Source organism: Jaculus jaculus, chromosome 1, assembly GCF_020740685.1.
Source record: "Jaculus jaculus isolate mJacJac1 chromosome 1, mJacJac1.mat.Y.cur, whole genome shotgun sequence".
Lineage (NCBI taxonomy): Eukaryota > Metazoa > Chordata > Mammalia > Rodentia > Dipodidae > Jaculus > Jaculus jaculus.
Genome location: NC_059102.1, coordinates 261,663,998 through 261,919,783, shown reverse-complemented (window position 1 = coordinate 261,919,783; position 255,786 = coordinate 261,663,998). Strand labels below are relative to the sequence as shown.

The window sequence follows — 255,786 nt, the reverse complement described above, 5'->3', positions numbered from 1 at the left end:
CCGGTTCAAGGCTTGACTCCCCAGGACCCACGTTAGCCAGATGCACAAGGGGGCGCACGCGTCTGGAGTTTGTTTGCAGTGGCTGGAGGCCCTGGCGTGCCCATTCTCTCTCCCTCTCTCTATCTGCCTCTTTTTCTCTCTGTTTGTCGCTCTCAAATAAATAAATAAAAATAACAAAAAAATGGGTATGAACATTATGAAAAATACTTATGTGGCAGTTTTGCGAGCATTGGGAAGATTCAAAAGTCATTATAGTGCCGAGAAGAAATGACAGTGGAGTGTTCAGCACTGAGATATCTATCACACCTTCCAAGGCTCAGGTCCATTGTGGAAGAGGTGGTGGAAAGAATGCAAAAGCAGAGTGTGGTGGCGCACGCCTTTAATCCTACCACTCGGGAGGCAGAGGTAGGAGGATCACCATGAGATCAAGGCCATCCTGAGACTACATAGTGAATCAGGTCAGCCTGGGCTAGAATGCGACCCTACCTCGAAAAACAAAAACAAACAAACAAAAGAATATAAGAGTCTGTTGCAGTCAGGGTCACATTGCTGGCAGAAAATAACCAAGAGCAGCTTGTGGGGGAAAAAAGGTTTATTTTGGTTTACGGACTCAAGGGGAAGCTCCATGATGGCAGGGGAAAACAATGGCATGAACAGAGGGTGGACATCACCTCCTCACCAATGTCAGGTGGACGACAGCAACAGGAAAGTATGCCAAACACTGGCGAGAGGAAGCTGACTATAACACCCATAAGCCTGCCCCCAACAATACACTGCCTCCAGGAGGCTTTAATTCCCAAATCTCCATCAGCTGGGGACCTAGCATTCAGAACACCTAAGTTCATGGGGGACACCTGAATCACACCACCACTGAGCCAAAGGAAGTGTAGGACTGCTTACAATGCACTCTTCCATATACAAAATGGCCTGGATATCCACGACCTCACAGTGCCTGGTACTACCCGTGCAAGACTCTGAGAGTCTATTATGATAATAGGAGGAAAAGGTGATGGCATCAAGGTTAAAGAGAGACTAATTGAGAGAGGGAGGGGATGTGATGGATTCGTGAGCGGGAAAGTAGGGCCGATTATCATGGTTTATTGTCTATAATTATGGAAGTTGTCAATAAAAAGTTTTTTAAAAATCTTTTTTTTTTAAAAAAATTTTTATTTATTTATTTGAGAGCGACAGACACAGAGAGAAAGACAGAGGGAGAGAGAGAGAATGGGCGCGCCAGGGCTTCCAGCCTCTGCAAACGAACTCCAGACGCATGCGCCCCCTTGTGCATCTGGCTAACGTGGGACCTGGGGAACCGAGCCTCGAACCGGGGTCCTTAGGCTTCACAGGCAAGCGCTTAACTGCTAAGCCATCTCTCCAGCCCTAAAAAAATCTTTTGACCCTGAGGCTCCAGGTATAAACTTAAGAACTTGGGGAGAACTGATTTTCCCCAAGATGACCTCCCCTACTCATTTCTCAGGGATTTCTCATTTCTCGTGTCTTTCCAGAAGCAGTCCCTGACTTTGACTGACATGGACCAGCTTCTGCTGTGGGCTCCCGTTATCCCTGCTCTGGGCATGACCCCAACTCCTTTGCAGCCAAGCTGTTTAGGCGTGTGGCCCTGGCCTCTTGGCCACAGCCAGGCTCACTGCTTATTAAATGAAGGAGCCGGTGACGGCAAAGGACAGGAAGGAGCCCTGGGTGCTCCTCTCCTTCTACCATGAACTTGCTGGCCCCTGAGGTCAGACCTGGCTCGGTGCTGTGCACAGCAATGAGAGGATCTGCTCACTAGCTTACTGTGATGGAAGGAATGTGTTTTCACCTACTTTCCCAAATGGGAGACCCTTGTGGCAAATTCCCAGGCACTGTGATTTGGCAGTAAAGGTAGTATTTGGGACAGGGAGGGACTTTTGATAACTCCCCCCCAAGGAGGGGGCACCTTGTTAGATGGAAGAAGCCTTAACTAAGCACCTCTGGAGGGTTTTCAGTCCTTCTTTGCTCATTAGCACGTGCTCATTCAGCATTTGTTATAGGTCACGTACTTTGCTAGATGTCGGAGTTACAAAGTTAACAAAAATAAACTCGCACTTCAAGAGCCTACAGTCTTGTGGGAGAGATTGTTATCAAGATACACAAATATACAACAGCCAATCCCCGCTATCAAAACAAAAAAGTAAAGAACTAGTAAATAGGGACTGGAGAGATGGCTCAGCGGTTAAGGCACTTGCCTTAAAAGTCTAGTGACCCAGTTGATTCCCAAGTATCCATGTAAATCCTGATGCACAAAGTGGCACATGCATCTGGAGTCCATTTGCAGTGGTTGGAGGTTCTGGTGTGCCTATTTTCTCTGTCTCTCTGCTTGCAAATAAATAAATAAAATATAATATTTTTTAAAAAAGCAACTAGCTGTGGTGGCGCATACCTTTAATCCTAGCACTTGGGAGGCAGAGGTAGGAGGATCACTGTGAGTTCGAGACCAGCCTGAGATGACACTGTGAATTCTAGGACAGCCTGGACTAGAGTGAGACCCTACCTCAAAAAACTAAAACTAAAAAAATCATCCAGCTGTGGTGACGTACACCTTTAATCCCAGCACTCGGGAGGCAGAGGTAGGAGGATTGCTGTGAGTTCGAGGCCACCCTGAGACCCTATAGTGAATTCCAGGTCAGCCTGGTCTAGAAGGAGACCCTACCTCAAAAAATCAAAACCAAAAATAAATAAACAAACCTAGTAAATACCTACGTAATAGTGCTGATGACCAGAATGAGAGAGGGATCTCCAGAGCCCCACCCCCAGGAAATCAAGTGTGAGCAGAAGAGGGACAAATTGAGTCTCCCTGGATCATGTGCCTTGTGGAGAGAGCAAGCATGGTGAGAATAAGGCGCAGATGGCAGCAAGTGCTTTCTAGAACAGAGAGACAGAGTGAAGAGAGGTGGAGCCGGGACTCAGGCTAACGTAGGCTGAATTTACGGGATACTTATCCTGTGCTGGCACTACTCTGGGGGCTCAGCGCATTTCATTCGCACGACACCCCACATGTGAGACAGTGCCCTTACTCTTCCTTTTTACAGATGAAGATACAGAGCTATAAAAAGGGTTGAGAGGTAACTTGCCCAAAGTCGCACTGGCAGTACCTGATAAAATCAGACTGTAAATTAGCCAGGATGACTTCTTGCAGAGCAGAGCTCATCCAGGTTCTTGAAGGCTGTGATCAGAAGTTGTAGCTTTCCCCTAAGAACAATGGGAAGTCTCCGGTGGGTGAGGAGGAGAATGTTATAGGCAATGCAGTTTGCAAAGACGTTCTGGTGGACGAGCAGGGGCTTGGCACGCGTCCAAGACAGTGTGACCAGTGCCGGATGGAAGATCATGGCCCTGCAGCTAGCTGGACAGGGATCAGTGGGCTTATTGAATAGGGAAGGTCTTGAAAGAAGTTCAGGCAATAAAATCTTCAGGACTTGGGCTGGAGAGATGGCTTAGCAGTTAAGGGGCTTGCCTAAGGACCCAGGTTCGATTCCCTAGTACCCACGTAAGCCAGATGCACAAGGTGGCACAAGCATTGAGGGTTTCTTTGCAGTGGCTGGAGTACCTGGTGCACCCATATTCTCTCTCTCTCTCTCTCTCTTTCTTTCCCAAGTAAATAAATACAACAATAATAATAAAACCCCTTTAACTTTGCAGCCTATTCAACTGACCAGGTTCCTTTCCTCATGGGGGTCCAGTGTGCAGTGGCTGCAGACAGCAGCCTCCTTGGTAGCGTATAAAACCTGCTGCTTGTACAGGTGGCTCTAAGGGGCCTTGGAGACAGTTTTCAGGTGAATATTCGCAATTCTAATCTCATGCTATTCCCAGTCTAGGCTCCAGACAGGTATGCGGGGTGCTTTTGGGAAGCCCCAGGGCACAGTGGCCAGGGCTCACACTGGCCACATTGTCATGTCCATCTGCTCGCACCAAGCTGCACAATAAGGAACTTGTGATCGACGCCCACACAGAGCCAAGTTCAAATTTCCTGAACCCCAGAAGATTTATATCTCAAAGTGGGACTTGCCTTTAAGAGGATCACCGAGAATTCAAGGCCACCCTGAGACTACATAGTGACATCCAGGATCCAGGTCAGCCTTAGCTAGAGTAAGATCTTACCTAGAACTACCCCCCCCCCAAAAAAAAGAAGAAGAAGTGGGACTTCACCAAGTTCAATGCAGATGAATTTCAAGATGTGTTAGCTGAGAAGTGGCTCATCCCTGATGGCTGTGGGTCAAATGTATCCCCAGTTGTGGCCCCCTGCACAAGGGGTGAGCTCTGCACTCATGAGCTTCCATTGCTCATACCTTACCAACTACACTCAATAAATCTTGAAAAACAACAACAACAAAACCTTAAAAAAAAATCATCAGGGGGCTGGAGAGATGGCTTAGCAGTTAAGCGCTTGCCTGTGAAGCCAAAGGACCCCGGTTCGAGGCTCGGTTCCCCAGGTCCCACGTTAGCCAGATGCACAAGGGGGCGCACGCATCTGGAGTTCGTTTGCAGAGGCTGGAAGCCCTGACGCACCCGTTCTCTCTCTCTCCCTCTATCTGTCTTTCTCTCTGTGTCTGTCGCTCTCAAATAAATAAATAAATAATTTTTAAAAAAAAACAGACTTTAGCTATTCCTCTCAAACAAATCTACAGCCAACATAATTATAAATGGGGAAAACTTGAAGATCAGGAACAAGGGTGTCCACTGTCTCCACTCTTATTTAATATAGTATTGGAAGTCTTATCCATAGCAACAAGGCAAGAGACAGATAAAAGGAATGCAAATTGGAAAGGAAGGGATAAAATTATCATTGTTTGCAGATATGATCCTATATATAAATGACCCTAAAGACTCTTCCAGCAAACTTTTAGAACTGATAAACACTTTTAGTAACATGTCAGGATACAAAATATACACACAGAAATTAGTATCCTGGGCTGCAGAGACAGCTTAGCGGTTAAGGTGCATGCCTGTGAAGCCTAAGGATCCAGGTTCAATTCTCCAGGTCCCACATAAGTCAGATGCACATGGAGGCGCATGCATCTGGGGTTCATTTGCAGTGGCTGGAAGCCCTGGCATGCCTCACTCTCTCTCTCCCTCTCTAATAAATAAAGAAAAATAAATTAAAAAAAAAGAAATTGGTATCCTTCCTATATTCTAACAACAAACATGTTGAGGATGAAATCAGGGAATCTCTCTCATTCACAATTGCCTCCAAAAAATTAACATACCTTGGAATAAACCTAACCAAGGAAGCAAAGGAACTCTACAATGAAAACTTTAAAACACCCAAGAGAGAAATTGCAGAAGACGCTAGGAAATGGAAAGACATCTCATGTTCTTGGATTGGAAGAATCAATTTTGTGAAAACGGCAAGTTTAGCCAGGTGTGGTGGCGCACACCTTTAATCCCAGCACTCAGGAGGCAGTGATAGGAGGTGAGTTCAAGGCCACCTGGGACTACATAGTGAATTCCAAGTCAGCCTGGGCTAGAGCAATACCCTGCCTAGAAAAATAAAAAATAAAAAATAAATGGCAATCTTAACAAAAGCAATCTACACATTTAATACAATCCCCAAAATTCCAATGGCATTCTTCATGAAAACACAAAAAACAATCCTAAAGTTAATTTGAAAGCACAGAAAACCTCAAATAGTCAAAACAATTTTGAGCAACAAAAATAAGGCTGATAGTATCACCATACTCAATTTTAACCTATATTACATAGCTATAGTACCAAAAACAGACATGTAGATCAATGAAACAGAATAGAGGACCCAGATGTAAGTCTGGGCAGCTACAGCCATCTGATTTTCAGCAAAAATGCTAAAAATATTCATTGGCGAAAAGGCAGCCTCCTCAACAAATGGTGCTGGGAACACTGGATATATAGCTATAGAAAGATGAAAATTAATCCTTACTTCTCTCCATGTATAAGCATTAAGTCCAAATGGATCAAAGCCCTTAATATAAGACCTGAAACTCCGAAATTGCTAGAGGAAAAAGTAGGGGGAAACCCTTCAACATACTAGCACAGGCAATGACTTTTTGAATATAACCTCAGTGGCTCAGGAAATAAAACCACTAATCAACCACTGGGACCTCATGAAATTACAAAGCTTTTGTATAGCAAAGTACACTGAATAGAGCAAAGAGGCAACCTATAGAATGGGAGAGAATCTTTGCCAGTTATACATCTGACAGAGGATTAATATCTAAAATATACAAAGAACTCAATAAACTAATAAGAAATCAAACAATTTAACTAAAACATGGATCTTGGGAGCCGGGCGTGGTGACGCACGCCTTTAATTCCAGTACTCGGGAGGCAGAGGTAGGAGGATGCCCATGAATTCAAGGCCACCCTGAGACTACTCAGTGAATTTCAGGTCAGCCTGAGCTAGAGAGAGACTCTACCTTGGAAAACCAAAAGAAAAGAAAAAAAAAAAAAAGGCTATGGAACTCAATAGAGAGTTCCCAAATATAAACATCTAAAAAATGTTCTACATCTTTAGCCATCAGGGAAATGCAAGTTAAAACTACTTTGAGATTCCATCTCACTCCTGTGAGAATGGCTCCCATCAAGAAAACAAATGAGCCAGGCGTGGCGGCGCACTCCTTTAATCCCAGCACTTGGGAGGCAGAGGTAGGAGGATCGCCGTGAGTTCGAGGCCACCCTGAGACTCCATAGTGAATTCCAGGTCAGCCTGGGCTAGAGTGAAACCCTACCTCAAAAAACCAAAAAAAAAAAAGAAAACAAATGACAATAAATGCTGGCAAGGATGCGAACAAGGAGGAACCCTTCTACACTGTTGGTGGGAATATAATCTGATACAGCAATTGCAGAAGTATGTGGAGGTTCCTGAGACATCTAGAAATAGGTTATCACATGACCCAGCTATACCACTCCTAGCCATATATCCTAAGGACTCTGTCTGAGTACTGGGATTAAAGGTGTGTACCACCACACCTCTAGAGAACCCTGACTAATACAAAGGCCAAATGAGCCAATGGATGCCATAGTGACATGTCTGAAATGGGGGAAACCAGCTCTCTAATTGGACTGGAGGTCTGCTCCACAGGAGGGAATACATGCCTCATAATGAAAACCTACGACGGGCCAGGTCATGAGCCCTAGGGTGTAACACCTTCTGGTGTCTGGCTAAATTCATGTTATCTCACCATGCTGCCCACTAAGCACTTTCCTTAATGTTCATACTCATATTAACACTTCTCTCACTTTTGGTTAGAGAAGCTTCTCTTTTCAGACGGCAGCAAACTCTGGGATGACTCAAAAGGCACCATAGTGCTGAGAAGAAGTGACAGAGGAGTGTTCAGCACTGAAACGTCTCTATTATACCCTCCAAGGCTCAGGTTCCATTAGGGAGAGGTGCTGGAAAGAATATAAGAGCCAAGAGAAGGGTAGAACTGCTTATAATGTACTCTTCCAGACACACAATGACCTGGATATCCCTGACCTCACAATGTCTAGTACTATCTACAATGGACCCTCATAATAGGAGGAAAAATGATGACATCAAAATAAAAGAGAGCACTCGGGAGGCAGAGGTAGGGGCAGAGGTAGGATTGCTGTGAGTTCGAGGCTACCCTGAGACTCCATAGTGAATTCTAGGTCAGCCTGGGCTAGAGTGAGACCCTACCTTGAAAAACCAAAATAAATAATACATAAATAAATAATAATAAAGAGGGAGGGAGAGAGAGAGAGAGAAGCAGCAATGTCCCCATACCTCAGATGATGGGGCCCTGCTCCAAGATCATATGGGACTTTGGCAATAATGCTGACAATCTTTAGGCCTTTGGTGCTCATGGTGGGAACTTTTTTTTAAAATTTTTTTTTGGTTTATTTTTATTTATTTATTTGAGAGCAACAGACAGAGAAAGAGGCAGAGAGAGAGAGAGAGAGAGAATGGGCACGCCAGTGCTTCCAGCCGCTGCAGACGAATTCCAGATGCGTGCGCCCCCTTGTGCATCTGGCTAACATGGGTCCTGGGGAATCGAGCCTCGAACCGGGGTCCTTAGGCGTCACAGGCAAGCACTTAACCGCTAAGCCACCTCTCCAGCCTGGGAACTTTTTGATGATTCAGACAGGTGGCAATCCAGACAGGGATGGGTTTAAGAATGATGGGCAGTATGCATGTTTTGAATGTTTGTGTCTCTCTAATTCATTGGTTGAAGTCCTAACCACCTCCCTCCTGTGATAGTCATTAGGGCCCTTTGACTACATAAGATACAATAAAAGGTCCTGTTTGGCACCTTGATATTTTAAGCTTCTCGGCTGTCATAACTATAACTCATTATGTTATTTATAAGCCATCCAGTTTAAGGCGGCTTCTTTTTTTTTTTTAATTTTTATTTATTTATTTATTTGAGAGAGACAGACACAGAGAGAAAGACAGATAGAGGGGGAGAGAGAGAGAGAATGGGCGCGCCAGGGCTTCCAGCCTCTGCAAACGAACTCCAGACGCGTGTGCCCCTTGTGCATCTGGCTAACGTGGGACCTGGGGAACCGAGCCTCGAACCGGGGTCCTTAGGCTTCACAGGCAAGCGCTTAACCGCTAAGCCATCTCTTATAGTAGCTCAGAATGACCGAGATAAGATGTAAAGCAATATAGGTCACCATTCTGAGAAGGTGGGTCTCCCTCTCTCTCTCTACTCACAATGGGAGGGAGAGGCAGGGCTAATCATTCCACTCCACATAGGATTAGGCAACACTGGAAGGAAGGCTGCTGCCCCTCCACAGGCTGGGGACAGGGGGAAGCTGGAGGAAGGAAGGCAGCAAGGCATGTGGGGTTGTTTATTTGCCTGGTATTGGAACTTAGGGGTCTTCCGACTTGGCGGCTGCAAAGACATTTTTCTGAAGGATGAGGATGGTAGGGGCTTGGAGGCTGGAGGAAAATGGTGATGGTCTGAGTTATGGAAAACAGAAAGAGCTGACCCTGGAAATGACAGGGGTCTGTAGAGGCTAAAGACATGAAGTGGCAGGAGCTCAGGATTGCACAGGAAACCACCCTGACCTATTCGGACTCCCCTAATGACATGGGAGGACCCAGCTGCTTGGACACAGATAAAGGGGCAATATGAGGTGTGTGCCTTGCTTCACCTAGAGGCTGGGTCAGAGATGAGGAACATAGGAATTTAGAACCTGAGCAAAAGGAAAAGAAGAACTTTCGTTGTTGTTGTTTTGTTTTGTGCTTTGAGGTAGGGTCTCACTCTAGCCCAGGCTGACCTGGAATTCACCATGTAGTCTCAGGGTGGCCTCGAACTCAGTGCAGTCCTCCTACCTCTGCCTCCCCAGTGCTGGGATTAAAGGTGTACTCCACCACGCCTGGCTGAAAGAAGACTTTTTTCTTTTTAAATATGTTTTATTTATTTATTTACAAGCAAGGAGAAGGAGAGAGAGAGAAAGACAAGAGAGACAGAAAGAGAATGGACACACCAGAACCTCCAGCTGCTGCAAATGAATTCCAGATGCATGTGCCAGTTTGTGCATCCGGCTCTACGTGGGTACTGGGGAATCAAACCTGGATCCTTTGGCTTTGTTGGCAAATGCCTTAACCAAAGCTATCTCTCTAGCCCTATAAGACTTTTCTTTTTTAAAAAAATATTTTTTTGTAAACATGGTGGGGGCAGGGTTTCTTGCCTCTGCAAACAAATATCAGGTCTTATGTCTGGCTTGAACCCTAGCCTGGAAGGCTTTCAAGCAAGTTCCTTTATCTATTGAGCCATCTTTCTCTCTCTCTCTCTCTCTCTCTCTCTTTTTTTTTTTTTTTTCAAGGTAGGGCCTCAATCTGGTCCAGGCTGACCTGGAATTAACTATGTAGTCTCAGGGTGGCCTTGAACTCACGGTGATCCTCCTACCTCTGCCTCCCAAATGCTGGGATTAAAGGTGTGCACCACCATGCCCAGCTTTGAGCCATCTTTCCAGCAAGATTTTTATTTTTATCTCTTTTGTTTTTTTGAGGTAGGGTCTTACTCTAGCCCAGGCCAACCTGGAATTCATTTTGTAGTCTCAGGGTGGCCTGGAACTCATGGCAATCCTCCTACCTCTGCCTTCCAAGTATCTAAGTAGTGGGGTTAAATGTGTGAGCCACCACACCTGGCTTTTTGTTTTGTTTTGTTTTGGTTTTGGTTTTTTTTAAAAAAATATTTAATTAATTTATTTATTTGAGAGAGAGGATGGGTGCACCAGGGTCTCCAGCCACTGCAAACGAACTCCAGATACATGTGCCCCCTTGTGCATCTGGCTTACATGGGTCCAGGTAAATCGAACAGACATCCTTTGGCTTTGCAGGCAAACACCTTAACCGCTAAGCCATCTCTCCAGCCCCTTGATGATTCTTTTTTTTTTTGTTTGTTTGTTCTCAGCCATGGTTTTACTCTAGCCTAGACTGACCTAGAACTCACTCTGTATATAGCTCAGGCTGTTCTCAGATTCATGATCTGCTTCAGCCTCTCAAGTCATGAGATTACATGCATGTCACCACACTAAGTACAACTGTAACTGGCTAACGGTGATGGAATCAATATAGAAGAAGGCTAGTTGGAAAGAAGGGATTCAGTGGAGGGGGATTTGGGAGGGGGAAAGGGAGGGTGGTGGGAGGGAATTATGGTCATCGTATATTGTTTATATTTATGAAAGTTGTTACTAAAAAAGCCGCGTGTGGTGGCACACGCCTTTAAACCCCCAGCACTTGGGAGGCAGATGTAGCGGGATCACTGTGTGTTTCAGGCTAGCCTGGGACTCCAGAGTGAGTGCCAGGTCAGCCTGGGCTAGAGTGAGACCCTACCTCAAAAAAACCAAAAAATAAATTTTAAAAGTTGAAACAAAGAACTATGGGTCTTCAGAAGGTCAAGGAGAGAAGTCATGACAGCTGAACTGGAAGACAGCAAAGGCCACGGCAATGAGAAAGCCGCAGGGGCGGTGGAAACAGCGGAGCCACAGCTGGGGGCGGGGCCTGGGGCGGGGCCTGGGGCATTTGCTAATGTAGAGGAGGAGCAGGAGCCATGATGACAAGTGCAGAACTGGACGTGAAGTAGTGCAGGGGCGAGGCTGTTGGGGTATCTAAGGAACTGGGAGGTCAGGGTACAGCTGGGTCACCGTCTGCGTGGTTGGTGATGTCATCGGGGAGAATCGCAACAGGCACAGCCTGGAGGAAATCTGCAAGTCGGGAGCCAAAGTCTGTGATAAATTACAGGGCAGGACCCTCGAGTCCAGTAATGACACAGCGAGTGGGTGGAGAGCGTCCAACGGACAGGCACGGCGGAGAGGACAAGGGTCATCTGCCAGTGTCCACGTCAGCGTGGGAGGCAAGGGGGCCAGGACATAGAAGGAAACCAGGACCCAGGAGGGCAAGCAGCATGTTCTAAATCACAGCCAGTGGGCACAGCCGCCCACGAGGCGGGGGTCCTGCACCTGATTCTTACTCTCCTCACCTCGAGGGTCCCTGCTGGTGGAAAGACCCTTGTGGGTCTCGAGAGAGACTTAAGCGTGGTGCTATCTCTTTACCCGTCTTTTTTTTTGAGGTAGGGTCTCACAATAGCCCAGGCTGACCTGGAATTCACTCTATAGTCTCAGGCTGGCCTCGAACTCACAGAGATCATACCACCTCTGCCTCCTGAGTGCCGGGATTAAAGGCATGCGCTACCACGCTTTTCCCATCTTGATTGTGACCTGTCATAGCCAGTGAGGGGGCTGACTCTCTCCCTCCCCTAAGCCCTAGAGGAGAGGGAGCTGGACAAGTGGGAAGGCGCTGTGGAGAGCTGGGGTTTGATGGCTGTCAGCATATGAAGCATCTACAATGTGCTGTAAATTACGTTGAATACAAATGTCCTTTGGCCTCTTAGCAGCCCTGTGGGGTGGGTAGGATGCTGAGGCTACAGACAGTGAAAGGAGGGACAAGCTAGAAGCTTCACTGTAACTCCTTTCCAGTGGCTGTGTTGGGATGGCTTGATGAACCAATGGAATGTATATATAATATGGAATGCTTCACAAATTTGCATGTCATCCTTGCACAGGGGCCATGCTAATCCTCTTTGTATCATTCCAGTTTTAGTATATGTGCTGCTGAAGCCAGCATGGAATTTTTTAACTGCTTATTGACAACTTCCACTTATATACATGATGTACCCTAATTATAATTCCCTCTCACCATCCCCTTTTGTTTCCCCTCCACTGAACCCTTCTTCTTTCTAACTAGTCCCTCTTCTATTTATTTTTTTTTTAATTTTTATTTCTTTATTAGTGTCAGAGAGAGAGAAAGAGCAAGAGAACGAGCGCGAGAGAGAATGGGCACACCAGGGCTCCCGTCACTGCAAATGAACTCCAGATGCATGCGCCCCCTTGTGCATCTGGCTAATGTGGGTCCTGGGGAATTGAACCTGGGTCCTTTGGCTTTGCAGGCAAGTGCCTTAATGGCTAAACCATTGCTCCAGCCCTCTTCTATTTATTTATTAATTTATTATTTATTTATTTGTTAGAGACAGAGGAAGACAAAAAGAGAGAGAGAATGGGCAAGCCAGGGCCTCTAGCCACTGCAAATGAACTCCAGATGCAGGCACCACACCATGTGCATCTGGCTTACACGAGACCTGAAGAATCGAACCTGGGTCTTTTGGCTTCACAGGTAAGTGCTTTAACTGCTAAGCCATCTCTCCAGCCACCTCTTCTATGTTCATGCCATCATTTCCCCCTCATACTATGCAGGTCTTGTGCCTAAGAGTAATTAGGGTTACTCGCATGAACATGGGTAGGGAGCTATTTACTGGAGCAAGGGCCACTTACCAGAGGCTACCCCACTGAAGAACATGACACTCCCTCTCCCAGAAAGCATCAGCATCCAATAGCTCCTCTGGGATGGGGGTGGTCTCAGAGCCCTTCTGCCACCCTGGGGGAGGGTGGACAGGCCCAGCCTTGTGCAGGTGAATGCAGCTTGTTGTGTAAGCTTGCGAGGACAATGGCCAGGCCTGGCCATGTCTAGAAGACACTGTTCTGCATCACTCCTCTCCATCCTCCAGCTCTTACAGACTTTTCCTTCCACCTCTTCTGTGATGTTGCCTGAGCCTGCAAGAAGGTGACGGAGATGCCCCCATTTAGGGTTGGACACTCAGTAGTCACTTAATTCCAGGCACTTTGACCAGTTCTGCATCTCTGTATCAACCGCCACCTACTGCAAAGAGAAGCTTCTCTGCATGAGGCTGAGACCACGCGTACGCCACGGGCGCATATGTGGAAGTCAGAGAGCAACCTCAAGATGTTTGTCCTCTCCTTCCGCCTACTTTCAAAACATGTCTACTTACTTACTTATTTATGTGTTCACTTGCACACATGCTCCAGGGCCTCTGGCCACTGTAGATGCATGGGAGACACCTGTGTCACTGTTTGCATCTGGTTCACGTGGGTGGCTTGAGAATTGAACCCTGGGCCACCCACCTTTCCAAGCAAGTGCCTTTAACCATTGAACCATTTTCTAACCCCTGTCTCTCTTTTTTTGAGACAGGATCTCTCATTTTTATTTTTATTTTTTTAACTTTATTTTTATTTATTTATTTGAGAGAGAGAGAAAAGGAGAGACAGACAGAGAGAGACAGAATGGGCGTGCCAGGGCCTTCAGCTACTGCCAACAAACTCCAGACGCATGTGCCCCCTTATGCATCTGGCTTATGTGGGTCCTGGGGAATAGAACCGAGGTCCTTTGGCTTTACAGGCAAACACTTTAACTGCTAAGCCATCTCTCCAGCCCTTTTATTTTTATTTGAAACAGAGAGCGGGAGAAAGAGAGAGAGAAAAAATGGTTGCACCAGGGCCTCCAGCCACTGCAAACAAACTCCAGACACTTGTGCCCCCTTGTGCATCTGGCTTACATGGGACCTGAAAATCAAATCTGGGTCTTTAGGTTTCGTAGGCAAGTGTCTTAACCACTAAGCCATCTCTTCAGCCCAAGATCTCTCATTTTTGCCGCTGTGTGTGCTCAAGTTTTACTGGCCCAGGAGCTTTGGGTTTCCACATTCTTGTGGCTCTGCTCCAGCCCTCCCCCTCCTCATGGTTATAGGAGCCTTGAGGATCACAGAATCACAGAGGCATGCACCAGTTTTTGTTTGGCTTTATGTGGGTGCTGGGAATTGAGTTTGGGCAGGCAGACTTGCAGGCAAGCATCTTTTGTTTGTTTGTTTGTTTGGTTTTGTTTTTCAAGGTAGGGTCTTACTCTAGCTTAGGCTGACATGGACTTCACTATGTAGTCTCAGGGTGGCCTCAATCCTCCTACCTTTGCCTCCCAAGTGCTGGGATTAAAAGCATGCACCATCGTGCCTGGCTGCAAGCAAGCATCTTTAACTGCTGAGCCATTTCCTTAGCCCTCATTAGCAGTTTTAAAAAACTTGTCTATAATTAATATCTTCTTGGGGAGAGATAAGAAAAATTTGCATCTGTAAAACATAGTTGATACAATAAAAACAGGAATAAGCAGATAAGAAGCTTTGGAAATTAAAAATGTAAGAGCAGAGCTGGAGAGATGGTTTAGCAGTTAAGGTGCTTGCCTGCAAAACCTAATGACGTGGGTTTGATTCTCCAGGACCCACATAAAGCTAGATGAACAAAGTGGCACACGCATCTGGAGTTTGTTTGCAGTGGTTGGATGCCCTTGGGTGCCCATTCTCTCTCTTTCTCCTTGCAAATAAATAAAACAATTTTTTAAAAAACAACATGAGAGGTCTGAAGGGATGGCTTAGTGGTTAGGGCATTTGCCTACAAAGCCAAAGGACCCAGGCTCGATTCCCCAGGACCCACGTAAACCAGATGCACAAGGTGGCACATGCATCTAGAGTTCATCTGCAGTGGCTGGAGGCCCTGGCACTCCCATTCTCTCTGTCTGCCTGTTTCTCTCTCTGACTTTCTCAAATAAATAAGTAAAACTTAAAAAAAAAAGCATAAAAAAAGCGTAAGAACAAAAAGGTTTTAAAAGAGAGACTGGGAAGATGGTTCAGTAGTTAAAGGCATTTTCTTGCAAAGCCTGCAGGACTGGAGCTCAATTCCCCAGTACCCACATGAAGCTGGACACATGTTTCTGGCAAACACACACACACACACACACACGCTGACCTGGAATTAGTCTCAGGCTGGCCTCAGACTCACAGTAATCCTCCTATCTCAGCCTTCAGAGTGCTGGGATTAAAGGTGTGTGCCACCATACCCAGCTTCTAAAAGTATATATATTTTTAATATTTTCATTTTTATTTATTTATTTAAGAGAAAGAGAGGGAGAGAGAGGAAGAGAGAGAGAGAGAAGAGAATGGGCATGTCAGGGCATCCAGCCACTGCAAACAAACTTCAGACACATGCGCCACTTTGTGCATCTGGCTTACATGGGTCTGGGGAATCGAACCTGGATCCTTTGGCTTTGCAGGCAAGCGCCTTAACCGCTAAGCCATTTCTTCAGCCCTCTAAACATATTTTTAAAGAAATAAAAGAGTTGGAACATATGGCTAGGGAACTCTAGAAGAAAAAAAAGTTAGAAAAAAAAAAGCTGCAATATCCTAATTTCCAGAAGAGAAAAAGGAGAAAGGAAAGCAGAAGACATGATGAAGGAGTCAACGCGGATGATTTCCTGAGAGGGTCAGAGTCTTCAGACTGAAGGGGCTGTGGAGCAACTGGGTCAATAAATGGGGCAGAGGCCCAGGCCAGGCATCCAGAGGAGTGGACACTGTGGTCAGCATGAACCCTGGCACAGAGGAATCAGGAGTCAGGACTGCCCCACGCATGCGGAAGAAAGAAGCTATTGGGAAAACTTCTAACTTCAGGGGAAAATAAGCTCCAACCTAGAATTCAACCTGCAACACAATTACCTGCTAGGTCCTGAGCATTCACTTCTCCTCGCCTTGCTCAAGAAGTTCAGAGAGCCCGTGTTTCGTTTAAGCAAAGGTGGAAACTGAGGAAGAGGATATCCCCCAAGGCTTGGAAGACAGCAAAGAGAAGTCCCAGGTAACTGCACAGCAAATCCAGACTCCTAGGAGAAATCCCACGGGCTCCTCAACTGGGTGTGGGACCAGATGGAAAGGGCCTTGGAACATCTGCACAGAATTCATAAGATCATGAAAAACCAACATATGAGGGAGGAAAATAGAGGCTTCAGTGATGAACGCAAGGAAAAGCATACACCCACAAGGTATATTACCCTGCAAACAGGAGTTTAACCACAGTTTGGAGCCACACATGGTGGCACACGCCTTTGAGCCCAGCACTCCAGAGGTTGAGGTAGAGGTATTGCTGTGAGTTTGAAGCTACCCTGAGACTACATAGTGAATTCTACGTCAGCCTGGGCTAGAGTGAGACCCTACCTAAAAGAGAGATTGAGAGAGAGGGAGAGAAAAGAAAACCTGAAGGGAGTAATCCTATTCTACTGTTAAATACCACCTAAAATGCATGAAATTTAAAATAAAGAAATGGCAGGCTACACATAACATTCAGGAATATGGATAACCCATGGGTCACTCTTGCAGAATAGCCATGAGGCAGAGAGCAGTGGTCCATGCAGGGCTAGGCGGTGGAGCCAGACAGGACTGTAGGCTGTTGGTTTATATCATAAATATTTTTGTTTTATTTTTTTTAAGTGTACAGTTTTTTTGGTTAATTATTTATTTCTTTGAGAGTGACAGAGCGAGAAAGAGGCAGATAGAGAGAATGGGGTGTGCCAGGACCTCCAGCCACTGCAAACAAACTCCAGATGCATGCGCCCCCTTGTGCATCTGGCTGACATGGGTCCTGGGGAATCAAGCCTTGAACTGGGGTCCTTAGGCTTCACAGGCAAGCGCTTAACCGCTAAGCCATCTCTCCAGCCCTGTTTTATTATTATTATTATTATTATTTTAAAAAAAACACAGCATTTCTTTTTTTCCCCTAACCCCCAGTTGTGCTCCTGCTTGGTAAAACTTAGCTTACAACTCCTTAGCACCCTCCCAAGAGAGCCCTGGATCACCCCACTCACCCTGGACTGTTCTCTGCCATACCGTCCTCTGGAAAAGAAAGGGACCCTCCAGCTTTTTTAATACCTACAGATCCCAATGTCAGATGGAGGACACAGTTACTTGTGTGCCTAGGGTGCAATGTTATGGCCCCACTATATTGGGTGCATCTCATTTTCAGGAATTTTCCATGATGTTGTCCCTCCAAGCCCTTGACACCCGCCCCCCCCCCCCGCCCCCTCTCCCCTCAGTCCAGCCCCTGCAGCTCCTATGACCTGCCTTCAGTTTCCGTGGGTCACTGTTTCACCAGACCTCAGGTTGGGATGACCCCAGCCCTGTGACTAAATCCGCGCTCTACCAAGGACCCCATAACAAACAGATAAGGACACCTGGTTCTCCCCTCCCCCAGCCCCAAGGTTCCAGCCCAGCGTCAAGCCCTTCCCCAGGGCTCTGAGTAATCCGTCTTTCCATCCACCCACGCAAAGCAGCCCTGTGTGATTATTAAGCTACGCTGGGGCTTTATTTCCTGCTCAAGGCTCCAGCTGCTCATCTGTGCCGAGCTCACTGCTCCTGTCTGATTGAAAAATTCCTCTGAGACAGCTGGGGCCCTCCAGGGATGGGGAAGCAAAGCGGAGGCAGAGGCAATGAAGGAAAGCTGTGTCTATTTTCCACCCTTCCCTGCATCCCCATTTCCTTTTTCTTTTCTTTCTTTCTTTCTTTTTTTTTTTCCCCAAGGTAGGGTCTCGCTCTAGCCCAGGCTGACCTGGAATTCACTATGTAGTCTCAGGGTGAGCTCAAACTCACGGCTATCCTCCTACCTCTGCCTCCCGAGTGCTGGGATTAAAGGCGTATGACACTGCGCCCGACTCTTTGATTTCTCTGAAGTAGGGTTTCATTCTAGCCCAGGCTGACTTGAAATTCACTATAAAGCCTCAGGGTGGCCTTGAACTCATAGCAATTCTCCTACCTCTGCCTCCTTAGTGCTAGGATTAAAGATGTGCGCTGCCACGTCTGCCTGATTACCCTTTTCTTTTTATTTATTTTTTAAAATTTTATTTATTTGAGAGAAAGAGTCAGGTAGAGAGAGGGAGAGAGAGAAAGAGAGAGAGGATGGGCACACCAGGGCCTCCAGCCACTGCAAACGAACTCCAGATGCATGAGCTACCTTGAGCATCTGGTTTACATGGGAACTAGGGAATCGAACCTGAGTCCTTAGGCTTTGCAGGCAAGCACCTTAACCATTAAGCCATCTCTCCAGCCCTGATTGCTTCTTTCTTTCAAAGCCACAAATCAGATTTTTCTCATGCCACCCAGCCCTCCCTCCCTCCACCATTTGGTCTCCCCAGGTCATCTCAGCCTCCATTTCACTGGCCTCATTGTCATGGGGAAGGGTGACACTGATGGCCATAGTTAGAGGAGCCCTCAGGATTACTGTCTGTGGTGAGATTCCCTAGCTTTCAAAAGCCCAGTCCTGGGCGCATTGGTCACAGGCTTTGCAGCCAGATGGGAAGGTCAGACTCAGCTGGATTTATGCTTCTCCTCCCTGGTTCTCACGTCCACTCTGCCCCACGGGTAGAGGACAAGCCAACAAAAACCTCTCCTCTGCTCCTGCCCCACTCAACTTCCTTGACCTTGACCTTGGGGTGACGTGATGCAGCCTGGTCCTAGAGACGGCATTGTGAGGAACCTCTGTGAGAAAAATTAGACCCCTAGGCTGAGGGCCTAGGAGATGACCTGATAAGGTTCCCAAACATTCTCTGTCCCAGGGTCTTGATGTCAGAAGGACCCAAGTTCAGTGGGAAAGGACGATCCTCTGCCCCACATTGGAAAGGACAGAGGCTCAGACAGGCCACCAGGCTGAGTGAGGATGAAGAGAGTCAATGAGCCAAAGAGCCCGCAGTTGGCTCAGCCTACCCAACCTGGGTGCCTCCCTGGTCGCTGGACACCAGCTAGCGTGAGCTCTTGCTTCAACAAGCCAAACAAAGGCAACTCTGTCATTGCTGGGCCCGGTGGTCTACTTGGCTCTGCTGATCCCCGCACTTCTGCAGCTGGGCTGCAGCCTCCGCCTTCCTCTTCCACGTGGTTAGTGTTTGGCATCCCTCTCCTGGTGAAGTTATCCACACTCTCATCCGTACTCATAGGCACAGCTGGTCCCAGGGCCATGTGGTGGGAAGTGTGCTGCACACACTGGCAGGAGGAAGAGGTGGGTGCCAAGAGTGAAGCTGTGAAGGGTTGAGAGCTATGCCAGTGTGGCCTGGATCAGCTGCCAGCTATAGAGCCCTGGCCCTGCTTTTGCCTTAGAAAATTCCCCAAATCAACATATATACAAGAAGTATATGGCAAGTCCTGCTGCACTTTGCTGGTGTGACTATAAGAAGCTTTTACTCCTTTATTGGTTGTGACAGTTCCCAAAATAATACAGACCATTGCCACTGCTCTTAGTTGCCACAGAACTAGAAGATACTACATGCGTCAGTTGCAGGGTAAAGGGAAATCAAGTTAAAATTGGAAGCTTCCTCCCTGCTGGCTAGCTTTCATGTTGCCAGATGGTGCTGTGCAGGCTATTGGTGGAAGAAAGTCGTCAACAGTTTTACCCACGTGTTGACCTTGCAAGCTATACTACTGACCAGCCAAGTAATATGTGCCCATTGGTGCAATAGTGGCGAGACTGTTATGGGGCTAACCAATTACTTTCTGATTGAATCTGAGGCCTGCTCCAAGGGAAGCAATTTATTCCTGGTGCTGAGATCCTGGTCAAAGCTTATAGATGGGAAGGTCATAGGCCCCTGAGGGGAAGCCACTACTGTGGTCTCATGAGCTGGACATGATGTACCCATTAAGCTGTCTTCTAAACTTATGTCTATGCCCATAGATTAGTTCTGCCCTCAGTGTTGGTCAGAGAAGCTTCTTTTTGCAGTGGGCAGTGGTTACTGCAAAGACTAAATAACTGGTAAGAAGGCTGAGAAAAGTTGTCAAAAAAAATTTTTTTTGAAGTAGTGCTGGGATTAAAGAACATGTGCCACCATGCCCAGCTAATTTTTTTGTTTTGTTTTGTTTTGTTTTTCAAGGTAGGGTCTCGCTCTAGTCCAGGCTGACCTGGAAGTCCATATGTAGTCTCAGGATGGCCTCAACCTCATGGTGATCCTCTTACCTCTGCCTCCCAAGTGCTGGGATTAAAGGCGTGCACCACTATACGTGGTTTAAATTATTATTATTTTTAAACTTAAAAACAAAATCTTTGCTAGGTTTATAGGGTTGTCATTACTCCTTCCAGCCAGGCCCCCAATCACCATTCCTCTTTTAACTTCCGCAGGCTCTCTAAATATTTATGTGTATGCACATATGTTAATGCTACTCTCACGATTAGAGAAGCTGAGAAGATGTGACAATGGGGTGGTTGGCACGAAGTGAGACATCTCTATCATGCCCTCCAAGGCTCAGGGACCACTGTGAAAAAAGTGGTGAGAAACCAGAGGATGAGGAGGAGTGCTTTGACATACTACCTTCCAGACATTAAGTGACTGTTGCATTCATGAACTCATTCTGTAGTCCCAGGCTGGCCTTGAACTCATGGTGATCCTCCTACCTCTGCCTCCTGACGAAAGGTGTGTGCCATCATGCCCGGCTCAGCTGTAGAAGTCATATCAAGAGCCTCCCACTGCCCCCAGCAAAGGATGGTCTTACCCTAGCTCCCTGGGCACTGTAAGCTCGAGTGCCTCTACTCAGCTTCACATTATAGCCCGCCACACCCTCATCTTGCCCTCACCTTTCCTTCCAAGCTAGAGAGCAAGTTGAGAGTGAGAGTGGTACCGAAAGATCCCTTCTGTCCCATAGAGACCCCATCCTCTCCTAACACACGGAGTCAAGAACTGGGAAGCCAGTAGCAGTTCTGGGGCCAGATGCGTGGGGCAGGCAATGAGCCTCCTTCCGGCTGTTTGCTGTACCGGGCTCCTGCTTCCGTGGGAACTACAACCGAGATCTCAGGGTACTTACTTAGGTTGCACTGAGAACTGGAAAGGCTGGAAATGTGGTGGGAAGGGAACCACACCACAGGCACACACATGTGTACATGCATGTGGCTTTAAGCCCACTCCCCCTTTACACAGATCGCAAGGCACTGTGCTGCTCTTAAAGTTGCAGTCTTCCCCTCTGCCCCAGTGAGGCTGCAAGGAACAGGCAGAGGAGGTCAAAGGGAGTTTTGTAAAAGTTAGGCTAGGGGTAGAATTCAGAGACCCATAACCTTCTTCTTACCTACAGATTTCACCCGAGAAAGGATTAATGGAAAGACTTGGGGGGGTGGGGGGAAGAAAATCACTTAAGTACTGAGTGTATGATTTCTCTCCAAGATGCGCAGAGACACTCCCACGCTGTTACGGTGTCCCTCTGAATACCAACAGTGTCGCTCTGCTGTCATGACATGCCAGCACAGGAGTTCCCAGGAGATCCCTCGAGGGCAATTGCAAGGGCAAAGATGGGAGTGGGGGAAGGTTTTCATGTTCCCATAGCAGCCTATCGTGTTGCCATAGCAACACAGCTCTGCCTCCATTCTTTGAAGTCCTGGTTTCTGTAATGGGCAGAAGGCCATGGTGCTTCATGGCATAGGGGTGGAGAGGAACTTACACTGTTTGGGGAAGGATATATTTCTGTCCTAGACCAAGCTCCCTGAGGCTGTCCACTATAGTTAAGGTGTCCTGTTTCTAAAGGTGGATTTTCTGGGGGTTCTTTGTTTTGTTTTGTTTTGTTTTCCTTTTCTCTTTTAAGTAGAAACTTTGTATGGACACATCATGTGTTGGTACCATCAATTCCCTCCTCCCTGCCCCCATTCCACTGAGGGCCCTCCTTAGTGGGTTTGCTGGTGTTCACCATGGAGTTGTGGGTTATGAGTTGTGAGAGCAGTGGTCAGTCATTGTGTGTGTGTGTGTGTGCCTGTGTGTGTATGTGGCGGGAGGCTTTCTTTTTTTGCAACAGGCTGACTTGGAACTCACTCTGTAGCCCAGGTTGGCCTTGAACTCATAGTAATTGTCCTACCTCAGCCTCCCAACTGTTGGAATTAGAGGCGTGTGCCACCAAACCCAGCCCTTTAAGAAACCCATAGATTTGGGCTGGAGAGATGGCTTAGTGGTTAAGCGCTTGCCTGTGAAGCCTAAGGACCCTGGTTCAAGGCTCAACTCCCCAGGACCCACGTTAGCCAGATACACAAAGGGGCGCACACGTCTGGAGTTCATTTGCAGAGGCTGGAGGCCCTGGCTTGCCCATTCTCTCTCTCTCTCTCTCTCAAATAAATAAATAAAAATGAAAAAAATTGCTTTAAAAAAAAAAAGAAACCCATAGATTTGTTGACACCTTCCATGCATATCTACAATGGATTCTGATCATAGTACCTCCCACCACACCCCCTTGTCTTCTCTTCTCCTCTCCCTCCACTGAACCCCCTCTTCTGTCCAACCAGTTTCCTAGATTTGTTTTTTCCGAGGTACGGGTTCACTCTGGCTCAGGCTGACCTGGAATTCGCTATGGAGTCTCTGGGCGGCCTTGAACTCACAGCGATCCTCCTACCTCTGCCTCCCGAGTGCTGGGATTAAAGGTGTGCGTCACCACACCTGGCTCTTCCCTGGATTTTTTTTAACGACAAGCTCTACTTTTTCCTACCAGAATTTCTCCTCTCCTGCTATTGTGCCCCAACGAGTGCCCCCAGGAAGCTGACTGCCCTTTTCTGATCTGAGCCCCAGCTGGGGTGTCTGTCAGAGAGGCATGACTGCAGTGAGCACAGCTGTTAGGCTGCGCCCTCCACAAGTGACTCGTCTTTCTGTTTTTCTTCCTTTTGGTTTTCCGAGGTAGGGTCTCACTCTAGCCCAGACTGACCTGGAATTCACTATGTAGACTCAGGCTGGCCTCGAACTCACAAAGATCCTCCTACCTCTGCCTCCTGAGTGCTGGGATTAAAGGCATGTGTCACCATGCCTGGTGACTTCCTTTTCTAGACCTCAGGCTTCTACAACGTCCTCCTCCAGACACAAAATAGCCTGGATGTCCATGACCTCACAGTGCCTGACACTACCTACACAAGACCATCATAATAGAAGGAAAAGATCATGACATCAAAATAAAAGAGAGACTGATTGAGAGAAGGAGGGGATATGATGGAGAGTGGAGTTTCAAAGGAGCAAGTGAGGGGAGGAAGGCAATTACCATGGGATATTGTTTACAATTATGAAAGTTGTCAATAAAAAAAATTTTAAAGAAAGAAAAACTAAGTAAATAATAAATAAAATAAAATAAAATAAAATAAAATAAAATAAAATAAAATAAAATAAATGGGTACTACTGGCCCGGGGTGGTTACAGGGTGAAGAGCAGTGAGGGAGTAAAGTACCAGAGTGTGTGCAGTGTGGTGCATTCAATGTGAAATGTCCCCATAGCCTCAGGGGTTTGCGGTTAAGTTTCCCACTTAGTCCACAGCGAGGAACTCTGCTGGAGGAAGTGTGTCACCATGGATGGATGTTAGGGCAGAGTCCAGCCCTGAAGTGTGTACTCAGCCAGCTTGGGTTCTGGTTGTTGGGTCGCTCGCTCTCTGTTAGGAATGTATGATGAAGTAAAACATCTTTTTCTGCCATGACACTTCCCCTGTAATCTGCAAGCCCAAGATGAACTCTTCCCTCCTATAGCTGCTTCTGATCGGGTGTTTTGCCCCAGCAACGAGAAGGTAACTGCAACAGTGGGCTTTACTGAGAGAAGTAAATAGTCCACTGTGGATGTCCCTTACCTCAGTGCCTCAAAGGCAAGCAGCTCAGCAGAGGCCTGTTGGTGGGTCAGTGGTTAACATTGTCTTCCAGAACAAGTTGTTCAACGGGCTGATAACTGATAACTAAGGGGAAGGTACGTAATGTGTCTGCATCTTACACCATCACCCATCAAAGTGTGGGTCTGGCTCAGATCTCTTTGCTAAAGAGGCTCCATCCTCAGGAAAGTAAGTCTAGGAATTAGGGGAGCTGCTTCAGAAAATCGAATAGAAATTGGATTTTGCTGGGACATCTGTGCAGCACACACTTTGATTTAGTTTTTAATTTTTTTTTGTCTCACACTAGCCCAGTATGTCCTGAAAGTAACTGTAGCCCCATGCTGGCATTGAACTCACTACAGTGATCCTCTTGCCAAGTGCGTGTGCCACCATGCTTAGTTTAGGCTTCAAAATTTCCAGCAATTCCTCTCTCTGCCTCTTTCTGTTTGTCTCTCTCAAATAAATAAATAAAAATAAACAATTTTTAAAGGGTTGGAGAGATGGCTTAGTGATTAAGCACTTGCCTGTGAAGCCTAAGGACCTAGGTTTGATTCCCCATTACCCACATAAGCCAGATGTAAGGTGGTGCATGTGTCTGAAGTCCATTTGCAATGGCTAGAGGCACTGATGCGCCCATTCTCTCTCTCTCAAATAAATAATGACTTTTTTTTAAAATCCAGTTTAAGGGCTGGATAAGATGGCGTAGCAGTTAAGGCCTTTGCCTCCAAAGTCAAAGGACCCCAGTTCAATTCCCTGGGATCCACGTAAGCCAGATGCACAAGGTGGCACATGCATCTGGAGTTCGTTTGCAGCAGCTAGAGGCCCTGGTGCGCCCATTTTATCTTTCTCTCTCTTTCTAATAACACACACACACACACACACACACACACACACACACACACACACACACACACACACTCTCTCAAATAACCAGCTCAAAATGCGACTGAGGAGAAAAGGGGGTCGACCAACTTCAGCAGCCAAAAAAATGAGTCACAGTGAGTTGGCAGCATTGCTTTTATTGCCCCCCGGCCGGGGGCCCGCGCCCCTGGCCGGGTCGGGTGGGGCGCAGCCCCCGCCGTCAGCCGCGCGCCGTCCCGCGCTTGCCGTAGCGCAGGCCGAAAGAGTTCCAGTTGTAGGCGGACAGGTCCTTCTCGCGCTGCACCAGCACGGCGCCGCGGGGCGCGGGGATCAGGCGGCTGCGCGCCGCGCACAGGCCGGGCCGCGCGCGTCCCCCGGAGCTCTCCAGGGCGCACGGCGAGGCCCCGCGAGCGCTCGGCCCGGGCCCCGCAGCCGCTGGCATCCTCTCGGTGGCGCACCGCGGGCTCTGCTCCCACGGCGGGAGCGCCAGGGCTCCCAGCCGCTGGCCTAGGACAGAGAGCACAGGGAGGTGAGGCCAGGATGGCTTTGGACACCCTCTGAGCAACCCCTCCTCCTGTGTGGGCCGTATTTCCCCCACCTCTGCAAACTCAAGTCTGAGGGTCCCTGTGACCTGCTTAGAGGTTAGGCAGTGGGCTCCGCCTTCCTCAGCCTCTGTGATTTTTGAACATGTGCCAGAATTATCCGAAATCACTTTATTAGACTACTTCCGGACCGGAAAAATGGTTCTGTGGTTAAGGCGCCTGCAAAGCCAAGGGACCCAGGTTCAATTGCCTAGGACCCACAGAAACCAGGTGCACAAGGTGGCTCCCACGACTGGAGTTCATTTGCAGCAGCTGAAGGCCCTGATGTGCCCATTTTCTCTCCCTTTTTTTTCTCACTTTTTTCTCTCTCAACTAAGTATAAATAAATAAATAAACTACTACCCTTTAGGAAGCAGTTTGAAAATCAAAGTAAGTCGAGCGCCTGGTCCCTCTGTCTCTCTGTCTGGAGGGTCATTGGACTTGTAGAACCTGCGCCTGACGGGCTGGAGAGATGGATCAGTGTTTTCTGGGTTCAGATCAGTGGATCAAGTACTGAGTTATATGAGTTCAGATTCCCCAGACCTCACGAAAAAACAAAAACAAAAACACACCAGAAACGGTGGAGGGCTTCTGTAATAACAGCCAGATGAGAGGCAAAGACAGAATTTCCCTGACCAGGCGCTCACTGACAAGCACAACAGGATAGCCGAGACCCACTAACCTGGCAACAGAGCTGTGAACAGAGGCCTCACTCATACTAGCTGGAAAGCAGGGGCATAGCAAGCATGGATATATATCTAAAAGTTATCTTCTCTGGCCTTCAGACGTGCGCCAGGGTGCACGCCACACAGCAAAAAAAAAAAAGAAAAAAAAAAAAAAAGGAAACGGTGCCTTGCACATAATAGGACCTCATTAAATGCTTGTTAAATATAGTGAAAACCTGGAGTAACAAAACTCAAGAAAGTAAAGGGCCGGAGAGATGGCTTAGTGGCTAAGGCGTTTGCCTGCAAAGCTAAAGGACCCAGGTTCAATTCTTCAGTACCCACATGGGTACTGCCTAAGGTACATGGGGATGCACAAGATGGCACATGCTTCTGGAGTTCATTTGCAGTGGCTAGAGGCCCTGGTATGCCTATCTTTCATAAATAAATAAAATGTAAAGAAAGTAGAGGCTGGTGAGATGGCTTAGTGATTCAAAGCGCTTGTTTGCAAAGCCCACAGACATGGGGTACAGTTTCCCAGCAATCAAGTAAACCAGATGCACAAAGTGGAGCATATGCCTGGAGTTCATTTATACTGGCAAGAGCTCTCTCTCTCTCTTAAATGAATAAAAAAAATAAATATAAGCCACTTGTTTGGGATTTTTTCCCAGCTCACAAGCCCCATCCTCTGTAAGGACCTTTCTTTCTTTTCCCTTTCTTTCCCTCTTACTCTGAAATAAACCTTATTCTTTTTAAATAAATAAAAAAGAAAGAGATAATTCTGCTCCCACACACCTGTGATCCTGGTCTTGAGGACAATTGCAGCCTCTAATATGCTTTATCAGGACTCAATGAAGACCAGACATTATCTAGGTCACCCAACAGGGTCACCTCCCCCAACATAGGTGTAATTCCTCCCCTTCCTTCTGGGGACTAACAGAGCTAATTCCATAGGCACTTCACAGACAAGGCTCATTAAATTCTCTCTACCTTTTGGCAGTGAAACAGGGCAAGTAGCTCTGAGTAGACAATAAGTCCAGCCAATTAGGGCAAGAGATTAGTGAAAATGAGGCCTGGTCTGAGTGGGTGTGCTGGGGTGGAGGGTGGCATTGAGCCTGGCTCCTCAATGTCCTGGCACACTTTGGAGATGAGGAATGTGGCCATGGTCCAAGGTTAATAACAGTCTGTCTGGGCAATCCCCTTCTACCCTTACTGTACTGCTGAGAAGGGAAGCAGCATCTCAATTTCATAGACATAGTTGTGGCTTTGCAGAAAGAGCCAACAGCTAGGGTCCCTGGGCAGTGGTGGCGTTCTCTGGAGCAACCTCCAGTGCCAGGAAAGAAGACACTTGGGGAAGTGCCTGGGGCTCTGTTCTCTTTGCTTTGGGACATGGTGTGAGCAGGCACCATGATGTTAAATGTACAGGGTGTGTTCTGCCTCCCTTACCTAGGAACAGAGGTCCAGAGAGGCCAATCGACCAGTTCTAATATGTTGATGACCAAAAGGCGTTCAAACCCATGCCCTGGACTTGGGGACCAACATCGCTGTAGCTCAGGCCACTCACAGCCTTGCTTCTGGGGCACCCTGGCACCTCCTGGGATCCTGTAGTTTTGGCTGAGTATCTTTGGCTCAGTCTCTTTGCCTCTTTGGACTTCAGTTTCTTCAGCTCCTCAGTTCTTCCAATAAACTCATAAGGTTGTAAGGCTGACCTTATGTCGCTGTGTGTGTGTGTGTGTGTGTGTGTGTGTGTGTGTGCATGCGCGCACGCACGCACGCGCATGCGCTCATCTGCTCATATGTATGTTCAGGTGCGGAGGTCAGAGATCAACATTGCAGTCCTCCTCATTTGCTCTCCACCTTATTCTCTGAGACAGGCTCTCTCACTGAACCTAGAGTTCATCAAATCGACTAGACTAGCCGGCCAGCAAGCCCCAGCGGTCTGCTTGTCTCTGCTTCCCCAGTCCTGGGATCACAGGTGCATGCCACCACACCCAGTGTTTTGCATGGGTACTAGGAGCCACATCAGGTCCTCATGTTTGTGTGGTAGGTACACACTTTACCCACCAGGCCATCTCCCCAGCTGCTGAGGTCCCCTTTCCAAATCCTATCAGAGTTCTGAAGTCACAGATAAAAGTAACTTGCATAGTAAGTTCCTTCCCAATATCCACACAGGGAAGTGGTTGCTGGAGGGCAGAGGACACAGCGTCAGAAAAGCATCGGAGTTGGGGGGGGACCTCCTCTCAGAGCAGCGGGATGCCCCCCCCGCACCCCCTCCCCCCCCCGCACTCCCATGAGCTGTCTGTGGGCCAGCCTGGTTGTTTAAAAACACAGAAACTCTCATTTGCAGTAGCTCACTTGCTCCTTTTTCCTGGACAGTGCATACCTACGGGCCTAGGTCTCTCCACTGGTGCCACCTTTGCCAAGGGCTCCCCGAAGGCGGTGGCGCACAGGAAAAGCAGCAGCTGCCATGAAGCCAGAGAGTTCATTCTGGCGGGGGAGAGGCAGGTCTGAGAAGTGCCCTGGGGCAGAGACAGAGAGAAGCAACAAAGAACTAGGTCAGGCACCGGGTCTAAGGGAGGAGCTGGAGGAGAGGAGAAAGTGCTGCTTGGAGGCATCGTGGAGAGGAAGGAGCCTGGAAGAAAGCCGCAGCGAGACAGGGGGAGATCGCTGGCACAGAGCAGTCAAGGCTGACTTCATGCGAGGTGAGGGCTGTCCGGAGGGCTTCCTAGAGGAGGTGATGAAGCAAGAAAAGTTAACGAGGGAGGGAGGGAAGGAAGGAAGGAAGGAGAGAGGAGGGAATGAGGGAGGGGGGAAGGATCTGAGTTGGCAGAAGTAGTGGATGGCTCAGGTCAGAGCATGGCGGGGTTGCAGGCCCCCTTGCTGGATTGGAGTGCTGAAGGAGGGAGAGACGTCTGCGTGGGAGTGAGCGGCAAGGGGGGCACTGGCAAGGATTTCAGGGCACGAGTGGGTTCTGAGGTTCAGCCTTTCCCCCTGGAGCCTGGGAACAGGCCTTCTTCCCTCATGCTGGCTCCTGCATCGACTGATGGTGTCCTGTGATCTGCTCTCCCTGATTCTGTCCTTGCTCCTCCTGCCATGGAAGAAACCTGGTCCCTTATCTTCTCTGGGACAAAAGGAAGAAAGAGGCAATCATTTTGCTTACTCTCAGAGCTCTTCACAGCCTTGAGGACTGTCATTAAAGTGTCTTATTGCCTATAATTCAGGGAGGAGAAAAGCCTTTTCTTTTTTTATCTTATTTTATTTTTATTATTTATTTATTTGAGAGTGACAGACAGAGAGAAAGAGGCAGATAGAGAGAGAATGGGCACATCTGGCTAACGTGGGTCCTGGGAAATTGAGCCTTGAACCGGGGTCCTTAGGCTTCACAGGCAAGCGCTTAACCACTAAGCCATCTCTCCAGCCCAAGAAAAGCCTTTTCCTGATGCAGCGGGTGAGCTGTCAGCGCTCTGCTCTCTGTGGGCTCTGGGAGGATAGGAAGGAATTGGCCTCATGAGTTTGGCTGTTGACTTGGGAGTCATGCGCTTGGGTCCTCATTTGTTCCTTTCCCCTTCCTCCCTCATGATCCCCTCAACCTACCTCTCTAGCTCCCCAGTCCAGCTTCTCTCTGAAGAAGCCATCAGACATTTTGAGGCTGTCCAAAAAATGGAATTAAGGAAGAAGCGCTGGGGAGGTGGGCAGCCCTTCACATTGAACAAAATGGTTGTCCAGGCCAGACCTAAAGCTTCGGGCCCCTGTGCCCAATGCTTGTTCACCTAGGAGAGCAACACCTGCTGCCCTCTGGCTAAATGCACATGTTATGCCGACCAAACTGCCCAGTAAGCACTTCTCTTAATGCTCACACCCATATATTAATGCTACTCTCAGTTTTGGTTAGAGAAGCTTCTCTTTTCAGATGGCGGTGACCACTGGGATGACCCAAAAGTCACTATAGTGCTGAGAAGAAATGACAGTGGAGTGTTCAGCACTGAGACATCTGTCTCTATCACACCTTCCCAGGCTCAGGGTCAACTGCAGAAGAAGTGACAGAAAGAATGTAAGAGGATTAGAGATATGGCTTAGTGGTTCAGGCACTTGCCTGCAAAGCCTAATAAGGACCCAGGTTCAATTTCCCAGAAATTGACATAAGTCAGATGCACATGGTGGTGCATCTGGAGTTCATTTGTAGTGGCTAGAGGCCCTGGTATACCCATTTTCTCTCTTTCTCATATATAAATAAATAAACAAATAAAAATATTTAAAGAATGTAAGAGCCAAAGGAAGGGTAGAGCTGCTTAGAATGCTATCTTCCAGACACAAAATGGCCTGGATATCCATGACCTCACAGAGCCTGACACTACCTACACAAACCCTTCATAATAGGAGGAAAAGATGATGACATCAAAATAAAAGAGAGACTAGTTGAGAGAGGGAGGGGATATGATGGAGGGTGGATTTGAAAGGGGGAAAGTAGGGGTGGTTTATTGTCTGTAATTATAGAAGCTGTCAATAAAAAGGTTTTAAGAAGCTGGGTGTGGTGGCTCACACCTTTAATCCCAGCACTTGACAGACAGAGGTAGGAGGATCGCTGTGAGTTCAAGGCCACCCTAAGAATACAGAGTGAATTCCAGGTCAGCCTGGGCTACAGAGACACCCTACCTTGAAACCCCCCCCCCCAAAAAGTGACAGGAAAGAGAGCTTGCTCAGCCCCCTGCATCCCTCCACTCTGCGCCCCCTTGGCCTCCCTCACCACAGGAATCATTCACACATGGTGAGGTCAAATCTGGCCCCAACTCTGCCCTTATTTCCAGGAGACATGAGCAAGCCACGCCTGGCCCATGTGCAGGCACCAGTGATCAGTCTGTAAAACAAGAGCCCTGAACTGGTCTGGGCTCTGGCTTTCTGCTCAGATGTGGCTGCTCATCCTTGCAGACCGTGTTCTGTGACACCCAGGAAGCCAGACCCTTTCTGATGCCGCCATATGGCCTAAGCTGGGTCATGTAGAGTCCAGATTTATCTACCACACAGAGCGATGTAAGGACATTTTGGGTCTTGGTCACAGGGGCCAGGGTGGTTTGGAGATCATTCCTGGAATGTTGCCTAGGTGCCAGTACTACGCTAGGTGCTGCGGGTGCTGACATAGCCTCCCACACCTCAAATTTCTATGTGATCTCACAGGCATATCATCACTTCAAAGTAACACTACAGAGCTGAGGAGGTAGTTCAGTCAGTAAAGCGCTGGCCTCAACATAATAGCATAAATGGCACACGAGGTGCAGGTGAGGACACGGAGGCAATGGAGCCTGGGAGGCCCGACCTGGAGGCTCCAGGGAAGTTTTGGCAGGGCTAACACCTGAGTGAGTATGTGTGCACCCGATGACAAGGGTTGCGGAAACACTTCCCCCAGGGCCTCAACCTGGGCCGTGGTGCCAGGGTGCAGAATTGGCGTGCAGGGATGGGTGCAGAGCTGCTGTGAGCCCTCCATCAGGATGCAAGCTTCCGCAAAGAAAGATCCTCACGGCTGTGTCTTGGAGGTGTTTGAGGCAGGCAGCGGTGTGTATTTCTGAAGATGGCACCTCCTGGCTGCTCTGGCAGAGTGGAATGGGAAGTGAAGAGGGCAGGCTGTGTGGCTGGAGGTGAGGGAGGAGGGGAGGGCAGGCTGTGTGGTTGGAGGGAGGTGATTCTTCTCACTGCTCCTTCACTCCTGTAGTCCCTCTGCTCCCTTATGGACAGCACTTGTTATGTGTACCATAGAACTCTACCTGCCTCTAACACACATCCTTCATGTAAACACGTACCAAGCACATAATACACATGTACACACTACAGATACCATACTACACACAAAAAATACATGTACCACAGATATCACACATACCCCAAATGCATGCCACATATACTTCTTGAATTCGCCACACACCTAAAATACACACACATGCCATACACGTACATTCTCCTACATACGTACCACATCCCACACATACAAAGAGACCCCCTGACCTCCAGATCTTCTACTCTTGGTTCACTGACTAGTACACAGGGCACTTGGTAAAATTGAATTGTTTTTAAATAAGCCATCACTGTCTAAGGGGCCAAGAGAGGTCTGTGGTGGACAAGTTTTGAAGTCCCCTTTCCCCATGGAGATTTAAATCTAGTCAATAGAAGAGAAATTCCAGGCCTGGTCAGAAAGCTTTTGAAATGGGGAGGCTTCCTTCGTGGCGTAGCCCCAAGTTCTTAGTGAGAGGTCCAGCAGCACATGTATGTGATTAAGCTTATGTTTTGGTGGGGGGAACTGCTCAGAAGAGTCCCATTGAGTCTATAAGTCCTGAGGGGGTTCCCTGGCTCCTGCAAAATAGCTTGTGTGGCCTTATATCCCAACCATGGTTTCTTCACTGCGTTTATTCTGTCCACGGTAGGAGAGGTGCGTTGGGATGTCCAGGGTCCTGGCTTCACATACGGAATGCAAGTCAGTGCATTGTACCCAGGCATCCCAGGATAAACCAACCAGCCTGGCAGTCAAGAGCAATCAGTTAGTTCCCCTTACCTTCTGCTTCCTTGGTGACTCAGTCAGCCTTAGGACAAAGGCCTGCTCCCCAGATTCCCCCTGTATCAGGGTAGCCTCTTCCCCAAGTGCATATGCCTGAGCAGTGTACCTACCTTGGCTGGGTCCTGGCTCCAGGGCTGCTGCAGAGGAGCCACCTGGGGAAGTGGATGCCCTGAAGGAGGGTGTCAGCTCCTGGGCTCACTCTCACCGGCTCCCTCATCGTGGCCCCTTTTATGAAGCCTGGGTGACGTCTCCAGGCATAAACCCACCGCTGCCCCCCCCCTTCTGAGAAGACTCCACGCCCTGCGGCTGCCACCTCCTGGCTCTTATGTCTAGAGCCAGCCTCTCCCTCGACCCCAGAAGCTTTCCAAAGCTTCCCTCTCAATCTTACTAATTTCTTCCATCCTTCTCCACCCCCTTCCTCTTAGCTGGAGACTCATTCTGCCCCAAACAAAGAGGAGAGAGTGCCTGGGGGAGTGTGTGTGAAATATCTTGCCTCTTTAACCAAGAGCCACACACACACCCATTTGAAGTGAACAGGCCAGAGGAGGAGAGGAAGGGCACAGTCTGACCCAGAGCTCCTTGCTGCCCGCATGCTGCCCACTTGGAGAGAAAGCCAGGTCAGCTCTGGCCTTCCTCCCTGCCTCCCTCCTTCCTTCCGAGCAGAAAGCGGCTCCTGAGCTGTAAACTGTGGCTGGTGGCAGTGGCAACAGGCATTCTTGCTTCTCTCTTCTTCCCTCAGTTACTGAGGACTTACATAGAGTTTTGAGATGCGCCTGATTTGATATTGTCAGATGAGCTAGACAGTTATGGAAGCAGCTGGCTATAAGAAAGGAGAATGAGGGGCTGCAAAGATGGCTTAGTAGTGAAGGTGCTTACCCGTGAAGCCTAGCCACCCAGGTTCGGTTCTCCAGTACCCATGGAAGCCAGATACATAAGGTGGCACATATGTCTGGAGTTTGTTTGCAGCAGCTGGAGACCTTGATGCACCCATTCTCTCTCTCAAATAAATAAATAAAATATGAAGAAAGAAAACAGAAAGGAGAATGAGCCAGGCATGGTGGTGCACACCTTTAATCCCAGCTCTTGGGAGGCTGACGTAGGAGGATTGCCAGGAGTTCAAGGCCAGACTGGGGCAACAGAGTGAGTCCCTGCCTCCAAAAGCAAGCAAACAAGATGGTTCAGTAGTTAAGGCACTTGCTTACAAAGGCTAACAACCCAGGTTCGATTTCCCAGGATCCATGTAAAGCCAGATGCACAAAGTGGCATATGCATCTGGAGTTCGTTTGAAGTGGCAGGAATCCCTGATGTGCCTGGTTTTTTTTTTTTTTTCAAGGTAGGGTCTCACTCTACCTCACTCTAGGCTGACCTGGAATTCACTATGTAGTCTCAGGGTGGCCTCGAACTCATGATGATCCTCCTACCTCTGCCTCCTGAGTGCCGGGACTAAAGGCGTGCGCCACCACGCCAGGCTGTTTTTTTTTTTTTTATTTTTTTTTTATTTTTGGAGGCTTTCCCCTTTGTACACTAGGCAGACACTTCATACAGAAAGGGTCCTCAGTGGGGCTTTATAAGTGATTTTCTCTCTTTATTTCTTCTTCTTTCTTTTCTTCCTCCCCTTCTTCCATCCTCCCCACTTTGTAGTTTTGTTTGTCTTGGCTGGCCTGGAACTCACTGTGTATCAGGCAGACACCGAGCTGGAGGTAATCCTTCTGCCTCCGCCTCCCGAGTGCTGGGACTGCATGTGCGCATCACCACTCGGGCGTTCTGGTCTGTTTCTTTTTCTTTTTTGGTTTTTCAAGGTAAGGTCTCACTCTAGCCCAGGCTGGCCTGGAATTCACTATGGAGTCTCAGGGCAGCCTCAAACTCATGGTGATCCTCCTACCTCTGCCTCCCGAGTGCTGGGATTAAAGGCGTGCGCCACCACACCCGACATTTTATTAAAAAAAATATATTTTATTTAGAGAGAGAGAAAGAGAAAGAGAGAGAATGGGCATGCCAGGGCCTCCAGCCACTGCAAATGAACTCCAGACCCATGTGTCCCCTTGTGCATCTGGCTTATGGAATTGAACCAGGATCCTTTGGCTTTGTGGGCAAATGCCTTAAACCGCTAAGCCATCTTCTCCAGCCCCTGGTCTGTTTCTTGAGCCTCAAGAGCTGTGTAAGCTAGGTGTGGTGGCTCACATCTGTAATCCCAGCACTCGGGAGCTCTAGGCCAGCCTGGAGACACCGACCATGATGCTTCTTGGGGTTAGTCCTTGACGTTTGTCTACTGTTGAGAGGGGCTGAGAACCATACAGTTGCATTCATTGGGACTATTAAATGTCAACATGAGCATTGCAGTGGGGATCAAGGCCTGACTTTCCAGGGTGGCAATTCCAGCTTGTGTGAAGAATGGTGTGTGGGGATGAGGGGCACAGGCTCTGTCTGAAGTCAGGATGGACTTCCTGGGCTGGAGACATCAACTTCAAGCCTCAGACGCACTCCCAGCTTGCAGATTTAATCTTCGCTCCCCCACATAGAACCCGGGTGTGGGTGCGGCTGCCAGCCCCAGTCGGATCTCCGTGGGTCCAGGACCCCATCAGCTCCCAGAGTCCTGGCAGCCTCTTGAGATGACCTGGACTTTGAGTTCAGTCAGTCTGCTCCATCTTTCCTTCTGGATGTGGGGGAGGCCGGAGGAGGGTGGGGAGTGAGTCAGTGCTGGGGGTGGGCGGGCAGGGGAGTGGCCCTCATTTCCTTTCCATTCCCTCCACTAATGATGCAAGTTCAAGGAGCTCATCTCTGTGGTTCAGACCATTGAGCTGGTGCCTTGAAGCCTCTGGAACAGCTGTGGGAGTGAAGACTCATTACTCCAGACAAAGAGTGAGCAGCAGACTTAATATCCAGGCTATTACAGAGTTGGCCTTGAGAGCCAGAGCCGTGCCGGGCTGGAGGGGTGGTGGGAGGGCCTAGATGCTGGCTCTGGGCCACCCCTTTGGGGTGTCTCAGCGAGCTTCTGTTCTGTCAGTGCTTCAGACCTGGGGGAGGGTGGGGACCAGGACAGACTCTGCCACCTGCTATTCCTGCTGTCACTGGATGGCACAGTTATCTCCCTGCCTGTAGCCTAGACTGAATCACTGCCCCAGAAATCTCAGGAACTTTGTGGCTGGGTGGCCTAGAGTCCCCATTTCCCTGGGGGCTGTTAATAGCTCCTTCATTAATTCACACACTTTAGGCACACTTCCTCTGCTTTTAGCAAATGGAGAAGGAGCCTGGGGGGAAAGGATAGTGATGCTGGGGTGAGGGTCTGAGGGAGGGTTTCACTGCTCCCTCACCCTCCACCCCAAGCATCCCTGCCAAGTCCTAAATTGAACCTACTCACCATACTCAGGAAGGGGATGTTGAAGGTGTTGCCCAGGAAACCAAAGGCCATAGGGAAAAAGCCCCTAGGGACAGAGGGGAGAAAAGGGGTCAGGGACAACCTGTGAGGAGAGGAGGAGGGAAGCAAGGCTGATGACCCCCCCCCCACCCAGCCCCACTCAAAGGCTCAAGTTTTGGCTCCCTGGAGAGTATTCTGGAGATCGTCTGGGTACTACACACCCGGGTTGAGAGAGGCAGCATAGTGAAGTGGTTAAGAGGGAAGGTCTGGGGGCTGGAGAGATGGCTGAGTGGTGAAGGCATTTGCCTGCGAAGCCTAAAGACCCAGGTTCGATTCCTCAGGATCCACATAAGCCAGATGCAGGTGGCTCTGGAGTTTATTTGCAATGGCAGAAGGCCTTGGCATGCCCATACTAACACACACACACACACACACTCTCTCTCTCTCTCTCAAATAAATAAAAAACAAATAAATAATGAGGCTGGAGAAATGATTTAGTGGTTAAGGCGCTTGCCTACAAAGCCAACGGACCCAGGTACTGGTGCCCAGGACCCATGTAAACTAGATGTACAAGGTGGCACATGCGTCTGGAGTTCTTTGCAGTGGTTGGAGGTCCTGGCATGCCCATTCTCTCTCTCTCTCTCTCTCTCTCTCTCTCTCTCTCTCTCTCTCTCTCTAACTGCCTCTTTCCATGTCTCTCTATCTCTCAAGTAAATAAGTAAAAATAACATATTTTTTAGAAATAAAAATAAATTAAAAAGAAGAAATTCCATTTAATAAAAAAAAAGAATGACTGTCTGGGACTGATGTCTTGAATTCAGACCTTGCTGCTACTCCTTATTGGCACTGTGTGCACTGGGGAAAACCCTCACTTCTCTGAATCCATAGCCAGCTGTCCAACGTAGTTAGTAATGTTCATAACCACATCAAACCAACCTCAAAACACATTTATTTCTATGACTTACTCTCATGATTTATTTTTTATTTTTATTTTTTGGCTTTTCGAGGTAGGGTTTCACTCTAGCCCAGGCTGACCTGGAATTCACTATGTCGTTTGAGGATGTCCTCAAACTCATGGTGATCCTCCTACCTCTGGCTTCTGAGTGCTGGGATTAAAAGCTTACACCAATGGAATTTCAAAGGGGAAAGTGGGGGGGGGGAGGGAATTACCATGGGATATTTTTTTTATAATCATGGAAAATGCTAATAAAAATTAAGAAAATAAATAAATAAAAATTAACATTATTAAAAAAATAAAGCTTACGCCACCACACCCAGCTCTTTTTTTTTTTTTTTTTTTTTAGGTAGAGTCTCACTCTAGCCCAGGCTGACCTGGAATTCACTATGTAGTCTCAGGGTGGCCTCGAACTCATGGTGCTCCTCCTACCTCTGCCTCCCAAGTGCTGGGATTGAAGGCGTGCGCCACCACGTCCAGTTTCATGATTACTTCTATTCTGGTCTGCTGCCTTCTCCTGCCTGGCTGGGGCATGGAGCACCTGTTCCACTTGGCCGGACCCGGGCATGGACAATGATGGGGGTTCAGGTACAGAGGCTCTCAGACACACTTTTTGGGAATAGGAAGATTATTAACAGTTTGGAGCAGGAGTTTGGGACAAAGGGGGAGGGGCGAAGATGGGGGGTTGCAGCACTACCAGTCCATAAACCACAGCCAGTGAGGGGTTCTCAGGGGGAGGAGAGCACAGTGCAAGCTGAGAAGCAAGGGGAGAGAGGAGAGAAGAGAAAAGGCATGTATGTGAAGGAAAAGCAGGTGAGACCGAGAGATTCAGAACTATGCACCTAGTTGGGCATGGTGACGTGCGCCTTTCATCCCAACACTCAAGTGGCAGAGGTAGGAGGATCGCCATGAGTTTGAGTCCAGCCTGAGACGACATAGTGAATTCCAGGTCAGCCTGAGCTAGACTGAGACCCTACCTCAAAGAAGAAGAAGAAAAAAAAACCAGCAACAAAATAGAGAAAGAAAGAAAGAAAGAAAGAAAGAAAGAAAGAAAGAAAGAAAGAAAGAAAGAAAGAAAGAAAGAAAGAAAGAAAGAAAGAAAGAAGGAAAGAAACATGCACCTTATGTCAGGGAAGAGGCCAGAAGAAAGAGAGGGAGGTAGAATGCTACTTGGCCTTTTATGTTGTTGGGGTGTGGCAGACTGACCAGTGAGAGAGGGGCTTGAGGGGATGTGGGCCAGTGGTCAGGGAAGGAGACAGGCTAGATCCCCTGTTGAGCCCTCTGGGGAAGTGAGATCTCACTTTTGGCCACTTGGGAAGGGGAGGGGTTCTGAGACTAGAACAGACAGTGGCTGGAGGCGGTGTTCACATTGGCACTGTGCCCAAGCTACCTCGGCATGAACCACCTTTGCCCTTGGGGTCCCACCCTTGTCAAACTGGCTGGGCTGGACTGGGGACACGTGTGTGACCTCTCGTTCGCAAGGCTAGAAGCAGCAAGAGTGGGAAGGAAGCCCTGAGGGTTCCTAGATGGGTGATGAGGTTGGAGATTTGGATTCTGGCTGAGCCACTTCTCCCTGAACCTTGGTGTGGGGAGAGGGTGGTGGGGGTTGGCACTTACTTGAAGAGGTTAAAGAATCCATAGGCCTCCAAGAGCATGCCCAGGAGCGGCCAGCGCAGGAGCACGATGGCCACACCGCCCAGAAAGAAGCTGGTCCCCTTGAGCTTGTGCCGTTGGAAGAAGAAGGAAAACGTTCTCCTCAGGCCAATGATGAGGGAAAGGCCGGTCAGGAACAGCAGCTGTGGGCCAGGGAGAGGGGAGGAGAGTGACGGCCTGCCCCATCTCACTCCTCCAGGGTCAGGAGTTCAGGCCTGGGCAGGGTAGGGCCTCCTAACCTGTGAGGACCCTACTGGAGGAATGACCTGGCAATGGGTCAGAAGCCCAGAGCTGGGAGTAACTCCAGCCATTGGGACCAGAACTGTCCTGAGGAGAACTTGCAGGTCTTTAGTCTCCCACTGGTTTCCTCAGATTCTAGGCTCTTCCTCATATAGACTTCATTTCTCCTGAGGGAGCTGGGCTGCCCAGTGGTATCTTCCCCATTTACAGAGGAGAAGATTGGGGCCTACATAGGTTAGGGGTCATATGGAAAGACCTGTGGATGCATCAGGACCTAGTCTGCAGGACTGCACACTAGGTCCTCCATTCCAAGCCCTCCCGCTGCCTTCAGCATGGCTCCTGGGGATTGCTATAAGGGGGCTCAGGCTCCCCTACCCTGTTCCAACTACCTGCAAAAGCTTTGTCACCTTCACTCCCATTTCCTCCCCAAAGCCCTTCCCTCCTCTTTCCTCTCCTCACCCGCATGCTCAGATTTCCCCTCAGCCATGTTAGGTATCTAGCCCTGTTCCTAGACTCTGGGACTCAGTGATGAGGACAGGGTCTGGTTCACCGTAGGACCCCCAGGGCCTCACTCAGAGCATGGCCTAAGAATCCAGATCCTTAGATTCTCCCTGCTGTCCTCCCCCCCCCCCCACTAGGGGACCCCTCAGCGGCCCCGGATGGGCCTGATCTGGATGAACTTGGTGCTGACCTTTCTGGTCACAGAGATCGAAGCAAGGGGGAAGGGGCAGAAGAGGCACACGGGGCGGGGTACTCACATTTCCGAAAGCCAGGAGTACTGAGTCAAAGTACAGGAGTATCCCAAAGAGGATGAAAAACACGCCAAAGCCGGCAGTGCCAACTCCGACCTCTGCAACAAGCAGAGAGCGCCTGAAACGTTCCTGTCCCACGGGGCCCTCTTCCCACTCGGGAATCTTAGCATCTGGGCTCTCAGGGGAAGGAGGACGGGCAGGGAGCGGTCAGCTCCTCAAAACCATGCCCGACACATCCACCCACCATGGCATTCTGTCCCCTGAGCCCCACCCCATACTTCCAGCTTCATCTTCAAATACTGCCCGCTGTCGATCATTGCCCCCGGCCCCCATTGAGTCCCTGTCTAGACCTGCTCCCTGTGTTCCTGCGCGCACAGAGGGAGACCTGTGAAAGCTCAGGACCACCAGTCTGGGGACTAGCTGACTCCTAAGTGACTGCACCATCTCCTCTCCCCTAGGTGTTGACCTTCCGCAGGAAACAGGAGCCATGATCAGTCAGCCCTGTGGTCACCGTCCCCCTGGAGAAGCCAGCTCTGGGTAACCCATCCAGCTGCAACCTCTTGCAGTCTTTGTTTGCCTCGGTGGCCTCCCCTCACCCCAGCCTCCACTAGCTTCCACCCGGTGGGAGCTCTGGGTGAAGATGGACCCCACAGACAGTACTCCCTCCCTGTTGACAATGTCTCAGGGTATTTCTGAAGTCACACATTTCTGAAACACAGCCACTAAGCCATCTCTACAGCCCAACTTTATTTATTTTTATTTATTTATTTTGTTTTTTTCGAGGTAGGGTCTCATTCTGGTCCAGGATGACCTGGAATTTTACTATGTAGTCTCAGGGTAGCCTCGAACTCTTGGCGATCCTCCCACATCTGCCTCCTGAGTACTGGAATTAAAAGCATGTGCCAGGCTGGAGAGATGGCTTAGCGGTTAAACGCTTGCCTGTGAAGCCTAAGGACCCCGGTTCGAGGCTCGGTTCCCCAGGTCCCACGTTAGCCAGATGCACAAGGAGGCGCACGCGTCTGGAGTTCGTTTGCAGAGGCTGGAAGCCCTGGCGCGCCCATTCTCTCTCTCTCCCTCAATCTGTCCTTCTCTCTGTGTCTATCACTCTCAAATAAATAAATAAATAAAAATTAAAAAAAAAGCATGTGCCACCATGCTGGCTTTATTTATTTATTTTTAGTTAATTTATTATTATTTTATTATTATTGTTTTTTGAGGTAGTATCTCACTCTAGCCCAGGCTAACCTGGAATTCACAATGTAGTTCCAGGCTGGCCTCAAAGTCACAATGAGACTCTTACCTCTGCCTCCCAAGTGCTGAGATTAAAGGTGTGTGCTACTATACCTGGTCTAGTTTTTATTTTGTTTGTTTTTGTTTTTGTTTTTTTGTTTTTTTTTTTAATGAGAGAGAGAGAGAATTGGTGGGCCAGAGCCTCCAGCCACTGCAAATGAACTCCAGACACATGTACCACCTTGTGCATCTGGCTTATGTGGGTTCTGGAGAATCGAATTGGGATCCGTTGGCTTTGCAGGCAAATGCCTTAACTGCTAAGCCATCTCTCCAGCCCCTTCTTTGATTTTCAAGGCTACATAATATTCTACTACATATGTCATGTTTTGCTGATTTGTTCTATTGATAAGCATCTATATTACCTCCACTTTCTTGCTGCTGTGAATAATGTTATAATGTAGCAGGATACAAAACAAACAGAAATCAGTATCCTTCCTCTATACTAACAACAGAACATGCTGAGGATGAAATCAGAGAATCACTCCCATTCACAATTGCCTCCAAAAAAAGTACCTTGGAATAAACCTAATCTAGGAAGTAAAGGATCTCTACAATGAAGACTTTAAAAACACATTAAGAGAAGTAGCAGAAGACACTAGGAAATGGAAAGACGTCCCATGTTCTTGGATTGGAAGAATCAATATTGTGAAAATGGCAATCTTACCAAAAGCAATCTACACATTTAATGCAATACCCATCAAAATTCCAATTGCATTCTTTTTTTTAAAATTATTTATTTATTTATTTGACAGCGACAGACACAGAGAGAAAGACAGATAAAGGGAGAGAGAGATTGGGCACGCCAGGGCTTCCAGCCTCTGCAAACGAACTCCAGACGCGTGCGCCCCCTTGTGCATCTGGCTAAAGTGGGACCCGGGGAACCAAGCCTCGAACCGGGGTCCTTAGGCTTCACAGGCAAGCGCTTAACCACTAAGCCATCTCTCCAGCCCCCAATTGCATTCTTAACAGATGTAGAAAAAAATCCTAAAATTCATTTGGAAGCACAAAGAAACCTCTAATAAGCTGGGCATGGTGGCACACGCCTTAATCCCAGCACTTGGGAGGCAGTGGTAGGAGGATTGCTATGAGTTTGAGGCCACCCTGAAACTATATAGTGAATTCTAGGTTAGCCTGAGCAAAGGTGAGCCCTACCTTGAAAAGAAAAAAAGAAGCTCAAATATCCAAAACAATTTTGAGCAACAAAAATAAGGTTGGTGGTATCATTATACCTGATTTTAACCTACATTACAGAGCCATAGTAACAAAAACAGCATGGTACTGGCACAAAAGCAGACATGTAGATCAATGGAACAGAATAGAGGACCCAGATGCATGTTTGGGCAGCTACAGCCACTTGATCTTTGACAAAAATGCAAAAAATACTCATTGGAGAAAATATAGCCTCTTCAACAAATGGTGCTGGGAAAACTGGATATGTATCTGTAGAAGGATGAAAATAAATCCTTACCTCTCTCCGTGCACAAGAATTAAGTCCAAATGGGTCAAAGACCTAATATAAGACCCAAAACTCTTGGGCTGGAGAGATGGCTTAGTGGTTAAGCACTTGCCTGTGAAGCCGAAGGATCCTGGTTCAAGGCTCTATTCCCCAGGTCCCACATTAGCCAGATGCACAAGAGAGCGCACGCGTCTGGAGTTCGTTTGCAGTGGCTGGAGGCCCTGGCGCTCCCATTCTCTCTCTTCTCTCCCTATCTGCCTCTTTCTCTCTCTGTCACTATCAAATAAATAATAATTAAAAAAAAAAAGACCCAAAACTCTGAAACTGCTAGAGGAAAAAGTAGGGGAAAGCTTTCTACATATTGGCATAGGCAATGACTTTCAGAATATAACCCCAATGGCTCAGGAAATAAAACCACTAATCAACCACTGGGACCTCATGAAATTATAAAGCTTCTGTACAGCAAAGGACACTGTGAATAGAGCAACCTACAGAATGGGAGAGAATCATTGCCAGCTATACATCTGTCAGAGGATTAATACTCAAAATATACAAAGAACTCCAAAAACTAAATAATAAGAAATCAAGCAACCCAATTAAAAATGGACTACAGAGCTAAATAAAGAGTTCCCAAAAGATGAAATACCGATGGCATATAAACATGTAAAAAAACGTTCTACATCCTTAGCCACAAGGGAAATGCAAATTAAAACTACTTTGAGATTCCATCTCACTCCTGTCAGAATGGCTATTATCAAGAAATCAAATGACAGTAAATGCTGGCAAGGCTGTGGACAAGGAGGAGCCCTTTTACACTGTTGGTGGGAATGTAAACTGGTCCAGCCATTGTAGAAGTCAGTGTGGTGGTTCCTGAGACAGCTAAAAGTAGATTCACCATATGACCGAGCTATATCACTCCTAGGCATATATCCTAAGGACTCATCTTACTACCTTAGAGATACTTGCTCAACCATGTTTATTGCCGCCCTATTCACAATAGCTAGGAAATGGAGCCAGCAGAGATGTCCCTCAACTGATGAGTGGATAATGAAGATGTGGCACATTTACACAATGGAATGGTGGTAAAGAAAAATGAAATTATGAAACTTGAAGGGAAATGGATGGATCTGTAAAGGATTGTACTTAGGTAATCCAGGCCCAGAGAGCCAAGCTCTGCATATTATCCCTTATATATGAATCCTAGCTACAAATGTGTGGACTTGTATATGAGTTGGAATAAAACTTAGTAGCAGAGGCCAGTAAGCTAGAAAGGGGTTATAAGAGAGAGAGAAGAGAGGGGAGGACGTAAGGGGATGGTATTGTATATCTGTAAGTAGAAAACAGATTATTGGGGATAGAAAGGCCTAATAGAGGTCAAAAGAAGAGATTGAGTAAAGGTAGGGTAGGGGAAAGGTTTATCAAAATCTAAGAGGCTATGAATAAGTCATATGAAAACCTACTTTTTTGGGCAATGGGGCAGCCAGAAGCCATAGATTGTTAGTAGAAAATTTTCAGTGCCAGGGATGGGATACCTTCCAGTGAGTTGTTGGCCAGGGAGGTCCCGGATGCCCCTAAAACATTACAGGCCATTGCTGAAGCTCTTGATTTCCCACCAGGAATAGTTGGTAAGACCCTATTGCTGAGAGTCCACATACTTGGGCTGCAAGGTCACTGAGAACTCTTGCTGGAGCTGAGCTAAAAACCTTCATGTAGACAAGGTGACAGAAAGCTGGAATAAGCTACTCTGCATGCAGCTCCATGGGAGAGAGAGAAATCATCAGTGGAGATATTTAATAGTGGACACTACAAGCCTTACAGTTGGCTGGCCAGCCCAAATGAGCCAATGGGTGCAATAGTGGCATGTCTGTTATGGGGGAAACCAACCACTCTCTAATTGGACTGGAGGCCCACTCCATGGAAAGGAATACATGCCTGATATTGAAAACCTACGACGGAGGAAATCATGAGCCCTAGGGGTATAAAGCCTACTGGTGTCTGGCTAAATGCATATATTATGCTCACCAAATGCCTGGTAAGAACTTTTCTTAATGTTCATAGCCATGTATTAATGCTACTCTCACTTTTAGTTAGAGACACTTCTCTTTTCAGATGGTGATAACTCTGGGATGACTCAGAAGGAACCACAGTGACAGAGGAGTGCTCAGCACTGAAACATCTCTGTCACACCTTCCAAGGCTCGGGGTCCATTGCGGAAGAGGAAGGAAGGACAGGACTTCTTACAATGCAGTCTTCCAGATACAAAATGGCCTGGATATCCATGACCTCACAGTGCCTGGCACGACCTACACATGACAAGTATAATGGGAGGGAAAGATGATTACGTGAAAAGAAAAGAGAGACTGATTGAGAGGGGAAGGGGATATGATGGAGAGTGAGGTTGTGAAGGGAAAAGTGGGGAGGGGAGGAGGGAATCATCATGGTTTATTGTCTATAATTATGGAAGTTGTCAATAATAAAGAAATTAAAAAATAATATTACTATGAACGTAAGTGTAAAAATATCTCTTTAAAGGAAGAACTCCCCTAGCCCTGGGAATCATATAGTTAAGAAGTTTAGAAACTGTGTGGCTGGCTTGGAGACTGAGAAACTATACAAATGACTAGGGACAGGTTGGGACTCTGGGAATTCATCCAAAAACATTGTGATTGGCCACAGCAGCTAATCACTGTTTCAGAGATTGGTCTTCCCTGTTCCCTATTCCCTCCTCAACACAAAATAGCTCCAGGTTATTACCAAACTTTCAACAGACAATCCATCAGCCCACCATGTATGGATGGAGACAGCCCCAATATACCTAAACTCCTGAATACAGGCCTCATTTGAGCTTTCCACTTACAGGGGCTCCCATCCATGTCAATGGATGCTTTCTTGCGTGTCTCGTGTTTCTGTCTTTACTATCTGAATCCTGTTTAGTAAAGCCTGTTATATGCATTCCTCTAAGCAGCCTGTGATTGTCTTGTGGCCGAGAAGTGGTTAATTCTTTACTGCTTCCTGGGTAAGAACTCTTTGGAGCAGAACTCACTAAGAGCACCTCCCCTGCCCCATTCCACTTAAGATTCTGCTTTGAAAGCCAGCTGAGATGTTGTAGAACAGAAAACCCAGCACACGGGAGATGGAGGCAGGAGGATCAGGAGTTTAACGTCATCCTTGGCTACAGAGTAAGTTCAGAATTCAAACCAGCCACAGTGGAAACCCCTGGTGAAGATGCGTGCTAACATCATCACAGGTGTGTAGGCAAAGAATCATAAGGTCACAAGAGCTCTTCGTTGGAAGGTCCTGTTATGTGGGAGAATCCACATGAGGATTCAGCCTGGGCACTGTGATACACACCTTCAGTCCTGTGCTCGGGAGGATGAGGTGAAATGAGTGCAAGACAAATCTGGACAACAGAGTGAGACCCTGGCTCAAAATAAAACAAAACACATGGGTTGGAGAGATGGCTTAGCAGTTAAGGCACTTGCAAGTGAAGCCTAAGGACCCCGGTTCGATTGTCCAGGACCTACATAAGCCCAGATGCACGAGGTGGCGCATGCATCTTGAGTTCACCTGCAGAGGCTGAAGGCCCTGGCATGTCCATTCGCTCTCTCTCACTCGCTCACGTAAATAAATAAAAATAAAATAAAATAAAACACACAACCCAGGTGTGGTGTTCAGCATGCTTGTCATGCCAGCACTTGGGAGGCTGAAGCAGGAGGATAGCTGTGAGGTTGAGGCCAGTGTGGGCTGCATGGTTTGTTCCAGGCCATCCTGAGCTACAGAATGAGACCCTGTCTCACAAAACAAAGCAGGGAGGCCAGGTGTGGTGAAGCAACGCCTTTAATCCCAGCACTGGGGAGGCAGAGGTAGGAGGATCGCCATGAGTTCAAGGCCATCCTGAGACTACCCAGTGAATTTCAGGTCAGCCTGGGCCAGAGTGAGACCCTACCTCAAAAAAACAACACAAAACAAACAAACAAACAAAACAAAAACAGTGGCTTAACGGGTGCAATAGTGGCACGTCTGTCATGGTGGAAACCAACTGCCCTCTAATTGGATTGGAGGCCTGCTCCATGGGAGGGAATACATCCCTGATACTGAAAACTTATAACAGGGGTAGTCATGAGCCCTAGGGGTGTAACTACTGCTGTTGTCTGGATCAATGTATATACTATGCTCATCAAACTGCCCAGTAAGCACTTCTCTTAATGTTCATACCCATATATTAATGCTACTCTCACTTTTGGTAGAGAACCTTCTATTTTCAGATACAGTGACTTTGGGATGACTCAGAAGGCATCACGGTGCTGGAAAGAAGTGACAGGAATGCTCAGTACTGTAATATCTCTATCACACCTTCCAAGGCTCAGGGTCTATTGCTGAAGAAGTGGTGGAAAGCATATAAGAGCCAAAGGAAGGGTAGGACTCCTTACAATGCACTCCTCCAGACACAAAATGGCCTGGATATTCGTGACCTCACAGTGCCTGACACTCCCTACACAAGGCCATCATAATAGGAGGAAAAGATTATGACAGCAAAATGAAAGAGAGACTGATTGAAATGGGGAAGGAATATGATGGAGAACGGAGTTTCAAAGGGGAAAGTGAGGGGAGGGAGGGCATTACCATGGGATAGTATTTACAATCATGGAAATTGTTAATAAAAATTAATAATAAATACAAATTTAAAAACCAGGGCTTTATCCTCCTCACCTCCCTCATGGTGGGAACTCTGTACTTCCTCTCTTTTCTTCTCTTAATCTAATAGTCTCTCTAAACCTTAAAAAAAAACAAAATTCTCTCTATATGTCTTCTCATATACATATATAATAATCACTTTTTTTTTTTTTAAGACAGTGTCACTATGTATCCCAGACTGCTCTGAAATTTGTGATCGTCCTCCTTCAGCCTCCAGATTGGTGAGGTTCCAGGCTGGATGATGCTTTCTTCTGAAACAGTGATTTGCTGGCTTTCCATACTTATCGCTTCTTTGATTTACTCCAAACCCTTCATGGTGCGCTTCCAGAAGTATCCCGTGCAGCCTTCTTTATGCCGTACACTTACTGCTTCCAGCACTCCGTGAGATCCAAAAGCGTAGAGAAAGGGTTCAGAGAACGTGCTTCTGGCCCCCAGCTCCGAAATCCCTTCTCTCGCTTCCACCGTCCCCTAGTGCCCAAGGTCAAATTACGCAGCCAGGGGTCGCTGCGGAAGTCCTTTTCCAGGCAGCACAGAAGGTCGCCTGTGTGGGTGAGCATGTCATGCAGATAGATACCAGGGCAATGACAGAATGTCACAGTGTAAAGAGAGGGGGGCAGCGCCCCCTGCTGCACACGGCTGGGGCTGCTGCCGAACAGAAAGCCTGGAAATTAGGGTAATCTCAGCAGAGACCTCCTCAGGTCCCAGACTGACCGCCCTGCGGCTCCTAAACTGCTGCAGGAAAAGCCCGCAGCCTGCACCTTTGCAGATAAGACAAGCCAGGCTGAGCAGGGCCCAGCTTCATAGAAAGCGTAGAGCTGAAGCCACGTTCATTGTCTGCCTTGCTCCAGAAGCCGCATCTCCTGGAGCACGTGGATGGGTCCCTTTGGCCCATGCCTGTGCAAAGAACAATACATTCGTTCTCTGTTTCACACCAGCCCCCATTAGTCAGTCTGTAACTTAGGGGCTCAGGTTAGCCTCCCGCCGCAGTCTCTGAGTAGCTTGTGGCCTGCTGGTGTGAGCCAGTATGCCGTTCCCCCCACCCCTTTTTAACAACTCCATGTGTACAGAAAAGTTACAAATACGAGACAAAAAGTCTTTTCCTGACCCACTTGAGACCAAGTGCCGCTCCCCTGAATTTTTGGCGTGGCTAACTCTGATACACATTTCTGGCATTTGGCCCCCAGACCCTTTTTAAGTTTTACCACCCTGTTCAGTAATATCATTTGTAGGAAAAGAATATAGCTCATGGGGCGAGAGAGATGGCTTAGCAGTTAAGTCACTTGCCAGCAAAGCCAAAGGACCCAGTTTTGGTGCTCCAGGGTCATGTAATCCAGATGCACAAGGTGGCATATGCATCTGGGGTTCATTTGCATTGGTTGGAGGCCCTGGCACACTTGTTCCCTCTCTCAATTAAATTAAACTAATGTGGGCTGGAGAGATGGCTTAGTGGTTAAGCGCTTGCCTGTGAAGCCTAAGGACCCCAGTTCAAGGCTCAATTCCCCAGAACCCACGTTAGCCAGATGCACAAGGGGGCGCACGCATCTGGAGTGGATGGAAGCCCTGGTGTGCCCATTCTTTCTCTCTCTCTCTTTCTCTCTGTGTCACTCTCAAATAACTAATAAAAAATTTAAAAAATTAAACTAATGTTTATAAAACCACAACCATTGGGTTGGAGAGATGGCTCAGTGTTAAATGCACTTGCCTGCAAAGCCTAATGACCCAAGTTCAGTTCCCCAGTACCCATGTAAAGCCAGATACATAAAGTGGTGCATGCATTTGCAATTTATTTGCAGTGACTGGAAGCCCTGGCATGCCCATCCCCTCTGTCTCTCTTCTACCTCTCTGTCTGCTTGCAAATTAAAAAAAAATATAGTTTACCATAACATGTACCACTTAATGGTCATCTCCCTTGAGATGGAATACTTCAATCTCCACTTGATATAACCTTGGCCATTTAAGTTCAGGCCAGTTTTATTTTTATTTTTTAGCTGATTCTCCATTTGGGTTTGTGTGAGACTTCTCATGACTGGTTCCGGTTATGACTTGCAAACAGAGACATGTACTAGATGTGACAGTGTCCCCTACTGCACCCCAAAGAGCAGGGCCTGCTTCCAGCTTCACTGTCGTTGATGCGCCTGCTCTTCAGGCTGCAAACCGAGCCCCTCCCCTGCCCCATGGGTGCACCCTCCTCACCTCTGTCCATGGGCACACTGCCCCCAGGCAAGGGCTTTAACAGCCCACTTTGGGCTCTCCTTCTTTGAGCTCCATGGAATGGCTTTGAAACTATTTTTATTGCACTGGAGGGATGGCTTAGCCACTAAGGCACTTGCCTGCGAAGCCTAAGGATCCAGGTTCGATTCTCCAGATTCCACGTAAGCCAGATGCACATGATGGCACATGCATCTGAAGTTTGTTTGCAGTGGCTAGAAGCCCTGGCACACCCACTCTCTGCCTCTAATACATAAATAAGAAATAAAATATTTCTTATTTATTTGCAAGCAGAGAGAAAGAGAGAGTTGAGAGAGAGAGACCGAGAGAATGGGCACACCAGGACCTCCAGCCACTGTGTACAAACTCCAGATGCATGTGCCACTTTGTGCAATCTGGTTTTATGTGGGTACAGGGGAATGGATCCAGCCATCAAGCTTTGATGCAAGTGCCTTTTACTGCAAAGTCATCTCTCCAACAACATGACATGGCTTTCTGATAGAATCGTTCTGGAAACATCCACTTCTCCTTTCTCACAGTCAGCAATAGTGACGGACACTGCACCAGGCCCAGCTAAGCACTGTCATCATCTTACCTTGTTTAACTTTCCTAACCATGAGGTAGGGACTGCTGTTAACCTTATGTCACACACAAAACTAAAACAGAGAGGCTCTCCCACTTGGCCAAGCTTTGAATCTAGTCATTTGCCCCTGAAAAGTTTTTTTTTTTAATTTTTATTTATTTGCAAGCAGAGACAGACAGAGAGAGAGAGAGAGAAAAGAGAGAGAGAGAGAGAGAGAGAGAGAGAGAAAGAATGGGTGTGCCAGGGCCTCCAGACATTGAAACAAACTCCAGACTCATGAGCCATCTCCCCAGCCCTGAAAAGTTCTCTTAACCACCCGAGCTTTGTCCCCTTCTGCAGAAAGTATTCTTGCTTTAGCCATTAATGACCGTGTTACCAAATCCAGGAGCAGGTGCCAGGCCCCAGCAGCCAGTGACTGGTACCGTCTTTCCACGTGGCTCCCTGGACACTGATTTTCTCCCGGGCCTCCTCTGCCAGCTCCGGCTTCTCTCTCTTCCTCTTAGAGTTTTCACAGCTTAGGACCTCTGATCATACTAGCGCCCCGCTTAGAGTTCTCGTGGCTTCCACTGGCTTGGAATGAAGCGAACTTTCATCTGCTGGTGGCTTACAGGCCCTGCAGGATGGGACCTCAACCTGGATCTTCCCTCCCGCCCACTACACGACCCCCCTCACCCTCCGTTCTGCCCACGCTGCCTCAGGACCTCTGTGAACAGAACCCGCCCCAGCACGCCTCAGGTCTCTCCTCAAATGCCAGGTCCTCAGGGAGTCTGTCCCATCTCTGCTCCCTGACCTAAATCTGGTTCCCTCGCTTCCCGTTGGACTGCACATTCTTCTAGAATTTGTCACATTCGGTAAGAGCATGCCATTATGCCCGAAGGCTAATTGACTTAATCAAATGTCAGCATGCTCTGGACTCGGGCCTTTGCTGGCCTTCTTTCTCTATCTTGTTCTCCTGGTCCAGTTTAGGGGACAGACAAGGGAGGCAGTTTGGGCAAGGCTGAGAGACATTCTAGAAGTCCCAACAGGCCAGTGACCTTGGATGGGTAGTAGCCAGGAACACTGCTAAAAACAATAGTGGCATGTGGCAGGCCCACACCGTGCATCACCCCAGACCCAAAGGCCAGCAGCAGGGAGGCTGGAGTAGGCCCAGGGAAAATGAGAATGCTCATGGCTTTAGCATCATCTGTGTGCTGCTGACCCCCAAATTTCTCTCTGGATGGGCGCCTCCCTTGACCTTGAGACTTATATACCCCACTGCCCAAGTATGGTGGCATCTGTCTCAGAGTACAAGCACTCAGTATCGCTGACACACTCAGCATCTCTGACACCCTCAGAGACACTGACACACTCAGAGACACACACTCAGAGACACTGACACACTCAGCAGCACTGACACATCTCCAAACCCAGCTCTGGCCTCACCATTCCACAGATCTTACTGTTCTTAGCCAGGTCCATACAGAGGAGGCATTCTCCACCCTTCTCCTTATGCCTCCTTCATTCCCTTTTGCAGACTATAGTCTCTTTTATTTATTTATTTATTTGAGAGAGAGAAAGAAAGAGAGAGAAAGAGAGAGAAGGAGGGAGAGAATGGGTGTGCCAGGGCCTCCAGCTACTTGCAGACGAACTCCAGATGCACGCACCACCTTGTGCATCTGGATTACGTGGGCTCTGGGGAATCAAACCGGGATCTTTTGGCTTTGCAGGGAAATGTCTTAACTGCTAAGCCATCTCTCCAGCCCTATTTATTTGTTTTTTGAGATAGGGTCTCACTGTAGCCCAGGCTGACCTGGAATTCACTATGTAGTCTCAGGCTAGTCTTGAACTCACAGCAATCCTACCACCTCTGCCTCTCAAGTGCTAGGATTAAAGGCGTGCACACTATGTCCAGCTATTGGTCTCTTTTATAATGTTTATTTTAATATTTTGTTTATTTATGAGAGGTCTAGATAATGAACATGGGCACACCAGGGATTTTTGCCACTGAAAACAAACTCCAGACACACTCCAGATGCCACTTTGCGCATCTAGCTTTCCATGGATACGATGGGATTGAAGTAGGGCTGGCCGACTGCAAGCACATGCCTTTCACCGCTGAGCTATCTCCCCAGCCAACTAGTATTCTCAATGGGCAATAAGCTTTAGAAAGTGTAAATGGGGGCTGGAGAGATGGCTTAGCGGTTAAGCGCTTGCCTGTGAAGCCTAAGGACCCCGGTTCGAGGCTCAATTCCCCAGGACCCACGTTAGCCAGATGCACAAGGGGGTACATGCATCTGGAGTTCGTTTGCAGTGGTTGGAGCCCCTGGTGCACCCACTCTCTCTCTCTTTCTGTCTCTTTCTCTCTCTGTGTCTGTTGCTCTCAAATAAATAAAAAAAAGAAACAAAAAAAATTTTAATTAAAAATGTAAATAGATCATCTTTCTCATATTCAACACACACTAACGGTTTCCCATCTTATTACCTGAAAGCAGGATCTATACTATGTTAAGGGCTGGCCTTCAGGGATCCCTCATCCAGGCTCTTCCCTTTATTCACACTGCTCCAGCCACACCAGCCTCCTCAAACACACTAGGACACAATGCCTCAGGCCCTTTGCTCCAGCTCTCCCCTCTTCCTGGAACATTTTCCCTCCAAATAGCTGCACGGTCTTGTTTCTGGTTCTCCTACTGATTTCTCTATAAAAGGCCCTTCTCAGCAAGGCCTCTGACCACGTGATATGAAGCACACAACCATACTTCAAACTCCGCTCCCCTACTCTGTGTTTTCATTTTTGTTTTGGCTGGAGGTCTTCTTCCCACCTGACATGCTACATCGATATATACATATATTTTTTATTTATTTATTTGAGAGCAAGAGAGAGAAAATGGGCACCACAGGGCCTCCAGCCACTGCAAACAAACTCCAGACACATGTGTTACCTTGTGCATCTGGTTTACGTGGGTCCTGGTTAGTTGAGCCTGGGTCCTTTGGCTTTGCAGGCAAGTACCCTAACCACTAGGCAACCTTTCCAGTCCTGCATTGTCACTTCTTTATGGGCTAATGACCTGCCTTCCCTCCCTCAAAGGTTACTCCATTCTGGGCTCTATTCAGGCGCTGGCCTTGGTCTACTCACTGAACACAGCATTACCACACGGCTTCCATGAGGCGACAGGGCCTTTAGGGAACTGATTCCAGTGAAGCCCACATCTCCTCCCTATGGGCTCCTCAGAAGATGGTGTGCCTCCTCATAGGGCCCTCAGAGGAAAGGGAAGGCTACTTAGGAGTGAGGCTATAAAAGTGTGGACAAGGGAGTCTCTTCTGATGAGAAGGACTCAGAGCCACAAGGGGTGTTAAGGGTTTGAGGAGGAAACACCCGGATGGGCACAGGCCTTGTGGGTCCACATTGCTGCGTCCTGGTTCTCAGAACCCTGGGGGTCAAGGGCTCGGCTTGCCTAGAAAACTTGCTTTGGGTGGCCTGAGCGGCCCCCACCCTCCACAATCAGGAGCCACACCTGCTCTGGCCTCGTCGCCTTTCTGTCTCTGGGAAGCCAACACTGCAGCTCCCAGCCACTGGCTCCAGAGGTCACATTTGTAGGTTCCCTGGGGGAAAGGCATGCTGAGGGGAGCTTATCTCCACCCATCCTGGCTGGGACCCCAACCCCAGCCTCTCTCTCTCCCACCAGCCTCGCCACTTACTCTGCCACTCAGTGATGGAGATCATGCTGCGGTCCACTGGGGGCCTTCCGGGTCAGCTGGCTAGAGGTGAGCCAAGAGGACCGAGCTCGGGCATGCTCTCCGGAAGCTGACCCTTGGCAACTGTGAAGGAGCCTCTGGTAAATCATTAACTCCCACACTGGCAGGTTCCCCACAAGCAAATGAAGGCTTAAAGACACAGGCTGGTTCTGAGGCAAACGCCACGGGGCCCTCTCTCTAGGCCCCTCATCCTGGAGGCTGAGTTCGGCGACCCTAATCCTACACAACCCGGCCTGGGGTCTGCTTGGGTTCTTCCCTTGGTTTGGAGAAGGGTGTGGGGCCCGTCCTGAAAGCCATTATTTGCTCTGTGCTAGCATGCATGCAGGATGCGAGGGGCCAAAGAGCGTCTGAGGAAAGCCTATTGATGTTTGAATTGAAAAGAAGTAGAAGGGCTGGAGAGATGGCTTAGTGGTTAAGCGCTTGCCTGTGAAGCCTAAAGACCCTGGTTCGAGGCTCGGTTCCCCAGGTCCCACGTTAGCCAGATGCACAAGGGGGCGCACGCGTCTGGAATTCATTTGCAGAGGCTGGAAGCCCTGGCGCGCCCATTCTCTCTCTCTCTCTCTCTCTCTCTCTCTCTCACTCTCAAATAAGTAAATAAAAATAAACAAAAAAATAATAAAAAAAAAAGAAAAGAAGTAGAAAACTGGGACCATTTTATACAGAACCAAAAACACACGTACATAAGAAAACAAACTGGGCTGGAGAGATGGCTTAGCGGTTAAGGAGCTTGCCTGTGATGTCTAAGGACCCAGGTTTGATTCTCCCGGTCCCACGTTAGCCAGATGCACATGGTGGCTCACGCATCTGGAGTTCATTTGCAGTGGCTAGAGGCGCTAGTGTGCCCATTCTCTCTCTCTTTCTCTCTCACGCTCTCAAATAAACAAAAATAAATTTTAAAATGCTTTAAAAACTTTTTTTCAGAAAAGAAAACAAACTAACTCAGGCATAGTGGCACCGGCCAGTAATCCTAGCACTTGGGAGGTTGAGGCAAGACCATCTTGAGTATGAAGCCGGCCTCAGCTACATAGTGAATTTTGAGGCCAGCCTGAGTTTAAGGACTGCCTGGGCTGCGCAGTGAACGCCTATCTCCAAAAAGAATGAAAATAGTAGGGCATGAGCATCAGAATACAACTTAATGGCAAGAGCTATATGGGGTGATGTAAGCCTGTGATCCCAGCTAGGCCAAGGCAGGAGGATCACATGTTCAAGGCCTATCTGGACTATAAAATGAGGTCAGAGGCGGCCTGGAAAACTTAATAAAACCCTGTCTCAAAGTGAAAATGAAAAACAGCAGGGGTAGGAGGACGACCAGGGAGATGGCTCATTGGATAATGCACTTGCCACACAAGCATGAAGACCAGAGTCCAGATCCCCAGCACCTCTGTGAATACTGGCTGGGTGTGGCTACTGACCTATAATCCCAGCACGCAGGAGGTGGACACCTGGGATCCTACTGGGCAAGGCAGCTAGCTAGAGTAGCCCAGCGGGCAAGCCTTGGGTTCAAGTGAGAGAGCGTGCCTCAGTAAGTAAAGTAGAGAATCATGGAAGCAGACATCCAACATCAACTTCTGGCCTACACACACACACACACAAACACATGCACATCTCTACCCATAAGTGAACAGCACATATGTACAATACACTGTAAGTCCATACAAAAGTGAAAAAGGACTGGGGGTGTAGCAAAGTGGTAAAATGCTTGCCTAGTAAGCATGAGGCCCTAGGCTTGATCCCCAGTAATGCAAACAAACAAACACATACATTTTTAAAAAGCTTTATTTTTATTTATTTGAGGGAGAGAGAGAGAGAAAGAGACAGAGAGAGGGAGAGAGAGAATGGGCGTGCCAGGACCTCCAGCCACTGCAAACAAACTCCAGATGAATGCGCCCCCTTGTGCATCTAGCTTACATGGATCCTGGGGAATTGAACCTGGGCCCTTTGGCTTTGCGGGCAAATGCCTTAACCGCTAAGCCATCTCTCCAGCCCCCACAATATATTTTTTAAAAGTTTTTATGTGTTTATTTATTTTTCAAATGCAATTAAAACATGGGACGTTTGATGAATTTACGTGTCATCCCTGCTCAGGGACCATGCTAATCTTGTCTTTAATGTTCCAGTTTTAGTGTATATGCGGCCAAAGTGAACATATCTTTTTTTTGTTTGTTTGTTTTTTGTTTTGGTTTTTCGAGGTAGCATCTCACTCTAGCTCAGGCTGACCTGGAATTCATTATGTAATCTCAGGGTGGCCTTGAACTCATGATGATCCTCCTACCTCTGCCTCCCAAGTGCTAGGATTAAAGGCTTTTGCCACCATGCCTGGGATATTTGGGAATACTGACTTGTTAAATGCTATGGTATTTTACAAATACTAGAAAAAAGTCATCCTTGACTTCTTCAACTACTTAACCTTGATATTCCTGTGTATAATTAGTTTTCCTAAGAAAATATGTTGGAAAAAAAAGATATTCAAGAAATTATATATTTTAGAGCCTGGTGTGGTAGCACATGCCTTTAATCCTAATGCTCAGGAGGCAAAGGTAGGAGGATTGTAGTGAGTTCAAGGCCACCCTGAGACTACATAGTAAATTCCAGGTCATCCTGAGCTACAGTAAAACCCTACCTCAAAAAACTTAAATATATATTATATACATATTTATTTATTTTAGAAAAAAGCAGCTGAAGCCAGGCATGGTGGCACACATCTTTAATCCCAGCACTTGAGAGGCAGAGGTAGAAAGACTGCCAAGAGTTTGAGGCCACCCTGAGATTGCAAAACCAAAATAAAGGGCTAGAGATGGCTTAGCGGTTAAGGTGCTTGCCTGTGAAGCCTAAGAACCCAGGTTCAATTCTTCAGGTCCCACGTTAGCCAGATGGACATTGTGGCACATGCATTTGGAGTTCGTTTGCACTGGTGCACCCATTCTCTCTCTCTCTCTCTCTCTCCATCCGTATCTAATAAACAAATAAATAATGAATTTTTTTTTTAGACTTAAAGTGCTGTATTAAAAAAATACACTTCATTGGCGCAGTTCCAAAAAATGTTCTATTTAGAAGACATGGCATTGTAAGGAAAAAATATTTAGAATCATCATTCTACAATTGTTCAATTTTGCTTTTTCTTTTTAACAACATTGTCTTTTTCAAAGAATGACAGGTAGCTGGTCACACATGAATCATGTGCTCACACCTGACCGGAAGCCTCACACTTATGTTAAATTTGAACATTTTCTCACCTCTACTTGTAAATTATCCCATTTATATTAGTGCTTAAGAACTACATAGGCTTATTTTAAACCTTTTTTGGGTTTTTTGAGATAGGGTCTCACTCTAGCCCAAGATGACCTGGAACTCATTCTGTAGATCTAAGCTGGCCTTAAATTCATGCTGATCCTATGACCTTGGCCTCCTAAATACTGGGATTAAAGGCATATGCCACAATGCCTGGTTTGTTTTAAATATTTTAAAAACCTGAAATAAACTGCAGAATTTCCTAAGAGTAGAGGTATTCTGGTTAAGGATAAAAGTATGGTCAGGTGAAAAGCAAAATTAGTAATACAAATGCAATCCACAACAGGAAAATAATTTTTCTCCAAGCCATTCTGTAGAGATGTGTCATTTCCAAGTCCCAGTGGAAGAATGGAGTCACTTCCCAATTCTGTTGCTACAATGTGCCTGTAAGCTGCCTTACTTCAAAACAGAAGCACATTTGCAGAATGTTGTACTGAGTAACAGCACTGAAGGTAATTGTTACAGGCTCAAACTCTGTATTAAATGGTTGCATCTTAACTATTTATACAGATCTTTGGTCCAATAACATGAAAATAGAGAACAGCATCTGGAAAGTTATCTCATCCCATGTGCAGAGATAAAAGGGTTAACCATTCTTCCCAGTATTTCTGAAGGCAAGTCCTTGTTTATAGTGAAATATGATGGAAATTCAAGTGTTACTTTTTCCAGGCTACTGTATGAAAGGGATGCTGAAGGCCATCACTACACAGCACACTGCGACATATGGACTTTTTCGTTCACCAATTCTGGCACATTTCCAAAATATCCCCAACAATCCAGTCTTATTTCTGTCCAAGATGCTGGGTGCCAAGGACCGGATGTAAGCACAGGTACATATAAGCAGCAAGAAGATGGTCAGCAGACTCTGGAAATTGAAAATGGCAGACATAGTGACGCCGGCCGAGCCCCAGCCACATCACTCTTCCGGGCCCGCGGCGGAAGGCCGTGCGCCTAAATAATGAATTTTTTAAAAAGAGGCTGAAGTTGGAGGATCACAAGGCCAGTCTGGGTTACAGAGTGAGTTCCAGGTTGTCCTGGGCTAGAGACCTTGCCTCAAAAACAAAACAAAAACACCAAAAACCTTTGAAGCCACCCTGAGACTACACAGTGAATTCCAGGTCAGCCTGGACTACAGTGAAATCCTACTTCAAAATACAAAAAAAAAAAAAAAAAGTCAAAAGCCAAAGTACAAAACCACAACAAAAAGCAATTGAAAATTGAACTAAGGGGCTGGAAAGATGGCTTAGTGGTTGAGGTGCTTGCCTGCAAAGCCAAAGGATCCAGGTTTTAGATTCCCCAGGACTCACATAAGCCAGATGCACAAGGTGGCAAATACTATTTTTATCTTTATTTAGTGAACTAATCTGTTATTCCTTATCTAGTCTCCTTATGCTTTGCACAGGCAGCTCTTATTAAAATTCATAGGAAAAGCAATGCAATCAAAAGACTAATAAGTAAATGTGCTTTTATTACATTTAAATGCTGTTAATTGACAATTATTGAATATTAGGTTACATGCAATGTCATTGATAAAAATGGCATGTGGAGCTGCTAATAATTTTGATGCTCAACACTTGATGTCAGTTTGTCTCATTGATCTTCCCAACCATCAACATTTTTAAAGTCATTTATGTAAATAACTTACATATATTCTGGCGTCAATTAGCACAATGTCTTAGTGGGTGTATCTCACTATTTCTTACTAAGAATGCTAATTACTGCCTGTAACTTCTTAAGTCCCATGAAAATAGCTAGTTTAAAAAAACTAAACACTCAGATATAATGGATCATGTTACCTACCTGGCCCTAGACCCGTTATAAGGAAACACCCAGGCACTGGACCTAAGGGTGAAGCTGGTTATCTTGTCTCAGAGCTCAGAGACCATTCTGAGCACCACCCTTCTCATGACATGTCAGAGTTGTAGTTACGATAGTGAGCTTGAGCTTTGTTTTTGTTTTATTTTTCATGATAAGACAGACAAGAAACTATTTGGGGGGGGGAACCTATGTCAGATAACAGACCAGAGGTACGTGTGTGTATGCATGTGCACGCATGTGTACACACACACAAGCAAGAGGGAAGCCATCTTGATGGAAGTAAGGGTGGCAAAGCAAAGCAAATTAAAGAAGACAAAGTAGAGACGGCGAGGGAGTGTGTGGGGCTGGCAAACTGTAAGGGAACTGGGCTGCGGGAGGGCACTGTGAGAACGGCTCCCCAGGGTGCAACACTGAGCGGCACTGTGATGGAGTATCGCACACAGAGATCTGTCATTAAATGCCATCACATGTGGAGTGAAATCCAACCCACGACCTTTTTTTTTTTTTAAAAAAATATTTTATTTTATTTGAGAGAGAGAAAGAGGCAGAGAGAGAGAGGGAGAGAATGGGCATGCCAGAGCTTTCAGCCACTGTAAACAAACTTCCAGACGCATGCGCCACCTTGTGCATTTGACTTACATGGGTCCTGCGGAATCAAACCTGGGTCCTTTAGCCTTGCAGGTAAGCATCTTAACTGCTAACCCATCTCTCCAGCCCCCCCCCCTTTATTTTCAAGGAAGGGCCTCACTCTAGACCAGGCTGACCTGGAATTCACTCTGTAGTGTCAGTGGCCTCAAACTCACGGTGATTCTCCTACCCTGGCCTCCCAAGTGCTGAGATTAAAGGTGTGTGCCACCATGCCCAGCGACCCTGTGATCTTAGCGGTGACCGCACATTTCCAAAGTGCAATGGGGAGCAGCAGGGGGACCGGGAAAAGCAACTGCATGTGGACCTTCTGGACAGTGTTAGAGAAAGAAAAACAGCCAACAACTCCCCCAGTTTCATATATAATCATTTACATTACAAGCTGCAAAACACCTTAAAAAATATACACAATGAGGGATATCTGCCTCTTTCTCTCAAATAAATAAATAAGTAAAAATATCCAGAATAGCAAGAATGTGAACTAAGTTCTTCAAACTTTCATTGAGGAGCTGGTTTCAAGGATGTCTGCTTTAATGGTTTTTGGTTTGCTCAGCTGTCCTGTCAGGTTCTTTCAGGATCTTCACTTATCCAGCAGCACATCAGTGCATCGGACCCATTTTCAGTTGAAAAGTTATAACACATTGTGCAGCCAAGGCATGGGGTGGATTATTCAATAATTTTGAGACAATGCCATATTCCATTCTCCCTGAGTTGTTCATGAAACATATTCTAAAGTGTTTAAAATCTTACACAGACATTTTTAGTAGTATGATGGCATATGATAAGCATATGAGTTATGGCTTGGTCCATCTGTACACTGTAAAGGACATGGACAATTCTTTGTTTTGGGTATCTGTCCTTTGCATTGCAGCGGCTAAGAGTGTTGCCACCTGATAACCCAAGGTTCTTTTGCAAACTGTCAAAATGTCCACTAGGGGGCAGTATGGCCCCCATAAAAGCCTTCCTAGGTTGAGAAGCCCAGCTCTGAGATCCAAGCCCCTGGCTTCTTGCTAAAAGTGCTTAGCCATTCTATTTACCTTTTCTGTGCACCAGCTTCTTGGATAAGAACAGTACCTATCTGGGCTGAAGAGATGGCGTAGCGATTAAGGCACATACCTGCGAAGCATAAGGACCCAGGTTCCATTCTCTAGGTTCTACGTAAGCCAGAAGCACATGGTGGCGCATGCATCTAGAGTTCATTTGCAGTGGCTAGAGGCCCTGGAGCGCCCATTCTCACTCTCTCTCTCTGTGTCTCTAATAAATAAATTTTAAGACATCTTTTTTTTTTTTTTTTTGGTTTTTCGAGGTAGGGTCTCACTCTGGTCCAGGCTGACCTGGAATTAACTCTGTAGTCTCAGGGTGGCCTTGAACTCTCGGCAATCCTCCTACCTCTGCCTCTCGAGTGCTGGGATTAAAGGCGTGCGCCACCACGCCCAGCTTAATTTTAAGACATCTTAAAAGAATAGTACCCATCTGGTCTGGGAACGTAGCTCACTTGGTAACGTGCTTGCCTGGCATGCACACAGCCCTGGACTGCATCTCCAGCACCACATAAAAAGAAATACCAGTTGTAATCCCCAGCATTCAGTAGGTAGAAGCAAGGGGGAATCAGGAGTTCAAGGTCATTCTTGGCTACACTGTGAGTTTGAGGCGTGGCCATGACCCCAGCAGTGTCTAGATGCTGGCTGCCTGAGCAATGTTGTCTCTCTAAGCCGTAGTGATGAGTGTCAGAGCGGCTCTCCAAAGGACACACTGCAGCAACCCCTCTACTTCATATCCTGACTGCCGCCCCCCCTCACGTGCCCAACCTGATTTGACTGGAGGCAGGCCCTCAGGGACGTTGTCATCATCATCATCCCGTGGGAGGAGTTGCTGATTTGTGGAGTTAATGGCACTGGGCTGATACTGTCCTCTGCAGGCCCTTGCTCCTGCACCTGCTAAGGTCAAGGTTCAGGGCTCCAGAGTGTGTTCGGCTCTTTTGTGCACCTTTCCCCTCCTCCAAGGTCTTTGTTGTTAAGACTTTTTTTTTTTTTTTTTGGCTTTTCAAGGCAGGGTCTCCTTCTAGCCCAGGCTGACCTGGAATTCACTACATAGTCTCAGGGTGGCCTTGAACTCAACAGCGATACTCTGCCTCCTGGGATTAAAGGCGTGCGCCTCTACACCCGGGGAGATTTTTTTTATGCATATGTGCACGCATGCTCGGGGTTTGTACCCATGGTGTATGTGCCCCACTCTGCCACCAAATGTGTGCATGTGGCTGTGGAGGCCAGAGGACAGCCTCCAGTGTCACCCTCACAAACAGTGTCCACGTTTTAATAAGAAAATGTCTTGCCGTGTAGGCCCGGCTGACCACAAATCCATGATCTTTTGACCTCAGTTTCTGTCGGTGGTGGTGGTTTGTTTTGTTTTTCGAGGTAGGGTCTCGCGCTAGCCCAAGCTGATCTGAATTTACTACGTAGTCTCAGGCTGGCCTCGAGCTCACGGCAATCCTCCTCCCAAGTCCTGGGATTAAAGCATGATGCCCAGTTACCTCAGGTTCTTAGGTGCTGTGCTAACAGGCTTGGACCACCATTGCTAGACAAAGATTTCTGTTTTTTTGTTTTTTTTTTTTAAATCTCTCCAAAGATTTCTGTTTTAAGCCTCCATTTGGACCCAACTCTCCCTGATTCACAAAAAGACACAAGGGTTTATAATTATCCTGGGGCTGTTACTAAGCCCAAACTATCTATTAGACATATCAGATGCAAAATGCAAAAAGCGCCAGGGCCTGCAGTCCCTGACGCTTCCCTTGACAAGACCTGATAGGGGTTACCTGGACTGAAGCCTGCTCCCCTCCCGCCTGAGCTCTGGGACTTGCCTGGGAGGCAGGTTGGGAAGCTCAGCTGAGCTGAGGGGGGCGGAGGGAGGCAGAGGCTCTCTGCCCACCCCAGCCCCTGGACCCTGCTCTCCTTTCCTCCTAGGACTGTGAGCTGCCATGGACCCCAGGGGCACTTAGAGGCCAACAGAGACAGAGTGGGAAACATACACCATGGGTACAAACCATTATTTTTATTTCTCATATTTTATTTCGGAATTTATACAAACTGGCAAGATACAAATGCAGAACTCACTGGGATTCTTCAGTACCTAAATCTAGTAAGAATGCTGCCAAAAGGAGAAAATGAGCTCTTGTCTACCTTGGCTGAGGGGTCCCCTTCTCCTCAGGGAGGGGGTCTGGCTAGCCAGATGCTCAGGGGAATCTACAGCTGTGTGGTCCCAAAAGAGATGCTGTTTATCTAACCTTAGTTCTTTGTCCAAGGTCACTTTCATACTAAATAAAGACACTGAGATCATAAATTTCCTTGTATGGTTTATCTAATACTAGCAAATCAAATTGGCCCCAATATGTGCATAAATAGATATGTGTGTGTATATATATATATATATATATATAATTTTTTTCTTAGTTTTAAGAGCTGCCAGGTGGAAGGTGCTAAAGAGGAAGGAAGGGTTTCTACCTAGTAGTCAGCCTGCCTCAAGAACATGCCTCTCACCAAGGCAGGAGTGCTTGCTTGCTGCTTGCAAGCCTTCGACCTCAGAAACTCTTTAAAGTGACAGTAGCAGTAGTTGATCAAAGCCTTTTGGATAGTGATGTGATGGGGGAGGTAATGGGCTCACTGCAAAGGCCCTAGTTGAGAAGCCAGGGATTTCCCCAGAAGGGATGCTTCGCCCTGGACCCCCATCTGGGCTCTGTTCACCCATTGCAAGAGACTCCAGGCTGGGAGCCAGAGCTGGAAGTCAGATTTCCAAAACTAGCCAGGAGCTCTGCAAAACTCCCAGCCCCTTCACTTCACATCTGGACTGAGGTTTCCAACTTGCCCGAACCCACGGCTCCCTGCTCATTGCGTGTGTCAGAGAAGCGGTTTGGAAGCCTGAGTGGGCCCAGGCTGGGGCTCCAGCCACCACCAGCCAAAGTGCTGAGGGTTTCTTCTTGGGCAAGGCTGAGTGAGACGTGACATTGCCTGTGGGACCCTTCCCAGTCAAGAAAGTGGCTTCAAGTCTGGATGCCAGACCAAGGTACCATAACAGCCTCAGCAGAGAAACGTCCCAAAGGGAGACAGAGGTGACCCAGAGAGGGCTCAAGAGAAAGTGTGAAAGGCCCAGGGAACTAGCAGGCATCCTCACTGGAGAGCCCGGAGAAGCACAGAGGGTCCCAAGCCACTCCCTCTGGGCTTTACTCTGAATCATGGGTCCATATTGATAACCTTTAAGCTGGCTAACATAGGCTGCCAGTAACCCATTGATGCTCTCCCCCAGCAGGATGAGGAGAGGTGCTTCAGGAGCCCATGTGGGGAGCGCTTGCATGGGGGTACTTTTGTGCATGCATACGGCTGTAAACATTTCTTCAGGAGAATCCCATACCTGACAAACCTTGGGACATGTCATCTGGCATTGACAGTGTCATCAAGTTCTTAGACCAGAACTTCCAAGGGAATGAGGATGCTATCCAGGTGAGCTCTGGGGACCAGCCCTTTGCTGACTGGGAAATGGGAAGGAATATAGCTACTGGGGAAGAGGGAAGAGCACAGGTTGGGACCTAGAGACAGACATCCAAGTCTCCTCATATCACTGGCCAATCCCATTCAGACATTGCACATTTTGAAAATAGATTTGCTTTTTAAACAAAAGCATAAAGTAGATCTGCCTTAAAATAACTCTTTCCTCTCCCCTTCTTTGGATCAAAAAGGCAAGGGGTATGGTCTTGATATGCCAGGAATGGTTGTGGGCAGAAAACAGGCCTGGGCAGGAGCTGAGGAAAGGACTGATGACATTCAGACAAATATGTACATTACATGGGCATCTACAACAGGAGTCACTTCCAGAAAACATATATTAAGGCATGTAAAGAAACATAAAGAGCCAGCTTTATGAAATACAGGGTAAGAGGTGGAAGAGGCGCACATATAATTTCTCAATATTTTACATGTATTTCTAAAAATACCACTTTAGAAAAAAAAAAAAAGAGGAGAGACAAATAAAAAGGGGGAAAGGAAGGGAAGGCCCTGAACAATCTGTTTCTTGTGGAAAAAGGGTGTGGAGAGAGGGTTAACCTGGGAAGTATTCCCACCTACCAGTCTATAGGGGAGAAAGGGCAGATTTAGGGTGCTTGAGCAGTGAAGATGGCAAACATTGACAAGGATCATGTTCCGGAAGCCACCAGAAGTGGGGACAGGCGGAATCCTTCCAGTCCACAGTCCCTCGGAAGCAAGAGGAACTCCTAAGCACCTAGAACAGTGCCTGGTACATTTAGAAGGTGCTTGACCAGCATTTGTGGAATGAACTGCCATCATTTTTACTTGCATGTGAACCAGTAACTGTCCCAGCCATGAAGGACCGACAAGGAACTGGGGGGAGATGACGCGGTCATTTCTTGCTCTCTGGGCAGCAGCTCTAGCAGAGATGGCCTGGGGGCTGCCAGTGGCAGCTCTTCCCCCGCCCTGCTCTCCGGCTACATTCACTCAGGGTTGGTGGAGAGGAGGAGGAATGTGCTCTGCTCCTGTCTCTCCCCCGCTGCCTTCCTGGGTGGGTGGGCTGCTAGGGAGCTCAGTCTCCCCTGGTCCTGCTCTGGGCTGCCTGAGATGAAGGGTCTCTCCCAGTTAACATCTTGTTTCCCCTCACTGAGGCAAACTCTCGGATGGACCTCAGCACTTCCCAGAGAGGAAACAGGGCAAGAAACTGGCTAGGTAAGGCGTCAAGGAGTAAGATAGGGCCTTCTCTCTGCCTTTGGCTCCAGGTGGAAGAGGCAGACATCAGGCCTTGACCTAGAAAGGCCCACCTCCCAGGCTGTTGTGCCCCAACTTCCCCTCCTCCTACACCTTGCTCTCCATACCAAGCACCTCAGCTAAGGCTGCTGTGTGTCTGGTGAGTCCCCCTGGGGCCACCTGCTCCTGAGGAAGATGTGAAGGTACACAGGTGACCACGGGGCCCTCTGATCGGCGCTAACCTAAGGCTCCGTTCTCCCTTCCCACCTCCCTCTGTCCTCACTTCCTCTTTACTTGTGAGAGCCTCTCACTTCCCTTTCCTGCACTCTCTGACCGTGCTCCTCTTCGCTCCGCTACCCCTTCCAACCTGCCTTCAGACACCGCACACACCTGCCGTCCTCTTTCCGCAGCCAGCGCTTGTTCCTTCCGGGAGCCCGGGAGCCTCTCCCCATGTCTCATCCTCTTCTCTTTGGCTCAAGCAGGGTGGCTGGTCTGCAGTGCACTTTAGGAAGCCCCAGCAGCAGTGTCTCGCCAAGCCCTGGGCACTGCTGGGGCAGCTGGGGCTCACGGGGAGGGGATGACGGCGGCAGCTGTCCTCCCTGGGTTGAGCAGTGTCCGAGAGGTGGAGGGTCTGCCTCTCTTCACCTCTAGTCCTCACTCAAGACAGCTGAGCGCATGCTCCCCACCGGGGCACGGCCCCCCATCACACAGTGTCATCCAGAGCCACACTTGGGTTCCCTGTGACGTGGGGATCAGACAGGGTGGCCTTCAGGTCCTGCCACTGCAAGCTCCCCCTTCGATCCACAGCACAAGAACATGGGCTTCAGAGCCGAGGGCGGCAGATGTGAACCCCGAGGCATCCACGTTCCTCTTTGCAGCAGCGCTGGCCCCAGCCTGGCTCCCTGTGTGGGACACTCCTGTGGGGAGTGCTGGGCAGGGGGCCAGAGTGGGAAGCCAGGACCCCAGGTGGGCAGAGGACGCTTCAGAAGGTGGCTCTGTGGAGCTTCACAGCGTTGGCTTCCGCCAGGGCTTGCACTAGACAACAGAAAAGCAAGGTGAGACGCGTACATTGGGGCGAGAGCTACAGCCTGCCTCCCCAGGGACAGTGAGGCTAGAGACCACCCCACTCCCCAGCCCTGAGAGAAGGGGACGCTTGGGCCACAGCCAGCGTTCTCTGCCTTGGCTAATACGAGGCCATGTGCTGCCAGGGTAAGGGAGGCGCGAGCCTTGGGCCTGGGTGCTCCATGCTATTTGCTGTTAGGTCTGGGGGTGGAGACACTGCTCTGGGGGCCTGGTGGGGGGGCTTCTGAGGCTTCTGAGGGTTCTGTGGAAGGGTTTCTGTGCTTCTCAACAGATGGAAAGCTGCTTGGCAGATGGGAAGTGTGGGGTGGGGGACACGGCAGTAGGATGTCAGAGAAGCGGGCAGGTGAGGGCCTGGCACCGTTTCCATCTGCTTCTGGAGAAGCAGAACCCACTGGCGTCACCACATCCCAGAAGCAGTATCGCCAGCTGCCCACAGCCAGTACTGCACAAGGACCCTGGCGACTCAAGCGGGCAAGAGGAGGGACAACGCACACGGGGCACTGGGATGGGGAGAAGCGATGAGAGGACAAAGATGGCTCGGTGGGGTAGAGGGAGGGCCACCTCCCTGGGGTGCATGAAATACGGTAGAAAAGTGCTTACGTCAGAGCTCAGACCCGCATGGCATGGCTGCTGTCGGCACCCCGCGGGCATTCAGACGATGGGGGGCTGGCTGGTGGAGTCGGGGAAGCAGGGGAGGTGGGAGGGCTTGGGGTGGCACATTGCACTGGAAACAGAAATGAACAGGGGAGTGAACAGGGGGCGGGGGGCGGGGGGAGGAGGCCTCTCCTTGGGTGGGGAGCAAGGCGGGGAGGCAAGCAGAGAGAGAGAGAGGAGAGGAGAGGAGAGCCGAGCTAGGGCTTGCTCAAGCTGAGGCAAAGCTGTCCTCACTCCCAGGGTACCATGGAGGAGAGTGAGGCTCCAGAGGAGACCTGGCCAGGTCCAGACTCTGCTAAGAACCATGGTGATGGTGGGCGAGGCTGGGCCCCCTCTGGGCCAGAGGCTCACCTCCCATCCACACCGCGGAAGATTCATAGACCTCCCCAGCACTGTGCAGATGCAATGAAGGAGTGGCACTCTGCATCACGTTTGGTGGCATCACTACTGGTAGTGATAATAGTGCAGTAAAGTCACACCAGTCCAAACCATCAGGCCCCCACTGGAGTGAGGTGGCCACTATGATCATGGGCTCCAGCGAACATGGTTTCTTGATAGTCCTAAAGGTAGTTCTGTTAACACAGGTGTGGTTGAGGGCTCAGAAATACATTCCTATAGTCACTGGAGACCCTCTTCATCAACACAGTTGGGGCAAACTTCAGTCCACTCTTGAGCAGATCATTTCAAACCTTCACATAGGGACATTTGGATGAATGAGATTTTACTCTATCCTCATTATTATTTTATGCTGCGAAGCACAAGGGGAAGGACAATGACAAGGAGAGTCATACTCAGGACAAGCTCGATGTAGTCACCAGACACTCGCACATCCTTCGTGCAGCTGAGGCAGGAGGATGGCAGAGAGAATGTACTTGCTTGGGCTCAGAGAAGAACCAGACCTCAGCCAGGGTCACACTGCAATTTCTACTGAAAGGGATATGACATTGCACTTTCCAGTTCTTCCTTGATCCCTAGCCTGGCATGGATATCATTACCTTCCCTGTCTTCTTTGTAAGACACGGCCGGTGTAGCTCCTGCCCTCACCTTCTCATGACCCATGTGGCTCTCACATGGATGTGAAGCCCTGTTTGCAACACACGTTGCCTAGTGCTTGCCTGGGATCGGACAGATTCATCTGGCTTCCCTCTTTGCACACACCTGACATGGGCAAGCCCTTCCGCATGACCCAACACACTGGTATCATATGCAAATACGCTCACAAACACTTTCAAACATGTTTGTGTGCATATCCACATCACTAATTGGGTGGTTACTTGTGTGGCAAGTTCAACTTCTAAAGTAGTCAAAACCCAACAACGGAGCAAGTGAGATCTCGGGGAAGTCCAAACAGATAACACAAAGGAGAGGCCAGTCACTGTTATTACACGTGGTTCTGCTAGGGGTTAGCCTGTTTGGATTACTGTCCACAGGAGATTAGAAATAGGAGGAGGGGCTGAAGAGATGGCTTAGCAGTTAAGCACTTGTCTGTGAAGCCTAAGGAACTTGGTTCGAGGCTCAATTTCCCAGTGCCTACGTAAGCCAGATGCACAAGGTGGCGCATGCATCTGGAGTTCATTTGCAGTGGATGGAGGCCCTGGTGTGCCCATTCTCTCTCTCTCTCTCTCTCTCTCTCTCTCTCTCTCTCTGTCACTTTCAAATAAATAAATAAATAAATAAATAAATAAAATAAAAAGCTGGTTTGTTATTCTTTAAAAAAAAAATAGGAAGAGAGGAAGAGGGAGAGGAAAAGAGATGAGAGGCCCAGTGATTCTCCAAGAAGGCACAAGTGAAGAGAGTGCATGCTTTAGAAAAAGAACAGATAACAAAGCCGGCGTGTTGGCACACGCCTTTAATCCCACCACTAGGGAGGCAGAGGTAGGAGGATTGCCATGAGTTTGTGAGTTCAAAGCCACCCTGAGATTACATAGCGAATTCCAGGTCAGCCTGGGCTAGAGTGAGACCCTACCTTGAAAAAACAAACAACAACAACCAAAAAGTAAAGATAATAACTTCTAAGGTATGGAAGAGCATTCAGTGTAGCTACAGAGAGATCTATATGGATTGCAGCACTTTGAGGCATGCCTTTTACAGAGGCCAGGAGCACAAAGACATTTATAGTATTAAAAGAGGAATGAAAGCCAATTATGTCAATATAATCTCTTTAAGAAAACAGAAATGTCAAATATATATTAGTAATATATCCATGAAGCAGTCTAAGAGTCATATGTGTAATAGGTACACATTGGACAGATGTGATATTATAAAGTGTGTACACCCACATGCACAAGGGACTAGTTACACCTCCTCATAAGTGTATTCATCTCTCATCTTGCACACACAGACATGCGTTCACAAACACTGCATTGTGTGCACTGTGAAAAACACACATACACACTGGGCTGGAGGGATGGCTTAGTAGTTAAGGCATCTTCCCACAAAGCCAAAGGACCCAGGACCCACGTTAGCCAGATGCACAAGGGGGTGCACGCATCGAGTTCGTTTGCAGTGGCTGCAGGCCCTGGCATGCCCATTCACACTCTCTCTCTCTCTCTCTCTCTCTCTCTCTCTCTCTCCCCCTCTTTCTCTGTCAAATAAATTAATAAATAAAAATAAAATATTAAAAAAAACCACATATGCAGGTTAGGCATTATCATTCCCCATACTACCCAAGTACACATAATACATAAATGCCCCTCCCCCTGTGTACTGTGTGCTCACACATGAACATTTATACACCAAGAGCTTACCAAACACCACCTGGACTCAGGGAATCTGTCCATGGCAAGGCTGAGGAGACGGCTCAATGGATAAAGCACTTGCCACAAAAGTGTGAGGGCCGGAGTTTGGATAAATGGTGGATGGGTGTGGCTGCCCACCTGGGTTCCTACTGTTTGGGAGGCACAGTCAGGCTCCCCAGGGTAAGCTGGTAGATAGACTAGTGGAATTGGTGAATTCTGGGTTCAGGTGAGAGATCCTGCCTCAGTAAATAATGTGGAGAATGATGAAGGCAGATATCTGGCCTCCAAACACAGGCACACATGTTCATGCACACACACACCCATATGCACACATACAGACATGTGTGACTGCATGTATGCACACCACACAGTCACAGAAATAAGTTAAATGTCCATAGACATTTTGTATGTATATACATGCACATATATGTACTTTTGTATTTGCTCTCCAACATTCTTTCTACTCACACACTGAACATCTAGATACATACAAATACACAGGCATTGTATGTGACCTTTGTGCCAGACATACAGATTTGGAAATGCCACATCTTCTCATATGGTACATACTCAATCTGCAAATAGCAACGGGTAGTCTTGCAAAGTGGACCGCCCTCCTCGCTAATTATGCGATCTGCACCACACACCCATGCCAGGCACTCAGCTCTACACCCTGTTCCTGCTGTGTATTGTCCTGGGACCTGTGCCCAGTCCCCCAACCCCAGAAGTGCCCTAGACATGAACCTATGCCCACGCTGCACGTGCCCAGGATCAGCTCTTGCTCTGGAGCCTCTGGGCCGCAGGCCAGGGGCAGTAGGGATGGTGAGCTAGGTCTGAGGTCTGGCCCTACCATAGCCATTTTTTAAATAGTTTGGGTTTGGCAAAAGCACAGTGACCATTGGCTTTGAGCACACAGACCCTGAAATGTAAGCTCATGTGTTAAAAGGGGGAAATTGATAGGCCCCGGGCCGGGTTGTTTTCATGAAAGCTGGGCTGGGGTGCTGCGGTGAGAAGAGACAGGTCTGAGGCAGGGCAGGGGGGAGCTTTGAGACAGCATCATATGTGCTGTCCTCTTGCAACAGGAAGTTGCCTTTTGCCCAGATCATGTGGGATTTGATTCAAGTTCAATTTAGGTTCAAGTTCCTTTTCTAGCTGAAGTGCTGAGAGGTCAACAGAGGCCTCCCTGCTGGCAGTCAAACTGGCTCTTCTGCTTTGGCTACAGGAAGGGACTCTGGGAAGCCACCCTTGCAGGGAAGCCACCCTTGCAGGCCCTCGGCTCCAGCCCCACAGCCAGTCTCTGGAGTACCTCCAACCTCCGCTGCTTTCGCCAGCCCCATCCTAAAGTATGTTATCGCCTAGCTGACTTCAGTGGGTTCTCCTTTGAGGCTTACTGACACCCTTCCCTTTGCTGTGACTTACAGCCCTCTGGTTTCTGAAAATATGCACAGTGAAAGCTAGAAAACTGACAGGAGGTCTTCATTTCAACTTCCACTTTATTACCAGCGTCACAACACTGACCCTGTTACTATAGCTGGTGGCACTCATTGAGTATCTGCTAAGTGCCAGGCACTGTGCCAGGAGCTTACACCTATTGATTCATCTGGACTGAAGACAGGTATTTTGACCCGAAAATTTCCAATAAGGAAATGGAGGCCACCAACACCAAGGGCCTCCTTTCTACTGTGCTGCTCCTGCCTCTTGCCAGGGCTGTTATAACTGTGGCACACACCTGCTTCCTCTCTCCTCTTCCGAAGTCACCTTAAGCCACAGCTGTCTTTGTGTCACTTCTAGCGGTGGCCTTCTAAGCTCTTACTTTGTGGTACATGGTGGTACACAACTGGAATCCCGGAACTTATGTAGGCGTTGGGGACAGAAGATTGAGAGTGCCAGGCCAACCTGGGCTACAGAGGCAGCCTCGGTCTCAAAATCAAAACCAAGTGCTCCTACTATGTCTGGACGAGCTAACCACTGCCTAACCCTCCCTCTCCCATTCATAATTCTCCATTCACAGCTCCATCACGTTTCTCCTTACTCTGGAATGCTACTCTGGCTATGTAGAAATTAATCCTGTTGACTTCAACTCTATGGCATCTACTCAAGACCTCTGTGTTGGTGTGAGGTCACGTCTTCCTCCTCGTTTAGCAGGAAAATGAATTTGGGTCAGCAGCCAAGATAGTGATCGCACGGCTCCCAACTTCCCGGCTGCCTTCTCTTTCCATTCTTCCATTTGCAGTAGCAAGAGAGGGAAGGGAAGCTCTGAACAGCCGACCCTCTCACCCCCAGCGGCAGATACGCTTGCCCTGCCTAGGGAGCTCAGCCGTCCCTTCTCTGCTTTCCCAGGCTCCCTGCTGGGAGCATAGAACCTGGTGCCTGGGGAACACTCAGCCTGCCCTGGAGGATCCTCTTGGCCTTGCGTCTCCCTGAGTCTGCCCCCAGCAGCGCTGCCTTCCTCCCCTACACCTGGTCAGCTGGCGTCCCTGGCGGAGCGAGGCCCAGCCCCTCTCACCAGACAGCATGCGGCCCCTGCGGGAGGCCTCGGTCGCCAGGGCACAGGAGATTTCAATCCGCTTCTCCTGCTCCTGCAGCTGGCTCTCTGAGTCCTGGGGCACGTCCACAGAGTCCCCCTCGCCGATGGGCACCACGTTCTGCATACTAAAGAGGCACAGACACACAGACATGGAGGGAGGGACAGCATCGTCCAATTGGCTTGGGGTGGCCTGCCGCTGAGGTTGGTGGGGAGGGCCAGGGACCTGTGAGTGTGTAGCCTCTGGTGCCCAGCAAGGCTGTCCCTAGGAGTGAGGGAGACCCTGGCAAGACTGTTGGGACCCCTGCCCTCAATGCTTTCAAATGAATTCAAAGGTTCAAGTGAACATTGAGGGCAGCCTTGAAGGGGAGAGGACTGGCAGAGGCAAACCCTCCGGTGTGTGCACATGCCCAGCAGGCCTTTCTAGGGCCCAACGGCAACGTCCTGACCCCTACCAGATGCTGGGCTCAGTCTGCTGCCTTGAGCCACTGCTTCCATTTACTGTGCCCTAGGGAAGCAAGATGCCCCCAAGACCCCTAGTGCCCCAGGAGTCCTAGGTGCAGGGGGGCAGTGGCATGGAGGTTTGTCCGGGCCTTGTTACCTAGATTTCGCAATGAGTGTTTTGATCCTCTCCACCTTCTTTTGCTTCTCCTTCAACTCCTCAGGGCTCAGGGGAGTGTCGGGTTCCAGGTCGATGTACCGTTCGGGAATGAGGACTTTGTCTGGGGTGGAGAGCTGGGGGGAGACTAAGGTTACCACTTCCATCCCCTCTGGGGTCCCTTCCTTCCGCTTCCTGGATCCACTTACCTCCTTACTGATGTCCACATCGTAGTGCTGGGGCTCCAGCTCCATCTTGCGAAGCCGGGCGATCTCCTCCCGTGGCGTCTCGTAGGCCTGGCCGCCAGGCTCCTCGGCCCGCAGGGCTGCCTCCAGGTTCGAGATATCCACCTCGTGGATGCTGCGGTGGCGGCGCACCTGGGGAACAGCCACGTGAGCACCACACCGCTGCCCGCGCCAGCCTCCGGGCAGCTCTAGCTATCCTCGTCCTACACTGGCCTCCTGAACATGGTGTGACATCATGACCTCCAGTGACCTCCACTGAAGATCCACCCTCCTTCCTTTCTGCTCCCCCAGTGCCTGTCCACGCTGCACCACGTATTTTGGGCAGTTGAACTAATGTATCTTATAGTGATTTCTAATGGCTACATATTATGGAAGAAGCACTCTATCAGCTAAGATGCAAACTATTTGAGGGCAGAACTTGTATCATAATTCTTCTCTTTCTGAAATTTATTGGCAAGAAAAGTCAGTAGCTGGGCGTGGTGGCTCACACTTTAATCCCAGCATCTGGGAGGCAGAGGTAGGAGGACCGGGACTACACAGTAAGTTCCAGGTCAGCCTGGGCTAAGTGAGACTCTATCTTGAAAACCAAAAAATGGGGCGAGATCGGGCATGTTCAGAGTGGTATCGCCACAGACAAAAACCAAAAACTGAAAAGTTAGGTAGGTGCTGTGGGCTACACCTACATCTGCATTTAGTAGGTTTGTGGCCCAGAAGTCCCTTAGTTTCTCTGACCTAATTTCCCTATCTGTAAAGTAAAGATGATGATTTCCAATGTGGTCACTGATATGATTAAATGAAGAAGAAGGACAAGATCTGTGAGCTGCATTGCACGGGGAACTATCATACTATTTTCGGGACACCCAGCCCAATGCTCAGCAAATGAAGACACTCCAAATGGCTGTTTCTGCCTGGTGCGATTTTCTCCACAAAATGCATTTTTTTTGAGTTGGGAGGGGGGTGGTCCAGGGTAGGGTCTCACTCTAGCCCAGCCTTGCCTGGAATTCATATGTAGTTTCAGGCTGGCCTCAAACTCATAGCAATCTTCCTACCTCTGCCTCCCAAGTACTGAGATTAAAGGTATGCACCACCATGCCCAGCCAAAATAAATTTTGAATAATTCATTTCAGCAAAAGCATTTATTGTTTTGTCCTGTTTTGAGGCAGGGTCTCACACTAGCTAGGCTGGCCTGGAATTCACTCTGGAAATCAGGTTGGCCTGGAACTACAGTGATTCCTCTACCTCAGCCTCCTGCTAGATGCTAAGATTAGAAGTGTGAGCCACCAGGCCCAGCATCACTCTTTTTTGGTATTAATTATATTCCTATAAACACAGGGGGAACACTGGTTAAAGGACAACTTCTATGCAGTGGGATTTCCCAGGCGTCCAGTTGGATTCTGCCATATCTCCTCTCTTTTCAAGATCCCTGGCCCAAGCTGACCACGGCATGAGAGCAGCAGTGAGGGCAGATGGCAGACTCAGGCCTGTGGACAGCTGGGAGAACATTACCACTTTGTAGGTGGGCCTGGCGCTGGGGTCAGGGGCCGGGCTGGCCGGGAGCTGCAGGCTCCTCCGCTTCTCCTTCATGGAGCCACTCTGGTGCCGCCGCATCCGGTCCATCTGCTCCTCCACACTCATCTTAACCTTGCCTTCTCCAGGGAACACAGCACTCTTCGGGCGCTCCTGCTGCAAAGGGAAACAGGGATCTGCCAGGAGCTTCTCCCCCACCCAAGTTTCCCACCCACTGCAAGTAGTTAGAATCCACCACCCCCTGCTCCTTTTGTTTTTGTTTTTTTTTTTAATTAATTAATTTATTTATTTGAGAGCGACAGACACAGAGAGAAAGACAGATAGAGGGAGAGAGAGAGAATGGGCGCGCCAGGGTTTCCAGCCTCTGTAAACGAACTGCAGACGCGTGCGCCCCCTTGTGCATCTGGCTAACGTGGGACCTGGGGAACCGAGCCTCGAACCGGGGTCCTTAGGCTTCACAGGCAAGCGCTTAACCGCTTAGCCATCTCTCCAGCCCTCCTTTTGGTTTTTTTAAGGTAGGGTCTCCCTCTAGCCCAGGCTGATCTGGAATTCACTACGTAGTCTCAGGCTAGCCTGGAACTCACAGTGATCCTCCTACCTCTGCCTCCCTCCCAAGCGCTGGAATTAAAGTCATGCACCACCACACCTGGCTTTAGAATTTCCCTTTTATAGGAAGGCTACCCACGGGGGGTTGAACAGTGACTCCAAAAAGATAACTCAAATTCATTCCATCTCCTGGGACCTGTAAAAGTATCTTTATTTGGAGACATGAAATCGCCCTGAATCAGTGCAGGCCCCAATCCAACTGATCTTACAAAAGACACCAAAGATGATGACACAGGGAAGAAAGATGATATAAAGACAGCAGCCAAGACTAGAGTGACTTCTCCCTTGGAAAGAAATGCCAAGTATGCACCTGACAGAGCCCTGCTTCTCCGTTGCAAGAGAAGCACCCTAAGGTCTCGCTCTAGCCCAGGCTGACCTGAAACTGGTCTCAGGCTGGCCTTGAACTCACAGTGAGACTCCTACCTCAGCCTCCTGAGTGCTGGGATTAAAGGTGTGCGCCACCACGCCTAGCATTTGGTATTTTTGACTGAAGAGATGTCCACGCAAAATGGTGGAAGTGTAACCAGAAAAAAGCTGGACTTTATTGCCTGGGAGAGTCTCACTTAAGCAATTTACAGTTGGGAAAGTAGATACCTGTAAGAGAGACTCAAGGATTTTTTTTTTGATGAAAGAACTGGGACTATGACTCATGCATCTAATCAGCCATTTTGGAAGGAGCCAGAAATCAAGAAAGGTCAAGGCAGGGACAGGAGAGAGCCCTCCAGTGGCAGAAATCCCCATGAAACATTCGGATCTGCAAGTGCTTTTGAGAACATCCAAAGTAACCCCAGTTTCTAGTAAAGAGAAAGATAGAAGAAAAAATTAAAAATAAGATAGCTATCAGGTTTCTGGGGTCCTACAGGCCAGAAATAGGCTACTTGGCTACACATGTCTGCTGCCCTTGGAGAGAAAGGGAGACTGGCACAGTGAGCAAGCTGACCTGGCAGCAAGTGCTGAGAGTCCTCACCAGCCCACAGGCCGGACAATGAGGCACAGGCGGCAATGCTCAGGCCTTAGAACCCAATGGGGCTGGAGATGTAGCTCGCTGGTAGAGCCTTTGCCTAGTAAGCACAAGGCTCTGGGTTTGATTCCTAGGCACTATAAAACAAAACAACACAAATCTCACTTGGGACTGGAAAGCTCTTTATTCCTCTCAATTTCTCCATTTAGGACAAGAACAACTATCTTATGTCATCCACCATTGCATTTTTTTTTTTCTTTTTGGTGGACTGGTTTTGTAGTTCCACAGGCAAAGAGGAATCCTGCCCCAAGAGACCCTATATAGAGTCCCGCACATACCTACGAAAGGTGATGTTGGCGATGAAATGTGGGTCTTTTATTTTATTTGAGCAAAGGTCTCACTCTATAGCCATGGAATTTATCACCACAGTGTTTAATAGTGACCCCCCCAAAGATATGTCTAGTCCTAACCCCCAGTCTATCACCTATTTGGAAATAGCAGCAGTAATTAAGAATCTCACCAGGCGTGGTGGCACACGTCTTTAGTCCCAGTATTTGGGAGGCAGAGGTAGGAGGATTGCTGAGTTTGGAGCCAGCCTGGGATAACAGAGTGATTTCCAGGTCAGTCTTGGCTAGAGTGAGACCCTACCTTGAAAAACAAACATACAAAAAAAAAAAAAAATCTCAAATTGAGATCATTATAAATTAGGGCAGACCCTAAATCCAATGGGGGTATCCTTGTAAGATCAGAAAAGGAGAAGACATAGAAGAGGTGATGTGAAGACCATACCAGAGACTGGATGGGTGCATGCGCAAGACAGCACTAAGTGTCACCAAGAACCACCTTAAACCTCCCCTCAGGTTCCCAACAAGCCAACGCTGGGATGCCTTGACTTGACTTCTGGCCTCAAAACAGAGAGAGAGCATAAGCTTATGTTGTTTTAAGCCACCAGTGTGGCAATGTAAATTCCCAGGAGCCCTAGGAACTGATACACAGTGCATGTTACCCCAGCCCCGGCTTCCACTGCTCTTCTCCACTACATCTTCCCAGCAGCATGCTGGGGCAAGGTGAAAAGCTCTGATGCCCATCTTTCTGGGCCCATGACACGTCTCAGAAGAAAGGAGCACCCTTCCTCCCCCCCCCCGCCCCGTTCTACCTTCTTCTAGTCCCGGATCTTGAGCAGACATGGCCAGTGAGCACAAGTCCTCAGATCCCACAGGTGGGCACTCACCCGTGAGGACAGGCCATTGGCAAGTCCATTGGCAGTCCTCCTCACCACAGCTGATGAAGTCACCTCTTCCTCAGTGGGAGACTTTGTCCGGGGGGGCACGATGCCAACTGCAGGGAGACACAGCAGTCAGTGGGCCGCGAGGCAAGCAAGGGGTGGGGGTGCCTGCTTCTCAGGGAAAGGCTTGGTACCCACTCCCACCATGGCTAAGGGCCTAGTGGGTAAGCACTCTCCTCGGATGTGGGCGAGTGCCCAGTGGCCCCTCTCTGGCCTTCGTCTTACTTCTGGGGAGAAGGAGACTGCGCTGGGAGGTACCTTTGTTGAGAGCTGCTTGTTTTTCTGCCTCCACTTCTTGTCTGGTGGGCACAAGGCTTACGTCTCTGGAGGTGTCCAGGGGTGATGTCTGGTGGGGGTCGTTCTTGCTTTGCTCATAGCTTGTCTTGGGCTGGGGAGGGAAGATGAGAAGATGGCTGAAACTGGAGTGGCTGCTGGGGACTTCACCTCTTCATCGCCTCTCCTGCTAAACCTTGAAGATGTAGGGAGAAGGGGAACTCCACATGCACCACCTGGACAGTGGGCAGGAACGCTCCAAACGCACCACAAGACTGCGTCCTCTTGGGCAGTGAGAACTCAGGGTCTCCAGAAGGGCAGCCCCAGGCCCATCTAGCTGTCTGCGCAAGCTCAGGGAAGCATAGACCGGATGGGAACTCTGGCCCACAACCAGGAGTGGCCAGAGGAGGGGCTGCAAACCCTAGGGTCTCTGAGGAGCGTGTTGGCATCCACCTGGGACAGGAGCAGACCAAACCAAGTAGAACACTGCACCAGGCTTCTGGGGTAGTGAAAAGGACATCTGCTTGTGGGCTCGCAGAGTCGTGAGGCTAATAGGGACCTCAGATGTTATTGGAGCCACCTCCTCCATTGTATACTGGAGACTCTAAGCCTCAGTGAAAATAGAAAAAATAAGAGCAGGCTAGAGGCCTAAAACCTCAGCTGTGGCCCAGCAAGAAACCTGGATGAGTCCTAACCCCCTTCTTGTTCTGTCAGCCATAGTCACTGTCTGTACATCTCACTGGCAAACCCTCAGGGGTTACCCAAATCACATGCAGCTGAGCCTAGCTGAAATAGAAGTTTCCCAGTGTTAGGCATAGGACTCTCTCTATGCCCCACACAACCTCCTCTAAGCCTAATGCATAGTTCGTGGATCTTGGCTAAGGATCCCAGTGACAGAAGGAGCCAGAACAGAAGAGAAGAGGACCTGTGTCCTTATACTCCAGGGAATCAGGAGGCCGAGGCAGGCAAAACTAGAGCGCCAGAGGACTGGGGTCGGAAGTGGGTAAGGACAGAAAGGGGCTGGAACGGCACTGAGGGAAGTTGTCACTCTGTTTCCTTTGGCTAGTCCCATTGACAGAGTTCTGCACCCAAAACTGCCTATGAACCTGGATTGGGTAAGGCATTCATTCATTTTCCCATTTTCCACAGAGAGAAAAAGGGGGCCTGGTTGGGGGGTGGGGGGAAGAGAGAATGGCTGGAAAGAGAGTCTCCGAAAGGATTCTTTCTTTACTCTAGGGCCCAGTAGAAATTGAGCTTTGGGAAAACCACCCCGTATCCTGCCCTTCCCCGCACTTGGCCCTTTTCCCCATGCTGCCCCACCCTACCCTCCAGAAACCAAGGTTGCTGGGTACCTGACCCCTGGCTGTCTCGCCACTGCGGTGCCAGGAAGGGGAGTTGGGGTATGGCCAGAAGCGGCTCTCACTAGGGAGTGGAGGGACGGTGGGAGGAGACTCCAGGGGGACGTAGGCTTTGGGGAGGGGCGGCCGAGGTGGGCCGGGTTCCTGAGGCAGAGAGAAGCCAGAGCATTAGAGGGAGAAGAGCAGTCACTGTGAGAGCAGGAGCGGAGAGAGTTAGTGGCAGCCACACATCCTCACCCAGGAAGCATGTTCTAGGCCTGGACATGACATCGCCAGCCTGGCCTGGCAGAGCTCCAACTGCACAAGTGGCCCACTGGCTGGCCTGGGGGCCCTCCTTAACTGAACCCAGTCTGCCCACTCCTCTATGCTGCCTCTCCATTACCACGCAGGGCGCTTCCCTCCATCTCTCCTGCCTGCAGAACCATTGCTTGGGTATCCTCCATCGTGAGATGCCCCGTAGCCCTGTTTAAGCTCCACTCTCCTTTGGATCCCTCCCCTTCTTTGGAGCACCAGAACTTTTACAGTCTCAACCATGCGGTTCAACACCAAAACATAGACCATCGTCTCCCGAGGGCTGATGGGCAGCTGTGAAGTGGTGTTCACTGGGTGCTGGTCTTCCTGAACAAAGGGCCTTGGGACTGTATCTTTCTGGGGGTTTTATTTATTTTATCCCTTGCCCGAGCTATCCTATGAACGTTTGTGATTGACTGACTAGGCAACAGTTTGCCAGACTGAACCTCCCTCAACCCTCTCACCTCGGGACACTCCTGATTTAAGTTCCCATAAAATGCAGGGGATCTTCACTACACCATCTTGGGGCTCAGGAAGACTTCCCTGAGGGGGAGTTAAAGAAGACACGTGGAGACAGAACGGGTGCATGGGAACCTCAAAGGGAAGGTCTCCAAACCAGTGTGAGAATGGTCCCCAGAAACCATAAGCCTAAGCACTAGGACGGGGCCTTGGGGTGACGCGGGCTGACTCGGTGTTCTTTCAGGCAGTTGGGGTCATGTCCCCTACCCCTACCTACCTTGAACTGCTTCTCCAGCTTACCTCAGTGGACCCCGGCTTGGTGGGGGAGCCCTGAGAACCAGACACCATTGAAAAAGGGCTGAGGGGGCTCGTGAGGCTGGCAGAGCTGAGGGGGCTGGCTGGGCTGTTGGAGCTGTAGGTGGTCGAAGGGCCAAGTCCTCCTGGGGAAACAGAGGAGAAAGGGAGAGAGGTGTGGCCCAGGGTGCACACAGGCACTGTGGCTGGAGGAAGTGAGACTCAGAACCTCCTCAGGGTGTCTTCTACAAATGCAAAGGTCTGGCTGCCGAGACACGCACTGGGCAGGGAAGATGGCAAGGGGAGGCCCCCAACATGCCAGAGAAAGCCAGCCTGAGGTCCAGGGCTCAAAGCCAGCTCTAGGGCTGGAATCACAGGTCACCAGTGGGCTCATGCGCTTGGAAGCCAGGGAAGTCTCTGACTGGTCTGGTCTGCGGCAGGGTAAGGAAGCCCACCCTTCCTACCACCAGAGGATCCAGGGAGGCCCGACAGCCTGTAAATATAAAACCTCCTGGCTGAGCAGCGGGTGATGCCAGGCATGGAGCAGAGGCCAGCAAAGGCCGGAGGTGCCCACCTCTGTGCTTGGCTGTGTCTGTGCCCCGGGATGGGTTGTTCTTCCTCAGCCCCTCCATCACATCCTGGATCCTCCAGATCTCCTTCTGGATTTGTCGGTTGAGTACCTCATTCTGAAACAGCCACAGAGCAATTCAAAGATGGTGGCTGGGAGACGTGTCCTAGCTCTGCTCCCCAGACTGAGCCCTCTGAACCAGGAGGCACCAGAAGCCCTACTTCTGCACCCATGCCTCACTCTGCAGCACAGGCATCTTTCTCATGGGAAGCCTGCCTCTTCAGCTTGTATAACCGTTTCCCCAGCACTGCCAGGCCCTAAGAAGCGACAGTGAGGGCCTGAACTTCTGAGCTCCTGTGGGGTGTTAGGAAGTGCCCTGATTTCCATTGTGTGACAGAGTTTGTCTTCACATCTAAACAGCCCTTTTGCAATACCTGTATCTAATGTATACCTAAGGACATGAGCTATATATTCTACCGCAGGTGGCCACCACTTACTCTATTCCTTCAGTGGTGGGCACCATGCTGGGCACTTGGCAGATTCTAACTCATCTTGGTGCACAACTCTGCCACAAGGTAAGAAGAGCAGTTGACCCCAATTTCCAGTGAGGAGATTTGCGCCCAGGGCCATCTGCCAAGTTAGTCACGTAGCCACTGTCTGAATATGGATCTTTTTGAAGCTGGTGCTCTTGACCGTGGTCCCATCTCCCTCCTAAAATGTGTACGCTTAGCTGAGCGTGGTGGCGCACGCCTTTAATCCCATCACTAGGGAGGCAGAGGTAGGAGGAGTGCTGTGAGTTCCAGGGCAGCCTGAGCCTACAGAGTGAAATCCAGGTCAGCTTAGGCCAGAGTGAGACCCTACCTTAAAAAAAAAAACAAGGCTAGAGAGATGGTGTAGCAGTTAAGTGCTTGCCTGTGAACCCTAAGGACCCTGGTTTGAGGCTCGATTCCCCAGGACCCACGTTAGCCAGATGCACGAGGGGGTGCACGTGTCTGGAGTTTGTTTGCAGTGGCTGGAGGCCCTGGAGTGCCCAGTCTCTCTCTCTAACTGCCTCTTTCTCTCTCTGTCTGTCACTCTCAAATAAATAAATAAAAATAAACAAAAATTTAAAAAAACACTAAAATGTGTATGTTTAAACTGCAGAGGCAATATTTTGATCCTCTAAGACTTCACCTCACTTCACTTCACCCAACCACATATAAGGTAGGGGAGGTGAGTCTTGCTATCAGGATGAACGCTGGAAGAAAATGAGAAAACCAGAATGTTAACTGGTTTAAAACAGAGAACATAACTTGCAACTCAGAAGAACAGAGCTTGCAAAATTAGCTAAAGAAGAGGAAGGGACTAGGGAGAGAAAAGAGAGGAGAGAAAAGAACCAGAACTCTCCAAGATCCACCTCCCTTCTCCAAGCTGCCTGTTTTCTCCCAGCCCAGGAAGGAAAGCCTTGTTTCTCTCTAAAACTTCTGCGTAGACAGCTCTTGCATTGCTGGGGTGTTTTTTTTTTTTTTTTATGTCATGAGAGGTATTTATATTCACATATCTGTTTTTAAACCCTTTTAGCCATAGAACATCCTGTCTAACCTGAGCCTCCCATGTCTCATTAGCTCTTTCCCCTGCAAGTTGAGAGGACTACAGAAGAACCTCACATTATGTTCATCCTAGAAGAGAGTGGCCTGAACCTGATGTCTAAGAATCAACCCCATCTTACATTTGAGATTCTTTTCATAAAAAATATTTTATGTTTATTTATTTAAGAGAGAGAGAGAGAGGGAGAGAGGAGGGAGAGAGAATGGGTGCACTAGGGCCTCTAGCCACCGCAAATGAACTCCAGATGCATGTGCTATCTTGTGTACCTGGCTTTATGTGGGTACTGTAGAATCGAACCTGTGTCCCTTGGCTTCACCTCCAAGTGCCTTAACTGCTAAGCCATCTTTCCAGCCCCATTTGAAATTCTTAAAGCAAAAAAGGGAGCCACTTTTGAGCTCCTCCACCCAAAGGACAAGGGGAAACATGGCACACACTTTGCCCCCGCCTGCTTGGGAGCCTGTTTCACCTGAATGTCCAGATTGAGCTGTTCCCAGAGGTCGTCATGCAGCGCGGAGACCTCAGACTCAAGGTTCTCATACTCCACTGTGCTGTTGGCCAGCGCCTGCGGGGAGGAGGTCACTGAGTGATAGCGGTCTTCACTGTCACATGAGCACACACTGGGTGTGGCGGGGACCAACACCCTGAGTGTGGGCAAAACCATGCCCTGGGCTGGATGCCAGGACTGAATTAAAAGGAGAAAGTGAGGTGAGCCCCAGAATCCATCTCTCTCCTTCCTGGCTGCATAGATGGGTCCAGCTGCCTCACTCACTCCTCCTGCCATGTCTTCTTCACCACGATGGGCCGTACCCTCTGGAACTATAAGCTAAACATCTTTCTTCCCTTAGCCAGGCGTGGTGGCACATGCCTTTAATCCCAGCACTTGGGAGGCAGAGGTAAGAAGATCGCCATGAGTTCGAGGGCACCCTGAGACTATATAGTGAATTCCAGGTCAGCCTGGGCTACAGTGAGACCCTACCTTGAAAAACCAAAAAAAAAAAAAAAAAAACCCTTCTTCCCTTAAGTTGCTTGTCAGGTATCTTGTTATAGCAATGAAAAGACTAAGTAATGCACTAAGGAGGCAACTGTCATCCTTCTTTTGCTGAAAGGGGGCTGGGGACAGGACACTGGAGTCCGAGGGAGCCAGGCGCAAAGCTGAGGCAGTCTGATAACAGCCATCCCTGGTCCTACCACTGCAGACTGAAGTGAAGCTGGCTCCACCAGGTCACAAGGGAATGGGACCATTTCTGAACCTTCCTGTGCCACCCAGGCTGGGGGGACAAGAAATGAAATGAGCATAGAGAAAGAGAAATTGGGGGCTGGAGGGATGGCTTAGTGGTTGAGGTGCTTGTCTGCAAAGCCTAAGGACCCAGGTTTGATTGGCTTGAAAAAGAGTGCTTGTTCTCTGCACCTCAGTGACCTTCCTCTTCTGGGCCACATGTTCTGGGGCCTTAGACCCAGTTTTACCAGAACAGTCTGTATTGGCAGATCTATCCTATCCCCACCGGGCAGACAGAATAGAGCATTTCTGCTAGTGCCTTGCTTCCTCAGGGGAGAGGGTAAAGTGGGCAGCTAATGGGTTAGAGCAGCCAAGGAAGTCAGTAACCCTCAGCTCTAAACTGTTCCAGAGGGATCCTGGGTCAGCTATGGCTTGTAGGAAGTGACCTCATTTCCTGGGTGGGCTCACTTGCTATTTACTTCTGCCATGTCTACTTGTGCTGTCTTAGAAGAATCCAGATCAGGGCAATGCAAGAGGTAGGTTGTGGGTCCCAGCCCCAGCTCCGAGGTTACCGTGGTGGCCTGTGACAGCTCCACCCGGATGTTGATGAGCTGGTGCTGCAAGGACTCCTTCTTACACATCAGCTTCTCTGGGTAGGCGGGCTGGCTCCCAAACATCTCCAGCTCCTGGTGGGTCCCCATCAAGGCACTTTCCAGGCTCTCCTGAAGAAAAGCAGGGAGATGGCATGAGCCACCCTGATGGCCCTCCCTGGGATTTTCACAGCAGATGTCTGAGCCCCTAGCAGCGCAACCAGGCAGCCCAGCAGAGGTGGTCCTCACAATGGCTACTGCTCCTGGGAGACACTTGGCAGTTCGGAGTGAGGGTGGGGCAGCAGTCCAAGGAAGGCAAAGGTGCACCAGCCCGGTAAGGATGGAGACGGCAACACAGAGCTTGTCCAAGCCAGCCCCACCTCCCAGGCACCCCAAGCACTCACCTTTTCTGCTCGGAGCTGCTGAACCAGCCGGTCCTGCTCCCTCACCACCTTGTTCTGCTCACACAGCTTGCCCAGCAGCTTCTGGTGGCCCAGAGTGGAGGAAGAAAGAAAGGATGAATTGGGGGGCTGTCGAGATGGCTGAGTGGGGAAAGTGCTTGCTGTGCAAATATGAGAACCTGAGTTCAGATTCCCGGGACCCAAATGCTGGGCACGATGGCACGTGCCTTCAATCCCAGTGCAGGGGAGGCAGAGGCAAGCAGATGCCTAAGGCTTGTTGGCCATCTAGCTTAGCTTAACTTGGTCAGCTTTAGGTTCAGTGAGAGGGCCTATCTCACAGATGAGATGGAAAGATACTAAGGACGACATTCAGCAGCAACTACTGGCCTCCCCTGACACGCATACAAATATTCATATTCACACATACACACATCATATACCCGCACAGGCAAAAAATAAAAGAATTAGAAGGGGATGAGGAAGTGGCTTGGTGGGGATGTGGGAATTGGGCTAGCCAGGCCTGGCCTCTGAATACCTCCTCTTTGTCCTGCTAAAGAACCCTGGGCCTTCGCCTTGACCTGGAGGCTCTGGGGAAGAGCACCCTGAGTCTCCGTCTTAGGAAGGGAGATGAGCTTATTCTCTGAGCAAGGAGAGGAGGCCGAGAGTCAAGTGTTAGGGTGCTGCATCCCCAACCCCTGCAGGAGTGCAGTTCACACAGGGTTGAGAAGGCAGTGGGGCCTCATCTTCTCAGATACATGAGAGGAAAGGTAAGGTATTAAGAAAAGCAGTCTTAGAAGAAATAAGCTCAGTGTGAACTGACCCCTTGGCCCCTTCTCTCTTGCTCCAAGACCCTGACCTCTCCTCTTCCAACTAAGGTCTTGGGGTGGGTTACCCCCAGCTCCTCTTAGCTCTGGTCCTTGCCTGTATAGACTCCTTCCCCGTCCTGGGGTACAGGTCCGCTGCCTAGGTGACGGGAAGGCAGCAGGCAAAACTAGCCTCTTCTGGAAAGACCTATGCTTTTCATGTCCACATCTCTATTCATGCCTGACCTTCCATCTTTTCTACTGAGCCAGATCTTGCCCGCCCGCTGGGGCTCTTTCATTCAAGGCTTCTCTCATAGGCTGCCTGCTTTGGTCTTGACCCACCAACCACATGGGTTCCATTCAGTAAATGAATTTGATTCCACCACCTGTTGTTTCCCACTGCCTGAAGCTCCCTGAGGGCAGAAGCAGGTTACATTATGTCTAGTTATCTCTAGAGTCTAACATCACGTTGGACACAGAGAAGACTGATGGATTTGTCTCCTCAACAGCCCGTGCTCCTGCCATGAGCAGATCCCACTGCCGTAGAGAGGAGTTTCTAGCTGAATACAGATGCATGGAGCCGGCGTGGGAGGCGAGGGCTGAGTCTGTTAAGTCTGAGAAAAGAAGGTGGGGGGGGGGAAGTAGGTGGAATGTTATGTTCATGGACAAAAGAAGACATGAATCAAATATATGAAGTGTCACAAGAAGAGAGAGAGAGAGACATGAACAGAGGAGAAGCCTGCATAATGGACAGTCAGGATGAAGACAGTGGGAAAAGGCTGCTGTGTGAGGTGGGAACAGAGAGAGTTGCCCTTACATCCGTGTCTTGCTCATTTAGCTTGAAGGTATGGAGGCCATCCCGGAACACCTCTGGGTATGGAGGGACCTGCAGGAACACGGGTTTGGTTACTGCAGCACAGAGGCAGAGGCGGGCCACAGACGGGCCGGCTGGCGTCACAATCCTGCTTTGTTTCTGCCGCAGGTCATTGTCCATCACCTCTGCTTGCTTCCGTGCTGGGGAGCCAAGCTAGTTTGCTGTTCCCTGGCTGGGGGGCCTGCGATGGTGCAATGTAGAGTCCACCCAAATACCCTTGGATGATTTCGGAGCAGTTAGACCTCGGTTGGCCTCATGCTCTTTAATTCTACTTTCCAAACCTCGAAGAACCACAGCCAAGAGGATGTGCAAGAAGGCAGAGCACCCAAAGGCTTTCTGGTAACAACCTTGAAAATGGCAGTCAACCCCTCTGGCTGTCTGGACGTGCAAGGCAGGAATGCGCACCAGAAACCTTCCAGAACTACTTGCCCTTACAGACTAAATATCAATCAGAGGGTCAGCACCTAAGCCAGGACTGGCAAGAATCCAGAAGCATCTTTAGGTCTGGCTAATTCTGCCTTGTCCCGACACCACCACAGGCAGCCATAGCACATTGTGCACTCCTCTGGACTGGATGGTTCCAGGTGGCCCTTCATGCCCTGAGCCCCAAGAATGTCTGTTAAGAGCATAGCAAATATGAACTGTGAGTCCTGAACATTCAAAAATCAGGTTTGCAATCCCCAGTGTGGCATGAGATGTCAGTGCTGGCTGTTTTGATGGTCTGGCGAATGGGCCTTGGGTTTACCCACGAATGTGGAGGAATGGAGGTGACAGCGGAGCTGGGGTTGGGGGGAAGACCAGGCAGAGCCTGCTCGGGGAAGATGAGGCTTGCCAGATGAGTGGAATGGTGGAGTGCGCCTCATCCCGGAGGGCATGACCCAACCATGCACAAGCAGCTGAGATGGCGGTGACAGGGACCATGCTGGCAGGCGGAGGCCTTACTTGCATGAAGAGCTGGGCCCTGGGGGAGGAGTTCTCCACCATGCGGTTCACCATACTGATGAGAGTCTCGCTCTCACTCATCTGCAGCAGAGGAAGGAACGGACGATTCATTCATCCCCAGGTCTGGTTATCTCCCCACACACCCCTGGGCTTGTCTGCAGGAGGCAGGGAAGGGCAGCTGATCTGAGGGCCTCCAGCATCCTGTGCTTGGCCTCACCATGGTTCACCCTGTGAACTGTTTCAGGACCAGCAGTGAAAGGTGCTGCCCTAGCAGAAAGGTCTTGGCAGGGTGCTGGGGCCACGGGGCTCACTCTCACTGGCAGCATAGGAGAGACCAAGGTGCAGGACTGTTCCTCAGGATGCCTGACCACACTACCCAAGGCTGTCCTTTCCTTCCCACTTCTCACACTGCATTGGATGGAGACCATGCTGTTGGAAAGGCTGATTCCCCCAAATCCACACTCAGCTGAACTAAAATGGAAAACCTGGGACCTGCTCTCCATGTGGCCTTCACAAATGATCAGGCATGGGACCTCTGCCATCCCCCCTCACCCAACTGCCCACCCCTGGCTGTCATGTGGAAGGATCTCACTAAAAATGGTTCCCAGAGCTGGGCTAGAGGCATCCAGAAGGATCTTGGATGAGCTGGGGAGCAAAGAAGGAGGCCAAAATAAGCGGGCTAGGTTAAAGGGACACTCGGTGTTGGAACACAGCTCTCCGTGATGTCAATTTTGTATTTCAAGGACCATGAGGAAATTGAAGGGGAAAATGATTTGTCAAATAAAAAGGAGTGGGAAGGAGTGGGAAGGAGAGGGAAGGAGGGAAGGAGGGGAGGAAGAAGGACAGGTCAACCAGATCAATGAGAAATGCTCTCATGCCTCCACTGGTTCCAGTGGGAGAGGATCAAAAGTGAGCCTGTGGGGATGTTCTTGTTGTGTCCCTTTAACATCACTGTTTCACAGCAGATGGTGGGAGAAGACAGGAGGGAGGTATGCAGGAGAAGGTTCTGGGAGGGAAAATGGCTGAAGGAAGGAGGACAGAGCCACATTGAGAATGATCATCTGGGTCATGGCTTTTCCATGGTCTTCCCAATCTGGTCAGGTCTGCTATCTTCTCTTCTTCTTACCCCTTTGAGGCCACAGCCCGAACGTAGCCTTGTTTCTGCATGCTATGGGACAGGGCAAGACACCCAGCGCCCCATCCGCAGGTTAAAAAACCTTCAAAGCCAGGCGTGGTGGCGCTCACCTTTAATCCCAGCACTGGGAGGCAGAGGAAGAAGGATCACTGCAAGTTCGAGGCCACCCTGAGACTCCATAATGAATTCCAGGTCAGCCTGGACTAGAATGAGACCCTACCTCGAAAAAGCAAACAAACAAAAAATAAATAAATAAAAAACCTTCCTAGCATCTGATTTTTCTACCCTTTTTTTCCTATACTATAAAGTGATTTAAAAGGTTTTCAAAAGAATGCTTATGAGGTTGAGTCTTAATTAAAAAGTCAACAGAATGTCAGTGGCATTTTCTATAAAGATCCAAACTTAAGCCTAACCCTCTCTTCTTTGCGTGTGTGTGTGTGTGTGCGTGTAAGTGTATTTGTGTGTGTGCATGTGGACACATTTGTGTACACGCATGTGAGTGTATAGGAGATGAGGCAGATCTATCATCAAGCTTCGAGAAGACAGGTGAGGCCTAAGCTCTTCCTGGTCACCCACTGACCTTGCTCCTTCTCCACAAGGGGTCTGTAGCACCAACGGCATGCAGTGGGATGCTCCCCTGGCTGGTCTGCTTGTGCATTTGTGCCATTGTCATGCTTTGAAAGCCTTGTGAGCTCTCCACAGGCCTCTCCTCAACAGGGATCCTGTTTGCTATCTCTGTCTCTCCAAACTGTTAGGGAGGTTTCGTAGGAAAGCACGTGATCCAGTGCCTGATGCTGGTGAGTGGTGCCCCAAGGATGCTTCCTACTGAGGGTTAGAAGAACAGTAAAGTAACAGTGCTGTTCACCAACACAGCCTGACGAGGCTGTGTGCTTTCCCATCTAACTCCCCTAACGCCTCTGTGAGGCAGAAGAACAGCCTCTACCATGCCTGCAAACAGACTCAGAAAGATGAAGTGACATTTCCAAGGTTTGAAAAAAAGGTTCTTGTGAAGGGCAGTACTGGAACTAGTGTGGCACCGGGACGAGTGTGGCACCGTTTGGCTGCATCTGACCCCTTATTACACAGAAGTGCCTCTTATCACCTACAGGTGAGACCTCGGGTAGGTGAGTTCTGAAGCCCCTCACCCGTCTGCATGGAATGCTTGAGTGGCCAGGCACGATGGACAGAGCAGAGAGCCAGCCACAAAGCCACCGAGAAGACAGCCTGCTTGGAAGACTAGAGGGGGCATTATGAACCCTGGCCCTTCCCATTTCAAGACACTGCATGCCTTGCTTCCTAGTCACGCTCTGCGTGGACATCCTGGAACCTACCCTCACATGGCCTGGGATACTTATGGTATGGATATAATGTGTTGCTTTTAGAATAAGAATCAGGGCTGGAGGAGAGATGGCTTAGCACTTAAGTGCTTGCCTGTGAACCCTAAGGATCCTAGTTTGAGGCTTGATTTCCCAGGACCCACGTTAGCCAGATGCACAAGGGGATGCATGTGTCTGGAGTTCGTATGCAGTGGCTGGAGGCCTTGGCATGCCTGTTCTCTCTCTCTCTCTCTCTCTCTGCCTTTCTCTCTGTCGCTCTCAAATAAATAAAAATAAACAAAAAAATTTTAAAAATAAAATAGAATAAGAATCAAAGTTCTTGAGGGTCAGAAGTTGGCCTTGATGACTAAATTGTGGCAATCAGAGCTTCCATAGTGTGTAAGGTCTTCCACCAGGATGATCTCATCACAACAGGGAAACCCTCTGAGACGGCGGGTCACAAGGCTGTGACTGAGAGAATGTACAGTCATAGCTAAGATTTTAGCAATTTTAAGATTCTGGTTCCTGGAACTTTAAAAGCATGGACTCACACTGATAAGGTTTGACCCCAGCTCTGTCACCTATCAGATTCTCAGCTATCAACAGGTCAAAACCCGTGTCGCTATTCACAGCTGTGGCTTTGGCATGTTATTTAACCTCTCTATGGTTTAATTCCCTGGCTGTAAAATGGTGTTCAACAGTGACCATAGGCAAGCGCAAGGTTGCATATGCCCACTAGATGGCAGAAGCATCTGGCATTCAATTGCAGTGGCTGAGGCCCTGGGGTGCCAATTCTCTCTCTCCCTCTGTCTCTCTCTCTCTCTCTCTAAAATAAAAAAAAATAAAAATAAAAACAGTTGGGGGCTGGAGAGATGGCTTAATGGTTAAGGTGCTTGCCTACAAAGCCTAAGGTCCCAGCTTCGGTTCCCCAGTACTCATGTCATCCAAATGGACAAGGTGGCACATGTGTCTGGAGTTTGTTTGCAGGGCCTAGAGGCCCTAGAACACCTATTCGTCTCTCCCCTCCATCTATCTATATACACCTTTCTCAAATAAATAAATATATTTTAAAAAAAGAGTTGGAGACTGGAGAGATGACTTACCGGTTAAGGTGCTTGCCTGCAAAGCCAAAGGACCCAGGTTCATTTCCCCAGGACCCACGTAAGCCAGATGCACAAGGTAGCACATGCATCTGGATTTGGCTTTGTAGTGGCTAGAGGACGTGGTGTGCCTATTCTCTTTATATATAAGCCTCTTTCTCTCTCTCTCAAATAAATAAAAATAGAATATATTTTTTAAAAGGAGTTGGCCCTATTCTGCTTACAGTAGTACAAGGCAAGGAAGAAGAATAAAGGCTGCTACCATTTTTACTATCAGTACCAGCGTCTCTGCCATCCCAGACCTGCACAAGACAATACTGGGCATTTCCGTGTCCCTTGTAGTATGTGGCACACACCTAAGCCCGAGAGCATATGCTTACAGAATCACCCAGCTCACTGACTCGAAGCCTATTTCCAACCACCAGCTTTCATATAACAAACTTCCTTTGGCTTCAAAGACAAGGTAGCCAGGATTTAGATCTCTGGAGTGGAAGCCAGGCAGCCCGTGTCTCATTGGAATGCTCACTGCCTGTTCAGCTTGCTCACTGGTCAAACTGTGTTGACGTTACCACTTCTCTCAACCATGCTGACTTTTCAGGATTATGCGCTGGGTATGCAGAAGAGCTCTGCTGAGGAACTAACATATGGAACTCATATCACTTTCTAAGCTGTCCTGGAGCAGTTCTATAGGCTTCAGCTCACAAATTATAGAGCCTAACAATGTCTTGTGGAATATGAGTGGATCTCTCAGATACAGGCTTCACTAATCCCGGCCACTTTACATCCACACTTTGAGCTTCCTCAGTCTCTATTCTCTTCAGCAAAAATGCCGATTACCATGTGCCCACTGAGGGTAGCTCCACAGGGCTGAGCACTGAGTAAACAGGAGGTGACATTACTTATTCGTGTGCCCATCTATATGCCTCTTCCCCTAGGTAGCCCCAACTACCTTTAAGAGCTTTGGAAAAGGCTGTGAGGTAGCAACTAAAATATAAGCCACTTTGTTGTGTCCTGGTGGCATCAACAAAGGTTGTCAAATGGCTGGAGGGTGTGGGGGTGGGGAGGGATGGGGAGACAGGACAGGAGGGCAGGGGGGTGATGAGGGCACCAGCTCTGCCTACCTGCTGGTCCAAATACTCTAGGTTTCTTTGCAACTGAAGATCTAAAAGTTCATCCTACCCGGAGCCCGAGGCCAAGGGGCCAACCAGCAACACAAACAAACAGGAACACACAAAAGAAAACAATTTGAAAAAAAAAAAAAAAAAAGGAAGAAGAAGAAGCAAAGCAGTTAAGAATTAGCTGGGCACGGACAAAGAGAAGCTTCAGTCTTGTCCTTTGAGTTGTTCTGGGGACGGGAAGGCGTGAGGCCATGGGCAGGTGGAGGGACACACTCGCCATCACCTCTTCTAGGTCTGCACCTCTCCAGCTAACCTAAGCAGCTGTTCCTGAGTTTTCTGGAAAAATAAGATGCTTCTGGAAAGACACCTCTACGGTGTGTCAAGACTCTAGTCTGGACACTGGGAAAGTAATAATCCGCGTAGGACTGGCATTCCTCATACCTGCCCAACCTCCTCCACCTTGCCCTCTCGGTGCCATGTAGGGTCAGAGATCCTGGTAGCCCCCATGGGTCTCCCCAACCCACCCACGTAGAGCATGTGCATCCAGTCCTCCCGGAGAAGGGAATGCATCCCAGGAAGAGACAAATAGAAAAAGGAGAGAAAAGGAGCAGGCACAGTACGGAAAGTCTTTTCTTCCTCAATCACACCACCTGTCCCCTCTCCACAGGGAGCATTCCAAGCAAAGGGCAAGTTGGAGGCAAATGCCCAAAGGGAGAAAAATCTAGATGCCCTTGCCTACCTAGCCTGGTCTTGACCCCTCCGCCTGCATGCTGCTAGGGTCGTGCGGGGGTGGGGAGGGGCAAGAGGGCACAGGCTCCCTGCTCTGTGCAAAGGAGAAGAGGTGACTGGCCCCAAACACTGCGCTGGGACTTGAGGCCTTTTGTAGTAGGGCTTAAGGCCTTCTGCATGGCGGCTTGAGGCCTGGCTGGAAAAGAGGAGGTATCCAGAGGCAGCTAAAAACGTATGGGCCGACACTGGGCCCAGAGCATGCCTGGCACCTGCCCCAGTTCAGCTCCACCTTGGGTGGAGGCAAGGAGAGGAGGTCCTAAGCAGAGCAAGTGGAGGGGGGGAGAGGACGTACCATCTTATCGTGGACCATGGGGGACGGTGGGTAGTTGTAGGGGAACAGTCCTGCAGGGACTGGGCGCCTGTCTCCCAGGTAATCATGCTAGAACAGAAAGGGGATTGCAGAGGTCAGAGGGTATGGCTAGGACACGTCCCCAACAACTGAAGTTGAAAGTTAGGGATGTCTGTATATTGTCCCGGATCAGATTTGAAACTAAAATACATAAGCAGCTCTCCTTATAATAACCTGTCCAAGTCCTCAAGATGGGAAAAGACAGACCCTTTTTGCCTTCTTATGAAGACAGTCACAGAGAGCAGGTTTCTATTCTGGAGACAGAGCAACCCCCCAAGGCAGCTCTCCTGGGCAGATGCCTGGACCTACCACAGCCTAGCAGCCCACACCCCGCCAGCCCCAGCATCTCCCCTTTTCTCAGCAGACAGTCTCAGGAGAAGAGGAAGGTAGGGCAGACTGGTGACTCACCTTGGGGGAGCTGATGGATCGCCTCATCACATAGGCAGTAGGATCAGCATAGATGTCATCCGTGCGAGGTGGCAGCCGCTCAAAACGGGCACTGGGTGAGCGGACCGGGGAGTAGATGCGGGCACGGCTGTAGGAGCCTTGGCTGGGCGAGCGGGGTACGGAGTGGGAACGGGGCTGCAAGGAGAGGCGGCGTAGAGAGCTGGAAGCAGCGTCCAGCTCGTCATAATAAACTGGCTGCCGGGAGGGACTGGGAATCCAGACGGTACCATCCTGCCGCCCATAGCTGGTGGGATCCTTCCATTCACGCAGCTGGTAAGCAGGGCCACCCCCATTACGGAAAGGGTGGCGTTTGTCCTCCAGGCCCCAGGGTGGGCTGATCCGATCATAGGCTGGCATGGAGCAGATGCTGTCTGGCCGTACCCCTGGTGGGTAGCACTGATAGTCATCCGGGTACTGGGAGGAGTAGGGGCTGTAATACTCAGGGCCTCGGCGGGACACAGGGTAGAACCTGGAAGGGCTGATGGAGGAAGAGAGGAGACAGAGAGGACGTTATAAGGGCAACAGAAAAAATGGACACATTTCCAGGCACCCACCTGTGTACCAGTTCATCTCCCAGTGCTCCAGCTCACAGGAGGTATTTGAACCAGCATACCCAAGGCAGACAAGGGAGGCCACTGCCCAGGCAGGGGGCTGAGGCTTACTCTAGAGGTGAGAGAAAACCCCGTCCTCAACCTGCACCCTGGGGCAGAAGACTGCACCAACCAGAGCTCAATCTTGTCTCTTTAAAGTGAAAGTCCTGCCATTACCATCTAAATGTGAACCAGGCCCTTTCCAGGATAGGTGGTAGAAGAAAGTGCCGAATGCACCAGGCACCTGATGATGAAAAGACGGCTTTTTTTAATTTTAATTTTTTGGTTTTTGAGGTAGGGTCTTGCTGTAGTCTAGGGTGACCTGGAATTCTATGTAGTCTCAGGATGGCCTTGCACTCACTGCAATCCTCCTACCTCTGCCTCCCACGTGCTGGGATTCAAGGCGTGTGCCACCACACCCTGCTAAAAGGTGGCTTCTGGATCACATGATCTTGTCAAGACAGAACCAGTTAGTTCCTGGGACTCTTCATAGAGACCAATGCCCAGTGCCTGACCATTAGCAGTGAGACTCTAGCCTGTTACAGGACAGACTTCTCCCAGACCCAGGGACCCCTCCTGAGCCTATACTTGCAACCCCTGAAGCTGCTCACATCCCCAAGGAAGGAGCTGCTAGCTTCTGGTAAATACTGTTAGGCTCAGTAAATGTCATCAAATATTTGAAAGCCGGTCATCAGATTTATCCATGGGGCAAACTGATCATCAAGGATAGTATTAGGACAAAAGAAATACTTTATATTCTTTAAAAAAAAAAAAAAACACCACCAGAGACTGGAGAGATGGTTCTGCAGTTAAGGCACTTGCCTGCAAAGCCTGATGGCCCAGGTTTGATTCCCCAACACCCACATAAAGAGAGGTGCACAAGGTGGCGCATGTGTCTGGAGTTCATTCACTGCAGTGGCTAGAGGCCATGTTATGCCCATTCTCTCTCTATCTGCTTCTTTTCTCTCTCTCAAATAAACAAACATTTTATTTTTATTTTTATTTTTTTGAGGCAGGGTCTCACTCTAGCTCAGGCTGACCTGGAATTCACTATGTTGTCTCAGGTGCCCTCAGACTTATGATGCTCCTCCTATTTCTGCCTCCCGAGTGCTGTGATGAAAGGCGTGCACCACCACACCCGACAATAAATATTTTTTAAAAAAATAACTTCTGGGCTGAGAACATACCTCATCAATTAAAGGCACTTACATGCAAAATCTGACATCCCAGTCTCTCTTTTTCCCTCTCTCTTCCCCCTCTCTCCCTTGCAAATAAATAAAGTATAGTTTTGGGGCTGGAGAGATGGCTTAGTGGTTAAGACACTTGCCTGGAAAGCCTAAGGACCTAGATTTGATTCCCTAGTACCCACAAAAAGTAGATGCACAAGGTGGTGCATGTGTCTGGAGTTTATTTGCAGTGGCTAGAAGTCCTGACATGCCTGGTCTCTCTCTATCTATCTGCCTCTCTCTTTCAAATAAATAAATAAAATATATTAAAAAAAAAAACTTCCACCGGGCATGGTGGCGCACACCTTTAATCCCAGCACTCAGGCGGCAGAGGTAGGAGGATCGCCATGAGTTTGAGGACATCCTAAGACTCCATAGTGAATTCCAGGTTAGCCTGGGCTAGGGTGAGACCCTACCTCGAAAAAAACTGGAGAAATGGCTCTGCAATTAAAGTGTTTGCCTGCAAAGCCTAACGACCAGAGTTCAATTCCCCAGTACGCACATCATGCCAGATGCACAAAGCGGTTCATGCATCTGGAGTCCATTTGCAGTTGGAGGTCCTCGTGTACCCATTCTGTCTGTGTCTTCTATCTCTCCTTACAAATAAATAAATAAAAATGTTTTTTAAAAACCTTCCTTAGCCAGGAGTGGTGGTGCACGCCTTTAATCCCAGCACTTAGGAGGCAGAGGTAGGAGGATTGCTGTGAGTTCGAGGCTACCCTGAGATTACATAGTAAATTCCAGGTCAGCCTGGGCTAGAGTGAAACCCTACCTTGAAAACAAACCAACAACTTCCTTTAAACAATGGAATAACAGAGCTGTTCATAAAATAGCATGAGTTTGTTGGTGGCTAGTCCATTTCATGTAAGGGAAGATATAGGATCTGCAGCATGAATGGATGTCTGATAAGAATAGCTTCAAGGTTCCTACCTATTCCTGCCTGATTTCTGCCTACCCAACACCCTCGGGAGTAACACCCGAGCACTCCATCCACCCTGTTGTTGATGTCATTGTTTAAAAAAAAAAAAACAAAACAGAGTCTCATACAGCTCAGGCTAGCCTCCAGCTTGCTTGTGTCACTGAGCATAACCTTGAACTCCTGGTTTTCCTGCCTCTGCCATCATGCCTGAGTGTGTCCTTTCTTCCGAAGAAAGCAAACAGAAGAGCAAGAATCAGAGGCGGTGGGCAGACCCAGGATGGAGCCACAGTACAACAAAAGATTTGGACAAGCTTGAAATCAGGGACTGTCTTCGCTTCCCAACTCAGTCAGCTTCCAGAAGGTTCTCAGCAAGGAATGTCCCACAGGTTACTCCCCCTTCTCGTGCCCCAGCAATAACACCCTCCCAAGGCCCCCCACCTCACCTCCGAAGGTCTTCGGGTGGGGGCACCCCGCGGCGCAGGTTCACCCACTGCTGAAGCTGGCTCATGGAGCTCTTGCGCTGGGCGATTTTGTCAGGGTCCGTGCGCGGTGGGAAGTTCTGCCGGCGGCCCCCACTCTCCCCATCCTGAGGTGGGAAAGCTGTGCTCCCTGGTCGACTTGGAGAGCTGTACTGCCAGCCATTGGGTTGAGCGGGCTGCTCCCCACCCCCTGGGACTCTTGGGCCCTCAGGATAAGGGCTGCCAGGCTCTGAGGGTGGCTCGGGTCCAGCAGGGAGGCCATTGACTTTCACCAGAGACTCTTTCTTGACTTCAGGCCGCTCTGGTCCCCGCTCGGCCTTTTCACAGCCTCGGCCATCTCCCTCCCCCCGAGTCTTGGCCTCGGGCTCCGACTTGGCGAGGCTGTTGTGAGGTGGCTGCTGCTGGTGTTTGCTGGGTGGGATGTTCTCGGAGTCTGGCTTCTCGTGGCTGTAGGATGCCAAGAAAGATGCTGTCACTGACTGGCCCAGCTTGGGGTCGAGTGGGAGAGGTGGCAGGCTGGGCAGGGGAAAAGGAGTGGAGAGGAAGAGGCAAGAAGGAGGTGGTAGAAGCAGGGTGCATTAGCGCCCAATTCCGCTTCCCAGGATCTACCTTCTTGTTCTGGTTGGGCAATGACAATGATAACGTATAATAACTCTCCAATGCACACCGCACTTGTTGTGCCCGTTGGGTCTTCTTCTAAGGCCCTGCCCCCTCCCTTCTGTTACCTGTGTGGAGCCCAGCCCTCAGCTGTGGCCACGATGAGTTACCTCACCTAGTCTTGGTCTCCCTGGTTTCACAGCAGTAATTGTCCTTAGCCAGAGGCTTGTTACAGGCCCATTCTCTGACCTACAGAAAACTACTTAGCCTGGGCTGGAGAAATGGCTTAGTGGTTAAGGCATTTGCCTGCAAAGTCAAAGGACCACGGTTCGATTCCCCAGGACCCAGGTAAGCCAGATGCCCAAGGTGGCACATACATCTGGAGTTCGTTTGCAGTGGCTGGAGGCCCTGGGGCTCCCATTCCCTCATTCTCTCTCTGTATATATATATCTGCCTCTCTCTCTCTCTCAAATAAATAAATAAATAACATTTAAGAAAAAAAGCTACTTATCCTCCATGAATCTTGGGGGGAAGGTCCTCCCTGGTGGAGTGGTATGACGTCGCCTGCCCTTAGAGGACTGTGGGATCAAGCATGGCAGGCAGCAGAGGCAGCAATTGCTACCTCCAAATGCGTGGGCAAGCAAACATGCCAGCTCCCTTCTCCAAAGCACAGTCCTTCCAGGACTGACTTCCGTCAGAATGTGGAGTCCTTCAGGGAGGGAATATGGCAGACATTTCCTCCCCATGTTCCTAGTACCTGGCGTAGTACTTAATATGTTTATATTTACAGTAAGTATTTGTGAAACTAATGAAGAAACTTCTAAGAGCAGACAAAGACGGAAACTTGTGATCATTTTCTCCCTGTAGCTTCCTGACTTAGTCAAGCATCCTGTTGAACCACTGCTGGGTAAATGTTTCTAAGACACGTGGCTAGACTTAGAGCCTACACTGTGTAAAGTCCCTTCTTCTGGATCCTCATTAACACCTAACTCAAGGCTCCACACCCAGTTAAGGAGAGATAGGCACCAAGATGATGGGTGCTGAGAGCAGCCATATGTTGAGTGTTTGCTACATGTCAAGATTTTATATGCAATACACACTGCAGTCCTCACAGCAACCCCGTGCAGGAGGGTGATAATAGCTGGTTTTGAGAAGAAATTCAGGTACTGAGAGTTTAAATCAAGCCCCTGAGCTCACACTGGCCTAGTGGCCAACCTGTGATTTAAACCTGACTCCATCTTTCTTCAAAGGTTGTGTGCTTAACACAAACAACCTGGAACAACGACCCCATTGGGAGCAAATGGCCGAGTGACCCTCGCTTTTGGCTCCTGGACAATCTTTGTGGCCTCTCTCAACTCTTAGCCAGACCTCCTGTTTAGGTGTACAAAGATAGTTCCCGAGCTCTTCGGAGGTTGAAGCTCACACAATGGAGTCAGCAATAGCATTTGAACTGAGCCCTTCTAGAATGTTCCCTCCTTTCCTTTCCTCACTCTTATGCCAGGTACCCTGGGACTCACCTATGACGCACAGGCTGGGGCACGGACTTCTGGGCTGGAGGGATTTGGACCCGGGCAGCCTCCCCCATGGCCTGGATCCATGCTTCCTGCTCTTCAGGGCTCTCGGCACTGAAGAAATACGTGCGAACTCCAGCATGCTCAGCCTGTGGGGAGAGGCAGTGCGTGGAACTGGCTCCAGCCTCATCTACCCAGCACACAGTCACCTGCAGGGAGAGGACACCCACCCCCACAGGAGGGGTGGTCAGTAAGGCCATTCCTGGCCGCAGCTCTTCCCCAGATGGAGCTCAGGAGTGAGGTGAGGAAGGCGGCCTACAGCTGCCCCACGGATCCCAGCTGCTTTCAAGGCACCTGCCTGGTCTCAAAGCTCCCAAGTAGCCCAATCGACAGGCAATGAGCCTACCTGCCCTGAGGGGACTGTAGGCAGGGGGACAATCACCATGCCCACTCTCCCCTCTAATTCCACATGTGAGTTGCCAGGCAGTTAATTGAGGGCTGGGGAGGCTGCCTAGACACGGGCCCACCTCAAGTCCAGCTTCACAGCAGGGAGACAGCGGAGCCCCTAACCACGGCATGCAAGGCACGCACTGGCAAACAGACAGAACACACTACCTAGTTGGTGGCTGTGAGCAGGCACAGCGGGCGAGAACCCAGAAGAGAGCTCCTGTTCAGAGAAGGGGATCCTCACGTGGCCAGAAGGAGAAGAGGCAGAGACAGGTCAACCGACACCAGAGGGAGAGACAGACGGTGAGGCAGGAAATGGTAAGGAGCATGGGGGTAGTTGCAGGCTGTCCCCCCACCTTTTTTTAAAATCACCCAGAAGGACAGCAGCACATAGCTGTGCCCAGCTCAGCTCTGCAAGAGGTAGGGCATGGAGAGTGCACACTATGGGAACCTGGGCTATAGTGGGCAGTGAGCCTGGGAGCCTCAGTGTTGTACCCAGTTCCTCTGCTAGCAAACAAGATGCTGTAGTGTTCTGGCCTAAACTGATGCATCAGCCTGGTGAAACTCAAGGCTCACAGGGCACAAGGAAAACAGGCTACTGTGGTGGGTTCCCCAGATAACACCCTCAATCTTCTGGGAAAGGTTTATGTCACATGATGGGAAGCTCCAGGTGCTATTAAGAATTTCAGAGGCATCCGGGCATGGAGGCTCATGCCTTTAATTGAATCCCAGCACAATCCCAGCACTCGGGAGACAGAGATAGGAGCATCACTGTGAGTTCAAGGCCACCCTGAGACTATATAGTGAATTCCAGGTCAGGCTGGGCTAGAGTTGAGTTCCTACTTCAAAAACAAGCAAACAAAAAAAGAATGTCTCAGAGGCAAGCCTTACTCTAGCCTCAGTCCCTTGGGGTTGCTGGGAGTTAAGAGAAGGGTGAGCCTCTCTGGCTAAACTCGGAGCTCTCCAGAGCAACAAAGTCAAGCTCATAGCCTTCCAGTACTTTCCTGACCCAGCCTTCAGGAGACTCCCTTGGCTGTGCCCGTCCTGCCCCACTGACCCGCCCTTCAGCAGAAGGCCTGTGGGAGGCAAGGGGCTGATGGACAGCAGGGAGGGGTACCCTAGGAGGGCAAGGAGGCTGCGGGGGCTTGGAACTGCACAGGAGTAGAGCCCAGGGCCCAGGGGAGCCCTCTGCAAGGAGAACACAGGGAGGGAGAGCTGGTAGTGTGTCCTGGGGCAGGTAGGCAATGAATTCATCCATTCATCCAGTAAGCCTCTCCTGGGCTCAAGGCACTAGTCACAAGGAAGATAAAGACAGGTCCTTATGCTTGAGCTGGGGACAAAACATGCCACGGGGAACAAGAAACAAATGCAGACCAAGGAACAAGTATTTGTGACAGGGGAAGGCAGAGGGCCTGGGAAAAGACTGGGCTATTGATGGGAGGGGCTCTGGCCTGGAATATGAAAGAGAATTGAGGGAGAGGTCCTACTGGGGAGCCCTCAAAGGGAGGGGTAAAAGACGCTAAGGCATTCACCCGTGGCTGAGCAGGAACATTCCCGGCTCCTCATTATTTGCCATCCAACAGTCATGTCTGGTGTGGCCACAGTGGGACAAGCCTGATGCCTGTCTCAGCTCTCCTCCCTTCCCTGGGGATGGGCACTGAATAGCCCCAGTCAGACCTTTTGTAGGCCACTGAGCACAGGCCTCAAGCTGGGCCTTAAAGAGCCAGTGCATGCCTTGAGAAGGGGCGGGGCAGGGGGGGCGGATGGCAAAGGACTGGAGGGTACCCAAGTGTTCCACAGGGTGTGTGTCAGTCACTCTGGGACATTTATCTGGTGCCTGTAAATGGCACAGCTCCAAGCAGGAGTGTGATGCTCTGACAGGTCTGGTATGGAGGGTGAGACAGGCTGTGGATTGTGTGTGGGTGCAAATGTGTCTGGGTGGTGGGACTGTTGTTAGCTAAACAACCTGTTCCTATTTCCCCAGTTAGAACCTGGCTCCCTGGAGTCAGGGTGGTATCAATTGTTCATTCTGTTCACGCCTCTGGCACATGAGGCCCTGGGAGGCTGGAAACTTAATTATGTACCAAATCCATCCCTCCTAGTTCCCTGGCAGAACCCGTGTGTGCTGCCCACCTTTACCACGGTCTGCACAGCAGGAAGAGCCTAGGAGCCAGATAGTGACCTGCCTCAACCTATCAACTATTGCCACAGGTTTAAGGGTCATGGACAGCAATTCTCAAGGAGGGGAGAAAAGGCTTTGTACTCAGACATGTAGAGTCGATATTATAATTTCATATTTGGAAAAGGAAAAAGAGCCTAGGTTTTTTGTGTGTCTTTTTTATTTTGGCATCACAAAACACAAAGGGCACAGGATTTTTATAGTTCTTATTGGGTCATGAATTTTTAAGTGTGGAAAAATACCAGCCGAGGATGAGCCAGCTGCAGGCTGAGTAGATCCCCAGGGGTTCTGAGGGAGTGGCACCGAGCAGGAAGAGTCCCATTTTCCTGTGCACTGGTCCTCTCCAGTTGTCTAAAGAGTTTGGGGTGTTTAGCATCCACAAAAAGCCCAAGATCCATTCCTAGCACCTTGGGAAAAAACTGTCTATAGTGACACATTTTACAGCTTGAGACCAGAATGAAATTCAACTCTTCATATTATCTGAAGATTAAACTTTGAGTGAGTTTGATTGAGGGAGTACATACAGTTTCCTGGACCCAAGACGGAGAAGCTGCCTTCCCATAGCCACCACCTCAGAGCCCACCCACCACAGCCCCGCTCTGCAGAGGGACAGCCTGGCTACGAGACTGAGGGCCCAAGACAAGATCAGGACACAACTTTCTTCTCTGGTTAAAAAAAAAACAACAAACAACTACAGCAGCACTGAGGCATACCTGTACCTGTCCCCCTGTGACATTTACCCATTGGGATGCTGAGGAAGGAGGGGCCCCCGGTACAGTCTCATTTGCCTCACAGTGAAGAGTCTAGGGACCACGGTTTGCTCACCTCCCTGCCACTGCATTGGGGCTTCCTTACAGAGTCGTTCCTTTTTTGTTGTTGTTTGTTTTCTTGAGGTAGGATCTCGTTCTAGCCCAGGCTAACCTGGAATTCACTATGTAGCCTCAAGCCGGCCTCAAACTCAGAGCGATCCTCCTACCTCTGCTGGGATTGAAGGCATGCATGCCAGGGAGCGACATTCTTGACCCTATTCCAGTACCCTATGTTCTAGAAGAGCAAAGTCTCTCCCCGTTCCATTCTGAAAGAGGAAGACCAGCTGACCTTAAAGGTGTGCTTCCGGCTGATGTTGTCAGAAGGCTGCACGGCCGCAACCCGGAAGCTCAGCAGGGGAATACTGCCCAGGACGCTCTCCTCCTTCTCGTCTGTGGGGACATAGGCACAAAGGGGTGTGGGCACAATGCAGGGGTGGGGGGGGACGCGAGGCGCTCAGCAGCCCTACAATAGTAAGTGTCAATGAGTACTCCTTGCCAGGCACCAAAGCCACCATGTGTACTCCAGGAGGCTTGTGGAATCAGAGAAGGTTTGCCCTCCCTCCGAGAGTTGTCACTCTCTTCAAACAAATAAACACAAATAAACGAGGAAAGAACTGCTCACACCTCTGGGGTGTTCCTTTAGTGTCTGGTCTAGCCAATAACTTACTGGACCCGTGAAGTGGTTCTACTATTAGCCACAGCGTCATCTCAGGAGTGGACACATAGAGACTAAGCAATTTGTCAGGGTTCCTTAAATTGTAAGTTGTAGAATTAGTCTTCAAACCCTGATCCCTAGCCTATCTACCCTGTGTGATAAGCAAGACCATTCCAACAGTAACATACATCACAGGGGGCAAGACGGAGTCATTAGCCCTCCTGCTTTCTTCTAACTCCTTGGGTTTGTTTCTGTGTTGAGACAAGATCTTGCCCGACAGCCCAAGCTGGCTTGCAACTCACTATGGAGCCTCATACTTGTGATCCTCCTGCCTCTGAATTCAGAGTGCTGGAATTAGGATTACAGGCTTGAGCCACCGTGACCAGCCTCGTAATAACCCTTTCCGAATTCCCTCTTGGCCCCAGAATTCTGCCTCGCCCTTCCCTGCTATAGATGCAGCCACAGTTAAGGTCCCTGCCCTCCACAGGAAGGCACTGCCGTGTGATCCTGGCTCACCCACCCCAGGACACAGCCACTACATAATCCATCACCTAGCTGGCCAGTGCTGTCAGGAGGGCAGTAAGGATGGAAAGCATTCTGTGGGACAGGCAGGGGACATCTAGGAGGCTATGGCAAGACTTCCCCAGGATTTCTCTTTGTTCCCTAGGCAGAGGCCTCTGAAAACCCTCCAGGAGAGGTTCAGAAGAAAGCTCTGTAGGATTATAAACTCCCAAGGGCCACTTCCCCAATGACCACTCTTGAGGCACGTGGTCTGTGGTTCATGCTTGTCCAGCTCTTCCAATGGTGCCAGAGGAAGGGGTAAACCACAGTAGAGGGGACTCGGGGATGGACCCCAGGCCTGCCTCAGGGGAAACTGAGGTGAGACCGTCACTGTCCAGACAGCAGAGTGTGGGTCAGGGTTGTGGAGGTGTGTGGCTTGGGTGTGAGTGGGCCCTGTCCACATTCACACTGGGATTTGTGTCCATGTGTGAATGCTGAAAAGTGTTGGGCTGTTTAAGAGAGGAGTTCCCTTCTCAGTGAGTTCCTCTTCTGGGGCGGGGACTTGCAAGGCCAAGCCCTCATCCTGGTTTATGTTTTCCCACATTCCCCCTCTTGTCCTTCTGCTTTGCACCATGAGCTGAAGCAGCGAGCCGCCTCTCCCCAAGCTGGGCACGTGAGCAGGTGCCATCTCTCAGACCTGCCAGCCTCCAGACCTGAGGACCCAAATAAACTTCTCCTGTCAATTACTCCCATGAAGACGGGGGTAGAGTCCTGAGGCCACCCACCTGTGGCCCATGACCCTGGCTTTTCTTAGTCCTGCCCAACGCTGACCCCTGGGGCGCCCTTGCCTCCCAGGGCTCAGGACCTAGGCAGATTCTTCTCCCCCAGTTTTGGACTTTTCTCTGTGCCTGGCCCCAGTATCCCTCGCGCCTGCCTGGCTACAACTCAGGGACAACAGAGCTCCAGGGCAAGAGGGCTAGCAGGTACAGCCCGTGCTTGTCAAAGTTAATGGTTGACTACGCTTGCTCCCAGGAGGCCCAGGGAAAACCAGAGCTTTATCAATCTGGGACAAGCAAACGAAGCTTCTCTTGCTTCCAAATCATTTCCCCCTCTCTCTTCTGGTCCCCCACACCCACCTACCTCCCTCCATCACAACAGCCTGATCCGACACCACCATCAACATTGTCATCAGCCCTTGCTCATACCCTCTGTGCCCATCCTGATATCTGATGCTGTGCACATCTCAAAACAACTTCTGCCAGGTGCACTCAGGGAGGCCGAGGTAGGAGGATTGCCATGAGTACAAGGCCAGCCTGAGACTACATAGTGAATTCCAGGTCAGCCTGGGCTACAGTAAAACCCTACTCTGAACCGCACCCCCCCCAACAAAAAAAAATAACCTCCAAGAAGAGTCTATATCAAAGTTAATCAGATCTTTGCCCTCCTTTCTTCTGGGGCAGGCAGGGGAGCCCCACAGAGAGGGCAGGAGCTGGGGCTGGCTGTTTATTCGGCACTAAGTGAGCATCTACGCTGTGCTGCAGAGGTTCCAGGGCTGAGATCCCATAGAAAACAAAGGGGTCCAACTTCTTGCTCCCAGGACAGACTGCACATCTGGGGACCAGGAGGAATCGACACCAGCATCGACATACAGTAACTGCTGTGCTCCTCCTCACACTCCCTTTCCCCCCCTCTCCCAGGGAGTTCACCACCTCAAAGGCTGCCCTGTTCACCTGCTGCACCGCCAACCAGAACCCAGAACCCTGCCCCAACCAACAGGCACTCACTAAGTGCTGATGACTGGGAACTGAGTGAGCGAGTGAGTGAATGTGTGGCTGGGCTGTGGCACCCTATTGCCACGCTATTGGCACAAGGAACGAGCCCGGAGAGCCCTGTCTGCCTATGCTCGTCCAAAGCAGAAGCCAAAGGCACAGCGGGCAGCGACAGGACGGCATCCCGCTTCCCCAGGGAGAGCTCACCTTTGTAGTAGAACAGGCAGCGGTCCACCAGGACAAACCAGCGTTTGTTCCACTGCTTCACCCCGGAGCTGGCCTGCGAGACACATGAACAGACACACATGGGGGCCATGAGCCGGGCCAGGAAGTGGGGGAGATGCTATCAGGCAGCCCCGTGCCGGCTATAAGCACATCCTGGGTCCAGCTGCAGCCCTTCCCTGACACCTGGCAGCAGCTGAGGGCTCAGGCGCTGGGAAGTGACACTAAATTATTGCCTATGGCCTTGCAGGTCTGCCCTTCTGAGGCTCCGTGCCTCCCCCAGTGAAGGAAAAAGAGGGCAAGACATGAGCCAGAATGAATGAGCAGAAAGGCAGGCAAGAATCTGGGAACAGCAGTCTGGGAAGAGTTGGTGGACCCCAGGACTTGAAGAAGACACCCCACTCCTACACAGCAAGGGCAACTACTGATTTTTTGGTTTTTTGTTTTGTTTTGGTTTGGTTTTCAAGGTAGGGTCTCGCTGTAGCCCAGGGTGACCTGGAATTCACTATGTAGTCTCAGGGTGGCCTCGAATTCATGGCAATCCTCCTACCTCTGCCTCCAAGTGCTAGGACGAAAGACGTGCACCACCACGCCTGGCTGTTTTTTGTCTTTTTAAGGCAGGGTCTCTCTCTAGGTCAGGCTGACCTGGAATTCTCAGGGTGGCCTCGAACTCAGAGCAGTCTTCCCACCTCTGCCTCCCCAGTGCTAGGATCAAAGGCGTGCGCCACCACGCCCAGCACAACTACTAATTTTTTGTTTTGTTTTGTTTTGGTTTGGTTTGGTTTTGGTTTTGGTTTTTCAAGGTCTTGCTCTAGCCCAGGCTGACCAGGAATTTGTCTCAGGCTGACCTCAAATTTACAGCAATCCTTCTACCTCAACCTCCTGAGTACTGGGATTAAAGGCCTATGCCACCACGGCTGGTAAGGGCAAGTACTGAAAACAAGCCACGGGCTGCTCTGATGGGACTGGTAATCAGGTATATTCCACAGATATTGCACTGTCATTCAGAAACCACCCTCCCCTGGATTCCCAAATTTGATAGTAATTAATCAGGGTGACTTTGGGAAGATTTTCAATTTCTTTCTTTTTTTTTTATTTTCATTTATTTATTTATTAGAGACAGAGAGAGAGAGAGAATGAGCGCACCAGGGCCTCTAGCCACTGCAAATGAACTCCAGACACATGCGCCACCATATACATCTGGCTTACGTGGGACCTGGAGAATCGAACCTGGGTCCTTAGGCTTCACAGGCAAGTGCCATAACCGCTAAGCCATCTCTCCAGCCCCAGATTTTCAATTTCTCTGAGCCTATATATGATTGGAAGACATCTTCACAGACACAACAGTAGAGCACGCCCAAACGCACTCGAGCTGTTGAAAGCACAGAGGGCTCACAGTGCTGCTTAGAGAGTAGAAGTCGTGGTAGGCAAAATGGCAGGGTGGCCTCACCTGTTTGAAGAGCCAGCCTGCCTTGGTGACAGGCGCGTTGGGATTCCTCTTCATGGAGTGTGAGCGCTTGCCGAAGGCTATGGCTTTGCGGGATGTTCGATTCGCCTGTGTGGAGCAAAAAGAGAAGCTGGCCTAACTTCCTGCCTCCCCTTTTCGCTCCCTCTGCAGTAGAGCTGCCCCTGCTAGGACCTGACTCCTGGGTGCCCTGGAGCCCAGAGACCCAGATGTGAATCTTGGATCTGTTACTAACTCAAGGACCTGGCTTTTCAAGTCTTGGTTCTTGGCTGGAGAGATGGCTTTGCAGTTAAGGCACTCGCCTGTAAAGCCTAAGGACTCATGTTCGACTCTCCAGGTTCCACGTAAGCTAGATGCACAGTGATACAAACATGCAAGGTCACACATGTGCACAAGGGGGGGCATGCATCTGGAGTCTGATTGCAGTGGCTGGAGGTCCTGGCTCGCAATTCTCTCTCTCACATTAAAAAAAAGTGCATTACCTCAAGTCTTAGTTCTTCCTATGGGTCTCAAAATAATAGTCTTCACTGTCACATAGCCCCTCCCCCACTTTTCTTTTTTTTTTTTTGGAAGAGAAAATGACTTTTTTTTTCAAGGTAGGGTCTCACTGTAGCTCAGGCTGACCTGGAATTCACTAGGTAGTTTCAGGGTGGCCTCGAACTCCAGGCAATCCTCCTACCTCTGCCTCCTGAGTGCTGGGATTAAAGGTGCGCCACCACGCCAACTTTGAGTCTAATATTTTGATATCCATCATCCTGTTCACTCTAAGACTTGCAATCACCGTGAGAGATCTCATAACTGTTAAGGATGACCAATTCACCGGCCTCTTACAGGACCTTCATGTCCTCAACCCCAGATCCTACGCCAAGACGCCCCGCATCTTCATCCCACAGGCCCGTCTTCCCATCACAGAATTCCCTCCCTGGGGCTTTCTTCTTCGCCCCCCCCCCGCACTGCTTTTGAACTTCCCTGAGCGCCCCAGCTCCTCAACCCCTCCCTTTGTTTTGGATCCATCTGTTACTTCCTGCTTTATTCCCCTTCAAAGCCAGACTCAAAATCTCAGCCACCATCCTTCTGCTTCATCTTCTCTAAGAAACCAAATTTTCCAAATTAATCAAATTATCCGCCTCTGGACAGTGCTGCTGCCAGAGGGTGCTGTTGGGGGTGGGGGTGAGATAAGAGTCACGGCAGACGCAGGTCCCCTACCCCAGCTGGGCTGAGCCAGGGAAAACAATTCCACTCCCTTCCCCCAACATTTCTCCCGAGCCCTGCACACTCCCCCCGCCCCAGCCTCTGCTTTCCCCCACTGTGGACCCGGCTTCCCTACAGAGGAAACTGTAGCTAATCAGACACGCACTGCCTCAATTTCACACCTTTTTACCTAGAAATGCACTGTCTGCTGTTCCTTTGGCTCTCTCCTCCCAATGTCAAAACAAATGTCATCCTCCCTTCAAGGGCAATGCCTCTGTCCTAAGATGCAGCCCCAGATTTGTCTTCAAGGGCAACGGCAAGGGCAAGGCTGCCGCTCAGTGGAGCACTTGCCTCGCCTATGAAAGGCTCTGGGTTCCAGACCCAACATCACACAAATCAATCCTCAAGGTGTCCTCCACGGGCGGCTTCTCCTCTAGTCTCTCCATCTGCAAGCCATCTACCTCGGTCTCACACTCCCACAAACCCTAACCCTAACCTTCTCCCGCCCAGCCCTCCTCCTGGGGCCACTGCGAAGCAAAGCCCACCCTTTCTTGTTCCCTGGGGTTAGGCTACTAGGAAGAAGCCCCATCTTTCTCTCCTCCCCAGACTCCAAACTCTCTGATACGGTTTGAAAGTGAAATGTCCCCCACAGGCTTGTGACTTGAATACTTGAGAAGCTTAACAGGTGGAAGGTGTGTCAGTCTCAGGGTCTCAGAGCGCCCGGTCTCCCCCTCCCCCCACCCAACTGGCCCAAAATGAAGCCGTCTTTCAAAGGGCCTACTCTCTTCTCTGCTGCGGGAGGGAGGACAGGACACCGGGCAGGCCAGCTGTGGGCTCTCTCTCCTCTCTTTTCTCTCTCTATCTCTCCTTTCTCCACTTCTCCCTTAGCCTGCAGCACGTGTGTCGGCTGCCACTTGTATACTGTACGCCTACGGGCCAGTTGCAGCTCTTCTTCCCTTCTTCCCCTAACCCTCCTAAGCCGTGCTTCGTTGTTTTTTGTTTGTTTGTTTGTTTGTTTTCTTTCTTTTCTTGAGGCAAGCCCAAGAGACTGGTTGTCTTTTATGAGAGAGAGCCATGGAGCGGGAGAGAGAATTGGTGCTCCAGAGCCTCCTACCTCTACAATCAAACTCCAGACATGTGCACCACTTTGGGCACATGTATCACCTTGTGCAAATGGTTTACGTGGGATCTGGGGAGTCACACATGGGTCCTTGGGCTTCACAGGCAAGCACCTTAACTGCTAAGCCATCTCTCTCCAGACCAAGTATTCTTTTTTTTTTTTTTTTGAAAAAAAGTTTTTTTAATTTATTTTCAAGTACAGAGACAAAGAGAATAGGCACGTCAGGGCTCCTTGCCACTGCAAACAAACACCAGATGACTGTGCCACTTTGTTCATCTGACTTTATGTGGGTACTGGGGAATCAACCAAACCTGGACCATTAGGTTTTGCAAATAAGTGCCTTAACAATTGACCCACCTTTCTAGCCCCTAAAGCATTCTTAAAAAAAAAAAATGTTTACTTACCTATTCATTTGAGAGAGAGACAGACAGAGAGGAGTGGGGGGAGAGAGAAAATGGGCACACCAGAATGAACTCCAGATGCATGTGCCACCTTGTGTATCTGGCTTTATGTGGGTACTGGGGAATTGTACCTGGGTCCTTTGGCTTTGCCCACAAGTGCCTTAACTGCTGAGCCATCTCTCCAGCGCCCCCCCCCCCCCAGTATTCTTAATTAACCCCCATACTGGCCTCAGAGCCTCTATCTCAAACCTCATAGTCTGACAGTATGTACTCAGCGTGGGGGAGCTTTGGAGGTTATACCTCCAGGCTCAGTTCCTGCCATTCACTCTGCTGTCTGGGTTGCTCTGGTAGGAAGGGGGTGCCACACACTCCATTGCCACAAACTGACCTGCTCCATCCCACCATGATGGACCGAAACCAGGAGCCCAGCTTCTCCTCCCATAACTCATTTCTGCTGGGCATTACCATAGTGATGAGAAAGTATTAGCGAGCTCCCTACCTCCTTCCTGAAACAGCCCTTGCTGTGCCAAGGCTTGAAGTAAGATCACCCAGTTCTTGACCACTATAAAGCACTGGGCAAGGATACCTTCCTGGGTCCTTTCCTAGACTTTTTTTAAAAATATTTTTTCTGGTTTTTCAAGGTAGGGTCTCACGCTAGCCCGGCTGACCTGGAATTCACTATGTAGTCTCAGGCTGGCCTTGAACTCACAGCTATCCTCCTACCTCTGCCTCCTGAGTGCTGGGATTAAAGGTGAGCACCACCACACCCACCTTCGAGACTCTTCCTTTGGCCCTGCCGCACTACTCTCGTTCTCCCCAGTGCTGGGATTAAAGGCACGCACCACTACACCTGGCTCTCTACCTTGCAACATCTAGTCTGTGATTGCTCCTTCGTCTCCCCTTCTGCTCTAAGGGCTGATAAACCTCAACCAGGCTTTTATTTTCTGAACTGAAGTTCATCCATACTCCCCATCCTCCTTTCCCCCCTCCTCCTTTGTGGTGCAGGTATGGAGCTCAAGGCCTTGCACATGCTAAGCAAGCACTCTGCCACTGAGGTCCATCTACCACTGAGGCCTATCTTCTTCCTTGTCTTCAAATCCTTTCCTCTCAAACAACACTGTTGTTGTCTTGCATGTCCTCATTTCTTCCTGCTGTGTACTAACATGGCTTTTTACTTATTTATTTTTGTGGTAGGGTCTCACTCTAGCCCAGGCTGACCCGAAATTCACTATGTAGTCTCAGGGTGGCCTTGAACTCACAGCAATCCTCCTACCTCTGCCTCCCAAGCACTGGGAATCTCCTGCTTTTTCTTCTGGCTAGCGCTCACCACTTAGGACAGTTGAGACTTCTCTGCACAGCACAGAAGAGCAGGTCTGAAGATCTGGCTGGGGCTATGACCCATTTTCTGCTCAATTAGCACACGGGCCCCACCTCTGACTCTCCCCCATCCTCCCGCCTCTGCTCACCGTGCTCCCTCGTGGGGATGAAGCCATCCTCCCTTTTCTTGTAACAACTTCCCACTGGTCCTTTGAAGTCTACCATGAACTCCCCCATTCCATTAAGTCCTGGACTTGGTCCCCAATACCAAATAAAATACCAGCTGCAGTGGCACATGCCTATAAACCTAGCACTTGGGAGGTAGAAACAGGGGGCAGTCAAGAAGTCAAAGTTATCTTCAACTACATAGTGAGTTCAAGGCCAGTCTGGGATGTGTGAGACTGTGCTTCCCTCAGAGCTCCCAGACGAGACCCTGCCTCTAATATTTTATTTTTATTTATTTATTTAAGAGAGAGAATGAGCATGCCAGGGCCTCCAGCCACTACAAATGAACTCCAGATGCATGCACCACCTTGCACATTTGGCTTACGTGGGTCCTGGGGAATTGAACTTGGGTCCTTGGGCTTTGCAGGCAAACACCTTAACTGCTAAGTCATCTCTCCAGCCCTGAGACCCTGCCTATAAATAAATAAATAGTTCTCAGTAAATATTATGACAATCATCCACTTGTGTTTTTTCCCCCCTAGTCAGACAAGTAAAGCTAAGATTCCCTTTGAGGCCCTCCAAGTCCCATCACCTATCTCTTCCCTAGAGGCAGCCATTGGCCCAAAATCAATCTTCCTACCCGTGGTTACATACTTGTGCTGCAGACGTGTCTATACATATGCAGCCCTGCTTTCATGTTTACACATTTTACATAAGTGATATAGCTTTTATCTTCTGCCACTTGCAGAATGATATTTCCGTAGCGTACCCTTGTTCATACATACAGAGAGAACGCACAGTGCATTTTCATTTTTGGAGAATGCTCCATTGCAGGAACACACTGCGTCTATGCCTTGCTCCTTAGCTGTTTCATCTCTTCAATGTTTCTCCGTCTCTCCCATTCCCTTCTCCCCTCTCAGGCCCGTTGTCTATGCTCATCATGCCTCTCAAACCACCTCTATTAGAGCCTCCAAGTTCCACATCGTCACTAAGTCTAGAGGATACGTTGAGTCCTGACCTTGCTGGATCTCTTGGCAACCCTGTTCTCTGGTCTCCTGCTTTCTCTTTCCATGCTGGCTCCCCATCACCACATCCTTCCTGTGGCATCCCTCTTTTGCTGCCCCTTAGGTGAGTACTCCCCAATAAGTGTATCATTTTAGCCCTCAGGGGACAGTTGACAAGGTCCAGAGACAATTCTGGCTGTCACAAGAGGAGGAGGGTCCTGTTGGTATCTGGTGGGCAAAGACTAGGGGTGCTTCTCAGCATTCTACAACACGCGGAAGAGCCCCATACCACCAGTGCGTTATCTAGCCCCCAGCGCTAGCCAGGCTGAGGCATTGAACCTCGCAGCCAGAGGCTGATCTTCTGCAAGGTTCTGTTCTGAACCCTCTTTCCTTCCAATCTGCACTGGATTCCTCTCCTATCCCCTGGAACCTAAAGAATGCACTGGACAGGACAGGATTTCCCTGGAGGTTCTGAGATCTCACTAAACATGCACTAAAAACATTTACTGGGCCGAAGAGATGGCTTACCGGTCAAGGCACTTGCCTGCAAAGCCTAAGGACCCAGGTTTGATTCCCCAGGACCTATGTAAGCCAGATGCACCAGGTGGTGCATTTGCAGTGCCTAGAGGCTCTGGTGTGCCCATTCTCTTTTTCTCTTTCTCTCTCTCTATTTCTCTCTGCCCTTTCTCTCTCTCTCTTTTTGTTTTTTTCCCTGAGGTAGGGTCTCGCTCTAGCCCAGGCTGACCTGGAATTCACTATGTAGTCTCAGGGTGGCCTTGAACTCATGGTGATCCTCCTACCTCTGCCTCCTGAGTGCTGGGATTGAAGGCATGTGACACCATGTCTGACCTCTCTCTTAAATAAATGAATTAATTAAATATTTTTTTTAAAATTATTGCTTCATCGCTAGCTTTGAGGGCCAGACTTACCCGGATATTGGGCCGCTCTGGAGGGACTTCTGACACCATGTTGTGGTTGAATACGTCACTGTTGGTGGTAGCAGAGCGTTTTCCACCTGTTTTATTGGACATGTCCAAGGCCGATCTGATTTCAAGTTGACAAAAGATAGGAACTAGTCACAGCCAAGAAGCAATGGATGGCACCATTCCTCCCCGACCTGCTACCCACTGCCCAGCACGAGTACAAAATCTCAGCCCCTAGGAGCCAATGAGATGTTGTCTTAATGGCTTCTTTGGCTTTCTAGGGTAATTGGACATTCACTTGTTCCCTGTTCATATATGGGTTTTGCTTTGTATCTTGGAGTTTTTGTTTGTTTATTTGTTTGTTTTTTAGAGACAGGGTCTCACTCTAGCTCAGGCTGACCTGGAATTCACTATGCAATCTCAGGGTGGCCTTGAGCTCATGGCGATCCTCCTATCTCTACCTCCCAAGTGCTGGGATTAAAGGTGTGCGCCACCATGTCTGGATAACTTATGTTATTTTGAAACAGTGTCTCATTACATAGCCCAGGCAAGCCTTGAAACCAACCAACTCCTCTTGTTCTTGAGTAGCTGGGATTATAGGTACCCAACCACTAGACCTGGCTCCTTCTGATTTTAAAGACACAGTGGCAAACTTAAAAGCCCTGAGTTCTATCCCTAGCATTAGCAAAAAGAAAATTTGGGCTGGTGAGATTGCTTAGTGGTTAAAGGTGCTTGATTGCAAAGCCTGATGGTCCAGGTTCAATTCCCCAGTGATGCACAAAATGGTGCATGCATCTGGAGTTAGTTTTCAGTGACAGAGGCCCTGGCACACCCATATTCTCTCTGTGTCTTTCATTCTCTGTCTGTCTCTCTCTCTCCTATTACTAAATTAAAAAAAAAAAAATTAGGGCTGGAGAGATGGCTCATCAGTTAAGGCACTTGCCTGCCAAGCCTAACAACCTGGGTTTGATTCTCCAGTACCCAGGTAAAGCCAGATGCACAAAGTGGTGCATGCATCTGGAGTTCCTTTGCAGCAGCTAGAGACTCTGACATGCCCATTCTCTTTGTCTGTCTCTTTTCTATCAGTGCTTGCAAACAAATAAATTTAAAAATTTTTTAAATATATTGCTCAGCTGAAGACAAAATGGCTTAGTGGTCTATGACTCTCTGAATCCTCTTGTCCCTCCAGTGAACCAGGATCCATAACCAGGAACAAGCATCTAGCTGGCCAGGTTTCATCAGATCCCCTCTGTGCTTTCCCCAGGGGCTCCCAGGTGCCACGTCAACTTGAGAGCTAGCTTTTAGTTCCTCTGCTCAGCCTAGGAGTGCACCAACTGCCCTCTGCCAGCTCCTAGGAAAAATGGATGACATCTCAAGAGATGGGTCCCAGGACCTTCCAGTACTCAAAGCTGAGGTGGGGACCCCAAATCTCTCCTCCTCCCTTCCCTCCACCTCCTCCCAGCAACGTGGCAGCAGGACAGGGATGGCGAGGGACAGAAAGCAAGCAGAAGAAGAAAACTTACGATTTCAAGTCAAACTTTTTGTTCTCCTCTGGGACCTGGCCGGTCACTGGGTGTCGAAACGTGTTCCGTCTTTCATTGTGGCTGCGGAGGAAGAAGAGGGAAGAACCGCCATCAGCTTCCAAAGGCAGGGACACAGCAAGCACGGAATCCCTTGTGCCTCTGTCCCCAGGGGGTCAGTGGGGACAAGAAGGAGGTCAAAGCTATAGTAAAGGAAGCTGCAAAGTAGATGGGGGTAGGGAGAAGAAATGAAGCCCTGTCACCTTCCACAAGTGTTAACCATGTACGAGAGGTCCCAGGCTGTTAACGAGCCACACTTGTCATTCAGTGGTTACCCCTACGAGTGAGTGGGCGAGTGAAGTACATCTTTCCAGCCACCAGTGTGACCCGGCTGTGATTTCATGTTCCCTCCTAGAGCCGGTGGCTGCCAGTGCTCCACATAGAAAATGCTCACTCATTATTTGTCGAAAGAATTCTCTTGTGACCTTGGACTCCTCTCCTGCTTTGAGCTCCATCTCTTTCTTTAAATCAAACAGAAACTCCATTCTGGAGCTCAGGCTAGGACTCAGCCACACTCTCTGACCGTGGTCTTCCGTCAAGGGGCTGCTGAGTGTCTCAGAGCTGTCAGGCACCAAGGTCAGCGCTGGCCGAACAGCCGGATCTAATTAAGGGCTGCTGTGCTTGGGAGCAGGGTGGGGTGTTGTACTGGAAGCCTGCCAGAGAGCCGTGAAAGCAGGACCTAGGGGCAAGGTGTGTGTGAGGCAGATGGGGAGCAGCAGGAGTGGGCTCCCGGGGCTGCCGAAATGTCAGGCTGGCTCCCCAGTGGGCTCTCGGGGGACATGTGGTTCGAAAGGCAGCAGAACCCCGGCTTCCAGTGGGGCTGGGCAGCATGTCTGAGCTACAAATTGCAGCCACCAGCGATGGCTTCAGGAAGTGGGGACCACCTGGTGAGAATGTGGTAGTGGACAGTCAGTGACGCGCCCACGGAGGCCGGATGAGCTGAAAGGTGCCCTCTCCCCACATCTCTTGAGACATACTTGGAGAGCTCACACTCACAGCAAAGAGCCAGCCCTTGGCCTGACCTGATGTAGGCCAGCCGGTGCCAGGTCTCAGCTTGGTCCCTTCCACCTCTTCCAATAGCCCAAGATACACCCCAGCCCTCGGGATGTCTGTTGAAGCTAAAGATAATATCAAAAGATTTTCCACCCCCTGTGTCCAGGCCAAAGCTGTTCAGATCAAAGCCAAAGGCATGCAGGAGACACAGCATGCATTGGCCTCTACCACTGTGGAGAGCTGGGTCTTGCTGCCTGGCTGGACCCAAAACCTGACCAGTGTCCACTGGGCCTGGGTTTAAGCTCAGCACATTTGTAATCCTCTCCCCAGTTGAACTATAGTCCCTCTTCCCTCCCTTGTCCTTCAGCTTAATCACAGGGAAAGCTACCTGCCTCATTACCCTTGTCCCCAGATCCGCTTCCCTATAGGGCAGGGAGCAGCAGTCTGAGACAATGAAGGTCCTTCAAGAGCCAAGTTCTCTGTTTTTGCTCCATGGCACGAGATGCCTATGCCCTGCCCCCACCCCACCCATCCCCAGCCAGCCACACCACCCCCAGGCCCCTTGAGCTGTGTGTTGCTAGTTGTAAGTGCCGGGAGCATCCTGCAGGCAGTAGTTCAGACAGACGCTCGCAGAAGCACGCAGTCTGCTTCCAGGACGTGACACATCTCTCCCTGCCCCGAACCTCCTACCCGGCAACCCCTACAAATGACGTGCTCTCTCTATCCACCGCTACCAATTTCAAAATAGCTTCCCCTTCACAGGCACTGCAATGCAGCAGCCGCTGACCTAACTACACTCCTCCTGGGTCACCTCCGGCAGCCCCCCTCCCAGCCAAGCCCCCAGATCCACACAGGACCCAGCGCCCCTCAGCCTGTGCCGACCTCGCCAGGCTCGCCCTCTGCGCAGGAAATCCCTACCTGACCCGTCGATCAGCTCGAAACTTCAACATCTTTTTGGCAGCTAAGTCCCCAGCTCAGCAGCCTCAGAGGAGCCACCAGCCACCCTGCGGCCACCATTCCTCTGAGAAGTAAGTCCTGAGCTCCAACTCCTAGTGCTGGGGCACAGAGGCAGGGCGAACGACAGGCGGCTCTGCGGGTTGCCCCCTCTCCCTGGCTCTGGCACTGGAGAACAGTGAGAGGGCTCTGTCTGGATGTGGGAGGGGACGCCCAGGTGCCCTAGGAGGCCTGTGGCTTGCTAGAATTTAGCCATAAAGCTACAGTCAGAGGACTGGAGGCAGAATAACCAGGAAGGGAAGGGCATTCATTCCCCCACTTTGGGGTCCCAAGGAGGAGATGCAGAAATGGGGAAAGGCATACATAGAGCAGGTGTGCGGCTTCCAGGTAGTCCGACCTCACTGAGCTAAGGACACGGAGCGGCTGGGCGGGCGGAGGAGCACGGGCTGCATTCCCATCTGCACGGCAGAAACTCATGCCAGCCTGACCTGCGGGGAAACCGTGCTCCTGCCTCTCCAGCTCCCAACCCAGGCACAGGCTCTGTCTGGGGCTGCAAACCAGCTTACATCCCAGAGACCCTTCCAAGCCTGTGGGCACAAAGGTTAAAGAAAGTTCCAGGCTCGTTCACTGCTATTGCTGATGCTGCTGGTGGAGCTGTTGGGAAACTGCAAAGACGAAGCCTTTCTCTTTTCGCAGCCTGCCCAGCCTTCCTCCATCTGGACAGGAGCATGATGCATGAAGTGTCTCTGGTGTCTGCTTCACAGGCTGGCTCCCTTCAGACCCAGTAAGGCTCACTGGCCCTGGGTATGTGTTGGTCCAGCTGGACGTCCTGCAGCCTGATTGGGATGGGCGGGGATGTCGTGGAGCCCCAGCTGCTAGCAAAGATCAAGCTGCTTTGCTCAGACAAAACGAAAGGAGTCTTCCTTCCGAGGCTGATGAGGAAGCAAGCAATGACTGGGGGGGGGGGGGGGGGGGGCGGGGGTCCCTGTGTATCTATTGCTGCAAATCTTCCCAGATACGAGATGATAAATGCCAGTCGGTGATTGTCAGCTCTGCTTGGGAGCAAGGAAGTTTTTGCATCGTGGTTAACTCCCTGAATTCTTCACAGGCCAAGCAAGGCTGGTCAAATCTCTCCTTTCCTCGTGCCCTCCGGTCTTAGGATCTTTGAGCTGGCAGGCCTTCTGAAGGTCACCTCTTCATCCCATTTGCAAACTCGTCCTCTTAAGCTCATTAAGTGCCTTGTGGGTTTGTTAAGGGTGCCGGCAAAAGAGATCCCAGGCCCACCGTCACCTTCCACTGCCAAAATGATGTTCTTTCTGATCTCAAGTGGGACTCCTGTGGCTTGCCAAACGCTTCCACTTTGTCCTCACGTGGTAGATCCCTTTCTGACCAGTGTGGCTCTTTTTAGCAGCCCCAGGCATTCTGTTGACGACCTAGTCAGCTGCTCTGGCAATTCTGTGATATCACAACAGACCCTGAAAGGGTGGGGCTAATCTAATTTTTTTGGATTAAAGACAGAATGTGGTTGGGGAACAATGCAATCAGCGAATGGAAAAACAAATGGATGACATTATTGTTTAACCCATGAACAGACAAGCTGGGCAGGTACCACTGGGGTCACAGCTGTTGATATTTAAACAGCTAGCCCTAAGTCTAAAAGATCAATATATTCAAACACGGAGTGGCGCTTTGGTAAATGATTTATCCTGCGGACAGGAAGCCTTGGATCTGGGGGGCATCTGTCTCTGATCCAGTTACTTGAGCTAGTCTCTTTCCTGGCACCTGCTTGAGGGCCTTGTCTGTACATAGTAGGTGCACAAAAAGGACTTGCTGGCTGCCCAAATGAAGAAATAAAAGAAACTCCTCATGCTCTGCTGTAATTTTTAGCCACCTGCATTTAGAGTTTGACATTCTATTACCAAGGGCTTCCCTAGCTTAGCTCTCCCTTACAATTAATTACTTCCTCTCCTCAAGAGGATCTGTTTCTGCCCAGTCGCCCCCTCACTCAGCTTCCCTAACTATCCCCCTGAACATGCAGATTGGCTTGGATCCATCTTCATTAGGAGAAGAAGAAAATTAAGCACAGGAGGGGGGTGTAATGGGAAAATGAGGTTTCTTCCTCAAGGAATCAAAAATATCCCCTTTCTCTTCAAGCTGAGCTCAGGGGCCTCCCACAGCCTTTGCTCAAGTTGCAAGTTCAATTATGTCTCGTACCCAGAAGGTAGTGCCTGGGAGAGGGAATGAAGGAAGGCACAATGATGTCCCTACTCTCTGAGAGTCCAGAAATCCCTGCAGACAAGTCAGCACACAGAATAGCTGGCTGGTACACTTTTCTGTCACCACCACACTGTTCAGAATGACAGATTTCATTTTAGGTCAGATAGCAAGAAAGAACCATGCATAGAACATTTTAAAAGGAGGCAAAGAAACAGTTTTCTTTCTCTTCTTTCCTTTAGGGATGTCAGAAAGCTTCCATGGCTAGTGTTATGAATATGGACTCAAGTGGACCTCCCAAATTCCACTCAAGAAAAGGAAACAACACAGGCAATAAAGACTTAGTGGTAGCCGGGTGTGGTGGCGCACGCCTTTAATCCCAGCAGTCGGGAGGCAGAAGCAGGAGGATTGCCGTGAGTTCAAGGCCACCCTGAGACTACATAGTGAATTCCAGGTCAGCATGGACCAGAATGAGAACCTACCTTAAAAAAAAAACACAAAACTTAATGGTGGAGGCAGGAACACCCCCCCAAATTCCAGAGTCACCCAGTTACTAGAACTGCAAGGTAGCTACAACAGAAGCACTTTAATGTGAAGAGATTTGGGAAGGATCGTCCTCTACTGCCAGATGTGGTTTCAATTCTTTGGCCCTTAGTTTTCCTCAGCTGCAAAGGAGAAAGTACCTCTAATTCTGTACAAGACATAATGGCTGTGATCATTCTACTTGAAAACAATTCAAAAAAAAATATGCCAAGTGCAAGAATTAGGAAATGAGTTGAGCGTGGTGGCGCACACCTTTAATCCCAGCACTCAGGAGGCAGAGGTAGGAGGATGGCTGTGAGTTTGAGGCCACCCTGAGACTACATAGTGCATTCCAGGTCAGGCCTGGGGTACAGTAAGACCCTACCTCGAAAACCAAAAAAAGAAAGAAAACAAAAGCGAAGAAGTGAAAAACGGATTTGAGAATGAGGCAGGGGTTGGGGCCAGGGTCTGCATTCACAAGTACAGAGATCACACATTCCCCGGATGAGGCAGATCTCCACTCTCCAGCCTCTGGTCTCTCTCTCTACCTTGCTAGGGCTCTTGAGTGGTTCAAGACACGCTCAGCATCCATGCAGCGGTACCTGAAACCACGTGGTTTCGTCACCGCCCTTGGCAGGCATGCGTGCTCACACATGCGGATGCATGTGCACGCTGCCCCCCAGAATGGCTGCCCAGCACCCCCACTGTGTGATAAATACTGAATACCTAGGGAATACACTCCACTCCTCCTCTTTGGGCCACTCGGTCATCTTCCTTGCATCGAGTGCTTCCATGTCCATGTCTCCACAGAATTAGCCTTGGCTCAGCGTCCCATGTCGAGGACGTGCAGCTCATTAGGTGGGGAGGTCAGCAAGCTGAGGGGGCAGGAGACTGTCTGGGGGTCCAGACCTCCCACTTCCTTCCTTCCCTTGGCCAGAACTGTTGGAAGCGAGGGCTTCTGCAGTGGAGGAGGGAAGCTGGGTTGCTTTTCTCCCCCTCTGCTTCCTTCTCTAGGGCTCATTATAATTGTGGAGGAGCCTTATCTGCCCTGGCACTCAATCCCAATTAAAAATCAGCTTGGTTTACATTTCCAGCCCTCTCAGATTCCTGAAGTTCCTCCATCATTCTGGGAGGAAATAAAAAAAAAAACCACTTTCCTAGCCAACCGCTCCCCACCACAGCACCCCCATTCTACCTCCTGCTACTCCATCAAGAAGATGCCAAGGGGAGCAGGGTCCTAGCTACACCTCTAGGGGTCTACAGGTGGAAAGAGCCCCACTCCACAGCACTGCCTCTCCTCCTGATGCCACCTGCAGAGCAAAATACCACTTCCAAGATGCTAGGACCAACTGCCAGCAGCTCTTACTCGGTGGTACTTGCCATCATTCTTCCCTGCCCTTGCCCCGCCCTTGCCGTGAATGCTAAGGCTTTTTCCAAAATGGGCAGAATAGCGTGGTCCTCACAAGAAAGTTGGAATACCCAAGCACGCTAGGCCCCTACGGTGAATGTCCAGAAGATAGGACCCACTGCCCCCTTCCTGCTCAGTTCTGCTCAGGCATACACACTGAGCCCAGCCCCTATCTCCCCCAGGGAAAGAGCTGGCTTAGCGGCGCAGTGGGCATGGGAGGGAGCGCTGGCTCCAGGGCCATCGCTGTGCTCCCTTCCAGCTCATTCAGCTGTCCTCTCGTCTCTCAGCATGGCCGCTAGCTGGCTCATCCAACACTTCAACTCCTCCCTGTGGGTAGGCGAAGAGCTGTCCTGCAACACCTCTCCAGCGTCCCAACTGCCTCTCTAGCCAGGGTATGGCCATGTCTGCATCACAGAGAGTATTAAGTCTGGACATAGAGCCTGCTGGAAGTCCGGGCCAGTGTCCTTTCTGGCTGGTAAGTGATGGAGCACTGTCCCTGCAGTAACCTGACGGTGACTACTTGAGAACCACGAATATCAACATTCTGTCCAGCTGGTGAGAACTGTGGCTGTCAGACCCGGAGCCACCATATGTAGAATGGGACATGTCCCCTCCACCTGGCTCAGCGCGGGGTTTCTGCTGTGCTGTACTGCGCTCTTGCTTTGTTGCTACTAAGGGTACAAAGAGAGGAAAGGAGAGGAACAGGAACTGCCTGGAGCCCCAGCACCCCACTTTCCTTCCTTCTGCCTTCCTGAGGGACCAAGCTGGACACAGGCAGGGGGAAACCAGGCTCTACTCCCCCCAACTTCTCACTCCTTCCCTCCCCTTCTCCCCCTTCCCACCTCCAGGGTGCTTTCTCCCCACAGGCAGCAAGATCCCCAGGGGGAGCAGAGCAGAGCAGCAGTTAATGACACTTCCTTCTCGAGCTCTGGGTTGACTCCCAGGACCCTGCCCTTCAGAGGCAGAGGGCAGCTATGTGTCTCTGCTTCCAGGTCTACTAAAGGTCCCCAAACCATCTTTTAATTCCTGACTCAGCAGATCGGGTGCTGGCTGCCGATGGAGCAGTAACCCTACCCCCCCAATCCCCCACCCCATGGGAAGGCATTTTGCAGTGAGTGTCTGGACAGCAACCAGCTGGGCTGCTTCTATACCCCCCAAAGCAACTCACGCCTCCTTTTTCCCATCCAGGATTTTGAGGTGATCAAGCTGTTGGATAACAGTGTTTCCTCACTTTATCACATTAAAGCAATAGTACTAAATGATGGCCTGCCCAATAGACAACACAAACTCCCCCCTAGACTAGACAGCAGAGGGAAAAACAGCGGTGAGGGATGAAGAAAATTAAAACTGCCCACATTCTGTGCTCTTGACACTGGGAAGGAGGCAAATGCAGCCCAGAGCAGAGGCAGAAGACTATGGTTTATTGCCCTGACCACAGTGACACAAAGTACCTGCCTCTTCTACCTTCCCAGGCCCTGCTGTTAACCAATCTTGTGTTCCTCGTGTCCTGGAAAGTGACAGGGAAGAACTCTGGCTTCCCAAGGCTCCAGGAACACAACGGAAGCCACAAACTCGTTCACCACTAACACCTGCCAGGGGAAGGTCTGGAGACTATGTGTGATGCGGGGCGGGCCTTCCTGTAGCTATCGTCAGACTGACAGGTGCCTCTGCGCAGGGGTAAATTAGAGCAGCCACCTACTGACTGCCCACAGCCTGGGCCTTCTTTAGGACTGAGTACCAACCCCCTACCACCCCAAAGAAGCCAACAGCTGTGGAACAGAGTGATAGTGGGAGCAGGGACCAGCGCTGTTCTGGCTAGGGTGCTGACTAGTCTCAAACTCCTCTCTTAAGAGCTCCACATCAATGGGTGACTTCCATCAGCCTTGGACCCCCTCCGTTATCCAGATGACTCTGATCAGAATCGCAAAGCTGAGGCTTTGTCTGGGGAAGAGGGCAGCCATGCATCACGTAGAACCAGCAAGCAGAAGCCTAGACAGCTGTTCCTGGAGGGAAGAGACTTCCACTTGGGGGTACATGAGTGGGGATGGGGTGCCAAACACAAAGCTGTAATTCACTGTTGCCCCTCACCTGCCAGGGAGCTCTTGTCTGTGCAGCCCCCGGGAGGCCTCAGTGGGTCTTCTGTCTGAAACTAGGAGTGGCTGGGTGAGCTGGGACACAGACAGGTTGTGGGAAGCTCTTAATGCCTCTTTCTGCAGGGAGTGAGCAGTCTAGAGCTTCTAGAAGGCTTGCCATCTATCTCCCCGACTCACTGATGTGAGGACGCTCCAAAGAGAACTTGGGACAAAGGTTGCTCATGGAGACAGCCAGAATACATGTTCAGGAAGACCAGTATGCCCCAACCCTATGGGCTGACCAACCCTTCATAAACACCCCCCACATGTACTTAGACAAGGAAAAGGACTTGGAGAAGGTATGAAGGAAGCTGTCACACACTCAACAGTGTGCAAGTTCTCCTTAAGGAAAAGGATGGAGCCAGTGGCCTCACTCAGGAGTCTCAGTGACTACCTCATTCTGCCTTTGAGCTTCATTTGCCCAGTCCGTAACATGGAATAACACCAGTGCTGCTGGGAGGATTAAATAAGAGCTCGTATTTCCTTCCAATCACCTGAGGACCATGTCTGGCACATTAGAGTTGCTCAGTAAATGGCTGCTGTGATGATAAAATAAGCAATACCATCCAATCTGACAGCCATTAGTCATATTCAAATTTTAATTCAAATTTAGGTGCCTGGGAAATGGCTCATCAGTTAAAGGCACTTGCTGGCAGGTGTGCCAACCCTCCTCAATGCCCACATAACGCTGGATGCGAAGTGGTGCCTGTATTCCAACCTACCTACAGTGGAGTCAGGAGAATTCTGATGCCCACAGGCCAGCTAGACAAGCGTACATGCAGCGGCAAAAAGAAAGTGACTGTGTCTCAAAAAGAAGGTAGCTGTATTCCTGACCTCACGGTGGGTACCAATAGCCCCACATGATCAGCACAGCTCTGAGCCCATCAACATTCTAAAGCATATTTTATTTATTTATGAGAGAGAGGCAGAATGGGTGTGTCAGGGCCTCTAGCCACTATAAACAAACTCCATACACATGCATGTACTAACTTGTGCATCCAATCTCTCCAGCCCCTCATCAACATTTTGACAGAGGAGAACAAAAGGAATGAGACAGCAAAACAGAGGAATAGTCAGGTGTGGTGGGCATACGCCTTTAATCCCAGCACTCAGGAGGCAGAGGTGGGAGGTCAGCCTAAGACTGCAGAGTGAATTGCAAGTCAGCCTGGGTTAGAGTGAAACCTTACCTCAAAAAACAAAGAAACAGAGCTGGGTGTGGTGGCGCATGCCTTTAATCCCAGCACTCCGGAGGCAGAGGTAGGAGGATCACCATGAGTTCAAGGCCACCCTGAGACTACACAGTGAATTCCAGGTCAACCTGAGCTAGTGAGACCTTGAAAAACAAAACAAAACAAAATAAAAAAACAAACAAACAGAAACAGAAGAAGAGCAAAACCTTGAAAGAGGAGGTTCCACAGAGGGTGGGGGGACAGGAGAGAGAGACAAAAACGGATAAAGAAATGGGAACACAACAGAGGTTGGAAAGATGGCTCAGCAGTTAAGGTGCTTGCCTGCAAATCCTAACAACCCAGGTTCAATTCCCCAGTACACATGTAAAGCCAGATGCACAAAGTGGAGCATACATCTGGAGTTCATTTTCAGTAGCTAGAGGACCTGGTGCACATATTCTCTCTGTCTCTCTTCTCTACTTGCAAATAAATAAATTAAATTTAATAAATAGAAAGTGAGCCTGGCATGGTGGTGCACACCTTTAATCCCAGCACTCAGGAGGCAGAGGTAGGAAGATCACCATGAGTTCAAGGCCATCCTGAGACTACATAGTGAATTCTAGGTCAGCCTGGACCAGAGTGAGACCCTACCTCGAGAAAAAAAAAAAAGAATAATATTAAGCTTCCTCTACCTCAAAAACAAAACAAAACAAAACAAAAAAAAAGAGAGAGAAAGAAATGGGAACACAAATTGCTGTATGTTCATATATTAAAGTTTTCAATTAAAGGGCTGGAGAGATGGCTTAGCGGTTAAGCGCTTGCCTGTGAAGCCTAAGGACCCCAGTTCGAGGCTCGGTTCCCCAGGTCCCACGTTAGCCAGATGCACAAGGGGGCGCACGCGTCTGGAGTTCGTTTGCAGAGGCTGGAAGCCCTGGCGCGCCCATTCTCTCTCTCTCCCTCTATCTGTCTTTCTCTCTGTGTCTGTTGCTCTCAAATAAATAAATAAAAAATTAAAAAAAATAAATAAATAAAGTTTTCAATTAAAAAAAACATAGGTCGGAGGGGAAGACAAACATTCTGACCTCCACAAGTATACCATGGCAAACACATATACATATCACCCACTCCCCCCACACACACATTTAAAAATGTTTTTTAAAAGAAAGAAAGGGGGACTGGAGAGATGGCTAAGGACCTATGTTCCACTCTCCAGTTCTCATGTAAGCCAGACACACAAAGTGACAAGTGCGCACGGTCGCACATGTGCACAAGGTGGCACAGGCATCTGGAGTTCGGCTACAGTGGCTGGAGGCCCTGGCAGGCCAATTCTCTCTCTCTCTCTTTCTCCCTCATTAAAAAAAAAAAAAAAAAAAAAGAAGGCCAGTCTGTTGGACTTGCCTCAAAATAAATTAATTAAATAAGTAAAGAAGGAAAGAAAGGAAAAGAAAAAAGAAAGAAGCCAGGCGTGGTGGTGCATGCCTTTAATCCCAGCATTCGGGAGGCAGTGATAGGAAGATCACCATAAATTGGAGGCCACCCCGACACTACATAATGAATTCCAGGTCAGCCTGGGCTGGAGTGAAATCCTATCTCGAAAAACTGACAAAGAAAGAAAAGGGCTGGCTTAATGGTTAAGGGGCTTGTCTGCAAAGCCAAAGCCAAAGGACCAAGGCTCGATTCCCCAGTACCCATGTACACCCAGATGTACAAGGCAGCACATGCGTCTTGAGTTTGTGTGCCGTGGCTGGAGGCCCTGGAGTGCTCATTCTCTCTCTCAAATAAATAAAGAAAAGATTTTTAAAAGAAAGACAGAAAGAAGGTGGAAGGAGAGGAGAAATACCCCAAGGTTGTCCTCTGACCTCCACACGTGTGCCATGGTATACATGCACCCATATATCTATACATACACACATAAAAATAAATTTAAAAAATGTAAACACTAAAATTTCAGTCATACTAGCTGCATTCCATTGAGGCTCAGTAGTCATAGCGGCTACCACTTTGGGCAGAACGGTCCTGAACCAGTCCATCATTGCAAAACAGTCTATGGGACAGTGCACAGTGAGAAGCCCTCTAAGGCACTTTCCCATTGTAATAGTTTTGGGTTCTACTAGACACTAGCTCCAAACCAGTTCATCCTTCCAGCAACTAACATGTGCTTAAGAAACAGTTCTGGGGCTGAAGAGATGGCTCAGTAGCTAAGGTGCTTGCCTGCAAAGCCTTAGGACCCGATTCCCATGTAAAGCCAGATGCACAAGGTAGTGCATGTGTCTGGAGTTTGCTTGCAGTGGCTAGAGCCCTGGCACGCTCATTCTCCCTCTTTCTCTCTTTCTCCCACTCTGAAATAAATAAGAAAGAAAGAAATATTTTTTTTAAAAAAAGAAGCAGTCCTAATCTGCACCAATAAGCTGAAAAAATTGCCACCACCAACAACAAAAAGTTAAAAATTAAAAATCAATGGCTGGGAGCTGGAGAGATGGCTATGAGGTTAAGGTGCTTGTCTGCAAAGCCTAAGGACCCATATTCAACTCTCCAGATCCCACATCAGCCAGGTGTACAAAGGTGTGGCAAGCACAAGGCCGTACATGACCACTAGGTGGTGCAAGCGTCTAGAGTTTGATTTCAGTGGCTGAGGCCCTGGTGGGCCAATTCTCTCTCTCAAAAAAAAATTTAAAAATTTTAAGAAATCAAAGGCTGGGAGATGGCTTAGTTGGTAAAGTACTTGGTATGCAAGCATGAGGAACCACATTTGGGTCTTGAGAACCCAAGTAAATGCCAAGCATGGTGCCAGACACCTGTAATCCCAGTGTTGGGGAGGTGAAGACAGGTGGATTCCCAAGGCAGGCCGGCTAGCTAGATTGCCAAATCAGGGAGTTCCAGGTTCAGTGAGACTCGGCCTCAATAAATAATGTGGAGAGCAACTGAAGAAGACACCTGACATGACCTCTGCCTCTACATGTACATGCATACACATGCATTCAGAGATGCCTTCACATATGCACACACACACACCACACACATGCATACATCAGAAAAATTAAAATTTTCCAGGAATGGTGGTGCACATCTTTAATCCCAGCACTTGGGAGGCCAAGGTAGGAGGAGTGCTGAGAGTTCAAGCTAGACTGAGATTATATACTGAATTCCAGATCAGCCTGGGTAAGAGCAAGACCCCACATCAAAACCACTGCCCCCCAAGAAAAGAAAAATTAAAAATCTAGGTCAATAAGATGATGTGCACCTATAATCTTTGCATTTGGGAGGTGGAGCCAGGAGGATCAGGAACTTAAAGCCAGCCTGGGCCATGTAGTGAGAGACCAGGCCAGTTTGGGCTACCTGAAAACATGTCTCAAAAAAAAAAAAAAGCCAGAAAGCCAGGCATGGTGGCACATACACCTGGTCGGGAGGCAGAGGTAGGAGGATCGGCATGAGTTCAAGGCCACCCTGAGACTACATAGTGAATTCCAGGTCAGCCTGGGCTAGAGTGAGACCCTACCTCAAAGAAAAAAACAAAAACAAAAACACAACAGGGAGCTGGGAAATGGGGAGTTAAGTCGCTTGCTTGCAAAGCCTGTCAGCCCAGATTCAATTCCCCAGCCACCCACATAAAGTCAGACAGACTTTTTTTTTTTTGTATTTGAGGTAGGGTCTTCCTCTAGCCCAGGCTGATCTGGAATTCACTATGTAGTCTCAGGGTGGCCTCAAACTCAAAATGATCCTCCTACCTCTGCCTCCTAAATTCTGGGATTAAAGGCGTGAGCCATCACGCCCAGCCAACCAGACATTTGTTTACAACAGCAAGAGGCTCTGGCATGCTCATGTGCAGACACTCACACACACACACACACACACACACTCAAATTTTACAATTTTTAAAAAATTTACTTTATTTCATTTTATTTATTTATTTGAGAGCAACAGACAAAGAGAGAAAGAGGCAGAGAGAGAGAGAGAGAGAAAGGGAGAGAGAGAATGGGCGCGCCAGGGCTTCCAGCCACTGCAAATGAACTCTGGACTTGTGAGCCCCCTTGTGCATCTGGCTAACATGAGTCCTGTGGAATAGAGCCTCGAACTGGAGTCCTTGGGCTTCACAGGCAAGCGCTTGATCACTAAGCCATCTCTCCATTCCAAATTTTACAATTTTTAAAATTTATTTAATTCACAAACAGAAAGGCAGAGAGAGAGGAGAGTAATTGAGAATGGGCACCCGAGGGCCTCCTGCCACTGCAAGCAAACTCCAGACACATGCACCACTTTGGGTATCTGGATTTACGTGGTTACTGGGGAATTGAACATGGACAGTCAGGCTTTGCAAGCAATTGCCTTTTCTTTATATTCTCTTTTTGAAAAAGAATTTTAAAAATACTTTTATCTATTTATTTGACAGAGAGAGAGGGAGAGAGACAGAGAGACACAGAGAGAGATAGTGACAGAGAGAGAACGGGTGTGTCAGGGCCTCCAGCCACTGCAAACAAACTCCAGATATGTGTGCCCCTTGTGCATCTGGCTAATGTGGGTCCTGGGGAATCAAACCTCAGACCTTTGACTTTGCAGGCAAATTCTTTAACCGCTAAGCCATCCCTCCAGCTTATCTTTTTAAAAAATATATATTTTATTTATTTGAGAGAGAGAAAGAGGCAAAGAAAGGGAGAGAGACAGAATGGGTATGCCAGAGCCTCCAGCCACTGCAAACAAACTCCAGATGCGTGTACTCCCTTGTACATCTGGCTTACATGGGGCCTGGAGAATTGAACCAGGATCCTTTGGCTTTGCAGGCAAACGCCTTAAACCACTAAGCCATTTCTCCAGCCTTAAGCAATTGTCTTTAATTGCTGAGCCATCCCTCCAGCCCACAAATAATTTTTTAATTAAAAACCAAATGAAGGGGGGCTAGAGAGATGGCTTAGCAGTTAAGGCACTTGCTTGAGAAACCAAAGGCCCAGGTTCAATTCCCCAAGACCCACGTAAGCCAGCTACACAAAGTGGTACATGCCTCTGGAATTTACAGCAGCTGAAGGCCCTGGCGCGCCCATTCTCTCTCTCTGTCTCTCTCTCTATTTGCCTGTTTCTCTCTGTGTGTGTCAAATAAATAAAATTAAATTAAGAAAAAAAAAACTTAAGCCGGGCATGGTGGTGCACGCCTTTAATCCCAGCACTTGGGAGATAGAGGTAGGAGGATCGCCGTGAGTTTGAGGCCACCCTGAGAATACAGAGTGAATTCCAGGTCAGCGTGGGCTAGGGTGAGATCCTACCTTGAAGAAAAAAAAAAAAAAACTTGAAAAAAATGAAGGGGCTGGAGAAATGGCTTGGCGGTTAAGGTGCTTGCCTACAAAGCCAAAGGACCCAGGTTTGATTCCCCAGTACCCACGTAAGCCAGATGCACAAGGGGATGCATGCATTTGGTGTTTGTTAGCAGTGGCTGGAGGTCCTGGCACACACATTCTCCACTCCCAGTGCCTATTTCTCTCTCTCTTTCAAATAAATAAAGAAAAATAAAATATTAAAAAACAAACGAGGGCTGGAGAGATGGCTTAGCGGTTAAGCGCTTGCCTGTGAAGCCTAAGGACCCCGGTTCGAGGCTCGGTTCCCCAGGTCCCACGTTAGCCAGATGCACAAGGGGGCGCATGCGTCTGGAGTTCGTTTGCAGAGGCTGGAAGCCCTGACGCGCCCATTCTCTCTCTCTCCCTCTATCTGTCTTTCTCTCTGTGTCTGTCGCTCTCAAATAAATAAATAAAAAATTAAAAAAAAAAAAAAACGAAGGCTGGGAATGTAGTTCAATTGTTAAGAGTGCTTGTCTAGCATGCATATGGCCCTGGATTCTATTCTTGGCATGCAATAAGTCCATGTGGTAGGAGTTCAAATTCATTCTCATCTACATAGGGAGTTCAAGTCCAACCTAAGCTAGATATCCTGTCTCAAAAAATAAAACCTCTACTGTTATATTCTAAAATCTAAATCTAATAAAAATAAATTTGAACCAGGTGTAGTGGTGCACGCCTTTAATCCCAGCACTTGGGAGGCAGAGGTAGGAGGATCGCATGAGTTTCAGGCCAGCCTGAGACTACAGAGTGAATTCCAGGTCAGCCTGAGCTAGAATGAGACCCTATCTCCAAAAACCAAGATAAATAAATAAATTTGAATAATCTGTTAGTTTTTAAATCTTATGCATCGACTCTTGTCCATAGTCTGAAGTGATTGTCACCCACAGCCCTTGTTGGCACAGGTCTAATGGAAGACCCTGGGAGAAGTTCTAACAGCTCAGGAAGATGGGAAGAGGCAAGATGGAACAGGGAAGAATGGGAGGCCGTCGCGGGGCTGCCAGCCTCCAGCTAATGACAGGGAGAAGAGAAAGGAAGGAAGCGTCCTGAAGGGCCTTTTGTCCAGAGGGGAAGGAACGGGCCTGGTCAGGGTTAGACCGAGGCGCTCCCACCAGAGTGGCAGGCGCTGCTCCCTTCCCTCCACGTCCTCCGCTCTGCACCCCCCCAGCCCTGGAGCCTGCAGGCACTGCAGGAATGCCACTGCAACCTGCTCAGAAGCAGTTTAAGAAGCAGGTGTGCTAGACAACCACAGGTGATGGAGAGGTGCGAGGCTCTCAGCAGAGTAAGAGGGCAGCCCAGACCTCGACCTGGCCAAGCACCTCTCGCCGCTTCCCAGGTGAGGGGAAGGGGGTCTGGGAGCAGGTGCGTCTGCCCCCCCTCCTGCTGGAGCAACTATTCAGCTGCTGTGCTTCTGGCTGGGGCCTGGGAACAGGACCAGCTCCGGAGGCTGCCCGGCACAGTGTGAAATGAAAACACGAAGCTCTTGTTCACAACTTGAGAATTTCATGACGGGACAGTGTTAAGCCAAGCAAGAAGTCCTCCTGAGTGTGTGTGGCAACTGCACGGGTGACAATGGGACACCCACTCTGTCCAGGGATAGTAAGAAGCTCCTGTGTAATTTTCCCGGGAGTATACGAGGAAGGCTAGCTAGCTGCACTGTGCTGGGAACCCAAATACAAGACAAGGGTGCCCTCTCCTCTCCTACACTCTTCTTCCCTCTCTTTCTCGGCCTCAACTGCCCAGACACTTGGCTCCTTCTACTCGTGGCTTCCTGGGTCTAGTGCCTGGCACCTCCCTGTCTTATTGTCCCTCCTGTCTGCTTGTCTCCTGACAGTCCCACCAGAGGAAGCGCTATAGCAAGTCGCCAGAGGTAGGTTTATCCTATCTCTCAAATCCGCTTCAAGATTAGTACTGGGAGCATGCTGTTCCTACCCTCCAGGGCCACAGTCCTTGCACAGCTCAAGCCTAACAAAACCATTATGTCATCCAATCATTTTCCTCCCGAGAGAGACGGGGAACAAAAGGGCTCCCATTGGGGCGGGGGGGGGGGGGGTTGTTGTTGGTGGTGGTTTAAAGTCAACATTTCTCCTTTGGTGAAAATTGCTCAATTTTTAAAATCAGACAATCATATATGAACACACACACGCACAATCAACTGAGAAAGCAATGCATCCACTTTCTTCCACAGAGCCAAGAACTCTTGGTCCACACACTCTCCAGACAGCCAGGCGTATTATGAGAAGATGCCTGGGTCAAAGAACACAAGTACTGTGGAAAGCCAAGGGGACAAGGACCCAAGGAGAAGTTGAGGGGTGACAACAACAGAACTCTAAAAGCAAAAGATTGGTTTCCTTTCTTCCCAGGTTTCATTTCTGCTCCCAAATGACAACTTTGTCTTCTGATGAGTGAAGAGTTCATTCCCAACTCTGCACCAGTCTGCCCCCACACGCCCCTCTCCACAGCTGAGCGCTGCCTTTGCAAGTGTCCACTGTCTGCACCTGCTACGGCTGTGTCCCTGAAAATCAGCCCTCAGAGGCCAAGGCTGCACTGCCCAGAGCTCCGGGCCCCCCTCTGGAGACAATGGCTCAGAGAGGGGAAGAGCTGGCTCCGGGTTTGTGCACGGGTGGTCACACGAAACCATTGTCTCTGCCACAGGACAGACAATGCTGGTTCGCCCTTCCAGCTTCAAGGCTGGGGAGCTGGCCCTCTGGGATGGGAACAATTCTAAAGACTTCCTTGTCATAAATGCGAGTGATCTTAAAGCCAGGCCCCAGATGAGAATCTATATATGGTTGCGATAAAAAAGCCACTCTGGCTGATGGCATGGGTGTCTCTAGCACTCCCTCACCTGCTCCAGAGCCACACAGACAGACAAACATACATCAAACTGACAACCACTTACTCACCAGCTCTCTGGTCCCTCTGTTGTTGTCTCTAGGCCAGCCTCCTTCCACACACAGGGACAGGGAAAGGGTTCCCTTTAATACTCACCAGGTCCCTAGGGAAGCAATCATTAACAGCCGCACATGCTGACTGGCCTTAACCCTGTCAGTGCTGGGTTGCTACAAGCTGCCTTGTGGATCTCTCTGTCCTCTTTTTCCAGCCTTGGTACAGTGGTAACCCCCACCTCCCTGCCATGGTCCCCCTTCATAATGCCGCTGCCTTCCATGTGGAGAGTTAGGCCTTTAGTCCCACCCAGGCCGCTCCACCTGATTGGAGCATGCCCACAACCTGAGGCGCTTAGCTCTGGCACCATGCCCAATTGGATGAGCCCACATTATGAAATATTTGCTAGGCAGGCCAATAGAGAAGCCAGGATCTGGGGGAGGGATGGTATTTTTATTTATTCCTGGAGGAGGGCTGTGCAGACAAAGGTAGTCATAGCATCCTTCGTCCTGGGACAGGAGCAGCGGCCAGGCCAGCTGAGGTCCCCGGGGCCGTCTAGGTACACAATCCTGGGATGCTCCCAAACAATCGGAGTCCCTGCCTAGTGAGCTGGAAGGTTTCTTCTTCTTTGGATTTCCCTGCCCTGCTCAGGAGTTTGGCAGCAGAACTGGGCACTGTAACCGAGAACTAAAAGAGGAAACCCGCTAGCAGGCAGACTGGCTTGCTTCTGCAAGCGCTGCGGCCTCAGGTAGTCTTGAGGTTTTAAAAACCGCAGAGATCATGGTTGCATCTTCGGAAGATGCAGCTGAAAGGTGGGCAGAGCTGAGTCGAGACAAAAACTTCTCTTTTACTCTTTGAAAATAGACAACTGGTTGGGGAAAAAACTAAATCCAGCACCAAAAGTGTCTACATGTAGGACGCATGCAAATCTATGCAGATATGTGCAAATGAGCAGCTCTGGGCTTGTCAGAGTAAGCCCTTGCCAGGATTTGCTAGTTTGAGAAAGAAATCAGGTTGTTTCCAACTTGGAATTAGCACCTCACCAGAGCATAACGAATACAAAAAGCATGTATGTATCAAAATTGACTACCCATCCAGCAGAGCCTTTGAATACAACTCACTTGAGGTTTTTCCCTCTCCTGGACGTAAGTACGATAGGATTTATAGAATACAAATGCCCTCTCCACACACACACACACACACACACACACACACACACACACACACACAGCTAGCACCCCTCCTCCGCCTCATAGGCCCCACATGCATAATATGGCAGCTTTACTTCTGCCAGCCTGGCTTTAATAGCTGGCACATGTCCTTATCACTCTGGTTCCTGTTTGCCTATCAGTAAGCCAGCCACTGTGGCTAGGGACCCTGTTTCAAACCAGCCAAGGGGCCTTATCTTATCTCTGGGACTGCAATCCCAGTGACTTGGTGTCTGCCCAGCCCTGGTTTCTTAAAGGGGCTGTACTGCATTCCCATCTGCTCCACTTGCCCCCAAGAATGTGCCAAAGATTCAGAGCATTCTCTGCTGGGCTGGAGTTCGTCACACCGCCCCCTCTCCTACCCTTCACTGTGATGGCTGCTCCTGAAATGACCTCCTGACTTAAAGCAGAGTGAGGTGCTGGGAGCTTTCACGCACCAGTTTAAAAGCTTACTGCGTCAGGCAAACACCCAGCACCTCTGTGCTCAGGTAAATGTGTTTTGAAGGGGGGGGGGGGCGGCGGGAGGAGGCTCAGAAAGATCAGTTGTGTTTCTATACACTTGCCCCAAGTAATACAAACTAAAAACTTGGGCTGGAGAGATGGCTTAGCAGTAAAGGTGCTTTTCTGCAAAGTCAAAGGACCCAGGTTTGATACCCAGGACCCATGTAACAAAGTGTACAAGGTGACACATGTGTCTGGAGTTCATTTGTAGCAGCTGGAGGTCCTGGTGTACCCATTCTCTCCCTCTTTCTTTCTTTCTGTGTTTGTTTGTTTGTTTGTTTTTTGAGGTAGGGTTTCACTCTAGTCCAGGCCAACCTGGAATTTACTATGTAGTCTCAGGGTGGTCTTGAACTCACGGTGATCCACCTACCTCTGCCTCCCAAGTGCTGGGATTAAAGATCTGCACCACCACATCTGGCTTCTCTCCCTCTTTCTCTCTCTCTCTCTCTCTCTCAAATAAATAAGTAAAATAAAATAAAAAGATTTTAAAAAGCTAAAAACTTATTAACACCCCTTACAATGGTGGAAAAATATTAGACAAGGATAAATTTGACAAAATATGTACGATACTTATATGCTGAAAATCATAAAACACTGCTGAGAAAAATTAAAATCTACATAACCAATTTGAGGCCAGCATAGGATACATGAGACCCTGTCTCAAAAAAAAGGGGGGGGGGTGCTGAAGAGATGGCTTAGTGGTTAAGGTGCTTGCCTGTGAAGCCAAAGGACCCAGATTCAATTCCTCAGTACCAATGTAAGCCAGTGCACAAGGTAGCGTATGCATCGGGAGTTCATTTCCAGTGGCTAGAGGCTCTGGCATGCCCGCTCTACCCCCCACTCCCGGTGTCTCTTTCTCGCAAATAAATAAATAAATAATATTTTTTAAAAAGATGCTAGGCATGGTGGTGTACATCTTTAATCCCAGCACTTGGGAGGTAGAGGTAGGAGGATCGCTGTGAGTTCAAGGCCACTCTGAGACTACATAGTGAATTTCAGGTCAGCCTGGGCTAGAGCAAGATGCTACTTAAAAAAAATAAATAAAGGCAAAAAGCAAAACATAAGAAAATGAAGAAGGACAGGGGTGCAGATGGAGGAGGAGGAACAGTGGCTGGCAACGCAGTTCCATAGTGGAGTTCAGCCTAGCATGTAAAAGGCCCTGGAGTCGGTCCCTATCACTGAAGAGGAGAAACAAGGAAGAGGAAGAGGGAGTTGTTATGGTTGGAAAATGACTTGAACTACCCATTGTAAAGCCTCACTAATCAAGAATATTGGTCTGGACACAAAGATGCATAACATAGATAAATGGAAAAGAATGAGTCCAGGAATAAACCCATACATATGTGATCAGTTGGTTGGTTTTTGCTTGGGGGAGGGGAGTTGGTTTTGTTTTCTTGAGGTAGGATCTCACCCTAGCCCAGGTTGACCTGGAACTCACTCTGTAGTCCTAGGCTAGCCTTGAATTCACAGTGACTCTCCTACCTCAGCCTCCTCAGGGTTGAGATCAAAAGCATGAGCCACCACTCCTGGCTATCAGTTGTTTTTTTTTTTTAATTTTAATTTTTTTAAAAATTTTTATTAGCATCTTCCACGATTATAAAAAAATATCCCATGGTAATTCCCTCCCTCCCCCCTCCCACACTTTCCCCTTTGAAATTATCAGTTGTTTTTTTGACCAAGATATAAAGGCGATTTCAATAAATGCTGCTGGAAAAACTGGAGATCCATATGGCAAACAAATCAAACCACTACCATCAAAAAAAGAACCTTTGGGCTGGGAAATGGCTTAGTAGTTAAGCGCTTGTCTGTGAAGCCTAAGGACTGAGGTTCGAGGCTTGATTCCCCAGTACCCATGTAAGCCAGACGCACAAGGTGGTGCATGCATCTGGAGTTTGTTTGCAGAGGCTGGAGGCCCTGATGCGCCCATTCTCTCTCTCTCTCTCTCTCTCTCTCTCTCTCTCTCTCTCTCCCTCTTTCTCTGTCTGTCTGTTTCTCTCAAATAAATAAATAAAAATAAACAAAAAAATTAAAAAAAAAAGAACCTTCACTCAACCATTGCAAAAGTAACTAAAAATGGACCACAGGCTAAGTACAAGAGTTAAACCTACATTTCTTTTTTAAATTTATATTTGTGAGGAAAGAGAAAGAGGCAGACACAGAGAGAATGGGTTTGGGCATGCCGGGGCCTCCTGGCATTGCAAACAAACTCCAGACAAATCCTACATTTTGTGCATCTGGCTTTCTGTGGACATGGACGTTTAAACTTAGGTGGTCAGACTTTGCAAGCAAACGTTTTAACCACTGAACTATCTTTCAACCCTAAACCTCCATTTCTATAGGAAAACATGAGAGAAAAATCTGAGTGACTTTGACCAATGAAAGAAAACTATTAAACACTAAAATGAACTTCATCAAATAAAAGGGTTTGCTCTTCCAAAAACATTACCAAAAAAATGAAGAGCTATAGGGAATTCCCAAGCAGGCTGGGGAGATGGTTTAGTTGGTAAGAGTGCTTGCTGAACAATCATCACAACCCGAGTTCAATCCCTACCACCCATTTAAAAAACTATCTGAAGCCGGGCATGGTGGCTCACGTCTTTAATCCCAGCACTCAGGAGGCAGAGGTAGGAGGATCACCATGAGTTTGAGGCCATCCTGAGACTACATAGTGAATTCCAGGTCAGCCTGGGCTTGAGTGAGACCCTACCTTGAAAGACCAAAAAAAAGCTATCTGAAGCCAGGCGTGGTGGCGTACTTGGGAGGCAGAGGTAGGAGGATCACTGTGAATTGGAGGCCTGAGACTACATACACAGTTGATTCCAGGTCAGCCTGAACCAGAGTGAGACCCTACCTCAAAAACTAAAAAAAAATAAAATAAAAAGCCAAATAAACACAAAGCTAGCTGAAAAAGGCAGAGATAGGAGGATCACTGTGAATTGGAGGCCTGAGACTACACAGCTGATTCCGGTCAGCCTGGACCAGAGTGAGACCCTACCTCAAAAACTAAAAAAAAAAAATAAAAAGCCAAATAAACACAAAGCTAGCTGAAAAAGGCAGAGACAGGAGGATCACTGGATTGCTCTTGTCAGCCAGTCAGACTAAAAGCCAGATTGGAGGCCGGCATGGTGGTGCTGCCTTTAATCCCAGCACTCAGGAGGCAGAGGTAGGAGGATCGCTATGAGTTCAAGGCTACCCTGAGACTACACAGTGAATTCCAGGTCAGTCTGGGCTAGAGTGAGACCCTACCTCAAAAAAACAAAACAAAAAAAAATAATTCAAAAAATAGGGGGCTAGAGAGATGCCTTAGCAGTTATGGCATTTGCCTGTGAAGCCTAAGGACCCAGGTTCGACTCTCCAGGTCCCATGTAAGCCAGACGCACAATGTGACACAAGCGTGCAAGGTTAAACATACACACAAGGTGGCACACATATCTGGAGTTTGATTGCGGTAGCTGGAGGCCTTGGCAAACCAATTCTCTCTCTCTCTTTCACACCGCTCCCTCTCATTGAAAAGGCAATTCCAAAAAAAAAAAAAGGATAAAGAAAGAAAGATATTTTTAAAGAGACTTGGTTAAAAAAAAAAAAAAAAAAGGGCCGGGCGTGGTGGTGCACGCCTTTAATCCAGCACTTGGGAGGCAGAGGTAGGAGGACCGCCGTGAGTTCGAGGCCACCCTGAGACTCCATGGTGAATTCCAGGTCAGCCTGGGCTACAGTGAGACCCTACCTTGAAAAACCAAAAAATAAATAAACAAATAAAATAAAAATTTAAAAAAGAGACTTGGTCAGGAGGCTGAGGTACAAGGATTGCCATGAGTTCAATCCTAGCTTTGGCTAGAGTGAGATCTTGCCTCCAAAACAAGCAGGCCTAAGGAGATGGTTCTGTGGTTAAAGGCTTGCTTGCAAGCTTGCTGCCCAAGTTCAATTCCCCAGCACCCAAGTAAGAGCTAGATGCACCATAGTGCGCTCACCTGTAATCCCTGTGGTAAGGAGGTCGCGCCAGAAGAAGCAGAAACTCCCTGGGACCACACCCAGTGGCACAAACAAGGGAGATCCTGTTTCAAGCAAGGTGGAAGGAAAGGAAAAACACCCCAAGGTTGTTCTCAGACCCCTCTATACAAGTGCCAGGGCACAGGCATGTCCACGCAACACACACATGCCACACATGCATAGGAATTATGTACACATACACAATAAAAATAAAATACAATCAAGGGCTGGAGAGATGGCTTAGAGGTTAAGCGCTTGCCTGTGAAGCCTACGGACCCCGGTTCGAGGCTCAATTCCCCAGGATCCACGTTAGCCAGATGCACAAGGGGGCGCATGCTTCTGGAATTCATTTGCAATGGCTGGAGGCCCTGGCGTGCCCATTCTCTTTCTCTCTCTCTGTGTGTCTGTCTCTTTCTCTCTCACTCGCTCTCAAATAAATACAAATGAACAAATAAAATACAATCAAAAGAAACTCCCCAAAGAACTGACAGGAAGCCTTCAACTAGAAACATGTAAAGAACTCTAATAACGCTGAGACGGCAAATGTCACCAAGGAAGACACAAGAAGGTCATTAGGGATGTGCGAAGTGAAGCCACTGTGAGGCACTGTTACACGTGCCCAGCAGAACAGTGGAAACTCAAAGGCTGGCCATTCCCGGTGTCGTCAGGCATGTAGAGGCACTGGTACCTTCATACCCCACTGGGACGGGTCATCCACTTGGGGAAAGAGTAGCAGGTTCCTAACAAGTTAAACACACATCCACTATACAACACATTGATTCTATTCCTGTGTCCCTATCAGGAAGACGGGACAGCATGTGTCTACACAAAGACTTGTACACCAATGTTGCCAACAACATCAGTCCCAAACCGGAAACAACTCAACTGTCCATGAACCTGTGACGACACCATGAACTTACAGGGCAGAAAGCTGACTGCTCAGCAGGAAGAGAAGAAATTACTAACATATGCAATCCAACAAATTAAATGAATCTCAAATAATTATGCTGAGTGGAAGAACCCAAACCCTCCAAAAAAATACATACCGCACGATCCTATTATATAATACTTTTTAAAAATTGCAATGTAATCTATAGTGACAGAAAGCAGACCAGTGCTTGCCTGCGGACAGGGTGGAGGGAAAAATGACAAAAGAGATGAGAAAGCCAGGTGGGATGGCTTTAATCTTAGGACTTGCTACTCTGAGGGAAGAGGATCGCTGTGAATTTGAGGCTACCGCAGCCTACAGAGCCTCAAAAAAAAAAAAAAAAGAAAAGAAAAGTAAAAGAAAAAGAAAAAGAAATACCCAAACAAACAAAAGTAAAAAGAAGCCAGGCATGGTGGCACACACCTTTAATCTCAGCATTTGGCAGGCAGAGATAGGAGGATCACTGTGAGTTTGAGGCCAGCCTGAGACTCCTAGTGAATTCCCGATCAGCCTGGGCCAGAGCAAGACCCTACCTTAAAAAAAAAAAAAAAAAAAAAAAAAGGAAGAACAAACTTTGAGGAGTAATGAACATCATTTTTTGGGCAGAACTGGGAATTGAGCTTAATTAAAGCCCTTATACATGTTAAGCAAGCATTTATTATCACTGAATATATGTGTATCTCTAACTCTTTATTATCTTAATTAGAGCAAAAAGTTTGCAAATTTGGAGATAGCCTGGGCTACATAGTGAGACCATCTCAGAAAAAACGAAAAACGCTGTTTCTCAGTATACATCATTTTACCCCTTAAATATTTATATTATCTTTGTCTTCTATAACCCAGTGAAAGTATCAAAAGAAAAGCCCTCAGCTAATACATTTTATTGAAAACCTCTTCCTTTGCCTAGTGTACCCCTACTGTTTTAGGTGCTAATGGAATAATGGGATGCGGGGGGGGGGGGGAGGGGGACAGGCAGGACTCTGGCTTTTCCTGGTGACTTACTTCCTTGGACAGAAAGACAGCCAATAGTGTTTAAAGCAGAGCTGAGCAGGGACCTCACCAGCCTGTGTAGCAAGTGATCAGGCAGATCCAAATGCAGTGTTTATAAAAATAAAGGATTGTTTGTTTATGACAGGAGAGGAATGTCAAATAGAACCTTGGCGATTCAGCGAAGATTCATCATTATGCCATTAGATTCCTGTATGGTCTAATGAGGTTGGCAGAAAAGTATCACCACCCATCTGCCAAAGATAGAAACAACTAATAACAGAACTCTGAAGCTCAAAGAGATTAAGGGTCTTGGCTGAGATAACGTACCTCAGGGGTCTTTCAACTGCAGACTGGAGCTTCCTCCCAGCCACGGGACCTGTCTCCAGCAAGGCTGACCAGAGACAAGGCTCCTCCAGCACTGGCTGGCTTCCCAAAGACGTGGGGAGCACAGCCCCGCATGTTATGCTTGCCCAGCCCTGGACAGATGCTCCAAGGGCAGCCGGGGACAGCACCCTGGGAGCTCCAGGGATGGGTGCAGGCCATAGCAAATCTAGCGAGGGTGGGAGCGGGATCAACTAGGAAGAACGCTGGGATGTTAGGACCCGGAAGGCTGGTGGGCACAGGGATCCAGAGATCTAATTAGATCACACATTTGATGTGAAGAGGGGGAAAAGGCCAACCAAACACCGCTCCCAGGCGGAAGTCTGGTGGGTGTGGGAGCAGCTGGAAGCTGTTAGGAGTCTCTGTACCCTTCTTCTCCCTCCCTTTCCCATCCCCACCCTCCGTCCGCTCACTCAGGCCGGGCGCAAGAACAGCTGTTGGCTGGGAGCCTCACCTCTCACACTTGTCCCCGAGAAGGGGAGGTCTGAGTGGGAGAGAAACCCACCCTTGGAGGACACAGGGACCCACAATATAAGAGGCAGGCTGATCTCAACAGCCAAGGTTTGTACTAGCTTGAGGTAGCTTAGTGGCTGTTTGTAGTTTTGGCAGTAAGGCGGACAGAACCCAGGGCCCAACACAGGCTGGGCAAGGGGTCTACACTAAGCCACACCCTCACCACTGCTGCAATTGTTTTGAAACAAAAATTAATGGGAAAAAAATTGCTGGAGGTGGTGACACACACCTTTAATCCCAGCCCTCAGGAGGCAGAGGAGTTTGAAGGCAGCCTGGGACTTCCGGGTGAGCTCCAGATTAGCCTGGGCTAGAGTGAGAACCTACCTCGAGGTAGGGCAGGAGAAAAGAGAAAAGGGGTGGAGGCCTGGAGATATGGCTCAGCAGTTAAAGATGCTTGCCTGTAAAGACTAATGGCTGGAGTTCAATTCCCCAAAATCTACACAAAGGCAGACAAAAAGTGGTGCATGTGTCTGGACTGGAGTTCCATTTACAGTGGCAAGAGGTCCTGACACTCTTTCTCTCTGCTTTCAAGTAAATAAAAATATTTGGGGGCTGGAGAGATGGCTTAGAGGTTAAGGCACTTGCCTACAAAGCCTAAGGACTCAGGTGCGATTCCCCAGTATCCATGTAAGCCAGATGCACAAGATAGGGCATGTGTCTGGAGTTTGTTTGCAGTGGCTAGAGGCCCTAGCATGCCTATTGTCTCTCCCTCTCCCTCTCAAATAAATAAATAAATAAATAAAAATTTTAAAACTCATAATGAATGAAACACTAATATTTCCAATAAAGACTCCGCATTTTACTTTTGTCTCAGGCTCCAGTATGATTTGGAGTAGCACTTGATTTTAAAAGGCCAAAGTTTGTTCTTGAAATGTTTGCATCACTTAATTTTTTTAAATATTTATTTAGAGAGAGAGAGAGTAAAGAATGAGTGTACCAGGGCCTCCTGCCACTGCAGACAAATGGCAGACACATGTGCCACCTGTGCCTCTGGATTTATGTGGGTACTGGGGAATTGAACCTGGGACCATCAGACTTTGCAAGCAAAAGTGCCTTTAACTGCTGAGCCATCTCTCCAGCCTCTATTTTGATTTTTTTTTCTAAATATTATATTCAAATATTATTTGATTAGTGAGTTTTGGGACACACACATACACCCTTAAATTTTGTGCTGAAGGAAGCCTCAATCCCCTTTTCTTAGTCAGCCAGCCCAGTTCAGGGGTGAGGCGGGGGGCAGAAGGGAGACAGAAGAGCGGATAAGACCAGAAAGGCCCAGAGCGGCCTGCCAGTCTATGAGCGACAAAGCAAACACTGACACTGCTCCACAGATAACTACGGTAGGAGATGCGACCCTGGAATAGTGTCTAATGACATGATTATGACAACTGGTGAACTTAAATATGGACTGTATATCCGATGAGAAAATTGTATCAATGGTAAGTTTCCAGAATTTGCTAATTGTACTGTGGTTATACAAGAGAATACCCTTGTTTTTAAAAGCAAAAATAAATAAATAAATAATAACCAAAAAAATTAAAGAGATGAAGAGTCACAGCTGCCTGACAGCTGCATTAACCAAACATTCTTGGCAACCCAGCAGCAACACCAGGAGGGACAGTAAGAAGTGCCATGGCAGCAGTCTTGGTCAGGAAACAGGGACTTGGAGGGCTGGCTGGACATTTTCCCAAAATTAACATTGAAAACCTCACAACTGGCCCAGAAAGGAAAAGGAAATAAACACCTCCTGAGTCAGGACACTAGCAAATCCGCCTTCTCCAGGAGCCAGGCGCGGCTGAGCCGCTCCCTCTGGGGATGGGGGGCAGGTAACCAGCCCCAGGCAGTGGAGAGGAAGCGAGAGAACTGGGACGGATGCCCAGGACAGTCCAGTGCCGCTCTCTTCCCGCTGGGGGTCAGTTGTGCAACGTGAAATTCCCTTCCCATGCATCACCCCACGAGCTAATCCTTCCATTTATTTTCAGTGCATCGAATCTACATTAGTCTTGAGAGTTTTTTGGCCCTGGAGTCTGACTGCCCCGGCTCCAACTCCAGCTCAGCCAGTCACTCCCTACAGGACTCAGGGTGAGCTACCTCACCTCTGGGCACTTCATTCCCCCAGCTGTAAGAAGGGGGTTGTCATGGGATTAAGTGAGATTACACCAGTGGGGAACTTGAGACAGTTGCCAGCATTTAATAACAATTCAATGAATATCAGCAACTATTACTATCTGCCTGCATCTGCCTTAACTATTCACCCCTAGGCGACAATGGCCAGATACGGCTACAAAAACGCACTACAAACCCCTCAGCACCTTGTTACATAAAGATAGATGTTTAAGACTTGCTCTGAAAGAAATCAACCATCAAGAGAGTCAGGCGCATGCCCACAGTCCCAGCACTGGGGAGGCAGAATAGAGGGGTCCAGGCCAACTTGCACTATAGTAAGATGGGGGGGGGGGAGTGAGAGGAGAGAGAGGGAGAAAGAAAACCAAATGATTTACTTACTTTTTGAGAGAGAGAGACAGAGAGAGAGAGAGAGAGAGAGAGGAGGGAAAGAAAACTCAGTGTATTCTAAACCCAATTGTATTTAATTCAGTCCCCACCTCACCTCAGACCAGGTCCTCTCTTCTCTGCCCCTGGCAACCAGAATAACCAATACCTAAGACTCTCAAGTGGGAAGGAAGTCTGCCCCTAGCACTCTTTCTATGGAGAGGTGGCCTTTCTCTGTATGATTTATCTCAACTGGAGATTGAAAAACAGGTCATTTCTTTGTGTTTTGGTTTGGCTTGGTTTTTAAAGGTAGGGTCTCATTGCAGCCCAGGCTGACCTGGAACTCACTATGTAGTCTCAGGGTGGCCTTGAACTCACAGCGACCCTCCTACCTCTGCCTCTCGAGTGCGGGCATGACTAGGGCTGGAGAGATGTTTCAGCAAGGCACTTGTCTACGAAACCTAAGGACCCAGGTTTGATTCCCCAGGACCCACATAAGCCAGATGCCCAAGGTGGCACATACATCTGGAGTTTGCTTGCAGTTACTAGAGGCCCTGGCACACCCATTCTCTTTCTATCTGCCTTTCTCTCTCTCAAATAAATGAATAAAATATTTTTAAAAAGAATTGAGTATAAAGCCCCAAGTTCTAGTGCTTTGGCTGCGCCCACCCACTGTACTGTGTGGATATGTTCTTATTCCCCCGGGGCCCACTGGGTCCAAGAAAAGGAATGACATTGTCCTTAAATAAGGACTAAAACAAGGCCACCCAGGCCTGATGCTTTAGGAACTTGGGGGAAATCCTCTCCAAAGGCAAGTGCTCATCTGACTTCCCATCTTAGAAACCAAAGCAAGAGGAAGACAGCAAACCCACGACACGCTCCGCAGGGCGGGGCAGCCCGAGGGCAGTGCGGACAAAGGTCAAGCAGCGGTCAGATGTCGCAGAGATGGCTCTTCTGTAACACAGCTGGGACAGGCAATTTTCTGACCATAAACAGCCATCCCAGAAGCCCAAGCCACACGCACGCATGTGTGAGCATGAAGGCAACTGCTGCAGGGTGAGCTGGGGTGGGGGAAGGGCCAGGTGGAAGAGGGAGAAGGTAATGGGGGGGGGGGGGCACCTATGTTTCCTGCACGTGGATACAGAGGCAGATCAGGCTTCACGAGGCCTGAAGCTCATACAATGTGCCAGCATTAAGAAAAAGACTTGAGCCAGGCATGGTGGCACATGCCTTTAATCCCAGCACTCAGGAGGCAGAGATAGGCGGATTGCTGTAAATTCTTGCCGTGAGTTCAAGGCCACCCTGAGAATACAGAGTGAATTCCAGGACAGCCTAGGCTAGAGTGAGACCCTACCTCAACCCCCCCCAAAAAAAAAAGAAGAAAGAAAGAAAGAAAGAAAAAGGCTTGCCTGTGAAGTTTAAGGACCCAAGTTCGAGTCCCCAGTACCCAACATAAACCACAAGATGGTGCATGCATCTAAAGTTCGTTTATAGTGGCTACAGGCCCCAATGCTCTCATTCTCTCTCTCTCAAATAAATAAATAAATTTTTAAAAGGTTACAGCCAGGTATGGTGGTGCATGCCTTTAATTCCAGCGCTCAGAAGGCAGAGGTAGGAGGATTGCAGTGAGTTCGAGGCCATCTGGAGACTACATAGTAGATTCCAGATCAGCCAGGGATAGAGAAAGACCCTACCTCAAAAAAAAAAAAAAAAAAAAAAACTACAAATACAAATTTATGTCTTAGGACATGCTGGTGTTTCTTGTCCCTGCTGAAGCAGTTTCTCGTTCCTCTCACACAGAGGTGGTTTTAGTTCGTCTGTTTGTTTTTAATGGTAAAGAGAATTGCCACGCCTCGGATTCAGTTCTCTAGCTCTGCTCTGATGGGGTTTGGATTTCTGTCCACTCTCCCTGCTCCTCTCCAATGCGCAACACCAGCCCCAAGCTTCACCGGGTGGAGTCTTTCCCCACTCCACAGCTAAGCTTTGGGCAGCCCCACCTTCCCCAAAGGGCACTGCAAATCCCTCCAAGCTTCCAGAAAAGATGAAACCACAGCTCCCTCCACCCTCCACCCCCCACACACTGCCTAGCCCTTTGCATTCCAGCCCTGCGCCCAGAGCTTGACCTCCTCTGTGGCTGCTGGTAGACGTGTTCTGTGTTACAGAGACGGCCCGGCTCCCCGGCCCTTCCCAGCCGCCTCTGCTCCTCTGCTCAGTCACAGCCCCCGCCACAGACACACACAGGAGTCAGGCAAGATGGGAGGGAAGGGTCCCATTCTACAGCACCCTCCCACACAGCCTGGGGGGTGAAGAGCCAAGAGGGCCGGCCTCCACCCACTTATCCCCTCTGGCCCAGGACTTCTGCTCCAATGTGCACACATGATGGATGGAAGTGAGAGGTGGGTGGGTGGGGGGTCTGGAGGAGAGGAGAGCGCCCAGAAAGCTTCTCCAATGTGCTCCCAGGACAGTGGGATCAGGCATAAGTACCCAACTCTTACCACCCTTCAAGAAGCCCCTCCCTCCCAGCCAAAAGAGAAAAGTAGTAAAAATTCAGAGACAGGGTAGAGACGCAGACAGATTCATGGCATTGGAGAGATTGCTCAATGGTTAAGGCACTTGCTGGCAAAGCCTAATGGCCCAGGTTCAATTCTCCAACACCACATAGAGCCAGAGGTACAAAGTGGTGCATGCAGCTGGAGTCTGTTTGCAGTAGCTGGAGTCCCTGGCGTGCCTACTCGTTATCTCCCCTTCTCCCTTCCCCTGCTATCTGCTTGTAAATAAATAAATAAATACACACACACACACACACATACATATATATATATACAACCAGATTCACATGGACTAACACATTTACATTTTCCCTAAAAGCCCTTGTGGCTATAACAGCATTTGTCTGAGATGCACCATTTAACCATTAAGCACTGCCTTCTGGTAGCAAAACAAAAGAATGACACATGGCTTGTCCAAATATGAATTGCTTTTCTCTCACTGGGAAAATCTCAGTGAAGACAGACCCTCTGGCCCTTTCAATTTATCTTTCCACTGTGGCTAGGCCTAGAGCTCAGCACACGGCTGGAAAGACCACGGGCTGAGGGCTGACAGGGCCAGGGGCTTTTTCTTGGCCCACCTAGGAACAAAAACGCTCGGTTCCCTCATCAAACAGGGTGAGGAAGAGGGGTGACTGAGAACCAGATCACCAGTACATGTGGGGCTAGGGACAAATTAGTCACTCTGTGCCTCAGCGTCTTCTTCTGCAGTATGAGGGTCACAGATAAATATATGACACGCTTTCAACACTGCTAGTCATGCAGATAATGGTCACCATCATTCACAATCCCACGCCTGAAGAGGACCACATGAAACACAGAACCTGAAATTCAGCCCTTCTACATTGCTAAAAAGGACCCAGGATTATTTATAAGTTTGGGTTGCCAGCCCCTATGGTCTGTCCATTAGTGTAGGGAAGAGAGAAAAGATGTCATCTTGACTGGGACTCTGATGCCATCCTACACCTCATGGCCCCTCTTGACTTATTTAAACCTGCATGCCTTTCTCACAGTCAAAAGTTGGCTGTGGTTTTATGACACTTGTAGTTGGGAAAGAGAAATCTAGAAGTGCTGTCTGCCATCCAGTGCTTAGTCAGAGACTGGCCTCTTCTCTTCTCTCCTCTTCCCTTCCCCTCTCCTCTCCTCTCTTCTTCCTTCCCCTCTTCTCTCTTCCCCTCCTCTCCCCTCCCCTCTCCTCTTCTCTGCTCCCCTTCCTTTCCCTTCCCTTCCCTTCCCTTCCCTTCCCTTCCCTTCCCTCTCTTCTCTTGGGTTTCTTCAGAAGGGCTGTAGCCAATGACAAATGATTCCAAATTCCCAGACGCAAACCCTCATCTTCCCATGCAGAAGAATTCTATAGTCACAGGGTAGATGGATCCTAACCTAAACATGACAGGGATCCCTGTCCTCAAGCTCCAAGAAGGAGTGAGGGACAATGGATGGATTCAGTTATACTATGAAAGATTGGATTTAGCAAGTGATGAGCTTTCCAACTGTGAGGCTTTGAGTCGTTGACCCTCTTGTGTCAGAGAATACAGTTTCGTCAGTGGGCAGGGTAGGAGACAGAATGGCCTTCAAGGTCCAAGTTCCATGTTCTTTCCAGGCAAAAGGAACAGCCATGCTTATAGTCCTTCAGTCACAGTGCCAGGCTACCTGCTAGGCCTTGTTTTCAGTCTGGAAAAACACTTGGCAAGGGAGCAAGGGGCATGCAAACTCTCCAAGCCAAACCCCTTTAGGCTTGGAGTCTAACCGCTTTCTAGAAACTGCCTCTCCACAACATCCACAGTTACCAGGGTAACAGCCATGCTCCTAACACCTGGCCTCACTGTTAGTGACCTAGGGAGACACTTGATTTCAGCTCACCCAAGATGGTCCCCAGGGGTGAGGCTGGGAGAAGAGAGAACACTACTGTCTACATGTCTGCGAGAAGGACGCTCTTCCATCTTCTCCACCCTGGAGGCTGACCACAGAGTCACAACGCTGCCCTGCAGAGAGACAGCAGCGAGCCACCACTCGGAAAACAACTCCTGCCGTGCCTGTGGCAATAGGCTTCCTGGTTCTAGTTGGTTGCTGGGGTCCAGCATTTCTGATGATGCACTCGGAGAAACACTCCAGTCCCCCTATAATTAAATCTCCCTTGAGGGGCTAGAGAGATGGCTCAGTGGTTAAAGGACCTTGCTTACAACGTCTGACTGCCAGGGTTCAATTCCCCAGTACCCACATAAAGCGAGATGTACTAAGTGGCACTTTTTTTTTTTTTGTCTGGAGTTCATTTGCAGTGTCACAGGAGGCTCTGGTGCACCCATACTCACTCTCTCTGTCTCTCTGTTACACATAAGTAAATAATACTAACTTTCCTTCGAGGTGTAAGACAGTCTGAGTAGCTTAGTAACTCGGACCCAGCAGCTACAACTTGCACAGGGCGGGGGGGGGGGGGGAAACTTCTGGCACATCTGGCATTTCGTCTAGACCTCGCACACGTGGCTGATGAGAGGAGGAAATGGAAGGTGATCAGGAGGGAGACAAAAGCACTAGGAATACCGGGAGACCTTAGTTGACCTAAAGTAAAGACGAGGTCATTTGAAAGGACAAGGATGAAGGTGAAGGTCAGAGAAAACAGGTGAGTTGACCTCTATGGGAAAGAGAAGCTCCTGGGTGCTTAAGAGAGGGCAAGAGAAGTAGATGCGACCAGAAAGGTAAGCTAAGAATGTGGCAGGTAGGCACTGCTGCCCATAGGACTTTGAGCTGGCGGCCAGTATTAAGTGGACACAGTTGAAGACATGGTCCCAGAGAACAGCATTATGGAGGAAAAAACAAGCCTTGCATCCTTTCCCAAAGCACGCGGGTGCTCGCTGTCAGGGCCTCACAATCCTTCCAGGCCAACTGGTCCAATCTGCCCCTGTAGTCTGCTTCCCTGCTACCAAGCCCATGTGCTAAGGGTCCCTTTAAGAAGATTCCTCCACCCCATCTGTTCTCTACTTGGCTAGAACAGATGTTCCTCGTTCCTATGGCAACTAACCCACCACCTTTCCAACTGGGTATCTTCCCAGTGAAGGACACAGCCCAGGCTGCCCCCTATAGATCAGCTGCCCCTTAGACTGCTTTGACAGCATCTTTGCCTCACAAGAACACCATGGGCACAGGTGCCCGCATGTTCAGAGTCCAAATCTTGCCTGGCCTGGAGATGATCCAGACATGGCAGCCCCCATCTGACAGCACTGAGAAGGTAGGAGAAACCATTGCCTGAACAACAGAGCGATGTCCACCTTTCCAGTGAAGTGTTGAAAACATAGCATGTCTCCAGCAGATTGAATTAGCACTTCCTCTGACTTGTTTTCACGTTGCTAATGAAGACCAGTGAGGCCTCCTAATTGAATTCGCCTATTTTAAGCTGTACATCACTCGCGTGTTTATCTGGGAATCACGATCCTTGAAGACAGTCCTTCTCTGCAGATGGCCACTGCTCCAAGCAACACTTTGCCAGACAGGGCATGGGCGGGGCAGCAGGAAGCACTGTCCATCGCATCGGTTCTGCCGTGGATGGCGCGTCTCTCACTGCACGTGACTCCATGTGTCCCTGGTTTGCACAGCCCCCACAGAGCCAGTTGGCTTCCTGTGAGTCACAGTATGAGCTGAACTTTAGCTTTTGCCTTCTGAGCTTTTAGCTAACTGCAATCCCTGAAGTTGATGTATAAATAAGAACAAGCTGGAGAGACGACTCAGTAGTTAAAAGTGCCTGCTGTGGGGTTGAAGAGATGGCTCAGTGGTTAAGGCGCTTGCCTGCAAAGCCTAACGACCAGAGTTTGATTCCTCAGTACCCACATATGGCCAGATGTACAAAGTGACACATACATCTTGGAGTCCATTTGCAATGGTTGGAAGCCCTGATACACCCTATCTGTCTCTTATATCTCTCCCTGTTTAAAGTGCCTACTGTGCACTTGGTGATTGGCGTTCAGAGCCTCAGAACCCATGTAAAGCCAAAGCCAGTGGTGAATGCAGGGGTGGAACCTAGTGGCACACACATACGTAATATCAGCGCACCCACAGCAATGCAAAGGGAAGGCAGGTGATTCCCGAAGCTCAGAATTCCCAATATTCTTGTATTCACAGTGCAAACGAGAGAGCCCTTGTCTCAAATAAGGTGAAAGGCGAGGATCAGTATCCCAAGGTTGTCCTCTCGTGTACCACAAGCATCGTGGCATGTGCACACACATGCACCCCCCCCCCAAGAAAAGCCAATAAATAATGTCTACAAGTACCTTCCCAATGTGGGAAGACACCAAATAAGGAATACTCTCTCCACCCCACCTGCAACACTCTTCCACTTATGCGCAAAGAGGTACGATTCCATACCACAGCGAAAACCACCCAGTTCTGCAGGCAGACAGACCTGGGCTGGAATTCAACAACTCAGGTATTTACCAAAAGAATGGTATTATGCAGGGTCCTGGTCCTCTGAGCCCTAGCTTTCTCATCTGTAAAGTGGGAAGATTATAATGGTCCATTTGTAGAAGGCAATACAGAACCACAGTGCTTTCATAGTATTCCAAAATCCACAAACACTTGAAGACAAGGTGTTTTCCCAACTCAATTGGCAGCAAACCTTAACTAGACTTGAACCTATTTGGCAGCAAAACATGACCAGACGTGGCATGAAACTCCCCACAGCCTTTTTTTATTCCACTTCCATGACTGCAGCACCATGAAGATGACAAGAGAGCTGCTCCAGCCCCCGCTGCAGCGTGTATGTAGTTCCCACTGCACTCCACGCTACTGCTGTAAAATCCACAGGCCCTGATAATCTCACAAAATGAGGTGAGGAGCTACGCAGCTACTGCCCTGGCCCCAAGACGGGGATTGCAGGACCGTCATCGGGTTTGTTTTTGTTTTTGTTTTTCTGAGGTAAGGCCTCACTCTAGCCTAGGCTGACCTGGAACTCACTATGTAGTCTCAGGGTGGCCTCGAACTCACAGCAATCCTCCTACCTCTGCCTCCCAAGTGCTGGGATTAAAGGCATGTACCACTGTGCTGCAAACTGGTTTTTTTTGTTCATTTATTCGTTTGTTTTGTTTTTGTTTTTTTGAGGGAGGGTCTCACTATAGCCCAGGCTAACCTAGAACTCACTCTGTAATCCCAAACTGGCCTCAAACTCAGAGCCATCCTCCTTCCTCTGTTCCCCCTCCCCCAGTGCTGGCACTAAAGATGTGCGCTATCACACCCAGCAGTCCTAAAGTTATTTAATCTAAAGACGCTGACATTCATTCCAGCCTTGCCTCAGCACCAGAGGGTCTCCAGGTTCCTAGGACCTACAACTGGCTCTCTGGACTGCAAGTTGGTATGGGACCAGGGAGGGGATTCAAAGATCAGCTCTTTATAAATAGAAAAGCCTGCTGCTTGTCTTCCCTAAGCAAAGCTGGCAGAGGCAAGATGATGCTGTTATTTGGTTTTGAACCTCAGGTATAGACATGCCTGCAGATTCCAAACATGCTTCTCAGCTCCCCACCTCACTGGGTGTCCAGCCCTCTTTCCACCCCACCTTCCCACAGCCTTATCTGCACTGCCTGTACCCTACAGGCATCCCCAGGGGGATAAGTGACCCAACCATGGGAAACACTGGGAGAGGAATCTGAACTTGTGGGGACTTGGACTGAAGGAAGAAAGGATTCTGAGCACTAGGAGGTGATAAAGATGGGATGCTCTGTGGGTGGTGGGTGGGTGGGGGAGCAAACACATCAACATCCAGTGGAACAGGTTTGGTCTGTCTCTCCTGCTGCCATCCTATGGCCCCCCGGCAGGCTGTTAAAGTGAGAAGCCAGCCCTGGTCAGTAACAGTGAGGAGTGCTGAGCAATTCTGTGGCTCGGGTCTCTTGGCTCCAGTCATACATTTTCTGGAGTTATGATGACCACTATGCACTCAACCTTCTTGGAGGCCTAGTCATCCAAGTGAGTTTCCCCATTTTTGGCCTGGATCTACCCAATACCTCCATCCTCCTACCCCAGGCCACTCTCCTGACAGACGTACAACTGTTGGAGAAGAAAACTGCATTCTAACAGAGGCTGTAGGCATGCATCTTAGGTCTTTCTGAAGCCCAGCCTCTGTCATGTGGAGACCTGAGGCCTATGCTTGCTAACAATGGGATAGTAGCAACAGAACTCAGTTTCCTCATTGTAATGATGATGCATCTAAGTTCAGGAAAGAGGAACTAAGTTGTCCAAGACCACAAAGCAAGTTAGAGGCAAATCCGGTCCTGGAACCCAGATGCCATGGCAAAGACTGGAAATTCTTGTTGACCTTGGCATTCAGAGAAAGCCATGCTGAATTGGTCAACCTTTCCTCCTTCCTGGCTTGAAAATCTCATGGGAGGGGCTGGAGCGGTGGCTTAGTGGTTAAGGTGCATGCCTGTGAAGCCTAAGGACACAGGTTCAATTCTTCAGGTCCCACACAAACCAGATGCACATGGTGGCCCATGCATCTGGAGTTCGTTTGCAGTGGCTCGAGGCCCCGGCACACCCATTCTCACCCTCTCTCTCTGTGTGTGTGCCTTTCTCTGTCTCTAGTAAATAAATAAATAAATAAAAATAAATCTTAAAAGAAAATCTCATGGGAAATGCTAGTCTCCAAGATTAGGATGGGCTGCCCTCTCTGACTCTCCATCACAGACTTCTTTACAGCTAGAACAAAACCCTCACCTGCCAAGTTTGGCGGAGCACACCTAGAGCCTCAGCTACCCAGGGGGCTAGGGCAGCACGTTCAAGCACTCAAGCCTACCTGGGCTACATACTGAGTCTGGCTAATTCTATGAGGCCCTGCCTCAAAATAAAAGTAAATTTTGGAGCCCGGAATAGTGTCACACACCTTTAATCACAGCACTTGGGAGGCAGAGGTAGGAGGATCGCCATGAGTTTGAGACCACCCTGAGACGACATAGTGAATTCCAGGTCAGCCTGGGCTAGAGTGAGACCCCCACCTCGAAAAACCAAAAAAAAAAGTCTGGGCTGGAGAGATGGCTTAGTGATTAAGGTGCTTGCCTGCGAAGCCTAAGGACCCATGCTCAACTCTCCAGATCTCAATAAACCAGTCGCGCAAAGGTGACGCAAGCACAAAATCACACCAGCCCACTAGGTGGCACAAGCATCTGGAGTTTGATTGCAACGGCTGAGGCTCTGGCGTGCCAATTCTCTCTGTGTGTCTCTGTCTTTCTCTCACTTGCTCTAAAAAATAAAATTAAATAAATAAATCCGGGTGTGATGGCACATGCCTTTGATCCCAGCACTCAGGAGGCAGATGTAGGAGGATCACTGTGAGTTCGAGGCCACCCTGAGACTAAACAGGGAATTCCAGGTCAGCCTGGGCTAGACTGAGACCCTACCTCAAAAATCAAATTAATTAATTAAAAATAAAAGAAGTACAAATTTTAAAGGGGACTAGCACTATTGCTTAGTGGGTATACTCAGCATGAGGGCATGAGTATGAATCCCCATACCCATGTACAATCCTGGGCACAGTGGCACATGCTTGCAATCCCAGCACTTGGGAGGCAGAGAGGTAGGAGGATCGCTGGGAGTTCAAGGCATCCTGAGACTTCTAAGTTCCATGTCAGCCTGGGCAAGTGTGAAACCTTACCTTAGAAAATCAAAAAAAAAAAAATTATTTAAGTTAATTTAATTAAAAAAAAACAGAAGCAGAACATGAGCATCTGTGGGTAACCCAGGGCACCTAAGACAAGGTGGAGGATGGAGATAAGAATCCCTCGGAAGCCTGTGGGCATGTAGGCTGGTGAATATAGCAGTAAACAATGAGACTTTGCCTCAAACAAGGTAGAAAGTGAGGACCGATACCTGAGGTTGTCTTGTGACCTCCCCACACAGCACTGTGGCACATGCACACCTGCATTCACACATACACACACTCCAAAAAAGAAGGTGGACAGTGACTGAGTAAGACACGCAACACTTCTTTTAGATTCCACACATATACATGCACACACGTGTACCCACACACATACAGTCAAGCACATCACACAATACATATGCAAAGAAAAAAAAAAAGGATAGAAATGAAAAAGGAGCTGGTGATGTAGCCCTGTGGTAGAGCACTTGCCTAGTATAAGCAAGGCCCTGGCTCAATACCTAGTAAGTAAAGGGCATGGGAGACACATGACAATCCTCATCAAACCTTTGTGGGGCTGGGGAAATGGCATAGCGGTTAAGGAGTTTGCCTGCGAAGCCTAAGAACCCCAGTTTGATTCCCCAGGACCAGATGCAAAGGGGGACATGCATCTGGAGTTCATTTTAGTGGCTAGAGGGCCTGGTGAGCCCATTCTCTCTTTCTGTCTGCCTATTTCTCTCTCTGTGTCTGTCTCTCAAATAAGTAAATAAAATATTTAAAAGAAAAAAAAAAACCTTTGTGGTGAGCTGGCGAGATGGCATAGTGGTTAAGGTCCTTGCCAGCAAAGCCAAAGGGCCCAGGTTCAATTCCCCAGGACCCACGTAAGCCAGATACACAAGGTGGTATATGTGTCTGGAGTTTGTTTGCAGTGGCTAAAGGCCCTGGTGTGCCCATTCTCTCTCTCTCTCTCTCTCTCTCTCTGCCTTTCAAATAAATTAATTAATTTTTTAAAAACTTACTATGCAGATACTCCACAAGTGGCAGGGATTTTAATGTGCAATTCTTGGTTCCTTTTTAATATCATTGCCCCCTCAGCTAGTCTTAACAGGTCCATGGTATCTGCGGTAAGGGCCCAGGTGTAGGCTTTTCCATATCACCATTCCAAAGAGCCATGTGCCTATGCGGCCTGGCCCCATCTGGAAACCTTGTAGAATGGGGTTTGTGCTTCACCTGGGCTTAGTCTCCCAGATCACAGCCAGTGTTCCTCAAATAAGCTAATTCTACTTCCCTCTGCTCCAGAGAAGCTTGCGGTTTACCACTGACTTTCCCAACCGAACAGTCTGTCTAATTTAGGAGCCTCAAATGCTTTCCTGGACTAGTAGGACTCTTGTTTCAGAACATAGAAATAGAGTGGAAAAATCAGAATATTCTCTCCTACAAAGATGCTCCTGGGCATGTATTTCAGAAAAGGGCCCAACGCCAGGCATGACGGCTCAGGCCTTTAATCCCAGCACTTGGGAGACAGAGGAAGGAGGATCCCCATGAGTTTGAGGCCAGCATGAGACTACATAGTGAATTCCAGGTCAGCCTGGGCTAGAGTAACACCCTACCTCAAACAAATAAAACAAACTAACAAACAAAAAGAGTATCTAGTTCAATTTCCAGGTTGGTTCCAGGTTGGTTTTTCCCTAAAAGCCTTTGCTCGTACAAGTCTACACACAGTAACCACAGCTCTGAGGCTCCAGCAGCTGGAGATCTATCTGGAGAATCACACATATTTGTTGCAATTCCAGGCTGAATCCTCAGAAGATAGACAATCCCGACAGTCTAATGCCTCCCAGAGCCTCCCAGTTCAGAAACGCTCCAATCTGTAGTCAGGAGAGACCAAGAACAGCCAACACTTCAACACCTGACAATGAGGTCTTTAAACGTCCTTATTGCTTGGCCACCTAGTTACAAAGACATTTCTTGATGTTGAGGAGACAATTTGGTTGATAAAGTACCTGCCATTCAAGCTTGAACACCCAAATTCAGAATCCCAGACCCCATATGAAAGCCAGAAGCTGTGACAGGGTTCCGTAATCCCAGTACACTGGTGACAAGATGGAATTTCCTGGAAGCTCGCAGATCAACTGACCTGGTGAACGCAGTCATGAGCAACAGTGACAGAGAAAAAGAGATTCTGATTCAAAATGAAATGGAAGCTGGGTGTGGGAGCACATGCCTTTCATCGCAACACTTGGGCGGGCTAAGGTAGGAGGATCACCATGAGTTCAGCCTGAGCTACAAATCAGCCTAGGCTAGAGCGAGACTTCACTTTGAGAGAGAGAAGGGAGCTTCTAAAAGGGCCCCAAGACCCCAGATATAAAATATACCCCATGCTGCTCCCAAAATACAATCCACAAATAGCCTGTGTCTTTTCTAAGGATAGAAGATGACTTTCATCATTTCCAAAAGATGACTGGGTGTGGGAATAGGAACTGCAAGGCCCAACTCCATAACCCCTCAGAAAGGAAAGTCACTGACCAGTCACTGAGCACACAGAAAGAGGAAATGAGGGTATGGTCCTTTGATGGTGGCCTATTCTAGAGGTAGGAACCTCTCACAGCTTGGGAATACAGAGCCAGAACTCTGAATTTATCATCTCTGGAGAGCCTCAAGGAAAGAGGACCGGAATCAGATCAGAACTGGAGCTTTCAGAATCTGTCCAAGAGAAGCCTTATCAGATGGTCTGTTTGGAGAAGATCCTGGAGGCAAAATTTTTGGATTTCATGGACCAGTAAAACTTAAAAAACTGAAATTTGAGGAACCAACATAAGGTTGCCAACTTTTTATTTTTGCCAAATAAGGACATTTTAAAAGCTCAACTATCACCATCACTTCACGAAGAGACAGAAAGCTGTAACCTCAGAATATTTTAGCCCATCTCTTACCCCTAAAAGTCCTTTTAAACTGAACACATTTTACTTTCTGGGAGATTCAATACATTCCACTTACTTTTCTCATTTTACCTCAGCCTGGGGAAAATTGTCACCAATCAAAATTGGGGACTCACAGAGCAAATGACTTCTCTATGTCTATTTTAATTTGAGCCTAACAGTTAAGAGAAAGACCCTGAACTTTGGGGTACCTTCTCCAGAGTGGGACACATGTGGAGGTGGAGGAACACCATGCCAGCTCTGCCGAGGGGAAGGCACCATGTGAGCTGCCAAGCACCAAGCTTCTGAGAGTCCCTGGATATTTACTGTACTCTTGACTGTCCAAATAATTCTGGTTGAAGAGAGAGGAGGACAATTTGGCACAAGTCAGGAATTTCCCAGGAGATATAGTAGCTGGGGTAGTGCGGAGAGCAGATCAGCTAGACAGCACTGACTCGGTCCACAGACGCTGGTCAATGAGCATTTGGGAGTCCAGGGCAGACTCCACCCAAGGGAGCAGCCTCTCCACTGGGCCTTCCACAGGTAACCACTTCCTTCTCGCTCCTCCGCCTGAGTGTGAGTGCAGGGTGAACAGGCAGAAACCACACTCACGGAGAACAAAAGGAAATGTAACAGTGGTTGGGAGCTAAGTCTTAAGTCTACTCCGCCCGCCCGCCTGCTTACTAACTGCTGCGCTATCTTTTAGCCTGGTTTCCTTATCTGTATGAGGGAACAGCATCCTTCCTGCCTCCGAGCAGAGCTGCAGACAGCCTATTCAGCTTGCGCATTCAGACTAGGCTCCTCTCCACCTTTGCCTGCCCCGCAGCTGGTGAACCGCTGGTAGGGAGCAGGAATGGAATGGTGTCTGCCACACTGGGCAAGGATGGGGGCGTGGACACAACCGTGTGGTGGGTCTGAGCTGGAAAGCCAACACAACCTAGGGAAAGATAGTTCTTGCTATCTATGAGCCAGAAACACAACAACAGCATCTGCAACAGGCAGGGATGCAGGAAACTCTTTTGGAAATAGACATAAATAAGAAACATTTTCTTTAAATGCCCGTAGTTTCCAAAATAACCATATTATGTAAACTGTTAACTACGTTGTTAACAAATAGCTGTGTGATTCCCCCACCCCACCCCCACTTCAATGGCACTGATTTCTTGTTCCCCAAAGTGTTTTTTTACTGCATTTTCCCCAGCCCACACTGCCCCGGACACATCCGTCTCCCCAAGCTCAGAAGGCAGTAAGTAACCCTGGTGTTCTCACCTGTTCTAGATGACCTCTCCACCAGGAACTAAGATCCCTTGACTGGCTGCAACCTTAGCACATCAGTGTTTGGGCTCCCAAAAGCCCCCTCCTACTCCTTGCCAAACACCTCAGTTCAGCTTTGGGTCCAGCTCTCTCCAAAACTGTCCTCTTCTAATGCATACCTCCTCACCCCAAATCTGCTTTTCAAAAACCTCCTCCAGCCGCTGGCTGAGTCCCGTTCATTCTGGCCCACCCACCATCCCAGCCGGATCACGGTGGATCTGGCCTCACAACACGTGCAGCCCACAGGATCAGCCAGTCACTGCTCAAATAGGTCTTGGCAGTGAGGCCAGGCTGCCGCCTACAAGCGCCTGCACAAGGTGGCTCTCTGATCTCTGCTCCTTGCAGCCGATAACACACAAACACAGGAAAGACAGAGTGGCACAACACAGGCCTTACCCACCACACCAATCACCTCCCCACCCGAATATCTGCATTCAGCCCCACCAGCCCCAAGAACTGGCCTCCCTCCCGCCCAGTTCTGAGGCACTGAAAAGAAAGGGCTCTGATGGTTACCTCTCACAGCTTTGATCCACTAGGCTGCTTCAAACTAACTGTACATGGAGAACATGCTAGAAGCCACACTGGTTACAGTAAGTTGCATCGTAGGTGTGCCAAGTGCCTATCAAACTGAAGTTCAGCCTAGGGGCATGTCACTAGTTCAGATCCACAGTCTAAGCTTCCTCCATGACCCTTGCCCCCAAATGAAGTAATGAGAAATCTCTAACTCCCTGATATAGGATTTTCTTCCTTGCTAGGAGAGAGAGAGGGGATAAATGAAAGAGAGAGAGGTAGAAGAAGAGGTACATCCTCACTATGAATGGACACTCACACCCCAACCGCATCCATTTATTGTGACACAATTCCCCTATGCCCAACATATGCCCCTTTCTCTCTGGCCCTCCCTGAAAGGTTTGTGTAGCCCATCCTTCCTTTCAAAGACCCTCAGAAACTCTGACTTTACCTTTCACGCTGAAAGGTCAGAATCCCACTGAGCGATGCAGACTGCAGACTGGGAAGGAAAGAAGCAAAACTCCCGATCCGATCCGATCCGAGAAAAGAACCCACGGTGGAGGCTGTGGCTCCCACAAAAAGGAGAGAGGGAGAGAGCGCTGCAATCGAGAACCTCTCCAGCCTTCCTGGAAGCCTCTAGCGCCAACTCTCTCCCTCTGCTCTGACACTGACTGAAAACCAAGAGAAAGTCTCCCGATAAAGTGGGCTCTGAAATCTGAAACTGTCGGTTGGCGGGTCCTACATAAGCACTCACACCCCAGCTCCCGGCTGGAGCGGGCTCCTGTGGAACAGACAGCCCCTAGCTGCAGCTGCTCCTGAAAGCCAGCCAGAGCCGAGCATGCAGGCGCAGGGAGGGACCTGCCAGGCCCTGTCCACCACTCTCCCAGCCTGAAATGTCCGCATACTTAAGTGCCACTCAGGGGGTCATGAGCATGAGGGTGATTTTGAGACTCTTCCTCCACGTCAAGGAATAATAATATTCTTTAACGATCCGGTTCCAGGTGACTGAGTCTGACTTATACTAACCCTACCTCCTCCTCCCCTCCTCTTACAATGTCCTACGGATCGCTCTCATTCCCTCATGTCTCCACCCACAACGGAAGCAAGCCAGGTGAGAATAGCAAAAGGCTATAGCAAGTCATGGTGACAAAAGTAGATGCCAGGAAGATGAAATGGCTTGCAAAAGCAGTGGGGAGGCCTTCCAGCCCGAGCTGGCATTCTGGTTTGTGGGCTGGAAAGAGGAGGCTTTAAACCTAGCTACTGTGACAACAGATCTCTTAACCTCTCAGAGCCTCAATATCTGCCTTTGTAAAAAAGGGCAAATAAGATAATAGTTCAATACGGGAATGTGTCTCAGGTACACAGTAGGAACTCAGTAAATACACATCACTCCTCCATCGTGACTCCACATTTTGATTGCCTTACTTCTGACTCAAGAAGAGGAATGTGGGCTGGAGAGATGGCTTAGTGGTTAAGCACTTGCCTGGGAAGCCTAAGGACCCCGGTTCGAGGCTTGATTCCCCAGGACCCACGTTAGCCAGATGCACAAGGGGTGCACGCGTCTGGAGTTCGTCTGCAATGGCTGGAGACCCTGGCGCACCCATTCTCTGTCTCTCTGCCTCTTTCCCTCTCTGTTGCTCTCAAATAAATAAATAAAAATAAACAAAAAAATTTTTTTAAAAAAAGAAGAGGAATGTAAATTGCCCTTAGTATCTGCAGCTCTTCTGAGGACTGGTTTCAGTTTCTTCATCCTTCTCTTTCTGCCAGTCTGCCTTTAGCCTCCAGAGTTTACCCTGCACAGCACTCCCAGTGCAGGGGCTCATTTCTCTTAGGGAAAATGCTGGACGTGCAGGCCGAGGTCAAGGATCCACATGGAGACTGCCCTGCAGCTGTCCCTCACACTTCCAAGCTTGGTCCCCACGAATCCAACTTTCTATCAACCACTTCCGGAACAGCAGCCAGCCTTTCAGTAGTCTAAAGTCAAGGTAAGCTAGACCATCCTCTGAATAACAATATTACAAGGAATGATATGGAATAGCCACCAAGACATAGTTATGGAAGGTAAAATTAATTTAGTATGCTTCCATTTGAGTCAAAAAGAATTTCATTAGGTGGACATGGTGGCGCACACCTTCAATCCCAGTACTTGGGAGGCAGAGGTAGGAGGATCACTGTGAGTTTGAGGCCAGCCTGAGACCACATAGTGAATTGCACATCAGCCTGGGCTAGAGTGAGACCCTACCTTGAAAAACAAAACAAAGAAATAATAATAATAATAATTGTATTATTTGTGTATGTGTGAGGGGAGGGTACTGAGGGTTGAACCCAGGGCGCTTTGCATACTAAGCCCTATGATTGAGTTTCATTTCTAGCATTGGATTAAAAACAGTTTATGACTAGCAATAGAGATATACTTGCCTAGGGCTGAAGTTAACAAACATATTAGGCAAAGGGTTAGATGTTTTTAGCTCTGGGGCCATAAAGTCTCTGTTGGAGCCATTTAACAACCCCCCTCCCCAGCGTCATGTAAGAGCAGACAGAACGGTGAGGAAACCGATGATGAGAAACTGGAGCTGTGTGGCTGTTTCACTGAAACTCCTCTTGTGATTTGAATTTCATATAAACAATAATATTCTTCTTTTGGGGTTTCTTCTAGCTGTTTAAAATATAACAAATACCATTCTTAGCTTATAAGTCATATAAAATTAGGTAGTTGGCTGGATTCATAGTTGGCTGACCCCTGACTTAGAGCGTCTCTGGAAGGACACAGTGAGATTGACTACCTCTAACCAGGGGACCAGGACACAGCACAGCCAGGCAGAAAGGAGACTTCCTTGGCATCTGTTTCTGAGCTACGTGAGCACTACAACTTCTGCATGTTAGGAGCAATTCTTAGAGGGCTGCCTAGGTCTGTTCGCTCACTTCCATAATGCCAAGACTACGTCTGGCAGACAAATGGGTTAATAGCTGTCAGGTCAGCTTTGATGTGCTCCCTTCCCAGCCTCTCATTCCAACAATAGTCAGGTGCAAGACCCAGTTCACCAAAACACCTCAGCCCACTACTGGCCATCTATTAGTCCCTTGAACGCCTACGGTCGTATTTACCACTCAGTGGTCATTCCCACACAGCCTCATACCTTCAGGGGACATTTATCAGCACGTAGCTAATTTCTAGTTTTTAAAATATTTTATCTATTTGAGAAAGAGGGAGAGAAAAAAATTGGCATACCATGGCCTTTAGGCACTGCAAACAAACTCCAGATGCATGCACCACCGTGCACACCTGGCTTATGTGGGTACTGAGGATGGAACCTGGGTCCTTAGACTTCTCAGGCAAGTGCCTTAATGGCTAAGCCATCTGGCCAACCCTGTGTAGCTAATTTCTAAAAAGGACTAAACCTTTTTAAAGACTGGACTTTTTGCAACGCCTTGCCATCCCTCTTGGCTCCTACACCTGGACCTAGTTTCTTTCTGACATTTTCAGTTTTTTTTTAAATTTTATATTATTTATTTGCAAGCAAAGAGAGAGATAGAGAGAAGAAACAGAAAGATAGATAATGGTCGCATTAGGGCCTCTAGCCACTGCAAACAAACTCCAGATGCATGTGCCCCCTTGTGCATCTGGCTTTCATGGGCACTGGGGAATTGAACCTGGATCTTTTGGCTTCGTACGCAAATGCCTTAACTGCTAAGCCATCTCTCCAGCCCCGGACCTAGTTTCTTGAGTGCTCTCTCCCATCTGCTACAGACAGGCATACGGGGTTAAGATCCACTTGGGAGAGGAACTGGTTCTGAAACACAAAGCTGGACAAGCACACAAAAGCCAACTCCTTTGGGATAGATCACCACAAAGAACATTTTAGGGAGAAGGGAACTGCCAGAGTTGAACCAGGATCCAACAAAGTAGAGCTGAGCTTTGGAAGGGGGTGTCAGAGGGCCTCACAGAAAACTTCCTCTAATCCTCGGGTGCCTCACAGGAAGAGAACTCCACCTCTGGGGCATGAGGGGATTTGGGTGATCGCAGAATGAAAGCCTCCCATGTTTGGGGTTGACCTCAGCCTGCTCTCACACCCAAAGCAGGGAGATCTGGGAGATAATCATACACCTGCCACAGGTGTCCTCACAAGTTTGGAAGGCAGCCTGGCCCATTCCCGCAGGGCGAGGTAGGAAAGTGTTCAGACTTCCACCCACTGTCTCTTGTTCTGGACCTAAACAAGAGTAAGATTTCCTACATGCATAACAAAAAGTTAAGGAAAACTGCCAGCTATAATAAGAGCTTTCAAATAGTTCTTCCTTCCAAGATGTTCAAAGGGGTTTTAAAGACAAAATCAACAACTCTTAGGAATTGAGAATACTGTTGTTCAAAAAAGTTTATTGAATGAGATTGAACATAGCTTCTTTTCCTGCTCCTGTCATGAAAGCACCCAGGTGATGCTGGAAAGGGAGCGTTCTTTCTTTCTCTTTCCTTCCTTTCCTCCCTCTTTCCCTCATCTCATCCCTCCTTTGTAAAAGATATACATTTTTTCAATTTATTTGAGGGAGACACAGAGAGAGAGAGAGAGACAGAGAGAGAGCGTATGGGATTCTAAGGCCTCCTGCTACTGTAAATGAACTCCAGACACATGTGCCACCTTGTATATCTGGCTTTACATGGGTACTGGGAATCAAACCCAGGTTGTCAGGCTTTGCAAGCAAGTGCATTTAACCATTGAACCATTTCTCCAGCCCTCTCCCTCTTTTTTGAAACAGGATCTTACTATGCAGCTCAGAGTAGGTTGGAACTCACAATCTTCTGCCTCAGAAACAAGAGTGCTGGGATTACAGGCTTATGCCACTACACCTGGCTTCATTTTCTCTTTCTTTCTCTCTCTCTCTTCCTTTCTTTCTCTTCCTTCCTTCCTTCCTTCCTTTCATAATATTTATTTATTTATTTACAAGCAGACAGAGACAGCAAGAGAGAATGTGGGCATGCCAGGGTCTCTAGCCACTACAAATGAACTCCATATGCATATGTCACTTTTTGCATCTATCTTTACATGGATACTGGGGAATTGAACATGGATCATTAGTTTTTGCAGCCAAGCACCTTAACTGTTGGGCCACTGTCCAATCTCTCATTTTCTTTCTTTCTTTTTTTAAAATTATTTATTTCAGCTGGGGGTGGTGGTACACACCTTTAATCCCAGTACTCAGGAAGCAGAGGTAGGAGGATCACCATGAATTCAAGGCTACCGTGAGACTACATAGTGAATTCTAGGTCAGCCTGAGCTAGAGTGAGACCCTACCTCAAAACAACAACAACAACAAAAAATTATATATATATGTATATGTGTGTGTAAATATATGCATATATACATACATATATTTACTTATACATGTGTATATGTGTGTATATATATATATATATATATATATATATATATATATCAGAGAAAGAGAGAGAGAATGGAGAATGGGTGTGCCATAGCCTCCAGCCACTACAAATGAACTCCAGACACTTGCACCCCTTGCGCATCTGGTTTACATGGGTCCTGGGGAATCAAACCTGGATCCTTTGGCTTTGCAGGCAAGTGCCTTAACCACTAAGCCATCTCTCCAGCCCTCATTTTCTTTCTTTACAGAAGAAACTTCACAATCACCCTACAATCCCTAAACTCAGAAAATACATCCTGAAGCCTATATGGAATTCTCTGTATCCACACTCTCTTGGGACGGAGGAAACAGACCAAAAATTATCCAAGCCCATGATGCTAATGTCACAGAGACACACCCGTGGGCAGCATGGCCTCGCTCTGGTTCACACCTGGAACCCGGTCCTACAACCTGCCTTGGCAGGAGCCTGGCTCCAGGATTCACAGTGGCCCCAGGAGCCCATGGAGTATGGCACTGGTTGGGCAGCACAATCACAGCATTTCCCTGGGTCCTGACACCTTTGGGTACATATTTGGCTCGTTCGAGCAAGAGGACAGAGAGACAAGGTGTGGAGGAGTCTGCCCCGCATCCCAACCATCCTCACCGGGGCCGGGAGGACTGCAGAGGGCTGGTACGAGAATGGAAGAACCTTGAACTGGAAGGCAGCCAGTGCCCCTAGTCTCCCGCAGAAAACCACCAGCATCAATTGGCCTCTAATCCTCTGAGAAGCTCGGAAGCCTTTGCAAGCAGAGCCCTTAGCCCATCTTCCAAGCTCAGTTGCAGACCCAGGACCACCCCTGGCTGCCCGGCCAGCTGGGGCTCTGGGTTTCTGGGATGTGCCATGACCAGAGCTCACACCAGGTTCCCCCACCAGGCAAGTGCTGGTTGCTCTCCATTGATACACAGTCTCCAAGCCCCTCTTAGTCCTGGGCTCACATGGCTCCAGGGACTGTATGAGCACTGGGAATGATGTCCCCATTTCTCAAGACACCCACCAGGTGGACAGTGTACAGAGTCACTGCTGGAGACGGAAGCAAGTCCTGAGTCTCTTGCTCCTCTCTCCTTAATGGTCTGTTGGTTCAGTAGGCTGTGCCACACATGCCCCTGTCTCAGGTGGCTGTTCTGAACTACCCACCCTGTAAATGTTTTCTTTGGGGAGCTATGGTCATTAGTAGGAAGAACCAAGTGGGTGTCTAATTAAGCAGTTGGCAGCAAATGCAGAAACTTGCTCAGGCCACCCCACTGACAGCCACCCAGCATCCTTTTACAGGCAGCTCCCTCCCCTTGCTTCCTGAAAAGGTCCCCATTGTTGGCCTAGAGCGCAGGGAAGTGTCCCCAGCTGCCCTCCTGCTAGCTTCTGGCCTAGACTTCACACTGCCCAGAAGATCACAGTATAGATGAGGGCTCAGGTGAGAAAGGTCACCAGACGGGAGGGACAAAATCTTCCGAGCCGATGCCCCCTTACCTGGCCTGTCTAGATGTTCCAGACCCCTCACTGGCCACTCTGGCATGTTGGGGTGAGGACCCAGGAAGCAGGATGCCCTCGAGGACATGATGAGAAGTTGGCAGAGGTGGGCGGCAGCAGGGGCTCTCCCCTCTCCTGTGGCTGAGGCCTCTGGCAGCTCTGTAGCTCACCGGGTCAGGCCTCACTCTTTAAATGGAATGTTCCACTTGCCCCGGGAGCTGGGGGTGGGAGGAGCTTCCCTGTTGAAGAGCAGCTTTCTTTTTGAGAAACTGAGCCCTCCAGAATTCCATCCAACACTTGTGCACAGGACAAGAGAGTGGGGTGGGCACGAGCCGCCTCAGAGGCAGACACTGGCAGAACAGGACTGACTCTACTGGGTCACCACGCCCCCTAGCCCGCGGAACAGTCTAAGTCGCTGGCTGGAGGGGACGAGACACCTGGTGCTGCCCTGCAGATTCCATACTCCAGAGTCACGTGGCCCTGACCAGGCTGGGATGAGACACAGTTAGGCCCCCTTGACCTCCTCCCCGAGCCACATCTCCTCTTTCTTCCCTCGGTTCTTATTTCCCCACGCAGGCACCTTTACCTGCGTATCTCCTACTCTACACTGAAGCCAGAGGGGCCGAGGTGCCTATGTGGGTACCTGGAGCTTTACAAAGGGACAGGACTGGCTGGGTATAAGGACCAAGCAGTGCCTGAGTTTCTAATTCTGCAGAGCTCTAGTTACCCCAAGCCCACACCGCTACTATAGATATCAATGAGCACAGGTCTCCGTGCCCTCACACACCCAGGCTTTGCCAGCTTGGCCCAGAACCCTGGCACACACTCTGATTCTACCTTGATAGATGGGTCCTTCCTGGAAAAAAATGGCTTTTCTTTCCATCACTGGGCTATGTCCAGCTATTTCCAACTATTACACAAATTGAACTTGAACGGCAGCAGGGAAGATTTAGGTTAGACACCAAGAACGACTTGAAGTGGGTCACGGGAGGAACTTCAGGACGCTGCCCTTGGGCTTTAAAAATAAAACTATTTTTCCTTTGGGAGGGTGTGGTTTGATGTCTGTTTCATCACATTACTCTCTTGCGCAGAAATTCTCATCAGGGGCCCTCCCTAGCCTGCATGTAGATACCTAACTTCTCGGATTGTCGTCCCAGCCCTCTATGTCCCCATTCACTCTTTGTTTGTTTCTGCGACAAGGTCCCACTCTGTGGCTACGAAGTCCAGGCCAACGTTCAGCTGGTGATCCCTGTGCCTCAGACTCCTGCGTGCTGGGGATACAGGTGTGTGGCACCACACCCAGCTCCCCACTCATCTTTCAAACATCACAGTCCACTGCCCCACGTGTGTGACTGTTCTAGTCCAGTGAACTAGACCTCTGAATGTTTCCCCAGAAGACCTTAGGCATCCCTCCATCTGTCCACAGGCTCCTTTCCCTCGTCCCCAGGGCAGCCTGCCCCTCACACGAGATCAAACTTCTGATGCTATTCCACGTATCAGATGGCTGCAAACTTCCCAGCCAGAGGCCAGTGGGCAGTGTGTCAGGCTGAGCTGCCACCTCCTCTAGGAAGCCTCTCCTGACAACTTGGCCCCAGGAAGACTTGCCACGGTAAAGCGATGGTGACACGATGGCCATTCCTTCTATGGACATGTCCTTGGCAGCCACAATGAGGAACCCCTACCCAGAGAAGTACACAGACAAAACAAACCAAGGAAGTCACTGGAGGCAGCACCCAAGGGCAAGAGGAGAGGAGAGCCGGGAGGTGCTTGGGGTAGGCCACAGCGTGGGGACACAACACGAGAGGAAGTGGACATTTGGAAAGATAGAATAGCTGAGAGTGGAGCATACCTCCCACAACATGTACCGTGGGGTTTCACGCATGCTGCCTTGAATGCCCAACATGACCTCCTTTATTCCACATAATGCATGGAACTGGGAGGGCACTGGGAAGGCCACTGTGCAGTCCCTCAAAGCTTCTGACATAAGGCACAAATGGCTCCATATCTCTTCATGGATCAGTAAACCAGATGTTCTGTGAGCCCTCTCTCCCTGCCAGAGGTCTCCCCCTCAAGGGCAGCTACAGCTATGAAGATACTTCTGAACTTTTTCATTTTTATCTATTTGCTTTTAAATATTTTATTTTTCTTTATTTATTTGACAGTGAGAGAAATAGACAGGGACAGAGAGAGAGAAGAGAATCACATGCTAAAACCTCCAGCCACTGCAAACAAACTCCAGATGTGTGCGCCCCCTTGTGCATCTGGCTTACATAGTTCTGGGGAATTGAACCTGGGTTCTTTGGCTTTGCAGGCAAGTGCCTTCACCACTAAGCCATTTCTCCAGCCCACTTCTGAACTTTTTTTAAAAAATTATTTATTTATTTATTTATTTAAGAGACAAAGAAAGAGGCAGATAGAGTGAAAGAATGGGGAGCCGGGCGTGGCAGCGCACGCCTTTAATCCCAGGCAGAGGTAGGAGGATCACCGTGAGTTCAAGGCCACCCTGAGACTACATAGAGAATTCCAGATCAGCCTGGACTAGAGTGAGACCCTACCTCAAAAAAGAGAGAGAGAATGAGCACACCAGGGACTCGAGCCACCACAAACTCCAAATGCATGCACCACTTTGTGCATTTGGCTCACATGCGTACTGGGGAATCAAACCTGGGTCCTTAGGTGTGGCAGGCAAGTGCCTTAACTGCTAAGCCATCTCTCCAACCCACCTGTGAGCTTTTGAAACCATGGGGAGAAAAGACAGATGGGAGAGAAGAAGCCTGAATTGGATGAGTGCAGCTTTCTTGACGCAGGATGCAGAGGACTGGCATGGGGCACTCTTAAACCCACGAGAAACCCAAGCTGGGAGACAGCTGCGTGGAAAATACTGTGGGCTACTCAGAACAGAGACCCGAGGGAATGCTTAGCCTCCCGCAGCCCCTCGCTCCCCATGCCAGCACAGGATGTGTGGGGTAGGGTTCCCTTATGAAATCCAGAGCTGGCTGAGCCCCCAGAGCTTACTTCGCCCTTCCTTCCTGTTCTTGAAGGGATGATGGCTGAGCTAACTCATTTCAGAGAGATGGAGAGCCTTCTCTGAAAGGTCAAAATTTCCTCGGCCTTTCATCTTTTCTAGTCTGCCAATCATTGAATTGACCTCTGTGTGGACGGCTGGAACTTAAATCCATACCCCTCTGGGGAAGTTAATACAGATATTATACTTACCAACTAAAACCCATTTCCCAGCTAGCTATGATGGTGCACACTTGTAATCCAGCACTAGAAAGTAGATAGAGGGGATCCAGGGTTCTAGGCCAGCCTGAACTACACAGTGAGACCCTATCTCAAAAAACCAAGGGCTAGGATATAGCTCAGTAGTGGAACACTTTCCCAGCATGTACAAGTTGCCAGCTTTAACCTCCAGCACCACAAATAAACATGCAACCTGCCCCCCATGTCAACACGGGCATCACTCATCAAGATAAAAGTGTCCCTGCAGGGTGAAAGAAAGGCCCCACTCACTCCTCTGCCCAGTGCCTGGCAGTACACCAGGGTAGAAATTACCCTATTCTGTTTCACAGTGGGCATCTGGGGCTGAAGTAGAGAGGTGCCAAACAGTGACCCAAGACAGGGAAAGTGACCCCTTTGTCCCTCTTCCAAACAGTTCCCTTGTTGCCACAGAAACCTATCATCAACTATGGGTATCTGCTGCTGACAGAGGCCAAACAGGAGCCACAGGCCTCAGTTGGAGGCTCTTACAGGCTTTGGCCAAATCTGCAACCATCTCTATGCCTCTCTCCCTTAAGTCTTTCTTTAGGTTTAAAAGTGTAACCTGGGCTGGAGAGATGGCTTAGCGGTTAAGCGCTTGCCTGTGAAGCCTAAGGACCCCGGTTCGAGGCTCGCTTCCCCAGGTCCCACGTTAGCCAGATGCACAAGGGGGCGCACGAGTCTGGAGTTCATTTGCAGAGGCTGGAAGCCCTGGTGCGCCCATTCTCTCTCTCTCCCTCTATCTGTCTTTCTCTCTGTGTCTGTCACTTTCAAATAAATAAATAAATAAATAAAAAATACTTAAAAATATATTTAAAAGTGTAACCTAAGGCTAGAGAGATGTCTTAGCGGTTAAGGCGCATGCCTGCGAAGCCTAAGGACCCCAGTTCAATTCTCCAGGTCCCATGTAAGCCGGGTGCACATAGTAAGTAGTGCATGTGTCTAGAGTTCGTTTGCAATGGCTAGAGGCCCTGGCACACCCATTCTCATTCTCTCTCTCTCCCTATCTCTGTCTCTCATAAATAAATAAAAATTCTAAAAAAAATCTTTAAAAATATAAAAATGTAACCTAAATGTAAGGCCTGGCGTACAGAAGATAGGAAACCATTGGTTCATTAAGTGGCCCAGGAGCTTCCCAGCAGTGACCAGCGCCTAGAAGGGCTCAGGTTGAAGGACAAAGTGTTGACTACCGACATCCCCACAGGCAGGCCTGTTCTGCCAGATGGGGCGTAATCTGCTCAACCAGGAGCCAACCCAATGCCCCCGCTGCCAGCGCTGAGGCCTGGGCATGTTTTCTGCACTCCTCCCGTCCTGCGGCCACCGGGCCTCCGGACAGCCCAGCCCAGCACTGCCACTAGATCCCCACCCAAGTCCACCATTTCCTCCGGGGGGGGGGGCGTCCCCTAAGCTCCTCCTTACTTTCTCAATGCACTCTGTACAACAGCATCTTTTTTGGGGGGTGGGGGGATTCGAGGTAGGGTCTCACTCTAGCCCAGGCTGACCTGAAATTCATTATGCAGTCTCAGGGTGGCCTCGAACTCACTGCAATCCTCCTACCTCTGCCTCCCGAGTGCTGGGATCAAAGGTGTGCGCCACCATGGCCAGCCGCATATCTTTCAATTAATGAAAGAAATCACGATAGAAAATATCCTTGTGCACTGAGCTTGGTAAAGATAAGCACTGCCTGGCTTAAAAAAAATTTTTATTTACTTATTTATTTATAGAGAAAGAGGTAGAGAGAGAGAATGGGCACACCAGGGCCTCTAGACACTGCAAATGAACTCCATTTGCTTGCACCACCTGGTGCATCTGGCTTTACGTGGGAACTGGGGAATCAAACCTGGGTCCTTAGGTTTTGCTGGCTAGTACCTTAACTGCTAAGCCATCTCTCCAGCCTACTGTCTGGCTTTTAAAGAACACCATGTTCTTTAAAATTCTGACTCAGCTCATGTTCTTTGCTTCTGTTTCTTCACCTTTAAAATGAGGAAGCAGCAGTATTCACCTCACATGGCTGTGGCAAGGATGAGACTAGGTAAAAGACATGCTGAGTGCTCTCCACACACTACAGGTGGGGTTGGGCACACGTGTGCCCCAGCACCCCTATTTACCAGGTACATATCTTTAGAAAACAAAAAATAGGAATCCCAGTACTGGGGAGACAGGTAAGAGGATCTCCGTGAGTTTGAGGGCACCCTGAGACTCCATAGTGAATTCCAGGTCAGCTTGGGCTAGAGCGAGAACCTACCTCAAAAAAAAAAAAAAAAATAGTGGCCGAGGAAATGGCTCTTGCCTGCAAAGCCTAACAACCTGGGTTCAATTCCCCAGTACCCATGTAAAGCCAGATGTACAAAGTGGGTTCATGTGGCTGGGCATGGTAGCCTTTAGCCCAGCACTGAGGCTGAGGTGGGAGGATCACTGTGAGTAAGAGGCCAGTCTGAGATGACATAGTGAATTCCAGGTCAGCCTGGGCTACAGTGAGACTCTACCTGAAAATAAGAAAAAAAATAGTAATTTCTGTGTGCATGCATGTGTGCACAGGGTCTCTGGCCACCGCAAATAAATGCCTGCCCAGCTTTAAGTGAGTGACTGGGAAATTGAACCCAGGTCTGCAGACTTTGCAAGCAAATGCCTTTGACCACTAAGCCATTTCCCCAGTCCCAAACACATATATGTTCAGAGTGAAGAGAAGATGGAAAGCCTGGGTGTGGGAGAGGCCAAGAAGTTCCCCTGCATGCTGCAGTCAAATGCCCAGGGCTCAGACTTCACAGGCATCTGACCCCCTCGTTGTAGGGAAAATGACAGAGGTGACCAAGGAGCACTGGCTGTCCAGAGGGCGGGGTTGAGCGTGGTGCTAAATGTTTTCCAAATCTACTTATCCAATCCACGCACAAGTCGATGGGGTAGGAACTCTTACCAGGTTTCACAAGTAAGGATACAGAAACACAGAGAGGAAAACTGCCGCCCAGCAGGACTAGGATTTGAACACGGCTCACCACATCTGCATGGACAACCCCGGGGCTGCAGCACCCTAAACTTTGCTGCCAACTTCTTCCAGGGAGGAAGGACGCGAGACCTAGGGTAAGCTGCTCTTGTCTGTGAGAAGGGTGGCTTTGTGTGCCCTCGCCTTAAAATCAAGCCGAAGTGTGTTCTAATGGCTGGAATTTCAGAAACGGCCCCTGCAAGGTTCCACGTGGTACCCGGAGAGCCACACTGCCACAGTTCGCAAAGCTCCTAACTGCAGAACGCCTTGAAGGCGGGGTCAACTGGAGCAGCGCACACGTAGGTGGAGGAGACATTCTGAAGATGCACGGCCTTCCCGGTCTCGTCCGTCTCCTCCATGGCTCAGAGGCACCAGGACAGGCAGCTTTTACTGCGTACAGCCCATGAAGTCCAGGGCTTGCAGAAGCCACTGTGAGAGTGAGCCCTGCTCAGACAGGGGAGCTTTTCAGCAGGTGACAAAACATGGGCTGGAGAGATGGCTTAGTGGTTAAGGCGCATGCCTGCGAAGCCTAAGGACCCAGGTTTGATTCTCCAGGTCCCACGTACGCCAGATGTACATGGTGGCACATGCATCTGGAGTTTGTCTGCAGTGGCTAGAGGCCCTGGTGCACCCATTCTTTCTCTCGCTGTCTCTAATAAATAAATAAAATCTTTAAAAAAAAAAAAAAACAGAGTCAGGTACCCTCTGCTTTGTAGCTCCTAGGGGCCCTGGTGCTTCTCACTTTCTCCCCATTTGACACTATCCATGCCAAGTCCCTTGGCATGAGGCATTCCGTTCTTCCCTGGAGCAGACTGCACAACACAAGGGTGGGAAGGGAGGGAGGAGGCAGACACCTGCAGCCGTGACGGTGCACCCTCAGTCCTCTGCCCGGGCTCCTGCTTGCTACAGAGAGTCTCGAGCACAGGGAAGGAGAGGAGGAGTGCGCAGGCGTTCTATCCTGTGATCCTCATGCACCGTTCTGGAGGCGGAGTCCCTCAAAGGAGAGCGGATGACCCTCCTACCCTGAAGACCCAGGGCTCATCTGTACCTTCTCATTCTGTGACCAGCCTTGGGGAAACGGGCTGGGGAAATGGCTCTGTGGGTGAAGTCCTTGCTTTGCAAGCACGCAAACCTGCAGTCAATCTCCAGAACTCTCCTAAAAAATGGCTGGGCATGCTGGTGTGCGCTGCTAATCCCAGTGCTGGAGAAGCAGAGACAGAGGTGCACTGGGCAGCCATTCAAACCTAACTGGCAAATTCCTGGCCAATGAGAGACCCCGCCACACTCAAACATACGCGTGCGCATGCGCGCACACACACACACACACACACACACACACACACACAGGTAGATGCTGTCTGAAGGAACAATTCCTGGCCTCCACATGCATGTACCTGCACTCACACAAATGTGTGTACATGCAAAAGTTCACCCTTGACCCTCAAGGTGAAGGTGAGTGGGGCCACTTCTTAGGAGAGGTGCCTCACGCCCCATCTAAAAACCACAAACACAACCTGGGTTGTCCAAGACGCTGGGATGTACGGAAGCCTGTCTCCTATAGGAGAGGCCCCAGCAGGCTCTGAGACTCACAGATGCAACCAGAAACTCTAGCTAACAACCTGGCTTCCCTCAGAATGAGGAGATGGGGAGACTTCCTGGCAGCCCTGGGAGGCCCCCTCCCTCCCACCCCTCTTTCTGTGACGGGTGAGTCAGACCCCAACTCACCCCTCATGGAGGAGAGCAAGCAGGGTCCCAGCTCTGCAGGACCACCGTCCACAAGCACCAGGACCACCTGGACACACCGTGTGGGCGAATGTGGGGGAACAAACGGATCTCTAGGCCTTCTCAAAACCCAGAGACAAAAAAAAAAAAAAAAAAGATCGTCAAGCCAGGTGTGGTGGCACACACCTTTAATCCCAGCACTCAGGAGGCAGAGGTAGGTTGAGCACCATGAGTTCGAGGTCACCCTAAGACTACAGAGTGAATTCCAGATCAGCATGGACTAGAGTGAAACCCTACCTCAAAAAAATTTTAAAAAAATTTAAAAACCAACAACAGAGTGATGCCCCTACCCTCTGCACCCTATCTACTTTTCTTCTGCAAAACAAGTCCTCGGCCAAGCCTGGCCCATGCAGAACCCCTGAAGATGAAGATAGAACCTAGTCCAGGGAATCTCGTGGCTTCTCCTTTCAGCCAAAGCACTAGGGAATGGGGAGGGAGGGCCAGGCTCCATTACACCAGTTGTTTCAATGGACAAAGCTGCTGTTACCAGCCAGACCACAGGATGATGCCAGCTTCAGGCCATGACTGCCCACAAGGACCGTAGGAATCACGTGATGTTGACAGGACAGGCCTCTGCTTGTAGCACCCGTGAGGAGACACCAAAGATCTGGAACTCTTATTCCGACCCTACAGAAAACATGCTGTGTCCCTTAGACAGCCCTCACGCCTCTCTGGTCCTCAGGTAAAGGCAAATAGCAATAAGAATGGGCTGGGAGAACACAGGAAGCAAGGTGGCGGGGCCTTAAGCCCATTTACGACCTTGAAAAGATTAAACCCAATCTCCTGGGTGGATAGTCAGGGCTCTCACCAGCTGCTAGGATTCTAGGCTCATCTCCCAGGCCCCTGAACCATGCCAACCCAGGCCCAGCTCCCAGGCTGCCTTGCTCCTCACCCACTGTGCTGGCTATCCTTCTGCCCGCTCCCCACGGCCTCCCTCGACCCAGCCTGAACCCGCTCCCATGGCCACTCCCACACCCCTCTCTCTGAGGTCTTCCCTCTGAGTCTGCAGAACCGACCTCAGAGCTCGTCTTCGTTCTCCTCACACTTGGTTTACAAGCTGTCTCCTCTACTAGACTGAAAGGACAGGCTCTCGAATCCATCTTCATGTATCAAACATTTAATAGACGTCTGCTCTGTGTCTCCTGCGATGCAGAAGCGGGAGACCTCAGGGAGACAGTGTGTGGGGACTGTGGGCAGCAGGAGCAGGCCAGAGCTGCCTTGAGGCCACCCTGAGACTACATAGTGAATTCCAGGTCAGCCTGATCTAGAATGAGATCCTACCTGGAACCACCCCCCTCCTCAAAAAAGCAGTGACAGAGAGGTTAGGAAAAGTGTTCAAAGTCACACAGCAGGCAGCAGCAGATCGTACATCTAGCTACCTCCTACCCTTAGCTTCATGCTGCCCACCAGAATACACCTTCCTTGAGCACCTAAGTGAGCTCAGAGTTCCTGCTGCAAAGAAGAAACTGACAGCCAGGCGTGGTGGTGCACGCCTTTAATCCCAGCACTGGGAAGGCAGAGATAGGAGGATCCCCGTGAGTTCGAGGCGGCAAGCCCGAGACTACAGAGTGAATTCCAGGTCCCCAAGAAGTAATGGAGGATTTATTAGCCTCGAGGCTCTAATCCCATGCACCTCCCTCTTCCCTTCCCACCTATGGAAAGAGAGTTCCTAGAGCTCTCACAGCCTCCAGAGGCCAGTGGGCCGCAACGTCACATGGCTGTCGCCAGCCCACGTCACTTCACAGTGCATCAGTGTCTGGCAAAGGCTGGCTGGCTGCTGGATAGGTGGTTGCACTGCAGTCCCTACTGAGCAGAGCGGTCAACCTCGAGGCTTCTTCTGTCTTTTTTTTCTTTTTTTTTTGAGAGAGAGAATTGATGTGCCAGGGCCTCTAGCCACTGTAATCAGACGTGTGTGCCACCCTGTGTGCAGGTGCGTCCGTGCACATGCATCACCTTGTATGTCTGAAGACATACAAGCAGCTATTTATCCAGCACAGACTTGTGTTGGGTATCTTTCTAAAGCAACTCATTTTGGCTTCACAGCATCCTAGTAAGATGGCTACGGTGAGAGGGAAACAGACAAAATGGGCGGGGCATGAATGGCAGCTGGGCGGAAAGGATCCAGAGCTGGGCTCTGACCCTGGCAGCCAACAGTGCATGGCACCCGGCACATGGCTGGACTCCAATCTCAAGCTCGAGAAGTGAGCAGAGTGGGGTCTGGCCCCCAGGCTCTCCTCCCACCATGATGGTGCGATATCAATCCAGCCCGTGGAGCTGTGTTTCAGATGGGCCCTGTGAGTCTCCTTTAGGGACCCCCTGCCAGAGGTCTGTGCCACCCTTCCTGAAGGCCCGTCCTGCACAGGGCGGTTCTCACTGGCCAAGATGGGCAGGCAGTCACAGATAGAGTCAATGCTGTGGGGTTGAAAGGGGACAGAAGACTATTTTCAGTATCTCAAAGACTGAAGTACTGGGCAGGATTAAGGAGGATAGAATAGTGTTTATCACTAGGAACAAAGATTTATAAATAGAATGAAGCAAGAATCCTGGGTGAATAACCCCTTTATGGGATGGGAGAAGGGGGTGGGGTGGGGCAATAGGAAACTCAGACCATAGTTTGGTCACATTAGAGAAGCAGAGGGCACTGACAAGAAAGTCTCATCACCAATAAAACAAAGAAAGGAATCAGACATGGCTGGAGAGATGGCTCAGTGGCCAAGGTGCTTGCTTGCAAAGCCTAATGACCTGGGTTCAATTCCCCAGTACCCATATAAAGCCAGATGCACAAAGTAGTGCATGCATCTCGAGTTTACTTGCAGAGACTAAAAGCCCTGGCACACCCATTCTCATTCTTTTTCTCCTCTCTGTCTCTTTTCTTGGAAATAAATTAATTTTTTTAAAAAAAGAAAGGAGTCAAACAGGCTGGGAGTGTGGCTCAGTGGTAGAGCCTTGCCAAGGATGTGTGCGGCCCTGGGAGACTAAGCAAGAAATCACAAAAGCAAAGGATGTGTGTCTGAAGCCTACAGTGTGCCAACTCCTCCATCGTCTGACGTTTCTGTTTCTCTGTTCTGAAAAAGACACTATGGTCAGGAGTGATGTAAACTTCTGTAATCCCAGCACTTGGGAGGGAGAGGCAGGAGGATGAGAAGTTCAAGGGCATCCTCAGTCACATAGGTCAAGACCAGCCTGGGCTACACGAGACCCTGTCTTTACAAAACAACAAAGAATAAGAAAAGGAAGAGGGGGCTGAGGAGATGGCCTAGTGGTTGAGTGCTTGCCTGTGAAGCCTAAGGACCCCGGTTCGAGGCTCGGTTCCCCAGGACCCACGTTAGCCAGATGCACAAGGGGGCACACGCGTCTGGAGTTCGTTTGTAGTGGCTGGAAGCCCTGGCGCGCCCACTCTCCTCTCTCTCTCTCTGCCTCTTTCTCTCTCTGTCTGTCACTCTCAGATAAATAAATAAAATTTAAAAAAAAAAAAAGAAAAGGAAGAGCGACAATGTAAGGAAAAAGGAAGCTACAGGCTAGATGACCAGACGACCCTTGGGTCATTTACGTGAGACGAGATTGAGACACGCAGTTTGATCGAGGCTCAGTCACGGCCAGGAGCCAGCCCCACACTGAGCCTCAGCCGCCCCAGCTGCAGGGCCACAGATGCAACGGTGCGCATGACTTCCCTGGAGCACCACGGGCAGGGGACAGCCCTGCCTCTACCTGTGAGTCCAGCTTCCTGAGGTCAAACCACAGAGGACACGTGGTCGGATGACATCTTCCTCCACATCAACAACACAGAAATGCAAACTGCTCTTAGCAGCTGGCAGAGGGAGACTCCCTAAGGACAGGCAACTGGCTACATTTTCCTGGGCTTAAGGGAGTTTTCACATGAAATCTTCATGGTCAGAAGGATCTAGAGCTCTGTTCTCAGGGATGGGAGGCCAAGTGTCCAGCCACCTGTCTCAGGAACCCTTGGTACACATCACACTACTGGACAGATGGTTTTTTTCTGAGCTGGAAGACAAGTACCCTTAGAAACTACTGCTGGTGTTGGGTACACTGAGTCTCCAGCAAGTTCTCATTTATTTACTTATTTATTTGGGTTTTTTTCAAGGTAAGGTTTCACTCTAGCCCAGGCTGACCTAGAACTCAATCTATAGCCCTAGGTTGGCCTTGAACTCCTACCTTTGCCTCCCAAGTGCTGGGATAAAAGGTGTGCACCACCAAGCCTAGCTCAGCAAATTATATATATTCTATTTATTTATTTGAGAGAGAAAGAAGCAGATATATATAGAGAGAGAATGGATGTACCAGGGCCTCTAGCCATTGCAAATGAAATCCACACGCATATACCACCTTGTGCACCTGGTTTAGGGAATCGAACCTGGGTCCTTAGGCTTCACAGGCAAGTGTCTTAACTGCTAAGTCATCTCTCCAGTTCAGCAAATTCTTTTAAATGGTGATTGTTAGATTAGCCTGTGAGCAAACCCAGGAGGAAGCCATACAGCTGGACTCCACTGTCCTCCTGGTCACTTAGTCCTGCGAGGATCTGGGTCAATAGTAACAACCATGCCAGGCTGTTAAGGTAAAGTGCAGTTGGGCTGCTGTGAGCATGTGGATCCTTTGCCCAGAGCAAGCCCCACTCCTCACCCTGTCCTGCTTCCCTAGGGGTTTAGTGCAGAGAACTATGCTGCCCCTGGCTTGCCCTCACTTAATCCCCGCCCCAGCTACTTCAGAAGTAGGCTCTGGGCACTCGCTTTCCATCCTGTAGTGGCCGACTTCCTCCAAGGCCAAGGCGAACTCGAGCTCCTTGCCCTCTTCTGCCAGCTGAAACAGAGCCCAGCTCCATCTGTGACTCTGAGCTTGTGCAGACCAGAGGGCATGAGTGGACACTCAGTTCCTTCTCTCCCTCTGAGCAGGTTGACCCTGTCCTAGGGCCTGGGCTAAGGAATATGGCCTGGAAAGTCAGAATGGATAAAGTTCCCCCGATCTCTGACACTGGCCAAATATCCTGTCCACGCCCATGATGGGCAGAGTGCTGGAAAAGAAAGAGCCTACAGACCTCTGGCCCCAGGCTCAGGGAGAGGGGCAGGAGAGCATGGGCTCGGAAAGCCACGAAGCCACCAAGGCTCGTTCTCATGATTCTAGTAAGGCTGCCCCCGCCCCTACCCCCTGTCAGTGAGAACTTATGGAGAGACAGGACAGAAGAGAAGCCAAAAGCAGTGCTGAGCCAGGCGTGGTGGCACACGCCTTTAGGCCCAGCACATGGTAGGTAGAGGCAGGAGGATCACCATGAGTTTGAAGCCACCCTGACTCTGAGACTACCTGGAGGTCATCCTGGGCTAGAGTGAGATCCTATCTGAAAAAAAAAAAAAAAAGCAGTGCTAATTCACAAAACAATGCTTCTGTGATGGATAACCAGGTTTTACTTCAATGAGCACACTTCTAGCAAATAGCTTTTGCCACCCAAGGCTTTAGGATTAGGAAAAAAAACATGAAATATGAGCCGGGCATGGTGATGCACACCTTTAATCCCAGCACTTGGGAAGCAGAGGTAGGAGGACCAGTGTGTGAGTTCCAGGTCAGCTTGGGTTAGAGTGACACTCTACCTTGAAAATACAAAAAAGAAAGAAAGAAAGAAAGAAAGAAGGAAGGAAGGAAGGAAGGAAGGAAGGAAGGAAGGAAGGAAGGAAGGAAGGAAGGAAGGAAGGAAAAATGTAATCAGACCCCTTGGCATATCCTTGGTCAGTTCGCTCATTCACTCCACGTTCCAGGGGAGCTTTCTACATGCTGAGCACTGGGACTCAGGCAAGTTCAACTTGACCTCACTCTCACCACCCCTGTTTGTCTCCCTCCCTCCCTTATGGACCAAATGGGTAGAGATGTGCCCATGGCTCCCACACTGGGGTTCTGGGCTCAGGCAGTCAGCCGTCCAGGCAGAAGCCAGCTCCACACAGCAGCTCTGCAGCACGGACTTTGGACAAAGCAGCTCCTTCTGTGTCTGCTTCTCCCCCCGTCTCTCTCTCCACCCTTCCCTGCCATGCTCCACTCAAGCAAATGAGTCACAGGCCATGTCTCAGCAAAAGTAGCTCCAGGCTGTTGTAGGCAGGAGCCTAGGGAGACAGGAGCACAGCATCGCGTGTTCAGTGCGTACATTCTCCCACCGAGGAGGCACCAGTCTCCCTCACTGCCAGCCGCCAGCCTCCTCTCCTTCCCACCTGGTGCTCAGCCTCCCCCCTTGCTTCTCCTCGGCTCCTTCCTGAGGCCCAGAGACGGTGCCTTGCGTCTCTAGCGGCTGGCACATGGAGAGACACAGGAACTAGCCAGAAAGAAGGAGCTAAAGGAGAACCAAGGAGCTCTGATGCCTTCTTGGGGAGGCGCCCCGGCCCACAGCCTCTGGCCCACTTAGGCCAGGAGAGCGCTGGGGGCCTGTGACTGACTGGCACACGGTGAGCAGGCTCCCTTCTCTGCCCAGCAGGCTGCTGCGTCTAATCATCTCATTGCAGCTTTCCATCTCTGATCTGCATGGACAAATTAGTGAGTAGCAGAGCCAGACCCCAGAGACTACAAGCTCCCAGGGAGGAGCCATGTCCACTTGGCTCTCCAGGACAAGGCCTTAGGGGACCTCCCCAAGGGCAAGAGACAGCCCAGGCCTCCAAGAAGGAAAAGTACAAGAGCAGGTCTAAGCCAGACCCCGGGTCCTACCCACTCCCTCGCTGCTCGCCTCCAATCCTAGGGAGAGGAGAGAGCAGGTACAGGAGAGCCAGGTGGCTGGCTTTCCGGTCCCGTGGGAGGTGCATCCTCTGACTCACTGATTCTGACAGCAAATACCCCGACTCCTCCAGATATAGCTTCACCATCCTCAAAGTCAGGGCTACTTTCTGATGATGCTAGCCTGGGAGAAAAGAAAGGAGAGGAGAGGAGAGGAGAGGAGAGGAGAGGAGAGGAGAGGAGAGGAGAGGAGAGGAGAGGAGAGGAGAGGAGAGGAACGGAACGGAACTGTTGGGCTGGAGAGATGTCTTAGCTGTTAAGGTGTTTGCCTGAGAAGTCAAAAGACCCAGGTTCAATTCCCCAGAACCCATGTAAGCCAGATGCACAAGGTTGTGCATGTGTTTGGAGTTGCTTACCCTGGCATGCCCATTCTCTCTATCTGCCTCTCTCTCTCTCTCTCTCAAATAAATAATTTTTAAAAAAAAGAAAAGATACTGTTATTGAATGTTGCATAGACTTCCTGAGTGATGGATTCCAGAATAAGTAAAACATACAGACCTGTGGGCACAATATTCAGACAATTACCAGTTGTCTATCTCCTGCTGTGTCCTGTAGCACAGGTCTGCCGGCTCTTAAAGCCATATACTGGATTGCCAGGAGAAGCTCCAAATAACTATAGCTAACACACATTGAATCCTACTGTGTCCCGTGCACTGTGCTGAGCTCTTCAGTTAATATGCATAACACCCCTATAATATAGGTAGACACAGTAAGGCAGGGGGAAGGTAGATCTCTTGCACAAAACCAAGAGCTAGAAAGTAGTGGAGCCACGACCCACCCCCAAGCAAGCTGACCTTGGAGCTGTGTGTGTGTGTGTGTGTGTGTGTGTGTGTGTGTGTGTACACACACACACACACACACACACACTGGCTTTATAAACTATAGACTATCATGCAGAGATAAAGAGTTGTTATTAGGTCACAGACAGCAGAAAGACCCAGCGCTGGGTCAGAGGACACTCAAAGGAGCTTTGGTCTGAGCATTAATCTGATTAAATATGGCTGAACTGTGTTTCAGAGCTAACTGGGAAAGTTAATTGAGAACATCTCAGGCTTTGACTCCCTCCGGAGGCACTAACCCTTACTCTGTCTAGACTCCCAACCCACAGAGAGGCCAGAAAGGGTGGGAGTGGGCCACCCTGTTGTCATGTGGCCTCGGCCTCCATGACACTTCCCAGGGAAGGAGGCCTCTTTCTAAGGCAAGCGATCACTTACTGTGAAATCAAAGAAGCAACATCTAATTAGAGGTGATAATTAATGGGCAATTAGTCTGTAATGAATTAATGGGTATGGGCAGTGATCATCAAGGCTACTCACATCCCAAAGAAACAAGCAGACACAGGGTATCCTGATAGGGTGCACATAGGGTGTGATCTTGTCCTGCCCCCCCATAATAAAATGAAAATGTCATCAAGTCCTTTGCAAGAAATATAGCGACAGCAGAACAAGTTACACGACACAATGAGGATGAAATTGGCAAACCCAGCAATGAATGGGACAGTGGCCCACACATGGCAATGGAGGAAGAAAACAACACCTGTGCATGAGGAAGAGTCCTAATAGCCAATTACGATCCATGGACCTTATCCTAAAGAACAAGAAAATGAGGAAAATATTTTTTTGCTTAAAATGTTTTATTTTATTTTTTGGTGTTTCCAGTAAGGTTTCACTCTAGACCAGGCTGACCTGGAATTCATTATGTAGTCTCAGGGTGGCCTCAAACTCACTGCAATCTTCCTACCTCTGCTTCCCAAGTGCTGGGATTGAAGGCCACCATGCTCAGCTTTAACAGTTTTTATTCATTTGCTTGTGTGAGAGAGACAGTGAACTCCAGACACATGTGCCACCTTGTACATCTGGCTTATATGGGTACTGGGGAATCAAACCTGGGTCCTTAGGCTTCACAGGCAAGCATCTTAACTTGTAAACTATCTCTCCACCCCCAGAAAATATTTTATAAAATATAATAATCACGCTGGTCATGGTGGCACACACCTTTAATCCCAGCACTTGGGAGGCTGAGGTAGGAGGATCACAGTGAGTTTGAGACCAACCTGAGACTACACAGTGAATTCCAGGTCAGCCTGGGCTAGAGCGAGACCCTATCTCAAAAAGCAAAGAAAAATACAATAAGCAGGTAAATATAAATACTAATAGGATTTGGTTATATTTGGCTTGTTAGTTTTGTTTAGGTATGATAACGATATTTCAACATAGTTAGGGAGGCTTAAAGTAGGGTCTTGCTCTAGCCTAGGCTGACCTGGAATTCACTCTGTAGTTTCAGGGTGGCCTCAAACTCACAGTGATTCTCCTACCTCTGCCTCCAGAGTGCTGGGATTAAAGGTGTGCACCACCATACCTGGCTATATATTGGCATTTTAACAATACTTATACTGGGGCTGGAAAGATGGCTCCGTAGGTAAAAACTCTTGTTACATAAACATGACTAACTGAGTTCAAATCCCCAAAACTCATGTAAAAAGCCAGACACAGTGGCAAACATGTGTAATCCCAGTCAGTCTATGGCAAGAGGGGAGGGAGATGGGAGATTCTCTGGCAGCTCTTGGGCCATCTAACCTGATATACACAGCAGTGAACAAGAGACTCAGCCTTAAAAACAAGGGAGAAGGCAAAGGCTGACACCTGACATTGTCCTCTAGTCTCCACATGTGTGCTGTGACACACACACATCCACCTTCACTCACACATGAACACAAGCACACATATGCACACAAAGATTAAAAAAGAAGGTGCTTAGCCGGGCGTGGTAGCGCACGCCTTTAATCCCAGCACTCAGGAGGCAGAGGTAGGAGGATTGCCATGAGTTCAAGGCCACCCTGAGCCACCACAGTGAATTCCAGGTCAGCCTAGGCTAGAATGAGACCCTCCCTCAAAAAAAAAAAAAAAAAAGAAGGTGCTTTAAAAAAAGAGGGTGTTGGATATAGCTCAGTGATAAAGCACTTGCCTAGCATGTACGTTATCTTGAATTCATTCCCCAACACTCCCACAAAAGAGTCCTTATTTTAGAGATGAAATAATAAAATGTTTAGGATTTTCTTAAAAAATAATTAGAGGGCAGAAAGAACTGGTATTATGCCTAAAATAAGATTGGACATGAAACTACATCAAAATAATCACAACTTGGATATAGTATTATATTCTTTTCTCTAATCTTACATATGTCTAAAATTGTCTATGATTAAAAAAAAAAGTTGGAAATCCAACACTAGGGAGGCAGAAATAGGAGGATCACTATATACGTTCAAAGCCAGCCTGAGACTACAGAATGAGTTCCAAGTCAGCCTGGGCTAAAGTGAGATCTAGCTGAAAAACAGAAACAAACAAAAAACACTTTTAAAAGTATATATCAGGGCTGTAGAGATGGCTTAGCAGTTAAGGTGCTTGCCTGCAAAGCCTAAGGACCCAAGTTTGATTCCCCAGAACCCATGTAAACCAAACATACATGGTGGCGCATGCATCTGGAGTTCATTTGTTGTTGCTAGAGGCCCTGATGTGCCCATTCTCTCCCTGCCCCCCCCCCCAGTTTCTCTTGATCTCACACCCTCTCTCTCTCATAAACAAATAAAAATAAAATATTTTTTAAAAAATATAAATCAGGGCTGGAGAGATGGCTTGGCAGTTAAGGCATTTGCCTGTGAAGCCTAAGGACTCATGTTCAACTCTCCAGGTCCCACATAAGCCAGACACACGGTGATGCACATGCACAAGGCTGCACATGCACACAATGGGGTGCATATGTCTGGTGTTCAACTGTAGTGGCCCTGGTGTGCCAATTCTCTCTCTCTCTCTCTCTCTCGTTCTCTCTCTCTCTCTTTCTCTCTCACACACACATAAAAAAGGCAATCTGTTGGGTGTGCCTCAAAATATATATATATATAAATCTGGAGCCATATCTGGTAGTACAGGCCTGTATTCTCTGTCAGTTGGGGAAGCTGAAGCAGAAAGGTAGTAAGTTCAAAGCCTATTAAGGCTAAAAAGTAAGTTTTAGGTCAGCCTGGACAATTTAGTGAGACCTTGTCTCAAAAAAAAACACCAAAAAATGGGTAAGGGCTGGAGAGATGGCTCAGTGATTAAGGCACTTGCTTGCAAAGCCTAAGAACCCAGGTTCCATTCCCCAGTACTCACATAAGCCAGATGCACAAGGTGGCTCATGCATCTGGAGTTAGTTTGTATTGGCTGGAGGCCCTGGCATGCCCATTCTCTCTCTCTCTCTTTCTCTTTCTCTCCCCATTAAATAAATAAAATATTTTTAAAAAAAAATAAGAAAGGGGAGCTGGAGAGATGGCTTAGCGGTTAGGGCATTTACCTGCAAAGCCAAAGGACCTCGGTTCAATTTCCCAGGACCCACATAAGTCAGATGCACAAGGAGGCGCATGTGTCTGGAGTTTGTTTGCAGTGGCTGGAGGACCTGCTGCGCCCATTCTCTCTCTCCCTCTCTCTGCCTCTTTCTCTCTCTCTCTCAAATAAATAAAAATAAATAAATAAAGTAAAAATGTTTTTTTAAAAAATAAGAAAGGGGGACTGTAGAAATGGCTTAGCAGCTAAGGCACATGCCTGCAAAGCCTAAGGACCCCGGTTCGATTCTCCAGGACCCACATTATCCAGATGCACAAGGGGGTGCATGCATTTGAAGTTCGTTTGCAATGGCTAGAGGTCCTGGCACACCCATTCTCTCTCTTTCCCTCCCTGTCTGTCTCTAATAAATAAATAACTAAAAGTAAAATCTTTTTTAAAAAGTCAGAAAGGGCTGGAGAAATGGCTTAGTGGTTAAGGCGCTTGCCTGTGAAGTCTAAGGACCCATGTTCAACTCTCCAGATATCACATAAGCCAGACACACAAAGGTGAGGCAAGCACAAGATCGCATATGCCCACTAGGTGGCACAAGCATCTGGAGTTCAACTGCAATGGCAGAGGTCCTAGCACCCCAAATCTCTCTCTCCCTCTTGCTCTCTCTAAAATAAAAAATAAGAAAGAATGACATCAAAATTAAAGGGAGACTAATGGAGAGACGGAGGATGGAGTTGGATTTGTGAAGGGGAAAGTGGGGGAGGGAAGGGAATTATCATGGTTTATTGTCTGTAAGTATGGAAGCTGTCAATAAAAAATAAAAATAAAATCAGGGCCTAAAAAATAACAAGAAAGAAAGGAAGGGAAGGAGGAAGGGAGGGAGGGAGGAATCAGGCCATTGTGAGCCTCACTGTGTCCATATGTAATAAATTCCTTGGAGCTGGTCAGGCCCTTGACGCACCTTCTCTGGAGCCATGTGCGCATGACCAGAAGCTCAAGGCCACTTTTCCCTCCTTAGCAGTACTGCTGCCGCTGTCACCTTTTGTTTTCTACAGCTCGGTCCACCAGCCTTCGACAGAGGTCCCGCAAGCACTGCACAATTGAAAGCAGCAGCCCCCAGGCCAAGCCACAGCATCTTCAGAAGTGAACTCCTGTCCTCCCTCTTCCCCCGTCCCCGGTGGAGCTCCCTTCTCTGTACCTGGGCCTCTAGCATCTCAGCAAAGCAGGACCAGGGCTTGACTGCCTCACTGCCTCCATCAGGGGCCAGAAATGGGCCATGAGAGGAGGGGAGAAGACAGAAGGCGTGGAAAGGACAAAGCTCTACATGAGGGCCAAACGCCCATGCTCCAGCCCAGCCCTGCCGAGACAGCCAGGCCGAGCCAACCCCACCTTTGGCAAATAGCTGACACTTCCCAGACTGCTCGAGCCTCAGCACTTCCTGGTGCTACTGAGCACAGAGCTCGCAGGCGAGGCGAGGGAGTGTTTCTGGAGCAAAGAGGACTGAGGGAGAACGGGAGAGAGAGAAATGCGAGGGAGAGCCAGGCTTGGGGATCTACAGGGGTCCTGTGGAAGGGAGAAAACACAAGGAGTGGATGCCACATCTGGTGCATTTCAGAGTTCCAATTTGCTGAGTAAACAATTGTACTAAAAAGGAGAGGAAAGAAAGGAAGAATGAAATCACTAGGCTGGAGAGAAGGCACCTGAAACATGTAAACTAAGTCAACAGACAGGTCAGCCAGTCCTCACCCTGTCCCCACAGCCCCATGCCTGCATTCCCAGCCCTTACCCGCCTAGGGGAGGTGTGCAGGAGCCACCTGGTGCTGACAATGGTCCTCTTCCTACCTCCCAGCAGCCTGCTCTGGCAAGAGACACAAGGGCCCTAGTCCACCTGTTTCTGTGGTATGGAGAGGCTCCGCCCCACACCCAGCAGCCAATCAAAGAAGGCTGCCCAGAGCCCGCCCTTTTGGAGCACACTGCTTTAGGGAACAGAGAGTTAACTTAGTATTCAAGCAAGGTGCTTGTTCCATATTCATGTCCATGCGGGGCGGTCACGAGATGACCACAGCACAGCTGCCTCTGGGCCATACCCACCTCCCTCTTCCTTGCTGCCACCGATGCAGAGATGGGGGAAGTGGGCAAAGCCCCTCTGAATCAACCTTCCTCCAAGCCCAGGGCAGGCAGGCTCAGTCCTAGGCACTGAAGAAGCCGGCTGACAATTAATCCAGCCGGTATCCTGATGCTGAGACCAAATCCTGGCTCTCCCACTGCTGGCTGCAAGAACTCAGGCAAGCTAGTGAATGCCTCAGAGTCTCAGGTCCAAGGTCACTGTGACCCTTTCCTTCACCCTGCTCCTCCCCAAGGAGGGGAGCATGCGTATGGAGGAAAAGAGCTCCCCCTCCCCACAAGAGCAAAGACACTTTATCAATGCAGGGCGTCGTTATGTAAATGAGAGGCCCACCCCATGCTGCCGGGAGAAGGCACGTTTCTGTTAGGCTAGGCAATGCCTCTGCTGAACTGAGGATACGGCAAAAGCAAGCCAAACCAGAGAGCACCCAGGCCCCAGGCTCCGGGGACCCTGCCCAGGACACACAGAACCACCGAACCCGGGCGCGTGCTCCCTCCCTCCTAAGCTTCATCAGGAGGAGAACGGACAGTGGCCGGGCAAACACAGAGGGGAAGAAGAGAAAGAAAGTAATGGGGACCGAAGAGGGATGGTCTGGCCCTGGGCTTTGTATTTGGGGATCTAGCAGGAATTGACCTAACCAACCAAGGATAGACCAAAAGTAGATGACATGAAAGAGCAGGTGGGTCACACTCAATGGGCTCCTTTTTCATTCCACCTTGAAAGAAGCCATGGGCTTCAGTAATTCCCCCCATAGATCTGGAGCTCTAACCCCAGACTTCAGCAAGATTGATCTTAACGCGATCGCCAATCCCTAGAACAATGATCAAGTCAGTAAGAATCTCTGAATTTGCATAGCCTTCTTTTAAAAATAATTTCGTTTATTTTTATTTATTTATTTGAGAGTGATAGACAGACAGACATAGAAAGAGGCAGAAAGAGAGAATAGGCACACCAGGGTCTCTAGCCACTGCAAACGAACTCCAGATGCATACACCACTTTGTGCATCTGGCTAATGTCGGTCCTGGGGAATCAAGCCCTGAACCAGGATCCTTAGGCTTCACAGGCAAGTGCTTAACCACTAAGCCATCTCTCCAGCCCATTGCATAGCATTTTTTTTTTAAAATATTTATTTATTTATTTATTTATTTATTTGAGAGACAGAGAGAGAGAAGGAGGGAGGGAGAGAATGGGCACACCAGGGCCTGTAGCCACTACAAATGAGCTGCAGACACATGCACCACCTTATATATCTACCTGGCTTTATGTGGGGACTGGAGAATTGAACCTGGGTCCTTAGGCTTTGCAAGCAAGTGCCTTAACCTCTGAACCATTTCTCCAGCCCCTTGAATAGCCTTTTAAACACATTACTTTCCATTTCAGCTTCATATAACCCAACGGAGGAAGTCCTAGATTGTTATCCCTATTTCTCATCTGATATAAACAGGTAGGCTCCAGAGGGCATAGGGGAATTATCTGGTTACACATCTTTAGAGGAGAAATCAGCTGGGAATCCAGGATTCTCCTTGCTCTTCCCTGGCTGCCACACCCATCAGCAGCCCAGGACTCAGACGGCCAGGGATGTGATACACCTGCAGGCTTGGACCTGTTCTCCAGCTGCTCTTGGGAGTTCAGGGGTTACACAGAGTTAATGATCTACTTCTGGACTGAGCATGTCCAGGGGCCTCAACCCAAGGTTTCACTGGCAATAAACTCCCTTATAAATAAGAAATGTCTAACCATTTTCTTCCTGGTCACTGACAAACCTTCCTTGCCAGCCTATTTACAATGTCCTTACATTCATTGCTGGGTGTGGTGGGACAGACTTGTAACCCTAGCACTTGGGAGGCAGAGGCAAGAGTTTGGCCAGTTTGGGCTATACAGTGAGAGATTATCTCAAAACAAACAAAATGCAAGGTACCTCTGAGGATTGTAAAATCCAAACCCGAAGAGATCTGGATGTGGGCAATTTCTCCCCACATCTTGACACTCCCCACCCCCCCCAAAAAAAGTAATTCACTGGTTAGTGGCAAGGAAGAGAATGTTCTAATACTATCCAGGTTGCAAGCTGTGGCTGAAGTGGAACAGACATGCAGCACGGAGTGTCACACTTTAGACTGGTGCCTAGGAAAGCTCTCTTGAGGCAAATGTATCATTTGGGTCAAGAACCAGATGCACCACATAGTGGACCCTCCTTTGCATTTTGCCAGTCAAATCTCAAATCTTTGTGTGCTAAGAGAGGTCTCTGACCCTCCAAACCACTTTTTATTTATTTTTTAATTAATTTATTTATTTTGGTTTTTCGAGGTAGGGTCTCACTCTAGCCCAGGATGACCTGGAATTCACTATGTAGTGTCTCAGACTCGCCTTGAACTCATGGTGATCCTCCTACCTCTGCCTCCCGAGTGCTGGGATTAAAGGCATGCACCACCACGCCCGGCTTTTTTATTATTATTTTTTTGAGGCATGGTCTCACTCTAGCCCAGATTGACCTGAAACTCACTCTGTAGGCCCAGGCTGGCCTTGAACTCATAGAGATCCTTCTACCTCTGTTTCCCAAGTGCTGGAATTAAAGGTGTGCACTATCACACCCGGCTCCCAAATCACTTTTTCAATAACCTGTAAAATACACTGGAGCTCCCTATAATATCAGCATGGAGGTGAGTTCTGGGTCTACTATTCTAAAGTTCATGTTTTGTTTTGTTTTGTTTTGTTTTGTTTTGTTTTTACTTTTAGAGACATACTAATTGTCTGTATGGGAAATGACAGAATATTGTAGACTGAACAAATCAGGCTAATGAACATATGGATCCCCTCACACTCGAACCGTTTTTGTGATGAAAACATTTAGGTCTACTCTTCTACAATTTTTTAAATTATTTATTTATTTGTAAGCAGAGACACACACACACAGAGAATGGGCACACCAGGGCCACTAGCCACTGCAAACAAACTCCAGATGGACATGCTCCTTTTTGTACATCTGACTTTATATGAGGACTGGGGAATCAAATTCACGTCATTAGGTTTTATAGGCAAGCACCTTAATAGCTGAGCCATCTCTCCAGCCAGCCCATCTTCTAGATTTTTTTTGTTTGTTTGTTTGCTTTTCAAGGTAAGTTTCACTCTAGTCCAGGGTGACCTGGAATATACTCAGTAGTCTCAGGGTGGCCTTGAACCCATGGTGATCCTCCTACCTCTGCCTCCCGAGTGCTGGGATTAAAGGCACGCCTGGCTTTGTTTTTTGTTTTTCGAGGTAGTGCCTCGCTCTAGCCCAGGCTGAGCTGGAATCAGTATGGAGTCTCAGGCTGGCCTTGAACTCACAGGGACCCTCCTACCTTTGCCTCCCAAGTACTGGGATTAAAGGCATACACCACCATGCCCGGCTAAAATCTTTTAAAAAATATTTTCTTTATTTGCAAGCAGAAATTAAGAGAGGAAAGAGAATGGGAGAATGGGTGCTCCAGGGCCTCTTGGTGTTGCCTGTGCCACTTTGTGCATCTGCCTTAATGTGGGTACTGGGGAATCAAACCCAGGATGTCAGACTTTGCAAGCAAGCGCCTTTAGCCATCTCCCCACCCCTCACCTAGAACTTTTGAAATGTAGAGTGCATTGTCATTACATTCGCCAAGCTGTCCCAGGACAGCTCCTGTCTAGTTACAAGTGGCTGACATCTCTTCTTTCCCCAGCCAACCATGGATTTGGTCTCAGTGAGATCACCCATCCAAAACATACTCAGAGGCACGTCCCCAATGGGCAGTTCCTGCCCTGGGCAGATGAGACTCCCCCAGAACACCCCGCCCCAATCTAAGTTAGGCCAGAAAAGCAGGAGCGATAGGCGCTGCGGGCTAGGGGGTGCCTGGAGCTCAGGTTGGCACTACAGACAACTGCACTTACCACACAGCCACACAGGCTGGCACCTGGTTCCGGCTCCTCCCTTTCTTCCTCAGAGGAGACAGACTACAGAGAAGTTACCCACGGAAGGTGGGATGGGAAGGGCGCCGGACTTAACAGTCCACGGGGCATTCCATCTTCAGCACATCTTTTAAGCTACAGTGCCTAGTTAGCCCTGCTCTGCTCTCCATCAGACGAGCTGGCTAAAGGGAAACCTAAGGACCTCAACTCCAGGGCTGGAAGTGTCATGGATGATGGCACCAGTTCTGATAAGCAGAAATCAAGTGACCTGGGGAAAGGAAGAGCTGCCTTTCCCCCTACTTCTCCTATCTGGAAAGTGCTTTTGGTTCCAAAGAACTAAAGGGCTGGCTGTGGAGAGCTGGATATTGAGGATAGAGGGGCACAGGAGGCAGGGCGAGGCATACTGGAACCTTCTTTTCACCTCTCCCCCACTGACCCTGTTCTGCCAATCCCCCGCTACTTCACCTCCACTACTTTGATGGCCAGCTTCATTTTTGCTGAGTTACCATCAAAAGCTATCTTAGGTGTTCCAGGGCTAAAGCCTCAACATGCGAGATGGTCCACTGTGAACTTCCCCACTCTCAAGAGGGTCTTTCCAAAGAGTCCTGTGCCCAATGCCCATCTGATGCCCAGTGCCCTGACCCTCATCCTCCTAGTCACAATCTCACTTTACCTTAAGAGTTGGGTTGCCAGCCTTACTCCCTGAGTGCGTTAGCATGAACCCCCATTTCCAACAGAGCTCCCCTAACCATGATGTTATTTTAAGACCATAGATTAAACATGACTAGGCACCCTGCTAGGCCCTGTCCTCCTTGTCCCACTACTTTGAAGGTGACAGGGTGCCTCTGCACATGTGTGCAGGGAAGCATCTGAGATCATGCACCAGGCTGACTCCCATCCCCCTTCTCCCCTCAGCCTCCCATGGGCTTGTAAGCCAATCCTCATAGGTGCGGGGATGTTTTTCTACACTTGAAGATTTGTCAAGCTGCAGGCATCCAGGTCAGTAATTGGAACAGAATTACAAAAGCTAGAAGCTGCCCAAGACAAGTCTTCTGCTAGGGCTGGATCAGGGTGGTAAAGGGAGCTGAATCTAAAACAGCCCCTCAGGCTGGAGAGGTGGCTCAGTGGTTAAGCCACTTGCCTACAAAGCCAAAGGGCCCAGGTTCAATTCCCCAGTACCCATGTAAAAGGTGGCGGCGCATGTGTCTGAAGGTCATTTGCAGTGGCAGGAGGCCCTAGAGTGCCCATTCTCTCTCTCTCTCAAATAAATGCAGTGTATTTTAAAAATTTTTTAAAAAGCAGTCCCTCCAAGGCCTCCATGAGGCTGAGCTACCTGGAGCCTTACTGCTCAGTCACAAGACCAGCACCAGGAAGAGGAGGGAGGGAAGGATATTAAGAAACTTACCTTGCACTGGAGAAATGGCTTAGAGGTTAAGGCACTTGCCTATGAAGCCTAAGGACCCAGGTTCAAATCCCCAGGACCCATGTAAACCAGATGCACACGGTGGCACATGAGTCTGGAGCTTGTTTGCAGGAGCTAGAGGCCCTGGTATGCTCATTCTCTCTCTCTTTCTTTATCTCTCTATCTTTCTTCTCTCAAATAAATAAATAAATAATTTTTTTTTTCACAAAAAGAAACTTACCTCTTTCTGGGTTCCCAGGCTTTTGGGGTCTTTGAATGAGAAGTGTTAAGAAAAGAACTCCAACCCTCTTTGCTCTCCATGATTCTGAGCTCTTGGTGCCATTCGTCAGTGACCAGGCAAGAGTCAGAGCTGGGCTAAGCTTGAGAAGGGGCAGAAAACCAGGCTAGACTAGTAGGCACCTAAACTAGACAGTGTCTCAAGCCAGAGAATGATGAGGCCAGAGCCAAAGAATAAGAGAAGGAAACACCAGCAAGCAAAAGACAAAACTTGGCCCTCCCCAGCCCTACCAAGGAAGCCCCTGCCAATGACTGCCATTGCCTTGACGTGGTTCAGACAGACCAGTGAGAGCCCCATACGGCACAATCACCCAGAATGGGGGTTCCTGGGAACTGCGACACAGAGAAAGACAGAACTAAGAGGCAGAGTGAACGTAGGCATGAGGAGAAAGGAAGAGAATTAATGAGTCCTTGTTAGAATTAGTGTTAAAAGAATAACAACAACCCCGAAAAAGCAATTAGTGTGGGAGGGTAGAATTCCCCAGCTCAGCTGATCCAGGGGACCCTAGTGGGTTAACTAGAGACCTGGCTGTTGGCTCTGTGATTACACAGAAGATAGGAGGCCTGTCACTGGAGGATCTCAGGGGACATGAGCCCTCCCCCACCCACCCACCCAGGGCTCCATGAGAAGTGTGTGCACATGAAGGACAGTGAGAAGGGCAAATGCCTCAACTAACTTTTCTAGTGGTGGAGGCTGCAGATATGTGTATCACGGGAAGGAGGCAATGAGGAGGCATGCCTGCTAGGTGCCAAGCCCTGCACTGGCCGGTTGGCATGTCTCACTTCTATCCAACAACCCTATCAGGTAAAGATGATCGTCTCTGTTCTACAGATGCGGCACTGAGGCTCCAGAAGGTTAAGTATACAGGACATGATATGCTTTATTTGTTTCCTTTTTAAAAAATATTTATTGGGCCGGGCGTGGTGGCGCACGCCTTTAATCCCAGTACTCAGGAGGCAGAGGTGGGAGGATTGCCGTGAGTTCGAGGCCACCCTGAGACTCCATAGTGAATTCCAAGTCAGCCTGGGCTACAGTGAGACCCTACCTCAAAATACCAAAAAAAAAAAATATATATATATATATATATATATTGGGCTGGAGAGATGACTTAGCTTGGTTAAGCGCTTGCCTGTGAAGCCTAAGGACCCCAGTTCAAGGCTGGATTCCCCAGGACCCACGTTAGCCAGATGCACAAGGTGGCACTCGTGTCCGGATTTCGTTTGCAGTGGCTGGAAGCCCTGGCGCGCCCATTCTCTCTCTCTCTCTCTCTCTACCTCCTTCTCTGTGTCTGTCACTCTCAAATAAATAAATAAAAATTTAAAAAAATATTTATTTATGCCAGGCGTGGTGGTGCACACCTTTAATCCCAGCACTCTGGAGGCAGAAGTAGGATCGCTGTGAGTGTGAGGCCAGTCTGAGACTATATAGTGAATTCCAGATCAGCCTGGGCTACAGCAAGACCCTACCTCAAAAACACTAAAAATTTATTTATTTGTTTATTTATCTGATAGAAAGAGAATGGGCATGCCAAGGACTCCTGTGGCTGCAATCAAACTCCAGACACATGTGCCACTTTGTGCAACTGACTTTATGTGGGTTCTGGGGAACTGAACCCAGGCCATCAGGCTTTGCAAGAAAGTGCCTTTAGGGCTGGAGAGATGGCTTAGCGGTTAAGCGCTTGCCTATGAAGCCTAAGGACCCTGGTTCAAGGCTCGATTCTCCAGAACCCATGTAAGCTCGTTTGCAGTGACTGGAGGCCCTGGCTCAGCCATTCTTTATCTATCTGCTTCTCTCTGTGTCTGTCACTCTCAAATAAATAAAATAAACAAAACAAAAGATTTGTTTGTAAACAGGGGAAAAAAAAGTGCCTTTAACCACTGAGTCATCTCTCCAGCCACATGTGGTTTCTTTCTCTTTTTTGGCTGTTGTTTTGCATATGTGTGTGTATGGCACGTGAGTATGTAGTATGTTCATCTGTGTGTGGACACATGTATGTATGAGTACGTGTGCACCTGTGTATGCATGGATATGGAGCCCAGAGAGCAGCCTCTGGTGTTACCTTCAGGAATGCCATTCACTTGTTCTTGAGTCAGGGTCTCTCCCTGGCTTGGAGTTTCTGGGGATTCTCCTGTCTTTACCTCCCCAACACTGACATTAAAGGTGCACGCTGCCATGCTTGGCATCTTACATGGGTCCTGGGGATCAAACTCAGATCTTCATGCCTGTGAGGCAAGCACCTTACCCACTGAGCTATCTCCCCAGCCATTCCCCACCACACAAACATCTAGGTTTGACTCATAGCTCCCAAACTTTCTAAACATGTGACCCAACCATGTCACCTTGCACAGGTGATTTAACTTCCGTTAGTCTCAGCTCCACCATTGGCAAAACAAGGGCACTCTTATTACATTCCAGGCTGTGGCAAAAATTAAGACAATTACTAGCCAGGGCTAGTGAGTGCACATGCTAAGTTCAACCAACATCTTCCACCACCTGTCCTCATTCAGATCATTGACTCCTTAGTTCCACAGTCAGATGCTTGAAAAGAGGGAAAGGAAATCAGCTTTTGGATGTCCTCATTTATATGCCAAGCACTTTGCTAGTCTTCAGGGTGGGTGTGGAGATGGACAAGAGCATGATAGACGCAAAACGGCCTTGCTACTTATGACCTCACAGTGCCTGACACTACCTGCACAGACCTTCATAATAGGAAGGAAAAAATAATGGCATCGAAACAGAAGAGCAGAGTTGGAGAGATGGCTCAGTGGCTAAGTTGTTTGTTTGCCTGCAAAGCCAAAGAACTCCTGTTCCAATCTCCAGGTCCCACACAAGCCAGATGCACAGTGACGCAAAGCACAAGGCGGCGCACAAGGCGGCGCACACGTCTGGAGTTTGTTTGCAGTGGCTGATGGCCCTAGCACGCCCATTCTCTCTCTCTCTCAAGTAAATAAATACTTTTTGAAAAATAGAAGAGGAGCCGGGCGTGGTGGCGCATGCCTTTAATCCCAGCACTCGGGAAGCAGAGGTAGGTCAATCACCGTGAGTTCAAGGCCACCCTAAGACTACCAAATGAACTCCAGGTCAGCTTGGGCCAGAGTGTGACCCTACCTCGAAAAAATAAATAAATAAAATAAAATAATTAAAAAAAAATAGAAGAGCGATTAGAAAGAAGGGATTCAATGGAGAGTGAATGTGGGAGTGGTACGATGGAGGGTGGTAGGAGGAAACGATCATGGTCTATTGTCTATTCTTACAGAAGTTGAATAAAAAGTTAAAGCAGGGGTGGGGGGAGGCTGGAGAGATGGCTCAGAGGTTAAGGCACTTACTTCCAAAGCCTGATAGCCTGGGTTTGACTGCCCATTACCCACATAAAGCCAGATGCACAAAGTGGCACAATCATCTGGAATTTGTTTGTAGCAGCTGGAGGCTCTAGCATTCCTTTTCTGTCTGTCTCTCTCTTTTCTCTCTCTCTCTTTCTGCTTGCAAATAAATAAATAAAATATTTTTAAAGAGCTGGGCATGGTGGTGCATGCCTTTAATCCCAGCACTTGGGAGGCAGAGGTAGGAGGATCGCTGTGAGTTCGCGTCCACCCTGAGACTACACAGTGAATTCCAGGTCAGCCTGGTCTAAAGTGAAACCTTACCTCAAAAAAATATATATATATATTTTTAAAACCAACACAATAGAGTTCTTGCCTTCAGCAGTTTATAACCTAGCAAGCTGAATGTGGCCGGGGGTGGTAAGAGCCATGGAAGACCAAGCAAACGAAGACGCAGAGCCTTGGGATCCAGAGAGAGGAGAGGAGGGGTGCAGAGCAGAGCCTGGCAGGCAGGGAAGGGCCCCAGAGAGATCATCTGACCAGAGCAAGGGCATGTTTCTAGAGCAGGGCAGCACAGGAGCTGAGCAGCCGTGAGGGGTGGAGCCTCCTGAGCAGCCTCGCCTTGGCACACTCGGAAAGGACTCGTAGGCTATTAATCAATACGTGTCTCCAGCTGGGAAGTTTGGAGGAACAAAGATAGCTGTAAGTTCACTGGTGCTCCTATTGCGAGCTGGAGTCGGCGTCTGCCCTTTATGTTTTGAGGGTTATCAGCTTGACCGCCAGAATGTAATAGAGATGACACAGTGACAAAGGTAAAAGGGCCTTAGCAGCCTTGAGGCTTCTACTTGGGTGTCTTAGGATCTGTTTTGGGGTGTGTGTGTGTTTGTGTGTGCATGCATGTATGTGTAGATGTGTGTTTGTGCGTGCATGCGCGTACATGTGTATATGTGTAGATGTGTGTTTGCGGGTGCACGCGTACGTAAGTGTACATGTGTAGATGTGTGTTTGCGCGGGCACGCGTACGTATGTGTACATGTGTAGATGTGTTTGCGCGGGCACGCGTACGTATGTGTACATGTGTAGATGTGTTTGCGCGTGCACGCGTACGTAAGTGTACATGTGTAGATGTGTGTTTGCGCATGCACGCATACGTATGTGTACATGTGTAGATGTGTGTTTGCACGTGCTGGGGATAAAACCCAGGGCCTCACATGAGTGCTAGGCAAGTGCTCTACCACTAAGCTCCAGACCAGCCCAAAATATTCTCTCTTGAGCCTGCCTCGCAGAACCGCCTGCTTCACCTCTGTCTCAAGGAACTCAGAGCGACAGGTCCAGCTCCCAGATGACAGCCAGAATCCTCTGCTAGCCATGTGAGGAGCCTCCTCGGCTGTGTGGACCTAGGGGAGTCTTCAGACCTTCAGATGACGGTAAGAACAAGAGACAACTCGTGCAAGCAAGAGTTCCCTGGCCCACTGAACTGAGAGCCCTAAGGGGCGGGAATGCATTCCCCTTCGGAGCTACTACATTGAGTGATAGGCTGCGCAGCAACAGTTAACCAGAGCCAAGTCTGTACTCCGCTAACCTGACTTGTGAGCTGGAAAGCAAGGCGAGGACGGTGCTGCAAAGGGCTGAGAACAGAGGGCAGGGGGGAAGCCGCGGGGCGCAGGGAGGGGAAGGAGAGAATCAAGCCGCGCTCACAGCCCTCCACCCCACCCCCAGCCCTGCTCTTCTGGAGTTGATGCCGGATCAATACGACTCATAACACAATTCGCCCCCAGGGAGACAACAGGGAAAACTGGTACGGAAAAAGCTGTTTAGAACGGAGCTATTCATAACAGCAACAAATTGGATACAACCCAAATTCTTTGCAATTCAGTAAGGCAATATGTGACAGAATTATTTATGGCCATTTAAGATGACAAATTTACAGGCAGTCATACTTAAGAGTGTCACTATAAAATAAAATAAAATAATGAAATAAAATAAATTCATCAAACAAAAGAAGTGCATGACAGAACAATAGCTGCCCATTAATTACGAGTATGTAAAAACATTAAGAAAGCTCAGCAGGGCCAGGCGTGGTGGCACATGCCTTTAATCCCAGCACTCAGGAGGCAGAGGTAAGAGGATCACCATGAGTTCAAGGTCACCCTAAGACTACACAGTGAATTCCAGGTCAGCCTGGACTAGAGCAAGACCTTGCCTTAATAAATAAATAGCAGGGCGTGGTGGCGCATGCCTTTAATCCCAGCACTGAGAAGGCAGAGGTAGGAAGATTGCCGTGAGTTTGAGGCCACCCTGAGACTCCATAGCAAATTCCAGGTCAGTCTGGGCTAGAGTGAGACCCTACCTCAAAAAAAAAACAATAAAAAATAAGAAATAAAATAAATAAATAAAAATAGGGCTGGAGAGATGGTTTGTTGGTTAAGGCACTTGCCTGCAAAGCCTAAGGACCAGGGTGTGACTCCCCAGGACCCACGTAAACCAGATGCACAAGGTGGTGCATGCATCTGGAGTTCATTTGCAATGGCTAGAGGCCCTGGTGTGCCCATTCTCTCTCTTCCTCTTTCTCTCCCTCTTTCTGTCTCTAATAAATATTTTTAATTTAAAATAAATAAATAAAATAAGCAAAGCTCAGAAGAAAACACAGAGCAGGCATATGCTTCAATATTTACCAACTCTTTCTTTTAAAGGCAAAGCTGATTAAATACCTTTTTTTTTTTTCTTTTTTACTTATTTGAGAAAGAGAGAGAGAGAGAAAATGGGTGTGCCAGGGCCTTCAGCCACTGAAAACAAATTCCAGGTGCATGTGGTTTACATGGGTCCCAAGGAATCAAATCTGGGTCCTTTGGCTTTACAGGCAAATGCCTTAACCACTAAGCCATCTCTCAAGCCCAAGTATCATTATTTTATTTTATTTATTTTTATTATTAATTTTTTTTTGGTTTTTCAAGGCAGCTAGCCCAGGCTAACCTGGAATTCACTATGTAGTCTCAGCAGGGTGGCCTCAAACTCACAGCAATCCTTCTACCTTTGCCTCCACAGTGCTGGGATTAAAGGTGTGCGCCACCATGCCCAGCTTCCAAATACCATTATTTTTTGTTTGTTTGTTTGTTTGTTTTTCGAGGTAGGGTCTCACTCTGGTCCAGGCTGACCTGGAATTAACTCTGTAGTCTCAGGGTGGCCTTGAACTTACGACGATCCTCCTACCTCTGCCTCCCGAATGCTGGGATTAAAGGCGTGCGCCACCACGCCTGGCCCAAGTACCATTATTTTTAAAATATTTTCATTTATTGGCAAGCAGACAGAGAGAGAGAGAGAGTATGATCATGTCAGGGCCTCTTGGCTGCTGCAAACTCCAGATGCATGTACCACTTAGAGCATCTAGCTTTACATGGAGTACGGGGAATCAAACCCAGGGCGGCAGACTTTGCAAGCAAGTGCCTTTAACCACTAAGGCATCTCCCAGTCCAAGTGCCATCACTTTTAAAGTACCAATTAAGGGGATGTAGCTTAGTGACAAAGCATTTGCCTAGCATTGTAAGGTCCTGGTTCCATCCTCAGCACCATTAAAAATAAATAAATAAAAGTGGCAGGAGACTCACTTGAGCCCAGGAGTTCAAGACCAGCCCGGGCAGCACAGTGAGACTTCATCTCAATCAATAAAAAAAATCTCAGGAATTCTAAAAACAGAGCCTCAATCGCACGGGACTCAGAAGACACGGTTTCTAGAGCTGGAACCTGCTCTCTGTCACCCAAGTAACGGAGGTGCAGTTTCAGGCCCAGGGGAGGAAGAAGAGAAGGAATGCGAGCAGAAGGGCCAGCAAGATGACTGAGGGAGGGGGTGAGAGGAGGAGGGTCTCCCAGAGTAACATCTCCTCTGCAAGGGAGCCCCATGTTAGAAAACAAACCCACCAGTGTTTGCTGACACGTGCAAGGAAAAGGACTCACACAAAAGCCACCCATTATCCCATAATTATTGTCTCTCTCGTGCCTGCAATTAACAGCTGTCTGAGAGGCGGCTGCTGGGGTAAATAAATGTTCACCCCCATTACAGTCAATCAGCCAGCTGAAGCGCCAATTAACAAGCCCACTGCAGAGATGCTCCGCTTCCCGGGGCCCAACAGCAACTGCAGGAAGCCGCGGCACAAACCCAGCGCTATCCCAAAAGATGCTCAAGGTGGCACCTACGCTCAAGCCATTCTCGCCTTAAATGAGCCCGCCTGCACAAGCAAGAGCTACGACATTGGAGCCAAGTCCAAAGGGGCTGCATGTGTCTGTATTGCTGGGAATGACCCCAGCCTGGAGAGGCGAGGGAGGGAGAAGGCCTCAGAGGGGGCTGCTATCTCAGAACTACAGGAGAGAGACAAAAGGCAAAGAGGGAATCCAGACAAAGGGGCCACCCTGGCCAAACGGCTAAGGCAAATGTATGCTGGCCCATGGCTGCTTCTATTAGGCAGCAAGCTCAAAGAAGGCATTCCTATCACAGACATCCAAGCTGACTCTTTTGTCCCAAGGAGAAGGGCAGGAGGGCCATCAGCTGAATAAAGGCATCCTGGCTTCTCTCCGGAGGGTTTGGGAAAGGCTGGGGTGCTCTGCAGTCCTGCCTGACATACCCAGGGCTTAGCATGATGCTGTACCGGCCCCATCTCTTGCCACAGACCAGTCACCAGGGTGCAGGTCACAAGGCAAAGAGTCCCACGTAAAGCCAGATGCACAAAGAGGCAATGTATCTAGAGTTTGCAGCGGCTAGCTGCCCTAGTATGCCCATTCGTTCCCTCCCTTCCTCTCTCTCTCTCTCTCTCTCTCTCCCCTTGCAAATAAATAAAAAATAAATAAATAAAATAATTTTTAAAGCAAGTTTAAGCCAGGTGTGGTGACACACACTTTCTTTTTAATTTTTCTTGGTTTATTTTTATTTATTTATTTATTTATTTATTTATTTATTTATTTAAGAGCAACAGACAGAGAAAGAGGCGGAGAGAGAAAGAGAGAATGGGTGCGCCAGGGCTTCCAGCCACTGCAGACGAATTCCAGATGTGTGCGTCCCCTTGTGCATCTGGCTAACGTGGGTCCTGGAGAATCGAGCCTCGAACCGGGGTCCTTAGGCTTCACAGGCAAGCGCTTAACCACTAAGCCATTCTCCAGCCCATGACACACACTTAAAAAAAAAAAATTATTGTGATTTATTTTTATTTATTTGAGAACGACAGACAGAGAAAGAGGCAGAGACAGAGAGAGAGAATGGGCATGCCAGGGCTTCCAGCCACTGCAAACAAACTCCAGATGCATGCACCCCCTTGTGCATCTGGCTAACATGGGTCCTGGGGAATTGAGCCTCAAACCGGGATCCTCAGGCTTCACAGGCAAACGCTTAACCGCTAAACCATCTCTCCAGCCCATGACATACACTTTTAATCCCAGCACTCAGGAGGCAGAGGTAGGAGGAGGAGTGCCATGAGTTTGAGGCTATTCCAGTACTCCAGAGTAAGTTCAGGTCAGCCTGGGCTAGAGTGAGACCCTACCACACACACACACAAATAAAATAAAACAGGTCCATGGTCCATGTGGTAGTGATTGCCTTCAAGCCCAGCACTCAGGAGGTAGGAAGTTCACTATGAGTTCCAGGCCAGTCTGGGACTACAGAGTGAGTTCCAGGTCAGTCTGGGTTACAGTAAGACCCTGCTTCCAAAACCCAAAAACCAATAACAGATTTTGTTTTAGTAGGTCTAAACTCCCAGGTGATGTAGACCCTGCTGAGCCAGGAACAGCAGATTCAGAGCCTCAAAGGACTAGATGTGAAGCGTGGCACTTTGAAGATGCTGAGGCACTTATGTCCCTTCCCCCATAAGCCTAGAAACTTTGAGATGTGGAAGAGATAGAACTGGGGGTAAGGCAGGTCCCAACAGTGCATGCTCATCTCAGATTAGAAGCAATGCACTACAGAAGCAAAGTGAAAGACCCTTTGAGAGGGAAAGAGCCCTGCGGAGCAGAATTTTCTTTCAGCTCGGTGTAGGTCAGGAGATTTCTCCAACACAACAGCAAGTCACAGGTTGGCATTATACAAATCCTCGACCCCATCAGTGAGGGCTCATGAGTATTTGGGACCAATGTGAAAGGAGGCTTTGGGCTCCCCTTAACATTGACCCTCCCTCTAATTCAGATCATCTCTTTTATGTAGGTGACAGGAGATCTAAGCCTAACAGCTCTCCACAGGAAAATAGCCTGGGAGTTTTTAGCTCGATGAGCTCAATTTAAACATCAGTGATTTGCAAACCTCATCTGGTATAATAGAAATAGATTGTCAAGTTGGAAGATATCAGAATTCTATGGAACAGACCGCAGTACTGTGTTCCTAGAGTTGTTATTTTAAATTGTCCATAATTGCCAGATATCACTCTAACGAGAACATTAATTCATTTAACTTTTTCAATAACCCTACCAGATATGTTCCATCATCAACTACATTTTGTGGATTGGTAAACTGAGGCTCAAAGAGGTTAAGAATTAGCCAGGTGTGGTGGTACACACCTTTAATTCCAGCACTTGAGAGGCAGAGGTAGGAGGATCACCATGAGTTCCAATCCACCCTGAAACTACATAGTCAATTCCAAGTCAGCCTGGACTAGAGTGAAACTCTACCTCAAAAAAAAAAAAAAAAAAAAATTGCAGGAATATGGATGAATCTGGAAAGGATTATACCTAGTGAGTTAACTCAGGCCCAGAAAGCCAAACATCACATGTTCTTTCTCATATGTGGATCCGAGGGGACTTCTGTCTGAGTAAGAAGAAAACTCAGTAGCAGAGGCCAGTAAGCTAGAAATGAGATATAAAGGGAACAGAAAGGGAGGGAGGGGTACTTAATAGGATGGTATTGTACATATGTAAGTGGAAGAACAGATTAATGGGGGTGGAAAGGCCTAAGTGAGGTCAAGGAAAGAGACTGAATAAAGGAAAAGTGGGGGGAGGGCTAATCAAAATCTAAGAGGATAGAAAAAAGCCATATGGAAACCTACTTTTTTGGACAATGGAATACTCAGGAGCCATAGATTATTACTAGAAATTTTTCAGTGCTAGGGATGGGATCCTTTCCAATGAGTTGTTGGCCAGGGAGGTCACTGATACCACCCCCCCCCCAAACATTACAGGTCATTGCCAAGTCTCTTGGTTTCCCACCAAGAATAAATGGTAAGACCCTACTGCTGAAGATTCCACATATTTGGGTTGCAAGGTCACTGAGAAATCTTGCTGGAGCTGAGCTGAAATCCCCCTCCATGTAGATCAGCTGATAGAAAGCTAGAAAAAGCTATGCTGTATGCAGTTCTATGGAAAGAGAGAAGTCATCAGCGGAGATACTCAACAGTGGACACTGCAAGCCTTAAATTTGGCCAGCCAGGCCAAATGAGCCAATGGGTGCAATAGTGGCATATCTGTTATGGGGAAAACCAACTGCCCTCTAATTGGACTGGAGGCCTGCTCCATGGGAGGGAATACATCCCTGATACTGAAAACTTAAAACAGAGGTAGTCATGAGCTAATGTCTGCTGCTGTCTGGCTAAATGTATATACTATACTTATCAAACTGCCCAGTAAGCACTTCTCTTAATGTTCATACCCTTATATTAATGCTACTTTCACTTTTGGTAGAGAATCTTCTCTTTTCAGATGTCAGTGACCTTGGGACGACTCAGAAGGTATCATGTTGCTGGAAAGAACTGACCGGAAAAATAAAAAATAAAAAATAAATAAAGAAGTGACCGGAGTGCTCAATATTGTAATATCTCTATTACACCTTCCAAGGCTCAGGGTCTAACGTGGAAGAGGTGGTGGAAAGAATGTAAGAGCCAAAGGAAGGGTATTACTCCTTACAACACGCTCCTCCAGACACAAAATGGCCTGGATGTCCATGACCTCACAGTGCCTGATACTACCTACACAAGACCATCATAATAGGAGGAAAAGATGATGGCATCAAAATAAAAGAGAGACTGATTGAGAGGGGGAGGGATATGATGGAGAGTGGAGTTTCAAAGGGGAAGGGAGGGGGAGGGAGGGCATTACCATGGGTTATTGTCTACAATTATGAAAATTGTCAATTAAAAAAATAAATTAAATGAAAAGAAAATAAAGAGGTTAGGAATTATAACCCTTGCCACCTAGTTCCCCAGTTTTGGCAGATTCTGGAAACTGTACACTGAAGCTGAGGTTAATATTTTATTTATTTTTTTTCTTTTATAGCATCTGATGGGAATTGCAGTGCACACTATAGTAATAAAAAACAAAGGGCTGGAAGGATTGCTTAGTGGTTAAGTCATTTGCCTGCAAAGCCAAAGGATCCACATTAGCCAGATGCACAAGTAGGTGCATGCATCTGGAGTTCATTTGCAGTGGCTGGAGGCCCTGGAACACCCATTCCCCCTGACACCATCAAATAAATAAATAAGTAAAAATAAAAAAAAAATTAAAGAAAACAAGTTAGGACCTTAAATCAGGACAAGGAGGATTTAAATGTCTCTTGCCTTTACTCTATAAAATAGGTATGAGGAGTAATTAAAATGAATTTTTTAAAAATCACTTATAACCAGAGTCATAGCTGGTCACAAGCCCAAACAGACAGATACCAGTGACTGTATTTTTCCACTATGGCATATGATCTATGGATCCTTTTCTGAGTCTTGAAATAATGACAAACGAGCAGCCCAGAAAAGCACAGCTAGGACACTGAACTAGAACTAAAATGTGAAATTTAGCAGAAGAAAAGTCAAGCTCAGCATTGAGGACGGACACATGTTGACGCTGTCCAACAATGCAAAAGCGGCTCTGCCTTGCAGGATGGGGATGCCCAAGTGGGGGCTGGGCAGCCAAGTCCAAAGCCGAGATTTTTAAGTCCTACTCCTATCGTGGCCTCTCTACCCAGAAAAACACTGACACGTGAAGCTCAGGAGTTGCATGTAGTCTAGTGGGTGTGTGTGACAGAGAAGAAGTGACAGCAACAGTCAGACTTAAACTTGGCCAAGATGCCTGTAAATTGAACTAAAGGGAGGATTGTGGGAGATATGCAAATCATCACCAAGAATAACTCTGCTGTCCTGACCTGTTATCTCAGGAGGTTCTTGTGGGAGTGACAAACTCCTCTAAGCTGGCTGAAAATAGCTTGCTTCTTCTCAAGGAAATATTGAAGATATTAAAGATGTATAGAGTCACAAAATCACAAAAGGTCTGAAAGACTTAACTACCTTATCCAAGCAGCCCTACAGTGAGTGACACAAGCGTCTCTAGGAGGAAGGTGGAGAAGGATGAGAAAGACAGGCTTCAGTTCCATACTGCCAATCTTTAGTCAGTGACAGGGACAGAGAAATTCTGGCTCTGGGCCAGCAGCTAAGGGATGAATTATCTGAAATCTCAACCTAGGAAAAGATGTGGGTTGAAGGCAGGGTTGTATCTCTAGGATCTTCTCACCAAGCTTAAGAAAGGCAATTATCAAGAACCACTAGCTTGGGCTGGAGAGATGGCTCAGAGTTAAGGTGCTTGCCTGCAAAGCCTAATGAACTGGGTTCAATTCTGCAGTAACCACGTAAAACCAGATGCACAAAGGGATGTATGTATCTGGAGTTTGTTTGCAGTGGCTAGAGATCCTGGTCTCTCTCTGCTTGCAAATAAATAAATAAATAAATTATTAAAAACAAAGAACCACTAACTTGAAAGTATTATGCACATGGCTTGGGAGATACAAACATATCAGATGGAAGAATACTGTAGAACTTCTATTTCCAAACCAGTTATTTCAATTAATGAAAAGATCACTAAAAACATATCCTAGGAAGGCATGGTGGTACATGCCTTTAATTCTAGCACTTAGGAGGCTGTTTATCCTGGTTAACTACTGGTTAACCAAGGTAAGTCTGGGATAGAGCAAGACTCTACCTCAAACACACACACACACACACACACACACACACATACATACACACACAGAGGGAGAGAGAGAGAGAGGAGGGAGGGAGCAAAAGAGCTGGGTGTGCTGGGGCACACCTGTAATGCCAGCACTCAGGAGGCAGAGGTAGGAGAATTGCCATGAGTTTGAGGCCACCCTGAGACTACATAATGAATTCCAGGTTAGCCTGGGCTAGAGCTAGATCCTACCTCAAAAAACCAAAGAGAGAGCTGAAGAGTTGGCTTAGCAGTTAAGGCGCATGCCTGCAAAGCCAAAGGAGCCCAGTTTGACTCTCCAGGACCCACGTAAGCCAGATGCATAAGGGGGCGCATGCATCTGGAGTTCATCTGCAGTGGCTGGAGGACATGGTGCACCCATTCTCTCTCTCTCTTTCTCTCTCAAATAAATAAATAAAATAGATTAATTTTTTTTAAAAAAACTATTTAAAAAGAAAAAGAAACAAAAGACATCCTAGCTGGGCATGGTGGCACACACGTTTAGTCCCAGCACTTGGGAGGCACAGGTAGAAGGATAGCTGTGAGTTAGAGGACAGCCTGGAACTATACAGTGGTTCAGGTCAGCCTGAGCTGGAGGGAGAGAGTACCTAAAAAAAAAAAAAAAAAAACTTAGGGCTGCAGAAATAGCTCAGCAGTTAAGGCACTATGACCTCAGTTCAGTTCTCCAGTACCCATATAAAGCCATATGCACAAAATGGTACATTCATCTGGAATTGATTTGCAGAGGCTAGAAGCCCTAGCACACCCATCTTCTCTCTCTCTCCAAGTAAATAAATAAAACATTTTTAGAAAAGATTTCCTAAGGGTTGGAGAGATGGCTCAGGGTTAAAAGCACTTGCTTACAAAGCCTGATGGCTAGGTTCTATTCCTCAGTATCCACATGAAGCCAGATGCACACAGTGGTGCAAGGGAATTTGTTTGCCTGAACGGGTCGGGGATTCTGATGTGCCCATGCTCACACACACTCTCTCTCTGCCTCTCTTCCTCTTTCTTTTAAATAAGTCAATAAAATATTTTAAAAGATAGCCCAGCCAGGCGTGGTGGTGCACGCCTTTAATCCCAGCACTCAGGGGGCAGAAGTAGGAGGATCATTGTGAGTTTGAGGTCACCCTGAGACTACATAGTGAATTACAGGTCAGCCTGGACTAGAGTGAGACCCTACCTTGAAAAACCAAAGTAGGTTTGGGTTAGGGATACACAACGTGTTCCTCCAGACACAAAATGGCCTGGATATCCATGACCTCACAGTGCCTGACACTACCTACACAAGACCATCATAAGAGGAAGAAAAGATGATGACATCAAAATAAAAGAGAAATTGATTGTGAGGGGGAGGGGATATGATGGAGAATGAAGTTTCAAAGCAGAAAGTGGGGGGAGGGAGGGCATTACCATGGGACATTGTTTACCATTAGAGAAGTTGTCAATAAAAATAAAATAAATTTTAAAAAAAGATAGCCCAGGGCTAAGGAGATGACTGGTAAAGTGCTTGAGGATGGGAATTTGGATCACCAGCACCCTTGTTAAAGCTGGGCGGGCGTGTACCTGTAGTCCCAGCGCTGCGGAGGCAGAGACAGGGAATCCGTAGGGCTCACCGGCTAGCTAGTGTAACCTAATTGCTGTGCTCCAGGTTCCATGAGAGACCTTACCTCAGAATAGACAATGAAGGGGCTGGGGAGATGGCTTAGAGGTTAAGGTGCTTGCTTGCAATGCCAAAAGACCCAGGTTCAATTCCCCAGGACCCACATAAACCAGATGCACAAGGTGGCACAGGCATCTGGAGTTCATTTCCAGCAGCTGAAGGCCCTAGTATGCCCAATATGTCACTCTCTTTCTCTCGCTCTTGCTATCTACCTCTTTTTCAAATAAATAAAACATACACAAATATACAATAAAGAGCTGGAGAGGTGGCTCAGCCATTAAGGCATTTGCCTGCAAAGCCTAATGACCCTGGTTCAATTCCTCAGTACCCATATAAAGCCAGATACACAATGTGATCTATGCACCAGGAGTTTCTTTGCAGTGAATGGAGGCCCTGGTGTGCCCATTCTCTTTCTCTCTGTCTCCCTCTGCTTGCAAATAAATAAATATATATATTTAGATAGATTGATTGATGATAGATAGGTAGATAGATAGATAGATGGGTGATAGATAGATAGATAATTTACTTCCAGCACTGAGGTAGGAGGATTACCATGAGTTTGAGGCCAGTCTAGCACTATATGGTATGTTCCAAGTCAGCCTAGATTAGAGTGAGACCCTGTCTCAAACCAAAACAAACCAAACCAGGGCTCGAGGGATAGGTCAGCAGTTAAGGCACTTGCCTACTAAGCTTAAGGACCAGGGTTCAATTCTCCAGTACCTATTAGTTGCAGTCTGGTTTGCATTGCTGGCAGAAATCACCTGACCAAGAGCTGTTTGTGGGGGGGGAAAGGGAGTTTGTTTCGGCTTACAGAATTGAGGGGATGCTCAACAATGGCAGGGTAAATGATGGCATGAGCAGAGGGTGGCTATCACCCCCTGGTCAACATAAGGTGGACAATAACAAGAGGAGAGTGTGCCAAACACCAGCAAGGTGACACTGGCTATAATATCCATAAGCCCGCCCCCAACAATGCATTGCCTCTAAGAGGCATTAATTCCCAAATCTCCATCAGCTGGGAACCTAGCATTCAGAAAACCTAAGTTTATGGGGACACCTGAATCAAACTACCACATTCCACCCCCGGCCCCCATAAACTGATAACCATCCATGATGTAAAATGCAATGCATTCAATCCAACTTTAAAAGTCCCCATATTTTTTATCAATCCTAATGATGTTCAAATAGCTCCATAATCCAAGGTCTTTTAACTGAGCCATAATATAAAAAAAAATCCAGGCTGGAGAGATGGCTTAGCGGTTAGGCACTTGCCTGTGAAGGCTAAGGACCCCAGTTCGAGGCTCGATTCCCCAGGACCCACGTTAGCCAGATGCACAAGGGGGTGCATGCATCTCTGGCATGCCCATTCTCTCTCTCTCCTCCTCTTCTCTGTCTGTCACTCTCAAATAATAATAAAAAATTCCCCCCCCAAAAAAAACCCATAATGGCACAGAATACACATTCACACCACAAAAGATGGCATTGGGCATAGCAAAGAAACATTCAGCCAATACAAGATTTGAAACAACCAGGGCAAACATCAAGCTCTGTAGCTTCAAGTTCAACAACTCTAGCCAGTGACAAATCTCCAAGTCCGGTAATTCTTATCAGCAACAATTCTTGGGAGTTCCAATTCCATTCCTCCAGCTAGGCTACTCACAGTCCTGGAAAACTTGGCCAGCATCTTTCCTTAGCAGCCATCTCGTGGTCCCGGCATCTCCACTGGGTCTCCTCTGCAACCCACGGTTCATCCTCATGGCTCCGTCGGGTCTCCATGCAGGCATCCAGCAAACCTGCTTCACGCTGCCCATGGCCATTTCCAAAACACAAGACCACATTGCAAACTCAATGACTCTCTTTCCTGCATTTCTTACACTCCACAAAACCAGGTAGGGTGCCAATTTGTTAATCCTGTGGGGGTGGGGGAAGCAGACTTTGAAGAACAGGACACTCCTTGAGCACTCAGACCCCTTCACAAGAGTCTACATTCTTCCTCTTGCCCTAGTACAGGTCAGCTGGCCCAATCTCAATGGTTGTAATCTCTCATATAATTGCAGCTTAACGGCAGCAGTTTGGGCCCAAAGATTTCTTTCTGTGCCATATCCCTCTGCATTCACCAGTCCATTTCTACACACTGAAAACCTGCACAAGTTCTCAGGACACAGGCATATCAGCAAGCCTCTCACACAATATACACACACACCACACAAATACACACACATAAAAGGCAATGGATGTATGTGTGTCACTTTGGCTTTGCCATCAGATTCAGAAGATGCTGGGCCCAATCTAGGCACTCCACTTAGACTCAAGTGTGTCTTCTCTGGGGTCCAGACACTCTAAGTCTTGGGCTTATCATCTATTTCCTTTTAGTGGCACCTTCCTAACACAGACACCAGGCACAGCCCATCCAAAGGTGTCTGAGCTCAGCCCTGTCTCAGCTCACCAGCCCTCCTTTCCCAGCCACTCAGCCTCACTCTCTTAGAGGTTTCTGCTCACTAAGATACCCCTCAGTGTTTCCGACTCCATGTCTCCCTGCTTTCTTCCAATCTGGGTCTGGCCACCATGGGACAGGTCTCAAAGGCTCTTCATCTTGCTCCCTCAGAACTTTTGCACCACTTGGGTCCAGCCTCCAACAGCACAAGTCCTTAGAAAGCTGGGACAGGAGTGGCTTTCAACCCTTAACAGGGTAGCACATTCAGCCATGACCCTTCCCTTCTCCCACTGTGTCTTAGACTATGATCAGCTTTCCGTGTTCATGTGCACCGTGAGCCTCACAGAGACACTCTGGCCCCACGGCACAGGAGGCAGTATTTGCCACCCGCCTCTTGTAGGCTTCAGAGCCTGGACACTTGGAGAGAGGAGGCTACCAGAGCACCCTGAGCAGCCAGCTACAAATAAGCCAGGACTGTCAAGGGTACCAACGTCATCACATTGGCTCAAGCTCCCTTCCCTCCTCTCCCTCACTAACCATTCAAATCAGTGAGTGCTGAGAACATTGACAAGAGGCCCACCATGGACGCAGCTGGGATCCAAGCTTCCTGATCCACCCAACCTCCTCCCAGGCAGTTGGGACTGTAAAGAGAATACACCCAAGTGGAAAGGAAAGGAGATGCCTCTCGCCTGTAAAGACCCCGCCCGTTCTTCTGTTTGCCAAAGAGCAAAGTCCCTATGGGCAGACAGGGACGTCATGGCCTACTGAGTGCACCCCCCCCCAATGAAAACTGAGGAGCAGACTCGGTTCACACAGCATGACAAAGTGGAACCAAACAGCACGACTTTCTCCACCATGCTCCTGAATCTTAAAGCTGCGTGAGGAGCAGCATGTGTAAGGCCAGCATTCTGCCGGGGGAATTCCAGAGCCACTCCAGTCCCCGCTGACCTCAGCCTCTGGACACAGGTCTCCCATTGAATCTCGTCTTCAGTGGAAGCCACACACTGGCAGCCTCTCGCTGCATATCACCATTGTCCAACTGGTGTCTGGTTTAAGGCTTTCCTGTCCCAAACAGTTCTCAGAGGGCTGAGACATTCGGCACGGCCCCAGGACTCTGACATGGAAGCTGCCCTCAGTGACACCCACACACTTTAGCAAACAGAAACACCTGTCAGGAGGCTTAGCTGCACGTGGCTTTCCTTCCCCAGCTACCTCTCCTCACCCAGTGGGTGGGGCCGGATTGCTTCTGATCGATCGGTCTTCCGTTTCCACAACCCTGGGACAGCAGACAAAGGGCACCCCAGTTGTGGGTGCAGCATTAGGCCCGTGATGTTGAGGTGACAGGACAAATCCCTGACTTTCCCCATGAGAGAAACTGTCAGTTCTTAGAGCAAGCGTAACCCTAGGCAAACTGTGAACCTGAGCAAGACAGCCTGTTCGGGCCGTGCCTGTACAGCTTGCTACCTCAGTGACCTCAGCTCGCTTCTACATGGGAGCTGCAAGGATCCAACAGGTAACATGACATACAGGAGGTGAGAGAAAGCCTGAAGTTTTTTTCATTTTCTCAAAGTTTGTGAAACCGTGGGGCAAGACTACATTGACATGTCCTCCTTGAATATAACAGAAAGCTGTTCTGAGAGCTATATGTGTATTGCTGAAGCAAGATAAAAAGCTCTTCTGCTATGCACAAACATTCCAAGTAGGTCTTACTTTTCAAATGTCTGTGATTACCTTCTCACCTGTGTATCTTGCTTTCCACTTTCTTTTAACTTTTTTTTTTCTTTTTTTAGGGGTTGGAGAGATGGCTTAGCAATGAAGCACTTGCCTGTGAAGCCTAAGGACCCCATTTTGAGGCTCAATTCCACAGGACTCACATAAGCCAAATGCACAAGGTGGCGTGGGCATCTGGAGTTGGTTTGCAGTGGCTGGAGGGCCTGGTGTACCCATTCTCTCTCTATCTGCCTCTTCCTCTGTCTCTTTCTCTCTCTCTCATATAAATAAATAAATAAAATCTTAAATTTTTTATTTACTTTATTTATTTAAAAAACACAGAAAGAGATAGAGAGAGAATGGGTGCACCAGGGCCTTCAGTGGCTGCAAACAAATTCCAGATGCATGCACTACCTTGTGCACTTGGCTTACAGGGGTCCTGGGGAATCGATCATAGGTCCTTTGGCTTTGCAGGCAAGCACCTTAACCGCTAAGCCATCTCTCCAGCCCTTGCTTTCTGCTTTCTGCTCTCTGCAGATTGGGCAGATTGGGATGGCAAATTCCTTATGAGAAAGTCAGGCCAGGTATGATGGTCCATACCTTTAATCCCAGCACTCAGTACACCAAGGCTGGAGTTTGAGGCCAGCCTCTGAGAGTACAGAGTTAGTTCCAGGTCAGGCTGGGCTAGAGTGAGACCCTACCTCGAACAAACAAAAAACAAACAAACAAACAAAAAGAGTAAGAGGGCCCTAGAAACTCAACAACTCCAGCCCCCTGCCCCCACCCATCTCCTGCCTTCAGGCTGTGCCCCAAACCGGCTACACCTCCCTCACCCCGCATCTAAGTTTATGAGTAAGCCACCAAAGAGAGAGTCCATACAGAAGGTTAAGAGGGGAATCCACTGTGGACAGAGCTGGTCCTGGAGACTCAGTTTCAGCCCCTGGATTTTATAAACGGAGAAACTAAAGCTCAAAGAGGAAGGGCGGGCGGGGCGGGGGCAGAGCTGCGTTTGCATGGTCCATAGCTTGCCCGCTGGACCCAGCTGCCTTGCTCACCACCGGGAAAAGCTCTAACAGCTCACCATCAGACCTTCCAAAAGTCCCATCTCAGCCAAGACAGCTCACGCCAGGAAACATGCACACAGAGGCAGACACAGCACAGCATCCTGTCCTACCGCCTTGCTCTGGCTTTCCCAACCCTGTGAGGAAGGAAAGAGAGGGCTATACTGGGGGCATCTGGGATTTGTCAGCCTCTTTGTCCGGCCCTTGTCCTTCTCCATCTCTCTTGAGTCTGTTTCCCCCCTGTTCCTCACCCCCTCCCCCAAATACCAGCTAACTGGTTACCCAGGCAACCCAGCTGGGAGGCTGCCCGTTACCATGGCAACTCAGCATGTCCACCAGGCTGCCATGCACAGGAAGGTCAGGGGACCAGCCAAGCTGCAGAGCAGCTGGGATGTTGCTGGCCGGACTGGTCCAGGCCAGGAGGCCTACATGCCTGAGAGAATTAAGTTCTGTCGGTCAGGTACCTCTCAGTTTCCTACAAGGCAGCATGGAGCGAGAACCACATGCCGACCTCTCCGGCTCTCTCGCCCAAGTCGGATTCCTGCAGCCTTTGTCCCAGAGTTCTTACCGCCTCTCTTCCTTCAGTGGCTCTCAGACTAGGAGCTGCTGGATGTTACTCAGCCTGGGCCCCTCACACTGCTCCCTTTCTATTCAGGAGTTTACAAGAACGCAACACGTGGAGCTCTGCATGCACATTTGGTCTCTTCATGAGACATACTGTTAGTAATTATAAGGGCAAGCTAACATTTTCTAGTACTATGCTAAGCATGTTCTAGCTGCCTTCTGTAAAATTTCTTTTCCTTTATTTTAAATATTTATTTATTTGAGAAAGAGAGGAAGAAAGAGGCAGATAGAGAGTAAATGGGAGTGCAGAGCCTCTAGCCACTGCAAAAAACTCCAACAAATATGTCACCTCATGCATCTGGTTTATGTGGGTACTGGGGAATTGAACCTGGGTCCTTTGGCTTTGCTGACAAGCACCTTAAGCACTAAGCCATCTCTCCAGCCCCCTCCCCTCCTTCTTTCTTTCTTTCTTTCTTTTTTTTCTTTTTTTCTTATTTTTTTTTCAAGGTAGGGTCTCACTCTAGCTCAGGCTGACCTGGAAATTACTCTGTAGTCTCAGGGTAGCCTCAAACTCATGGCAATCCTCCTACCTCTGCCTCCTGAGTGCTGGGATTAAAGACGTGCGCCACCACGCCTGGCCCTGCCCTCCTTTTTATGATAGTCTCACGCTAGCCCAGGCTGACCTGGAATTCACTATGTAGTCAGGGTGGCCTCAAACTCATAGAGATCATCCTATCTCAGCCTCCTGGGTATTGGGATTAAAGGCATGTGCCACCACACCTGGTTTGTAAAATTTCTTGATTGTCCATACATACAGCTACTGAGACTTTAGAAGCTTGAGACTTGTCCAAGGTCACAGAACTAAGATGAAGGATATAGATTGGAATCCTGAAATTTCTTGAGCTGCTGGTACCTGCCCTTCATCCAGCAAGCTACCAACTCGTCCAGCCTCAAGAAGACTTTGAACATTAAAAGATTACTCAGTGCTCAATATTTTAGTTATATTATTCATTCATTTCATCATGACAGCCTAAAAACAGACTCAGCCAGGTGTGGTGGTGCACATCTTTAACCCCAGCACTTTGGAGACAGAAGTATGAGGATCTCCGTGAGATTGAGGCCACCTTGCGTCTACATAGTGAAAGTGAATTCCAGGTTAGCCTAAGCTAGAGTGAGACCCTACCTCAGGGAAAAAACAAACAAACAAACAAGCAAGGGCTAGGGAGATTACTTAGTGGTTAAGGCACTTACCTGAGAAGCCTAAGGACCCAGGTTCAATTCCCCAGAACCCACATAAGCCAGATGCACAAGATGCATATAGAATTCGTTTGCAATGGCTAGAAGCCTGGTGTGCCATTCTCTCTCTAAATAAATATATAATAATAAAATCTTTTATGCTGAGTGTGGTGGTGCACACCTTTAATCCCAGCACTTGGGAGGCAGAGGTAGGAGGATTGTTGCTAGTGCAAGGCCAGCCTGAGACTAAGTAGTGAATTCCAGGTCAGCCTGAGCTACAGCAAGACCCTACCTTGAAAAACTAACTAAGTAAATAAATAAAATCTTAAAAAAAAAACAAAAAAAAAACCCTGAGACTCGGAGGATTTTACCTATTTATTTATTTTTAGACAGCATCTTGTTGCGCAGCTCACGCTAGCCTAACACTAGAGGTCCTCTGCCTTGGCCATCCGAGGACTAAGATTAGAGGTGTACACCATCATACGGGGCTCTGAGAACCAGAGACTTTAAGGACCTCCTAAGGTAATGAAACTCAGAGCAATGACACTGCCTGGGAGCTTCTTTTTCTGGGCCAGGCTGTAGCATATGTTTCTATTCTATTCAGAATAATCATTTACCCGCCTGCCTGTTCCCTTAAGAATTAAAAAGAATTTTGCAACATAGTGAGACCCTGCCTCAAAAAAAGTAAACCCTCACATTTGCAACCTAGGACCTTTCTGTTTGCTATAGAATTATTACTCCCATTTTAAAGTTGAAGAAACAATTTCAGGGAGCTAGGGAGATGGACCAATGATTAAAGACACTTGCTTGCAAAGCCTGTCAGTCCAGGGCTTGATTCCCCAGCTACCCATGTAATGCCAAACAAAAAGTGGCACAGGGCTGGAGAGATGGCTTAGCGGTTAAACGCTTGCCTGTGAAGCCTAAGGACCCCAGTTCGAGGCTCGATTCTCCAGGACCCACGTTAGCCAGATGCACAAGGGGGCGCACGCATCTGGAGTTCGTTTACAGCGGCTGGTGGCCCTGGCGCGCCCATTCTCTCTCTCTCTCTCTCTCTCTCTCTGCCTCTTTCTCTCTGTCTGTCACTCTCAAATAAAATAAATAAAAATGTTTAAAAAAAAAAGTGGCACATATGTGGCAAAATAAATACAAATAAATAAATAATTTTTTAAAAAGAAACCATTTCAAATGTTCAGCATATTGGTATATGCCTTTAGCACCAACACTTGGGAAGTCTTAGGTAGAAGAAGCACAATGTATTTAAGGCCAGCCTAGGGCTACAGAATGTATTCCAGGTCATCCTGGGCTAAAGTGAGACCCTACCTTAAAAAAAAAAAAGGGGGGGCTGGAGAAATGGCTTAGTGGCTAAGGCATTTGCCTGAAAAATCAAAGGTCTCAGGTTCAATTCTCCAGCATCCACATAAGCCAGATGCACAAGGTGGCACATGTGCTTGGAGTTCATTTGCAGTGGCTGAAGGCCTTGGTATGCCCACTATCTGCCTCTCTCTCTCTCCCTCTCAAATACATAAATAAATAAAATTTCAGAAGGTCAAGGACATTGGTATGGGAGGGAACCAGGATTCTAGACATCCCTTGTACAATCTGCAGCCTGACACCATATTCTCACCCATCACCCTACCAAGTAGCTTTCGCATTCCATCCCTACTACCATTCTTTCAATTCTGCTATGAGGCAACTCAGGAAGCAATCAAGTGGCCTATAATAATGTCTACATCAGGGCTACAGGGATGGCTTAGTGGTTAAGGCGTTTGCCTGCAAAGCCAAAGTACCTAGGTTCGATTCTCCAGGACCCACGTTAGCCAGATGCACAAGGGGGCGCACGCGTCTAGAGTTCGTGTGTAGTGGCTGGAGGCCCTGGTGTGCCCATAAAAAATGTCCATATCAGCCACTGATGCTCAAGGACTCAAAAACCAAGTAAAATACAATAAAATAAATGACCTTGCCACCAGAGCCAGATGGAATTTAACAGGCAAATTGCAAACATTTGGCTCATTCCAAGCACCTGGCGTTTGCAATTATTGATGCATGATCTTCTCAGGTAATGATCAGCCAGCCAGAGTGGATACAGTAATGTCAGAGCTAATGGGGGAGGGGGGACCCCACGTCCTCCAAGGACTGTAGGCCACCTCCCTGAAGGAGCTGCTCTGAGTCAATCCTGGGAAGACACAGTTGAAACCAGGGAAGCAAGTGGCCCTGAAGCTAGAGATGACGCCCACTTATCAGCTCGGCACAGACGCCCCACACCATTCTCAGTAGCCCACCTGTCTGGCCTTTAAGTAATAGTTCTGGTGTGTGATATACACAGCTCAATAGTGACCCGACATCTGTGAAATTCCTTGTGGTCTACGCAGCGCTTCCGCGTGCGTTACCCATCCAGGCGTCCACGAAGCAGGTGGGTAGTGAAACTAACCCCAGTTGACAGATTAGGAAACAAAGGCGCACAGAGATGAAGTGACTTGCTACAATTCCACGCACCTGATAACTTGTTTCAGGGTTTGAACCCATGCTGTCAAATTCCAGGTATCACTTTTTTCCACCAAGTCTTTTATTAACAACACATAGACCAAAATTAGTTTATCAGGTCAGCTTGTACGACATTTTATCATGGAAATGAGAGAGTCTGGATAGATCAACAAGGGAGGACCAAGAAAGATGTGCACGCAGCAGAAGAAACTGGCAGGCTCCTGGGCTGTGGAAGGCTGAGATGTAGTGGAGGATCCCACTAGACAGAAGACACCAGAGGAGCCAAGTTTCCCCCATTGTGCACCTGCCACAGGAAGCCTGGCAAGTGTGACATTCAAGAGAATCATCCTAAAGGAAGTCACTGTGCCACACCCCACTCTACATGAGACCCTTCCTCAAAAAAGGGGAGGTTGCAATCTGGAGAGATGGCTTAGGGGTTAAGACACTTGCCTGTGAAGCCTAAGAACGTATGTTTAAATCTCTAGGTCCCACATAGCCAGATGCAGTGATACAAGCATGCAATGTCGCACATTCACTACCAGGGGGCACATGCATCTGGAGTTTGCTGACTGTCTGAAAAGCCAGGGTGTGCTCCCTCTCCCACTCTCTCAGTCAAAAATAAAAACTAAAATAAACAAAATAAAATAAAGGGGGGGGGCTGGAGAGATGGCTTAGCGGTTAAGCGCTTGCCTGTGAAGCCTAAGGACCCCGGTTCGAGGCTCGGTTCCCCAGGTCCCACGTTAGCCAGATGCACAAGGGGGCGCACGCGTCTGGAGTTCGTTTGCAGAGGCTGGAAGCCCTGGCGCGCCCATTCTCTCTCTCTCCCTCTATCTGTCTTTCTCTCTGTGTCTGTCGCTCTCAAATAAATAAATAAATAAAAATTTAAAAAATAAAAAAAAATAAAGGGGGGGTTGAACAGATGGATCAGCAGTTAAGGGCACTTGCTTGCAAAACTTGACAGTCTGAGTTTGATTCTCCATTACCCACATACAGCCAGATACAAAATGGCACATGTGTCTACAGTTTATTTGCAGGGGCAAGAGGCCCTGGTGTGCCCACACCCACTCTCTGTGTCTTCTTTCTCTTTGTCTCTTTTTCTCAAATAAATAACCTATATACATATTTATTTATTTTTATTTATTTATTGGGTTTTCAAGGTAGGGTCTCACTCTAGCCCAGGCTGACCTGGAATTCACTATGTAGTCTAAGGTGGCCTGGAATTCACATTGATCCTCCTACCTCTGTTGGGATTAAAGGCGTGCGCCACCACACCCAGCTTCCACCTTGTTTTTTAAATGAAGGGCTCTCACTAAACCTGGGGTTCACCCATTCAACTAGATTAGCTGGCCTGTCTCCACCTCCCCATGCCTAGGATTTCAGGCACACACCACCATGTCCACCTTTTATAGAAATGCTGAGGATTCATCATACGGCAAGCACTTTACTGACAGCCATCTCTCCAGCCTCAAAATAACTACTTTAACAAAAAGTTTTTAAAAAGTAGAAAAGGAACTGCAGAGATGGGTCAGAGATTAAAGATACTTGCCTACAAAGTCTAATAATCTGGGTTTGATTCCCTAGGACCCATGTAAGTCAGATGCACAAAATGGCACATGCATCAGGAGTTCATTTACCAGGGGCTACAGGCCCTAGCGTAGCACACTCATTCTCTCTCTCTCTCTTGCAAATAATTAAAAACGTTTGTTTTATTTCAGAAAGAGAGAAAGAAAGCGGCAGATAGAGAAAGAGAATGGACTCACTAGGGCCTCTAGCCACTGTAAACAAACTCCAGATGTATGTGCTGCCTTGTGCATCTGCCTTACATGGGTCCTAGGGAATCAAACCTAGGTCCTTTGGCTTTACAGGCAAGTGCTGTAACTGCTAAGCTATTTCCCCAGCCCATGTTCTACTTTTTTTTTTTTTTAATATTTTTTTGAGCTGGGGAGATGGTTTAGCAGTTAAAGGCGTTTGCCTGTGAAGCCTAAGGACCACAGTTCAATTCCCCAGGACCTATGTAAGCCAGATGCACAAGGGGGTGCATGCATCTGGTGTTCATTTGCAGTGGCTAGAGGCCCTGGCATGCCCAATCTTTCTCTCTCTCAAATAAATAAATAGATAAAAATACATTTTAAAAAAGAGGTTATGTTGGAATTTCAACTTCTAGTACCTCAGAATATGGTCTTATAAAAAAAAAAGGTGCAGAAATTCAAAACACCAACAAAAATGTACCTTACATAAAAATAAAGTTTCTAGAGCTGGGCGTGGTGGTGCATGACTTTAATCCCAGCCTCAGGAGGCAAAGGTAGGAGGATCACTGTGAGTTCAAGGCCACCCTGAGGCTACATAGTGAATTCCAGGTCAACCTGAGCTAGAGTAAGACACTACCTCAAAAAGCAAACAAAAAAGGTAGAACAGGGTTGGAGAGATGGCTCAATGGCTAAAGTGCTTGCCTGCAATGCCTAACAACCTGGGTTCAATTCCCCAGTACCCATGTAAAGCCAGGTGCACAGAGGTGCATGTGTCTGGAGTTCATCTGTTGTAGCTAAGAGGCCCTGGTGCACCCATATTCTCATTCATGCTATCTCCATCTCCTTGCAAATAAATATCTTTTTAAAGTAGAACAGATATAAAATGAAATACTAGGCAGCTACTTTAAAATCATATAAAAGAATATTTAGAGACATGAAAATGCTTATGTGACAATAAAATATAACTGGTTCAAAATTCTAATGTATATTGTCATGGTAAACCTACTCATGTCTGAGTGTCAATTCAAAAATATACACACATCAAAATGTTTGAATTAAATAAGCAAATCTCTGAAAGAGATAATTATAGGTAATTTTGAACTTTCCTTTACATATTTTTCTGTTCATTGACTTTCCCCCCCCCCCAGGGTAGAATTTTTTTTTTTTTTAAGTTTAGCCCTCCATCACATTCATTCTATGCCTTGGGATTTATCCTAACAAAGTTATTGAACCACAGAGGGGTGGGAAACCCTTATGAACAAACATATTCACAGTGTGTTTATTTATAAAAGGAAAATAAAGCTCACAACCTAAAATGTCCAACTCAGAAATGGCTACATAACTTACAATGCATACACACAATTTTAAGAAGAAACCAATTTTATCCCCCTGTGAAGGAGAAGGGCTGGCATGTTCTGTGGGGCTTCAAGTGATCAGCACCAATGGGTGGCACTCAAGGTTTGACTCAAAACAGAAGACTGTTCCCATCATGCAGAAACCGTTCACAGAAGTGTGAGCTTCAGGTCACTGGGACTCCCCACGGCTTAGGGCTCAGAGGGGCTTAGAGAGAGACCTACCGAGACAGGCTATAAGGGCATCCTGCGGTATGGGTTCTGAGCTGGAGCCTACTGGAAGCTCAATGAATGGCTTTTGCTGATCCCACTTAACTGCTTCCCAAAAAGAAGTTGGTTCTAAGCCGGGAATGGTGGAGCGTGTCTTTAACCCCAGCTCTCAGGAGGCAGAGGTAGGAGGATCGCTGTGAGTTTGAGGCCACCCTGAGACTACGCAGCGAGTTCCAGGTCAGCCTGGGCAGTTTGTTCTGAGGGCAGCAGGACTAGAGGAAGCTTGCACCCAGCTCAGCCAGCTGGGTGAGCCGGCGGCCTGCTTCTGCTCAGCAAGCCAAGCTCTTCTGCCCAACCCAGACGCCCCCTGACCTGCCTCGAGGCCCGCGTGGACACGCCAGTGACTCGCCAAAGGGCCGCTGAGCCATAGCCTGCTCAACTCCCGGTGACACCTCACCCCTTGACCAGTCCTGGGTGCTCCCCAAAGCCTCTCTGCTGAACCCACCCGCCAGCGCCAGGGGGCCTGGAAGAGAGGGACTGATGGCCCAGCCAGGACTGGCGGCTGGCTCCTCCATTTCCTCAGTAATTACTTCATTTGCACTGAGCAGGAAGATTCCAACTCAATCATCCAGGCAGACAGCTAAAAGTAATTATCTGTGTAATGTGTCCTGCACCATCGCCTTCCTGTGAAAAAGGAAAAGCAGTCGAAATGGGGTGTGTGTGGGGGGGGGCAGAAAGTCCCTTTTGTCTCTAGCTGGCGTCATCCTGCCAGGATTAATTACACACCCGTGCTAATACATTTATCACCTCGCCGCTGATGGGGAAACGAAGGACTTTAATAACTCATATCTGCGGCCCAGGACTCTACACCCGCTCGTGGTAGGAGGCATAGAAACCTGCTGGAAAGCCCCAGCGGTGCAGATACCCTGCTGCCACCACGACCTGAGCTGCCGGAGCCTCGGGCAGGGCACCTCTCACCCACCCCGCTCTGCCACAGGATCAGCCGGGCCTGTGCCCAGGCAAAGTGCAGCTGCCCTCAGGTGGATGCTGCGGTTTGTCAGTCGCATCCCCAGAAGCCTCCGCTGCTCCCACAGGGCCTGGGGGCCAGGCTGCGCGAGACTCGCAGGCTGGGCGCCTGCAGTGCGCCCCCCTTTGCAGCCATCTGGACAGGGGGCTTGAGCAGAGCTGTGCCAGCCAGGCCTCCGCCCTGCGTGCAGAAGCCCTGAGGTGGAGTATGCCACCCAAGCTGTCATATGGGGGTGATGGGTCTAGAGGGCCTCCACCTCCGTCCCTGAACATTAGCTCTGGGCGCCATCCTCCTTTCTCCCCACTTTCCTTCCTCACCCTGCCCTGGACCCTCCTGAGCCTCTCACCTTTTGCTCTCCCCACCTGGATGGCCCACTGTCTCAAAAGGCGTCTCTCAGTAGCCTCCTCCCCCCTCCTGTTCCACCCCTTTTCTCTGGCCACTTCCTCAACCTTTCTCCCTCCCTAGACTCTCCATCCCCCCCAAAGCCAAGGCTCTAAACAACAGCAGCCTGGTCATTGGTCATCACCAATGCTGCCTGTCCCCTCACTCTTCATCACCCCTGCCTCTTTCAGCAGCTCTCCACTGAACCTGGACACTAGGAATCTAAGGGCCCCTGACTGTACGAAAGAGACCCTGTAACCCCTCCTAGTGTGGAAGGCCAGACCTCCCTGACCTGAACCTGACCTCTGGGCCCTTCCACCTCTCCTTCCTATGGATGAGTAGGGTGAGCCTGGACCCTAGAAGGCTGGCAGCCTCAAAGCTACTCTTGCCCAGGGACACAATTCAAATGCAGTCAATTCAGATGGCACCAGCTCTTGCCGGGGGGCTGGGGAGGGGGTGCACGGAGAACATAATGAGCATTCTCAGCATCCATGATCCCCAAGCAAGGCTGCCAAGGATGGGGATGAAGGGTAGCAGCACTGCGGTGCCCAGGGGTGCCCAGGCAGACGCCGCAGGCCCGAGCTCAGCCTTCCTCCTCCCACCTCCTAAACCTGATGCGGCGCAACAGACTCGACTCACCAGCTGGGCCTCGGAGGTGTGATCCCGCCTAGAGTGAGATTCCGGAGGCTCCCCTCCCCCAGCTCAGGCCAGCTGGGGTATTCCTCCTCTGCCCCTCAGGGCCCCTTTGGAATAGCGGGGCACAAGATCTAATCTGTTCTAATCAGTCATCTCTCCCGCTGGCAGGTCCCTGGCTCCAAGAGAGGATGCTGTTGTGGTTACCGCAGGATCCAGCACCTTTCCCAGGCAGAAGCAGCTGGGCATGCTCCATCGGCTCCCGTGGGGATTTCACAGCCACGTGACTCTCCCTCCCCAAGCTGTCACTTAGGATCAGGAGTAAATAGTCCCCGGAAAGGTTTAACTCCATCCACACCAGCGACAAGCCGCTAACCACCCTGGCAGACTGCCCCAGGAGAGCAGAGGGTGGGTGGGTGGGCACGGCCTCTCTGGTCTCCCACAGTTGGGGAAAGGCTGCCCCCCAGAGGGGATCAAAGCCAGCATCTGGGTGAGCTGCATTCTCAGAGCCCTTGAGAGACTGCGGGGCTAGAACGGCCCACGGTCCTGGGCTCATGCTGGGGCCTCACGCACCCAGCCAGCCTGGAGGTCGCCTTTCACCCCTCTGGCTGTCTACCCGGACAGCGGGTCATTTCTGATATCACCAGGGTTTGATTGGGGCCCTAACACATCCACATCCTCCCCCCTCACCAGATCCCCTGAATACAGCAACAGCCCCCAACACGTGAACTGAAAGAAAGAACGTAAGAAGAAAACTGGAGCCCATAACAGAATGCCAGATCTCCTAAACCTCAGCCCAACCTGGTCCCCAGTGACCTTGGAGGATGCCAGCCAAGCCCAGAGCACCTGTGTTCTGCATTATTGATGGGCAGAAGGGCTTGAAACAATAGGACTGTTTCTGCCATAGACAAAAAGTATATATCTGTGCTCGCTCCTCCCCGCTTTCCTATCTCCTGCGGTTTCCCTCCCTTCACATCTCTCTGGAAGCTAGGAAAATGACAAGCATAATGGAACCTTGATTTCATATCCAAGATCAGGAGGATTTGCACTTAACCTCCAGGGTCTCCAGCCCAGCTGCCTGGCTATCTGGTTTACCCAGAGCTGAGACAGAACTCGTGAGGACTAAACACAGAGATATTCTAAGAAGCAAGGGGTACATGAATGGCATCTGCAAGACTCCAGCCACATGATAACTTCATCTGTTAATGGAATGACTTGGTTTGAAAACAGGCTATCTCTCTACATTCACCCCCCACACACCCACCGTTAGTCTCACTGCAATCCCTGCAAAGCCTAACAACCAGAGTTCAATTCCCCAGTGCCCACATAAAGCCAGAAGTACAAAGAGCTGCATGCATCTGGAGTTTGCAATGGCTGGTGCAGCCATATCCTCTCTGTCTTTCTTCTCTCTCTCTCTCTCTCTCTCTCTCTCTGCTTGTAAATAAATAAATAAAAATATTAAAAAAGAAAGAAAGAGGGCTGGAGATATGGCTTAGTGGTTAAGGTATTTGCCTGCAAAGCCAAAGGACCCAGGTTCGACTTCCTAGGACCCATGCCAGGCATGACGTGGTGCATGCCTTTAATCCTAGCACTTGGGAGGCAGAGGTAGAAGGATCACAGTGACTTCAAGGCCACCCTAAGACTACATAGTGAATTCCAGGTCAGCCTGGGCTACAGTGAGACCCTACCTCAAAAACAAAAACAAAAAAAAAAAAAAAAAAAGAAAGAAAAATTTAAAAAGTGAAAAGAGAGGGCTAGAAAGATGGCTTAGCAATTAAGGCACCTGCCTATGAAGCCAAAGGACCCAGGTTTTATTCCCCAGGACCCACATAAGCCAGGTAGTGCATGTGTCTGGAGTTTGTTTGCCGTGGTGGGAGGCCCTAGCATGTGCCCATTCTCTCTCTCTTTTTCTCTCTGCCTCATTCTGTCTGTCAAATAAATAAAAATAATATATTATTTTAAAGTGAAAAGAAAGAAAGGAAAATAATCTTCTTTACAAAATACAGGACACTAGGCCTGGAGAGATGGCTTAGCAGTGAAGGCACATGCCTACGAGGCCTAAGAACCCAGGTTCGATTCTCCATGTCCCACATAAGCCAGATGCAGATGGTGGCATATGCGCCTGAAGTTCATTTGCAGTGGCTAGAGGCCCTGGTGTGCCAATTCTCACTCTCTGTCTTTCTTTTTCTCTTCTGTCTCTAATAAATAAATAAGAAATAAATCTTTAAATATATATATATTTATTTACTTAAATATATATTTTTAATATATATATATTCAAAAACATATTATATATTAAAAAATACAGGAAACCATAGCCACACACCACAGAGGGGTGAAGTTGGGAGCCTGAGGAAGTACATAAGGGGCCATACTTCCCAGCCCAGGCTAAGACAGCATGTAGCAGCCCAGCAGGCTTCATACGAGGGATTTCTCGGGCTGCCAGAAGAGCTCTGGAAGACTCTGACAAGACCATTCAGCTGAAGGAACAGGTAAGGCATGAGCAAGGGCACTGTGCCAGGCAGAACTGATCTGGTCCACTTCACATACCTGGCTCTCCAGGACTTGGCAAGACTGCCTGGTACAGGTGAGCAAGACTGCTTCCAGGCAACCAGGGATGGGGTGAGGGGCTCTTGGGGAGTCTGGCCCTGAAAAGCTGATGGAATATAGTAGGAATGGGGGAGAAATTACAGTATCTAGGAGGGGGATGGTTGACGGACAAAGACCACAGCCGAGTCCTACACAGTCCTCAAGCAGCTGATAAAGACACCAACAGACGGGCCTGCTGGGCGGGTTTTCCAATCTGGCAGACAGAGGGCATTGCCCTGGATCCTCCAAAGCACCTGAGCCAGACGGCTGGCTGCTTCTAGGGGACAGTGGGACTGAGGGAGCATGAGGAGCCAAAAGGAAAAGTGGGCCTGGGCACACTGCCTTCATGGTGGGGAGCAAGATGGAAAGTGGACCACAAGAGTTCCGGGTACAGCAGGATGGGGAGGCGGAGCTGATAGTTTCTCAAAGTCAAAAGTCACAAGGAAAAGAAATGAAATAATAGGAAATATATATATATATATATATACACATACACACACACACATATAAAGTCAAAAGGATTCCTCTGTTTGTCCTGCCAAGGCAAGATGCCCCTGGGCAAAGCTGAGGCACCCGAGGGAGAAGGCCCCCTTGTGGCAAGCTTCCTGTTGCCAGACATCTGACCAAAAGCAGCTGATGGGAAGAAAGAGTTGATTTGGGATCACAATCTCAAGGGGAAGTTTTACCATGGCAGGGAAAGGATGGCAGAGGCTGGGCATCATGTCTTGCCACAGCAGCTGGCAGAAAGCAGCAAGTGTGACCCGAGCTTCTAGTGGCAAGGGGAACTGAGTATGATACCCCATGCCCGCTCCCATCAAAACTTCACCTCCCAAACAGCCACCAGCTGGGGACCACGTATTCCAAACACACGAGGCTATAAAGGACCTTTCATACTGAAGCCGCCCTAAATCCCAGGGAAAACCCCTCTGCGTTCTGCTTCCGGACTCCACACTCAAGTCCACCTTCTCACTCACCGTCACAGCCATGTAGATGTCCTCACCACTCCCCGTCACACAGTCCTGGTGGCCACTCAACGGATGAACTCACCATCCTCAGTGCCACTCCTCACCCAGGGATCTTGTCTGGCCTCCTGCAGTCCAGACCACACTACCTTGGGAGCAGGGAGGGAACCCAGTGGTACAGGTCTCAGGTGACTTGAAAGAATGGGCATACCAGCACCTCCAGCCACTGCAAACAAACTCCAGATGCATGCACCGCCATGTGCATCTGGCTTATGTGGGCACTGGGGAATCGAACCTGGGTCTTTAGGCTTTGCAGGCAAGCACTTAACCTCTAAGCCATCTCTCTAGCCCTGACCTGAATTCTAGACACATCCCTGATCAACACGGTACCCATGAACCAGCTTCCTGGATGCTGAGCCTGTTTTCCTCATTTGCAAACAGAGTTTGTCTGAAGTGCAGACCGTTCACTACCTTCGCTCCTCAGCTGCCTCGTTCTTTCCTATCCTGGGTGTTGTGTACCTATCTGTGGACAGAGCTGATAGGACCACTAGAATACCAGAATTGTTGTCCTGTGGCCTTCCTCCATCCCGTCAGGACAACAGAAAGAAAGTGTTGGGGAGGGAGGTATTTATATTGTCTGGTTATATGGAGGTTGCCAATAAAAAATTTAAAAAAAAAAAAAACATGGCCCTGTCAGGTCATGGAAAGTACCATTAGCATGGGGAGTGAGTTTGTGGGTCACACCCAACAAACCCCAGAGAAAGTCTGGTCTGCCAATCACGTGTGCTCTGCTGCCCCCTTGTGGATATTTTTCAGTAAATGCGCAAGAGCTGGCTGGGTTCTCCCCATTCCCTCTCCCCATTTGCTTTTTCTCTCCTCACACCCCTCTGCAGGCAAATGATTCCTAGGAAACTGTAGCACATTGGAGCAATACATCAGTCACCAGTACCATAAGAATCACCCCCCATGTACCATAAAGGGGAAGGCTTTTAGGCATGCAATGATCATAAATGTTAGGTCCTGAGCAAGTGTCAGTATCCACTCATTGAAATTGACTCTCCTACATTAAAAACAAACAAACAAAAAAAAAAAAAAACAGCTCCACAAATTGTCTGGACTTTTGTTATTTTTTCTTGGGATCCATGTCTGGGGTGCACAGGCTTTCTAATTAACTCTCCAGCCTCATGTCATGAGCCCTAGAGGGAACCAACTGTGCAAGACAAATAAGTGCTTGGGAGTCCTTTCTTCACTCACTCATTCAGTAAGGTCTACCAAGTACCAGGCACTGAGCATGTGAGGGGCGGCCGTGGTACTATGCCAAGAGCAAAGCTGTGAAAGCATGCCAACAATGGGCTGCCTTCCAGCTTGGCTTTCAGCAAGCTGCGTGACATCTCGGTTTTTCTGTTCGTTGCTAAAACACTTAGAGATGACAGTGCCTGCCTCATGAAGGTGTCTGAGGATTAAGTGAGGTAACGCAGTAAAGCCCTTAGCCCTGGAGTGGCTACTGCTGCCCTGCCACACAGAGTGGCTGCCCCTTCTACACGACTCTCTGCTACCACACACAATGAAATGACCTTGTCTGTACCTCCAGACTTCCTGGGCACCCCTGTATCACTCCTGCCCTTGAAGGGTTCTCAACTTAGACGACTGGTTCTGAAGAGGCTCCCCCAGACCAGCGGCCTCTGCGTCAGCCGGAAGACTGCCAGACATGCCAAGTACAGAACTGTGAGTGAGGAACTCTGGGAGAGGCCCAGCAATCTGGTTCCAACAAGCCCTCTGGAGATTTGGGCATATGCTAGGGCTGGAGAGTTGCTGATGGAGGGAAACAGGCACGTGTATAAATAAACAACCACAATGCTCACAGAGCTTCCCTACAGAGGGGCCACCGTGGGCAAGATCTTGAAAAACAGTAGTGTTCACAAGGAAGATGAGGATCCCTGAGGAATGTGTTTTGGGGTGCCACTGACAAAGATGGAACAAATGCAGAAGGTGGAGAGTTCACATCTACATACAGTGACCAGGGGCATGCCCAGGAGAAAGCTGGAGAGGACTGAATCCATACTCCTGCTATTTATATCCCAATGTTTTTCTTCCATTCATTCTTCTGTCTCAGTAAATATTGGGCTCCAATCATGTATCAGGAAGATTCCAGGACAGTGGAAAACAAAGTAGGCAAAGTCTATTCTCAAGGACTATCTGGCAGAACACAATTACTCAAGAGCCAGGTGTGGTGGCTCATGCCTGAAATCTCAGCACTCAGGAACCTGAGGTAGGGGAACTGTAAGTTCAAGACCAGTCTGGGCTAGAGAGAAACTTTGCCTCAAAAAAAAACTAAACAAACAGCAAAAACAAGTTTGAGACTGGAACAGTGGCTCGGTGATTAAAGGCTTGCAAAGCCTGCCTGCCCAGGTTCAATTTGCAGCACCCACATAAAGCCAGATGCAAAGTGGCCCATGCCCAATGTACCTACAGCAATGGGAGGCAGAGCCAGAGTCCAAAGCTCATGAGCCAGTTAGTGTGGCATTCACTTGCAAGCTGGCAGTTTGTCTGCAGTGGCAAGAGACCCTGTCTCAAACAAGGTGGGGCTCAGACACCTTAGAGTTATCCTCTGACCACCCCCACATCACATGGGCACTGTGGCACACATGGCCATACACACACTAAATAAATAAATAAAGTTGGGGGCTGGAGAGATGGCTCAGTGGTTAAGACACTTGTCTTCAGAGCCCAATGACCCAAGTTCAATTCCCCAGTGCCCACATAAAGCCAGATGCACAAAGTGGTGCATGCATCTGGAGTGCATTTGCAGTGGCTAGATGCCCTGCCGCACCCATTCTGTCTATCTCTCTTCTATCTCTCTATCTGCTTGTAAATAAATAATTAAATAAATTAGTTCACAAGTGGCTCTGTGGTGGAGCACGTGGCTGTCATGCATGAGACCTGAGCTCCGTCCCCAGTACCCCAAGAGGAAGAAGACGAGGAGGAAGAAGAGATTAGGGAGCGAGAGAAAGGAAAAAAAGGAGGACGAGGAGGAGGAGAAAGACATATTTGTTTTTAAGTTTTAAGTACTAGCAAGTGTGATGAAACAAAACAGCTAAGGAGAGGACGGAGCTCCAGATGGAGCAATCAGAAAAGGCCTCTCTGCAACGATACCTGGACCAGCTGAAAAGCACAGGCCACACGTGTGGAAATGGGGAACAGTATGCATACAGGTCCTGTTGTAGGGACAGGTTGGACATGATAGATGAAGAAAATCTGAAGGTCAAAATAGCAGGTCAGTTGTGGGAGAAAAGGCCGCAGAAGTGGGTGGGACCATACCCACGCCATCTTAGGGGGTGCATTTTTTTGTTTATTTTTATTTATTTATTTGACAGAGAAAAGCAGAGAGAGAATGGGCGCGCCAGGGCTTCCAGCCACTGCAAACAAACTCCAGACGCGTGCGCCCCCTTGTGCATCTGGCTAACGTGGGACCTGGGGAACCGAGCCTCGAACCTGGGTCCTTAGGCTTCACAGGCAAGCGCTTAACTGCTAAGCCATCTCTCCAGCCCCAGGGGGTACATTTTTAAAGATAGAAGAATGAAGCAACATTAGCAAAGTGTTTAGTAAGCGATCTCAACAACAAAGGTAGTGTGGAGGATCAAACTGGCGTCTGTTAGAATTCTAGGAACAGAAGCAGTTTGGAACTGAAGCAAGAAGGGTCTGGGTTTGACTTCAGAGAACACTCATGGCTTGGAAGAGCCACAGGGCAGCCACTCTCCAATCATCACATCTGCAAAAGGGCTTCCCCTTGCTTTTGTTTGTGTCTTTGTTTCTGGTGTTTTGAGGTAGGGTCTCACTTTACCCCAGGCTGATCTGGAACTCACTCTGGAGTCCTAGGCTGCCCTGGAACCCAGGGTGATCCTCCACGAGTGCTGGGAATAAAGGTATGTGCCACCGTGCCCATCCCCCAGAAACTTTTCTACTATTAACACCGGCCATCAACAGACCAACACAAACGCACAGACACACGCTTGTGTTAGGAGTTGGCACTCTCCGTGCCCCAGGCCATCTACAGAACCAGCAGCAATGCCTTGGGGAACAGACCAGAAGACCCTTCAGCCATTTCTCCTCTCGAAGAGGAACAGGAGGAAAGCAGAAGCAAAGATGACATCAGAAAGGACACGCGGGCTGGAGAGATGGCTTAGCAGTTAAGCATTTGCCTGTGAAACCTGAAGACCCCAGTTCGAGGCTCGACTCCCCAGCACCCACGTTAGCCAGATGCACAAGGGGGCGCACACGTCTGGAGTTCATTTGCAGTGGCTGGAGGCCCTGGTGCATCCATTCTCTCTCTCTCTCTCTCTTTCTCTCTCTCTGTCTCCCTCTTTTTCTCTCTGTCTGTCACTCTTAAATAAATAAATAAAAATAACTTTAAAAATTATTTTAATAAAAGAACAAGACTCTCAAAACACCAAATAAATGAAAATTCAAATTAACTTTAAAAAAAAAAAAAAGAAAGAAAGGACACGCTACTCACTTGATGAAGTATACAGCTCCCTCCTGGGTGGAATCCATCTCCCAGCCCTTGGGCAAACCTGTGTGGAGGCAAAAGCCCAAGATGAGATGAAAAGGGGAGGAAATAGCCTTTCTCCAGCTCCGCCCCGCACTCACCCGTCCTCCTGACAGTGGGGAGCACGTGCCACGGTGGCCAAGCAACCACTGAACCTCATTGTGCCCGTGAGTTCTAGCATCTAAGTTTGCAGCAACTAAGGAGAGCGAAAGCCACGGATAAGGACTTCCTCTCACAGTGAGCAGATGGAAAACAGTGATAAGACTCATCACTGCCTGATGGCATTCCTCAGTCATCCCCCCAAAACCTGTTCTGAGCATGTGCACTGGGCCAGACCCCAAGACATAGCAGCGAGCCCACAACTCATTTGTCCTAGAAGGGTCCTCAGGTTCTCCTAACCCTCAGATTACAGAAGCCCAGGCTGGGACCAGGGGGCCAGTCACTCACCCAGGACTCACAAGCTATTAGCACCCACGATCGACTGGAACACAAGCCTCTGAATCCCAACCACTGAGGACCTGAGAAATTGGCCACAGAAAACAGAGAAACTTGCTTTTGAATTTTCAATAACCCCTCTGAAGAAAGGTATCCGTGGAAATGTTCAGAAAGGAGAATGGGAGGCAAGGCGTGGTGATGCACGTCTTTAATCCCAGCACTCGGGAGGCTGAGCTGTGAGTTCAAGGTCAACCTGAGACTACATAGTGAATTCCAGGTCAGCCTGTCAGCCTGGGCTACAGTGAGACCCTATCTCCAAAAGGCAAAATAGAAGAAAAAGAAGAAAGAAAGAAAGAAAGAAAGAAAGAAAGAAAGAAAGAAAGAAAGAAAGAAAGGAAGGAAGGAAGGAAGGAAAGAAAGAGAGAAAAAAAGAAAATAAATGGGACAGAGGGCTGAGGAGATGGGTCAGCGGTTAAAGGCACTTGCTTGCAAAGCCTGCCAACCTTGGTTCAATTCCCCAGCCACCCATATAAAGCTAGACAGGCCTTAATGTGCCTTGACCAGAGACCCTGACTTGCCCATACACTTATGTGCAAAACTATAGAGGCAAGCCTCTGTTCTAGAGTGGTTGGCAGAGTGGTTCATTGATATTTTATCATTTTTACCTTTACTATGAGTATTATTTGCATATGTGCAGGATTTATGTGTTGCCACGGCCTTCATGTGGAGGTCTGAGGACAATTTCAGTGTATTTGTCCTCTCCTTTCACCTTGCTGAAGACAGGGTCTTGGGCTGGAGAGACAGTCCAGCTGTCAAAGGCACGTGCTTGCATAGTCTGAGAGTGTGGGTTCAATTCCCCAGCACCCGTGTAAAGCCAGATGTGCAAAGTGGCACATGCTTCTGGAGTTTATTTGCAGTTGCACACCCATTCTCTCTCTCCCCCTTGCAAATAAATAATAAATAAAAAGGGTGTCCCTTGTTATTTTTTAAATATATTTATTTATTTAAGAGTGATTATGGGGGCTGGAGAGATGGCTTAGCGGTTAAGGCGTTTGCCTGCAAAGCAAAGGATCCCGGTTCGACGTTCCAGGATCCACATAAGCCAAATGCATCCAGAGTTCATTTGCAGTGGCTGAAGGCCCTGTTGTGCCTATTCTCTCTCTCATAAATAAATGAAATATTAAAAAAGAGTGATTATGGGTGCCCCAAGGCCTCCTGCCACTACAAATGGACTCGACACTTGTGCCACTTCATGCATCTGGCTTCACGTGGGTACTGGAGAATCAAACCCAAGACATCAGGCTTTGCAAGTAAGCGCCTTTAACCACCGAGCCATCTCTCCAGCCTCAACCTTGTCATCCTTGCTGCTTCTTACACACCAGTCTATCTGGCCCATGAGCTTTGGATTCTCCTGGCTCCACCGCCCATTGCCACAGGCATGTTGGGATTACACATACACGTGCCACTTTGCACCCAGCTTTACGTGGGTTCTGGGGAATTGAACTCAGGCTGGCAAGCTTGCAAGCAAGTGCCTTTGACAGCTGAGCCATCTCCCCAGCCCCAGGTCTGCTTGTTTCTTCACCTGTTTTCTTCACTTGTCTAGGGACTGTATATCCCCACCGACGCTCCAGTGGCAGAACAGGACACTCCCGTGCTCAGCGCCTGTCCAGGACTCGTCCCAGAGGCACGACACCACCAGCTGCTCCTTAGTGGATTGCTGGAAAGCCCAGCACCCTAATGGTGTCGACCCAAATGTTTTTACAGGGGAGGAAACTGAGGCCCAGACAGGTCAGTCAGCATGCTTAAGGTCACACAGGAAGTGTCTGCTCCGAGTTATCAGCACTGGCCTGCCGCCTCCAAAGCCTACACTCTTTCCTCTGTGTGGGCTCCATAAATGCTACTTGTTCCCCTCTGTCCCTGCGGGAGGACGCTCCTATTCAGAAGGGTGTGGATTGGCAGCCTCCCCAAGTAGAGGGATCCCCATTGGGTCAGAATCATAAATAACCCGACCACTGTGATGTGTCTGGGAAAGTGGCCAGCGTGGATTCTGCCCCTGCCTTTTGCTAGCGACTTCCCTCCATGCTGCCCTCTCTGCCTGGGCAACACCAAGGGTGCTTATGTTCCTGTCCAGGCGGAGTGCCCACTCAGGCAGCTGCCCTCCTGGCACGCTTCAGGGGCACCTTAACTCCTTCCCAGCCTTGGATAACCAGTTGACCACAGCCAATAAGGAAAAGAATTGGGTCCCGGGGCATCTCTGGCGTCTTCCAGGTCCTACCTAAGACAATGTTGCTCTCAAGTGTGAACAGATGAGGCCCTGAAGGCAGCACCATGAGCCAGCAGAAGTAGCCAGCAGAGGCGCTGGGGGCAAGAGGGCCCGCTGCGAGTTGGAAATGCCAGTGGCAACAGCTACCCTGCTCCCCTTTTTGGTGCCTGCTCTCTTAAGGGAAGTGTGCTGCCACCTTGTGTGGCTCACAACCCTCTCCCATTAGGCAGATGCAAAAGCCAAGCCCCCCACCCCCACCCCGCCCCAGACCACACTGGCGGCAAGCGAAGCCATTCATTACTGGAGCGGAGGCCGAGTCCCACCAGAACACACGCCTTTCACCAGAACCCCACGTCACGTGCTAGTCAAATATTTATAAGTCAGGTACTTCCTCTCTGCTCACCAGTCTTCCTCCCCTAAGATGGAAGAGCTGGACTCCATGGTCCCTGACGCTTCTTTCAGCTGAAATATGATTTGAGCCCAGATCTAAAAGAAATAGGCTCCCGGCAATTCGAACCCTTAGGGACCCCGTGTGTCCGATGGTTCCAGCTATGCCTCGTGAGTAACTGTGGCAGTTTAAATGGATGCATCCCGATACTTTCAGGAGTTTATTTATTTATTTATTTATTTATTTATTTATTTATTTTTGAGAGCGACAGACAGAGAGAAAGACAGATAGAGGCAGAGAGAGAGAATGGGCGCGCCAGGGCTTCCAGCCTCTGCAAACGAACTCCAGACGCGTGCGCCCCCTTGTGCATCTGGCTAACGTGGGACCTGGGGAACCGAGCCTCGAACCGGGGTCCTTAGGCTTCACAGGCAAGCGATTAACCGCTAAGCCATCTCTCCAGCCCTCAGGAGTTTATTTAAAGCTTGTCACTTAGATCTCCAGCTGCCTGGCTGGAGGAGGTGTCACTGTGGGCGATTCCTAGGGCCCAGCTCTAAGGTGTGGGGCCTGATCTGGAATTTCCAGCCAAAGATATGCAGAGTGTTGGGGCTTTGTCTGGAGTTTCTGAAGTGTGCTTGCTTATAGTTGTGGCTCTTCTCTCTCTGCAGGGACCTGTGAATAGGGGCCAGTTTCTTCTGCTGCTCTAGAACTTTCCCTTGATCTGTAAGCTTCAATAAATCCCTTCCTCCCAGAAACTGTGTCTGGTCTGGAGGTTCATCCCAGCAATGTAAAGCCGACTGCAACAGTAACCAAGGCTGGTGTCTAGTCAGATACAGGCCTCCCGAGATGGGAGGGGATGGATGCCCCATGGTGCTGTTTACACGTCCTCTTGCCGCTGGCTTCTGGTTCCTCGGAGAGAAAGGCCTTTTGTTCACTTGCAGTACCCAAGGCCTCTGGGTCTTCACCCCTGCACTCCTCTGAAGCCTTTTTCTTTTCTTTCTTTCTTTCTTTCATTTATTTTGTTTTTTGAGGTAGGGTCTTGCTTCAACCCTGGAATTCACTATGTAGTCTCAGGGTGCTCTTGAATTCACATCAATCCTCCTACCTCTGCCTCCCAAGTGCTAGGATCAAAGATGGGTACCACCTTGCCCAGCCATTCTGAAGCCTTCTCTGGCAGTTTATTATTATGTATTGTTGCCTGTATGTGGCCCATCTTTCCCACTGGGCAAGGAGGAAACTAGTGCCAGCCTGGTTCCTTTCTCCCTTGTTGCTCTTCAGCCTAAGGAGTTCCAATAGCTGCCAGGAGCCATTGACATTTAAACTGATTAAAATTAAATTCCCAAGCCGGGCAGGGTGGTACACGCCTTTAATTCCAGCACTCAGGAGGCAGAGGTAGGAGGATTGCTGTGAGTTCCAGGCCACCCTGAGACTACATAGTGAATTCCAGGTCAGCCAGAGCTAGAGCGAGACCCAACCTCAGAAAAAAAAATATATAGATATAGATATATACATATATATTAAACAAAAATCCCAGTGCCAGTGGTTAGAGATCTCCCTGTGAATTGTTGGAGGCCTCTGAGGCCCCTCAAAACAAACATAAGCAATTACCACTCTCTTGGTCACCCACCAGAACTAGATGGTAAGACCCTGACGCTGAAGACTCACATGCTTTGGTTGCAGGACAGAGATTTCAATCTGGAGCTGAGCTGGAAGCTTCCTCCCTGCTGGCTAGCTTTCACGATGTTCAATGGTGGAGATACGTCAAGCTGATCTTACCCAGCTCTGGACTCTGCATACTATAATACCAACCTGCCAGGCAAGATGTGCCCACTGATGCCACAGTGGTATGACTGGTATGGGAGTAACCAACAGATTTCTGATTGGATGTAAGGCCCACTCCACAGAAGGTAACTTATGCCCGTTACTGTCAACCTAGTCTAAAGCCCACGGCTCCAGAAGTCATAGGCCCTAGCATAGAAGCTACTACTATTGAGCTGAATGGACAAGCTGTCAAAACACCTTTTCTGTCGGGTCAGGCTGGCCTCAAACTCACAGCGATCCTCCTACCTCTGCCTCCCAAGTGCTAGGATCAAAGGCATGTGCCAAAATGCCTTCGAAATACCTGTGTTTATACACATGGATTAGAGCTGCTCTCAGCCTCAGTCAGAGATGCTTCTTTTTGCAGGGGCAGCAGTTAATGCACAGACTCATGAGTGGTCAAAGTGCTAAGGCTAAGTGACTGTAAGCATTCAGTCCTAAACAGGATATCTGCATCATTCTAGTGCTTAAGGAATATTGGGGAGTGAGGGAGGGAGGGAGGGAGGAAGATGAATATAAGAGCTGAAGGATGGGAAGAAGGGCAGTAAAGCACGGTTTTCTGGAAGCAATATAGTTGTTGCACTCAGGAATTCACATTACCTGCACAAGACACAGACTGGGTCCATCAGCATTCCATGGGGGCGGGGCTCCTGAGGCCCCACCACTTTCCAGAGGAGCTACAGGCAGTTAATGGTTATTAGGAGCCGGGAATCACTTTCTTCAGCTAGGGAGCCACCAGTAAGTGGCTCCAGTAAATAACCACTTCCTCCTCACCAACGTTCATGTAAGCAACCCTAATTAAAATCAGTGAGTCACAAAAAAAAAAAAAAAGAAAGAAAGAAAGAAAAGAAAAGAAAGAAAATAGAAGGAACTCATAGGAAAGAAGAAGGGGAGCTGGGGAGATGACTCAGTCAGTAAAGTGCTTGTTCTGCAAGCCATGAGGACCTACGTTCAGATCCCTAGCACCCACGTAAAATGCAAGCATAGGGCTGGAGAGATGGTGTACCGGTTAAGGCGCTTGCCTGCAAAGCCTAAGGACCCGCGTTTGATTCCCCAGGACCCACATAAGCCAGATGCACAGGTGACACATACATCTGAAGTTCGTTTGCAGTGGCTAGAGGCCTTGGTGCACCCATTCTCTCTTTGTATTTGCCTCTTTCTCTTTGTCTCTCCCCAATTACTTAAAATTACTTATAATTATTTATAAATAAACTCCAGGCATAGCCCAGCATCAACCTCTGGCCTCCACATGCACTTACCCACATGCTCACACACATACACACATGCAAAAATAATCAAAAATAAATCATTAATCCTAGCACTTGGGAGACTGAGGTAGGAGGATTGCCATGAGTTTGAGGTCAACCTGGACTACAAAGTGATTTCTAGGTCAGCCTGGGCTAGAGTGAGACTCTGTTTCAAAAAACCAAAATAGGGGCTGGAGGGATGGCTTAGTGGTAAGGCATTTGCCTGAAAAGCCAAAGGATCTCGGTTCCATTGCCCAGGACCCACATTAGCCAGATGCACAAAGGGGCATATGTGTCTGGAGTTTGTAGTGGCTGGAGGTCCTGGCATGCCCATTCTCTCTCTCTCTCTCTCTCTCTCTCTCTCTCTCTCTCTCACTCAAATAAATAAAAATAAAGTTTAAAAAAAAAAAACAGGGCGTGGTGGCATACACCTTTGATCACAGCACTTAGGAGTCAGAGATAGGAGGATTTCTGTGAGTTCAAGGCTACCCTGGACTACAGTGAGACACTACCTTAAAAAAACAAAAATAGCCAGGTGTGGTAGCACACGCCTTTAATCCCAGCACTCAGGAGGCAGAGGTAGGAGGATCTCCGTGAGTTCGAGGCCACCCTGAGACTACATGGTGAGTTTCAGGTGAACCTGGGCTAGAATGAGACCCTACCTTGAATCCCCCCCACAAAAAAATATCCAGTACTTGAGGAGGCAGGCAGAGGTAGGAGGATTTCCATGAGTTCAAAGCCAACCCTACCTTGAAAGGGAAAAAAAGAGAAGACGGAAAAATACAAACAATAAAATAAATAAAAATAAAATAATTATAAAATTAACCCCCATTCCACAGTAAGCTAACCACATTTCCATAGTCCAGCACACATGACTAATGCCAGCTTTGCCAGACAGCACAGGTGAAGTGTGCCCTGGTACACAACACAGAAACCAAGATCTGTCCAAGTCAGAACCCTCAGGCCAGAGGTGACTTTGAAACTGGGCTGAAGGATGACAGAGGAATAAGATCTGTGTCCTCTAAGATCTGTCCCAGACATTAATGGGGGTGGACCTTTGGAGAGACCCCGAGATGGTCTTCATTATCTCCCAGGGGCAGTCTAGTGGTTAGGATGAGTGTACCCACAAATAAAGAGGAAGCTGGAGCAGAGCTGGGGCCAAGGGCTCTTGAGGCCACCCCAACTTGTTATTTCCTCATTGATTACAGGCAATTCCTTACCTGGGCTGGAGGTGTGTCCACTCTGGATGGGTGAGTCCGTACCAGGGTGCAACCAGCTGGTTGATTTTTCCTCATCACTACAGAAAGACCAACAAGGAAGAGTCAGGTTTCTGCACGGCTTCCTTGAGCAGAGGACCCACCTCCTGATACACACCTACGCTCACCACCTGAGCTAGGCATTATTCGAGTGCATACTTCAGAGATGATTCGAGGAGTCATGGGTAGGAAATGTCTGACCCCCTGGCCTGGCCTTGAAGAACATACGACAACCCACTGGAAACACAGACACATAAAATGACCGCGGTGGCACCATATCCAGGAATGTAACCCAGCTTTAGATGTTCGGTGACACCACAGGGGAAGGAATGTCCTTCTCCACAGAGGCCTGTGGAAGTCAAGCAGGGGAAGCAGGGAGGACTTAGCTTCTGGGATTCTGGGATGGATAAGACGTGATCCTCACTGAGCTGGGAGTGGTGGCACAGGCCTTCTTATTTGGTTTATCAAGGTAGGGTCTCGCTCTAGCCCAAGCTGACCTAGAATTCACTATGTAGTCTCAGGGTGGCCTTGAACTCAAGGCAATCCTCCTACCTCTGTCTTCCAAGTGCTGGGATTAAAGGTGTGAGCCTTTAATCCCAACACTTAGGAGTTTGAGGCCAGCCTAGGACTACAGAGTGAGTTCTAGGTCAGCCTAGAGAACAGTGAGACCCTGCCTCAAAAAAAAGGGGGAGGGTTGAGTTGGAAGGATGGCTGAGCAGTTAAAACATTTGCCTATAAAGCCTTACAATTTAGGGAGTTTGATTCCCTAGTACCCACATAAAGCAATATGTACAAAGTAGTACATGCATCTGGAGTTTATTTGCAGAGGCTAGAGGCCCTGGTGTGCCCATTCTCATTCTCTCTCTCTTTCTGCTTGCAAATAAATAAATAAACAATTTTTTTAAGATAGAATAGGTGGTCATTACTGTGTGGTGAATATTGAGTGTCTACAGTGATGGTTTTTTTGTTTGTTTTTGGTTTTTCGAGGTAGGGTCTCACTCTAGCCCAGGCTGACCTGGAATTCACTATGTAGTCTCAGGGTGGCCTCGAACTCACAATGATTCTCCTACCTCTGCCTCCAGAGTGCTGGGATTAAAGGCGTACACCACCATGCCCAGCTCCCCTTTCTTTTTTAAAGTATTTAATTTATTTGTTTATTTAAGAGGGGCGGGAGAGAATGGGTGTGCCAGGGCCTCTAGGCACTGCAAATGAATTCTAGATGCATGCACCACCTTGTGCATCTGGGAATTGAACCTGGATCCTTAGCCTTCTCAGACAAGCACCTTAACCGCTAAGCCATCTCTCCAGCCCTCTTTATTTTTTATTTTAACTTATTTACAAAGGGAGAGAGAGGAGAGAGAAAATGGGCATGCCAGGGCCTCTAGCCACTGCAAACACACTACAGATGTATGCACCACTTTGTGTATATGGCTTTATGTGGGTACTGGGGAATCGAATCTGAGTCGTTAGGCTTTCCAAGCAATAACCTTAACAACTGAACCATCTCTCCAGTGCCAAGCTCCCCACCCACCCCCGCCCCTTTTTCCAAGGTAGAGTCACACTCTAGTCCAAGCTGACCTGGAACTCACCGGACTGGACTCAAACTCACAGCAATCCTACTTCTGTCCCAAAGTGCTGGGATTAAAGGTGTGTACCAGCATGCCCAGCCCCCACCCCTTTCTTTTTCTATTAACTTCATTAGTTTTTCTCTGAGGATGGACACCTGCTATATAACGAGATTTCTAGTTGAAGAGAAGAAACAAAGTCGCAGGCTAGTGACCATTGCACCATGGAGCCACTGGGGGCCATTGGAGAAGACCTCTAACAATGGGGCCTCAGGCCTGGGCTTTGCTTCTGGCTGGCAGAGGTAGGCAAGGAAGAGGAAGGACATGAGGGACGCTCAGCCAGTGCCCTTGGTCCTGACTTGGGTTCCTCTTGGGTGGCCCTGCTTCTTTCCCTCAAAGGGCTGCTCCTCCAGCCATTCTCCATCTCCACCCCATCTCACCTGGCTGTCACAGGCAACCTCACTGCAGAATGACTTCCCACCACAGCCCTCAGCTCTCTCCTTTCCTCCCACCCACTTCCCTTGTCAGCCTGACCTAGAACAACCCAGCTGAGGGGTGCCTCCACTCCAGCACTGGGGGCTGATGGAGAAGCTGGGCCCGGGAGGGCTGGTGTCAGAGCCAATCCACAGTCTTCTGTGGGAGTTGGGCCCTTCTTGGGGGGGTCCTCAGTCAGTAGCCATTTATAACGTGTCCTAGTGTCCCCCACTAACATTGATACCAGGTACACCCCCGCTTCACACTCCAGTGCCAGCTGGTCTTACTTCTTTTTATTTTATTTTGGTTTTATTTTTTTCATTTTTCAAGGTAGGGTCTCACTCTGGTCCAGGCTGACCTGGAATTTACTCTGTAGTCTCAGGGTGGCCTCGAACTAATGGTGATCTTCCTACCTCTGCCTCCTGAGTGCATGTGCCACCATGCCTGGTTTACCTCTTTTTAAAAAGTATTTTTGTTGTTGTCGTTGTTTTGTTTTTTCAAGGTAGGGTCTCACTCTGGTCCAGGCTGACCTGGAATTCACTATGTAGTCTCAGGGTAGCCTTGAAACTCACGGCGATCCTCCTACCTCTGCCTCCCAAGTGCTGGGATTAAAGGTGTGCGCCACCACGCCCAGCTTCTTTTTAAAAAGTATTAATTAATTAACTTGCAAGCAGAGAGAAAGAGAGAAAATGGGTATGCCAGGGCTTCCAGCTGCTGCAAATGAACTCCAGATGCATGTCCCACTTTGTGCATCTGGCTCCATGTGGGTATTGGGAAATTGGACGTGGGTCCTTAGGTTTCATAGGCCAGCACTTTAACCACTAAACCATCTCTCCAGCCCATCTTTTCTTTTTAATCTCTTGAACACAGAAATAAAGAAGACATTAGGCTTCCCCAATACATCTTCCACTACAAACTTACTCGGAGTCTTATCTGTATTTTCACTCTTGTCTCCACACTAGAGAAGCATTAGTCTTCCCTTGAGGCCAAGGCTCCACATGGGTAGGGTCTCACTCTAGCCCAGGCTGACCTGGAATTCTATGTAGTCTCAGGCTGGCCTCGAACTCAGGGCGATCCTCCTACTTCTGCCTCCCGAGTGCTGGGATTAAAGGCATATGTTACCATGCCCAGCTTTCACCCTATCTTTTATAATGCTTTATTCTACTGAGCATCTCAGCCTACATCACAACCTTGCATCTCCCTATGGCTTCATGGCTTCCTCTCTACTCCTGTCCACATCTTGTGGTCACAGCCACCTGTCTCCCTCTCAGCTCCAGCTTCCTGTGGGCACTCCTGTCCATGCCAGCCCATTACACCTCCTGGAGTCCAGTCCCTCCAGCTGACCCTGCTTACCAGTCCACATTAGTCTAGTTCCTGTTTCTAGCCTCCCCCGAAACCACTGAGGACACACCTCCCACATTCCTATGTCCAATAACTTCCCAGCCTCTGGCCATTTTGGTTTTTCTGCTGTGTTCGCTACTGATAACCACTCCTTCCTTCTTCCTTCTCCAACTCCTTCTTCTACGTCTCAGAGATAAGCACCCCCCCCCAAACCTAGGGCTGCTTCTCGCCTCTGTGACCCCCTTGGTTTCATTCCTCTACCCTCTCCTTAAATGATGACATGGACTGGCTATCCTTCTGTCCCCTTCCTCACATTCTGGGTGGTCCCATCTCCCAGATATCCCCTTACCCACCCACCCAAGCCTCTCTCTTCCACGCCAGCCTGCATAGTCAGCTCTACACATCCCCTTATTCATCCCACGGGGCCCTCAAACTCAGCATTCACCCCCCCTCTGAACCTGTGCTCCTCCTCACATGGGCTCTTCTTCCCCTAGTCCTGATATGTCAAACTCCAGCAGGGCATGCTGAACTCTACCTCCCCAACAATCAGCACAAGATGGGCACCCCTTCTCTCAACCCTACCCCGAAAGACTTCCCTCTTCCCTCCCACCCCTTCACCTCCGCTCTCCGGGCTTTAATTCAGGCCCCACCAGCTGTCTCAACTTCCATCTTCCACAGTGGCATCCTTAACCCATTTCCGTGGACCTGGAGCCTTCCACCCCACCCGCCCCTCACGCAGCCCTCACACCTTCACCCCTGCAGCTGCCAGAGGGATCCTCCAGGATGCAGGTCTGACCCTTCTCCTCTGCTGCAGGTTCGAGTCTCAGCCCCTGAACCTAACACGCCAGGCCTTGTTCCCACTGCCTCATGCCTGCTGTCTGACATCACGTCCTCCGCAGCCCCACAGCCTCCACTCCATCTCTACCGTGCCCCGCAGAACGTTCTAGGCAGCCTATGTCCTTCGCCTGTCAGTGTCTTCCTCCTAAGGCCTCCACTGCCTGAGACCCCTGTGCTTTTCCCCTCCCTTCCCCTCCAGTAGCAGCCCACCATTCCTACTGGGAGGCCCTGATTGGTCTTTCTGAGGGGGCTTAGTTCTTTCCTCCACGGTGCCACGCATGGCACCATACAACTAAATGCCTCTGGGCTTTGTCATATTATGTTAGGTTTTCTCCTGATTACCTTAAAGGCAAAGCCTGGAGCTTAAAGTAGATGCTCAGCGAGAGTTTGTGGAATGAAAGGGAAAAGAAGCTGGGAGGCAAAGAGAAGACTGGGGAGGAAGAAGAGCACAGCGTAAGTTCACACCCTCCGGCCTCTTCCAAGCGTGCAATAGGAACCTTGGGAAGGATCATTCAGGAATCAGCTTTTTCAGGAAGCCTCTTGGATGCGTCTTCATTTTACTTATTTATTTATTATTTATTGTAAAATATTTTATTTATTTGAGAGAGAGAGAGAATGGGCAGACCAGGGCCTCTAGCCACTGCAAACGGACTCCAGATGCATTCGCCACCAAATTTATATATATATATATATACATATATATATATATATATATATATATATATACATATTTGAGAGAGAGAAAGAATGGGCATGCCAGGGCCTCTAGCTGCTGCAAGTGAACTCCAGATGCATGAGCCACCTTGTGCATCTGGCTTTACGTGGATGCTAGGGAACTGAACCTGTGTCCTTTGGCTTTGCAGGGAAGTGCCTTAACTGCTAAGCCATCTCTCCAACCCTCTTTTGGCCTTTTATTTTATTTTATTTTATTTTATTTTATTTTATTTTATTTTATTTTGAGATAGGGTCTCACTCTAGCCCAGGCTGACCTGGAATTCACTATGTAGTCTCAAGGTGGCCTCAAACTCACAGCGATCCTCCTACCTCTGCCTCCCAAGTGCTGGGATTAAAAGGTGTGTGCCACCACAACCAGCCCTTCTCATGGACTTTTAAAGTCTCAAGCCACTGAGGGAAGGGACTCCAGTTTTAATCCTGGAGAAATTCCATTACTTAGGATCCTAACCTAGGAGCAACAGCTTTAGAGGCAATGACTTCTAAGATAATCTAATTACAGCATCATTTATGGATAATGGTAGTGATAGCAACAGAAGAAGGGCCTAAGCAAGTGTGGAAAGTGAGAAACGCCAAAGCGAAATCATTGCCTGCCCAGGTCCAAAGATGCCAGGCTTTGACGGAGCTGTGATTGACAATTGGTCTTAGACAAGTATTTTCCATCTCTCTAGACCGGGGGTCCCCATGGAAACAATGCAGGATTCCCTTCCATTCTAATGTTCTCTGAGCAAGCAGCTACCTTGAGGAAGGGAAATCTTGCCAAGTGTGGGTAACAGTCCAGGCTGCTGTGTTTCTAGACTTGCTATATCATTGGGAGATTTCTTTCCTGGCAAAAGATGACTGTAAAGGAGAAGCCGGCCAAAAGCAGACTGAGCAGGGCCACTTTGCTATAATGAGATTATGCCACAGCCATTTGGTTTATGAAATTAATAGGACAGTGCTAATTTATCACTGGGAGCAGTTAAGTCTCTCTCCCTAAAGAATGCTACAAGCATTGAGCACCCCCAGCTTCTCCTGCCGCTTGACCACAGACCCGGGAAATGGTTGAATGGGGGGGGGAGTTGCCGTCCGGAACCCACTGAATTTTGGAGTGACGGAATTCCAGAAGCTGAGTAGCCGTGACAAGGTCTCTCGACAAGTTGTCACTTCACCCAAGTCCTTCCCCCTGGGAAGGTCTGTGGGAAGGAAACCCTTTTAAACGTAAGAGCTCCGAGAACTCCAGGCTGGGCATTGGGCTGGTCTGTGGTGCTGCGGCCTGTGCGGTCAGCCTCCCCTGCCCTGCCCTGCCCTGCCCTGCCCAGCCCTGCCCTGCCCTGCCCAGGGAAGGGCAAGCTGGACTTTGACCCATTGAGGAAAAGGCGGGAGTCACATTCAAACAGGTATCCTGATAAACTTATTAGTCATGCTCGCTGTTCCAACTACCCCCTTCCCTGCACCCTCCAGCCTGCCCCTAACCCTGCCAACCTTTCAAGTAGGGCAACTTTAAAGAAAAAGTGGAAGAAGGAGAGAGAGAGAGAGAGAGAGAGAGAGAGAGAGAGAGAGACCTACGTACTTGATGAAGAAGATTCTCCCTCCGCGGTCCACTCCGTAGGTCCACCGACCTGGCAAGTCCAGCCAGTCGATCTCATCGGCCATCTCGGTGTCCCCGCAGCCCCTCCGGCCGTCGGTCCCCGCTCCCCGGCGCCACGCTGGCGCCCCCACTTTCTGCGCCTCCCCGAGGCGGCGATGGCGGGGCGGGGGAGGGGGGAAGGGGTCCCGCGTGGTCCCCGCGGCGGGCGGTGACTTTGGCCTCCCGGGCTGAAGACAGAGCTGGCGGCGAGCCGGGGAAGCGCGGCGGGGCCGGGAGCCCCGGGCCCCAGACACCGCCACCTGCCTGCCTGCCTGCGGCGCGCCTCGCCTCCGAGCTGCTCCGCCGAGCGTCTCCCGAAGTTCAGGGACGGGCAATTAGCGCGGGGAGTAATTAGGAGGCTCCTCCCGCCCTGCCCGGGCTGCTAACGGGCAGCGCCCGGCCCGGCCCCCGGCTGCTCCCCGACGCTGGCTTCCCCCGGAGCCCCGCAGGTTGCGCCGAGGTGCGGCCCCGGCTCGCCGCCGCCCGGAGCCTACACTTGAACCGCGGGGGTCGGAGGCGGGGCCTCTCCGCGCCGGCTCCCGGCGATCGGCGGCTCCGGGATGAGCGGGGGGCCCCCCACCCCACCCCACCACCACCCGCGCCCGGCGCACGCAGGGAACCGGGCGCCGAGGCCGAGCCGCGAGTCCTCGCGCCCAGGGACGCGACCAGCCGCCGCGCCGCGCCGCCAGCGGGAAGTGAACGGCCCGCGGCTACTTGGTGGGAGGTCAGTGCGGGGAACAAAGGTCGAACGCGCCGATGGTGGCGCGGCCGGCCGGGCCCCGAGCTGCTCCGGGGACCTAGGAGGCCCTTCCCTGCTAAGATGCCAACCGAACGAGTCAAGCGAGTCTTCGCCTTCCCCGCCCAGCACCTCCTCCAGGAAGCCTGCCGTGACTTACGGGTCGTATTCAGAACCCTGTCTCAGCCGTTCAGGTGTCTTCACCCCATCTGCTCACACTAGCAATGGAGAGGGAACAAGAAGGGGGTGAGGCTGTGTTCTGTGCAGGTTTCTAAACACTGATGTATAAAACATGGTATTAACAGAGCCCACCCTCTGCTGCCTCCAGGTCTGTCGAAGCTGGGATCCATGCAGCTTCCCAGACTACTCAAGACCTGCTCATAGGGCTCCAGGTGTGTGACCACTGTTCCAACCCACATGCCAGCCCCAAGGGCTAACTAATTATACAATGGGAGAAAAATGCCTGTCTTTGAAGGAAAGGCTGTGCCACGTGGCAAATATCTACTAAGCAGACATAACATTTTGGGAAGTCGTTTAAGGCATTTTTTCAAAAGTATTATTTATTTATTTCCAAGGAGAGAGATTGAGAGTGGGCATGCCAGGGCATCCATCCACTGCAAATGAACTCCAGATGCATGTGCCACCTTGTGCATCTGCCTTAGGCGGGTACTGGGGATTGAATCTGGGTCCATAGGCTTTGCAAGTGAGCGTCTTGACCGTTGAGCCATCTCTCCAGCCCCAAGTCTAAGACGTTTGACTCCCATTCCACTCAGGTAACTCCGTTTGTGTGCCCAATGTGCCACTTCCTCCAGAAGGCCATGCTGAACTTCACCCCAGATTTCTATGTCCATCTTCTTTGTGTCATGGAGCCTTATGCATAACACCACAGCAGGGCTGACCACAGTGCCATGCAATGACGCATGTACTCTTCTCTCTCCTTCCCTGTGCGGCGTGCTTCTCTAGGTGGGGGGGCTCCATCTTACTCACCTTTATAGCTCCAGCACCTGCCTGGGACTTAGAGCTGACTAATGCTTGAATGGCCATAGTTCTTAACTCCAGTCATAATCCTGTAATTTTAGACCTTAGGCAGGGACATGTGGAACAAAACCATCAGCAACAGCAAAGTGTGACTAGGGGAGGAACAGCCAGGGAGCCTTCTCAGTATCTGAGCAGTCTAACCTGGAAAGTGTGATGTACAGACATCGGATAGATGGTGGCCTAGAACATGCTTTTGGGACCTTCTGGGCCAATCCTTATGTTAAATATACGAAACTGAGGGGGCGAGAGAGAAGAGGCTGATTAAGGTTCCTGGGCCAAGTGGTGGCTGAGAAGGACCTGCCCCACTTGTGTCCAAGGCCTTTCTCATTGCATCATTCTGCCTCCAACAGCGGAGGGAACTCCGCCAACATATGAAGACTGGTTTTCACGACCAGACCTACACGGAGTCCTTTTTTCAGGTGGAGAAGAGAAGCAAAGCAAGTAGACTCAACTCTTCTTGCTTCTCAGATCCTACACGTCGCCAGCAGAAAAAAAGCCGCATTGGACAGTAAATCCAGCCACATCTGAGAAGCCTGGGGGAGAAGATAGATGCCCTTGGAATCTGAATTGTGGAAGGTAGGGGGAGGGCCCCGGAGCCGACTTGTGAAACACCTGTGAGACTCATCCTGTTGATAAAGCGCAGCCACCCAACCTGGCCTCGGTGCTATCCAAGGATCTAAACGGCCAGGACAGCTGCCAAGATGCTTGAAGGGAAAATACCAACAAGCAGCGCACTCCCTGCCCAACCTGAGCAACCAGTAAGGGCGGCTGCCTGGGATGCAGGGGGTGGAAATGGGGATAAAATGAAACTTATTTGAAAACATGGAGGACCTCACTGTGGCCTTTGAGGAGGGGGGTTGTTCCTGTTGACCTCCTCACAAGATCGCTGTCCTAGTTAATCTCTAATCTAGCCTGGAGATCCTAGTAATGCTTAGCTAAACAAGAAAGTTCAGTAGCTATTTTGAATTATTTTTTTTCTTATTTGAAATGAGACATCCATCCTGAACTTTAAAAAAAAAATTTTATTTATTTATCTATTTGAGAGAAGGAAAAGAAAAAAGAGGCAGAGAAAGAGAGAGAGAGAGAGAGAGAGAGGGAGAGAGAGATAGAGAAAATGAGGATGCCAGAGCCTTCAGCCTCTGAAAACAAACTCTAGACATATGCACCACCTTGTGCACCTGGCTTATATGAGTCCTGGGGAATCAAACCTGGGTCCTTTGGCTTTGCAGGCAAGTGCCTTAATCACTAATCCATCTCTCCAGTCCCCATTAGTAACTATGTATGTATGTTTGCATTTTGTAGTGTTGGGGATTGGAACTCAGGGCCTTGCACATTAAGTAAGTGATCTGTCACTGCACCATATCCCCAGCCTACATCCTAGTTCTTATTTATCAGTCTTGGTTAATATTGATACAGATGGTAGCGGTAGTTTAGCAAAAGAGCCACAGCTCTGCAGGACACGAATGAAAACCCCAAATAAAAACAACTCTTGGTTCAAAATTACCTGGAAAAGTAGGGATGGGGAGGATTGGTATGTTAAAATGAAAACCTTTAATCCTAGTACTCTAGAGGCTGAGGTAGGAGGATCACCATGAGTTCAAGACCAGCCTGGACTACAGAGTGAACTCTGGGTCATCCTGGGCTAGAATGAGACCTTGCCTTGAAAAAAAAAGATAAAATGAAATGAAAACCTTATGTGCTTTAGCAATAGAGTCAGAAGTGTCCCCCACCACAGCAAAGTTCATTGCTTTAGAAGACAATAAAGCCTATGTATAAAATAAGCTGGGTATGGTGGCACACGCCTTTAATCCCAGCACTAGGATCGCCATGACTTTGAGGCCAGCCTGAGGCTACATAGTGAATTCCAGGTCAGCCTGGGCTAGAGTGAGACCCTACCTCGAAGAACCAAAAAAAAAAAACAAAGTGTATAAAATATATCAGTAATATTTAGAAGTTATTCTGGGGCTGGAGAGATGTCTCAGTGGTTAAGGCACTTTCCTGCAAAGCCCACTGGCCCATGTTCAATTCCCCACACAGGAAAAATGAGCTGTAGATGAAGAGAGCCCAGGCCTCCTGGCCTCCCATGTACCCTGCACCCAGTTGGCCAGAAGACATTCCCGCACTGAATTTCCATGGCTGCCCATCTCCACCCTTATTTGCTTCGGCCAGTTTTAGTTTAAGCTCTGTCCCTAACAACTGAAAATGTCCTGATACAAAAGTCACACACACAAAAGCCACCACACCTTTGTCTGGTATACTGGGAAAGCACACATTCTAGGAAGCAGTAAATTGGAGCCCTCCTCTTTTAAGAAAACCACAAAGTCAGGTCAAGAAAGGTCTGGTTGACCATCTGGTCCAAAGTCCACCCTGTCCCCATGGAGAATTCAGGGAAAGCACCAGAGTTGTGGTATTTCCAAGGTGGAGTTGGAACCAAGCCTCAGCCTAAAAAATCACGATCAGCCTGGGGTGGTGGCGCACACCTTTAACCCCAGCACTCAGGAGGCAGAGGTAGGAGGATCGCTGTGAGTTCCAGGCCAGTCTGAGACTACATAGTGAATTCCAGGTCAGCCTGAGCTAGAGTGAAACCCTACCTCGAAAAATCAAAATTAAAAAAAAAAAAAAATCATCAGAAAACTCTCTGTGGCAACCTCGGCTCTCTCACTTAAACACACTTGGCCGGAGGCTCAGGGTTATGAAAAGATGACACATTCTGCAGCTCTAGATAAGAACCGGCACAAGAATGGCTTTGTGGAGTGCTGGTCTTTAATGGCCACGCTCACCTGCAGCAAGGTCGCTGGCCCCTGATGATTTTCTTACAGGAAGTGGGAAGCAAAGGGAAGATAGGCTGCCTCCACTGGCCTCGAAGATGTAATTGCTTAAATATGAAGAAGCCCAGGCTGACTAGTTGCTTAAAGTGACGCTGTTTTAAGGACTTGCAAGAGGAAAGTTTGTTATAAAAATCTAGCTTCCTGGAGGTGTAGCCAGAGGACGTAGAATTCTGAGGTTTGGCCTACAGCCAGCTGATTTAATTATGTTCAGTCCACAGATATTTACCCATGTCTGTGAGTCAGGACACTCAGAGAAGAATAAGACACAATGTCCCTGCGATCACAGAGTGCAGGTGCATTGAGCACATAGTCTCAGAAGACAGGAAAAGGGACCGAGGACAGGGAGCAGAGGGGAAGGCGACTGCTGCTCTTCATTAGCCCTTTACTCAGGGTCATCAGGAAAGATCACTCTAAGATGAACAACCTTTGGACAGGGCTGGAAGAAAGAGAGCAATCCCCATGGATGGTAGGGAAGCAGATTCCAGGAAACAGTAAACAGAAAGTGCCAGAAGCAGGAGTGCCCTTGATGAACATGGAGGGGCCAGGGTGGCCAGCAGAGGGTCAACGCGGGACAGAGTAGGCAGCGAGTAATGAGGGACACCCGGAGGCCAGCTCAGGCCAGGCCATTGTTAGGCTCTTTGCTTTTATACCGAATGGACAGAGTGTAGGAGTGGCATGAAAGATATGGCAATGTTTTTATTTCATTTTACTTTTATTGTGTGGCAGGGGAGGGTGCCAGGATCTCTTGAACTCCAGATGCATGTACCACATTGTATCTAGCTTTACACGGTGGCTAGGGAACTGAATACCAGCTGGCAGCTTTTCAAGTAAGCACCTTTAAAAAAAAAATTATTTGCCAGGTGTGGGGTGGCACACGCCTTTAATCCCAACACTTGGGAGGCAGAGGTAGGAGCATCACTATGAGTTTGAGGCCCTGAGACTACATAGTGAATTCCAGGTCAACCTGGGCTAGAGTGAGACCCTACCTCAAAAAAAAATTATATATTTATTTGAGAGAGAGAGAGAATGGGTGGACCAGGGCCTCCAGCCACTGCAAAAAAACTGCAGACATACATGCCACCTTGGTCATCTGGTTTTTCATGGGTATTGGGCAATCAAACCTGAAAACTTTGGCTTTGTCAACAAAGGCCTTAACCTTTAAGCCATCTCTCCAGCCCAGTAAGCACCTTTTTAAAATATATATATATTTTCTTTAATTTTTTTGTTCATTTTTATTTATTTATTTGAGAGCGACAGACAGAGAGAGAAAGAGGCAGATAGAGAGAAAGAGACAGAATGGGCGCGCCAGGGCCTCCAGCCACTGCAAACGAACTCCAGACGCGTGCGCCCCCTTGTGCATCTGGCTAACGTGGGTCCTGGGGAATTGAGCCTTGAACCTGGGTCCTTAGGCTTCACAGGCAAGCGCTTAACTGCTAAACCATCTCTCCAGCCCCTATTTTTTTCTTTTTTTTGAAAGAGTGTGTTTGAGAGAGTTTGAGCACGCCAGGGCATCTTACCATTGCAAACAAAATCCAGACACATGCACCACTGTGCATCTGGTTTATGTGGCTATTGAGGAATTGAACCCAGACTGGCAGGCTTTGCAAGCAACTACCTTTACCTGCTGAGCCATCTCTCCAGCCCCCATGACAATAGTTTCTATTTATTTATTTTATTATTTATTTATTTGGTTTTTTGAAGTAGGGTCTCACTCTAGCCCAGGTTGACCTGAAATTCACTATGTAGTCTCAGGGTGGCCTTGAACTCGAGACGATCCTCTTACCTCTGCCTCCCAAGTGCTAGGATTAAAGGGGTGCACCACCGTGCCTAGCAGACAATGGTTTTTTTTTAGGGGCTCATTCTGGCTGCTGTTTGGAATAGGGTTGGAATAGGGTAAAATCTGATTCCAGTGAGGAAGCTACTGCAATATACAGGCACAATATGAGGATGGCCTGCTTCAGGATGTGTTAGGGGTAGAGGCAGTCAGTGACAAGGTCAGCTCCTGTGCATCTTGTGAAGGTTAGCTTGGATAGACTGTAACTGGGCTGTGAGCAGAAGAGAAGAATCAAGATCACTCAAGGTATTCGACCTGACCAACTGGGAGGAGAGAGTCACCATTGACTGAGATGGGAGTAGACTGCCAGGACAGTAGATATGTTGAGGGAGGAGCAAAGAAGCCTCAACATTGAGCATGTCAACTGATGCCTGTAAGATACCAGGTAGAGGGCTGGAGAGATGGCTTAGTGGTTAAGGCACTTACCTGTGAAGCCTAAGAACCCAGGTTCAATTCCCCAGTACCCTCGTAAGCCAGATGCACAAGGGGACACATGAGTCTGGAGTTCATTTGCAGTGTCTAGAAGTCCTGGGGAACTCATTCATTCTCATTTTCTTTTGTGCTCTCTCTCTCTCGTAAATAATAAATAAATAATATTTTAAAAAGTACCAAGTAGAAAGCCGGGCATGGTGGTGCATGCCTTTAATCCCAGCACTCGGGAGGCAGAGGTAGGAGGATCACCAAGAGTTCGAGGCCACCCTGAGACTCCATAGTGAATTCCACGTCAGCCTGGGCTGGAGTGAAACCCTACCTAAAAAATATAGATATAAAATATAAATAAATAAATACCAAGTAGAGATGCCACAGAGGGTACTGGATACCTGAGACTCCAGTCTTCTTCAGAGTAGAGACATCAGACATTTGCAATGACTAGAAGGTGTGACAGTCACAAGGTTGGTTGAGATCACAGAAGAAATGAAGATAGATAGGGTGCAGTTGGAGAGCAAAGGCTAAGAACCCACATGCCAACTTGTATTTTTATTTATTGAGTGGGAAACAGAGAGAGAAAGAGGACATGCCAGGGCATTCAGCCACTGCAAATAAACTCCAGATGCATGTGCCACCTTGTGCATCTGGCTTACGTGGGTCCTGGGGAATTGAACCTGGGTCCTTTGGCTTCATAGGCAAACACCTTATCCGCTAAGCCATCTCTCCACCCCACATGCCAACTTTCAGACATGAAGTTCCGGAGGAGGAACCTGTAAGAGAGACTGAATACAGAGTGGTGAATGAAGCAGGAAGACCAGAACCCATCATTCAGGAGGTGAGCGTTTTGTGTATTCACATCATTCAGCAGAAGCAATAGAGAGAGAGAGAGAGAGAGAGAGAGAGAGAGAGAGAAGCTGGGTGTGGTGTATCTCTGTAGTAATTCCAGCACTAGAGAGGCAGAGGCGAGAGGATTGTCAAGATTTTCAGGCCATGCTGGGCGTGGTGGCGCACGCCTTTAATCCCAGCACTCAGGGAGGCAGAGGTAGGAGCATCGCTGTGAGTTCGAGGCCCCCCTGAGACTACATTGTGAATTCCAGGTCAGCCTGGGCTAGAGTGAGACCCTACCTCAAAAAAAAAAAAAAAAAAAAAAAAAAAAAAACACGCACAGTGCTGTTCTAGAAAGGCTGAGGTTAGGATGGATTCTGTCTGAGCAGGAAGCAACCTGTACTGGTGCTGGTACGAGGGTGGAGACCCAGCTCAGGTTATTGTTAAGCGGGTCTGAGAAAGAGGCCGGCGAGATGATGGTTTTGGCTAATGAGCCCTTGCTCCTCGGAGAGAAAAGTGCGCCTGAAATGTGCTTCCTTCAGCTCCCTTTCTCAAAGCTTCTGTGCTGGCTCCTCCTGGGAACGATGCCAGCCCAAGGTGGTTGACTGATATATATTTTTTTTCCTGCCAGAACTGTGTCCTGGAGCTGAGAGCTGTCACTGGTGGAGGGGGAGGGGAAGCCTGGTAATGTGGGAGCCAGAGATGTAGGCTAGTTGGAGCCAGATCACTCTGCTGTCCTCTGGGTCTCTCCTTGCTGCACTCTGGGGTTCAGGCAACGCTTTCTGTGCCCATTCCAGTGTCTGTCCTGGGGTTTTTCTAGAAAATGGCAGCTGGTGTTGACTGTGGCGTTTCCTGGAACTAACACAGCACTTTGGTTCAGTTTAGTTCAATCCACTCAGAAGGCACCATTATTCCTTCTTGGCTATGTTTAAAAAACAGTTCCTGTCTTTAGCCAACTTCTTCCCCTCTTGTCTCTGCCCCCGCCACCCTGGTCACTGCACGGCACTCAGCCCAGGCCTTGGCTCCAGGCTCAGTTTCTTTCTTTCCTTCCCTCCCCAGCTCTCTTGTCTGGGTGATTGCAGGGCCCTAGTGAAGGAACAATTTACCACGGAACCTCACCTTGACTTCCACGGCTCCACGCCAGCCAACCGCCCACCCCCAGGGCCTGATGGACCTGGGACTTGCTCACCCCTCAGTTTAACTCCCAAACTAAGAACTCTGCCCTCTCCTTTCCCATTCCAGTATGGTATCTCCCACACCCCCTTTTCTCCCATTTCTTACCTTCCTATAGTGCCTTTAGCTTCTGGAATTTCCTCTAAAGCCAAAGCCTGTTTTATGCCTGCATTAGGCAGTCAAATGCATGGTCCCTCGCAAGCCAGTAGCCTTGTCCTCAGCTCTCCCCACACTGCAGAGCTCCACTCTGGATTAATTTATCGACTTTTCTGCTTCTGTGCCAAACCATTGGAGGAATGAAATCGATGCTCCTATAAATTTGTACTATCCAGCCTTCCAATGCCTCTTGCCATGTATACGGTCACTCTTGGCAGCAGAGAAAATACAGGCATTTAGGAAGGAACAGCCCGAAGCCAGTCTTGCTTTGGCCTCACCCATCACTCTTCACCACCCACCCCTGCTGCAAAATCTTTTTTTTTTTTTTTTTTTTTTTTGTTTTTTGAGCTAGGGTCTCACTCTAGCCCAGGCTGACATGGAATTCAGACTGTATTCTCAGGGTGGCCTTGAACTCAGGGCAATCCTGCTACCTCTGCCTCCCGAGTGCTGGGATTAAAGGAGTGTGCCACCAGGCCCAGCTTTTTTTTTTAAACATATTTTATTTTATTTATTTATTTGAGAGAGAGAAAGAGGCAGTGAGAGAGAGAGAGACAGAGAGAATGGGCGCGCCAGGGCCTCCAGCCACTGCAAACAAACTCCAGACGCGTGTGCTACCTTGTGCATCTGGCTTATGTGGGTCCTGGGTAATCAAACCTGGGTCCTTAGGCTTCACAAGCAAACACCTTAACCACTAAGGCATCTCTCTAGTGCCTTATGTCTTTTTTTGAGGCAGGGTCTCAGTCTAGCCCAGGCTGACCTGGAACTCATTCTATAGTCCCAGACTGGCCTCAAACTCATAGGGATCTTCCTACCACCGCCTCCTGGGCGCTGGGATTGAAAGTGTTCAGCAGCACACCTGGCTTCCAGCTTATTTCAAAAGTGATCTGGGCGCGTGGGGCGTCTTGTTACTCATGCCTGGGGGACTCCAGCTTTCCAACCTCATCTGAGGTGGCATCTCCAATGTGTGTGTTTAGCTCTGCAGCCTGTTCTCTGTGAACTTCATGCCTCCAGTTCTGCCCCACCTATCCTGATGCCTACCACTCCTTGACTAAGTCTGTGTGGGTTTCCTAAACCTAGAGAGTCCTTCTCCACCCATCTCCCATTACTCGTTCTCCTCCCAAAAGCAACCCAGGAAAGGGGTCCTTGTGCTGACCTGGCACCCTCATGTTTTTGTTTCTGCACAGTCTCACCACTGCCTGCTCCCTACTGCACTGAACTTTGGAATAAGGACCACCATTCTCCCTTGCCCAGACAGGGACACACTGTGTAACCAGGATGGCTTCAAACTCATGATCTTGTTGCTACACGCTCCCAAGTGCTAGAATTATAGGCATGCAACATCATGCCCAGCTCAACTACCTCTTTATTATTATTATTATTATTATTATTATTATTATTATTATTATTGGTTTTTCGAGGTAGGGTCTCACTCTAGCCCAGGCTGAGCTGGAATTCACTCTGTATTCTCAGGGTGGCCTCAAACTCATGGCGATCCTCCTACCTCTGCCTCCCGAGTGCTGGGATTAAAGGTGTGCACCACCACGCCCAGCTTTTTATTACTATTTTGAGAGAGAGAGAGAAAACAGCCATGCCAGGACCCCAGAACCTCCAGCCTGCTGCCAACGAACTCCAGACACATGCCTCTCCTTGTGCACGTGTGTGATATTGCACGGTTGTGTCACTGGGAATCTGGCTACCTGGGACCTGGAGATTTGAACCTCAGTTCTTAGGCTTCGCAAGCAAGCGCCTTAACCGCTAACCCATCTGTCCACACCAACTATTCCTTTTTAATTCCTTGGGTAGTTGCTTCCACTCTGCTTAATGTCCTAATATTGGGGTATCCACTCAGATAGTGTTTCTGTACTCTTCTCCTCCCAACTAATCTTCTCCATTGTTGTAAACGCCATGTAGATGTTGCTGGCTTCCACCTTTCCATCTGAATCTGATCTCCCTTGGGTTCTGGGTCCTGTACCATCTCCATGGGGAAACTTGATAAGCAACACAAATTTAATGTGATCAAAATAAAGCACTTGCTTGATCCTCCAAGTCTGTTCCCCATGTGTCTTTCCTATCTCTGTACTTGGCACCACCAACTTTCTACTCCATTGCTGGGCCCCAAACCCTAGGAGTAGTGTCCTGACTTGCCTGGGACTTGGTCCTTGTTTTAGCCTTGAAAACATGGGTTCCAGGATATCTCTGAACCTCAGACAACTGGGATAGTTGGTCCTCTGGCCTTGGAGTAGGTCCAGATTCTGTTCTGTTTGTTTTGTTTGGTTGTTATTTTCTTTTGAGACATGGTCTCTAGCCCCACGCTGGCCTCGAACTCCCTAAGTAGTTAAGGATGACCTTGAACTTCTTCTGATCATCCTGCTTCCGCCCCTCTGGAGCTGGGATTATAGATATAGATATGTGCCATCACATCAGCTTATGTGGCTCTGCTAATTGCATCCAGGGAGTTATGCAAGCTAGACATGCAGTCTGCCAACCGAACTGCATGCCCACCCCAGACGTCTCTCTGCTCCTCCCCCTGCACCATCAGCTGCCTCTCCCTGCAGAGACTCCCATGCTGCCTTATTGCCACCTTCACTACCATTGCCTGATCCAAGCCTCCCTCATGGCCCACCTATGCATCACAGACATCTCTTCATCTCGTTTCCTTTTCCCTTTGTTTGGCCCACTACATTTTTATACAATAGACCAAGAGCTTTTCAGAGAAAAAACAAAAAAACAAAAACATCACTCCACACCTCCACCAGCAACAGCCCTTGATAGGGGCTGGAGATTTCTGAGTGGTTAAGTCACTTGCCTGCAAAGTCTAAGGACCAGGGTACAATTCTCCATTACCCACGTAAAGCCAGATGCACAAGGTGGCGCATGTGCCTGGAGTTCACTTGCAGTGGCTGGAGGCCCTGGTGTGCCCATCCTTCCTCTCCCCCTCCCCCCGCCCATGCTTTCTCATAAATAAATAAAATACTTTTATTTGTTTATTTATTTTGAGGTAGGATCTCACTTTAGCCCAGGCTGATCTGGAATTCACTATGTAGTGTCAAGGTGGCTTCAAACTCTCCCTCTACTTCTGCCTCCCGAGTGCTGGGTTTAAAGGTGTGAACCACCACGCCTGGCATCATTTTTTTTTTTTTTTTTTTTAAGAAAAGCCCTTCACACACTTAGAATAAAGCTGTCTCCTTCCTGTGGCCCCACATGATCTGGCCTACTGGCCTAACCACTGTCACTTCATGGTTCTTGCCCCCTTGTTAACTAGGGCTTAGACCCTGCTTCTTGACCTTACTCAGCCCCTCAGTTAGTCTGGTGCCCCATTCCGTCCTGCCGTTCCAGAGACCTTCTGCAGTCAGCAGACGAGTCGTCCCCAACTTCCTCCTGTCTCATCCTCTCTATTGCTCTCATGGTGTGCATCACCACCTGAACTCTCTGGTCAATTATTTTTGTTTTTAAACTCCTGCACTTGAGATCTAAGCTCCTTGATAGCAGAGAGAGGCTTTGCCAGTCTTGTTCAAATCTGTGTTCCCTGCACTTGGCCCAGAGCCTGACACACAATAAGTGTTCAGTAAGTATTTACTGAGTAAATGAACATTCAGCATATGAAACAGGGCCCACCATTGTACTCATAAAGGATGCTAAGGGAACAAATGTATGAGGCTCCACAGAGTTCAATGCCAGGCAATGGGTCTGCATTAATAACTGAGGGGGCTGGGGAGATGGCTTAGCTGTTAAGGCACTTGCCTGCGAAACCTA

General features: G+C 48.9%; 4 protein-coding genes and 3 non-coding genes across 15 annotated transcripts; 1 reads left to right on the top strand and 6 right to left on the bottom strand.

Moving 5' to 3' along the window:
* The first annotated feature begins 3,669 nt into the window (after nucleotides 1-3,669).
* LOC123457788 lies at nucleotides 3,670-3,804 on the top strand. Its single transcript, XR_006635157.1, has one exon. It is a non-coding gene; the product is annotated as a small nucleolar RNA SNORA70 (small nucleolar RNA).
* An 8,195-nt stretch (nucleotides 3,805-11,999) lies between these two features.
* Nucleotides 12,000-12,106, bottom strand: LOC123458231. Its single transcript, XR_006635528.1, has one exon. It is a non-coding gene; the product is annotated as a U6 spliceosomal RNA (small nuclear RNA).
* A 12,734-nt stretch (nucleotides 12,107-24,840) lies between these two features.
* On the bottom strand, nucleotides 24,841-28,349 carry Kiss1 (KiSS-1 metastasis suppressor). Its single transcript, XM_045143158.1, has 2 exons — nucleotides 28,247-28,349; nucleotides 24,841-25,127 (listed from the first exon to the last, which is right to left on the bottom strand). Exons 1-2 carry the CDS (start codon nucleotides 28,347-28,349, stop codon nucleotides 24,841-24,843), a joined length of 390 nt encoding a protein of 129 aa, XP_044999093.1.
* Nucleotides 28,350-35,118: 6,769 nt separating this feature from the next.
* Golt1a (golgi transport 1A) lies at nucleotides 35,119-53,379 on the bottom strand. The gene is made up of 5 exons (XM_004663572.3): nucleotides 53,267-53,379; nucleotides 39,366-39,457; nucleotides 38,332-38,510; nucleotides 35,763-35,826; nucleotides 35,119-35,228 (listed from the first exon to the last, which is right to left on the bottom strand). The coding sequence occupies exons 1-5, from the start codon at nucleotides 53,289-53,291 to the stop codon at nucleotides 35,190-35,192; spliced, it is 399 nt and encodes a 132-aa protein (XP_004663629.1). The 5' UTR covers nucleotides 53,292-53,379; the 3' UTR covers nucleotides 35,119-35,189.
* Nucleotides 53,380-55,363: 1,984 nt separating this feature from the next.
* On the bottom strand, nucleotides 55,364-55,470 carry LOC123458300. Its single transcript, XR_006635587.1, has one exon. It is a non-coding gene; the product is annotated as a U6 spliceosomal RNA (small nuclear RNA).
* An 885-nt stretch (nucleotides 55,471-56,355) lies between these two features.
* Nucleotides 56,356-57,525, bottom strand: LOC123455745 (protein kish-A-like). The gene has a single exon (XM_045137178.1). It carries the CDS (start codon nucleotides 57,498-57,500, stop codon nucleotides 57,282-57,284), a length of 219 nt encoding a protein of 72 aa, XP_044993113.1. The 5' UTR covers nucleotides 57,501-57,525; the 3' UTR covers nucleotides 56,356-57,281.
* A 4,582-nt stretch (nucleotides 57,526-62,107) lies between these two features.
* Nucleotides 62,108-243,034, bottom strand: Plekha6 (pleckstrin homology domain containing A6). 9 transcript variants are annotated; one of them, XM_045159087.1, is made up of 29 exons: nucleotides 242,958-243,034; nucleotides 236,421-236,497; nucleotides 229,020-229,077; nucleotides 113,960-114,040; nucleotides 112,443-112,557; nucleotides 106,301-106,405; nucleotides 104,836-104,908; nucleotides 101,993-102,093; nucleotides 98,275-98,477; nucleotides 96,125-96,607; nucleotides 92,908-93,424; nucleotides 92,443-92,529; nucleotides 91,365-91,418; nucleotides 86,693-86,773; nucleotides 85,694-85,762; nucleotides 84,077-84,157; nucleotides 83,655-83,804; nucleotides 82,333-82,428; nucleotides 80,286-80,397; nucleotides 79,718-79,857; nucleotides 78,662-78,811; nucleotides 77,295-77,424; nucleotides 76,983-77,089; nucleotides 74,164-74,340; nucleotides 72,622-72,789; nucleotides 72,416-72,549; nucleotides 71,797-71,942; nucleotides 66,499-66,622; nucleotides 62,108-65,850 (listed from the first exon to the last, which is right to left on the bottom strand). In XM_045159087.1, exons 3-28 carry the CDS (start codon nucleotides 229,055-229,057, stop codon nucleotides 66,507-66,509), a joined length of 3,714 nt encoding a protein of 1,237 aa, XP_045015022.1. In that variant the 5' UTR covers nucleotides 229,058-229,077; nucleotides 236,421-236,497; nucleotides 242,958-243,034; the 3' UTR covers nucleotides 62,108-65,850; nucleotides 66,499-66,506. The 9 variants fall into 9 exon arrangements, with proteins under 9 accessions (XP_045015022.1, XP_045015029.1, XP_045015034.1 ...); XM_045159094.1 differs by lacking the exon at nucleotides 91,365-91,418; XM_045159099.1 differs by lacking the exons at nucleotides 86,693-86,773; nucleotides 91,365-91,418.
* Between the last annotated feature and the right edge of the window lie 12,752 nt (nucleotides 243,035-255,786).

Bases quoted from the DNA above. Each gene is read 5' to 3' on its own strand.
- Plekha6 (XM_045159087.1), bottom strand. From the start codon at position 229,057: ATGGATTCCACCCAGGAGGGAGCTGTATACTTCATCAA. The intron at 92,530-92,907 runs GTGAGTCACCAG...TTTCTGTTCTAG, and splicing joins GATCCATCAGCTCCCCCAAG to CATGATTACCTGGGAGACAG. The intron at 72,790-74,163 runs GTAATGTTCTCC...GCTGTTCCCCAG, and splicing joins CCAGGCCCACCTACAAAGTG to GTGCGCCGCCACCGCAGCAT.
- LOC123455745 (XM_045137178.1), bottom strand. From the start codon at position 57,500: ATGTCTGCCATTTTCAATTTCCAGAGTCTGCTGACCATCTTCTTGCTG.
- Golt1a (XM_004663572.3), bottom strand. From the start codon at position 53,291: ATGATCTCCATCACTGAGTGGCAGA. The intron at 38,511-39,365 runs GTGAGTACCCCG...CCTGGCCCACAG, and splicing joins TACTCCTGGCTTTCGGAAAT to CTGCTGTTCCTGACCGGCCT. The intron at 35,827-38,331 runs GTAAGTGCCAAC...CTCTGTCCCTAG, and splicing joins GGATTCTTTAACCTCTTCAA to GGGCTTTTTCCCTATGGCCT.
- Kiss1 (XM_045143158.1), bottom strand. From the start codon at position 28,349: ATGAACTCTCTGGCTTCATGGCAGCTGCTGCTTTTCCTGTGCGCCACC. The intron at 25,128-28,246 runs GTATGCACTGTC...TCTCTGTCCTAG, and splicing joins GGAGAGACCTAGGCCCGTAG to GCCAGCGGCTGGGAGCCCTG.